This window comes from Pelodiscus sinensis, chromosome 5 (genome assembly GCF_052426305.1).
Source record: "Pelodiscus sinensis isolate ZL-2025 chromosome 5, ASM5242630v1, whole genome shotgun sequence".
Classification (NCBI taxonomy): Eukaryota; Metazoa; Chordata; order Testudines; family Trionychidae; genus Pelodiscus; species Pelodiscus sinensis.
In genome coordinates this window covers 44,142,039-44,402,203 of record NC_143056.1, presented here as the reverse complement: position 1 = coordinate 44,402,203, position 260,165 = coordinate 44,142,039, and the positions used below count along the sequence as shown (strand labels likewise).

The following is a 260,165-nucleotide window of genomic DNA, read 5'->3' as shown; positions in this document are numbered from 1 at the left end:
TTGGATCCAAAGAGCATGGCTTTTTCTAAGGTAGAAGTCCTCTCCATCGTCACTTAATTTATTTTCTTATGCAGCAGTGGAAAAAATGCTTGATGTCTAACCCTGACACTAAAGAAATATCAGTGCCATAAACAAGGCTTGGAAAACAAGGAGCCAAAGCCTAAGGCTTTACTGAAACCTAGATTCTGCTGAAATGACTGTAGACATTCTTCTAGCTCCTGCCATGTCAGGGCATGAGCACAAGGGGTGCTGCCGCCACTGCTACCTTTTAGATCACATATAAAATTTGCTCTTTACCCAACTGATTAAACTTCTCTGGGCACCAGCAGCAGCCCAGAGCCTAGGAAACCAAAAGCCATCCATGAGCCAGGGAGAGTGAGGGGGTGAGAGGATCCGTTTCCTTTCTGACAAGGTAAAGTAGAGAGAAGTGTAAAGCAACCACAGCAATGAATGATCCCATGCCTCCAACACCTCATGCAAGCTGCTCCACTTTTACCATCGCCTCAGGGTCCCATGGAGCCAGGCCCAGGGAGCTTGCATAGTTTTACTCCCTGTATACAATAACCCCTCAGCACTTAGAATCAAGCTCATTCCATTGTGAAACATGCAAACACTCGCATGTTACTGCAGGGATACTGTGGAGCCAGGTGCCCCCATTCATAGATGCTGGAACTAGGGGTGCAGGGGTGCTGCAGCTTGAAGAGGTTTCCATTATACACAGGGTTTCCAGTCTTATACAATAGCTGTCAGCACCCCACTATAAAATTGTTCCAGCACCCTGAACCCCATTACAGATTTAGAGTTGCTCACAAGTATGTGACAGAAAGCTTTTATGCAGTCCTTCTTTGTTACTGCAGGGTTGCTTGTGTACACCTCGGGCTAGCAGTGGGGGTGCTTGGGAGAATGAGGCTGGGCCCCCTGGCTTCTTCTTGTTGTTTTCCTCTGGCAAGCATTTTCTGTCTACGTACCTCCTGCACAGTTGCTAGCCAAACACTGGAAGCCTTATAGGTGTGGATTGTTTCAGTCCATGCTGCGGGCTAACATTCATTGCAGAGCTCAGTGTGCTGCCCTCTCTAGGCACTGGCACTTCTCTGGCTTTAGTGACTCATTTCGTACTCATCCTGTCAGAAATGCGGAAGAGTAGAGTCCGTGGGGAATTGCAACAGGAGTTGGATTTCAGTACACTGCTTAGCAGGGCTCAGACGACAAACATGAACTAGCTCAGTTCTCAGGAACTCCCCAGACAGCAGCGCTTGGACAGTTCAGGGCAATGAGCCTACAAGATCAAACCCTTGCCAAAGAGAGATTAGCAGTGAAGCGATGATGAGAAAGCAACCCAACAACCTGGAATTTGACAGAATCTCTGGCGACTGGGCCATCTGGCCGTTTGCTGCTGGGACCACAGGGCTTTTCTAGGACGTTAAACTGAATTCACTAAAGATGTGAACTGTATGTGTTAGATAAAACATATTGAACCCCTGTGCAGATGCTCTCATATAGAACAAGATTGGTTCATTTTAACTTAATTCACTTTTGCACTTTCAATTCATACTTTCTGTTACCTGACAACTTCTCATGTAGACAATCACTTAGGAGGTAGTGCTTGGCATCAGCTCAGCTTGGCTGCAGAGATCAGTAACTTCTAGACCCAGAGAGGTAATGTCTAAACTCTAGAGAAAGCACAAGTTCAGAGGCTGACCTAGGTGGCCACCAACACACAAGGTTTCCAATTCCCAGCTGCCATGCTGCCAAAAGGCAGAGGACGAGACTAACAATGGAGACACCACTGAGTGCGCTCTTCAGAGCAGCATAGGAGATCGATGGAGCAGAGTGTAGCTGCTCTGGTGTTGCAATCTTCCTCTTCTCCCAGGAAAGCATGTTGCTCAAGGAATAGAGTTAAGCATGTTGCTAGAACTGAGTCAAGTGGGTGCGTCATGAAGTTAGGAAACTCAACACAAAAAGAACACAGACACTGCATTTGCCTCCCAGCTGAGAACTGCAAGGTCCACTCCTGAACTTCAATTTTCCCTAGATAGATTAGCATGAAGAATCAATTCGCTATTAACCCTCCGGCCTGATGGGAGGGAGGCCCTTCAGGGCAGAGATGGTGGAGGTCAGTGGTCTCTTTCTCTCTGGACTCAGCTACACAGAGTTTTTATATTTCAGTGCCACTGAATTCTTGCCCTATGTGACTGCATCACCCCTGTAATTTGACACGAAAGTGATATAGCACCTAGGATTCACACTCCCAAGGGCATTTGGCCCCCAGATGTGGCTCCTGGCACAATGTTCCTTACATTAACTCCTTTTCTTTCTCCACAGAAAGGTTCAGAACTCACATGTGCTTATTCCTCCACTGCTGAGCACTCCCGTAATACGGTGCAGATGGGATGCATTCCACAGATTCGGAAGCCGGCTGCTGAGAGGAAAAAGGGACTGTTCCATTATGTACAGGGCCAGACAAAGCCTATGGGGATCTTGTCAGAGCCTGCACTTCCTCTGGTAGAGCCACCCATACTAGCACTGTTGGTGGGTAGGGGAATCAGCCTTTTGATGCATATCTCATAAGAGTTTCTCTCTCCAAATATGGAGATGTTCAGTCCTTCACCCTCAACTTTCTTTAGGGTGGGGTAGATGACATATGCAATTTGAGGCATTGAAGAGGTTATAGACCCACTGAGAGATGGGTCACACACAGACAGAGATACAACCTTGGGGCCATGGTGATCATGAAAAGTACAAAATTAAGGTAGCTCACAAGCCAGTTGGACTGGACCTTATGAAGAGGGCACAACCAAGCAGCAGAGCCAGCTTTGGGACTCCATAAAGCATTTAGAAAAGCCTGCAAGGAAATAATTCCAGCCCCTTGACTTGGCAGTGAAACATATAGCTCAGCATGTTCTGATGATGGGACACTGTTCCATGAAAAAACGCAACATTCCCTCTGGGTAGGTGTGCAGCTACTGAGCATTAGGGGAATGGCTGCACCCTCTCTCTTGGTGGAGCTCTCTGCCAGCTCTCGGAGAGCCCCAGACCGAGGAAGAGTTCGGAAGGCAGACTAGCCATGTGTGTCAGGGATGGGCTGCTTTCAGGAAACAGAGGAAAGAAGCTTATCGCACAGCTCCTACTCATGGATTGAGTTGTTGGCTTTTGCATTACTTATGCTTTCACTTAAACAGGACCAGCTACAACAAGGAGGAAGGAAGGAGGCACACACCAACCATTTAGGCATCCTATGGCCAGGCTCCTTTAGAATACCATTGTCTAAACATGTGTGTTCACATTAATACTGGCTCAGACCATGCACAGCAGCGCTTGGACAGTTAGAACACAAGAAAATATATATAAACCTGCAGATACAAAGTAGGGAGAAACATGGGCAACAGGAACAGATGAGAGACCCTTAAGGACAAGAGTGGATAGCAAGTCAGATAGGAGTTTGTCATGTGGTATGATTTAGAGAAAGGCACTGGTGAAGCTGCCATGAGAAATCCATTGGGGTCCTTGTTTAATGATCACACTGATGGTTATTTTGACTCTCTTTGCTCCATCACCAACTATTCCCACCAGCAGCTGAGCTTAAATGTAACCAATGCAGTAGAGAGAAAACACGCCTGAAACAATAGCTCTAAGAGAGGGATGAGCCCCCTATTTTCCAGCAGGATATGCATATAGAGAGGATGAAAACAACAACACATGTCTGTATCTGTGCTGCCTGTAGGAGGCCCATGAAAAGGACAGCAAAAGTTTGTTTTTCCTGCATATTAGTAGGGTGTTAACTCTGATGGCTGCCTCAAGAGGCCAGCTGAAGTATCAATATTCATTGCGCAGGTGGAGGTATGGGAGGGGGAAACAAGCCTTAACTCTCAAGAGGCCTGAGAACAGGAAACCAACTTTAGGATATGCGGTGACCCAGACAGTCTGTGTTAGGGGAAGATCAAAGGGGCCAGGCTTCCACATCTGTTTTTTTGAGGAGCAGTTCTCCAAGGCTACAAAAACACCAAGAAAAGAACAGACTCAAGGACTTCGAGCAAGAAGGACAAATATCAGTGATGAAAGTCAGGAGGAAAGTCAGGGCTCAGGTGGAAAATCTTCTATTTCACTGTATTAAACTTTTCTTTTAAAAAACCACACACATTGAATTTCTTCAGTACCATCTTAGGTTTTATTACAAAAAAAAGAAAAGAACAAAACCACCATTCACCACTTTTTGGACTTGACTGTGCGTTTCAGATTAAAGCTGTTTCATTCCTTTTCTCTTCTACCAAACAAACTGTCCTTTAGGAGCGATGGCTCTCCAATTCCCTTACAAAAACACTTAGCTTGGCTGCCCACCAGTTTTGGAAATCCTATAAGTTACCACCATGGTAGCCCAAGTTAAAAGGGAAGCTGGTTGTTGACAATGTGAATTTTGAGCAGGTTGATTCTGACCACATTTTTTAGTTTCAGTCACCCCCACCACAGAATCCTGCTGATTTGGGAGATGAAAGGTCAGACCTGTATCTCAGTGGACAATGACAGAGTGATTTTGAGTCAGTACTAAGAGTTCATTAATAAATTAATGTTGGGAATGAACAAACAACAGCATTGATTTTGGCTGGTGGGTTTGTCACATCAGTGGCAAGTAAGTCAGTTGGCATACAATTAGGGAGGTTGTAATTAATTTGCATAGTACAATCCTATTGGGCAAAAGGTAAAGGCACCAGGCTGGGTTTACAGCTCTCCAAGGACACCACAGTTGCAGAGGGACTCTTCCTTCTATCCAAGAGGTTCTCCTGTTCTGGTTTATCCATTGACCAATCTTCATGCACCATATGAATGACCTATAAATGGCAGTTTACATGGCAAACATGGGCAGCTGCTATGTATGGTGCAAAGCTGCTGTGCACTTCTGCACAAGGTCTGGTCACCAGATGCCAAGAACTTGGGGCTCGAAGCTGCAGAAAGGCAGCACCCATTTCCCCTGTGGGAGCTGCCTCCCCACCCCTCCCCCGGCGACTGAACAACCTGACAACAACGATCTGAGGTAGAATCAGGGATATTCATACCACTGCTGTGAACTGCACCTAGTAGCCTAGACCTTTCATTTTCTGGTCATCGCCCCCAGCTCTGTCCTGAGCTCAGACACACACAGCCCATCCCTCTCAGAGTTTTCATTCCTCCTCCTCCCTCTTTCCTTTTCCCACTCTCTCTCTGTCCAGCTGACTAGGCAGCTTTCCACAGCCAAGTGCACACAAGCGATGCTAATAGCCCAGGTGACCGTGTGAATTCCTGACAGACTGGCAAGCCCAGCACAGTAGGGAGTGGTGCCAGAACCAGGAGCAGCAGTCAAGAGGGCAGCGTGTACAGTATGGCTAGGGGCATTCCCTCCCCACCTCCCTTGTAGAACCTCTCCATCCTCCTCACAAGGTACCCTGTCTTAAGGCCACAGATTGCATAACTGGGCAAACCCCAGATAGCTTACCTCCCTGTGCTTTGCTACAGGGACACAACTGGGGGCATCCCTGCTAATGTACTTCAGTGCCAAGCCAGAACACTGGACTCCAGTGCCGTCTGAATTGGGTTAATCCCCAGGCAGTTATTGAATGAGTGGGGGCAGCTGCTGTCCTGTATCAGCCTGGAGGAAGGGCACTCGCAGAAGCCAGGGACACCGCCTGGGGAGATTAAAGCAGTGACCTCCATAGAATGGCATCAAAAGACTGATTGTCTGGGGTTAATCATAAAGAATGAGAGCAGCACCTCAGAGCCCAAAGGTGTGGAGGAAACGTCTAGGGGCTTGCAGTGTGAGAGAGAAAGTGCTGTCACTTTTGCTCAGTCCTCTCCAGATCAAGTTTAATGTCCCTTTCATCTCCTCCATAGGGAGGACTAGAGCAGTGGTCTCCAACCTTTTTAAGCACAAGATCATTTTTAGAATTTAAGTGCAATCCAAGATCTACCTCAAACCCAAACACCCTGACCCCGGCTCCTTCCTGTCCCTTCTCCAAGGCCCTGCCCCCTGCTCACTCCATTTCTCGCTCCCTTTCATCAGGCATTGGGCACAGTCTCTGGTCTTGGATTAAGTGATCTAGAGCGCAGGCAGGGCGGCTCTGAGCTGAGCCCGGGGCAAGCAGCTGGGGTGCCAGAGGAAGTTCTAGGTGCAGGCTCTGGGAGAGTGTTTGGATACACAGGTGCTCCGGGCTGCGGCAGGAGCTTGGGGAGCAGAGAGGCTTCATAACTAGGGTAGGAGTTCAGGATATAGGCTCCAGTGGGGCACTGCTTATCTTAGGTGGCTTCTGGCTGGTGGTGCAGTGGGGCTAAGACAGGCTCACCCCCTCCTGGCCAACTGCCTAAAGCAGCCAGCAAACTCCACTAAGTTTTGTTGTGCCTCCTGTCTGCTTTGTGGAAATAGGATACAGAGTGGGAAAGGGGGCACCTTGGCAGGAGCACCCCTCACCCTCTCCTGCCATGCATAGGAAGCTGGAGGCTCCTGAGGGGACAGCTCCAAGGCAAAGGGCAGGAGGTGTGCAGTAGGGAGAGGGACAGCTGAAGTGCTGCACTTGATAGCTTCTTGGCCAAACCAGTGAGGATCACCTGTCAGAGGCTCCAAGATCTAGCAGCAGATCCTGATCAACTGGTTGGTCACCACTGAACTAGAGGCACTGAGAGTGATTTTGAGTCAGTACTAAGAGTTCATTAATAAATTAATGTTGGGAATGAGCAAACAACATTGATTTTGGCTGGTGGGTTTGTGACATCAGTGGCAAGTAAGTCAGTTGGCAAACAATTAGGGAGGTTGTAATTAATTTGCATAGTACAATCCTGTTGGGCAAAAATGCTAATGATGTAGTGCACTCCTCATAGACTTACCATACAGCATATAATGGCTCCCAGGACGTGTCTCCAAACTGCCCTATTATTCTTGGTCAGTCCTCACCTCCCACAACTGACTTGGCTCTTGTCTTTCTAGCTTATAGAGGTAGCTGTGGAATATAGGAGCATCACTACCAACGCCCAACTAGCTACATGTGTTACCCAATGGGTATCAGGAGTTAAAACCAACCAAAGACTGCAGGATCTTGAGGCATTATCGGAGATGGTCTGGGAAGCATGTTTTCCTCCTCTGCAGTCCTCTGGGGCCGCAGCTTTTGTCTACAGTTAAATCTCCCTTATTTTGTCCCTTGAATCCCAACTCATCTGCATCAAACACCCCTTCTCACCGATCACTTGACTGCACTGTAGCATGGCTTTCATTCCTTCCTGCAGAGGGCACTAGTGCTCATACACACCATTGAGCTGCATTGCCATTGTCTTCCCAAGAGCTCATCTGCAAACCTATACTCCACATCTCACTCTCTCCCCAGGACTAAATTCTGCTCCTCCCCAGAGCAGCGCAGAAGGAAAGGTTACTCACCCTGTGCAGTAACTGGAGCTCTTCGAGATGGTTGTCCTCGTGGGTGCTCCGCTCCACCTCAGGTGCGCAAGCTCCGCTGTGCCCATGGTCAGCAGACTTGATAGCAGTGCCTCCCCTCTCCCCAGTTGGCTGTGCATTCAGAGTCAACGCTTGGAACAGTCATCCTGCCTGCACAGCCAACCGCCTCCTCAGTTCCTTCTCTGACCGTGATGCACTTGGATCTGAAGCCGAGGGAGGAAGGTAGGCGTTGCCATTGGGCTTGTATGACATGTTTGCCCAGGTTTGCTCCATGTCATATTAGTGAGGCGCAGTGCTGTTTTTTGTTTGTTTAGAAAAAAAATAAAAGGTGATGGTACTCCAGGGGAAAAGTTGTTGAGCTCTGACTGGAGGTGCCAGTACTTCGTCTGCAGGTGCCGGTATTGTGTACCTGGCAGTACAGTCACACAAAAAAACACTGGCGAGGCATCTGTAGTGATTGTTAGTGTTACAGGTGGTCGCTGGATGGGTACCCTGCTGCACACATTGTGATGCAGTGTCCACCATGTAAGCGTGGACTTTATCTTGTTTGGTATGGAAAGTTGTCTGTTTAGATGGTGCATGTGTGTGGCCTTTACACCATCCTTAGCCATGCCTGTAATGGTCTCATGTGCCGCTGAGCATGTAGTACCACAAATATGGCCGCTGCCATGTGTCCCAGTAGTTGTAGGCATTTGGTAGCAGACAAAGCAATTGAGTTTTCGAAGATCTAAAATCAGTCTCCAACCCCCTGTCTTGGTGGTGGTGAAGTAGTGGGAGTAAAATCCCCTCCCACTGTGCTCTGGTGGAACCTCTTCTATTGCCCCTAGTTGTAAGAGGTGTTGTGCCTCGTATACGAGAACCTATTTGTAAGGGGTCCTTGAAGTGGGACAGGGAGGAGGGTTGGTAGTGGGGGATGGGATGGAGTATCCAGTTTCAATGTTCTCCAACACTCACTTGTTCATGGTGAAGGTCTGCTGGATAAAATGCAGCTAGGCTGCTGCCAAATACTGTACGAAGTATGAATTGCTGCCCTGGAGATCTCAGAGCTGTCCGACCCTCGACCAGATCATCAAAACGCTTGACGAGATGTTGAAGGTTTTTGTATGGCTGCCTGGTCAGATGCTTGCCTATGCCTTTTCTTTCTTGGTCGGCACCTGCAGTCTTGGTTGAATGGTATAGGTTTATCTCTGTGTGAAAGATCTTCCCTGTTTCTTCCTATTCATCGGTACGTGTATGACTAAGGTCTTCAGTGTGGCTCTTGAGTCCTTCAGCGTATGAAGTGAGGCATTCTTGGATTCAGTGAAAAGCTTCATGCCTTCAAAGGGTAAATCTTCCACCACGGACTGGACCTCTCTTGGGAAGCTGGAGCCATGAAGCATGCCTCATTACGACTGCAGGCACTAGGGACATTGAGGCAGTGTCTTCTAAGTTTAGTGCAGCCTATAGGGCTGTTCTAGAAATTAATGTCCTTCCTTCTATTGCTCTTCTTTGTTGTCTAGAAGCTCTCCAATAACATTTGACAATTGATTGAAAATGTGATGTGTATACTTTGCACAGAGGATCACATAGTTAGCAATCCTGAGCTGAAGGCTAGCAGACAAGTAAACCCTTCTTGCCCGTTAGGTCCAAACACTTCCAGTCCTTGTCTTAGGCTACTGTGCGCGTGGCCTGCTGCTTGCCCTTTTGGTTGACTGCCTCGACCACTGGGGAATTTGGAGTGGGATGAGAGAATAGAAATTCTGCACCTTTCGGGGCCACATAATACTTGCGGTCAGATCTTTTACCACTCGGTGGGATTGTTGCTGGTGTTTGCTATAGAATTTTGGCAGGCTCCATGAGTGCTTCAATCATTGGGATTGCCAGCTTGGCCTGTGGTGAAGCGTGCAGAACATTCGTTAGCTTATGCAGAGTCTCAGGCAGAGCTGAGAGCGATATGTCCAGTGTGTCTGCAACCCTCTTAAAGAGCTCCTGAAAGGATTTGAAATCATCCCCTGCATTGGGGGGCGGGGACATGATTGTGTCATCGGCTGACAAGAATGGAAGGTGCTCAGTTAGTGGCAGGTCTTCTAAGGTCCTTTCTGCCCGTGACATCCTTCTCTGCTCTGAGAAGGCAGGATGGTCAGGTGACTATGTGGGGAGAGTGTGGGGGTTGAGAGCCTATGGTAGGTGGGGCTGCTGAGGTTGTTGCCCTCTATATGGCACCCATGGGTCCCAGTATGGCCAGTTGAGTGAAATGGGTGGCAGGAGCCCTTGTGGCTGTTGCCACTGCTGCAGTCACAAAGGGCTGGGAAACAAGCTTCTGGGAGCGTGCATATTTATGGCATCCTCCTCATTATCAGTGAGTAAGGAAGGCGCCAAGGCTGGTGTTACTGAGAGACTATATCTACAAGTATTTGGGGTGGCACCTGTTCTAAACGGAGGCGTGCCTGGTATTTCTCTCACTCGCAGTTCTGCTGTGGAGATAAACTGAGGCAACTGAGGGGGGGCAGGATGGGCCTCGGAGTGAAACGCATTGTCGGTGCCAGTAATGAAGGTCAAGCCAGGGCCAAGTGCCTCTTATGAGCGTTCCCGCTCTTAGCCGATGCTGGCTCTTTAAGAGTTTGCCCTGCAGCGCTTGGTGCCGGCACGGATTGCACTCTCACCAGTGCCGCTGACAGCGGCTTTGCGGGTGCCAGCTTGGAGCTTCTATGTTTAGGTTCCTCATCCGGTTTGAGGAGGGCGGGGGGGAAGGTTGAACCTTCTCTTTGTAGTCCTGGCTTTTGTGAGTACCAGCCGCATTCCCCTTCTGTTTCTCTGGCGGCTTAGCTGCGGCGGGCACAGAGACAGACTTGCTGTTCACAGAGTGCTTCCTCAGTGGGGAGTCAGAGCCTGCTGAGGAGTGGGACCTTTTTCCTCAGCATTTGAGCCCTGTCCTGGTCCCTGGGGCTTGATAGAGTAGTTGCCCCTCTGGCATGAGCCTGGGGGGGCAAGATTCTATCTTGTCTACCAGCAGCTGTAGAGTCTTCCTCCAGCTGCATTATTTTAAGCTGGAATTCCCTGGCTCTTCTTGTTCTACTGGTCAGCTGCAGGCAGTGTTTGCACTGCTGTGTATTGTGTTCTTGATCCAGGCAGCAGACACACCGCTCGTGTCTATCTGATATTGAAATGGACAATTTACAGGATTTTCACTTTTTGAATGCTGGGGAGCCAGGCATGTTTTGGTACAAGGTCCGTTTTGAGGCTGTCTCTTTTTGCTAAAGACCATGAGTCTGTGTAGGTGGTGGATAAACTACAACTTCTGAGAAGCAGAGGGAAGAGTCCCTTGCTCTTACTCTTCCTTCCCCCTTCTCTCCCTTTTTTTTAAATAAATGTAAGAGGAAAACATTAGACTAAGCTAAGTAATGCTAACACTAAGCACTAATTTTAAGTCTAACTATAGTAGAATGAGGTAAATGAGGGCAACTGCTCTGTGCGACTGAAGCCAGCAGCAGTCAGAGAACTGAGGAGCCGGATGGCTGTGCACACGAGATGATCATTCCAAGCGTGGCACACCAGCGCTCTGCATGCACAGCCAATCAGAGGCACTGCTATCAAAAGTTTGCTGACAATGGGTGCCAGTGGTGCTGGTGCACCTAAGGTGGAACACCCACGGGACACTCCTCGAAGAACTACTCAGAGATCCAGCCCCAGCAAGAGAGCACGCCAAGGCAAGGAACCTGATGGAGGTCTGCTTCATTTAGTGTCTGAGTTCAAACTGATCAGCACTGTGTGACATGAGCCTGTGCATAACAATAAAAGGGACTCCAACTAGCTCTTGCCCAAGTCTCTTAAAGGTACAGTTCCCCACAGAGGACTGAAGCTCAGGCCTTTCCCCTCCCCCTCTACACCTCAACGCCCAGATTTCCAGAACAAGGCCTCTCAGGGTTTGGGGACCTGGGAAGAAGTTGACTCACTTCAGCATCCATATTCTTGCAGCAGCAGAGTTGAGTTGATGGTGATTCAGAGCTGTCAAGAAACAACAGGGAGCAGATCTGAGACACAGGACCTCTTCCCAAGCCCCACAGCCCCTGAGGTGTCTCATTCACACGTGTATAGAATACGACTTATTATCGAGGATGCTGGCCAAATCTAGCTTTGTGCTCCATCCATAGGGCGCTCCCAAACAAATGTATCCATGGACATCACTGTGTTGCCCTAGCAACCAGGGCAAAGAGCCTCTTAATTAGTGCAGTGTGCTTTGGGACTATAGATTTCTGTGTCCTACTCATTCCATGCCTCACTCTTTCTACAAACTGAATCTGTGTTGATCTTGACTGCATGCAAACCCCTAACATGCTTGACACTCCTAGAAAACCTCGCCTATGCTGCATGGTGGGAAAGGCACCAAGCCCCAGAGCTCTATGCAATTTGATGACCCTGTGAGCTTTGGGTCTGCTGCTAAAGTTATTACTGCACACCTGTTCTTCAGAAGGGAATTTACAGACAGGGCTCGCACATCTGGTTTGTACAACAGACGTTTGGAAGTTTATCAAAATGTTTTCAAACATTTCAAACTCTGGGCATTAGTCTCAGTGCTGTGGTGGAGGAAGCAGAAGGGCTGGAAGGATGTGCCCTTCTTACACCCCACAGCAGGCTGGGCAAGGCTTCACACAGTGAACTCCTAGAAACAAGATGGCCTGTCCAAGTCACTGGCTGACACGAAACATGCTACACCCTGTCAGGGAGGCTCTTTCAGCAAATTGCAATCTCCCACGAGCACAAGGTGGGAAGATGAGCTCTAGCAACATTCACAGATAGAAGAAGCCTCTTCCAGAACAGCTGATTCAGCAGTACCACTCTTAGCAAAACAACTGTGGGACACTAAACGTGTGAGGATTACAAACAGATCAGCAGTGCAGGGTGCATTTGGAGAGAGGGGCCTAGTCTGCCTGATTATTGACATGCACACTTCAACCTCCAGAGAGCCAGAGCTCAGACCATGGCTCTTAGTAACCTATTACCAGAGACAGGGTCAAACTGGAGCTAAGGGCTGTTTGCCCTGCTTGCAGTTGCATCTGCTTATTCTCATTAATGCAGAATTGCAAGGCACATACTCCAGTTTTCCTTCCCAAATAAAAAGCTTTCATTCCATGTTGAAATTTCCCACGATTGGAGAGCAAGCTCTCTCCAACAGCACAGTCCTTCTCTTTTCAGTAGCATCTCAGAAATCCCAATATCTGCAGTCACATGGAGTCTAAATTAGGTGTTACCACTCAAAAAGATCTTGGAGTCACTGAGTGGATGTTTTCAGAGAACTCTCCACAATGTGCAGAATGTTGGGAATAATTAAGAAAGGAAACATAAGACAGAAACTATCAAACTGCCTCTATATAAATCCATGGTACAAACGCATACTGAATACTGCGTGCAGATGTGATCGCCTCATCTCAAAAAAGATATATTGGAATTGGAAATACAGGCAGTCCCTGACTTACGCGGATCCGACTTATGTCGGATCCGCACTTACGAACGGGGCTTTTCTCGCCCCGGAGCTCACGGGCGGCGGGTCGCCACCCGTATCCTCCGGGGCGAGAAAAGCTTCTCCCGGTCTCTCTGGTCTGCTGGGGGGGGGTCCAGCAAAGCCGCTGGACCCCCCCAGCAGACCAGGGACACCCGAGCAAAGCCGCCGCCTGGGCAGCTTTGCTCATTTGCCCGGGAGCAAAGCCGCCCAGGCCGCGGCTTTGCTCTAGTGTCCCTGGTCTGCTGGGGGGGGAGGGTCCAAAACCTTGGAGCACGCCCGCAGGAACGGCTGCCATATGAGGAGAGAATAATTAGACCATGACTTTTCAGCTTGGAAAAGAGACAACTAAGGGGCATATGATAAAGGGGTATAAAATCACGACTAGTGAAGAAAATTTGTTCATTCCTTCCCATAACATAAGAACTAGGGGTCAAAAAGTGAAATTAACAGGCAGCAAGCAGGTTTTAAACAACCAAAAGGAAGTATTTTCCTCACACAGTGTACAGTCAACCTGTGGAACTCCCTATTAGAGAAGATTGTGAAAGGCCAGCACTTTTACTAGATAAGGTCACAGAGGATAGGTCCATCAATGGCGATTAGCCAGAATAAGCAGGGATGGTGTCCCTAGCCTGTTTGTCAGGGCTGGGAATGGGTGACTGGGGTTGGATCATTTGATTATCTGTTTAATTCATCCCCTCTGGGATACCTAGCAGTGGCCACTGTCAGATGACAGGATACTGGATTAGATAGACCTTTAGTCTGACCCAGTATTGCAGTTCTTCTATTCACACCCATGCTAATCAGACCCAGGTGCAATACTTGTAATACTATTGGATTTCTGCTCTTCCCAGGCATTCCTAGCTATAGAAACACAGCTAACAGCTAATGTTTTAATTAACAGACAGCGGCGGATATAGGGCACGGTGAGCGGGGCGGCTGCCCTGGGCTTCAATAGGCCCCGCGCGCACGCGCTACTACCTTTCGGCTGTGGCCGTGTCACATGCACAAAATTGTGCTGCCCTGGGCCCCGCGCTTCAATAGGCTCCGCACCCTGGGCCCTGCAAAACTCTCCTCCACCCCAGCAATTAGACATGACAAACTCAAAGACCTGCTAGTTGCTGGAGTAAAATATAACCAGAACCCACAACATGCTTTGTATCTGCGGGCTCCTGATTTGTAGCCAGAGGTTCTCAAAATACATGCGACCACCTACCTCTAATATTTTTCCCAAAATACTTAATTTTAGGAAAAACAAGTAAATATGTACATATGTCCAACTCACTGTACATTTATTTATGTAGGTGTCTTTTGCAAACTCTGTAGTAATGTTCAGTTATTTCTAATGGACCAAAACTGAATAGAAACACAAATAAGGTGCTTTCTATGTTGTCTTTTTTTCTGCTTTTTACATGACTTTTTTGAAATACTTGCTAGTTACTAAGTTGGCTGTGAAAAGGGATATTAAACATACAACTATCACTTTTCATAGCAGACTTCAGCCCTGGCAAACCCAAGGACAAATTAAGCCCTGAATGGGGAGATGGGTATGGATTAGGGATGTTAAATATCGGTTAATTAAATAATCCAGTAATCATGAATTCTTATTGGTTCGTTGACTATTCTACAGTCCCTGAGGGCAGGACTGGCAGCCACTGTATCAGAGGCAGCAGAGCAGGATGCCAGGCGGGAGCTGGTCCGCAGCAGCTCGGGGTGGCAGCAGCCCGTTTACAGGAGCGTCTGAGCTCCTGGACCCAGCAAGAGCCGGAACTAAGCTGGGCTGCCTGCCTGGCTCCTAATACACTTTAAATGCAGAGCTGCAGCAGGGGTAGGTCCTGGACCCAGTGTAAGCCAGGACTGAGCCAGGCTGCTGGCCAGCCTGCTAAAAAATTTACTGGCAATGGATGGGGGAAATGAAATGCATGTAGTCTATAAGCATTAACCTATGAGCTTTTGCTGATCAATTAATCGGTTAATCAACTACACTATTACATCCCTCGTACAGATGCAGTGTGGACCAGCACAATGGTGCACTTAGCAAGGCAGCAGCAGCCAGGGGTAATGAGGGCTGAGCTTGGGGCCAGAGCCCACCACTGCACAGCAAGCAAATGCAGCCCAAAGTTCTGTGACTGGAGCCTCCCACCCACCAACCGTAAACCAAAGCTAGACCCACTGGGCTAGACCCAAGGTGCGCACAGTCCCATACAATGGGTTACTGTAAGTGGAGTGCTGCTGTAATAGGATGCATCTTCCCTTCATACCAGGTCTGAACATGGAAAGTACAGAGAGGGTATACGTTCTGGAAGTCCACCTCTTCATTCCCAGCTATAGCAATGCCAGCCTGGCTCCTTTCTACTCCTTACCATACACATCAGAAATCACTCTTTATAGCTCCCCTACTCACTTCATCCTCCTGCTTGGTCAGGAGGTAAAGATAATGCCTGTAGGACTACAGCACTGTACACCAGCCTGCCATACAAGGGGATTTGCCAAGCTGAACCCTGGTATAAGGGAGTGAAGCATCCCTCATATGATGATGTGCATAGACCAAGATGACAGGTCACAGGGGTGATGCAGGAGGAGTGAAACTCCATGGAAAATCTGAAAATTGTCTCCCCATTTTTTATAACCCAGCTGACTATAAATGGCTCCCACCGTATTTACTTTGAGACACTCCAGAGATGCATATTTGGCCTTGCTTTTATGTGCATCTTGTGGAGATCTGAGCTCTAGCTCCAACCCTGCCATTAGCACTGTGCAATACTAAGCACATTACTGCCACCTCTGGGCATCAGCTTGCCAATAATTCTTACGTACCTCACTGGAGGGCAAGGGGGTTAACTTGTTTTTAAAGTGCTTTGAGAGCCTCTGAAGGAAGGTGTTGGAGAAGCTGAAACCTAAAGGTCAGGGGCCATGTAATAGCTTCAAGAAGTACAACACACATCAGCCTGCAGCAATAGAAAAAGGAACGTGCACATTACCCTGGTGTGCTTGCCTCACGCCCATTCCTCATTTCTTACCGCATCTGCTTTAAGGTCCTGGTGCTAACCTTAAAGCTCCCCATAGGTTGAGCCTAGCTGTCTCAGAGCTGCCTCACTGCATGAGACTTATCTTGAGTGCAGGGATCATTGAGAGAAGCTGACAGGACCGACAGGAAACACACACAGGAACAGAAGTGAGGAAATTGTTCCTCGTCTGAGGGGCTAATGATGAGAACTTATGCACTGGTGAGCCTGCCTCCTTCAGGCCATGGCAGAACAATCTTTTTGCACAGGTTTCTCCACAATACAGACACTTGGGATTCCAGGCCACCCTCTTGCATGTGCAGATGCTCAAATCCTTTCCAAAAATCCACTTCTGCCACCATTCCCACAAGAAGAGAGCTTTACACATCAATGAAAGAAATAATGAAAAATAAGCCTGAGTCACTCTGCACTGTGGGTACTGTATTCTAGGTCTCACCTTAGGTTCAGTCAGCTTCAAGGCAGGACCTGGCTTCCACGGTATGTACACTGTGTAGCACTGAGCACGGTCAGCCCTGCACAAATAAGCACAGAATAGCCTGGCAGCGCTTTCCTGTGGAAACCAAAGAGCAAGAGCAGCTTCACATATGAGAATTCCAAAATCAGAGGTGCAACGAAGAGCATGAGCCAAGCTGCTGCTTTTTAAACAGCACCTTGGTCACCTAGATCCCATGGTTATGGAGAGTGGTCTCATAGTAGGGCACTGGTCACCTGGATTCAAACCCACCTCTCTGGTCCCCATTTATAAAATGGCAATATCACTTCTTTTCTCCTACCTGATGTCTGCACACTGGGGCCCTGGGATCTTCACTGGCAACTCTAGGCACTACCATAACACAACTTAAAGTAAAGGTGAGGTATGTCCTCCATAGAGAACATTGTGCTATTGTGCAGGCTGCACCTAGGTCCCACTTGCCTTGCTGCTAGTTGCTTAGGAGAAATGAAGATGCTAAGCTGTGCATTACACTGGGCAAGGATATGTTTGTTATGCTAATGGAGATGGTTGGGCCAAGTTTGTTACAGGGGCAGTGAACTTCACTAGACACAGCACAGGTGCTGCTGTGGCCTGGGGAGATGGCTGGTTCAGACAGAGTGGGTGGAACTGGGGACAACTCTAAAAAGGGAACTGGGTTTCATATACAAGAGAAAGAAGGGAACTTCAGGGCATCAATGTGATTGCTTCTATCCAGAACGTTGGCTTCTCCCTGGGACAGAGGCACAATCTCACTGACCCTAGGCAGGTTATGTTTGCCCATGGGGGAGGGAAGGTGGCTTTGTGCTGCTTGATAAATTGAGCTGGGCCCTCTGTGCGGACAGATCACTAGGCCTTTTGTCTCTTCACTCTCACGGAGGGTGAAACTGATCCCTCCCCCCATCCATCACTCTGCAAGGCAAGCTCAGGCCCCCTGCTCCCCACAGGCAGAGCTTTGTTCAAGGGATGAATCAACACTTCGTCCACTTACCTCCACCCCCCATGGAAAACCTAACCTGGGGGGGAGGTCAAGTGTGGCTTTCCCAAGCGGCACTGTACCACTTAGCAGTGCAGAAATTTCTGAGCCTCTCCTGGGGCTGGGTATGCAGGAAAGGCACTTCCCTTACAGAGACAGGAAAGCAGCCACCAAAAGCTTTAAAAAAAAAAATGAATGGGGGTGGGGTGGAGGGAGACAAACAGTATTAGCCTTACTCTGAAGCATGGGTCAAGGCAAGAGAGAAGGGAAACTCTTCCAAAGATGAGAACAATTAGATAGTGGATCATCACCCTCCCCACAAGCAGGATGTAGGAATATGGTCTAAATAGAGCCACCACACCAACACTAATTCAGTTTCACCACCACGTTTTATCTCAGGGCCAACCTCCATTAGGGCTATTTGCAGCACTGCAGCTCTAAGATTTCCTTTGAGCAGGTCTGATTAAAGCAGTGCTCCAGATGGCTTAGACTAGCACTCCGACTCTCCCAGGGTGCTCATGCTCCCAGAGCTCCACCAGCATCAGCTCTGGCCATCAAGATGAGAGCAAGCTCACATGGGATTTATAAGTCCCCGCCAGCCTTTCTATCAGATTTGTTTAATGATACTCCCTTCTAGCCCTCCAACCCAAGCCAGGTGAAGTGCATTAGTTAGACCACAAAGGGAATGCCCCCATGGCCTAACTGCCACCACAAACAGAGCTCCCAGTAATCTGTGCACATGTGTAGCCATTCAGGAGTGATTTCATTGCCACCCAGCTGATTAGCAGAATGCTTGTAGGTAGGTTTTTTGGTTTCTACTGGTGGTGCACATTCACACATACCTTGGTGCACATAAAATTTATTACACACTGTTGGTGCTGGGTTCGATAAAATGGTAGGAGCCCCAGAGGCTTAAGGCCAAATACCCAGTGAAAATACAGAATGATGGCAAGACAACAAGTTTTGCTAAAGAAGGAGTGATTTATTAAGCAGAACAACTACCTAATATTTACCATACAACAACTTTTAAACCCTACCTAAGTTACAGCTAAGTCAAATATATACACACTTTAAAAAAACTGTTTCTTTAACACTGACAATAGCAAGGGTAGCAATATTTTTTCTAACCTGGCTCTTTTAAACAACTTAACAACAGTGGGGGCAAATTAAATACTTACAAACTCAGCAACAACAACACAAAGACACACAAGGAAACAGGAGCATGCTCCAGATTCATACACCCCTTTTAGACTTTTTAGATTCGGTGGGTGGGAGGCAGCCTTTGGGTGATCAGTCCTAAGCCAGACTCAGATTCTGTCTTCCAGCATCCCATAGTCCTCCCCCAGCTAAGGGCAGAGAGGTTTTTATGTTCTTGCCTATTACCATATTTGGTGTTGTTTGTGCTCTGGGAGTGGCATGGGTGTGGTGTGAGGCCCATATATGGTGTTGAGTGCTGGACTCTGACAAGCTCCATTTTATTGGTAGATAAGCCTTGTTGCTATCCATGTGACGTGGTGAGATTGCTGAGGTAGATCTCGGCTATAGGTGCGAGGCTTGGCCAAGAGAACCCATACTTGACACACACAGATGGGAAAAATCTGCACATGGATGGGAAAGATTAGAAGGAACATTGCCCACAAGTCCCATAAAATTACCTAATCATCATAGACCCTGGGACACCAACTTTGGGAGCAAGTGCTCAGGGTCTTGGAGAATGTTCTTACCAGCACAGTGAAGGGTATTCCCATGGCGTGTCTTCAAAGAGTCCTCAAATAATTGACTTCAGTGAAACTCAGACTGCAAATTAGGCACTTGCTGATTTGCAGGATCAAGGCCTATGACTGTAATTTTTCTGGGACCAGGAGCATGTTTTTCTAAGTGCTTGTACAGCCCCCAGCATATTGGTCTCTATTTCAGTATTTATATATTACAATTAGTAGCAATCAGGCTACATAGATGTTCCAGAACCCAAGCAGAGATCAAGTCCTGGTCCTAAGGAGCTAACTGTCCTGCTCCGACAACCCCTGGAAACACAGATCAGATGCAACAATTTGCAACAAGTTATCACTGTCAATAGCAATATTTTCCTGAGGCATATGCAAGTTAACTTTACTAGACTCATCCCTGGGCCAGGGCTGGAATGTGGCAGCTCTTTGAAGGGACAAATTTTATTCCTTATAAAACCCAAGGCATGGAAGGTTCTGCAGTCCTGAAAACCCATGCTCCTCAGGAGGATGCCAGAGCTCTTTGCAGGAATGGAATGCCCTCCAGAGCCCAGCTCTACAGGCTCTGCCACACTGCTGCTGGAATTGTGTATTGGAACACGGCAGAGCTGGTGGCCCTTGACTGCACAGTTCCACTGATCTTTTCCCGCAGCTGCGAAGAGAGCATAGCCAGAGCAAAGCTATCATATCTGTATGCTCCCCCAGAAGTCTTCACCTGGATCCTATGCTCCATCCAGACTGCAGGCAGTGAACCAAGCCAAGCAGTGGGGACTGTGCAGGAATAGTCTCCCTTCCCCCCCCACAAGTCACATGGAGCCATTCTACTCATGGAGCTATTCACATTCACCAAACCTCTTTTTGCAAAGCTGGGACCCACCCTTGGAGATCCTGCTCCAGCTGCCAGCTCCTTCCATTTGATCCTTTGACTTTCATTCACTCCCTTTGTGTCTGAGGCTATCTGCAGCAGCCTGAGATTGTCTCAGTTGCAGGATGGTAGCAGCGAGGGCAGCAGCTGGAAGGTGAACTGCAGGGAGTTGGTGCCAGACACTCCAGTTCCTTTCATGCCTCTCTCCTTCTGGAGTCAAGGTCAAAGGACAGGGCAGAGCAGGGCAGCTCCTGCAGCTGAAGTCCAAGAGGTCGTGGTTCTTGCTTCTATTGTCCTTTTCTGGGGTCACTGTCAGAGGGACAAGCTGCTCAAACAAAGCCTGGTGAACCTGTAGCCAGGAAGGCTGGGATACAGCCATCGGTGTCCTTCCAAACCATGCAGATTTCATTCCTAGGGTTGCCAAGTGTCCGGTATTCAACTGGACCGTCTGGTTTTTGGGGCCTCTGTCCGGTAAAAAAATTCAGAAAATACCAGACATGTGTAATGTCTGGTATTTTCTGTTTTGCCGGCTGGGTGCCAGACGGAAGCCTGGCGGGGGTGAGGGAAGTGGCTGGGAGGCGGAGCGTGATCGGCGCTGGGAGCCTCTGGTTGCGTCTGACATAGGAATGACGCCTTGGGGAGGAAGAGAAGCCCTGTCCGTGCTCCTGAGCAGGGGCGGATATAGGGCAGGGCGAACAGGGCAGCCGCCCTGGGCCCCTTGCTTCAGAAAGCCCTGCGCATGCGCCGTGGCGCCGCTACGTATGCGCATGACCTCACTGAGCATGCGCTGTGGCAAAGGGGGGCCCCGCGGCATTATGCTGCCCGGGGCCCCGCAAAACGGTCATCTGCCCCTGCTCCTGAGCTCTGTACAAGCATGTTGTGGAGCAGTAGGTGGACTCGCTCATGCTTCGCCGGGATCATATGCAGGACAAGCAGCACCCTGGGATCTGCATGTGCCCGGGTCAGTCCTGCTCCCCGCCGGCAATTCTCTCCCCGCACTGCTCCCAACCCCCCACTCCCAGCCAGCCCTGCTTCCTGCCGGCTGGTTCTCCTCCCCCAATCTCCCCCAGTCAGCTCCGCTCCCCCCGATCTTCCCCAGCCAGCCCTGCTAACCCCGACCCCCCCTCCTTGGACCAGCCCTGCTTCCCACCAGCCAACCCCCTGAAATTGTGGAAGAAAACATTGTCCTCACTCTGCGTTGTGTTTACGCAACAAGTAGCCAGAGGCAGTTTTATTACGAGCTGCAGCAAGGGAAAAACTGGTTCGGACGGGGGGGGAGTCCCCCCCTCACCGAGGCAGATCTTCGAATACAAGCAATTATGAAGCAGTTTATATACTGTCTATTAAATATAATAACAATAACAATTAGTCTCCTTCCCATTACAAACATCAATGGCTAACAGTTATTTAGTTCCACCCATATGCTCCTTATCTCAAGGTCCCTACCAGAGTCAGCATTCTATCCTTATCTCCGTATGGAGGCGAGAGGCGAAGGCAGCGTCTAATTACAGATCTCGCGTTGTCAGGCCACAGACTTAGCCTGACTCTTGCTCTCTTGTTAACAAGACCAAGATGGTCACTATAGGATCAGGGGAATCACAGAGGAAAGGGAGGAAGGGAGAGGAAGAAAAAGAAAGTAAACTTTCCACTGGCCTGGGAAGTCTAGGTCTGGGCAAAATATGGCCAAGGGGCTGGATCCGGCCTGTGGATACTGCAGGGAACCCCAGGCAGGCTCCCAGCTTGCCTTGCCCCACCCACACAAATGCAGCCATGGGGGGGTTTTCTTTGAAAACAGAGTCTGGAGGGGAGGGGAGAAGTTTTAGAAACTGCTCCCATCCCCAGCACAATCCCATCGGCCTGTTTCTGGCCAGAAATTGGCCAGTGGGAGCTTCCTATTTCAGTAACAGGCAGCCATGAAGCACAAGGGGCTCCAGAGCACGTCTGCAGCCTGTGAGAGGGTGGGGCAGACAGAGAGGTTGATTCAGGAACCTCTGCTGGCTGGTAAGTCTCCTGGGCAGAGCCTCTCTCTCACACCCCAGTCCCTCCCTTCCCAATGCCTCTGCCCCCCACTCCTGCCCCCACACTCCACATACCCAAATCCTCTGCTCCCCTTCTGTACCCAGATCCCCTCCCAGGTCCGGCAGCCCAATCCCCTGCCCCAGATCACAGTCCCCTTCTGCCCTAGTTCACAAACCAAATCCCTACCCCAACCCCCGGTACCTTAATTCCCTACCCTAGGTCATAATCCAACCCCCGCCACCCTAGTCCAGTGCCCTAGGTCACAACTTCCTCCCTTCCCCAAAGTCCCTTCTGCACCCAAGCTCCATCCCAGACCTTGCACCTCCTCCATTAATATAATGGAAGAGTACCAGTCTGGACCACTTTCCAAATACTTGGAGTGGCCCCCCATCAAAAATTATTGCCCATTCCTAGCTCTAGTCTCTGCCTGTCCCATGAGGAGCCAGCATGGCTCCTGCTCCTTGTGCTTATAGTGGGGAGAATGGGGGTGTGTCAATGCCTGCTCTAGCTGAGGGAAGCTCCCTTTCAGTCAGTGAAGTTACATTTTCACCAGGTCTACATTCAGTCCAAGTAAGGCAAGTCCAAAGGAATAATTATATGAATCCCATAAGATACTCATGATGAGGGTAGCAGAGAACAAACAACAAAAGATAAAAAACAAACAACAGGAACAATGGGCAAAGCCACAGCCCTACAGGGGGAAAGAGAGCTCAATCCCTGCACCATCTGTGGAGGAGTGCAAGGATATTGCAGGCAAAAGGGACTTTAACTGCTCAGGCACCTGCTGGGAAACATACAGGGTATGTCTACACTACCCTCCTAGTTCGAACTAGCGGGGTAATGTAGGCATACCGCACTTGCAAATGAAGCCTAGTTCGAACTACCTAGTTCGTGCCCCGTGTAGCCGCGCTGCACAGGGTTCGAACCAGCGGGGTTTTAAAAATGGCGGCACCCCGCTTATGCAAATGAAGCCCGGGAAATTCAAATCCCGGGCTTCATTTGCAAGTGCAGTATGCCTACATTACCCCGCTAGTTCGAACTAGCGGGGTAGTGTAGACATACCCACAGATATACACAGCCTGCCAAGGTGTGCCCTCAACTATGCAGAGGGCAATTCCATGACCCGGTGGCGATACAGGACCTAGTGCACAAGTCTAGGCACCCACAAAGGTCAGCCAAACAATGAGCAGAAGATCTAGATTTATTTAGAAGAACAGTTGAAGAATGCTCTCAGCTTGTCCTCATTAAGCAATGCTTCAGGGAGCAGCCTGATAACCCTGAGGGTGTGAACACCTACAGAGAAGCAGATGTGATTAGACCCAATAACAAAGGAACAGACAATAAAAACCAGGAAACTGTTGGTGGGAGCGACTAGATTTTGGAATGGTCTTCTTCTTTCCCCACAATGGATCACTATCTTTTCAAGGTTGGGGGGGCTTGTGTGTCTCAGTGACCCCTAGAGCTATGTCGGCGGGAGCCTAGTGCTCCTGGTAGGATCATCTATGCCAAACAGGTCGAAGGGTAGAGGCCAGAGGTTCTCCAGGTTGGGGGTTTGGCTCAGGGCTAACACCCTGACCTAAAAAAAAAAAAAAAAATTGTTACAGAAACAGCAACGAAGAATTCTCCTTATGACCAAAGACAAACAAAAATGGAGAACCTTCGTTGCTGCCCTACATGCCAGCGGGCATAATAGGCATTAACTAACTTCTTCGAGCCATTTAAAAAAAGGAAGTTACTCATCATGTGCATTAACAACAGTTCTTCAAGATGTGTCTCCCCATGGGTGCTCCACTGTTGGTGTTGGGCTCGTCCCAGCACCATTGATTGGAGATTTTTCCAGCAGTGTATGGTCAGGCCGTGCATGCGCTGCTAGGGCACATGCTATTCGTGACTTTGGAATACTTGCATGTGGCCCAACTCCTCTTAGTTTCTTCGTGCGTGCCTTCTTGATTGGATTGGATCCAAAGAAATGGGGAGGAAGGGTGGATTGTGGAGCACCCATGGGGGGGGACACATCTTGAAGAACCATCATTACCGCACAAGATGAGTAACTTCCTTTTCGTCTTCAAGTGATGTTCCTGTGTGTGCTTCCCTGTTGGTGACTGTCCAGCAGTATCCAGCATCTGGAAGATGGACTTCAGGTTAATTGTTATGCGCAGATGATAGGACCAGATGAGGTACTGCAGAGCCTGTGAGGGAACTGCGTAATGTCTCATGAAGGTGTGGTTGGATGACCATGTACCTGCTGCACAGATGTCCTTGAGAGGAACTCCCTTCAAAAAGGCTGTTGACATCACTACAGCCTGTGTAGAATGTGCACTGGGGATCATACAAAGTGTTCTGCCTCAGAGCAAATAACATTGATTGATGCAAAATGTTATTAGTTTGGAAATATGCTGTGATAGTGGCATTCCCTGAAAGTGCTCCACAAGCAATAAAAATAGTCTTGCAGAAAAGCCATGTGCAGTCGATATAAAACAATAACACCCTCTGGACATTTAGGATGTGTAACACTGATGCCTCATGAGAAGCATGAGGTTTCTGGTAGAACATAGGTAGGACGATAGGTTCATTAACATGGAATTAATGCAGATTTTAGGCTGAAAGGAGGGGAGTGCTCAGGGGACCACTCTGTATAGAATACAGTGTAAGGTGGAGATGCCGTGAGGGCTGCAATTTTGCTAACTCGTCTTGCTGATGTGATTGCCACTAGAAACACAGTCTTTGTTGTTAATAAGGAGAGCAATCACGTGGCCAAAGGCTGAAGTGGTGATCTAGTTAGTGAATCTAGCACCAACTCTAAGTCACAAGTTGAGGCTATGGATTTACATGGAGGGTTTAGGTTGTGTAGCCCTCTCAAAAAATCTCTTAGATACAGGGTGTATGAATAATGAAAATCCATCAATTGGAGATTGAAAAGCTGCCAGTGCAGCCAGATGAACTTTAAAGGAGGTGAGTGATGGACCCTGCTGTTTGGGATGTATAATGTAATCAAGTACGGTATGTAGAGGAGTGGTAGTTGGTTGAGCGCCAATGTCGCACCATGCTGTGAAACATTTCCACTTCCACAGGTAAGTATTGCAAGTAGTCTGTTGTCTACTCTGAAGCACAACATTCTTCACTTGCTATGAGCATCTTTTCTCCTCTCCAGAGAACCAGAGAGAAACCATGCTGTGAAGTGTAGTGTTTCTGGCTGGGGATGAAGAAGGATGCCTGCGTTCTGAGAAAGGAGGCCTGAACAAGTCAGAAGGTGGTAACGAGGCTGATGAGACATTTAATAAAGATAGGGAAACCAAGTCTGCCTGGCCTACACTGGGGCTATGAGGATGACTCAGTCATTGTCTGACTGGATCTTCCTGATGACCCTCAGAAAGAGAGAGGGATTGGGGGAAATGTGTAGCAGAGGGGGGCCTCCCACGTGATTAAGGCAGCGTCTTAGTGAGTCTGGTCCTACTTCTATTTTAGAGCAGTGCTGTGGGCTCTTAGTATTCTGGTAATTCGCAAAAAGATCTACTATCGGAAGCCTCCAGAAATGAAATATGGTATGTATGACGCACATGTGGACATCCCATTCATGGTCTGTTGTGAAATGCTGGCTGAGAGCATCTGTCATTGTATTGTTGACCCCCTGAACATAGGATGCAACCAGACTGATGCTGCTGCTAATACACCAGTTCCATAGGTGTACAGCCTCCGCAGAGAGGGATGGAGAGCGGGTACCACCTTGACAATGGATATAAAACATGATGGTGACATTGTTGGTGAGGATATGCACTGTGGGTCCACAAATATGCCAGATGAAATGTTTGCAAGCGTTGCTCACTGCACAGAGTTCTAGCAGATTGATGTGCAATCTGGATTCATGAGTTGACCATTTGCCCTGAGTGAAGTAGTGTTGCATGTGTGTGCCCCAGCCAAGAAGGAAGGCATGGTAATTTGTAGAGATGGCTGTGTCTGGGGAAATGGGACACCTGCAAGGAGGTTCTTTGGATTGGTCCACCATCACAAGGAAGCGATAATCCTCAGGGTAACTGACACCTGCTTGCACACATGATGCTTGGCTGGGGTATAGACTAAAGACAGCCAGTGCTGGAGACACAGAAAGTGCAGACTGTCACAGAGTGTGGGGGAATGTGGGGGAGTCGCTGCACCCCATCCATAGCCAGATGTGACTCTCAGCCGGCAAGTAGAACAGGTGGTTTATTTGTTCACAGGGACACAGCGTAGCACAGACTTGTCACAGGAATCAGGAGCATTCAGCACAATCCATCTTGGAACAAGGGGACCCAGAGCCAGGACTCTAGGCCCCTGCTCAGCCCCCCTTAAGCCAGCTAGGCTCCCTTCTCCCTAAGCCAGCTGAAAACTAACACACACACCCAGGCACAGGTCACACCCTGGAGGCAGCTCTGCCCCCTCCTTTGTCCTGCTTCCAGGGCAAAGTGTCACCTGACTGAATCCTCCACCTAGCTCAGGTGACAGGAGGCCTGGACCATTCCCTAAATGCCTTCCCTCAGGAGTTCTCACCTAAAGAGCCCATCCCCTGCTGGACGCTACTCACACACAGATTCACTACCGAACAGCATAAAGACAGAAGAATAACATACAACACAACAAAGCAACCAGAGTGAATACACTGACTACAGGAGTGAATACAATCCTCATTACATCACACATACATGCATAACAGACCATATATTGTGGCCACCATACATATATCCCATGAGCTGGAGGCAGGTGAGCACTGTCACAGTGGGACTGGACTCCATAATAACGATGAGGCTTTATATGGCCTCGAAACGTTGGACAAGGTGGTATGCTTGTGCTATGGTGGAATCCAGTCGAGCTCCTGTGAATTCTAGTGACTGCGTTGGGCAAAAAATGGACTTCTGCTCATTTATGATGAGGCTGAGAGATTCAAAGAGCCTCTTGGAAAAGAAGGGCATCTGTAGAGTTGCTTGTTGAGATGGACCTCATATGAGGCAGTCATCTAAATAAGGAAAGATCACGATGCCTTCGGTAGATGAGCCACCACGACCGCCAGGGTGTTCGAAAAGACTCTGGGAGCAGAAGAAAGTCTGAAGGGTAGGACTCAATACTGGAAATGATCAAAAGCAATTGTAAAGCAGAGGAAGCATCTGTGTGTTGTGTAATTGGTGATGTGAAAATAAGCATCTTGCAAGTCAAGGGCTGCAAACCAGTCAAGGGCTTCTTCTAGTTCCAAGATGATGGACGTGAGTGTGATAATTTTGAATCATTGCTTGCAGAGGTACTTGTTTAGCTGGCGAAGACTGAGGATGGACCTCCAATCCCCCATTCTTTGCGAGAAAGTAGTTTGAGTAGAAACCCCTACCCTGATGTTGTGCGGGTACCCTCTCTATGGCTTTTGTGTGTAGATGATGGTTCACTTCTTGTTGCAGAAGTGTTTCTGAGAGGGGTCCCTGAAGAGAGACAGGGTAAGTGAGGAGGTCAGGGGAATTGAGAGGAATACAATATCCGCATTTGACAATCTCTAGGACCCAATGGTCTGTAGTAAATGCTGCCCATTGGTCATAAAAAGGGCACAGACAGTGCTGAAAGGTCAAGTGATCGTGAGGCACTAGTGGAATGGAGAGGTCTTGTAGGCCCTTGACCAATGCCTCAAACCTGCTGGTTGAAGGAATGGTTGTTAGTGCCCCATCAACATTGGTTTCTTGCCCTTGACCAGTTTTGCTCAAATGGCCTTGGTTTGTACCTGCTTTGGCATGCCTACTGCCTGTAACAAAGAAGTATGCCTCATGCCAGTGAGGTAGCCGTTGCCCTTGCCCCTGTATTGGCAACATCCAGTGCTATCTGGAGTGCCGTGCATGGTACAATCCGCCTGAACAATGGATTTTAGGCTGGGTTGTTTGTCGTCTGGTAAATGTTACATTAACTCAGTTAACTTAGTGTAACTGTCAAAATCATGATTAGCAAGCGATGCAGTGTAATTAGCTATGCAGAGCTGCAAAGTGGAGGACAAATACATCTTCCTGCCAAAAAGATCTAACTTCTTATGTTCTTTATCACAGGTGGAAGCCTTAAACTGATGGTTTTTGGATCTTTGGCTTGCTGCGTCAACTCCAATCTGTGGCACGGGACGAGCCCGACACCAACAGTGGGGCAGCCACAGGGACATCGCTTGAAGAATACCACTAGTACAGCTGCAGGGTCCTGTCCCCTGGGTATGAACTAACAACCTAAATTGTCTTGTCTACCTCATTGCCTTTGATTTACAGGTTGCATGGGCTTATCCACCAGCTGTGGCTGTTTGAGTTAAAAATGTCCTTTTCCACATTTTTTGCAGTCCTGTTCCCTGAGAGAAGGGGCCTCAGGGCATTCTGTCTTTAAGGCATGGAGAAGAATACAAAAGCAGAGGGGGAGCACTGGCAAGACAATGGAAGGAGCAGGGGGACAGATCCTGTTTGACAACAGAGTAGCTTTAACCTCTTGGAAACTCATTGTATTGGGAAGCTGCCTGTCTGCCAAGGAGATTGCTGGAAACAATCCACCCCTGAGAGGCTGGCAGAGGAATGCAGGGCTCCCAGGCTGGGAGCTTTTGTGAGGATTCTTTTCTGCACACTCTTCTCTGGGTGATCCTGGGAGCAGCTCTTCTCCCCGCTCTCAGGGAGGCCCTGTCCCACGCTGCAGCAGAGAAACCGGGGGGGGGGGGGGGAGGGGGAGTCTGTGTTCTGTACAATAAAGTCTAGTACAACGTAGACTCTATTGTGCCAAAGCTCCCTTTCACGTGCACACCACACAACTTGACCCTAACAACAAGCAGCAACCCAGGAAACCAACATCATAAGCCACTCAGTAAGGACCCCTCAGGCAAAGACAATCTGTCTGCAAGGAACTGAAGCCACATTTAGGAATTTAACTCTTTTAATTCAGGCTCACTCCAGCCATATCAGCACTTTAAAAAGCAGTTGCACTTTAAAGTGAAAGTGTGGCCAAGAGCACTGGGAGAGATGAGTGTAAACCAGTGTTTCTCAACTTTTTTTTTTTTAATAAAGTACCCCTTTAAAAAAATTATAAGTACCCCCAGTACCTACAGTTTTCAGACACACAATTTTTTTCTACCATTGCAACACATTTGTTTAAACAATTAATCGTAGCCAGGGGGGTGATGAAATTTTTGGGTGTAAAAAGTACAAAAATAATAAAACCCTGTAAGACTTAAAGACAAAAATTCAGTTTTTGCCAAATTTCAGTTGTATTGACATACCCCCTAGACTTCTCTCAAGTACCCCTAAGGGTACTCGTACCACTGGTTGAGAAACACTGGTGTAAACCACCTCAGTGAGTGAAATAGCTAACAGTGCTGAGAGCCCATTTCCACTGGTGCATTACTGCACTGTAACTTGCTCACACTGGGGTCGGAAAGCTGCAGCACATTAAAGTGACTGTGTAGACTTAGCCTGAGTAAGATAGAGGAATAGAGGGAGGAAAGGCATATGTCATTCTTGAAGCTCAGGGACTAACTGCACTGCTAGATTGCTGACAGGAGTTGTGCTCACTACCCCACATAGCCCCACCAGTCCATTGCGCCTCAATCTGACCTGCCACAGCCTGCCCTATTTCAGGCCTATGTGCATCAATTCGCCTCAGTTCCTTGGTCCCATGTCACCTTAGCCATACCCCCAAGGCAGTTACTCCCAGCCTGGGCTCCTACCTCCCGTGCTCAGCTAAAACCGCAGTCACATCTCCCAATGCCAAGAGATAGTGCTTTACTAACCGAAGCCAGGGGTCAGGTCAGAACAGAGGGAGTCTCCCACACCTGCTTGGTTGAGCATAGAAATGAAGCAATTGGGCCCTTAGTGTTGTTACTGATACCTGCTGGAAGAAACCAAAGGGTCCATGTGGAGGGAGGGGCCTTCCCTAGGCATAAGGATATTATTCCTTCAGGCTCAGCTGCCTCAGGCTAGTACTACACTGCGGAGCTATTTTGGGATACTGGAAGTATCTCGAAATAGCTATTCCCCATATTTAATGTAGCTCTTTATTTCAAAATCAATTTTGAAATAATGGGCACACTATTCTGGCATCCCTGTAATCCTTGTTCCACAAGGGTTAAGAAACATCTCAGAATAGCATTTTATTTCAAAATTACCTCAAAATAAGCAACTCTATTTGTGTAGCTTATTTCAAGGTAAAGGTGCAGTGTAGACACCCCCTCAGAGATTCAATAGAAGCAATCCTCCGAATGCCCTAAAAAAAAAAACACACACACCCCTGTCCTCCTTGAACACTTGGGAGCCCAGTCCCCAATGACAGCCCAGAGACATTGCACTCTCCCAGACAGGCCGAGTTTCTTCATTTTTTTCCTGTTCTGTGCCATTTCACTTCCCAATATTTCTTTAGTTCTAATTATCTCCAAAGAGCCGATGACACACATTTCATCTGCCTCATGATTCCTTCTCATATCAGGTTCTGGCATTTGAAATCTGATTTATAAGATGTAGCCGTTGATGTACTAAGTGCCTCCTTTTGCCTCTTACCTGTTAAATCTCAGTCACACTGAAGACCTAAGATGTCCCATCCCCTTGAGCTTGTGAAAACCCACAAGGAACCCAAGCACACAGGACACTCAAGAGCCAAGGCTGCTGCTGCTCCTCCTCCCAGATGTGGAAGCATTTGCAGGGCATCTCCATGGCTGGTGGCATATTTCCTGGTAGTTTATCACTTCAGCTCCTTCCAAAAGCAGAACTTCCCCCATCTACCCTGAACCAGTCACAGCCCTTAGCACAATAGAGTTCTGGACCTTGACTAAAGCTTCTAGGCATTATATACAAATAATGATAAAGGGCCAGATGCTGAACAAGAAAAAACCCTGTGAGTGATCAACAGGAAATGTTGACAAGAAAACTAGAACGGTCACTAACCCCCTCCACCCCAAGAACAAAAAAGGCTTCACAAATCTAGCTCTCTAGCTCAAGTTAAGTGGCATCTGTTAGTAAATATGGGATTTAATCAATCATGTTGCTGCTAGGAAACGATGCTCCTGGGTTACCCTGCTCCTGTCCTGCTCAGTCTAGAAACTACAGAGGGTAGCCAAGTTAAGTCTGTAACTGGAAAAAAACAACAAAAAGTCTTGTAGTACCTTAGGGTATGTCTACACTAGCCCCCTAGTTCGAACTAGGGAGGCCAATGTAGGCATTCGAAGTTGTAAATGAAGCCCGGGATTTAAATATCCCGGGCTTTATTTGCATCTTCCCATCCCGGCGCCATTTTTAAATCCCCCTAGTCCAAACTAACTGCCCGCGGCTACACGCGGCAGTCAAACATTAACTCGAACTAAGTCCTTAGTTTGAGTTAACTGTTACACCTCGTGGAATGAGGTGTAACAGTTAACTCAAACTAAGGACTTAGTTTGAGTAAACGTTTGACTGCCGCATGTAGCCGCGGGCAGTTAGTTCGGACTAGGGGGATTTAAAAATGGCGCCCGGACGGGAAGATGCAAATAAAACCCGGGATATTTAAATCCCGGGCTTCATTTGCAACTTCGAATGCCTACATTAGCCTCCCTAGTTCGAGCTAGGGGGCTAGTGTAGACATACCCTAAGAGACTAACAAAACATGTAGATGGTATCATGGGCTTTTGTGGGCACAACCCACTTCTTCAGATGAAAAAGTGGGTTGTGCTCATGATACCATCTACATGTTTTGATGAAGAAATGTGTTGTGCCCATGAAAGCTCATGATACCATCTACATGTTTTGTTAATTTCTAAGGTGCTGCAAGACTATTTGTTATTTAAGTTTTTCCAGTCTAGAAACTAGTTTAAAAATGTCCTTGATGTGACATTTGAGTAGCACCTGCTGCTTATCGCTTTTTGGCACTGATGGCAAATACAGGCTATTTTGGTGCAGGAAAAAACAAACACATACACACATGAACACAAATACATTCATGGGATTAAGACATAACAATTACATTAATGTTCAAAATATCACAACTGCTTCCCCATCTCCAAGTGAGGCAAATAAACACAAAAAGTCTCTCAAAGGCTGAGCCAGCTCACTACATGATGCTAGAGACTGAACTGGCATTTGACATATAGGGGCTTTGCTCTGAAGTGGCCACTGGAAATGCTTGCATAACAATCTTTCACTAGCCACACCCCACCATCCAACTAAAGAACGAAGACCCCAATTACTTGTGTCAGGAAAGATGATCTTGTGGTTAATGCATCGGCCTGGCATCTTAGAACTCTGGGCTCAGTTCCTGGCTCTGCTATCGAGTGGCTGACACACCTTGGATAAATCACTTAATCTCAACTCTCTATCTGTAAAATGGGACTAAAACAACAGGGAAGGTAAGACAGTTTATTTAGACTGTAAGCTCTTTGGGGCAAGAAGCGTCTTTTGCTACAGACTTGTATAGCACTTAGCTCGATGGGCCCTTGATCTAAGTTGGGGCCAATAGCTGTGATACAAAAACTCATGCTGTTACATAATTATACTGCACTAGTATGCAGGGACATGTCTGGGATGGACATCTGACTTCCACCACTTCCCTTGCATGGTGATGAACGACTCCATTACGACTGGTGTATCCTGGATTTCCAGAGTTCCCTCTTAGAGGCCTTCTCACTGCTAACATCCAGACAGGCTTGCAGAGGAAGTTTGAACGAGGGCAACTGGATCAGCGCCCTGCATGCTAGCCAGGCCTTTGTGTGCCGGCCACAGCATCCATATCTGAAACAGCTAACAAATTAGGTGAAGGAAAAGTCTGGAATGTTGACCAAGTCTCCTCGTGGTATGAGTTTTGATTCCAAAGCAGCTGGTGGGGCCTGGCGGGTGATACACAGCCCAGCTGTCTGACACAGTCACTGAACTGAAACTTCCTCCATGGGCCAAACTCTCATCTTCCCACACCCCCCAGAGTTGCTTCAGATTATAAATATCATAAGGTGGTGACCCTTTCCCAGACGGTCATTCTGAGCATGGGACCTAATGGACAGGGGAGCAACTCCAGCAGCTGTCCTAACCAATTCATTTAAAGTGCTGCTCCACTTCTGTGGTGGTAGATCTTCTGGCCCAGGATGTTGGGCTCCAGGGCCCTGTTGCGCCTTTTGCTGTCACTGAGAACACAAGTGCTGTTTGCTGCTTGCTGCACTCCACTCCTTCCCTGACTGGGGCTCTGAGATGTCACAAGTATCACTTGTTGTATACAAGCATACAGAAGCATCCTGATCAATGAACATGCAGACAGGTGGGGGCACTGGTCCAGGGATGCAGTCAAATGGGCACACTGTACCCTGGCCACTCTCACACCAATTGTGTGAAGTTCAGCTAGATCATGGGAAATAGGGTTCTGTATTTTCAGACACTTCATCATCCACATCCTGCTTCCTCCATGGCTAGAATGGAGGCTGTAAGGTGCTGCAGAGACATTTCATGGGGAGAAGGATGAGGCAGAACCACTCTAGAGCTCCTAGGACTAAATCTGCCTCCTCCCAACACCCCCAGCTTTCCCAGGTTGGGGAAGGGCCCCTACAGATCTGTTTGTACTGTTCCTCCTAATAGAGCATTGTGTAACACAGAGGGAAATGACTGCACTAGGGACCCCGGCTGAGAACAGAGACTTTAATCCTGCAGCCCAGAGAGAATTTGGAAAAAATACCTACATCTGTTGTATTGAATTAGGCTCATAGCTCTGAGGCTGACAAGTGACCCTGACTGTTCGTCATGCCAGGATATAGTCCCTGCCAAACAGTGCCAGGGTGAATTACCATGACTGACTGGAGAGGGGAAAGGCAGCCAGGAAGAGCTGAAGAAGGAGCACAGGCTCCCCAGCACCCTGGAGAATAGAGAAAGCCAAGCCATAGACAACCTCAGAATAGTCAGGGTTAGTGCTTTGCGCTCTGCCACGTTAGATCCAGCTCCATCCCTACCACAGCCTAAGGTAAAGAACTCTGCCTTCTGTGAGCCATTCTGTCTGGAGAGAGAGAAGGGTGAAGGCAAAGGGAGGAACACTAGTTGAGGGAAGAGGGACACAGATGAACAGTGTGGGAGAGGAGAGGGAGCAGTAACCTGTGAGCTGTAAACCCGTGCTTCAGAGTCCTCCTTGCAAAAATCACCGTGGAGTATGGGACACTGACAACATAGAAAGTGCAAATGGAGAAGAGATGGAGAAGAAAGTAGTATGAGGGGGTCCCCACTGGGCATACCAAAGAGGAAATGGGGAGTGGGGAGCTCCTTACTCTTCTAGGCCTATGAGACATGTTTCTGTACACCATATCCTGCAGCTCAATGGGGGAGGAAGTCTGCTGACCCTAACTGCAGCAACCCATCCCCAGAGGGGGACACAGATGGCAACTTGCACTTTTAGAAGGATAAACTCTTACCCTTCCATGTGCCTTTCATCCCTAAGGATTGCAAAGCACTTTACAAGATATACATACAGGGATTATTCACTCACCACTGAAATACAGCCGCTTCTGGGGTGAGGAGTGGCAGCTGTTTTGCAGCACATAGCAACACTGCACAAAAGGCCGGTTGTGAAGGCTAACACCATATCCAGTAGAAACTGCAGGGGGGGACAAAATGAAACTACCCAAATTTGGCCAAGACTCTGAGCTTAGTACCTAGACACTTTGGAAATGTGCCATGGATTCCTGAATGACCACAGTCAAGCTCTACATTTAGTCACTCATTCAAAAGACAGCGCCTCAAGCAGCACACGGGGCACCATTCTGGGATACGAAATCAGAGGGGGTGGTGCTTGCTATTATGCTGCCTATACTGTTTCTTTCAGCACAGTGCCCCCATCACAGAACTGAGGTATTGGGGTCAGTACTTTCTCAGAGGAGAGTGCCCCTTATTGAGTTACCAGCACTATTTCCTGAAGCAACTAGTTTCTTAGCACAATATTAAACTGGCCCAACCCTAATTCGCTTGAGAGAGCAGTTGGGATGGAAGCACAAGGTGAAGAATTAGCTTTCTTCTTTCTACCTTAGAACCCTGGAATTCCTATACCAGATCAGCCCAGTACTCCCCTAGCCTAATATCCTGTGTCTGATGCTTCAGTATCAGATGCTTCACAGAGTTTAAGACCAGAAGGGACCATTAGATTATCAGATCTAACCTCCCGTATAGCATATGTCAATCATTACATTTCACCTCAACAAACCTCTGTTGAGCCCAATGACTTTAGTCTAAGGTATTTCAGGTGAAAGAAAGTGACAGACGAAGTTTCATCCCAGTTCACAAGAAAGGCTGGCCTTTGCTGTGCAACAAAAGAGAGTTTATTGTGTTGGGGTTTGCACGGAGTCCTATTTAATGTAAATGCAGCTGTTCTCATTATTCATGTAAATGTCACTCCTTTTTAATCCTGCTAAGCTCTTGGCGTCAGTGATGTTAGACTGTGGAACTCATTGCTACAGGCTCATTGTGGAAAAAGACACTCATTTATTGTGCCCTTGATCTTGTATCATGGACGGGGCACCTCATTTACCTTCCCTATATTGTTCACTATTTTGAATACTTCTCTGTCTTTTCTCTAAATAGCAACAACCTCTTCTTAGATCAATCTTTCCCCCGCCTATTCTCATTATACACTTTAGACGCCCCCCCTCTATGTTTGCTACAATCCTTCTAAGATGACCAGAGTTGAGACTCACAGGACTGGAAGGGTCCTCAAGAGGTCATCTAGTCCAATCCCCTGCACTCAACGGCAGGACTAAGTATTATCTAGACAATTATTACTTAGAGAATGCACCCCTGGGACTCACCAAGGGCAATAATGAGAGAAACACACAACTGAAAACTGAACAACTAAACTCCATCCAGCCCACACACCGTTGCCCCCTGATGCTGTGAGGAGCTCCTGGGTCCAAAATAATCATTCCCACTTTAACCGGCCAACTTCCACTTGCTGGTGTTTGAGCTGGTGTCTCTCCCTCTGTTTTTTTAGATTGTCTAAGACCAGATCTGTCAAGGTCAGAATCCTAGCCTTGGGGACATTGTGGCAGCACCAAGTGATTTACACTTCACTAACATTCCTGGTATGTAGCTCCAATGAAATTCTGTCATGTCTCACTTAAATCACAACTGCTCTCAGCCCAGGAAAATGACAAATAGAAGGGGCTTAGGAATATCAGGGACAATGCAGAGGCACATACTTTGAGCACTATCTTCTTCCAAAGCCTGAATACATTGAAATTACTTACAGTAAATGTGCTGGATTAGAAAAGTCACACCCTTTGAATTTGAGAAAGCAGTAGCATATGAGGGCAGGGATAGGGTTAGTGTTGGTATACTAACTGCTTCATGCATCTGACAAAGTGTTTTTTACCCAGGAAAGCTTATGCACAAATAAATCGGTTCGTTTTTAAGGTGCCACAGTCTTCCTTGTTATTTTTGCAGATACAAACCAACACAGCTACTCCTCTGAGACTCTGCTTCAGAATAACAGGTCTGTGTTGGCAGCAGGGTAGAATGGGATCAGGTTCACTTTGCCTCTGATTGAAAGACATCCTTAGGTGCTCAATTCCCTGTGCTTGGCTCCCTCCAATTGCTTGACCTGCAGTGCTCAAATGATCTCTCCCGTGTGGCGCCAAATGCCTTCAATCCTTATTGTCGTCTAAAAAGCAGACCCTTTATCCTGTTGGTGGAATAACTTCACGACCTATGCACCTGGTGACTTGAGCTTTTCTGGCTGACTGGATGAAATGCCTTCAAACTCCCCAAACTAGTGATCAGCCTGTGACTTAAAGCCTGAGAGACAGTTTTAATCAGATCAGAACTGGTGCAAATACTATTTATTTACATGATTCTACATTTAAAAAAAATCATTACTAAGCTATTTTCCCTCAACAAAACAAGGCAAAATGTGACAAAGGTTAACTGTATATTGTATAAAAATAATTTCCTTTCGATGCATTTTAAATTTGTTCAAGTTAGAAATAGAGGGCTTTATGTAAAAGGGACTATACGGGAACAGGGTATTCACCTGCTATATACATTCCTCTATAGGTTGAGGGGATAAGACATCAAGCACAAATGTCTACCAAATCAAAAGCTCTATTAAAAGGAAACAGCCAATAACCAATCCTTCTCGTTCCAAATGAATGAACTAAACTGGCTCAAGTCAAGCACAGGTGGCCCTCTGGTGGGCAAAATGCTGCAAGGGCGTCTCTCTTTGAGATGTGGAAAAAACATGGGATGGATCCTTTAGGGCAGGGCTACTCAACTTTGGAAGCCCTGGGGGGCTGCAGTAATACTCACAGAACATGCCGAGGGCTGCAACTTAAGTGTGGTTGCATATACTTGCAGATATATGCAAACAGTATCTTTCATACTGATGGGCACCAATACAAAGATTAAGGCAAGACTACACAACAAACAGGCCCCATTTTAGTCAGTTCTGCTCATATTAATAAAATACAATATTTTCCCAATTTCCACCCATATGACAGCACTTTTAATGAGCAATGACAGTCCAGGAATTTAACTACTAAAATGCATAGCAACAGAAGACCATTACATTGACTACTTTTTTTATTTGGCTCCCACCCACAGGCTGTGTGCTGAGCCCTGCATAAACCCAAACTGCACCATGGGCTGCAAGCCACATGTTGAGTAGCCCTGCTTTAGGGGATACTACCACACTCCTTTTTTGTATCATCTTGGCCATCCTTTTGCCCACTGCTGTCTTCCCTCTTGCAGAAGGATAGCTTCATAACATCAGCTGCAAAAAGATCTCCGATTATGGACTGTTATAAACAGAATGGTGATTAATTGTTCTCTGTGTATACTGAAATTAGGACAAAAAATAACCAGATTAAACTACAGCTAGGGAGATTTAAACTAAATATTAGGGGGAAATGAACTAAAAGGAGAGCTAAGTACAGGAATAGGTTATTGGGGAAGTTGTAGAATCCTTGTCACTGGTGGTGTTTAGGAACAGGTTAGATAAACATCTGACAGGTATGGTCCAGATATGGGCCCTCAACATAGAGGAAATAGGGCTTTTAATTTGGAAGAGGTTTGTGCTCGGTGACCTACATTTCTAGTATTCTATTAGTCCATCAGGTATGGAAATGTATCAAAGAAAAGAAGTTACAGTACCAAGGTACACAGCAGTGCTGAAAATAATGTCAGAAGATGCTGAACAATTACTTGGAGAATTGTCTCCAAGGAGGGAAGGAAGAGAGGTCAGTTGTTGGCCATCATAGATAAAGTCAGAGATACTCCACCAAAGAACTGCCTCTTACTTGCTCTGGCCTCCACTCACACTGGAGGAAAGTATCCTGAACAACATTAGGCCAATTCTAGCTTCTCAATCCCTCACTGTGAACTAAAAAACACTGAACCTTTGGATCTACTGTTTGATCCCTCACAAAAGAAGTGATAGGCAGCCAAAGCTTCTCTTGAGTTTGATATACAGAACCCCAAGACTCAAGGCATGACATACTCAGTAGCAAAGTCTCATGTCTGGGGCAGGATCTGGGAATTTCCAAGACTAGCTTCAGGTACAGTAAATCAGGTATGAAATGAGTTACACATGGAGCCATTGCTATACATGCCAGCTGCTTTCAGAAGTGGTAAAGGGCCAAGGTAGGGTAGGAGTAAGCCTGCCTTAACTCCACTGCTCCACCACCTGGACGCCATCTCAGTTAAACGGTGCCCAGCCAGAGCATGTTTCATGAACCTGTCCCAGCCCTGAATCTCCTCCTACATCCAACCTCCTGCCCCAGACATGAGTCCCCCTGCACCCAAACTCCTTCCCAGAGCTTGCACCTTGAAACTGCTCCTGGACCCCAAAGCTTGCACCCTGAAACCCCTCTAGGACCCCAATCTCCCATCCTGGGCTAAGCCCAGAGCCCCTCCCACACTCCAAACCCCTTGGCCCAAGACCAGAGCCTGCACCCCAACCTCCTACCCCAGCCTAGTGAAAGTGAGTGATAATGTGGGAGGAAGAGCAATGGAGTGAGCAGGACGAGGTCTCGGAGAAGGGGCAGAGAGGGGCAGTGCCTCAAAGTAGGGGTGAGAAGGAAGCAGGGCTAGGGTATTTGGATTTGAGGTAGATCTTACATTGCACTTATATTAACCACAAGATAACTTTTTTAAAAAGGTTGGAGACCATTGATTTAGGTCATACCTGAAAGGTGATTCTCTAACCTGCTGTTTAAAATCTCCAGTGATTGAGATTCAATAACCTCCCTGAGCAATTAATCACTGACAAAGCTTTTCCTGATGTTCAGTCTAAACCTTCCTATCTGAAATTTAAGATTGCTTCATCCTAGCCTCAGATTAAGGAAAACATTTTTCTCCCTCCTCCTTGTAACCTTTTATACACTCAGAATCCCCCCAAACAAAGCAGTCCCTCCCTGAACCAGTCTCTCCATTAGTACTGTTGAAGAAACTCCTGAGAGCTTTGTGCTTTTAGAAGGCAGGCAGACAAAACTTGGGAGGGGGAGAGAATGCTGCAGACAATGCAGTTTCCAAGCAGCACATTCAACCTTCAGCACATCATGCCAGGAGTGCTGCGTGTAGAGAATCAGGAAGTCTGCAGCATTTCCCCCTGTGCAGTTGCCTGCAGACACAGAAGACACAGGTTGGTGCATGCAGAACGAGTGAGACACATGCATAGCTAGAACTTCTCCTGGCCCAGATTCAGGTCCAGGCAAATTCACAGATGCTTAGTTGAACTGAGGATGCTAATCTGGCTACAGGTCATTGGCACCATTCTGTCTCCATGACATCAGGAGAAATTGATGAACAAGAATGGAGATGGCCAGATGACATCACCCCTCCTGCTGCAAAGAGGGGCAGAAACTATAGAACCTGCTTCATGTTAAACTAATTCAGATTACTGCTCCCCCTCCATGTCTAGCCAAACGGGTAGTATTTCTAAAAGCTCTTGCCTCCGCTGTGACCCTTTCCTATGAGTCACACTAGCCAGGGTGCATGTAGCTTGCTTGATATGCTTGTCTGGAAGAGGAGTAAAGTCACTGCTGGAAATCATTTTGATCATTCCACACAGGGAATTCGGGGCTATTTACGCATCGTTGAGAGCCCTGATCTAACATCATGAGCCACGGATTCATCCACTTGAAAGGGATACCAAGACTCTGTCTCTCTAGTTCTTCATGGCATCCACTGCTGTAGTAAACGAGTTCAGATTTTTCTGCACCAGACAAAATGAGAGCTTGCTCCAGTTGTAGGCTGCCAGATGGAACTCTGTAGTGCAATACTACAGCTGGGACTCTGGGATCCACACCTTCTGCTCACAGTCTTATCCAGCAGCCAGCACTCACTCACAGCTTAAAATGCAAATATTGGCCACAGTCAGAGAAGGGGATGCCGATTTCATTACGTGCTGGCAAGTATACTAATGTGTAGTGGGACATATACAAACTTTCAGAGATATACCTACCATAGAAGGGGGAAGAACTCAACCAAAGCCTTTGGGCTGACTCCCAAAATACACTTTGGCAGCATAACATCCAGCAATACTGATGTCAGAAGCCCACGAGGCAGTTGCCACAGAATCCACTCCCTCCATAATCATTTTCATTTTTAAAGTTATGTTTCTAGTTCTTATGGTTGACAAGAAAAGTCTTCCAAACATGAACACAGTGACAAATACAGTGTTGTTAATCAAAGCCTGCAGACAGCCTGAAACAGCTCTCAGATTCATGGAAAAGGAATGCTCACCCTGAGGCCTAATAGTAAACACTTTGTCTACTGTTAACTATTTAGTTGATCATTTTAGAAGAAACCACCAGATGGTAAGTTTACGTCCCACATTCCAAAAGTGCCATCACTTCCCAGGTGCTATAAACTCTGTCCACTCTTACCACCAAAACCTCCATCTTCCAACTAAAACCTGACAACTTTTATAATGCAGTTAAGCAAACTCAAAGGCAATACTTGCAGCACTGAATATAATGAAATGCATGTATATTAAAAGTAACTTACAAGTTACTGTGCCGACTCCATTATTCATTTGAATAGTAAGTATACTAAAAGTCTTACTAATGGATTTACCAGAAGTTGGTGCAGAATTTCCAGCCTGCTGCCATGAAGCACCACAGAAACCAGGAAGTCTTACTGCAGAATTCAGTTAAATTTCCAGGTCCTTGATTTAGTCAGTCCTACTAGAAATCAGTGGCATGAGTGACATGGCGAGGAACTAAAAGATCACAAGAGGACTTTTCACGACTAAGGTTAATCGGTTTAAGTCATCACTTCTGTGCCTCTCAGAAATAACTCCAAACCAGGATGAGAGCATTTTTAAAATATTTTATTTAATATACAAACTATATACAAAATCCACGGGCTTCCAGAACCTGCTGAACTCCACTTGGAACTTGCCAGCTAGAACTGGGGCCTGGCCTCTCTCTTTTAGTCTCTGATTTCTAAAACATGCATCATGAACCTCAAATACAGGCAGAGGCCAGGCCCTGTGAGGTCTACAGCAGCTCCAGAGAGGTGAGGAATCTGTCTGAGCTAGTACCCTGAACCAAAAACTTTCTACTGAAGCGTCTCTATTAGGTGGGTTTAAGGGATCAACTAAGGAGCCTCTGCAGCAGAAAACATACAGTACAGTTGACCACAGTGCATTCCGTACATTGCCCCGCACTGGTACTGTAAGGGCAGCATATAAGGTGGGTGTGATGGGAAGAGGAAGGAAGAGGTTAAGAGACAAAGATCCTCTACCACAGAAGTGGTGGAGCATTGGGAGAAATGGGACCAGCTAAAGGCCTTTGGAAACAAAGAAAGGTTTTCAACTAAAAATTAATAGCATCCACCACATTTCTGACTGCACTTGTATTGAAAGAAAATCCTTGGCATCTGTATAATTACGGAGACAAGGGGTGCTGGCTGAACTGCAAGGAGGATCAGGGAGCTGTTTCAAGCAGATAAAGCTATTCAATGTCTAGCCACTCTGTCCTCAATGTAGAAACAGTTCAGCCCTAGAGAAGGAGGGAAAAGATTCCTGAGGAAGATGTCATCAGCAGAATTAACCTATAACCACAAGGTTCAAAAGGCCCCTTGCCAGGCCAAAGAACAAGACATAAGACTGCAATGAGGAAACAGCAACATGCTGCACCTCCTCAACCAATAGGAGTTGAGCAAAGCAACAGTGCCACCTTCTTTTGGTCTCTAGAAAGAGCAGTGCATGAGTGGAATAGTACACACAAGCCCCAAATGTACTGACTATAGAAACCACCCAAAGTGCAAATAAGTTGGAACCACACTCTCCACTCAGAGGAGGTCAGGGCATTACACAAAGGGAGAGTATTTTTTAAAAAGGGGACAAAGTAGCCATTGCTAAAGTGATCAGTCAGGGAAGAACTGCACCAGCTATGTATCAGGCTCTCTCTCAGCACTTCAATTCCTGAAGGGGAATTAATATACTTTACAGAATGCTTGGAGTTCTGGCTGGATTGGGCACCACAATAGCTTATATTTCTGTAGAGATGTGATGCACTCTCCCAGGCCTGCCAACAGTGGGAGATTGGGAAACTGCATGGGGACCCGGCATGGGGACCCGGCATTTCAAAGGAGCCCAGAGATCCCAGCCACCACTGCTGCTACTTTAGCAGCGACTGGAGCTCTTGGCCCCTTTGAATTGCTTTCTATTCCATGTAGCTTTGAGTCTGGATGGTACTAAGGGCTGACTACCCTTGGTCTTGCCCCTTCTGTCATCACCCCTTAGGGAGCACGGATTCAGGCCCCCCTCCCGCCTGGCCCAAGGGCCTGCTGTGCCTGTTGGCCCTGCTGCACTCTCCCTAAGAGCAGTTAAGATACTGCCTTAATAAAAAGACATTTGTCTAGAATATTCCCAAGAGTTCTAATTCATTTAGTTGAGTTGTATTGGAAAAGTGAAAAGCCAACTTAAAAGCCATACCCCGCAAGTCCTGCCCTGTTTAAGACAGCTCCAGCTCCACAGAATAAAGGAACTGAGGGTGATGGCACAATTTTTAACGTTATCTATTTTTCTAAAATTAGCTCTTAGAAGAGATGAACCTAAGAGCCTGAATCCTACTCATTCCAGTGACTGCATACAGCACAGGTTCTTCTCATATGCCAGTCACTCACCAATGTGCTTCCAGTCTTGACCTGGAGAGATGCACTTTAAGGACAAGTTGGGAGTTCAATTATCTGTTCAGATTTTGGTCTCACTGCTGAAACTGGAAAGATTGCCAAGTAAGATCCTTGACTCCTCACCCTTTCGTTTTGCTGGGATGGGAGGAGCTGAGTGGATAGTCACAGGTAACAGAACCAGGTAGCTATAAATTTACTGCTCATTACTGATTCCCAAACTATAATTTGGGCAGTGGTTGTGCAACATGCCACCTGATGGGCTATTCAATCTCTGTTTGGGAGACGCTCCAGTTTAGTACCCTGTGTGCTGGAAAGCCAGCAGCACTAGAAGGAATAGCAAGGAAGAGTGCTCTGGAAGAGAACAGCAGAGGATTGGTAGGAGAGAAGGCCAGCTGCTCTCCAGGCACCAACACCCCTCCGGGAAGCACTCCCTTCTTCCTCCAGCATACTTCAGGCAGAGCCCCTGGCTGCCATGTGATAGAGGTAGAAGCCAAGACCCTGTGGAATGTCAGGGGCTGAGGTACTGGGTTCTGTCCAATACCATCACCCCAACTGTAATTCTGTACAAACAGAAGCCCAGTGCACACAGTAGTAGCTGCCTGCTGGCCAGCTGGCCTGATACTACACACGTGCCACGAAGGTGAACACTGGAGAGACATTTGTGCTCAGCATTGAGGGCTCACACAGATACTCATCCCCTCTCCTGAGGAAGGGAAAGGAAGGCAAGGGATGCAGGACAGCTTCCTGTACCACTTTAGGTCAAATGTTAGAAACATTTACTGAAGGAGAATATCCTCTTCCAGCTTAGTAGCAGAGGCCTGTACCAGTCACTGCCAGTACAGAAGGATGCTCTTGCTGCTAGCCCTTGTAGAGGCAGTACAGTGTCACTGCCAGGGTCGGCGCTTGTGCTCTAATGAGAGAGTGTGCCTTTGGATTGCTCTCTCTAGCAGATGCTAATCTTCCTCCTCTCCAGCAAGGGCAAGAGATGTCAGCTTCCAGTGCAAGTGAGAGGAAGAGAACTGGAAGCCCTAATGGGTCAGGTATTGAATAGGGAACAAAGCCTGTGTCCTTCAGAAACATGCAGTACAAGTAGTTACATAAGCTACAGGAGAGCATCAGGAGAAGGACTTGGGCCAAAGCATGGCAACATGTTAAGGCTTCTCACACGCCAGCTCTCCAACAAAGTTTCAAGCTGGTCCTCCCCAAAAATAGCTACAGTAATGACTGCTACACAGACCTCCTTCTGTACTAAACTGCAACTCCTGCTCACAGGCACTCCCTGCTCCCAGAGGGACAAATGCAGAGAGTTTGGGGCAATCCCAGTGCCATATCACCCTGACGAATGCACCACAGCTCTTTCGCTGTACTACCCTGAACCGAGATGGGAGTGAGGGGAGGGTATGAGGCGAGCTCTTGGTGATGTACTCTAGACACGGAAAGACTGCATGCCAGATTCTGGAGGATGATCCCCTTTGGACAGGGTCTGTGCTGTGTCCCCATTGCTTTGTGAAGGGAAGAATGAGAGTGGACTGGAGCTATGCCTTGCCCTGAGGAGCAAGGAAGTGGAAGGGGAGTCACAGCATGCCAAATCCCTCACATCCCTCGCTGATGGCCAGCTGCAGCATCTTGTGCACTTCTTCATAGGAGTCATAAGTAGGGAGGCACAGCTGGTTAAAACTGAAAAAAGAAAAACAATTAATAAGCACCACTTGTGCAGTTGGCGAATATCCACCAATGTCTCCAGCTGCTCACTGCCCTTGGGTGGGATGACATGGTATCCACCACACATCTAGCACCCATTATACAGATTGCCCACCACATGCTTGCTACCAGCAGCTCACAGTTCAGAGGGGCCAACACACCTGGCATGTAGTACCGGCAGCTCACAACAAGAAATGCTACTAGATGATGCACTCACCGCTCACAAGCACATAATGTAATCCCACACACATACTGCAGGGAGTTCAAAGGCCAGGGCTCTCACCAGGTGTGTGCTGTCGGCAAAGTACTATGGGTTGGAGCTGCAATGATCTGGAAAGATGGACAGAGTGCAGCAAACCCTCCTGGAGGCAGCTGAGAGGAACCAGTTGTGAACTGTAATAGACGGGCCAGTTCCTCCTGTGTGAAACTGGAGACCACGGTCCAAAACCACCTCATGACCTGATAGAGACCAATAAGGCAGAATTAGGTCAGGGAAGCAGGGACATACAAGTACAATGGCAGATTACTAGAAGAAGAGAGGCAATATGTGCAAGAAAGTAGCTCTACCAACTGCTATGGCCACCAATATTATGAAGGCAAACCAGAAAAGGAACAATTGCATAGTCACTTCTCACCAGTCACCTTTATATCTTGTTGCTACCACCCACCTCTAGTATAATAGGATGTCTCATCGATTTCCCACACAAGAGGCTCCTCTCTATTGCTGAAATGCTGAATCGGAAAACTAATTAGGCTTAAGATACAAATCCCATCTGCTTCCTTTACTAATCTTTTGCTCTCCCACATCCTTTGGTGCCTTGGCAGTTTGGAAGGGGAAACAGTTCTAGTGTCTCCCTCTGGGACACACTGGCAATTTCCATTACTTCTCTAGATAGTCTCATGAGCCCCCCACATCAGGATGGGAAGTGCTCCTGGGATGGGAAGACTAGGGCCATTTGTTAAGGAACCTCTATTGGGTGACAACCCTACGCCTCACAATTACATGGACTTAAAAATCCTCAAATCATCCCTGATAGATGGGAATCTCCTCACTGAAGAGTGATATACCCAACATTTGACTTGCCACAATGCTGAAATTCTCTTACAGTTGACTTTTCTTTTCTCAGTATTAATGTTGAACTTTCCCTGCTGCAGCTGCAGTCCAGTCATTCTTGTTCTGTCCTCAGTGGCTTCTGTCCTCTTTGTAAGCTCCCTTCCAAGATCCAAAGTCTGCTCTCCTGTGTCTATACCACCAGGCCCAGGTCTTGCTTTTCTACTCTGCTCTTCTCCAAGTTCTTTCCAGTTTTTCTTTCTGGAAGCTTTTCCCACTTTGAGCAGGAAATTTCCATTTGGAGTCCAAGTGATGCAGGTGACAGTCGGCCCATTTCAGTGGAGGAAGAAAAAAACTTCCCACCTACCTTTTCTCGGAAGTGCCACGACCCTCCCACCATCACAGCATGAGCCTTGAAATCACAGACACTGATGTCTCCAGTACCACACATCAGCAGCTGAAAGGAAAAAGACCTGCAGTTATGAGAGCAAGAGCACAAAGTACTCATGAAGCCAGCCATTATTCCAGTTACAAGAGTCAGCTTTGTTCCCTTAAGAGGCACGCAAAATGCTGGGCTCAGAACATACACACTTCAAGTAAAATGTCAATCTCATAGGGTATGTCTACACTACCCCGCTAGTTCGAACTAGCGGAATAATGTATGCATACCGAACTTGCTAATGAAGCCTGGGATTTGAATTTCCCGGGCTTCATTAGCATAAAGCCGGCGCCGCCATTTTTAAAAGCCGGCTAGTGCGAACCCCGTGCCGCGTGGCTACACGTGGCACGAGCTAGATAGTTCGAACTAGGTAGCCATTCCGAACTATCTGTACGCCTCGTTCCAGACAGGGGTTATTGTTTATAGTTTTAATTGCTAGTGGAACGAGGCGTACAGATAGTTCGGAATGGCTACCTAGTTCGAACTATCTAGCCCGTGCCGCGTGTAGCCGCGCGGCACGGGGTTCGCACTAGCCGGCTTTTAAAAATGGCGGCGCCGGCTTTATGCTAATGAAGCCCAGGAAATTCAAATCCCGGGCTTCATTAGCAAGTTCGGTATGCATACATTACCCCGCTAGTTCGAACTAGCGGGGTAGTGTAGACATACCCATATATAGTACTGGACTTCTTCTGTTAGATATAAAATGGGCTAAAGGAAGAGGAAAAACAGTTGCCAAACCAGGAAATATGGGCAATCCTGAGAGGAGGGGACTAAGAGTCTTAATGGCTCCCCTGCTACTCTAAAATTTTCTTAGGATAACAGCTAATCAGGAAATAAGACCTCATGTTTGGATGCCCAAATGGTCCTGTACAAAGCAGAGTACTATAAAAACTATGCAAAGTAGAGACTCTCAGAGCTGGAACTGGGATGTGTGCACCAAGAAGTCTAGACTCAGATGTTAAATGGAGACCAGAAAAATTGATAAGTGACTCTCTACCTTGCCATGGGTTCATTATTAGTGTAGAATGCTGACCTAAAGGAATTGGCCCTGTTCTCTTTAGATCATGCCATCTGCTGTAAGAGGCAATTATAGTCTGGCTAGACTTCCTATGTCCCCACAAGACATTAAGAGCATCTGAACCCATGATTCAAATACCCTTTGATTAAAACTATAAACAATAATTATATATTATCCATGAAGCCAGTGTATACGTGACAGAAGGAGGAGTCTCCCAAACACTCAATGCTCTCTCCCTCAGACAGACAGACAGACAGACAGACAGACAGACAGACAGACAGACACACCACTGAGAGGAGGGAAGGAGAAGGGGGAATGTTTTAAGAAGAGACACTGCAAGTGTTGAGTTCTCTCATCCCCAGCCAGCTCTACAGTCATGTGAAAAGGAGGGTAAGTGGGCAAAGCAGGCTGGCTCAGGATCAGCAGAACCTACCTCAAGCTCATTCTCATCAAAAATAGCTAAGAGATTTTCAGGAACTAGCTCATTGAGACCTGAAAGACAAAAAGACAGTAAGTGGCAGTGTCTCTAAAACAGGAAGTTAGAGCCAAGCAGGGAGCACACACTGTATCTTACCTTTCAGGAAGTGATCCACCTCTTCTCTAACCTGATTGGCCAGTCTGTATTGGGCAAGCAGATTCAAGTAGAAGATCTTATTTTCATTGGTTACTGGGACCTGAGCCCCTCCAGTTACCAGCTCAACCACCTGAAACAAGAGACCACACAAAGATGTTGGTGTAAGAATGTGTGAGGATAAGGAGAATCATCCCTGTAGCATGAACCCCTGTCTGAAGAAACTCTCCCTACTCCTACTTTGCTGATACTCTTCCTCAACCACTGCTTGAGGGACATCCCACACAATTCCCAACCTCTCCTACCAATGATGAAAGGAGTGGAGATTGTCCCCACCCTCATCCACCACCTCTCACCTTCTCCAGCTGCCCCAATTTGTTGTATTTCTCCTCAGCGAAGACGAGTTCCATCTCACTCATATCATTGTTCAATATGAAACAAACCTTGGACTTATAGAACTCTGGGTCATCTGTTTCAAAATACTGAGGAAGAAAGGTAGATGAGGTATAGGGGCGGAGAAAGAGAGAAGGAGGAATTTAACATACATGGTTGAACAGGAATTCTGGGTCTGCTGGGAACAAGATCGCATTCAGTGCAACTTCAGCCTGGGCTCAGCACAGAAGCCAGTGTGGCCTTACCTTGTAATGCATGCGCAGTCCTATGATCTGAGCCAGAAAGGACCTGGTGAAACGAGCTCGCACTAGCTGCTTGTAAGCTCCTCCAAGAGATGACTCATAGAGACACTTCCCTACCAGGCGGCCTGCAAATTCATACACTTTCAGCCGTAAATGTGGGGGCCGGACGGGGTTGGGATGAACCTGCAGAAGAGAGAGATCAGAATTAGAACACCACGAGACACGGGTTAACACAAATGGCAACAATGACCCTACCTGCCATTCACATTGCATACCACATCCAGGAAGATGCCCTCATGCCCCTGGAAATGCACCCTAAATCTAAACATACAGTCATAGCTTTTAATGCCAGAAGGGACCATTACAATAATCTTTCAAGTTTGACCTCCTGCATAACATGGGCCATAGATTTGGCTCAGTGATTAAATTAAAGCTATTGTAGGTCTCAGGAGTGACAGCATGAGAGCACAGCAACAGAGATTAAAAGCCAGAATCTTGCCAGCAGGGACACAACATGAGCCACGTGCATTGCCCCAAGCTATGCACCAAAAATTTGCCTTCCACTCCATGACAAAAGAAAGAGATTCTAATAGACAGACAGACTGCATCCTATGCCCAATAAGGCCTTATAAGGAAGTGCCAGATTCTGGAAGCCCAATGCTCCAACTCTGGAACCCAGTGAGATATCCAAACAAGAATTTGGAGATAATTTAGGAGGATTTGGGGGCAGGTATTTCAGCAGACAGGCACAGTAGGTTTTTTTATGTGTTTTTGTTCAGCAGACAGTATGCCCACATGCCCAACTCTGTCCACCCAAAGTAGGAAGGTGGGAACTCACCAAAGCCTGGTTGTTGTCGCTGAAACGGGTAAAGAGCTGATTGGTGGTGTCAAATAAAGCCTTACAGATCAACTCAAACCACTCTCTTCGGGGGCCTCCCCAGTCCAGTGCTACAAGATAAACCAAGTCCAAAACCCAGAGTTATAGCCAACTCTCTTCCATTTCTTCTTCCCACCCAGAGCTGCCAGGAAATCAGAATTATTTCTTTAGCTACAGCATCATTATCTCAAGTCACTTTGATGGGCAGAGCATTGTGGGAATGGGATCACAGGAAAATAAGTATAGAGATGGTCTTTCACTTAATTGTCTTGTAATTGCTTGTATCAGACTCCTGTTGCTGGAAGGATTTTCCGTTCACTCAAACCTAAGGTTTCAGATCCATGAAGCGAGCATTTTCACACATTTAAATACAACAGTGACTGACAAAATCTCTTAGTCCAGCACTTCATATCTTTTCTGCATAGGTGATTCTTATCAAATCAGTCACCATTTATAAGTAACACACTGGGAAGCCCAGCTGCAAACTCAAAGAAAGGATGGTCTTATAAAATGAAGGCACTGAATGGGGACTCAAGAATAATGGATTCTGTAAACAACTCTGCCACTGACACAAATAGCCTTAGGTAAGTCATTTATTCTCTGTGCTGCACATCTCCATCTGTAAATTGGGACTAATACCTTCCTACTTAACAGGAGTTGGGAAGATGAAGTCATTAATATTTATTCAAAACTTCAGGTATGAAGACTATAGAAGGACCTAGACCAGAGCGGCTATAGAAGGATCTAGACATAGATGTATTTGTTACAAAGCAGCCAGAAGTGCTAAATTTCACACCAAGTGGCTCCCACTATGCTTCAGGCACACCTTTTTTGAGCCTGTAAGTTTCTGCAGGGGCAAGTTCATTTACCTTCTTCATCCTGGAAAATCACTTCGAAGTTTTTGCTCCAGTCAGAAATGGAAAAATTCCGTGTTGCTTTCAGAGACTGAGAGAATGAAAGGAAAAGTATTAGCAGCAGCCACTACTCAGGCCTCAATATCCATGCACGAGTTAAACCAGAGGGGGGGAACCTTTTTTGGGTTGGGAGTTGATAACTCTCAGAAAAATCAGTTGGGGGCCATACAAAGGGGAGAAGCAAAAAAAAACCCAAACGCTCACTGATGTGGCCCTCAAATGAGTAAGAGAAAGCCACTCCCCACTTTACTCTTGCATACCAGAGCCTACAGGAGCCCAGGCGAGTAGATTTTGTGCACTCCAGCCCCATGGGCACAGGCTCCCTCATGCTGGGGGGGGAGGGAGGAGCCTCAGGGGCCAGATCCAGGCAAGACAGGGGCCACATCCGGCCCCCTGGCCGTTAGGTTCCCTGACTTAAATGAAACAGAATGGGAGAGAGACAGTCTAGTAATCTGAATACAGGTTGGAGAGCCAGGAATTAATTTTAGGCAGGGCTGTTTCCTTTTAGACTCAACCATAAGTATGTTCTCCATTACAAAATATTCCCCACATCTACCAGCTCCTCACTTCACAATCAAGAGAAAGTTTGCTCAAAAGCAATAGTCTAAGCACTGCCCATTCTTTCAATGCCCCTCCCCCCCAACCTGAGGCAACAACTCAATAGCATTTATTAAAGCGTCTATAGCTAGGAGCAATTTTTGTAAAGAAGTCTCTGTTCTCTCTGGCCCATCTCTTCAGTTGCTCCTCAAAGAGCATAGAAGAAAGAAGCCTAAGGAGAAGTTGCTGCTTTACATTTACCTGTTACAGCATGATTTACTTTAAGAAAATCTTTCAAGAGACTGGAAATGGGTAGGCCCACATTCCTGATTCCAATTAAAGATCTAAGTGCAAAACCTGTATCCCAGAAAGCCCAGAATGCAACAGTGTCAGCTCAGACTTAGTTGATTATTAAATACATTGGAGCATCATGCTAGCGCCTGCTTACAGCTTCTCTCTCTGGTTGATATGTATTGTCCTTATACCTCAATTTAGGGATGTTAAGTAGCAATTAACTTGCTAATCAATCACATTTCCATCTACTACTCAACTAGTCCTTAAGAAAGGGAAGTTAAAACACTCACTTCTGGCTCATGCTGAATCTCAGAACAACTCCCTGCTGCCACTCTGCACTCTTAAAGGGATAGAGAGGAATCAGCATGCAAAGATGCTGATTCAATCTCTGGTCCCCCACAGGTTCTCAGGACAACCGTAACCCATGCTGCCATTCTGCATTATCAAAGGGACAGAGCAGCCAACCCGACATTCTCAGCACAAGCCCCATGCCCTCTCCCTGCTGCCTTCTGCATTATTAGGGACAAAGGATCCGGCAGTGAGAGCACACTGGTTCAGTGTGTTGGACCCATACACTGCAAATGCTGCAGACCAGAGCCTTAAAGAAAAAGGCAAGCCTTTCTTGGTTTCACTGTATTACACAAAGAAGTCACAGTAGGCTTACTAGGTAATCTTTCCTTCCTCCCAAAGGAAACAGAGCACTTTAACACATTGCTGTGGAGTTTGCTTCCCAGCTTGAAAGACCTTGTAATGTAAATAAGGTCTTCAGCCTGCAAATGCTAATCCCAGTTGTGCTTGTTACTTTACTTATGAGTATGGTGACCATATTTTCTGAACTAAAAATAGGAACACCTTGACCACACCTTCTAACACTGCTAGCCACGCCCCTGATCCTTAGGCCCCACCCATCTGCCTCAGTAAGTCCCTCCCCTGGGGTAGCACTTGCAGGGTCAAGATGTACACATGACCAGAAGTAAAGGGTATCATGTGACCTCCCCCCCTCTAAAAACTCCTCCCACCATCCTCTACCAATAGGGATGAGTTTGGGAACTATAGGGGTCCCCCATGCAACTATATTACAATTGCATTAATCCTGACCCCAGACTTAGGGTCTCAGGACACTGCAGCAGTACAGGTCCAACCACAATTCAAGATGAGATCCAGAATCCGAGACCTATTATTTTGCAGTAGAGATGCAGCCCCATTTGACTAAGGACCTGGGAATCATACAGAGCTATCCCACAACTTCTTAGGACAACTTCCTTAGTGCTCTTAACAGCTCCAATTAACAGGTAATCAGAGGGGGCTGGAGCAGCTTCCCACCTGCTGCTGGCAGGGGGCTGATCCACCCCCACAGAGGGCCCACTGCATACAGGGATTGCTGTGGTCTGGAGCAGCCCCTGTCTGTGGGGACCTGGGGTCTCAGCTGGCAGGGACTGCTCCAGTGTCCAGAGCAACCTCTCTCCATGGGGAGTCCAGCTTGCTGTTGACAGGGGCTGCTCCAGAGGGGGCTGGAAGCTGGCAGCAGCCCCAGAGTGACCTAACATTAACCGGTTAACTGATGAATGGGAATTTACATCCTTAATGAGATGTATTACAACATCATTGTAATGTAATACAACAGCATTTTTTGAAGTTACTGCAAAATTATCAAATGTCCTCTGTTTCCACAAGCCAGAATGACAATACTGAACTAACTATGACAGTTGCAGGGTGGAGAAGACCACGTCACTAACCCTCACCACTACAGCTTGAAAGGTACATTGCCTGGGGAGATCAATGGGGCTGTTTTATATGTAAAACTACTGAGAAATGCATATGCCAATACCATAATGGTAACACCTATATTATGTAAATGATACCTAATAATAATTGCCGAATGAGACCACTTCCCAACCTGCTTACAAAGGGCCTGATCCAATTTAAATTTTAAGCTAGGATTGAGCCCAAAGCAATCTGTTGATATTTCCCAAAAAGATCCAGGTAACATTTAGTCACTCTTCAAACATATAAGGGACCAATCAGTAAAAGCCCCACTGCCTAGTAGAGGTGATCTTTGAAGAAAATTGGCGAGACTATGAATTTACTTCTTCTGACAGCAGCGCTTTCTCTCACTAAACGTGGGGTCTTTACCACAGGTTTCACTGTGTGTCAGAATAACTCATAAATGCGTTGTCACTCCATTCAGGTCAAAGCAACGTGCAACCCAAAGACAGAAGAACAAATCCCTTGAAACTGGAAGTCTAAACATCTCACCTCTTCACAGAGCTCAAAAAGGACTTGTTTACCCAGACACACAAGTCATGACAATCCTCTCTGGAGAGAGAAGATACATCCTGTCTCTCTGTGGACACACCAAGCGTTTTCACATGGCATCTTACCGTGCTGTTTAAATCAACTGCTTGGATGAGGAAGACTCACAAAGAGTCTGTCCATCATTCACACCAGAGCAACATGGTGATTTCACTGCCCTGGTAACAGACCTGATCTTTCTGGGCCTCTTGTGGAGCAGCAGGGAGCCTGCAGAGGTGTCTCAAGGGGAGAGGCTGGGGGTGCTTCTATTTCAGTGATTCTCAAACTTTTTGGCCAGTGGACCATGTGTCTCAATGTAAACCTTTCCATGGACCATCAGTTGCTAATGGAAACTCACCTTTAATTATACAATTATGCCCAAGCCATTTTGCTAGTGCTACAGCTGGGGAGAATGGTTTAATTTCAATTTTTAAACAGATTAAATGTTATAAATCTCACATGTTAGTTTATCAAACTTAATTTTAAACAAAGTAAAGTAAAATATAAATGTATGTCCAATACAAAAGATTCCAATGTTTTCTTTATTTATGGGAGGGGTAGGCAACCTTTTTTGGGTCAGGGGTCACTGACCCATAGAAAAATGAGATGGGAACCACACAAGTGAGAAACAAAAAAAACCCTCCCAAAACTCCAACCCTCACTGAGGTGGCCCCCAACTGAGACACCTCACTCCTCAGGTGTGCCATGGCATGAGGGGAAGGGACAGAGAAGACTAAAGTTCAGGGCTTCTCATAAGCCAGATTTACTTTTCTGGGGAATTTTATGGATCCCTTAGGTTCTGAGGTTGGGACAAAACACAAGTTTGAAAGCTACAATAAAGGTTTCAACAAAGACCTTAACTGGATTACCCGCTACATCCCACGTTCTGATGACATAAAAAGCCCAACACCGGATACATAAGAGTACCTCCCTGGTCCAGCACCCTCTGGATCTCACTGGTCCCAGATGAGGGCTACTTCCAGACTAGGGGAGGTCATTCCAGGCCCTCTGCTGCTGCCCCCACCCCACTATGCTTCTCTGCATTTCCTTTCCCCCTCCCACCCCGATTCCTTGCACCTTCCCCAAAGGCCATCCCCCAGAACCCAGTGGAGCCCAGCACCAGTTCCCCTCACCCCCCCTTGCAGCCCAGCTGAGCTGCCCGTCTGTTTCCTGTGCCTCCCCCCCCATCCCTTTCAGCCCAGTTGACGTGCTGAGTCCAGCGCTGGCTCCCTGCACCTCCCTCCCTCCCCTTGAGCCCAGTCCTTGGGTTCCCGGCAACTCCCCCGTCCAGCAACCCAGCTGAGCTCCACGCTCCGCACCTTCTCCCTCCCATAGCCTAGCTGAGCTCTGTGCCTGGCACCTCCCCCCTACTGCAGTCCAGCACCTCCCCCTTCCTGCAGCCCAGCACCTCCCCCTTCCTGCAACCCAGCTGAGCTCCTCCCCACTTCCACCCCCGGCTGAACTCCCCCACCTCCCCCAACACAGCTGAGCACAAGTGGCTCATCTTAGATTTAAAAGGCAGAGCCACGCCAGCTGAGCTAAAACCAACTGATGCAGGATTTGCGCACAGCACTGGCTCTGCCTTTTAAAGTGAGTAAGAGCCATGAAGATGGTCTCAGATTTAAAAGGCAGAGTCTGCGCTCTGTGCAAACTGGCATCAGCGGATTTCCAGCTCAGCCTTTTAAATCTAAGACCACCCGCATGGCTCTTACTCACTTTAAAGGGCATAAGGGTTGCGGGGAGGCACTTGCTGCTTGTGGCGGCTCCCAGACTACCTGCCCAGCCAGGACAAAGGCTCAAGGTCAGGCACCGCCTCCCACTGCTCTTACTGGTTGCTTCCAGAGCAGCAGGAAAAATTTCTATGAAGTCCCTGTGTTCCTGGGCACAGGGAAGGGGATGGGAAACTGCAGCGCACAGGCGCTTCAGGCTGTGCGCTGTTTCTGGGACATTTTCAGTATTTATGGGGGGCACTGGGACAGAAGATTAAAATTCAGGACTGTCCTGGATTTTATAGGGCATATGGTCAGCATACTTAGGAGTCACTGAGTCATTTCAAAGGACCAAGAAACTACACTAGAAAACTACACTAGAAGACCTGGTGCTTGCACTTAATGACTTTCAAAACCTGTCCCTGTCCCCAAACAAATAGTAAAACGTTATGGCTCTCACTTGTCTAGAACCCATAGAAATTGTTTGGGAACAGGCACTCTCCTAGTCACAGTGTCACTGCAGCCCCTGAGCCGGGGCTCAGAGTCACACATGTCAGGTTACAAATACTTCAAGAGACACTCTGGTTACCGGAGTTCTTGTACAGCCAGAACTTGCCTCTTTTCCCAGTCCCCTTTCCCCCTGCCCTCTGGGGCTCAAAGGGAATCCCACTCATCTTCCTGCTGCCCAGTACAGCTGGAGATCAGACTTTCTGTCTCTCCCAGTCCCCTTCCATCCAAGCGGGCTTAAATTGAGGTGGACTATCCTCTACCTGCTGCCTTAGCATAGCTGCAGCTCTCACTTCCAGTCTCTCCCAGCCGCCCCCCCCACCCCAGCCCAGCTGGGGTTGCCTGGAATGGAATGCTCCTCTGCTGGGATAGCAGCTGGGACTTCCCTTGGTTGTCAGGCTGGAATGCTACAGATAGGCCACCAGGATTGAGCCAGCATTTTTGCATGCAGGCTCCCCTATCCCTAATAATGCAGAGCAACAGGAGGGAGGCTTGTGCTGCGGCCAGCTCCTGTCTCTTTAAGAATGTAGAGTGGGCGGGGGAGAGGGGAAGAGATGGGGGTGATCGAGTAGTTGAAAGTACTACCCGAGCTTATCAGGTAGTGGACTACTCATTCACGTCCTTACATCAAATGTTTACATTTCTCAGCCCCACATGTAATTTCTTTGGTCTTATCTGGCTGCAATGCTACAGCTAATGGTTCTGCAGCAATTTCCAATATAACTGGGTACTGAGGGAGACACTGAAATGCTTTTAGGAATTAAAAATGGTTTGGATGATGAACTGATACTTGGAGCCCCAGTGTATACAATGTTCAGCCTGACCTATCTGCTGATAAATATTACTAAATCCAAAGTTACCAACTGTATCAAAGAGAATCTCAACCAGTTCTCCCTTTCCCACAATTGGTGTTCTCCATTTCTGTCACAATTCTATGCCAAAACACACATGGCATCACAAGTCATGACAAATGATAGTTTTATTGCATCTAATTTAGGAGATTTAAGAATTATAACAAGTCAGTCTGAGTCAAGTCTCACTGCTAATGCTCTGGAGAACATTTTGCAAATGGAGACACTCAATGCTCTGAGACTGTTATTGCCACAGTTCCATATACTTTGGTTTGGTCTACCCTTACCCCAGTGACAGTAATTCACAGAGTAGCTTCCTTCTTGCTCAGAGCATAACTGGCTTTTACAGTTTAAGGGGGAGGTACACAGTTTCCCCACAAACAAGAACAGTTACCAAGCCTGAACAAAGCACACTGGATTAAGGCAGTTCCTGTCACAATAGGGCTTGTCTTGATGGCATTCAGGATGCTTTCTATCACACACAAACCAACTACCCTGTTAGCCTGGACATTCCAACTATTGCCATAGCAGAAGAGATCAACTGCCCCTGAGTCCCAGCATCAGTAACTGATGCCAGAAATTTAAGAAAAAGGTGTAAAGCTTTCAAAAGCTCTCTAATTATATTATCACATGGAAAATTTTACTTGCTTCCCTTCCCAAAGCTGGTGATCAGTTTATGCCTCGCAGCTAGAGGCTCAAACATTCTTGTCGACTTTCTCAACTTTAATTTCACTATGGAGTAACTGAATGGCAGCAAAAGGAGCTGGGATAGATCTTGGGCAGGAGTGGAAACAGCCTATTGTCCCCCCAGGTACCAACCGTCACAAGCTCACTCACAGATTCCAGCAGGCCGTGGCGGCTGACCTTCAACGTAACCTTGGAGTGAGGTCTCTTCATATGCACTTGACGCAGCTCCCGCTGGAAGAAGTTCACTTTGTCCTGAAAGGTCTCTGAGCCTCCTGAAATAGTGATCGTATGATTGCACCTGAGCTGCAAACTTGGACTTCTCAGCTTAGAAAATATGATAGGTCTATAAAATCATGACGGGTGTGGAAAAAGTGAATATTCCCACAATATAAGAACTAGGGGTCACCAAATGAAATTAATAGGCAGCAAGTTTAAAACAAACAAAAGGAAGTTTTTCTTCACTCAGCGCACAGTCAATCTCTGGAACTCCTTGCTAGAGGATGTGGTGAAGGCTAGGACTTTAACGGGGTTAAAAAAAGGGCTAGCTAGATTTATGGAGGTTAGGTCCATCAATGGCTATTAGCCAGGATGGGAAGGAATGGTGTCCCCAGCCTCTGTTTCTCTGGAGGTGGGTAACAGAAGGGATCACATGAGGATTACCTGTTGTGTTCCCTCCCTCTGGGGCATCTGGTATTGGCTACTGTCGGCAGACAGGATACTGGGCTGGATGGAACATCGATCTGATACAGCATGGCCATTCTTATGTTCTTATAAACACTCACATGTCAGAATGGGAGTCTCCATCCCTACTTGTACAAGCCTGCTCTTCAGTCACAGAGATCTGCTATTGAAGACAGGCACAGCAGAATTCCCAGGGGACAGTTTGTGCTTAGTGTTTCAAACATTCAGCCACGCTCAGAAGAACAACAGAAATGCCTGCTGAGCATGACAAGCCAGAGACAATGAGAGCCATTCATTGGAAGTGCTATCAGAAGCAGAAGAAGAGATGGATGACTACTCTACAACTCTGGGAAGGGTTACATAGCTAAGTAAAGTGGAATAATTGACCTCAAGTGCTAACTCCCTGCCTACCAATCCATGATGTACGCAAGCTGGGGATGCAGCAACCTGGCCCCCCAATCATAATGCCTATCCCACCAGCCTCTTTTACCTATGTTTTTGTGCAGAGAGCGAATGAAAGTGGCTGCCAAGATGTTCCTCTCCTTGCAGCTGAGCTCCACAGGGGGCTGGATCCCATCATCTACCACCAGAGTCAGCAGCTTGTGCACAGGATCAGGCCCATGGTAAGAAAACTAGAAACAAAGAGATGCAGGACAGGAGATCAAGTCATCGTGCAGCATGCAGTGCGCGCACACGCACACGCACCTTCCCATCTGCATACCCCAACAGAACCCATTTAACAAGCATGCTGGCTCCAGCACTTGGATTCTAGCTGGGACGTAGGGATGTAAAATCCCATTTAATTAGTTAACCAGTTAAACTGCAGTGGCCTGTTATTAAACACTCTGCAGTGGGCTGCTCCAGTCCCCACCAGTTAACCCTAACCAGTAAACCAGTTAACCATTCACATCTCTACTGGGATGTTGCCTTTATAAAGCCCACTTCAAACAGGGAGCTTCAGGGGACCAGAGCTAGATGCTTTACTGGAGGAGGAAGGAGGCTATTAGGAGAAATGGATCCTGATGTTGGAGTTCGGAGAAGAACCATGACTAGCACAGCCCCTACTCACTAGGGATGTTGGATTACAGAATAGTTGAGTAACCACATGAATTCTTATCAGTTACTCAACTGTTCTATAGTCCCCGGGGACAGGACTGGCAGCCAGTGTGCTCCCGGCTCTACTCCCAAGGAGCCCCCTGCTACCTCATACTGCTGCTGCTGCATCCGAGGCCGCAGCACAGGGTTGCCAGATGGGAGCCAGTTTGTAAGGAAAGCCAGTTTAAAAATCAGCTCCCCTTGCGGACTAGCTGCTTGCCACCCCATGCTGTTACAGAGGCAGCAGCACAGGCTGACAGCAGCCCTTGTCTGTGGGGGTCCAAGCCCCACACAGACAGAGGCTGCTGTGGGGTGGGGATGCAGCAACTTGCAGCCCACAGACAGAGCCAAACAGCCCCTCTCCCTGGGGGTTCTGAGCTCCTGGGGCCCAGGGCTGCTGCCGGACCAGCCTCTGTCTGCAGCAGGCCCAGGCTCACTGCAGACAGAGGGTGCTCCACAGGAGGCGGAGCAGCCTCTGTCTGTTGGGAGCTTGGGCCTCCCATGGACAGGGGCTGCTGCCATGAAGTAACCTCTTCCCACAGCAGGTCCAGACTTACCGCGGACAGAGGCTGCTCTGTGAGATGCGGAACAGCCTCTGTCCGCAGGGAGTTCAGACCCACCATGGGCAGAGGCTCCTCTCCCCTCTCTTTGTTGCCATGCTGCTGCCTCTGATAGAGGCAGCATAGGGAGGAAGGCAGCATCACAGAGTCAGTGCTGGGGGGAACCAGCTTTTAAGCCTTCTTCTCCATCTTGCTGCCTCTGATACAGAGGCAACAAGGCGGGGGAATGCAAGTAGTTGAGAAGATTAACCAATAAGCTTAGGCTTATTGGTTAATTGTAAACTTGACTACTTTTTACATCCACACTGCTCTCACACATTTATAATACTCTGGTAGGAAAAATGTTTTTTTAATTTCCTGTATCATATGTATTTAGCAGCCGTTCAGTGAAAATACTACTACTTCCCCAACAGCAAATCCAACAGGCAGATCATTATTCAGCAAACAGCAGTGAAGTGGGAACTGCAACAGCAGTTGGATGAAAACAGACCCACCTTGGTGCCAGGACACACTCTGAATGTGAAGAGGCGCCAGGGAATGATCTTCAAATAGAATTCCTTCACTGAGAATTGCTGAGGAGCCACAAGAGAAGAAAACTCATTAGCAGCCACATTTCTACTGAAACTTTTCTCTCAAGTAGTCTAGACTCAAGACAGAGGGTGAACAAACCCACAGAAAAAGCCTCCTTCCAAAACTTCCCGTGACAGTATACATAGTCTTCACATCTCTACTATGCAATAACATGGGATAGAAGAGTGATAGAAATGTAGCCGTGTTAGTCTGGTGTAGCTGAAACAAAATACAGGACTATGTAGCACTTGAAAGATTAACAAGATGGTTTATTAGCTGATGAGCTTTCGTGGGCCAGACCCACTTCCTCAGATCAAATAGTGGAAGAAAATTGTCACAACCATATATACCAAAGGATACAATTAAAAAAATGAACACATATGAAAAGGACAAATCAAATTTCAGAACAGAAGGGGGATGGAGAGAGGGAAAAGGTAAATGTTTGTGAGCTAATGATATTAGAGGTGATAATTGGGGAAGCTATCTTTGTAATGGGTAAGTTAATTAGATTCCTTATTCAGACCAAAGCGTAAAGTGTCGAATTTAAGCATGAACAACAGTTCAGAGGATTCTCTTTCAAGTAAAGTCTTAAAAGGCTTTTGAAGCAGGATGCAGGTAATTAAGTCGTTGAGGCAATGTCCTTTCTGGTTGAAATGGCAAGAAACTGTTTTTTCTTTGTGATCCTGTCTAATATCTGTTTTGTGGGCATTGATCCTTTGGTGAAGTGTCTGAGACGTTTGTCCAATGTACATAACAGACGGACACTTTCGGCACATGATAGCATAAATTATATTTCTGGATGCTCAGGAATATGTGTTCTTGATCTCACTTGGTTAGGTCCAATAATGGTATCAGCAGAGTGAATATGTGGACAAAACTGGCAACGGGGTTTGTTGCAAGGGAAGGTACCAGAGTTGGTATTAGTGTGGTATGTCCTGTGGTTGTTGGCAAGAATCATCTTGAGGTTAGGTGGTTGTTTATAGGAGACTATGGGTCTGTCTCCTAGAGCCTCTTGGAGTTTAGTATCCTGTTCCAGTATAGGTTGTGGTTTATTGATAATGTGTTGGACAGGTTTAAGTTGGGAGCTGTAGGTGATGACAAGTGGTGTTCTATTGTTGGTTTTCTTGGGTCTGTCTTGAAGTAGATGGTTTATAGGTATTCGTCTGGTTCTTTCAATTTGCTTTTTTATTTCTCCGGGTGGGTAGTTGAGGTTTATAAATACTTGGTAGAGATCCTGAAGTTTCTGGTCTCTGTCAGTGGGATTAGAGCAGATGCGGTTGTATCGAAGGGATTGGCTATAGATGATGGATCGTATTGTGTGTTCTGGATGGGAGCTGGAAGCATGTAGGTAACTGTATGAGTCAGTGGGTTTTCTGTAGAGAGTGGTGTCTAATTTTCCATTTCTGATTTGTACTGTGGTGTCCAGGAAATGGATTTCTCGTGTAGAATGGTCCAGGCTGAGACTGATGGTGAGGTGTAGGTTGTTGAAATCTCTGTGGAATGTCTCCAGTGTTTCTTGGCCATGCGTCCAGATAAATTCAACACTTTACACTTGGGTCTGAATAAGGAATCTAATTACCTTACCCATTACAAAGATAGCTTCCCCAATTATCACCTCTAATATCATTAGCTCACAGACATTTACCTTCCCCCCCATCCTCCTTCTGTTCTGAAATTTGATTTGTCCTTTTCATATGTGTTCATTTTTTTAATTGTATCCTTCGGTATATATGGTTGTGACAATTTTCTTCCACTATTTGATCTGAGGAAGTGGGTCTGGCCCACGAAAGCTCATCAGCTAATAAACCATCTTGTTAGTCTTTAAAGTGCTACATAGTCCTGTATATGGGATAGAAGAGTGATTGTAAGCAAGTTGACAAAAGGAATTCATAGTTACATTTGTCTGGGAAACTCCAGGACATACTGACATGAGAAATATAGCAGTAAATAAGGTTGTGCAGAAACCTTATATTTTAAAAAGATAGTTGGTGTGTGGGAATTTAGAGTGGAGGCCAGGAATCAAATAGCAAGGGAGGTTACTGGGCAGGACTGCAATGCACTGACAGAAGTAGGAAGTTGTGAGGAATGTAATCATGCACTGGCCAAATTATTGGTGTTACTGCTTCCATTTCATGAACATCACATTCAAACAAATAATAATGAAACTGTTGAAGCCGGGAGTGACCAGGCCTGTTTGCTATCTTCAAGATGCAGAGTATTTCTGGCAGAAGGCCCTCAACTGTGGATCTCTCTCTCAATGTAGAACAGGCTAAGCCCCAATTTTAACTCCTGTTCGACACAAGACTCCCTTCTACACAAGCCTCATTTAGCAAAGATGGCTGAGGAATGGCAGCAATTTTCAATGAGTTAAGTGAGAAAAGCCCTATATAAGGAACTGCTGGGCTGCACAACATGGATCTGTTGGACAGGAATAATGCTCTACATTTATGTACAGGCAGTCCCCGGGTTACATGGATCCAACTTACATCGGATCCCTACTTACAAACGGGGTGAGGCAACCCCACACTAGCTGCTTCCCCCCAGCAGACCAGGGAGACGCGAAGCTAGCGCCCCACCCCAGCAGACCAGGGAGACGCAGAGCGGCTTTTCTCAGCAGACACGTCAGCTTGAGAATAAAGGACTGAGGGAAGTAAGGTGTGGGAGAATAAAACTGAGTTCTGGAGAAATGTTTGGCTAGAGTTTTCCCCTACAATATGTACCAGTTCCGACTTACATACAAATTCAACTTAAGAACAAACCTACAGTCCCTATCTTGTACGTAACCCGGGGACTGCCTGTATATGGTACCCAAAATATTACAGTTATGGATGCATACGAAATGCACATTTTACACAGACATCCAAGGGTCTTCTCTTCCAACCCAAGCAGTATCTATAATAAAAGGCATTCAGAATGATCTACAATATCAGGAAATGTATCAGTGAAGCCTGATCAAAGTCCAAAGTTTTTTCTCAGAATCAGAGTGGAAGCACTATTGAGTTACTCCCCCTCAGACATTAGTCTCATTTCTACATTTTCTAATGCTGCATCCAATGTAGACTTAACTATCCCAAGCAATGTGGCTTCCCCTCTACTGTTTGGTAACTGTTTCACAGCCTTATCTCTCTGTAGGAAGATTTTTCCTGGGTCAGGGTTTTATATGGGTACCTTTTATTATAGTACCTGAACCTCTCCCAAATTAATAGATTGGCAAAACGAAGCCTCTACTAGCCTAACTTTTCTGCTTTACTAGCTTCCCTAGACATTCTACTTAGGATAAGGGTTTTTGTAGGGAGTGGACAGTCAAAGATTTCTGTTAATATTATTCTGGTTACAATGGTAAAATCTACATTGCCCCTTTCTTAATTTTTTGCCATTTCTCCTAGTTATGCTCCAGGATATTAAACTAAATAACCATTCTCTGTTCTAGGTTTTTATATTTTTTAATCCAGTGCTCTCTCAACTTTTTAACCACAAGAACACGTTTTTTCCTATGTAAGTGTAATGTAATATCTACCTCAAACCTAAATACCCTTGCTCCACTTCCTTTCCTGCCCCTTCTTTGAGGCCCTGCCCCTGCTCCACCCCTTCTCCGAGGCCTCATCCTGCTCACTCCATCCTCCTTCCTACCACATCCTCACTCACTTTCACCAGGCTGGGGGAGCAGGTTCTGGTTTTGGGATGCCGGAGCTAGTCTTGGGCCATGGGGTTTGGAGTAGGAGAGGGTCTCCAGTCTTAGCCCAGGGGGAGATTGGGGTCCAGGAGGGATTTCAGGGTGCAAGCTCTGGGAAGGAGGTTAGGTGCAGCAGAAGGTTCAGGACTAGGACAGGGATCCAGGAAACAGGCTTAATGTTTAATTGAGACAGCTTCCAGGTGGTGGAGCAGTGGAATTAAGACAGGTTTATCCCCTGGCCCTGCACCACTCCTGAAAGCAGCTGGCATGTACAGCAATGGCTCAATGGCACCAATGCCCCTCATCTACAGACACTGAACCCACAGCTTCTACTGGCCACGGTTCCCCATTATTGATCAATGGGAACTGCAGGAGTGGTGTCTGCAGGCAAGGACAGCATATGGAGACCCCATGCTCTGCCTTTCTCAGAGGTTGCAGGAACATGCCAGCCACATCCAGGAACAGCAATTACCACAGGAATAATGACTCCAGCCATGACAGGATAGGCATTTTAGAACTCGCTACTCAAAAGAATTAAATTTAAGTATAAGAGAAATGAAAATTATGAAATGCACAGACCAGTCAAAAACCAAAAATAACCCACTTTGCAAGCAGTACAAGAACAACAACCCCTTAAGTATGTGTTGGGTTGGGAGATGAGTGTGAAGGACAGTGTATGTTTGTGAAAATGACAAACACACACACACGTCTTGCATCGCCAAACTCCCTCCATCCCCTTCTCTCTGTGTGGAGACAGAGTACAGGAGTGGAGGAAGGATGCTCTCCCCCTCTTCTCCCTCCCACACCTTGCACAGCAAACAGGAGGCTTCCAGGGGAGAAGCTCCAAGGCAGGGGCAGGAGCAGCTTGACAGTGTGTGGAGAGGCAACTGAAGTGCCAGCACTTGATAGCTTCCTTGCCAAACCAGTCAGGATCACCTGTCAGAGGCTCCAAGACCTACCGGTAGATCCCAATCTACTGGTTGGTGACCACTGTTTTAATCCTTTTACCTTAGTTGTTGTTAAACAGATTGTATTTTCTATTCTTTCTTCCCAAATCAATCATTCTCCCTAGCTCCCGATCAGACTTGTTTTTTCTGATTTTCCTCCTGATCATGACCTGTACGTACTCAAAATGGAAGTAACTTGAAGCCTGATTTCACCAAAGTCATAAAGGAGGGCACTAAAGTCAATGAAGAGATGCCCATTGACTTCAACAGATTAGGATCAGACAGAGAGAGGCTGTTAGATCACCCTACTCTGTGATATGATGCTGCTACATATGTAATGCTAAAAAGTGTATCAGTCTTTTTACTGATACTTAATTGCAAACTCTAAATTTTCTGTCTATTCCCTCTGGGTTTCCCTTAGTTGTTCCTGTTTTCCAGATTTCTCGCTCCCATTGATTAGCTTGGTTGGCTCCTTAGGCTGCTTTTGAATCTTGGCATTCTCCTTTCTCACCCCCTGTTCTTACTAGGTCCCTTTGTGTATCTCTGCCCTCACTGGTGTTTGCAGCTCCTCCCAATTTAGGATCAGCTCTGAATATTATTAACATGTAGCTTTTACTCTGGTTTCCCATCTTTAATTAAAGCATTGTCAGCCTTGACAAGTACACCTAATAGGTTTCCATCTCTTCTGTGGCACATATCTTCACTCTACCAGGTTTCCACTATATTCTTCCCTGCCTTTAAATTTAACATCTTGGGATCCTTCAGGGGGGAAAATACCTGGGGAATCTAAAACAACAATTTTAAACACTTAGTTTAGACAAACTTTACCAGCCAAGTGTGATATGTCTAGGAACAGAGCCCAAAGAGAGGGGCAAGGCAAGCTCTGAAATGCCAGAACATTTGAATCTAAAGCTGAAGAGCAGTAACCATGTGGGCTTTACCTTGGGTGACACATAACAATATACTTTTTTAGGTTTCTTCACTTTCTCTGGAGTTTGGCTGTCAGATGGAGAGTCTTCATCCTCATCTTCAGTGGTGGCAGAAAGACGGCGCTGGGAGGAGCCCAGATGCATGGGTGGGAGGTGCCACTGTGTATTGGCATAGCTAGTAGAGTTGTAAAGATAGGCCTCAAAGTAGATACTGACCCCTGATGTGGACACATTACGTTCTACAATGTTCATTTCATTTTCTAAAAGACACAAATGGAACACATGTCAAGTCTGATACAGCCAAGAAATGAAGTTGAGTACCTCACATTAAGTTCAGAGTTCACAGAACAGCACTAAGCAAAAAGTCTAACCAGCTAAGTGGGAACCTGGTAAAGTGACTCCACAACAAAGGAGGTTCAAGAGTGGGATATGGAGCCTTTCACCTCCAGGGCATCAGTAAATCAGGTCTGACTGTAGGCCTGGGAGACAGGCTGTCTTGGAGGAGGGGCGAGAGAAAAGGAATACAGAACCTTTCATTTCTAGGGCGCCACTTCTAATTTAACTCCTGCCTGTAGTAACCAAAAGCTATAATCAAATGACAGTCATTCAGTAGCTTGTGTGAAATAAACTGGTAACTTACTCCTTGTGGGACAAAGATCCACATCACAAAATAATCAAGAATGAGAATACCATCTGTTATATAGTACTCTTAATTTGTAGATCTCAAAGCATATCCAAAATTTTCTTAACTACTGTTAACCTCCTAAATGCAAAGGACTGAATACATCATAGTCAAAGGCTCAATCTTTAAAAAGTTCCCCTCAGAAGCAGGAGGTGGCAACTCCTGTGTGATAAATGTTATAGGGATATGGAATGTCTATCTCTAGTGTTTTCTCCACCATCACTGAATTCACCTCATTTAAATATGTTTAAAAGAATGAACATCACTGAGTGAGACTGGTATGGAGGGAAGCCAATTTTAAAACAGAAACCAGCTCTCCTTGAATGGAACATATGGCATCCAGTAGGACTAGATCATCGAACATCTCTCAACTCACCACTTAGGACAATAATGTCAAAATCGCCATTGCTAATAGGCTGGTTTTGGTAGGCAATACAAGCATGAAAACAACCTCTACGGTGCAGGGTGAGACGCAAGAACACTTGGCAAGTCTGTCGATTGGATGTCACAGACTTCTCAAACAAAACATCAGAGCTCTCTTCCTCTTGGGGACCCAGCTAGAAAAAGACAGAAAAACAACAGTGGAGAGGATAACACTCTAGATCAGGAGGAGACGGGAGAGAGGGATGGAGCCCAACCCAACTCACTTCATGGATGGAAAGGCTGTAGTTGTGCTCATCTACCAGGGACACAGAATTGCTGGTGGGATTATCATACTCATCTCTGGGGACAATCTGCAAAGTGTGTTGCTGCCCACAGGTCAGCACCAGAGTGGAAAAGTGGCAGACAATTTTGGTCTTGGAGGGAACCACCATCCCTGAAACAAAGAGAGACACAATTTAGAATCAGAGACAGCCCTAGTTACAGCAACAGAAAGCTAACATAGAAGCACTATGCCTTGCAAAGAACAGATGAATTCTTAATACATTTCTCCCACCTCTGCAGCTAGTGCAACCAAGCACTGAGAATTCAAATACATGCTGTGAGGAAGGAAAAGCTTGCCATAGATTGAGACCCAGCATGCTGAACAGGGTTAACTCTTGGCTTCATTAGGCATCTATTTAAATGAGTGTCCTCATTCCCATCATGATAGCACAACTGATCCAATAAAGTACAAATCAGTTGACCTGTAAGACTCAACTAGTTATGCAAGCTTTAGCCAGAAGGGTACTGAATAAGTTTTGGATTACCTCTTTTTTTTTGGAGGCAATAAAGGGGGCAAGACTTATCTGGAATTGTGTTTATTTGTAAAATTATTAATGGAAGTACATGCACAGAGTATAAAATATACTGATTGGAATCAAACAGAAAAATAAATTATGTCGAAGAGTTTCCTTTTTTCTTTTTATAAAAAAAATCTGTGGAAATCACTGCTGCAAGAAATCAATGAAGCAAAGTTTAGAAGATCCAAGAGGATTCAGGTCAAATCAAAATAGCACTTGAAGTAACAATAGCTAAGATATCAATTATAATTCTCTATATTTGAGTGTAAAGGCATTCTCTGGCCATTTAGCTGGGTCAGGATGAAGTTACCCACAAAGAATGGTATGGTGTCAATGGCTATATAGGCTGACACACACTGCTACTACAGGCAGTCCCCGACTTACGCGGATCCACACTTACGTCGGATCCGCACTTACAAACGGGGCTTTCTCGCCCCGGAGGTCGAGGTAGCGGATTGCTACCTGCGAGCTCCGGGGCGAGAAAGCCCCGTTCGTAAGCTGCTCCGGTGCCCCTGGTCTGCTGGAGACCGTCTCCAGCAGACCAGGGGCACCGGGCGGGTTCCCACGCTTCTGAGGCTTTGCCAGAGCAAAGCCTCAGAAGCGCGGGAACCCGCCCGCTGCTGCCGCTTCAGTCGCGGTGCCTGTGGTCTGCTGGAGACGGTCCCCAGCAGACCACAGGCAGGGGACTGAAGCGGCAGCAGCGGCGGTTCCCCGCGCTTCTGAGACTTTGCCAGAGCAAAGTCTCAGAAGCGCGGGGAACCGCCGCTGCTGCCGCTTCAGTCCCCTGCCTGTGGTCTGCTGGGGACCGTCCCCAGCAGACCACAGGCACCGGGACTGAAGCCGCAGCCGCGGGGGGTCCCGCGCCTCTGAGGCTTTGCCAGAGCAAAGCCTCAGAGGCGCGGCACCCCGCTGCCGCTGCGGCTCTGCTCCCATATCCCTGGTCTGCTGGGGGCGGGGGGGCGCGGCTAGTGTGCCCCCCCCCAGCAGACCAGGCTTTTGTTTTGGACCCTGGAGCAGAGCAGCTGGGGCTGGCAATTGGTCCTGCAGCGCCTTCTGGGCACTACTGGACCAACCCGGCAGCACCCTAGCTGCTCTGCCCCAGGTCCTGATTCAGCCGCTGCTGGTCAGTTTCAGCAGTGGCTGAATCAGGACGCCTGGGGCAGAGCAGCTGGGGTGCTGCTCGGTTGGTCCAGTAGCGCCGAGGAGCGGTGCTACTGGAGCAACCCAGCAGCACCCCAGCTGCTCTGCCCCAGGCGTCCCCAAGTCAGCCGCTGCTGAAACTGACCAGCGCTGACTACAGGAAGCCCGAGGCAGAGTTGCTCTGCCCCAGGCTTCCTGGAATCAGCTGCTGATCAGTTTCAGCTGCAGCTGACTTGGGGAAGCTTGGGGTTCTTAAATTGAATCTGTATGTAAGTCAGAACTGGCGGTCAGTTTCAGCAGCGGCTGAATCTGGACGCCAGTTCCGACTTACATACAGATTCAACTTAAGAACAAACCTACAGTCCCTATCTTGTACGTAACCCGAGGACTGCCTGTACTACAGTATAGCAGCTTCTGTTTTCCCATGTTTGCTGCTTACAAGCTTGCTTAAATCAAGAGTCTCTCTCTCTATATTATTTGGCTTCAGAGGGTAGCCGAGTTAGTCTGTAACAGCAAAAACTTAAACAACAACAAATAGTCTAGTAGCACCTTGAAGATTAACAAAACATGTAGATGGTATCATGAGGTTTGTGTCATCTGAAGAAGTGGATTGCGCCCACAAAAGCTCACGATACCATCTACATGTTTTGTTAGTCTTTAAGGTGCTACGAAACTATTTGTAGTTTTTAATTTTTTTCTATTACTTGGGAGAGCACATGTAGAGTACAATGCAAAGGAGGCAAACCCTCCCCATATATCTCTATCTCAGCTACCAACATATACCTTGATGTCACTGACACCTCTATATCTACTCAGGTTCACTACCAATTCACCTAGACCTTACCTGGCTGAAACACTTTGTAGTAGGGGCTGTAGGCCACATTCAAGCCGCCGAGCTTTATGGTAATTTCATATCGCCCAGCCCTGCGCACAGTGAAGGCCACTTTCGCCACATTGGAATTAGGCTCCTGAAGGACTTCCTGGGTCACAGGAATATCCATTGCTAGCTCCACATGGCAGATTTGAACTCGCAGCCCCACAGGCCGATGAGCAGGGAAGGGCTGCCCATTCTTATAGAATAACTGCATGGGGAATGGAGAAGCCCAGGTCAGCAGAGATACGGGACACAGGTAGAGAAAGAAACCAGCCACCTTGCAACAGAAGGCAGGATGGAGCCCTGCCTCAACAAGGGAGCGAGGGGAAAACAAATGCAGGACAAAGCCCCATAGCATGGGCAGTGTTCTCCCAGAGAGTGAGAAAGAGGGAACCGTGTACCTTTAAGCTCTGGTTCCCCTCCCCCCAGTACTTATTCTGCTGGGATTCAAAAAAGTTACTTGAGAAGAAGACGTTTCAGGGCAATTGCTCCATGAATTGTTAGTTTGCATCCTGAACAGGATCAAAACCAACCAAGCCCCCACCAAAAGCAAGCAAAACTGCATCTTTATAGGAAGACTACTAGGTATTGTCTATTTGTCCCCAGAGAGAATTATGTAGTGCCCTGGACCAATTACCATAAAGGAAGGTGACACAGGAGACATTCACCCCAATAGTTGACCTAGTCTGTGCCAACGACACCCATAGCATGAAAAAAGTTTGTTAGACATAAACACTATATTCAACTCAACCATGAAAATGACGTAACAAACAAACAGGAGAGGACCTCACTCTCTTCAATGCCCACCAAACAATTAAGAGATTTCCCCTACATCTCCTAGAGATGGAACCCTGCTCCTAACCCCCAATCTGTGTGGAGACAGAAACATTCCCTTACATGCACTCGGAAGGCCATGCTATGGCCCACCTCATAGGGGTCCTTCCAATCCCAGGAGACTTTGCAGGAGCGGGGGTCCAAGTAGTTGCCTCGCACGTAGTCATAAATAGTTCGCTCCCCTCGGCGCTCCCGGTCCTCATGCTGGAGGAAGCTGACTACACGTGCGGCAAGCTCAAAGAGGAACTTAATGGTGAAGAAGAAGGCTACAACGGATACTGTGATCCCACCTGCAGCAGAGAAAGAACACAAGATGGTTATGGCAGCATGGTCCAGCAAAGCACAGAGATCCCACCTGCATTGAGACTGGAGTCTTTCTACAGGACACACTTTAACTCAACCAGAAGTTATGGGCTGGATGCAGAAATTATTGTGGGAAATTCTGTGGCATGTTTTATTCAGGAGATAATGCTAGATTACACTAGATAAAGGTTGCTGGGTTTTACAATCTATAAGTGACTATGAACTGAATGGAGATGGTTGTAGTTGCCCAGAGTCTGAAGTATGGCACAGGAGAGTCTAGATACATCTGTGAGTGGTTTTCTACGAATACCCTACATAAAACTACTGAGATTCCACTGAAGGATGCAATGAGACAGCTACCACCTGAAGTGTTTTAGAACTGGACAGACATGCATCATGAAAGAAACAAACCCCCACTAGACCATAAAGGAAAAAGGGAATGACAAGGCAAGAGTGAAGTCAATGAGATGAGTTTGCCTGGGGCTGAAGAGGAGAACAATGTGGCAAGAAAACTTCCTGTTTGTTAGACAGACCCTAAACTAGGGGCGGGCAATAATTTTTGATGGGGGGGGGGAGAGATGTACTCCAAGAATTTGATAAAGTGGTCAAGAACTACACTTTTCCATGATATTAATGGAGGAGTTGCAGGATTTGTGATGGAGGTTGGATAGAGAAGGGAGCTTAGGTAAGGGATTGGGATGCGGCTCAGAGTGTGGGATCTGGGAGGCAGGCTGGGTGAAGGAGGAGGTTATGACCTGGAGGTAGGAGACACTGGTGCAGGAAGGGGTTGCGACCTGGAGGAGCAGCATAGGAAAGGGATGCAGGGTCTGGGAGCGGGATGTGACTGAATGCAGGCGGAGGTTCAGGGATTTGGATTGTGACTGGGGGTAGGGGATTAGGGTGCAAGGTCTGGAAAGCGGTATAGGTGCAGGAGCAGGGATGCGGAGCGTTTGGGTTTCATGAGGTAGGGGCACAGGAGTGGGGCAGATGGTTGCGTGGAGGAAGGGGCTGAGGTGCCAGAAACAGGCTGTGGTCAGGAGACACTTACCTGGATGGCTCCTAGCCAGCAGCCCAGCTAGTTCCTCACAGGGTCCCTGCCTTCCACGCCCCTGCTCAGGAAGCTCCCATTGGCTGGAAACCAGACAATGGGAACTGCAAGATGTTGCTGGGGGTGGAGGCACCACGTGAAGCCTCTTCCCTCTCTCCGTCCCCACAGGCTCATGGTGTTCAGAGAGCCACTGTGAGCGGTGTGTGGGGGCGGAGCAGGCAGGGAGCCTGGCAAAGTCTCCCACAGACCAGATCTGGCAGGTTGGTGGCCTGAATGTGGCTGATGGGCCATATTTTGTCCACCCCTGTCCTAAACCAGTATGAAAGCATCCAAGGCAGAATAAGACTTAAGGAAACCCTCAGAATCCTATTATAAGATGCATTAAGTTAGGCTGCCTCACCACTTACCAATAACGTAAAACATCAGGTCCCTTCTGTAAGACACGCAGCTGAGGATCACAGCTCCATCTAGAACACAAATCAGACCATGGCTAGTTCAGTGATCCCTTCTCAAATCTGCACACATCCTACAGCACCCATCAACAAAAACCCAGTGACCCTGCTTAGGGGCAGCAGGATTCCCCATCTCTTCCTCCCCCATATACACATTATATGCTTCAGCGGAAGCTGAGAAAAATTGGTCTTCTTCCTAAAGAGATCCCTCATACATGAAACCTAAAGTCTTTGAAAAACCCTATCAGCTCAGTTTTCTATAAAGAACAATTACATCACAGATTCTTGTTCTGAACTAGTGGTATCTGAAATAAAGACAATGCAGTATGAGCTTCAGAGACAGTTTGAGAACGTGCAAATACACTGTGGACTGAGCAACAGGGCCACTCCCCTTGGGTCACCAATTCCAACACTAGTGACTGACAGTATAGGCAGTCCCCGGGTTACATGGATCCGACTTATATCGGATCCCTACTTACAAACAGGGTGAGGCAACCCCGCACTAGCTGCTTCCCCCCAGCAGACCAGGGAGACGCGGAGCGGCTTTTCTCAGCAGACACCTCAGCTTGAGAATAAAGGACTGAGGGAAGTCAATGAGATGAGTTTGCCTGGGGCTGAAGAGGAGAACAATGTGGCAAGAAAACTTCCTGTTTGTTAGACAGACCCTAAACCAGGGGTGGGCAATAATTTTTGATGGGGGGGCGGGGGGAGGAGAGATGTACTCCAAGAATTTGATAAAGTGGTCAAGAACTACACTTTTCCATGATATTAATGGAGGAGTTGCAGGATTTGTGATGGAGGTTGGATAGAGAAGGGAGCTTGGGTAAGGGATTGGGATGCGGCTCAGAGTGTGGGATCTGGGAGGCAGGCTGGGTGAAGGAGGAGGTTATGACCTGGAGGTAGGAGACACTGGTGCAGGAAGGGGTTGCGACCTGGAGGAGCAGCATAGGAAAGGGATGCAGGGTCTGGGAGCGGGATGTGACTGAGTGCAGGAGGAGGTTCAGGGATTTGGATTGTGACTGGGGGTAGGGGATTAGGGTGCAAGGTCTGGAAAGGGGTATAGGTGCAGGAGCAGGGATGCGGAGCGTTTGGGTTTCATGAGGTAGGGGCACAGGAGTGGGGCAGATAGTTGCGTGGAGGAAGGGGCTGAGGTGCCAGAGACAGGCTATGGTCAGGAGACACTTACCTGGATGGCTCCTAGCCAGCAGCCCAGCTAGTTCCTCACAGGGTCTCTGCCTTCCACGCCCCTGCACAGGAAGCTCCCATTGGCTGGAAACCAGACAATGGGAACTGCAAGATTTTGCTGGGGGTGGAGGCACTGGGAGAATAAAACTGAGCTCTGGAGAAATGTTTGGCTAGAGTTTCCCCTACAATATGTACCAGTTCCGACTTACATACAAATTCAACTTAAGAACAAACCTACAGTCCCTATCTTGTACGTAACCCGGGGACTGCCTGTAGTTCCTATCTGTTTGATGGGTCTGTGAAGTGAGTTTGCATGGATCTAAGGTCCAGTCTCAGAAGTCATGTAGGCAAATCACAAAAGCACCACCATAGCTGGTAGCAACTAGGTCTCAGGTTGGAAGCCTCAGCAGAAAAACTACAGAATAAATCGGCTGTCGTGAAGCATAAATCTCTTCTCTGCCACCACCACCCTTCTTCCAAATGAGCCCTCCAGCATAGGGCTAAAATACATGTGGCCCTTCTGAGGCTGAACAACAGGGGGGAAACAAGACAGGAAAGTACATCTACATCTTTTTTCTCAATTCAACAAATTGGAAATATCATACACTCAGTTTTTGCAAGGAGTATGCTGGTGGCTCAGGAGTCCCTAAAGCAGTGGAAGAATCACTGTGTATTATCAGAAGATAATACTTAGTCCAACAACCAGAGGTGGAAATAGATTTCCACGCATTAATGCATATTAAGTGAGGAATTACAATGTGCCTGCAGTTAGTCTAGGCAAGAGGTGAAGTTACTTATCAGTCATAACAGCAACAGCAGCAAAGGTCACCACCACATAGGAAATTTGGGCCAGACATTTCCCTGTCTGATGGTGATCACCTTCCAGCCCTGTGAATCCTCCCAATTCTCTAGCCAATGGCAGTCACATACCTTTACAAAAGTGCCCATGTTCTAAAAGCCAACAGGGGGACACTCATTCCTCCACATCCTTCCTTTTGGCTCCAGAGGTGGGGCAAGGGTCAGCAGGAAGGGACCAAGCAGTAGAACAGTGTGGAGAAAGAGGCTCCTGGAACACACATTGCAGTTTCACAGCTGGAGGAAAGGGACTCAAGTACAACAACTTATCCCCCCGCTCTGTGAAGAGGTAATCTGCACTCTTGCACTCTGCAGTCACAAGTTGCTCAGTAGCCTAGGAAGGAACAAGAAGAAAACCAGTTACACTTATCCATGATGAAAAGGGTAGCCTGTAAAGAGATTTTAAAAAAAAAAACCCACCCACTTGAGTCCATGTCATTGCCACAAGTTTAGCTGATGTAAAGCACTACTGCACGTGTAAAGTGATGGGTTTTCCTATTTCCCAGCATTCTCAAATGTACCCTTGTCTCATTTTACTTTGCAGCTTAGATATACAGGGCTAAAATGGAAATAATCTTTGCTAGCCTAAATAGATTTAACAGGCTGCCCTGTTCAGCAGGGCAGCCAAGTACTCAGTTCCCACACAAGAGTAAATTTTATGGACTGGGCACCACATAAACAGCTCAGAGAAAGAGAGGTGGAGATTAATGAAAGGCATGGTGTCCAGCAAAATCTGACTACACCAATCCCCGGTGAAGGTTATTCAGCTGCACAGACATTTATATACAATGGCAGTATGCCTTAAAAGGAATCTGAGCCCCAAAACAGATGGGACAAATTTCTCTGAAGCTGCCACATTACACATGTCCCAGATCTTAACATCAGGTGGCTTCACAAGACACTTCATTTTAAGCTCTGTCTACCCTGCTAAAACTTAGCTGCAAAGCAGCACATCTCTCATTTAGTCTGAAGACAAACCCCATAACAGACAAAATCTGTGTAACCCATATAGCTGTAGTCCCATTACCCTATCCACACCCCCTCCCAGCCCTACCTTTTGGGAGGAGGTGTGGATAGGGTGAGTAGTGGCTCCTGTGGGAGGGATAGTAAGAGGTCAGGGCTAAGTGTTGAGGCTGGGAGTGGATCTGGGACTCAGGGCCAGGGGTGCAACTGCAGCCATAGCAGAGGGGAGAAGGGGCTGTGGGGCTGGGGACAAGGCTGGGGAGCAAGGGCTGCAGCTAAGACTGGGGCTGAAGCAGAGCTGGGAGAGTAGTGGGACTGGATAGTGTTCCTGCCCTGCCTGCTGTGGAGGCTGGCCAAGCTCTGCCCTGTGCCCCCAATGTTCCTCCATGCCCGCCTAGATGGATGCTTCACAGTTTTGGGGCCTCTGGCATAGAGAATGTGAAACATCCCAAGAGGGTGTGCCCGTCGCTAGGTCACACATGTTCTTTCAGAATGGAGAGGTGTAGGAAGGAGACAGGAATAAACTAGGAATGTGCCCCCAAAACAGATGACATCACCTAACTGTCTGATAGCGTATAAAGTAAGAACTCCACTAAGAGACCTGCTCCTCCTTCTTCCCCATCCTGCACGTTAAGATACCTGCCATCTTTACCACTTCTCTTTCAAATTGTCTATTTCAGGATGCCTGCTATCTCCCCATGACCTCTTACCCATAACTCCACAATACAAAGCCTGCTGCCTTCAGGACACAAAACTCTCCACTTACATATGTGAACAGATGGGCAAATCTGTACACAGTCTTTTACATGTGCTGCAGAAAAACTCAGTTTCTTACTGTCTCCTCCTCTCTCATGTCTAAGAGAAAATCCCACCCACTCATCTATTTTATCCTTCCTTTCCTGGCTGAAAGTACAGAGCTGTAATCCCTAGGCCATGAGTTGTCAATCTCCTCCCTACATAGCTTAACGCCTGTAAATTCTCTATTCTTAATACTCATTGATTTTGATCTAGCTAATGCCCGAGACATGGGCTGGGTAATTGACTCATGGCTCTGACCCCAAACAGTCCACATATGTACTAGTAATATCACCTTAAACCCCTTCTTGTTGATGCTAATTCATCTGGCCTCAATGCTGGCTTCAAACTTTGCTCCAACTGAACCAGTCTGTTACAAGGTTTTCCCCACATACCAGCATCAACAGTTTAGAAACTGCAGTGCAGTCTAGGAAGGAACACAGAGCAGGATGTAGTTTCTAGAACTATTTCTAACACTGAAATGTGCTTAAAAACAACAACACATTCCTGCCTCCTCCCCTTCACATTTCTTCATATTACTTCGTACTTGCTCCCTTTGTGCCTCACCCTCTGAATAAGGAGCACACTCCCTTACTAAGCAGCTTATAAACTCCATAGGGACTCTTATCACTATGCAATTCTCAAGTGTTTTGAATATCCAAGGAAATATTTCACTAACAGCTAACGAAATTAGCTCACTCACCCAGTGAAAACTTCAGTACAAAACTGGCACTTTGGGCTGGTATGCACAAGATACCCCAACCTCAAACCATAACACCATCCACTCCCCAAGTCATGCTGAAAGTTACTGTCTGTTCTAATTTTGGTACCTGCAACCTTCAAATGAACAATATCCACTTTGTTCCCACTCCAGGAGCTTGATGTCAATATAAAAATAGGGATGTTAGGTATCAATTAATTAACTAATTGAGGGAATTTCCGTTGACTACTTGATTAGTCGACGGAGTTTCTCCCGCTGCTCCCAGGGGCCTCTTGCTACATTTAAACTGCAGAGCCACAGTGGGGTAAGCTCCTGGGGGTGGCATAAGCCAGGACTGAATAGTCCCTGCTTGCACCACCCTAAGGACCGCTGCGGCTCTGCCTCTCCTCCCGCTGTCCCTGCACTACAGAGATGATGCTGGGGGCAGCCAGCTTGTAAGTTGGCTCTCCTCCGAGCACCGGCTCCTGCTTCCCACCCCCTTGCTGCCTCTGATACAGAGGCAGCGGGGGGAGGAGGGAAAGCGACTAGTTGAGTACTCACTCGACTAGTTGCTTATATTCATACGCAAAAATGGGCCATTTGATCTTGAATTTCAGAATTCCTTGTGTCTGACAAGCTATCACCTTCAATCAGTGCAGCAAGTTATTTCATTACCTCAGCATGAAATGGCAGGCAAGGCGCCATGTCAAATAGACAGCAGAGACAAAAGAGAATTGCCACATTCACAGCCAGCTTCCTTCTAGCATGTATATTAAAACAAGCCCTAAAGACACTTACTCAGCCAGTGTGCTGTGGGGTAAGCGTTCTCCCATGGTTAGCTGACACCCAGAATATCTATTTTATTCAGAAAAGGAATGAGCTGTTTTAGATGAGCATCAAGCAGTGTCAATGCTACTATCTAACAAGATGAGGAACTAACCTTTCTGGAGAGGGCCAACCTCATTACTAGGCAGAGAAAATACCCAGTTGTCCTACAGGCCTTACATGCTTGATCCAAGGACACAGCAAGTGATGGCCTCCTATCACTTAATGGAATCATTTGAATTTGGAAGCTCTAATACAGATTTGCCTCCTAAACTATTAGCAGAACAAAGATGGAGTGCATGGCAGCAAAGAGAGAACTGCTATGGAGACAGCAGAGCATGCAGCAAAGCTTTTGAAGCTGCACTTAAGTGTAATGCAACTAGAAGAGGAACATTATCCAGCACAGGTACATTAACTTAACTGCAGGTGCAGAGCCATATGGGACACATACTATATAGAACGCATTATCCTTTCATATTTTGTTACTGCACTGATATTTATGTCCCTGTTCCAATTCCAACAACTTTTATGAAAAATGGATCATGAATCATTTCTGCAGGATAGTATTGCCTCAAATTTTAAAAACCAAGCTGAAAGAACATGTCTACAACTTTGTGAACAGAACACCTTATGTGGCATATGTAACCATGTGGACAGATCATATGCAATAAGAAGGTTCTCTTTAGAGTGAGAATACCCAGTATTTTCTCAAAAATGAAATGTGCACAAAGATATCAGTGCAATTGCACATATGCACTTAATTTTAAAATATGGTCCTGAATAGGGATTAAGCAACTAGTCAACCAGTGACTTGACTAGTCACTCCCCCCCCTTTTTCCTCTGTCAGAGAGAGACAGCAAGGGGGGCAGGAGCCAACTTAAAAGCCAGTTCACCCCCAGCACCATCTCTGGGAGGTGCAAAGGGAGGCAGAGGCATAGCAGGGGACTGGGCATGAGCCAGGACAACTGATTCCTGGCTTGTGCCTAGTCCCCTGCTACACCTCTGCCTCCCCTAGTGGCTCTTAATATCTTTAAAAGGCAAAGCTGCAGCAAGGTTAGCTCCTGGGGCCAGGAGCTAACGCCACTGAAGTTCTGCAGTCCCCTCTTCCCATCAACTAATTGACTAGTTGATGGAAATTCCATTGACTAGTTGATTAGCTGATTAAACGTTATTTAACATCCCTAGTCTTGAAAAAGAGTCAACTCAAGAGCACAGGGCAGGTTACAATATCAAGCAGTAAGGTCAGAAAACCACACTGATGGCTAAGATCAATACATACAGAGTTATGTTACACACTGTTCAGAGTTAGAAAATGCCATTGGAAACTTTAAACAAGATCCAGTTGAAATGTTGGCTTTGAAAAAGGGAGAGAGAGAAAAATATTCCAGATCAATGACAAAAATCTAAGATTCCTCATTCTTTCTATTCCCTAGAGCAGTGGTCTCCAACCTGTTTACACCCAAGATCACTTTTTAAATGTCAGAAGAAGCCAAGATCTACCGCCCCATCCTGCCCCCAAAACCTCAACCCTTCATTGAAGCCCCGCCCTCTCGATTCTCCTCCTCTCCATCTCTGTAGGAAGAGGTTTTTCCAACATTTGGCCTGTCTAGACTGGACCAAATATCAGAAAAACCCTTTCTTTCAGAAGCCCCCTTATTCCTCGTGGAACGGGGAATACAGGGATTACCGAAAGAGCATGTTTGCTCTTCCACTAAAAAAAGCGGAAGAACAAATGCATCCCTGGATGCGGAACAGTCCCAACTGTGCTGGTGGGAGCAGAGGACATGGTACTGGGGAAGGGAGCTAGTGGGTGCTAGGGCAGGGTGCCAGTGGGAGCAGGGGACAGGGTGCTGGGGTGGGGACAGGGTGCCAGTGGGGGACAGGGGATAGGGAGTCCCCTGCACCCACCTCCTCCCAGGACTCCTCCCCCCCCACAGAGGAGGGAAGCCCCACCGCGCTCCTCCTCTGGGGTCAACCCCCCTCCCCCGCAGAGGAGAGAAGCCTCAGTGCGTGCCTCCTCCGGGGCCAACTCCCCCCTCCCGCAGGGCAGGGAAGCCCTGGAGTGCACCTCCTTTGGGGACTCTCCCCCCCGCAAGTTCCCAGCACGCCACAGACGTGGGGGAGGGGAGCAGACAGCGCACTTCTGGAACCCCCGGAAGTGGCATGCAGCTGCAGGACTTCTGTCTACCCTGCAGGAAGCCGGCACTACCTCCATTGTTGCTGGAGGTAGATAGTGGGGCTTCTCGGGGATGGGAGAAATGGGGAAGGGGCAAATGCCTCGCGATCAACTGGTCGAGCCCTCGCGATCGACGGGCTGGTGACCACGGCCCTAGAGGATCTTAAATCAATGTCAGTACATATACGCTCCTCACCTCCCCACAAAGATACAGCAGGTCAGCCTTCTTCATTCACTCTGTAAGTAAAAATAACCCTCAGCCACTGCTCTACATTGCTCATTGTGGAACACATACTTCCCACTGCTGCTCACCCCTCCAGCTCCAAAGCAAGGTCACTCAGATGAGCACTGGAGAATGCATCCCTTCAGCTAACAATTAATTTGGGTAAAACTGCCTATATGTTGACCTCTCTAAACAACCTTCCCCCCATTTACTTACCAATCCCAATTATCCTTCCAGTCTTTGATTCTCTTCTGCACCACTAGCTCCTCTATTACAGTTCTGCTGAGGAAAGTACTTTGGGGAGAAGTGTCTCAGCTGTAACTCAGCCTGTGCTGATGCTTGTATTCATCATGCTTCATGATCACCTCAGCAAATCAGGTAGAACTAGGTCGCATCTGAAAGGCGCCATCAGCTCGAAGCCCACAGCAAATCTAGGATGTGCATGAAGAAGAGACACCACAGCAAGGCTTAACTCTCCCTTCATTTCATAGACCCTTAGGGATATATTACCATGAGCCTGTTTGTGGTCTAACAGGTCTTGGAAAAGACCGATGGCTAGAAAAGGGGTGTGTCAACCATACTAGCCATCACTCTCTGCTGGCATCCCCTATGAAGTTCTGTACATTTGTTAGGACTACAGGCAATGGGGTAATATCAGGAAGTATGGTTGATGATAACACCTTTATATGAGGGACTGGAGCAGCCAGGGCCCTGCAGAATCACAAGTAAACAAGTTCTTTAGATACTAGCGCATCACCTTCAAGAGACAGCCAAGCAGAACAGCTCCATATGAGAGGGGATATATAATTACTCGCCATTTTGCAATGAGGCAGGATGGAAAAGAAAGAGAGAAGGGAAATGGGAGTATGCTTCCCTTCCAAAACCACTAACAAATTTTGAGACTAAGATGTAGACTACCCTCTCCCCGCCCCCCATAAACATACACTTAATTTTTTTGTTAAAAATATCTGAAAACAATCCAAACCACTGTATAAGAAGAAAAGTAAAATATGGGGGTCACCTGTATCTTCAACTTTCACTGAAGAGGAATAAACCCCAATAGAAACCTTATAAATTCTGCAAACAAATGTTATGCATCCATTGGAACACACAGCTGCAAGACAGAACTAGAGTTTCCTTTTACTAACCAACACACAATAAGAACAAGTTTGGCAGGCACTTCAGCAAAAGTCACAAACTTTTTGCCCACCACAAAGCACCAGAGAAGAAAAAAACAAATCTGACAATGACTCCACTGCAGATACAGCAGTCTAGCCAAACCTCAAAAAAGGTCTAACCTACAGAATAATTAAATAATCAATTTTACCTTAGCCAAAATAATAATGTAAATCACTAAAGAAAAAATTACAGTACAGCACTCACTGAGGACAGACACAAATGAAAGACAGACAGATGCAGATGTCAAACAGCACCTTTTCATCAGCAAATATTTCAAACCACAATGAGGTGGAAAATGCAAGCAGACTTTTTCAAATGTAGAATCAGAGATCACAAAATGGCAACCAGAACTGAAAGATTATACGGCTCTAAAGAAACACAAAGAAATAACTAAGCTTCCCATGCCATACAGAATAGGTCCAAATTATTTCTTGCTCCACTGCGGAGGCACTTCCTCACATGATCACAAATGACTTGTCATCCAAGGACGGTGGGGAATATCTGCATAATGCTCGACACCTGACCCGTTGACCGCACCCTTCCCAACCAGCGGGACAAGCAGGCCGACAGAGGCTCAAGTCCCAGCCACGCTGTGAAAGCCCATCCTAGGTAGAGGCTTAACGTAAATATATTGAGCTTAACTCTAAATATACTGGGAAGCCCTGTGCTGGGTTCCCATCAATTAGTGGGTGCGGGACGCCAGGTCCTCGCACTTCGGTACCCGCTGACAAGTCCACCATGCCGCGCTCGCGCTGGACTCCCCCCTAGCTGTGGCGCTCTTCCTTGTCCGGTGCCGTGACCCTGTAACAAGGCTTCCTCCCCGTCCCGGATACCGGCTCCCCCGCCCTCAAGTTCTCCCTCGGAGGTCGCTGCGTCTCACAGGCTCCAGACCGCCCTTTGCCACCCGGTCTCGAGGCCTGGCGGGGGGCCGCCGCCGCCCCCCTCCTCACGGGCGGGTCGGGAGATTCCAAGGACGAGTCCCTCCCCCCGCAGGGGCTCCCCGGGACGCGGGCCCAGCCCTTGGCTCAGGGGCCTGAGGGGAATTACCCCAGGCGGCGATTCCGGGTCTGGGGCCCGGTAATGCGCGCGGCCAGCGCGGGCTCCCGCTGCCCCCCAACTCCGAAGCTCTGGCCGGAAGTGACAGAGCCTCACGGCCGGCTGGTCCTCGGTGACGAGAGAGACGCGCGCCGGAAGTGTTCGGAACGTGGTGGCCGGGCCGGGGCCGAGCCGGGCGAGGAACGGGATGGTGAGTAGCCGTCGGCGGCGCTCTGCTTCCGGGCACGCGGACGGGGATTGTGGGGCTCCGCTGCCTCCGGGGGGGGGCCCGCGCCTGGTTCCCCGAGCCACAGGGGATTGTGTGACACCCCGTGGGGCGGTGCGCGCTGCAGGGGTGGCTACGTGGAGAAGATGCTTTGCTGGGGACGGGGGAGAGGTTGGAGGAGAGTCACTGGGGAGGCAGGTTCGGGGGTGTCTGTGTTTCCTCCTCTTCTTTAACAATGTTTCTTTCTAGGGGAAACAAAAGAAAGCGAGGAAATACGCCACTGTGAAACGCATGATCAGCCTCCGAGACCAGCGCATGTGAGCCTCCCAGTCATGGGGAGAGGGGACAGTTTATCAGGCACCAGTTCATAAAACTGGAGATTTAACTACAGAGAAGCTTAGGCTCCCCCTAGTCAATACCTGAAGGCCAATGCAAGATGTATTATGGTTGAATATTCTTCAGTGTCTTGTTCCGTTTTCAGAATCCCCGGTGCTTGCTTCCTTTTCCTGCTTCCCTTATGAGATGTTTTTCCCAGTTTGGTCCTTTTCATTGTCAAGGAGGCTTCCTGCCAACTAACCTAAATGTTCATAATTTCAGTTCAAACTTCCTGTTTTACTCCCATATATCATTCTTAGCTGTTCCTTTTTTCTCCTTTGTTTTTTACATCATTAGAACATTTGTGGTTTAGTCTTAGATCCATTTTTCTCCCGTATTCTGTACTAATGTACTGTCACAGACAAACATAATTTATTTTTTTGTTGCTTTAGCAAAGAGAGCGCACGAGCAAAATCTAATGTGAAAAAGAAGGATGATCCCAGTGCAATCAAGGAAAGAGAGGTGTAAGTACCCAAGGAGCTGCACTCTTCCTTACATCTTTTGAGAGTAAAGAAGCTCTTTGCCTTTCCTGGCACTTGGGGGCAGAGAAGAGGCAGTTTTGGGCAGTTGCAAGAATATTTCCCCCCTCTTTCACTTACAGGAGTGTTCTAAAGGTTATAGGAACTTGTCCCCCATTGGCCTCTTAATGTGTATAATGTGGGAAGTGCTACTATGAAGCTGGGGAGGAGGTTGCTTGCCACCCTGTTTCTCTCCAGGCATTATCTCAAGACTGCTCCTGGCAGGGCATGTTTCCTAGCAGATGGGTCTGGTCATAGGACTTGATACATTGGAAGTGCCAGTTTAAAGTAACTGATTTTAATTGTTTCTTTCCTGACAGCCCTCAGCACCCTTCCTGTTTGTTCTTCCAGTATAACACACAGTTGGGTCCTCCCTATTACATTCTGGTTGATACAAACTTCATCAACTTCTCCATTAAAGCCAAGCTGGACTTGGTACAGTCAATGATGGACTGTCTCTATGCCAAGTGTGAGTATCTGTTCCTGTTAAGAGTTTCTCCTGAAATACCATGGTGCCCTGGTGTCGCATGGTCTGCTCTTGCCTTCAACTTGGGATGTTAAACAGTATTTAATTAGGTAACCATGTAACTGTTGAAAATCTTAGTGGTTATGTGGTTACACGCTGCAGGCTCTACAGTATAAAGTTTATACTGCAGAACTTGCAGCACAGCTGGCTCCATTCTTGAGGAACTTGCAGCAAGGGGCATGCACCAACTCCTGTCTGCTGCCCTGCTCACAGTGAGCCAGCTGCTACTCTGCTTTGCTACCTCTGTATCGGAGGCAGCAGGGCAGTGCGGGAGTCGCCTTCCCGGGATCCAGTGCATGCCGGGAGCCAGCATCTAACCGTTAAGGTAACTGATAAACTCATGCATATTGGTTAATCATTTAAATGGTTATACTGTTACATCCCTACCTGCTACAATTCTCCGCTCTCTCACAAACACTTTCCAGCCTACATGGAACTAGCTTAAGGTAAGGGCTGTCCCTAGGAGGTTGCAGGGCCTAGGACAACTACCCCTCTCCACACCATGCTCTTCCCCACTTCACTTTTTCGCCCAAGTTCCTGCTCCACCCTCTCTTTGCCCCCATTTTAACTCTTCTTTCATGTCTATTCCCTGCCTCTTTTTGGTTTCCACCATCTCCCTAAGTGACATAGTGCAGCAGGGCAGGCTGGGGCTGGGTTGCTTACTGCTGCTAGCACCAGAGCACCCGCTAACTCCTCAGGCTACCCTGGACTCTGCATCCTCCTGAAGTGCAGGAGATGGGGCAGTGTCTCCAGACCATCCTATAGACAGGATGACTCTGCTTAAAGTAACAAAAGTCCAGTTAAAAGGATTTATGCTGCTGGAAGTATACAGGGATGAAGAGCGCTTAATATTGATCAGTGAGCCTGGGATTCTTAATCTGCATTAAACTTTGCAATTAATAATCAGGTGAGTCTTAAATACTAATTTTGACAAAATAAAAAATCAAACCCAACAATTTTAAATCCCAAATTCATCCAAAAGATCAATAACCTTAACAAGATATGCCCATCTAACTGCTCGTTTACTTGGCTTTTAATTATTTCCCTCTCCCCTCATGAGTTTTTTGTATGTTTAATGAAACTGTAAGCAGTTCAGGGTATCTTCTTGATAGTTTCTTAGTATTTTCTGTAGAGCACGTTGTCATAATTTGTTAACACACTTTAGGTACTATGCAGGTAACAAATAATATTAATTATATTCTGTTTTTGCAGGTATCCCTTGTATCACAGATTGCGTGATGGCTGAAATTGAGAAGCTAGGGCAGAAATATCGTGTGGCACTAAGGTAGGCACAGAACACTAACTCTATTCCTTAGTGATAGAAATGTAGCCGTGTTAGTCTGGGGTAGTTGAAGCAAAATGCAGGACAATGTAGCACTCTAAAGACTAACAAGATGGTTTATTAGATGATGAGCTTTCGTGGGCCAGACCCACTTCCTCTATTCCTTAGTCCAACTGTTCACTTGGCTGCTTCAGGCACTTTGCTGATATAAAGTGCTATTGTGCTAAAGTGCTGATATAAAGTGTTGCAACCATTATGGTTGAATTTGAAATAGGCAAGGGGAAGTGGAAAGTTCTGTTCCCAGAGTAAGATTTGGTTTGGGCTGGGATGGAAAGTCTTGCTTCTCTTCTTGGTCTATCAATTTCTGCACAATAAAAGCTTTTATTTAAAAAAGTGTAGTCATTATGGTGCAAATCATAGTGCCAGTATATCTACAGTAATTGTGAGCAAGCCTTGGCAAAGACCTTAACATAAATCATTCACAAGAGGCCTGACACAAAGGAGGCAGCAGTCCAGTCTCAATTAAATTGGAGGAATCCACCATGAGAGAAACATTTGATTCTTGTGAATGAAAATAGTTGATATGCATCAGTTTTTCCATCATCCTGGACAGTTCTGCTGCTCAAGACCACTTTAATATTTTGTAGGAAAATGATAAAACCTCCTTTGCCACAATTGCAAGCCATATTTAAAAAAAAAAATCTTTGTCCAAAGCAGTTGTGTTTATAGTGAGATCTCTGCCACTGGCACGCTATTCTTTCTTTGCGGATAACCTGATGAAAAGGGAGCATTTAGAAGTCCCTACACTGAGGGGAAAAGTTGTTTGTAAAGTCCTATGGAGTCACCCATAGCTGACTGTGTCCTTGCACTGAGAGCTCTTAAATGAACTTGATCCCTTTTAATATCAGCAGGTGATGCAAAAAAAAAAACTGGTCTTCATCCTTACAGGAGAAAAGATGACTGACCTCAGCCTGCATCAGCTGGATCCCTGATGTTCCAACTGTAACTTTGAATTTCCTGACTTCTATCCATTTAAATGATCACACTTAGAATGAGATATTCGCTTATACTTCTTGTATCTTAGGTTAAAAAAATCCATCTTCATGCTTCTGTACATTTGTGGTATTTGCTAGCATGATTGTTGAGAAACTTTTTAGTGCGATGTTTCCAGAGGTTTGTACATCAGTAGAACAAAAAAGAAATAATTGTGACTTTCCACTGCAACATCCATACTTCACAGGATTTTGAAATCATTCCAAGATTGATAAAGCATTTTGAGATGAAGTAGTAGAGGGAAGTATGATCCCTGTCCCTGATATCTATATAATGATTCCATCTATGTAGACAAGTCCATAAGAGAACCAGCCAGCCCTTGTCAGGGATGCAATCTGCAAATATGTGGTCTACATCTTCTAAGTGACCACAGCAGTAAAGGGGGGGAAGTCATGAAGACCCATTTATAGTCACTAGCAACACATATAAATTGATTTGAGCTTTATTCAAAGATGGCTTGGAAGGTCAAACTAGGAAGCTGGACTCCTGGATCTGTCACAAGAAGGCATTGGCTATGTTTGAGGCTTGTTCTTGCCACCTGGACAGGATATGGAGAGTCTGTAGAGGAACTGTTCAAAGAACTTGCATTTCTAATTATCTTTTTCTATTTTGCATAGAGCCCTGATCCTGACTGTGGTCTCTGGGTGCTATTGCAATATATACTAAAGTAATACATGAACAATATTTGTTAATCCATCTTGTGCTTTTTTATCTTTCTTGCTCTCTCCTTTGAACTGAAGATATTTTAGACCCTGATCTTGGCTGTGGTCTTGAAGTTTGGAAATTGCCCAGAGTGAAACACCTGTATAATATGAAGATGCATCTGTATAAGTTAACTGTCCTTGTACTCTTCCTAATGACATCTTTTATAATTCCACAGAATAGCTAAGGACCCACGATTTGAACGCCTGCCTTGCACACACAAAGGGACCTATGCAGATGACTGCTTAGTACAGAGGGTCACTCAGGTATCTTCCATTCCAAGGGTTCCTTTTCTGCATTGTTGGCATGAAAACTTGCTGAACACCTGTAGACGCTAATGACCTATCAAATCGCCTGCTGAGAAGCTGTAGGAGCCAGACAAAGTTCCTCTAATCCAGTATCCAATCTGTAACATTACTTAATTCAAAGAAAGATATAACACTCCCATCATGTACTTCATTGTGCAATTCTGTCTAAAGGAATGCATATGGGATGAGATGTTCCTTCCTCAATTCTCCATCCTGCAGGCTAGTAGCCTTAGTAACAATAAAGATGGTAATACCAGCTTCCTGTGGAGGGTTGGTTTTTTTGCAGTAGATTGCAAAGCACTTTACCTAGGAGGTCAGTATCACTGTCCCTATTTTACAGACGGGGTAAATAAGAGACAGAAAGGCAAAGAGACTTGCCCAGTGTCACCCAGGACATCAGGGTAAGGCCAGTAATAGAATTCAGGTATTTGGGTTCCACCCCAATGCTCTGTCCACTAGGCAACACTGTCTCCCACCTGTAAGTCACCTGGACACTAAGGGTACGTCTAAACTACATGGCTCTGTCGACGGAGCCATGTAGATTTGTTGTTTTGGCAAAGACAAATGAAGCCGTGATTTAAATGATTGCGGCTTCATTTACATTTACATGGCTGCCGCGCTGAGCTGACAAACAGCTGATCAGCTGTTTGTCCGCTCAGCGCGCTAGTCTGGACGCTCCCCTGCCGACATCAAAGTCCTTTGTCAGCAGCCCCGGTAATCCTCATTCCACGAGGAATAACAGGGCTGCTGACAAAGGGCTTTGATGTCGGCAGGGGAGCGTCCAGACTAGCGCGCTGAGCGGACAAACAGCTGATCAGCTGTTTGTCAGCTCAGCGCGGCAGCCATGTAAATGTAAATGAAGCCGCGATCATTTAAATCGCGGCTTCATTTGCCTTTGCCTATGTGTCTAATCTACATGCCTCTGATGACAGAGGCATGTAGTCTAGACACAGCCTAAGATGAGCAGAAGAGCACAGCTAATCTGTAGTAGGGCTCTGTATGAATAAGAATAGCATCATATTCTAGTGATGCCCAATATTAAAATTTGTGCCCTATAGTGTTAGGCCTAAGAGTACAAAAGCATATGTTTATCCTTCTCCACTGGGCTGGCTCACTGCTAGAGTCTGACATGCCTCCCTTTCTTGCAGCACAAGTGTTACATAGTGGCCACCGTGGACAGAGACCTTAAGCGGAGAATCCGGAAGATTCCAGGAGTCCCTATCATGTACATTTCCAACCACAGGTGGGAGACCTCTGTAGCAGGACACAACACTGACTTCGATAGACTTCCTATTTGTTTGCAGTTTATTCCGAAACACGTTGGTCTTTCTATCTTGAGGTTTTCTATAATGCCTGTAACTGTAGCGTCTTTGATTCTTTATCAGAGGAAGTCTGCCTATGTGAAGAAATGCTGGAACTGTACACTGTTGTAACAGGAATACCTAGTAATCTAAGTTTGGAATTCCATTTTTTAAATTCTGAAGTATCAGGAAAACACACTCAGAAGTTTTTTAGAGGAGTGGTGTTTTTCATAACCTCGTCACAAATTTAGTGCATGCAAATAAGTGACTGACCTAATTTCTGATGTAAAACAAAACTTTGAAAGAAATTGGTGTAGTGAGTTTGAAGTTTATTTTTTCAAGTATTCATCATTTGGCGCTGCTTGCTTAATTAAAGTTACGTTAAATGTTTCAGGATCTGCTTAACACAATCTAAATTTCCAAGGATTTGCAGCAATCCCAGTCTTCCTAAAGTGGACTTAGAGAAAGAAAAGTCACCTTCAGTATTTTAATATTATCTTGTTCATGACATTGAATTATTTTGTTTTTCATATCAGCTGTTAAATAGAGGTGGGAAAAGAAAACATGGTGTGGGCAGAGAAGAGTGTGTTTTCAGGTGGGATTTGAAATGGAGGTGAGAGAGGGAGAGGAAGCAATTCCATATGCTAAGGGAAGCAAAGAGAAAGCTCTTTGCATTAATAGTGGTGATTATGTGAAGAGAGGAAGAGTCTGCTGATATATCAGGGGAGTAGTGTGTCAAGATTATCTGAGGCAAGTCAAAGAATCTTAATACATCCATAACTGGAATGTAGCTTTGAATACTTCTCTCACAAAGTGTCTTCTGCTGTCATCCTTTTGTGCCTTTGAATGCAACTTGGGTGAGAAGTGCTTTCAATGCTACTCGGTCATATGCTTGAAAGGAGTTACAGTATTTATTGTGTACTAACTTGGTAGGAAGCTGGTTTCCTCCCATAGGGGTGTTTTTAAGGTGCTTGTACCCCAATAGCTAGGTCTTGAGTTTGGAACACTGGTAGGGACATCTCCAAATCTTTTTGCAGTTCCGCTACTGCTTCTCTCCCTGGGTATTCACCCTCCCTGAGTATTCAGACTGCAAGTCAAAATTCTATGAAGCTGCTTGCTGTGGGCATGAAAGCATTAGGCTCCTCTCCACATTTGCTGAAGGGGAAGATGGCAAGACAGTTACTGGAGGAGACTGCTTTCCAAGCAAGGTGTTCTATACTCACAGTTTTTTTTCTTTGTCACTTTCAGGTATAATATTGAGAGAATGCCAGATGATTATGGAGCCCCTCGATTCTAAATCCCTGCTACAGATATTCCCAATAGATCCTGCTACTAAGCCATCAAGTGTCAGGAGACTCTAAAACCAGTTAGAAGGTTCATCTGTTTCTATACCCCTATGCTTGTTCCCAGACCTTGAAGGTGACACTGGACTAATTTCTTAGGCTTTGCAGCTTTGGTTTTCTAATGAAAAGCTGTTTTGGATCTGTCTGCTTTTATTCACCATTGCTCCACCTGCTGCAGGTAACCTAAACCCATTGGTCACATCAGCATGTGCGGGCAGGAATACCAGGACCCAGAGAGTGCATCTGCCTAGCTTCCTTGCCCGTGGAGTATTTGGAGAAAATGTCAAAGAAGGATTCAACAATAGAACATAATGGAAATACTGATCTGCAACTCTAGTTTCTAGGAATTTGTATGAAAAACAATGGCCTCTGCAGCAGCACATGCATTTCTCTGACATGGCTGAATTCTCCCCACACTTATAATTTCTTCATCTGAATGGTGGGGAATCAGCTAAATTATGAGGCCATAGCAGTGAATTTACCTTATATGGACACAGAAACTCTGAAAAATATGGAGGGGAGGGCTGTTTTCTAAATCCTTGACTCAATAGGTTCTCTGTATTCTGGATCTGAACAAAACTGACAAAGTTCTCCTCTCTCCTCCCCATGAGAACATGAGGCCAAGTTCAAATGAGGAAAGTGCTTTGTGTAAATTCACTTACCATCAACTTTCTGGGGTGTTTGCTGAAGGAAAACCTGGCAGCATGTCTGTTGATGAGAGCACCGTAAGCAAACTGCAGCATCTCTACTAAACAGGCAATAATAAAGGAGTTCAGTCTCTATTTGGAATTAGTGGGCTTTTCTTTGACTATTATATCATCAGCATAATGAGTTAAACATGATGGCATCTTACGTGAATTCCTGAAACTGCATGTCTTTATGTATGTCTGCCCACGTCCTGCTTGATAAAAGCACTATCCCCCACCATCTTCATAGTTGGGAACAGTGCACCTCTTCTAGGCATTCTGCCATCCTGTTACAATGCAACTGATGCACCACTTGCTACTAAGTAGGAATGTAACAGGATAACCATTTAGCCTGGGCTTATCGGTTACCATGAATGGTTATATGCAGGTTCCCACCCTGATCCTGAGGAGCCGACTGCTACTCTGCACTGCTGGCTCTATATCAGAGCTTACAGCATGGGGCAGCAGCTGGCTCCCTGCGAGTGGGATGGGAGTTGGTATGCACCAGGAGCTGGTTTAAAGGCTTATAATGAAGAGCCTGCAGTGCAGCTGGCTCCCTGGGAGTAGGGCCTGCTGGCTCTGCTCCTGGGTAGCTGGCTGTGCTCTGGGCTCTGCAGTGTAAGCTTTATACTGCAGAGCCTGCAGCATGTAACTATGTAACCACTGAGATTTTCAGCAGTTACACAGTTACCCAATTACCTGCTTTTTAATATCTCTATTAAGTCCCTTACTAAACTTTAAGGCCCTGCTTAAACTAGCAGTAGGAACTGGGGCTTACATCTATGCTGATTTTTCTTAGCAAAAAAATCTTGTGGGAAAAGGGTTTTTTGCGCAAAAAGAAAACTTCCACACTGCTTGTTTTTTGCTCAAAAACCCCAGCGCAAAAACGGATCGGCAGAAAATATGCAAGAGATCATGACTCATGCAAATGAGCCCCTCATTTGCATATTTTTGCTGAGAAACTCGTAGTGTAGATGTAATCTGATTATTCTTCAACACAGCTCTGTCTACACAATAGAAGTATCATTTATCTTGCATGTAGGTTGGTCTAACTTGTCTAGACTTAATTAGCAGATGCAGTAGTTTTCACCAGGGATGTTAGATAAGTAATAGAATAGTTGAGTAACCGCATGAATTCTTAGTGGTTAGTTGATTATTTTATAGTTCCAGAGGGCAGGGCTGGCAGCCAGTGAACTGTGGCCCCACTCCGAGGGAGCCCCTGTCACTCTACATTGCTGCCTCTGTATCAGAGGCAGCAGTGTGGGGTGGAAGTAGCTTCTGTCCATGGGGGTTTCGAGCTCCCTGGGGATAGAAGCTGCTTTGGGAGGAGGTGGGGAGGAGGCTGCCATGAAGCAGCCTCTGTCCGCGGCAGCCCAGGCTCACCGTGAACAGAGGCTGCTCCGATAGCAGCCCCTATCCTCGGAGAGCTCAGACTCCCCATGGACAGGGGCTGCTGCTGAGGACCAGTTTCTGTCTGCGGTGGCCCAAGCTCGCCACAGACCTTCTGCGGCAGGAGCTGCAGCACAGAGGGTAAAGGGGGCAGGCAGGAGCTGGTGCATGTGTGATGCTGGCTTTTAAGCCAGCTCCACCCGCATCACTTCCCACAAGCCGCTCTTCCCTTCCCCAGTGCTATTGCCTCTATCAGAGGCAGCAGCGGGGAGGGGGATGTCAAGCAGGAACTAATGTGCATGGGGAGGCAGCATTTAAGCCAGCTCTTCTCACATGCCATCTCTGTGGACCTGCCTGCCCCTCCTTGCTGCCTCCAATAGATCCAAGACTGAACACCTGTGCAGCACTCAATCTTCCTTCCAACTTTCACATGTCTAATTTTCATAGAATCATAGAACTGGAAGAGACCTCAGAAGGTCATCAAGTCCAGCCCTATGCTCTAGGTAGGACCAATTCCAACTAAATCAACCCGGCGAGGGCTTTGTCAAGCCGAGACTTAAAACACCTCTAGGGATGGAGACTCCACTACTTCCCTAGGTAACCCACTCCAGTGCTTCACCACCCTCCTAGTGAAATAGTTTTTCCTAATATCCAACCTGGACCTCTCCCACCACAACTTGAGACCATTGCTCCTTGTTCTGCCATCTGTCACTACTGAGAACAGCCTCTCTCCATCCTCTTTGGAACCTCCCTTCAGGAAGTTGAAGGCTGCTATCAAATCCCCCCTCACTCTTCGCTTCTGCAGACTAAACAGACCCAAGTCCCTCAGCCTCTCCTCATAAGTCATATGCTCCAGCCCCCTAATCATTTTGGTTGCCCTCCGCTGGACCCTCTCCAATGCGTCCACATCCTTTTTGTAGTGGGGGCCCCAGAACTGGACACAATACTCCAGATGTAGCCTTACCAAAGCCGAATAAAGGAGAATAATGACATCTCTGGATCTGCTGGCAATGCTCCTCTTAATGCAACCTAATATGCCATTAGCCTTCTTGGCTACAAGGGCACACTGTTGACTCATATCTAGCTTCTCATCCACTGTAAGCCCCAGGTCCTTTTCTGCAGAACTACTACTTAACCGGTTGGTCCCCAGCTTGTAACTATGCTTGGGATTCTTCCGTCCCAAGTGCAGGACTCTACACTTGTCCTTGTTGAACCTCATCAGATTTCTTGTGGCCCAATCCTCCAATTTGTCTAAGTCATTCTGGACCCTATCTCTGCCCTTAAGCCTATCTACCTCTGCCCCCATCTTAGTGTCATCTGCAAACTTGCTGAGGGTGCAATCCATCCCCTCATCCGGGTCATTAATAAAGATATTGAACAAAACCGGTCCTAGAACCGAACCTTGGGGCACTCCACTAGAAACCGACCGCCATCCTGTCAAAACTAGTTTGATTACATTCTCCTGCACACTCCAACACCAAACAGCACTGACAAAAGTACATTATAGCAACATGTCTTCAAGACTTTCTTACATTTCTGCCTTAGGCCAGGCTCAGCAATGGGAGCCTGTCTACACTGGCAAATTACTGCACTGAAACTTGCTGTGCTCAGGGGGGTGATTTTTCATAACCCTGAGCAAGAAAGTTTCAGTGCGGTAATTTGTCAGTGTAGATAAGCCCGTAGGTGAGCCTGTAAAACAGGAATCTGCAAGACAGGTTTTTTAAAAGAAAATGCAGGGATTTCAGAAGCCCTTTAAACTAAAGTTACATTCAGAAAAGAGGGAGATTTGAGAGGTGTAAGTGAAAAGAAGGGGCCAAAATCGAGGGAAGGGATAACAATGGTATAGAGAAATTTATCTGTGGTACTTTTATGGCCCCATCACCATAGTATCTGAATCTTGCACACTAACCTATTTCTCCACACAACCCCTCAGTAAGGTAAAGCAGAAATGTTATTTTATACCCATTGATCAGGTAATATACTGAAGCACTGAAAGACTAAAGGCCAGATTTTGAAAGGTATTTAGGCACCTCATGGGATTTTCAAAAGCATCTAGAAATTAGGTGCTTTGAAAACTCCACTAAATGCCTAGCTGCATCTTTGGGTGCCTAAAAATCTTGAAACTCTGTCCCCAAAGTACTAACTAGCCTAAGGTCATACAGGATGTCTCTGGGGAAAGTAGACTCCCAAATCTCTCAGAGTAGCTTCTGATCCACTGAACCACCTATGATGGACCATGTTGGGTCTGGGCACCGCTGAGGGCATCCGCTCAGAGTGAATTGCTCAAAACCAGGGCTGCTTACAGCCCTAGATTGAAGACCTTTCCCAAAGAGGCCACAAACCAGTCACATTGAGTGTTTCAGCTGCCAATCTATCCAGCAGGAAGCCTCATGAGCAAAACCCCTCAGACACCCCAGTTCTCCCTGTGCTACAATCAGTCCCAGGTCTTACACACAGGTGAGGGTTTATAGAACCCTATCTCACCTACCCCAAACGGCTTCTCCCAGTCCCAAAGAACCAGCCACAGATCCCTGGTCGATTTACTCTTTAGATCTTACCCACTGGGCCAATCCTTTAGCATCTAAAGGTTTATTAACAAAAAAAAGAAAAGGTTGTTAAGGAGTCTACATTACATGTTCCAATCACCAAGTTCTTGATGCAGGCTCGTAGCAGAGATGTTACAAACTGTTATCTTAGAAGTCTCTGGTGTACATCCTTGGCTACGTCTACACTGGCCCCTTTTCCGGAAGGGGCATGTTAATTTCAACTATCGTAGTAGGGAAATCCGCGGGGGATTTAAATATCCCCCGCGGCATTTAAATAAAAATGTCCGCCGCTTTTTTCCGGCTTTTAGAAAAGCCGGAAAAGAGCGTCTACACTGGCCCCGATCCTCCGGAAAAAGCACCCTTTTCCGGAGGCTCTTATTCCTACTTTGAAGCCAGGTGCATGTTAATTGCACAGAACATTGAGAGAGCCTTGCACTCCCTCTGCATCTAATCAAAGTGCTGCTACAGTTCAATTGGCACACCCTGCAAATTCTAGGTACAGTTAGCAAAACTACTCCATCCTGGGAGACTGACTTGTTTACGACAATCATGTGGCCCACTCACTAACATAGTTTGCCCCTTGCTGCCCTAGTAGGATGTTTCCAAAAGTTAATATGATCTATTCCAATCTTGACCTGCAAAAGAGTGATAGAAAGAAATCAATTTTTCTACAATTGTTTCAATTGCTGTATTCAAGAGTTAGCAACAAAATAGGAATATACATTAAAATTTTAGACCTAACCAGTTTCTTAAGTGACTTGACACAAAAATGACAGAACATACTAGTATTAGAGCTGAGTAGATCTAATATTTATTTTTCTTTCTTTATAAAGAAATTAGATACAGGGCTTCTGTCAGATAATTTCTAAGTTACTATCAAAATCTAGAGTGTTCATGTGTCTGTCTAGCCCATGGAATCCGTTAAACTTGCCCCTCTCCCGACTCCCTAAAAATCTCTAACGGCGATCCTGGCATCACCCGAGTTATAATTTAGGTTAATTTTCAGCGAATCCGAGTCCTCAGGCAATGGCGTGGGGTTGCTAAACTGAAGCGAAGAGCCTGTCGCTGCTAAACAAACACAGTACTTGTAAACTGAATGCTGTCTCCATAGTAACGGAGCGAAGGGTTCAAGGCTTTGCCTATGGTCGTCAGCTCCCCTTGCCAGAGGTGGCCCTTGCCGGTCATTATTTGCTAATCGCTAGGCCTGACAGAGCAGCTCGCAGACTTTGGGTAGCGAGCAGGAGGGGTTGGTACCAGAATTTCATCCCAGCTTGTGACTGAACTTGTGCGTAGCGAGAACGTGGAGATCTTGGTCGCAATAGGACCCAGAAGCCGAAGGCCTCCAGTATGTTCCTTCCGGCCCACCTAAAAAACAAGATGGAGGCCGATAGCCTTTCTCTGAGCGGCGCTCTAGCTCCCCTTTTCTCCCCTCTTTTGTCCAAGCGGACATGAGAGCAGGAGAGACCACGGTATCAGCGACGCTCTAGTTTCAGACAGTGCTCCTCTCTATGGCCCATGTTTTTCCGCAAGCGTCCGGCCAGTCTATAGTCCCAGATGTCCGGCGGGTGGCGCTCTAACTTCAGCGAGCCCCTCTCCATGGTCCAGGCTGCAGGCACTCTAGCTTTCTACATGCCACTCTTCTATCCTGGAGGTCCAAACGAGCCCCACTACGCAGGCGCCGTGTGTCGCACGCGCTGCTGTCGACGTTCGCCGCGGCCTGTGGAAGCTCCGCTCTCCGCTCGGACTGCCGCCTCAGACCCGGCCCCGCCATGTACCCGGCCTGGGGCATGTACGGGGCGGCGGGGCACTACCCGCCGCCCCCCACCTCGATACCGCCTCCGCCGCTGCCCGTGCCCCCTCCCGTGATGCCCCCCACCGTCCCGCCGCCCAACTACCCGCCCCCGGGGCCCGGCGTGGCCCCCGCGCCTGGCGCCTCGGGCTTCCTTAGCCTGCAAGAGCAGCACCTGGCTCAGCTGCAGCAACTGCAGCAAATGCACCAGAAGCAACTGCAGTCGGTGCTTCTGGGGGGTCCCCCGCCCGGGCCACCACCCCCGGGCCTGCCCCCTCCACCTCTCCCCGGCTCGTTCACCGACTGGCCGCCGCCAGTGCCACCCCCCGTCCGTAGCTACCAGAAGCAATTCAAGCACCGGGAGCCGCCCCCGCCACCCCCACCCCGGGACTCCCAAGTCTGCAAGCCCCCACTTCCCCGAGAGCATGAACCTCTCCAGCCGTCACAGCCCCAGAGCGACTGGGAGCACCTGCCTTCTTCTCCAGTGCCCATGGACATGGAGCTGTCTTCTCCACCACAGTCGCCCGCACCTGCTGACCAGGCCTATCCGACCCCTTCGCAGGCCTATATCCCTCCATCCCACTCTGAACCCTATATCCCTCTGGCCCAGCCACCACCTTCCCAGTCCTCTCCGTCCCAGTCTTATTTGTCCCATTCTCAGCTTTCTCAGCCACCCCCGCCATCCTTTTTGGAGCCCCCTCCATCAGTCCCTCCGGTCTATTTCCCCCCTTCCCAATCCTATCTGACACATTCTCAGTCTTACTTGTCTCCTTCCCAATCGTCCACTTCCCAACCAGTGCAATCTAGTTTGACCCCATCCATTTCCAAGTCTAAAACTCACTTTACTGCATCCCAGTCGTCCTTACCTCCTGCCACTCCTGCCCAGCAAGAAACAGTGCAGAGCGCTGCCAAGGATACTGGTGATAATTCTGATCAGCACAGCACTCAACAACCAGACCCATCCACTATGACCCCTCAGGTAAGAGCTAAGTGCCCAACGTGAGCATTGCCGCAGAATGTGGCTGCAGATTGGAAAAAGATGGGAACAGATAATTTATGGATATATGGTGAGTTGTAAAGATGCTCAACTAAAGACAGATAAAATAGAGATACCATAAATGAATTATGTTTAAATTAAACAAAATATTTGATTTCAGTTCACAAAAGCCAGGAACGATACAAATAAGATTAAAATCTCATAAAACTTCCACTGAATGTATGTTTTGTGTCCTGTAGGTGTTGTGGTTCAAGAGCCAGCAGATCCCAACCACAATGGGATGTATAAAGAATAAAATTTCAGCCTTGACTGAACCTTATCTGATTGGTGGATTTTTCAGAATTTCAAAGTTGTGATCTTGCAAATTGTGTTGTGCAGATGAACTACATGGAACTCCACTGAATGAATACTTTGGGCATTCCATATTGATGCAGCAGTCTGCAGGCACATTGCAGGATTGTTTCCTAATTAGTTTAATTTTTTTCAGTTTACCAGCAGAAAAGATATAACAGTACCACAGTTGTTGCTTGGCCACACCTGCAGTAGTTAAGGTTACGAAAGTACTTCTGTTAAAGGCCCTAGATGCCTTATTTGTACAGTTTTCAGAATTTGGCCTAAATGTGTTCCGGCTTGATCTTTTCCTAAAGGTGAACTTTTATGAAACACTTGAGGAAAGTCTTTTCAAAAGTTTTTGAAGAATATACTTTTTATTGTTAAAAACATTTATGTCTGTAGGTGGGCAGTCAGGCCCCAAATCTGTAAAAGTTCACATTTCTGAAGCAGAAGCCACTATAGCAAACTAGCCACATTCAATCGGCCAAATAGCCACATGTGGCTGGTGGCTAGCATGTTAGACACCATGGAGTTAAAGATTATTCACTTGCATAATTTTGAAAATGCACATCATAACGTGCCTGGAGCCTTAGATTGTATGTACAGTTGATTAAGCTCTGTATGAGCCCAAGGGTCAGCCTGCACAGATCCAGTTGTAGATCAGGGGCTAAGTGCACTTCTTAAAAAAACTTGCTGACTTAGTTTTATAATTTAAAATTAACAAGGGGTTGGGTTTTTTTTTAATTTGACTCTTGTGTTCAGAGTTAAAGCCAAATTGGTGGGGAGGGATGTTAATCTTTGTCTTTGAGGGATGTGAATGTTAAACCAGTTAACTAATAAGCCTCAGCGGGTGAGGTTTACCAGAGATGGTTAACTGGTGAGAACTAGAGCAGCTCTCCTGCCATGCTGCTTTAGCCCAACAGAGAGCCTGCAGTGGACAGGGACTGCTCTGCCTGGACAGGCATCCCGACCAGAGCAGCTTCTGTCTGTGGCAGGCCTGGATGCCCTGCAGGCAGGGACTGCTCCAGCTGGGATGCTGGAGCAGCTCTTGCTTGTGGGGTGCCCTAGTCAGTGCAGCCTCTGCCTGCGGCATGGGGGGGCTGCATCAGCCCAGTAGCGAGCAAGGGGGTCCACTCCAGTTGTGCTGGAGCCGTACTCCTCTTGTTCACCCCTTTCCCTTTAATCGGTTAACTGGTTAAACAATATATTTAATCGATCAACCAATTAAATGGGATTTTGCATTCCTAGTTAAGTTACATGTGTAAATTAATTATTTTATTATTATTTATTATTTATTAATCCTTGGGATCATTTTTAATTGGCATACATTTAAAGCATATATTTGCACTTGCATAGCTATTAAAAATTTGTACTTTCCTAACAGACATTAGTTAACCTCTTGTGTGGTGGTGTTCATTGAGTCTACGAACTGCAATTTTATAATGGGATTGGTAGACACTACTGGTTGAACCTTTCTAGTCTGGTACCTTTGTACTAGGGATGTTAAAATGCTGGAAAAATTTCAGCAGTAATGCAGTACAAGCGGGGTGGTAGTCAACTCCCCGGGAGCTGGCATATGTGGGGAGCCAGCTTTTAAGCCAGCTCCCCGTACGTACTCTATTTTGGAGGCAGCAGTGCAAAGCAGCAGGTGGCTCCCTGGGAGCTGGTGTGTGCTAGGAGCCAGCTTTTAGGCCAGCTTCCTGTGAATACCGGGAGCATGCATGTGACTGTGAATGTTATCAGATGTCCACTTATCATGGATATGGCCAAGTTTCCCATGGTCCCATAAAGTTTGGGACCTGAGCTCCCCATGAACAGAGGCTGCTGGGGGGAGCGGAGGGGAGGCTGCCCTGAAGCATCCTCTCTCCGCAGCAAGCCTAGGCCCACTGTGTGTGGAAGGTGCTTTGCAGCAGCCTCCTCTACTCGCACCCCATGTTGCTTCCTCTGATACAGGCATCAGCGCCGGGGTGGGGGAGCGGCGGGGAGGCAGCACCACAGAACCAGTTCTGGGGGAACTGGCTTTTAAGCCGGCTCCTTCCAGCGCGGGCTTCTGCTTCCTCCCCTTGCTGCCTCTGATACAGAAGCTGCAAGGGGGGTGGGAATGCAAGTAGTTAAGATTAACCAATAAGACTAGGCTTATTGGTTAATTGTATACTACTCACTTACGTCCCTATTTCACACATTCACTTTTTTCAATCAGATTTGGGACATAAAGTAGTTTGAAAGGAATGATTAAATTCAGCTTAGTGCTGTTCTGCATGCATCTTTAAAAGCAGCTCCTAATGTAACAAGGAGCTGAGGGCTGCTGGCAGATCCCATACTGTATTGATGTTTGTCTTCCACTCATAGCCATGAGATCTTTTCTGTCATATTTTGATCTGAATCCTGATTATGAAAGTTAAGGTCAGTTGTAGGATCTAGAATGGTACCATTGTCTATCATAGACATAAGACCCAAAATGTCATTTGAGAAGCAATTTTCTGAATAGACCTGCTCTTTAAATACACACCTCACTATTAGAAATAAACCCTTCTAATTCAAGCATAAGGTATGTGAGTAGAGGAAGTTTGTATTGTACATATTTATTTTTTACCTATTTTGAAGATGAATTGGAGACTTTAGGTTTGAGGAATCTCATCGAGCACTATTCCCCAATGCTGAATTTATACCTTCAATTTAAAATAAACTGTCACTCCTGTTGGCTTCTCTGCTGTTCTTGTGTTGGCTATTCAGAAGTGGCTCTTCTTGACAGTAATGAACAAGGAAAGATGTGAAAGATGAGGGATAGTCACAGATTCTTAGAAGGCGAGAAATTGCTAATTGAGTTTGTGCTTTCATAGGCTGCACCATTCCATGATCTTTAGGTTAAGCTTTTTCCGTATCCTCCTTTTATGGCTGTCAAATACAGCCCTGTATGTTCCCTGTATGTTGCTAGCATTCTCATAAAAGCTATATACATTCTTTAGATGATTGGGACTTTAGTACACATTCAGTAAACATTTTTTAGTAAATATTCAGAATTTTGAGTCCATAAAGTTAGAATTTAGTTCCTTTTGTATCTTATTTTAAATCTGAGTTCATAGCATTTCATTAAGTTTTAGTTTGCATGTAGATTATAGAACCATAATCTGTAGGAAATCTTCCAGCTTCATCCTTGATATTTGGGGCAGGGCAGTACAGATCCTGATAAAGTGTAATTATTGAGCTATCTACGATTTTGAAAATCTATAAAAACATTTGAGAGCTGAGCTGTTTCTTGTTATTGTTTTAGCCTGGGGGAGATGTATGCCAATGGGTTACAAAACCTAGAAAAAGGGATTTACAATGGATAATATACAGGCAGTCCCCGAGTTACGCGGATCCGACTTATGTCGGATCCGTACTTACGAACGGGGCTTTTCTCACCCCGGAGGATGCGGGCGGCGGGATCGCCCAGACGCGCCGCGGTCCCGCCACCCGCGTCCTCCGGGGCGAGAAAAGCGGCTCCACGGCTCCCTGGTCTGCTGGGGGGGGACCCTCCCCTGCAGACCAGGGAGATGTGGAGCAAAGTCGCGGAGGACGCGGGCAGCGGGACCAACCCAGCAGCACCCCAGGCTTTCTGGAATCAGCCACTGATCAGTTTCAGTAGCAGCTGACTTGGGGACACCTGGGGTAAAGCAGCTGGGGTGCTGCCGGGTTGGTCCCCACAGCGCCGAGGTGCGGTGCTGCGGGGACCTACCCGGCAGCGCCCCAGCTGCTCTGTTCCAGGCATCCAGATTCAGCCGCTGTTGAAACTGATCAGCGGCTGATTCCAGGAAGCCCAGGGCAGAGAAACTCTGCCTCCGGCTTCCTGTAGTCAGCCGCTGGTCAGTTTCAGCAGCGGCTGAATCTGGACGCCAGTTCCGACTTACGTACAAATTCAACTTAAGAAGAAACCTACAGTCCCTGTCTTGTACGTAACCCGGGGACTGCCTGTATATCCCTTTGCATTTGACACACTTACCTGGTGTTGTTCAGGTCCTTAACTCAATTTTTTTTTTAAATAAAATGAAAATGTACATGTTCATTTAAATCATTACTATAGAGTGGGGCAGAGGATGAGGGGTTCATTGTTCAGGCTGCCCGAGGGAGAGAGGACTACCCCAGCCCTCTCTCACCACAGCAGTTTGGGGCCATGTTAGAAGTTCCTCTCTATGTCCACTGAAGCTCCAGTGTGCATAGCCAAGGGTGAGGTGCATGTCCCCTGGCTGGGGCAGGTTCAAGTTCCTCTGCCCCCTGTGCTTTTCAGCCAGAGTGAGGAATGCAGCAAACTGTGCACTTTCCTCTCAGTCTCTAAGGGGAATAGCCAGCAATGTCCCTGTATGAATTGGGGGTGGGAGGCTCCTTTTCAAACCAAAGAGCCAAACTTCGTCAAAATTCAGAACAAGTGGTTAACAAAGAGTTCTATAAGAATGCCCATTTGAATGACTGAAAATATACAACCTAATATTGGTGGTAATTGACATAATGATTAATAATAGCATAAATGAAACATTGTACTCACAGACTTTATTTAATGGGACTTCTGGTGCTGCATCTTTTCACACATTTCTTTAAAAGTTTACATCATAACTGGTCAAATCTAACTTCACTCATGCAGCCAGGCTGTCTTCTGTCAGTCTTTTGGCGGGGGCTGGTGATGTGGTGGTGCAGGAGACTGGGTTGGGATATACGAGGAGCTCAAGGCAGGATATTTTGTGTATGATGACCTCTGGGCACAAGGCTGGGGTGTGTGGAATTGAAGAAGTGTTATGGCAGGAGACTGGGGATGTGATGTATGAGGGGCTCAGAGCAGGGGGTTCAGGTGTGTTATGGATTCAGAGTTGGTGTGTGCGGGAGTGCAGGATTGTTACAATGCTGCAGCCAGATGAGGGTTGGGCCCCCGTGAGGGTCTTATTGGCCAGGTTTCACTTTTAAATAAAGTAAAATATTATGTTCAACACAAAAGGTTTCAGCATTGTCTTGATTTATGGCAGGAGTGGGGAACTTTTTTTGGGTCGGGGCCACTGATCCACAGAAAAATCAATCGGGGACCACAGAAGTATGAAACAAAAAAACAAAAAGCCTCCAAAAGCCCCCAAACCTCACTGATGTGACTTCCACCTGAAACACCATGGTGGGGGTAGGGGGCAGGGAGGACTAACGTTTAAGGCCTCAGCCCAGATTTACTTTTCTGGGGTTCCAGGGTTAGTGGATTTTGAGGGGGCCCCCAGGCTCTGGGTTGGGGTCAAAAATGAGGGGTTAAGTGATTGGGTGAGGTTGCGAGGTCTGGCCAGAGGGCAGGAAGCTGGCTGCCTGACCAGGGGGCAGGGAGGATTCTGTGCAGGAGGAAAGGGCAGGGGATGTCTGGCCAGGGGATTGGAGGTAAAGGGGATTTTGGGGAAGGGGGATTCTGGGCAGGGGGGGAAGGCAGAGGGATTCTGGCCTGGGAGGGGGCAGGGAGGATTAAGGGCAGGGGATATCTGGACAGGGGGCTGCAGGTAAGGAGGATTTTGGCCAGAGGTTTTGGGGTGGAGGGTGGGGATTTTGGTCAGGAGGCAGGGGCTGTCTGGCTGGGGAGGTGGAGATCTGGACATTAGGGGGTGGAGGGCACTCACTTGTTTTCGTGCCACATGGCAGACACCATGTAACATGCCTGCTGTTCCCATTCCCCGGAAGCCTCCAGGAAGGATTTACAGGGGAAACCTCCAGGCAAGTATTTCTTGGAGGGATGAAAAAGGGTGGTGTGCCTGGAGCCATTTTGGCTGCTTGTTTCCTGCGTGCGGAGGGAAGCACTGAGATGTTTTTGCTCCACTTGTTCGCTGCATGCTGGCTCTGGCGCGGACCCTCGTGGCTTTCTTCCCCCGTTCCCAGGAAGCTGGTGCTGATGCGCCAGTCTTGCAGGGAGCCCTAAAGTTGTAGCACCAGCACAGGCTCCCTACGGAGGGGGGGCTGAGTTGGGGCTCCAGAAGAGCCATATCTGGCCCCCTAGAGAGCCATAGCTTGCCAGCACCTGCTTTAAGTTATAAGAGGAAGTTGTATACCAAATTTGGGGGTCCTAGCTCTTACAATTTAGGAGTTTTTGAACAGACAGACAAAATCTCTCAAATATGTTGTAGATACAGAGAAAGTGAAGATCTTGGAAAATTTAGAGGAAATTCTCCAGAATTATCCCCTTCAAAGAAGGACTAAATGTCAGACTATTCCATCAGATCTTGTAGAACTATGTCCCAAAGGACACATCTTTCAGCTATAAAACACTTTAAACATATATGACATTGAAGATTTAATGCTAGGAGCTAGTCCATAGCTGGTCTTGTCTTATTTCTGGCATTCCCATCTGGTTACTTGTGCAACTCCCAGATGCCACTGAGGTTGAAAGACAGCTATTTATAATAGGCATATAAGCGACTAATCAAGTATTCAATAAGCAGAAACTTAATCAGATAGTTTACTAGTGATGCAAATAGTTGCTTCCCCCCACATCCCTTGCTGCCTCTATCAGAGTGAGGAAACAAAGGGGGGGAGTGGGAGTTGGCTTAACAGCCAGTTCCCCCCAGCACTGTCTCATCAGAGGGCAGGGGAGGTAGAGGCACAGCGGGAAATGGTGTGAGTGGGGACTGAGGCAGTCTCTGCTCATGCTGCTTCTGATGAGAGTCTGCTGGAGCTCTTGCACATTTCAAAAGCAGAAGCCCAGCAGGCAGCCAGTGAGGAACTCCCCCTCTGGCTCTGTGCTCCCTGTAGCTTCTCTGCCTTTGAAATGTACAAAAGCTTGCCAGTACATTTCAAAAGAAAGCCCTGCATTCCCTGTGGGGTTTTTGCAACAGTTCAGAGGCAAAGGCACCCTTATAGACAAATCGAATAGTCAGTGGAAATCCCATCAAGTATTCGATTAGTTAATTAAACTAAATTTAACATCCCTAATTTATAATTTTAACTCAGGGTATTATTTTCTGCCTTATTGGTTGTTTGTCCCAGTCTGCTTCTCTTTCACAGATTCTCTACTGCCATTTTCACTTTTCCTACTCTTCATGGGTCTCTCCATTTGTCTCTTCACTTTCTTTACTCTGTGCATTTCTTCCTTAAATGTCCTTTTGCCCTCTTTTTCTTTTCCCGTGTTCCATGGCTTCAATTAATTCTCCTCATCCAACTTTCCCATTATGCCACCCAATCTGAGCTTAATAATAAATACATATAACTAGTTGTTAATTCAATGTCATTATTTTCTTTAGTCTATTCCCCCAATCCCTTAGCTCACATGTTGAGCACCTTTCTCTCATCCTTTCTGTTTTTTGCCTTCAGTTTAAGCTCTGTGGAATAGGAATAGGATCTTCCTTCATATCTGTATGCACTTAGGAGTTTTGACCTCTACTGTATCTCAGTAATGATGTGGAGTAAGGAGTTGTTATTATGAACTAGACATAAATGCTCCTCTGGAGACTGTTTTCTCTGACAGATTTCAGTGATTATCTTGGTTGGCTATCTCTTTTGTCTATTAAACCTAGTTGCTACTGTAATTCTCACAAACTTTTTGTGTATTATAGGAACAGCAGCAGTATTGGTACCAGCAACACTTGCTAAGTCTGCAGCAAAGGGCAAAAGCACATGCACAGGGCCAGCAGCAACCAAAGGGTTCAGGAGTAGTGAAGGATGCACCTGAGCAGAGAATACAGCAAGAGGAGGGGAAAGTGACTGCTCCTAATCAGCAGTGTGAACCACCTTCACTGAAAGAGCCCCTACCATCAGCTTCCAAAAAAGAGGAGCTTCCTGTCTTATCTACTGAGCCTAAGGTAGGCTGTGCAGAGATGCTGTGCCATATGTTATGTTTGTTTCTAAACAAATGTTTTCCTCCTGCTTGGGTCTGAATAATAATATCTAGTCCACAGAGGACAAGTGAGGTACCCAAGATCACCCAGCAGACCAGGGATAGCTCTTTTGTGTCCAGTAGACCCCAAATCTCTTGAGTCCAAAACCACTGATCTATTCAGTAGGCCATATTGTCTTCTAATTAATAGATTTTACACCTGGGAAAGAGACTCCAGGACATAACTCCCTGGTCTGGCAAGGTTGGAAACTAGTAAAATCTTTTTCAGTGACAAGCTGCTGCTTCATTTTGTTAGGTGATAAATTGAGTTCCTTTGTGTGATCAAAGTGGGTCTGGAGAGTCCTCGTACTATAGATTTGAAAGTGTTCTGCTCTTGGGATCCATGCTTCCTGCCATTTTGAAGTAAATAGTGTTAAGAGAATCTGAACCAGATGACATATCTCAGAAAAAAGGAATTATTTAAAAGAAAACAGGGATCTTTGAGTGTAAACGACGAACCGTTTAACTGATAAGCAGATGCTTAGTGATTAATGGTATTGATTACGCTCAGCAGAGCTGCCTCCCCGAGAGTCAGTTGGGCAAGGGTAGCTGGTTCTGCTCCTTGGGAGGAAGCTTTGCTACCAGCAAAGGCTTATTTTGTATTTAATCTAGAGTGTGTATCCCAAAGACTTTGTGGAGGTTCATATTCAGATATGCATCTGAACCTAATAGCTCAGGCCTGAACCAGAATACTAAATTCAAACACACCTACATTTTGGAATAGTTTGGATTTTGATTTAACCTTGTTTGGTATGCATATTACTTTCCTGTTATGTACAGGCAAAGGAAAGTGGTGCTCTTTCCTCCTCCTGCTCTAGATTTTGGAAATAATGGTTCTTTTGTTAAAGACTGGGGTCTTAATCTGTGCCTGATAATCAAGAAGTTTTGCCTACATATCTTTCTGCCCATGTGCTTAGTGATAATTTTTGGATTGAACTGTTCATCTTATTGAACAAGGTAAACAAGATAATTTATTCTGATAGTCAGGGCTCGACAAACGGCTGAATCTACTTGCCCGTGGCGAGAAGATTTCGGTCGGTTGCTCCATGTGCCCCATTCACCTGTGCTTCGCGCATGTGCAGTGCAGGGCTGGCAATTAGCTCTTGCCAGGGTTTGTCAAGCCCTGCTGATAGTGTCATGGAAAGTCAGAACACCAAAATGCAGGGTCACAGAATTATTAACTGCCATGAAACTTTTATTTATTAGGTTGTTTTTGTTTAGGTGTTGTGCTTGAAAGGGTTTTGCCTTAATAATAATAATACTAATAATAATAATAATTACATTTATTTTTAGCTGAAGCTTGAACCTCCTGAGGACTCTGAGGAAGATTTGAGGTTGCAGCAGTTGCAGGTGGCAGCAGCTCAGTGGCAGCAGCATCCACACCATCGAGTTGGTTTTCAATATCAGAGAATAATGCAGAAGCATGCCCAACTGCAAAAGATCCTACAGCAGTACCAACAGATCATTCAGCAGCCACCGTCCCCACAGGTTAGTTGCTGAGGAACTGGTGTTTGGTATAGCTCTTCGATGATGCAATACTCATGGTCTGATAAGATGTGTGTACTGTGATCATTTCTTCTGGCTATCTTGTTTGCCTTGCTCTCTTTTTAATCTTTGTTCATAGGTAAAGACTTTTAGCTTCTTCTGCCTTTAGAAGTTACTCTCCATTTTCATTTGAAGATTAGCAAGAATATCTGGAGCAGTTTTCATATGAGGAGTAATTAAAAAGGCTATTTATTAACATGGGATACAATTCTCAAAATCATGAGGAGCAAGTTAGGCTCTTAAGAGTCTGTTTTTCATTGAGTGGTGTCCCTGCGGGTGCTCCACTTAGGTCTCGGTGTATCCCTACACCGCCGATTGGAGATTTTTGGTGAGCAGTGCCCCTCACGCTGTGCCTGCGCTCTTAGGATCTCGCGCCCCTGCCATTTGTCGATAATGTGTGCAGTGCGAGCCCCGTCACTTCCTTTTCTACCATCCTTGGCTGAAGATGGAGTCAGAGCAGTGCTCGTCTTCCTGACAGGATAAACAAGATTATTAGAATTAGTTTAGACTTTCCCTCATAGTTTAGTCAGTTATTGTTAGTTTCAATGTTTGTTATAAAAAATAAAATTTTAAAGTGCCACCACCTCGGCTTTTTTTCTTCAACATGCCGGCTTTAAAAGATGCCACTCATGCCAAGACTCGATGCCTATTTCTGATGGCCATGCCTCCTATGTTAAATGCCTGAGAGAGTCTCACGGAGCACATAAGTGCCCTCACTGTCAGAACATGACAGCCAAAGCCAAAAAAGACTGCAAAATGTGGCTCAAAAACCTCTTCTGGGAGAAGTCCCTACAACCTCCATGGGACAAACCTGAGGACACATGGGGACAGCAGAAGCCCACTGACAGGGCTGCTTCACCACCCCACAAAGACTCACAAGCCTTGTGGGCTTCCCCGGCACGCTCATTACCGGAGCTGCCCAGAGCCTTTCATTCCCCGGTGCCATCAGTCTCAGGCACTGCAGAGAAACACAAGTCTGCACCAGCCGAGAGAGCTGAGTCAGAACCCAAGCACACCGCACCGTTCAGTGCTGCAGAGGCAGCGGCACCCACGAAGCCGCATATGCCACCACCATCACCAGCTCCCACAAGCACCTCTATGGTGCCTGAACAGACTGGTCAGACCAAACTTGACTGCACTCCAGCACCGGAGCATAAGAAAGCTTTGCACATGATGAGGCATTTACAAAAATCTCCTCAGCCAGGCACACCACTGAGATCAGGAGCTTGTTCACCACACTCCTCAGTGGTGTATTATACCCAGGGGCACACTCATATGCCTCCCCACTCTCCTATGCTGCTCTAACCAAGAACTGACTAGGGCAGGAGCAGATTTTCATCATGCCATTCATCCCCGTCTGGATAAATAGCTTTCTGGCATTCATATCGGGATCATTCCATACAACAAAATCCCATGTGGCCCAACCAGCCATGGATGTGTCCTCCACAACAGTTCCAGCCTCAGTGGGCCCTTGGGAACCATGGCAAGAGTATCGACCACTTTCCTCCATGCCTCCCACTCGAGATACAGCTCCTACTTCATAACAGCGCATGTCTATACTTTCCCCAACCATATCTGCGCATTCTTCACCGTCTTACCCGCCCTCAGTAATAATACAAGCGGGTTCCAATGATAACAATAACTTATCTCATTCAGACTCAGAGAGTTCCTCACACGATCCCAGATCCAGTACACTAGATGAGGCAGTCTTCCAGATATCACCCTCTCCACCGGCCGATGATCTAAAACAATTTCAGGAACCATTCAATCACAAGACATACCCCAAGAGATATAAGACAAATTACTGATGATACTACAACCCATGGCATCCTCGAAGATACTTCTACCCATCAACAAAGCTATCCTGGAACCATCAGACGCGCTGTGGCAAAATCCAGTCTCTGTTCCCACAACAAACCGCAAAAGATATGGACTTCCTCTTCACACATCCCCAGCTGAACTCACTGGTCGTAGACTCGGTTAATCACAAGGCTAAGAACCCACAATTTAAGTCTATGCCCCGTGACAGAGCATAAGCGGCTAGACACCTTTGGCTGCAAGGTGTACTCTTCTGGCACCCTTCATTTCATGATATCAAATTATACAGCCCTCCTGGCCAACTACGATCATATCAGCTATGCTAAACTACAGGACCTGTTGCAAGACCTTCCTGACATTAAGAGACCACACCTCCAGTCCATCATTGAGAAGGGTTTATCTATAGCAGAAATAGCCCTCCAGGCCGCAATGGATGTCACTGACGCGGCGGCTAGAGCCACAGCCATCATAATGCATAGGGCCTCATGGCTGCAGTCATCCCAAAAGAATTACAGTTGAAGGTGGATGCACCTCCCCTTTGATAGAAAACAGCTATTCGCCACTAAGACAGATGAGGTCCTACACTCAATGGAAGGACTCACGCACCACACTCGGGGGATGTACTCCCCACCTAATAAAAAATGCAAGTATAGCCCCCGTACCAAAGGCCAAGGGACTAGAATTATAACTATTACAGGCAATACCAAAGGCCATACGACAACAGGCCTAAGCAATGTCCTAACAGCAGGAGGACGCAGCAAAATTAGTCCTCCACCACTCAATCGACCTCACATAAACAACAAATATGAAGCCTTGGTCAGGGGTCTGAGCGACCACCCCACAGCTCCACTGTATTCCAATGCCACTTTCCATCACCGCCTGAGACCCTTCTACCAACAGTGGGCCCAAATCCCTACAGAGAAATGGGTTCTGGAAATGATCAAATCGGGTTATACAGTCCCCTTCACTTGCATGCCCCCTACCCTGTCCCTCTTCAGGGACCAATTTCACGCACCCCTATTACGAGCAGAGGTACAAAAGTTACTTACCTTAGGGACAATAGAACCTGTTCCCACAGAATATCGAGGAAGAGGGTTCACTCCAGCTACTTCCTAACAGTAAAAAAACAGGGGGATGGAGACCAATCCTGGATTTCAGGAAATTCAAGTTCATCCTCAACACAAAATTCAGGTTGGTGACCCTGGCAACTATCATACCTGCACTGGACAAAGGGAAATGGTTCTCAGCTCTTGACCTTCAAGACGCATATTTTCATGTAACCATCCACCTGATCCACAGGAGATTTCTCAGATTCATCGTAGGTCAAGACCATTACCAATACAGGGTCCTCCCCTTTGGTCTTTCTACGGCCCCTCGAGTGTTCTCCTTCCTCAGAAGACAGAACGTCATCATCTTCCCTTATCTCAACGATTGTCTTATAAAGGACTCCACTTGTCAACAAACTATAACGATGACAACCTCTACTAGGGAATGTTTTTCCCATCTTGGCCTGCTTATCAATATATAAAAGTCCACCATACAGCCCACACAAAAGATAGAATGTATTGGGGCACTCCTAGACTCGGTGACAGCAAGAGCCTACCTGCCACCACAAAGATTCAAGGCAACCTGCAACTTCATTCAGTGGATCAAGCAGACTCTTTTTTCTACAGTCTGGACATGCCTCCAACTATTGGGGCACATGGCAGCTATAATCTTCGTGATCCTATTCGCGAGACTACACATGCGCTGCCTACAGCATTGGTTCACAGCCACCTACATCCCAACCTGACGCAGCCTCATGAAGTGCCTCACGCTTCCTCTGCCAGTACTGAAATCTCTCGACTGGTGACCTCTTCAACCAACATACTTTCGGGTATGCCCTTCAACTGCCCAGATCTGTTAGTAACTATAACTACAGATGCATTGCTTATGGGCTGGAGTGCCCATGTGGCGCAAGGTCAATACAGGGCACTTGGTCCCAATGGGAAAGACACTTCCATATCAACATCCTGGAGCTCAGGGCCATTCACAATGCATGCGCCCATTTCCTTCCCCTGATAAAGGGCAGAACCATTTGTGTCCTCACGGACAACACTCCCTCTATGTTCTACGTCAGCCGACGGGTGCCCGATCACACTCACCATGTGCAGAAGCAGTCAGATTTTGGAACTGGTGTATCAGAAACCACATAACTCCAGCCACCACATATATAATGGGACAGCAGAACGTGAGGGCCGAAAAACTGAGCAGACGCTTCTCAGACCAACACAAGTGGGAGATCAATACCAATATTCTCCTCTCTGTTTTTTGCAAATGGGAGAATATTAGACCTTTTTGCAACACCACTATTTTTTGCAACAACCCAGCTATTAGACCTTTTTGCAACACCACTCAACTGCAGATGCCACAAATTCTGCTCCCTTGCAGGACTGGGCAAGAGATTGGAGGGGGATGCCTTCACCATTCACTGGATGGTTCCCCTATGCTACACCTTTTCACCAATTCCTCTTCTCGCCAGGGTGATCAACAGGATCTGATCTGACTAGGCCATAGTAATTTTAATAACCACCGCCTGGCCAAGACAACTCTGGTTCCCTTATCTACACTACCTATTGATAGATCAACCCATTCCTCTCCCTGCGGTGCTGACCCTCTTGATGCAGACCTATGGCAGGATATGCCATCTGAACATCAAAACTCTGAAATTCACGGCATGGCTCCTCCATGGTTCCAGAATAAAGAACTTACTGTTCGGACAGTGTCAAACACATCCTACTGAACAGTCGACAGCCTTCCATGAGAAGCACCTACCAAAACAAATGGACATGCTTTCAATAATGGTGCACAACACGCAATTTATATCCCAATAGCGCCCCTATACCTACAGTGCTGGAGTATCTCATGGACTTCAGCGACACGGGTCTCTCCATCAGCTCTATCCGTGTCCACCTGATGGTGGTCATGGCATTCCACGAACCTGTGGATGACATCTCTCTCTTTGCACATCCCATGATGAAGTGGTTTCTTACAGGCCCGCAGAAAACACGTGCAACCCTGCACCCCCCTGGTGCCACCGTGGGACTTGAACTTGGTTCTCGACATGCTCACCAGGCCACCCTTTGAGCCACTAGCCACTACATCATCACAATACTTATCCATGAAGGTGGCCTTCTTAGTGGCAATAACATCAGCAAGTCAGGAGAAATTACAGCCCTCATGGCAGACCCACCTTTCACTACCTTTACCAGGGATAAAGTGCCTCACCTGAAGTTCCTCCCTAAGATCATATCAGACTTCCACTTAAATGAACCCATTTACTTACCTACTTATTTTCCTAAACCTCATACCTCCTCCAAGGAGGCCATATTGCACACGTTAGATGCAAGACGAGCGACTGTGTTCTACCTGGATAGAACCAAGGGAACCAGAAAACCGGACAGCCTCTTTGTCGCGTGGTCTACTCTAGACCACATACAGGAACAGCTGTCTTGGCACAGCATCTATCCAAATGGATTGCCAGCTGCATACATACAGTTTATGAACTTCATGGCAAGCAGCCACCACAGATTATCGGGGCTCACTCCACATGTGTGTCGGCCACAACAATGGCCTTTCTAAACAATGTACCATTAGTGGACATTTGTAGAGCAGTCACATGGTCCTCCCATCACACTTTTGCTCAGCATTACATCCTGAAGAAGGGGCCAATACCCTCCACATCTCTGGCAGATGCGGTCCTTCCTTCCTCTACATAAATGACTCCAATGCCCACCACCACCTGACGGGTACTGCTACTGAGTCACCTGAGTGGAGCACCCACAGGGACACCACTCGATGAAGAAGTTACTCACCTGGTGCAGTAATGATGGTTCTTTGAGATGTGTCCTTCTGTGGGTGCTCCACTATCCTCCCATCCTCCCCTCTGCTTGGAGTCTTAGGGGACTTCAGGTAGAAAAGGAACAGACAGGGCTTGCACCACGTGCCCACTCAACAAATGGCAGGGGTGTGAGATTCGGGGTGCGCAGGCATGGCGCGAGGGGCACTGCTCACCAAAAATCTCTGATTGGAGGTGCGTTGACACACCGAGACCTGAATGGAGCACCCACAGGGACACACATCTCGAAGAAACATCATTACTGCACCAGGTCAGTAACTTCTTATTTTTGAAAATGGGACTTGTGTGTCTTCGAAAATTTTACAATGAGGATAGCTTAGTTTAGAAATGAAAAGGTTACTTTAAATGGCAGGAATAGAAACAGCTGAATGTGTGCCCTGATTTACTGTGTCCTCTAATACAATAAAAAGTATATTAAAAAAGACAATGAAAAAGTCAAAATAAAATAAATATTTAGGTAAAGCATAACTAATTGTAGAACTTATTGCCTAAAGATATTATTGATATAAATAGATTAGTACGATAAAGTATAAAATTATTGCTCTCTGGGGTCAATAGGATGGTACTGGGTAATTAAGTGGATTGTTGGTGGTTAGAGGAGAGCCTTACACCTTTCCAGTTTCTTTGTGAGAGGGGCTTTGTTCTCCCTTAAAAAAAACCCCTCAGATTATCATGTTAGCGCTTAGAGACTCCAGCTAAGATTGAGCCCCCATTATGCTAGGAATGGTACATACCCATAGGATGTGTCTAGACCTCAGGGTTTTTTTCCCAAAAAAAGTTGCCTTTTTTCCAAAAAAAATTCTCCTGCATCTAGACTGCCGCCACATTCTTTCGATATTAAATTGAAAGAACGCAGAGGGGTTTTTTTGACTGCGGTAAACCTAATTTTACAAGGAAGAATGCCTTTTTTCAAAAAGTGCTCTTTTGAAAAAAGGTGTTCTTGAATGCAAACGGCTTTTTCGAAAGAGAGCATCCAGACTGGATGCTCTTTAGAAAAAGTGGCTCGCTTTTTTGAAAGAAGTGGTCGCAATCGTCTATAGACCATTGTTTCTTAAACCGGTGGAGGTGTGCCATGGAGAACAAAATAGTTCAAAATGGCTGCCCTTAAAGGGGCAGGTGGCCTTTTTTTATTTTGCTCAATAACTTCTCCCAACCCTTCTTCCCCTCCCCAATAACTCCCCCCCCCCCCAACCTTGTTTGTTGTTCAACAAAAAATCCTTGGTGGTCTCCATAAAAAAAAAAATGGTTTGGTGTTCCTTGATCTTAAAAAGTTTAAGAAACACTGGTCTAGATGTTCTCTTTCGAAAGAGGCTTGAAAGAATTTACAATCTAAACAGACAAGACAGACCAGACAAAGGGTAAGCAGCAAAACAGGCACTGAGAGGTGAAGTAACTTATTCAAGGTCACATAACAGGTTTGTGAGAGAGTGGGGAACAGAATTCTGTTCTCCTAAATCACAGTCCAGTGCTCCACCAAGAGGACCTTAGTGTCTCTTTTGTGGATGTGGGTCTGGCTGCAATCATGGAGTCCCAAATCCAATCCTGATTGGATTCTCTGGTCATTACCACAATGCAAATAATACATAACAATGCATCCTTGCTCATTCTCAGACACAAAATACATGGCTAGAGGGGCAACTGGTTTGCTCAACTGTTTCAGACTTGACTACATTGAATTGGCTGGACCATTGATATAGCATTTTTATACTCTCTTGACCAATTATAACAGTAGTCAAATGGGAGATATGAAAAAAGATAATTCAGCCTTCACATTTTTTTTTCTTGTGCAGCTCTTAGTGAATTCTTTATTGATTCATATTTTATGCATAATATACCATGGTTTAATACTTTTTCATTTCATTTTGCAATAGTATGTGTCTGCATGAATAATATGTAGCATGTGGTTATATGCTACCTCTAGCACTCAAGGATTTGAAAGTCGTCAGGAAAAGTATATTAGAGCCAGTAGTGCCCAGGTGAAGGAGACAAGTAAAATAATCATCATGGTTCCTAGGGTAGTACATTTGCATGATTTTACAAGGCAGGGTTAAGGACACTTGCACTTTGGCCACAGCAATTGAGATACAGATGTGGTATAGATAAAATATAGTAAATTTTTAGTGACTCTTGTAGGTTAACAACTGTTATTACAAGCTTAATGACAGATTGTTCACTGAGTTTGCTTTGTTAGACAATCAAGTTAGGTAAAATCAAACTTGGAGGACTACTGCAGTTTACTCAAAATAAGCTTGGTTTAGTGGTCCATGTGGTACTCTGGAATATGACGGAAAGGATATTTAAATTGAATTGGTATGTGGTTGGAGCAAAAAATTAAAGATTCTAGGAAACAAGGCTAATTGCTACCTATATTAAATTATTTGTGAATTGATTTGTGATTTAGTAGGGATGGAGGATGTTACCTAGTAATACCTCCAAATAGTTTGGTTGTGTGCAGAAGTAATCTTCCCCCCACAGCATCTTCCCTTCACCTTGAGTGATGGGGACTTTTCGTATGCAAGTGTTTGTACTTATCTGTCACTAAAATGTATAGGTTGGAGAAACACTAGACAGGATATGTCTATCAGACAGGATGTTTTTATTTCTGTTTCTTTGTAACTCTTCTGTCAAACTTCTGCATAAGCTGAAGGTTGTGACAGAGGTTGATATTCAAGCATGTGGATTCAGAAGGAACTTAAAATGTATTTTGCAGCATTTCTATCTTTTTTTTTTCTTCCAGACAATGTCAGTGGATATGCAGTTGCAGCATTATGAGACACAGCAGAAACAGTTTCAACAACTTTACAAAGAATGGGAGCGTGAATTCCAAGGATGGCAGGATCAGCTTCAGACCTATCCTCATAAAGACCAGCTTCAGGAATATGAAAAACAGTGGAAGACATGGCAGGGACAGATGAAAGCTACTCATTCCCATCTGCAGGAGAAAGTGAACTCGCTTCGAAACATGAAGAATCAATATACTGGAAAAGTTGCTTTACCACCTCCTTTTGTTCCATACTCTCAAACTTCTCAAGAAAGCATGCCTGTTATGCCTTCATCTTTGCCTTCAGCCACCCCTTCACAGGCTCCCCCACCTCTGTCTTCTGATCCTCAGTTGTCTAACTCATCTGAACTCCCACCATCTAGTCCTCAGGTTTTCCAGACTTCTAAGACAACCAGGCCAGCTCTGCTTCCTATCCCTGAATCTTTTGTATTTAAAATAGCTGATGCATCTGAAGCTTTACCTTGTCATTCTGAAATATCTTCATCTGCTGACTCTTCAGACCAAGGAAACACTCAAGTTCATCTGGGCAAGCAAGCTGCACCATTTGTTTCTGTCTCATCTGAACCAGCATCTGAAGAATTGAAAATCTCTTCTACAGTGTCTTCAACCTACGTACCCCCCGCCACTACAATATCTACAACCTACGTAACCCCTGCCACTACAGTGTCTTCAACCTACGTACCCCCCGCCACTACAATATCTACAACCTACGTAACCCCTGCCTCTACAATATCTTCAACCTATATACCCCCTGCCACCAACATTCAGGATAAACCAGTGCGATCAGGTGGATTGCTTCCAGACCCACCCAGAGCCACATATGTAGAAGGACCAAGAGGTCCTAGGTAGGTCTTTTTCCTTTAGTTTGCACGCATTCTCGTTTATACAGATTCTTATACTATTCTCATCACTGTAGTGCCTATAATGCCAGTTGTGAATTGAGCAGTGTAAAAAAAATCGGTCATGTACAGGCAGTCCCCGGGTTACGTACAAGATAGGGACTGTAGGTTTGTTCTTAAGTTGAATTTGTATGTAAGTTGGAACTGGTACATATTGTAGGGGAAACTCTAGCCAAACATTTCTCCAGAGCTCAGTTTTATTCTCCCACACCTCACTTCCCTCAGTCCTTTATTCTCAAGCTGAGGTGTCTGCTGAGAAAAGCCGCTCCACGTCTCCCTGGTCTGCGGGGGGGGGGGGGGGGGGGGCGCTGGCTTCGCGTCTCCCTGGTCTGCTGGGGGGAAGCAGCTAGTGCGGGGTTGCCTCACCCCGTTTGTAAGTAGGGATCCGATGTAAGTCGGATCCATGTAACCCGGGGACTGCCTGTTCTTCATTCTTTGTCATCTCTTTCCAAGGGAAATTTTGTGTGCAGCATAGTGGATTTTATTTTGTGGCTTTTTAAAATTAAATTCTGTGCACTATGTTGATCTGGTCTACACTTAACATAATCATAATCTACCTTGAGGGCTAGGTCTACTGAATTACAGTGCTCAGGGGTATGAATTTTTTACACCCTTCAGTGTCAATCTAAATGTTAACAGAATTTTTTTTCCCATGGACTACTATTTGTTGGGGAAGTAGATTGCCTAAACAAATGGAAAAACTTTTTCTATTAGTGGGGCAAATATCCACACAGTGGCTCTCTCTCCTTTAGTACACATAATGTAGACATGTCCTCAGTGAAAGCAGAATCAGAGACATGAGCCTTGTACATGGGTATTAACTAGATAGGTTACATCTTTCTTGTGAGATTGTCTTGTGTACCCCACGTTTCCCTTGTAAACACAAAGCATGCCTTTTACATCTGCAACAATTTCTCAAATGGAAAAGAGAAAAAAAATTTCCTGGACTTTTAGTTTATTTTAATTCAAATTATCTGGAAACTTAGCGAAAAGCCAGCATTGAATGACAAGCATCACTCTTAAATCCCTAGCAAATACTACGCTAACCATCTGTCTTGGAGAACAGTTTGGAAACATCTGTTTCAGAAATGTTTAAAGTTATCTGTAGGCACAATCACAGATAGGGAAGTTAAAATGCAGGTAATTGTATCAGAGGCAGCAGAATGAGTAGCATGTACTGGCTCCCGGGAAGCTTGCTGCGGGTGCGTGTAACCACAGATTTTCTTTCAGTCCAGGAGCGAGCAGGGTGGCACCTGCGTGTAACTGTAAACATTAACCAATAAGCCTAAGCTTATCAGTTAAATATTTACACAGTTATAAGTTCACATCCCTAATGCATACAAATAAAATATATGAGTTCAGCAAATTACAACTTTTCAAATGATACACATGTATCATTTGCATAAAGCATTTTCCAGTTTTGCATATCGATATTAAGAAGGATATTTTAATAAAGAATATGAAATGCACCATCACAACTTGATTTCCAGCTAAGATTTTAAGTCAACATCTCTTCCGGAACTAGTCCTCATGAGTGAAATTTACACTTTCAGCCACTGCTATGTATAAAAGAATGGTTCAAATGCTGCTGCTCTCACAGAAGCAGGGGGGAATTTTCCATTATGTGTGTATGAATTAGGGATGTTAAATATCAGTTAACTGAATAGTGGATTAACCTCATGAATTCTTACCTGTTCCTCGACTATTCTATAGTTCCCGGGGGTGGGGCCAGCAGCCAGTGCACTCCAGCCCTACTCCTGAGGAGCCCCCTGCTGCTGTCCAGGGCGCCAGGGGTGTCTAAGCTCCCGGACCCAGTGCAAGCTGGAATTGAGCCGGGCTGCCTGCCCACCTGACTCCTAATACACTTTAAATACAGAGCCACACTGGGGTATGTCCCAGACCTAGCACAAGCCAGGACTGAGCCAGGCTGAAGCCTGCTAAAAAATTTACTTGGGCGGCGGGGATTCATGTCATCTATAGCATTAACCTATAAGGTTATGCTTATCAGTTCATCAACCATACTATTACGTCCGTATTATGAACAGTGCCTCAAATAATATGAGACAGTAAGAGACATGTTACATTAGAGCATGATACTGATTATTTTGTGGCTCCTCGTCTAGCTTTATTGCCTAGAGGTTGCTGAGTCTGCAAGTGGCTTATGTCTGTCTCAGTTGTTCATTGTGATATTGAAGCACATATTTCTGTATTTTTGAACTGATTCAATGGGTTTTGCAGAGGCCTACAGAGACCTATGTATGAAAGTGTTTTTATAAAGTGAAAATGTCTTCTAGAGAATTCTCACTAAATTTGATTATTTGAATAAGTTTCTTGTTTTACTTGTAGGTTTGATGGACCTCAGGGAAAAGGCTTTGACAGATTTGAAGGGCCAAAACAGAAAGGGCCTTGTTTTGAAGGCCAGCGCCTGGAAGGGCCAAGGCCAAGATTTGAAGGTCAAAATTCAGATAGACGGTCTACAAGCAAATGGGGGACTATTCCCAGGGGGCCAGCAGCACAGTTTTATATTTCCCCAAATACATCACAGATGCACAGTTCCCGACCAAGTGGGCCACAGTGGAGGGGGCCCAGACCTCCTTTAGGACAGCAGCAGTCTCAAACAGAATCCCGAACAGAAAACAGAGAACCTTTTGCTGATGTGAATGTCAACCAGCAGTTGGTAAATAGAACCCAACCTGCTTCAGTTGCCTTTGATACAGATACAAAGAATTCTGGTCCAGTCAAGCCAGCTGAGGACCTGACAAAAGCTCCGCAGGAACCACTCAAAACTGAAGTCAAAGAAGTTATTCCAGCACCTAAAAAGTGGACTTGGAGTTCTCATGATCCTGCACTGCAGTTAGAAGAGACAAAACCAGCTACTCAACCTCCACCCATTCAGAATAAAAAAACAGTACCACTTCCCAGTACGCCTGTAACTGTGCAGTCTACTATTCCTCCAAGAACAGGAGGAACAGCAGCCTTACTTCCAACCCCTGTAACAGGAAATAAAGACTTGAAATCTACAGATAGTAAATTGCCCGTTTCAGAAAATAGTCAGAGTAAAGGACTAGCTGGGTCAGAAAATAACCAGGGTAAAGGGCTGGTTCAACCAGAAGACAATAATGGCAATTTACTATTAGGCAGAGGCCAGGGGCAGAGCGGACTGGACGACGGCCGAGGCCGGGGGCAAGGCAGACTGGATCGAGGCCGGGGCTGGGGGCAGGGCAGGCTGGATGACGGTCGAGGCCGGGGGCAGGGCAGGCTGGACGACGGCCGAGGCCGGGGGCAGGGCAGGCTGGACGACGGCAGAGGCCGGGGGCAGGGCAGGCTGGACGACGGCCGAGGCCGGGGGCAGGGCAGGCTGGACGATGGCCGAGGCCGGGGGCAGGGCAGGCTGGACGATGGCCGAGGCCGGGGGCAGGGCAGGCTGGACGATGGCCGAGGCCGGGGGCAGGGCAGGCTGGAAGATGGCCGAGGCCGGGGGCAGGGCAGGCTGGACGACGGCCGAGGCAGGGGGCAGGGCAGGCTGGACGACGGTCGAGGCCGAGGGGAGGGCAGGCTGGATGACGGCCGAGGCTGGGGGCAGGGCAGGCTGGACGATGGCCGAGGCTGGGGGCAGGGCAGACTGGATGATAGCCAAGACAGGGGGCAGGGCAGATTGGAAGACTTCCGAGGCAGGGGGCTAACAAACAGAGGTAGAGGGTTACCCAGACAGGCAGCCACCCGAGGCCGGGGGATGGTACAGAGAGTTAGTAGTTGGGAGGAGCAGCTAGACAGGCGGTCAGATAGCAGGGAAAACTTGCCAGATGGGCGCTCAGACAGCTGGGATATAGGACCAGTTGGGCAGTCAGGTAGCCGGGAGAGAGTATTGTCTAGCCAAGAAACAGAATCAGCTGGCCGGGCAGGCAGCAGGGATAGGGGGCAGTCAGGAAGCTGGGAGAGGGGTCCTATCATGCGGGCTGGAAGCCGGGAGAGAGGTCCTGTCATGCGGGCTGAAAACTGGGAAAGAGGTCCTGTCAGGCGAGCAGGGAGTCGGGAGAGGGGTCCTGTCAGGCATGCAGGTAGCCGGGAGAGGGAAATGGGTAGGCCTGAGACAAGCAGTCTTGATAAACCAATCCGTCTAGGAGACAACGCTGAGAAATTATCATTATATCATCGAGAGGAACCAACAAGGGCTCCGTGGAGTCACAAAGAGGAGAGAATGCAAGAGGAGCCTTCATTAGATAGGCGAGATGCCCGTTCTTTAGAGCGCGAACAATTAGATGATTGGGAAAGAGATCGATATTGGAGAAAGCATGACACAGATTTTCGAGATGATCCCCTGGATCCATATGATAGAGATGATAGGTTTCTTTCATTGCCTCCACTATCCCCTCCTCCTCTACCTCCTTTGTCTTCTGATTTTGACAGGCGAGATACTTGGTGGGATGACTGGGAAAGGCCAAGGGAGAGGGAATTGGATAGAGATCTGGACAGGATTGGAAGACCCTTGGATATTTATGATCGAGAATTAGATAGAGAATGGGACAGAGATTACTTGAGACCTCTGGATGACAGAGATACAACAAGTCGTGACCTGGATATTCCCCCTCTTCCACCTTTGCCACCACTTCCACCTTTGGACAGATATCGTGAGGACCGGTGGAGGGAGGAGAGAGACAGGGATCTCTACAACAGAGACCTCCGAGATAGGGGGGAGTTGAGGATCCGAGAGTATCCAGAGAGGCGTGATACATCAAGGGAGAAGCGAGAGTACCTCCCTGAAAGGACTGATTGGGAGAGGGAACGGTTGTCTGATAGGTGGTATTCAGATGAAGTAGAGCGACTACGACCTTTGGAGGATCAGCTTGATCCACCCCTTCCACCATCACGTTCATCTGACATTCTGGGAGAAGAGCCAAACCTAGACCCTGAACAGTCACTTGGAGGAGTAATGGTCCTTAGTCAAAGGCAGCATGAAATAATCTTGAAGGCTGCCCAGGAGCTGAAAATGCTTCGGTGAGTTGGCTAACCTTGTAATTTCTTTAGGGAAAAAGGTTGCTGGTTTATCTGAACTAATCCATAGAATTATATTAAATACTGTCAAGTAGGCTCACAGGGTTTGCTTTATCAGTTTAGATAATTATTGCTTCTGTTTTGACATTATGCCTCTCTCAGTTGTCAATACATGATGCTTCAATGAAGTGCCCCAGGCTAGCTGACCTTTTAAGCCCAAAAGCCTCAGAGAAATATCTGTGTTAGTCTGTAACGTAAACATTTTTTAAAATGAGTGGTACTGTAGCTCCTTAGAGGCTAACAAAAATTTTATATAGTGTCTTCAGTTTTGTGGGCACAACCCACTTCTTCAAATGAGTGGAGCAAGAGGCGCAGAGAGGTACAAAAATCCTAAATTTTAAGCAGAAAAAGGGGGGAGAAAGGGAGTAGAACGAAGAAAAAAAAACCTGTTGATTATAGTGTCTGTGCTAAATGAGGCTAATAGAATGGGCTGTAAGTGTCCAATACTTAGCTTTTGATGTCATTTGGGTGTTGAATATAATGGCCAAGCCCTGCATGAAGGTGTTAAATTTGCAAATGAAGTTGACTAAAACAACTTCCCCTTGTCCACATGTTTGTTGATCCCGTCAAAGAACTCTAGTAGATTAGTACGGCATGATTTCCTTTTACAGAAACCATGTTTACTTTTCCCCAACAAATTATGTTCATCTATGTGTCTGATGATTTTATTCTTTACTATAGTTTCAACTAATTTGCTCTGTACTGACGTCAGACTTACTGGACTGTAATTGCCAGGATCACCTCTAGATCCCTTTTTAAATGTCGGTGTCATATTAGGTATCTTCCAGTCTTTAGGTACAGAAGCTGATTTAAAGGATAGGTAACCAACCACAGTTAATAGTTCCACAATTTCCCATTTGAGTTCTTTCAGAACTCTTGGGTAAGTGCCATCTGGTCCCTGTGACTTAAGTTTATCACTTGCTTCCAAAGCCTCCTGTAATGGCACCTCAGTCTGGGGCAATTCCTCAGATTTATCACCTTAAAAGTGAAATGTTGCCGTGGCGTTTCAAAGGGACACTGTTGCAGGGAGCCCCGGGATCACCTGCGGACTGCCCAGCGTTGCATGGCTCAGATATGGGAACGTCCCCAACATCCTCAGTCATGAAGACCAAAGCAAAGAATTCATTTAGTTTCTTCGCAATAACTTTATCGTCGTTAAGTGCTATTTTGACCTCTCGATCGTCCAGGGGCCCCACTGGTTATTTAGCAGGCTTCCTCCTTCTGAAGTACTTAAAAAACATTTTGCTATTACTTTTTTGATTTTTGGTAGCTGTTCTATAAACTCCTTTTTGGCTTTCTTATTATATTTTTACACTTAATTTTACAGAGTTTATGTTCCTTTCTATTTTCCTCACTAGGATTTAACTTCCACTTTTTAAACAATGCCTTTTTACCTCTCACTGCTTCTTTTACTTGGTTGTTAAACCACTGTGGCACTTTTTTGGTTCTCTTACTGTGTTTTTTAATTTGGAGTATACATTTAAGTTTATATACATTTATATACCTTAATTATGGTATCTTTGAAAAGTTTCCATGCATCTTGCAGGGATTTTACTTTTGTCATTGTACCTTTTAATTTCTGTTTAACTAATCTTCTCATTTTTGTATAGTTCCCCTTTCTGAAATGAAATGCCACAGTATTGGGCTGCTGATGTGTTTTTCCCACCACAGGGATGTTAAATTTTATTACATTAAGGTCACTATTTCCAAACGGTCCAGTTATATTTACCTCTTGGACCAGATCCTGTGCTCCACTTAGGACTAAATCAAGAATAGCCTTCCCCCTTGAAGGTTCCAGTACCAGCTTCTCCAAGAAGCAGTCTTTTAAGGTACCAAGAAATTGTGTATCTGCATCCCGTCCTGAGGTGATGGGTATACAGTTAATACGGGGATAGTTGAAATCCTCCACTATTATCAAGTTTTTTATTTTGATAGCCTCTGTAATTTTCCTTAGCATTTCATAGTCACTATTACTATCTTGGTCAGGTGGTTGATAATATATTACTACTGCTATATTCTTTATTAGAGCATGGTATTACTACGCATAGATATTCTAAAGAACATTTTGGTTTATTTAAGATTTTTACTTCATTTGTTTCTACATTTTTTTCGCATATAGTGCCAATCCCCCACCAGGATGACCTGTTCTGTCCTTCTGATGTGTTTTGTGCCCTGGTATGACTGTCCTTTTGATATATTTTGTACCCATTGATTTGTCCTTATTTCACCAAGTTTCTGTGATTCCTAATATATCAACATCTTCCTTTAATATGAGGCACTGGCAAGCCTCGTGTACTTCAAAAAGAGCAAATCCTAAGGCCCTGCAAATCCATATCTGCATGTATCTGCGTCCTTTGATATGGATGCAGATATTCATGCCTCATTTTTACATATACGGAGGTGGATGCGGGGACAAATGTTGTGTCTAGAACCCTACAGATTTGTGAATATCCCTGGCTCATTTCTGCAGATGTAGAGGTGGATGCGGATACAAATTTTGTATCCACACAGGACTCTACTAAGAAGAACAATGTAGTGAAAGTGGCTTGACATTGGTAAGACTCCTCTGGTGATGCTTTGTGACAGAAGCAATAGTAGAAATATAGAGAATATCTTTTCTTAAATTCAGGTCTCTTCAACTAGATCTCTTCTCCGTGTATCTGACAAGTCTAGTATCAATTAGATACTTGACAGCCAATTGACAGCCAATGCATTTTTCCAAAGCCAGGTGTTAGTAACATTTGGATGTTAGAGTATAGCCAATTAACTGTTTAACCACTAAGCTGATGCTTATCAGTTAATGGTATTGGTTACACTCAGCCAGCTCACAGAGAGGTGGCTTTGCTGCAGTAGGGCAGTAAAGCCACCTCTCCAGAAGCCAGGCGGGCAAGGGCTGGTGGCCCCACTCCTGCGAAGGCTCCACTTAGGCTCTGCGGTATAAAACTTTATACTGCAGAGCCCACAGCGTGGGTAACTCTGTAACTGCTGAGATTTTTAGTGGTTACACAGTTACCCTATTACATGATTTTAACAACCCTAAGTAACACTGGATGTTAGGGGAGCTTGCAGTTGCTGCTGCTGTCATCATTTATTCTTTGTACTGAGATGGCACTTAAGGGTCTCAGTCACAGACCAGTACCCCATTTTGTCAGGTACCTGCAAATACACAACAAAAAGATGATTCCTGCATCAAAGAACTTAGGGGGCCCTGGGGCCAGATTACATTAGCTGGCTAGGGCTAGACTGCTGAACCCAGGCAACAGTGGCTGGATGAGATGCCGGGCCAGGATTGCTGCAGCTGGATCGTGGCCTCCTCTCCTACCCATGCCCACAGCAGGAGGAGGGCCCACCGTCAGCCCTTTCTATGGTCAAATGAGGGCTGGACTGTAGAGCCTGCTCTTGGAATTGGAGCTGGGGACAGGATGCTGCAGCCAGATCGGGACTGGGCCCCAATGGGGCCTTGTTGGCCAGGTAGTTGCAGCCGGAGGCCAGGCCAGGCCAGGCCAGGTCACTGCTGCCAGGCTATTGCAGCAGTCGTGAGGCTGCAGGATCTGTCCCAGGAGAATGGCAGCTGGGGACAGACTGCGGCAGTCAGATGAGGGCTGGAGCCAGGTTGCTGTGGCCAGATGGAGGCATCTGCTGCCACCAGACCCTCTTACTATCCCGTCTGGGAGTGTACACATGTTCCCTACAGTGTGCCCTCAGCCAGCCCTTTAAACGAGCTGAGTGCTCCAGCCAGCACCTGCCACAGCTCAGCCAATTCTTACCAAGGTGAACTGCCTTGCTTTCACATCTGGTTAAAGGTGAAATAGACCCAAAAAAAGATTATATTGACATGAGTAATTATGCACTTCTAAAATTTTGAATTAATTTTTCACTTTAATTTAAAAAGTTGCCTGTATTTTGGGAATGACAAAAGAGCCATATGTTGCTAACCCCTGTTCTAAGCTTTCTCTTCTGATATGCTGGCTGTTGGGTTGCTACCAGCTGCTTATGTCCTAGCTTATCCCAGCAGTAAACTCAGTAGTGAATATTGATTCTTAATAGTGCTAATGTTTTGTTGGTGTAAGTATTGATTCCTTTATTTTTTAATAGTTCATTTGTCATAGAATGGTAAGAGTGTTTGTGATTGATGTGCAGGGAACAAAAAGAACAGATGCAGAAGTTGAAAGAGTTTGTACCTGATACCCAGCTGCCTGAACTGGCATCACAAGAAACTTCTAGATCACAAAGCACCACTACAAGGCCACGTGCTTTTCAGGTAAAATAAATCTGTGCTAAAGAAATTAAATGCTGATGAAAATTCAGATGGGGTGCCTACATTAGTTAAAATCAGAAATCTTGCCGGGAAAGATATTTCCTGGCTTCAGACAATGTAGCTAAGAACATTTAGGTATGTAACTCGTAAAATAATACTTTGAACCTAGTTAAACCTCTCAAACTGTACTTTGGTAATGTACAAACTCATATGGAAAAATAACTTTTGAGCTTGTATTTTATTAGAATAAGCCAGTGAGATTCTGTTTCTGTGTTGGGGACAAGAATGATGTGTCTTATGACCCACTTCTTACAGACCAAGGGGAAGTAAGACATGCATTTTCCAGTATAATAGCAGCAGATCAATTTCTAGCATGCCCCATGGATTTAAATAATCCCCTGACAAAGGAGTAATGTGTTTATCATTGTCTGATGGTGCTGGTGCTCTTTCCTAGCGCTCATTAGATCATAAACCTCACTTACCTGCACTAGAAGAAGATACCTTGATTATACTTTTTTTAGAAGTTAAACTAAGTTGTTCTGTGCCTGTTACCCAGATCGCTCTGTTTGCACACTATATAGCTTTCCCCTGTCCTTCATCTCTTTGTCTTTTTAAATTATCAATTCTTCGGGGCAGGGACTGTGTCCTCCTTTGTGTTTGAAAAGCACCCAGCACAATGCGGGTATAACAACATACTACTTAAATCACAGATATTGCTTTTACTGTTTAAATCACTTTACAAACATGACTGAATGCTATCTGTACCTCTATGAATTAGGTAAATAAATAAATGACACTGGCAGGAGAATATGAATTCCTCTGACCCATTTTATTCTAGGTTGGTTGTTTTCCAAATATTGAAGCAACTCTGCTTCTGTGTTTTTAGCCACTCTGTGGCAAAGGATCTGTGCAGAAATCTAAAAAAGTAATTTTTTTCTTCAATTTGCACAAACTACTTTCCATGTAGTAGGCCTGACTTGATATGAATAATTGGACATGGGTGAGGCCTAATTTCTTGAGAATCAGGATTAGAGAGGTAAATGAATCAGCAGGCTGGAAACAGAATATCTGTACTAAATAAGGTAAAAGGGAGCACCCAGTAAACTATTTAGGAGAGGAAGCTTTATTTATAGTAGGAAATGTACGAGTTGCTGGCAGAGAGTGTTGCTGAAAACAGTTTAATTACAAGTATAAAATGGCCAAACGATGATCACAGCTTTTTCTTAGCAGTCCTTGATTAGGGTTTGTGAGAGAGTGCAGAACATGGTTTACTCCTGTGTATAGTTGTGATTTAAGTCATTTTCAGCATTGGTTCAGCTGGACCCATTGTCAGCAGTAGATACATTTCCTCCTGTAGATGTAGTTTTAGACCTGCTGCTGTTTAGTGGCAGTTCTTCAGGTATCTTGAACATGGAACTTGGTTAATATAAACATACTGGAAGAATACTCTTGGGCAAATATTGCACCAAAAAATAAAAAATCCTGTGCACAATTTTTTAAAATTCTGTTTATAATTGCACCAGTTTCAAATATTTTAGTAGTATATTTCAAAATTCCTGTCAGCAAGTATATCTGTAACAATACAGATGATAAAAAAGATTCAGAAAATGCTTTTTGACAAATAGATTCCTTACTTTACATATTAATACAGAATTTTGAGTAATAATAATTTAAACTACAATACAGAACTGTATTTCCCATCCCACTCAGAAGCAGTGGAAAGGCTTAGCAGAGTCAGGGTTACTGGAGGAGCTGAGAGAGAGAGAGAAGTAGTTATTGGGAAGGAGACTGGGTGTGAACTTAAAGTGGTATTGGATGTGGGTGGGAAAAGTATGATACAGTTTTTTTGTGGGGCGAGGAGGGATGGTTAGGGAACTTCCTCCATGTAGACCCTGGCTAACCTAGCCTGTCCCATTCCATCCGGTATATCTGCCACTGTCCCCCTAGGTCACTCCACCCCCACTCAGACACCCAGTCCCCCCATCCCCGTGTCTCTGCACCCCATCAGCCAGCCCTGTTCCCATGTATCCCCGCACACTTTCCCCCCAGCCCATGTGTCTGTGTCTGTCTGTCTACATTCAACTACTCCCTTTCTGTTATATGGCCTTGCAGCCCATCCCCAATGTGACCCTGTACCTTCACTCCAATTCAACCCCTGCCCCAGTCTGTCCTCCCTCTGTAGCTGCCATGAGCCTCAGTCTGACGCACACGCACACGCGCGCACACGCACACACGCACGCACACGCACACACACCCCCCAAGCCTGTGCTGTTTGTTTCACCAGCTGATCTGATAGGACAAGTGCAGTGAAGAAGTCTGATTCTTTCTCTTCCCTAGCTGTCCGGTGAGCTGCTGCTCTGCTCTTTCACAACAGTACCAGCTGGTGGGGAAAAGCTGGTATTGTAGCTGCTTTCTGACAGTTTTCTGTGCAAAAAAATTAAATATACACACAGCACATTGATTGTGCATACACACAGTGATGCAGAATTCCTCCGGGGTAGAAACTGCTTTGGTTAAAGAGGAAGCTTAATTTGGAACGGTCATTTCGGATAAGAACAATTACAGTAAGCCTTCATTCATATTTGATGGAATAGATTTAGAGGTTTTAAATAGTGAGCACACACCAATCCACCCTCAATGGCTATTCTTTTTGGGATATCAGCATGGAGTTGTGCCCTCCTATGAGAGGGTCTGAAAATGCTAATGGTTAGGAATACAGTAAAACCTGTGTTATCCGGCACTCTTGGGGATTAGGGCATTCCAGTTATCTAAAAAATCTGGTTATTCGAGGATCCCATCAACTTGGGAAAAACTAATGGACAATAATAGTAAAACTCAAATTTTTAATATTGGTAGTTTTGTAGTGTGAGGCAGTTGGTCTCACATTTCTATTTTGAGTTAATTAGTAGTACTTAAATAAACAATTGTTAAGACAGTCATGGTAAATCAAACCAGGCCTGTGCTCCTGAAGATGTGACAGTATTGTGGCTGGGGGCAATGCCAGTTAACAAAGTTTTCTGGTTAACAGAGTGCCGGATAACTAAGGTTTCACTGTATATGTATTAGAGTGTCATGAAAGCATCCTTCTTGGCTGGGACTACAGGTCTACTCAGAGCTAATTTTATCTCCACTGCATTGTCCTGGACGGCCTCCCTGCTCCTGGTGCTCGTGGTCAGTCTCCAGCCCCTTCTGCTCATGGGATTGATCCGGTGGTAGCAGTTGTGTACTCCACTTCTACCAGTTACCCACTAACATGCTGTTCTGTGTGTGCTGAGGAATAAGAGGCAGTGTTAGCAGGCTTGCAAGTCACTCCCTAGAACATGCAGTGCAGCAAGATTGCAACACCCAACAAGAGCAGGACATGCATCCATCTTCATGGAGCCAGTCCCACAGGCAGGAGGAAGTGATCAGAGCTGACCTGACCTGAATCCCGACATTTGTAGTTGGGTCCTGTTATGTTTGGGTCGGGTTGCAAAGCTCTAGCAGGGGCACAAGTTATTCAGAGGGCTTTGTTTACTGTTTTCACATGGGGTGAGGGAAGCTGTTTACAAATCCTTATTCAAACATGTTTCCCATGTCTAGGCGTCTTCTCAGCTGTCATCTGAGACACCAATAGAATCTCAACCCATCAAATCTTCTCCTGCTGTTATTATAAAGCCACCAGTATTGTTCAGGCAGCCCACCCCGGTAACGAGGCCAGGTGCCCCGGTGACAAAACCAGGTGCCCCAGTGACGAGGCCAGTTGCGCCGATTCCTGTGACAACTGCAACCCCAAGTCAGACTCCAGCTATAAAGCCAACATCTGGTGCTGTGAAGCAGGAACGTTGGGATGAGGATTCTTTTCATGGACTCTGGGATAGCAGTGAAGCTAAAGGAGCAAATTTGGAGTATGCATTTTGTAAAACAGAGTCAGGGCTGCCACCCACAATGTCATCTTCTGTGAACATACCTCCTTCGGTTCATACTTCCATTTCATCGTCTGTACCTGCATCGATTTCTAAGCCACCTCTAATTCAACAGACTGTGGATTATGGCCATGGACGGGGTAAGTAATGGAAAAAATAATTTTACCTCTCGTACAGGGCCCTTTAAGCAAAACTTTTTCTTTCTTAAGGGATATGCTCTGAGTGCTATTTACACAAATCTTAACAGAGAATCATTGCATTGTGCAAATTCTGTACATCATTATGTAGTGCCATATATCTCTGAAGTGATATTTCAGACTAGAGAATGGGATCTAGGATCCTGCAAAGTGGGAGGGGTCCCGGAGCTAAACACCTTAAGGAAGGAAATATATTGCCTTGGAAAATGACCTCCCAGTTCAGTTTTAAAACCATTTGTACTCTTAAAGGGTTTTTTATTAGTCTGTTTCTGGCTGTTTTATAACCTATTAGCTAGGACAGTAGATAAAATGGGGCTCAGTCTCCTCACTTATATAATTAGCATGCACTTATGAGTAGGGCCCTACCAAATTCATGATCCCATTTTGGCCAATTTCACAGTCATGGGATTTATTTCATGGTTTCAGATATTTAAATGTGAAGTTTCACAGTGTTGTAACTTGTGGGGTCCCAACCCGTAATAGGATTGTGGAGGAATCACAAGGCTATTGTAAGGAAGTTGTGGTATAACTATTCTTCTGCGCAGCTGCTGGCTGGCATCTCAAGTCTGAAGGCAGCACTCTTGCCAGCAGCACAGAAGTAAGGGTGGCAATAACATATCGTGCCACCCTCACTTTTGTACTGTTGCTGGCAACAGTTCTGCCTTCTGAGGTGGGCGGTCAGCCAGCAACTGCAGAAATTCCTGCAACCAGGGCAGGTTTCCAGAGGTGGTTCTGGATCTGACCATGAGATCAGCCTTTTTAGGGGAAGTGGATCTCCCCCTCTCCTCCCTCCCCCCAGCTTGGCCAGAACTAGCAGCTGGCCCCATGTACACCATAGCAACCCCACAGCTGGGGCATTCCCTGCCCTGCTTCTCCTCATTTCCAGGCTCAGCACTTGAGGGCTAAAGGGACCTTGAGCAGCAGGGGTGGAGGAACATAGTATGTGATCACAGCGCCCTAGCCTGTTGCTTACGGGAAGGCTAGTCCTGCCCAACCTCCACTCTGAGTGATGAGTTGCTTCTCCCCCTGATACCATGCCATTCTCACTCCTGAGTTTTTGCTGGCAATGGAGATGCCTTCAGAGCTGGGCTGCCTGGCCAGAAGCCACTGTATTGTAACTAGTGTAATACAGATACTCTGCATTAAACCAGGACTTTTTAGCTGATTATTAGATCATCTATAATAAAATGAACCACTCTTTGAACCTTTAGAGTAGAACATGTAATGTTATTGTTCTTTTATTATTTGTCTGTGTATTGCCTAAAGTATATGATGTCTTCTGCAAGCAAGAATGAAGACAAATTCCTTTCCCTCAAGAGTTTACAACTTAGATAGTGAATTGACTTCTGTAGAATGATGGGTGGGGTTCAGATTTAATACTGATTTTCCTAATGTTAAAATTTGATATGGAGCTTTTAGTGAGCGTTTATTTCCCCGGTTTTACCCAACTTTAAAAAGAGAGATTCTGCTATAAATGCAGTTACCATTGTAATGAGTGTTGTGGGCTATCTGTCATTATTGTCTCTGCAACTTATCAATACTTATTTGGAGCTGACAGGATCCCATAATTTCAGCATTTTATTAAAAACAACTTGAAAAGTGACTGGAGTCTAAACTGGCTATTTTAGTTACAGTTGTCTGGATGCAGATATCTCTGACACAAGTATAGAGTATGGCTACACTGCAATTAAAAATCCACACCTGAGCTGGCTAAGGGGCTTTCTAATGGTGTAGATCAGCATTTCTTAAACTGTGTTCCGCGGCACAGGCAGTCAGAGGTATGCCGTGGAGAACAACAGAATTCAAAATGTCCTCCCTTAAAAGGGCAGGAGACCTTTTTTTTTCTCAATAACTTTCCCCCTGACCTTTTATTCCTCAACAAAAAATTCTTGGTGTTCCCCATTAAAAAAAAGTACTGTTTGGTGTTCCTTGGTCTTAAAAAGTTTAAGAAACACTGGTGTAGATGTTCAAACTCAGACTGGAGCATGGAATGTAGGACCCTGCAAAGTGGGAGGCATCCCAGATCTAAACTGGGAAATACATTGCCTTGGGAAAATGACCCACCAGTTCAGTTTTAAAACAATTTGTACTTTTATGGAGGGGAGTGAGTGAGTGGAAGGGAGAGAGGGAGGGAGGGGGTTTGTTTGTTTGTGGGAGAAAGGGGTTTGTTTGGGTTTTTTTTTTAATTAGGCTATAAAACATCCAGAACCAGGCTATTAGCTATGACAATAAATAAAATGGGGCCATTTAAAAAAAGAAAAGAAAAAAAGATCCCTTTATTGTCTGTGCCCTAACCGACTACTTCCCACAGTCCCAATCTGTGCCTGCCTGTTTGTGGTTTAGGCTTCTCCAAAACTGTAAACTTCTAGTTTGTGCTGCTGTCCGTAGTTTCTTCAGCCAGAAATCATTACTGAGAAAGAAAGAGAAGATGTATGTGTGTCATTATTCCCCCAGCAGCTGTCCCTGTTTGAATCACTTCCTCCTTTCTTTCCATTGGCATGTACAGTGTACAATATATTTCAGCTTTTGATGGTTAAACTCCCTTTCCTATAATTTCAGCTGAAGTAAGAGATGTTTCAATTAATTTCAGTTAGAACACTTGACTATTTACTTCTACTTACAAAACTTTCAGTCTTGAAACAACTAGCTTTTTAAGAAAAACGTAACTTTTAAAAATCAGAGCTGCTGTGAATTATACAAATTCTATAAAGACCTGCTGTATTTGAAGTTTCATGGATATAAAACGTTTAGCAGACAAAGTAAAAATATTTTTAATTAAAAATTTGAAAATACACCGTTCTGAGATGAAATTTTGTGTTGTATTTGAGCCACGAACATTTAAACTCTCCTAGGAACTCAGGTTTCTGGTGCACTATATTTTTCTGCAAAATAGTCAGATTCTATTCTAATAATAGAACAACATAAAAAGAACTTCACTGCAGATCTGTTTTTCTCCAGTGGCCTTCAGTGGCATATACCTAGAAACAGAAATGTAGACATCAACTTAACTGTAATATAGCTAGGGAGTACCTTTTTGTCTGTACATACTGGATAATAATCATTGATGTACCTATCTTCCATTAATGTATCTAGTTCTTTTTTGAACCCTGTTACAGTCTTGGCCTTTACAATATCCTCTGGCAAATAATTCCACAGGTTGATTGAATTGTATGAAGAAATGCTTCTTTTGTTTATTTTCAATCTGCTGCCTTTTAATTTCACTTGGTGACCCTTTGTTCTTGTGTTATGAGGGATAAACAAAACTCCTTATTTACTTTCTCTACACTCTTCATGCTTTTTCTAGACCTTTATTATATCTTCCCTTAGTGGTTTTTTTTTTTCAACCTATAGAAAGTCCCCATCTCATTGAAATGGAAACTCTTCCATTCCCCTAATCATTTTTGTTCCCCTTTTCTGAAACTTTTAATGCCAATTTATCTTTTTTGAGCTGGGGTGACCTTATCTGTACACAGTATTCAATGTGTGAATGTACCATGGATTTATATAGGGACAGTATGATATTTTCTGTCTTATGTATCCCTTTCTTAATGATTCCCAACATTCTGTTTGCTTTTTTACTGCTGGTGTACATTGAGTGAATGTTTTCAGAGAACTATCACAGTGACTATCAGAACTTTATTCAGTGATAACAGCTAATTTAGACCATAATTTTATATGTATAATTGGGATTATGTTTGCCCATGAGTATTACTTTGCATGTCATCTGCCATTTTGTTGCCTAGTCACTCAGTTTTGTGATAACTATTTGTAACTCTTGGCAGTCTGCTTTGGATTAACTACCTTGAATAATTTGTATTATCTTCAGATTTTGCCACCTCATTCTTTACCCTTCTTTTCCAGATCATTTATGAATATGTTAAATAATACGGTTCCTAGTACAGATCCCTATGGGCAGGGCTCGCCAAGCCGGGGCAAGCCCCACTCGCCAGCTGCGCTGTCTGGCGATCAGTGCATGCGCAGATTGTTCTGTGCATGCACAGATCGCCTGAACCCGGCTCTTCCTGGTTGTAATCTACTTGCCACGGGCAAGTAGATTGCATACATTGTCGAGCCCTGCCTATGGGACATACTTTTTTACTTCTCTGCATTCTGAAAACTGATTATTTATTTCTGCCCTTTGTTTCCTATCTTTTAACCAGTTAGCAGTCCATGAGAGGACTTTCCCTCTTATTCCATGACAGCTTACTTTATATAAGAGTCATTGGTGAGCAACTTTATCAAAGGCTTTCTGAAAATCTAAGGAGACTATTTCCTCTGGATCTGTCTTGTCCACCTAGTTGTTGACTCCCTCAAAGAATTACAGTAGATTTGTGGGGCATGATTTCCCTTTACAAAAGCCACATTGACTCTTCGCATTAACATAACAAATTATTCAGAAGCTTCAGGGGGTAGCCGAGTTAGTCTGTACAGAAAAAAATAACAAATGGTCTGGTAGCACTTTATGAACTAACAAAACATGTAGATGGTGGTATGAGCTTTCCTGGGCACAGCCCACTTCTTCAGCTGTTCCCACAAAAGTTCATGATACCATCTACATGTTTTGTTAGTCTATAAAGTGCTACCAGACCATTTGTTATACATATTATGTTAATCTATATGTCTGTCAATTCTGTTCTTTACTGTAGTTTCAACCAGTTTACCCCATATTGGAATAAGGCTTACTGGTCTGTAATTGGTAGGGTTAGCTCTAGAACTGTTTTTAAAAATTAGTATCACAGTAGCCATCCTCTAATTAGGGTGGATTGATTTAAATAATGGATTTAAATTACAGTTTAAATCATCAAAACTATTGATTTAAATTAAGTTTCTTATTGATACCTATTTACGTATTTCTTTAAACAGTGGTGCAAATCTCATCTCTAAAACATCTTCATTTACAGATCAATACACCATTTTACAATATCTAAGAAGGTATGATTTGTCGCCTTTTTTAGATAACTTGATTTTTATTAATTTAGGGAGTAGTATATAATATTCATTACCTGTTTCAAGCTGCAGATGCAGCAGCAGTACATCAGTAATGGTAAGAACTAAATTATACACACAAATACACTAGCACTTATATTTTATTATATTAAATGTCACATAAATGTTCCACATTTCCAATTGCAGCAGTCTCATGAATTGCTGGCTGACAGCTGTCCTTAAAACCTTTTTTTTTTTTATTTCAAATTTGATTAACTAACAGACAAGTCCTCAGAACACTAACTGTATGGTGTTCTTAAGACTTCTACAACTTGCTCTTGTCTTCCCCATTCCCAGTGCCATTTTGATGCAGATCTGGTTCCAAGGTCCCAAAAAAGATAAGACTGACTGTGTTTAGAGTGCTCTTAATTTTGGAGTAAGCCCATTGAAAACAATATAGTATGGGGTTCCTTTGGGAAAACTGAGTTACGCTGAAGTAAAATAGGGAACAGACTTGTGGCATCACCATTATGGTCTGTGACCATGATGTTCCAAAATCAGAGGCATGTATTTATGTAATATACAATTTAAAAATGACAGAGTAGGAACTCTGTATTTCTCTTTCTGCAGCTTTCTCATTGTATACTTGGGTGATGGATTCTAAACCTAGTTAACTAATTAAACAAGCCATAAACATCAGCTAAACTTTTTTCTAGTGACATAGTAAGCAGCATGGAAATTTTATTGTTAAATCACACTTGTACTAAAAGTCATAGAGAGAGTCTCGAAGAATGATGCATTACAAAGTTGATATGCACAGTTCTTCAGACATAGCCATATCTTCATCCACATAATTTTCTCCCAATAAGCAGTTTTTTCTTATGGCGTTTCATTCTTGCAGGTAAACCCTGCATTATATTCTTGCACTGCTTACACTTGACACTTTTTCCTTTTTTACCCTGGGAACAAATGTATTCAAAATATTCCCAGATAGGGTCTCTCTTATGCCCAGAAGCCATGTGGCAAAAGTGTAGGGGCATATGAGAAGCTGTGTGTGTGCTGAATAATGTTTTCCCTTTTTCTTTCCAGTCCACTCCACTGTTCTTTTCTGTGCTGCCTCCATCCTTTCCTATATATTGTGTGTCTGTCTTTAGACAGTGTCTTAACTAACTCTGCTGTGCTTGGCCCAGGTCCACCACCACTACATAAGTACAGAAAAAAATAGTCCTATCCCACCTGTGTCTGTCTTTGTACATGTTAGTCTGTTTAGAAGCAGGAATTGAAAGCCCAGAACTTTCAAGAAAAAAGAGCTGGTTGTTAGGGCTGCACAGACTAGATCCATTAATTTATTTTTATGAGACGCTAAGTGTAGGTATAGAATGTTTGTGATAAAATTTAACTGTAACTATTACTTTTAAATGAGAAATTTAGTATTTTGATGACTACATAATAAAAAATCTGATTTAAATTTTAAAATATTTTCATAATTTTTTAAAAATAATTTATTTTTATCCCCCGTCTCCAGTCATTTAGTACAGAAGCCGATTGAAATGATAGGCTACAAACTGCAGTTAATAATTCTGCAATTTCACATTTAAGTTCCTTTATAACTTGTGGGTGAATATCATCTAGTTCTGGTGATTTATTATTGTTTATCAATTTGTTCCAAAACCACCTCTAATGAAACCTCAGTCTGGAACAGTTCCTCAAATTTGTCATTTAAAAATTAACTAGCTTTTTCTCATGTGAGTTGTTTGTTTCTCTCAGTGCTATTCAGTTAACATTAATGTAGCACAAACATTTCTCATGTGGCATTCACTAAAACAGTAAACTTCCGATAATCTGGCACCTTTAGGACCCAGGGGGTGCCGGATTATCAGATATGACGGACTATTGGAAGGGGGGGGCTCTGAGGGTTCCGGGGTGGGGTGGAAGGGATTGGGGGGCGGTGCTGCGAGACCAACGTGGCAGCATCTCAGCTGCTCTGCCCCAGGCGTCCCCAAGTCAGCCTCTGCTGAAACTGACCAGCGGCTGACTCGGGGAAGCCTGGGGCAGAGCAGCTCCAATTGTCCGGCTGCCTGGAGCACTTGCAGGTTCCAGGTGGTACTGGACTATCAGGAGTGCCGGACCACTGGATGCCGGAGAACTGGAGTTTTACTGTATATACTTAGGCCCAGTTAGCCTCTAATAATTTTGAATGCTACTATGTTATTGCTGTTAATTAGGGATGGAGGTGGATGATGGATGCAATTAGCGACAATGTCCTTAATTATTTTCTTGTCAAATTTCTTTACCAGATATAACTACCAGTAAAGTTGAACAAATCCCCTATGGGGAGAGAATAACTCTGCGTCCAGAACCTCTTCCTGAGAGACAGCCATTTCCAAAAGGTAGATATACTCCTTGGCTAATTTTGATATCCTTTGAGAAAGGTAGGCATGCATCTTTTGGATAGCTGAGACCACTAGACTATTGTTCCATGCTGGAGAGAGTGTGCTGATTTCTCTTTTCAGAACATCCAGGCCAGCGAGATCGTTACAGTAGAGAGAGGGATCGTGAGTCTTACTTTGAGCGTCAAAGCAATACAAACACAGATTACCGAGATTTTAAAAGGGAGCGGGAACCACACAGAGACCGAGGCTCAGGTGACTATGATCGAGAGAGATTTGAGAAAGAACGCCATCTTCGAGAGGACAGGTATGAAATACAGGACAAGCTGAAATGGCGTACCAAGATTTAACTCTCCTACCCTGGGCCACGCCACTCTCATGGGAAGGGCTCTCTCCACCACACACCCTGCTTGGTCTCCTGCCCTAGGCTACGCTCTAGCTTTTTCCATGGGGAGGGAAGGGGAGGAGAGGGGAGGGGAGGGAGCAGCACATGCGCACTTCCCTGGAAACTGGATGTGTCGCAGAGCTTGGGGGCTCCCTCCACCCCCTGCAGGAAGCCAGTGCTGACTCCAATCTTGTGGGGGCATGATACTGGATTGCCAGCATGGGCTGGGGTCAGGGTGGTGTGGGCGGATGGAGTGTTCAGGAAAATGGGTGAGGCAGGGTGGCTGAGGAGAGGACCCTGGGGTGTTCTACCCTGATAGGAGCGGGGTCCATGGAGCCCTCACCTTTCTGCCAGGAACCCAGGTGCCCAGGGGCCAACACGGATTTGGGGCAGGGCACATTTTCCTCTCCCCCTCAGCGGCCACTGCCGCCCAGCCCTGGAGCTGCAGCCTAGGCAGCTCTCACCCTCACTCACCCAGAGTAAGCTCCCCTCCTCCCCATGGCCACCATATCCCAGCCCGGCTCTAGCCTACCCCTGGCAGCTGGCTCAGGATGCCCCACTCCCCCATGCCGCCTAGCTGTTCCCAGAACAGCCCCACTCTGCCATATGGCCCAGCCACCCCCTGAAGCAGCTGTTGGCCACATAGTCCTGCTGGTTGGGTCATAAGAGTGCTGCAGAGCAGGAACTGGGTCCATGATGAGACTGCCCCGGCGGAGACAGCCTTGCCACGACCCGGCTCTAACCACAGCACACAGGGCAGCTGCTAGCCATGCAGCCCCGCAGGCTGGGCCACGTGCCAGTCATAATCGTCTCATACGCCACGTATGGCATGCGTGCATACATTGCCAACCCCTGAGCTGTATCATTGTTACATCCGCTTTGTTTGATGCTGTATTAAGTGCTATTAATTGTCAGTTTTTCTGGAAGGACATACTGATTGTGAATTCAGAACACTGCTTCTATAGTTGAAATCCTAGAGCTTATACAAAATGCGCTCTCTTCTGGCAGGGCACCTCCAACTGGACCTTCAAGGACTCAGTCTTACCGTGACAAAAAAGATCATCCCTCTTCAAGGCGAGGGGGCTTTGAAAGACCATCATACGAACGAAAGCCTGATCGCCCAACTTATGATCATGGACCTTCCATGTTTGGAGGTATAGTTCTTTAGCCCCAAAGTAATATAAGTATGTAGGGAAAATGGAACCAGGAAGATAGAATACAAGAAGAGGAGCTTTATACAGTAAAACTCCAATTGTCCGGCATCCAGTGGTCCAGCACTCCCGATAGTCCGGCACCAACCGGAACCCGGAAGTGCTCCGGTCAGCCGGACAATTGGAGCTGCTTCGCACCGCTTTCCCAAGTCCGCTGCTGTCGCTGCTGAAACTGACCAGAAGCGGACTTGGGGAAGAGGCACAGAGCAGAGCAGCCGGTGTGCTGCTGGGTTGGTCCCACAGCGCTGTCCCTCACCCCCCTGCTCAGCGCCCAGCAGTACCCCAACTGCTCTGCTCCACGCCGCTACCACTGCTGAAACTGACAAGTGGCAGACTTGGGGAAGCTGTGGAGCAGAGCAGCTGGGGTGAGCGACGGTGCTGCGGGACCAACCAGACAGCACCCCTGCTGCTCTGCCCGCCATTTCCCCAAGTCCGCCGCTCAACAGTTTCAGCAGCGGCAGACTTGGGGAAACCAGGGGGCAGGGCAGCACCCCAGCTGCTCTGCCCCACCGCTTCCCCAAGTCGCCGCTACCGCTTGCAGCCCCAGCTGGCCTGTTGTCGGCAGCTGCACGGGACTTTCCCCGCCTCCCTGCAAAACGGCGGAGGGTTCTCCCCACATCGCGCTGTTCCCTACCGACCCCTCCTCCCCCAGACCCTTCACAGCCCCCTTCTGGAGTACCTCCTGATACTCCAGCATATCTGATAATCCGGCACCCCCTGGATCCCAAAGGTGCTGGATTATTGGAAGTTTACTGTAGTTGTACTAGCTGGACTTACCCGACGTCCGGAGGAACAAAATTTAGAAAAACAGAAGGTGGTCCTGACAGCTTCCAGCCACACCGCAGCTGCCAGTGCCTGACATATGGACATTATGGTAGACCCTCATGCTTTTCTACTACAGCATAAAGAAAAATCTCGGACTCAAAAAAGAGGCATTGCAATGTTGAGAATCAGAGCTATTTGACTTGGCAAACTTAGATACAAAAGTCACAATAGAAACTATGTCTCTGTTTTCTTCCCATGTCATGAGTCTTGGAGCCATTAAAAGCACAGTGGAAGGGAGAGCCCTCAAATCACTATGGCTTGTTTCCCCACCATTGCTGGAAGCATATGGAGGCCCCTCTTCAATAGTGCAATGTTTTGCTTCCTATCAGGTGGTATTTTTGCTCATTATCCTTGTAGAAGCTAATGGTTTTTTGGTAGGGAAGTAGGGGGATAGGCATGCTGGGTCTGCAAATTCTCTGCAAACAGCTGATATAGGGGTGCCTCAATCAATGGGGCTGAATCTGAGAGATTTCAGGGTGACACCTCAAACTCTTCTCCCATCTTTTTTGATGAAACTATGAGTCAACTACCTGAGCCTGCTGGCACCTCTATAGCCCTTCCTCCAGCACCACCCCCTTGACCAGCTGCCCCTCCCATGGACTGCATCTCTCACCCCCTCCCCCCACCTTGGATTAATTTCTTACCCACCAAGCATCATCCAGTGCTGCCCCTTGGGCAGGTGACCCTCAAAGGAGACACCCCCCCCACCCCCGCCATGGGCTTCATTTCTCACTCACTCCCTGCACGATTGTCCAGCCCCACTTTCTTCATCCCCCTGTAATCCTGCCCTCCCTCCACTTGCCCCAATGGTCCACTCCCCCCCACCTACAATCCTGCCTTCCCCCCACTCGCCCCCAACGGTCCAGCCTCCCCTCCCCACAATCCTGCCATCCCCCAACTCGTTCCCAACAGTCCAACCTCCCCCCAATGATCCAGCCTCCTCATCTTGATCACCCAATCCTGCCCCCCCACGTGCTCCCCCCAACGGTCCAGCTTTCCCCAATCCTCCCCTACCACCCACTTGCCCCCAATGGTCCAGCCCCCCCAGACCAACCCCCCCATTCATTCCCTTGCCCCCCTGCTCTTACCTCCGGGTCCCCGATGCACCTCCTTCCGGACATTTTTTCAAAGTGGCAGCTGAGCGGTAACACCAGCTCCGCCCCCTCCACCTAAAGCGAGCCACAGCAGCAACCTGCCCGCCAATTGGTCAGCTGCCGGGCCCCAAGCCAATTACAATATTGAAGAGGGGCTTTCATATGCTTCCAGCAATGGCAGGGAAGCTGCTTCTCATCGCACTGCCAAGCTCTGTGCAGACCCAGGGAGAGGCATCAGTCGCTCATCTCTTCCCTCCCACAGTACCTTAAGACCTTCTCCTGGAGGAAAGGTTATCCCATGGATATCACTTCATATTGATATCTGTAAAGTCTGACTCTTGACACTAAAAGTGCATCACTATTTCAAGCCTCTGTATGTAACATGCAGTAATCAGGATTCTTTGGGCTCTGCTGATTTGATTTCAGCTCTCAGGAGTCAAAGGGAGGGGATTATGAGATTCCACACCTCTCATAAGCAAGAATTCTACAGATCAGTTTAATTTATTAAGAATGACAAACTGTTCATCTTGACTTACAGTAAACTCAGTGCAGTGGTATCTGAGCACCTGAATGGTAGGCAGAACTGAACTGTTGGAACCACCTGGAAAGCTTTGTGAATTTATTATACCATTATGTAGTATGGATTAAAAAAAAAAGATTTCTTATGGTATTCCTAATTGCATCTAACTTTTTCCCTGTTTTGCGGGATTATGAATTTCATAGACCAGTGTATGCTTGATCACAGAAATTACAAAGACCAGTCAATTTTCCTTATTTATATGGACTGACTAAAGATGCTTAGCACTTATATAGGAGATTTACATATTCAGAGCATTTTATAATATCAATTAAACCTCAGAACTTCCCTGGAATGTAGATAAGTGTTTGTAAACTGTAAAATGGGGATAATAAGTGATTTTACCGAGGCCACAGAGGAAATTGCTGGCAAAAAAAAGCTGAGACTTGATCTAAAATATTGTATTGCAGTCTAGCTTTTCTTTGACTAGGCCATTCTACCTCTTAAAAATATGGTCATATTTCTGTCAGTCCAGATTTTCTGTTTTTATAGCATTGGTTAAATGGGACTGTCTGTCTTCTCCTCTATCAATCAGACCTTATATTGAGGCTAAAGCAAACTGTCTTGGAAATCACTGAGGTCTTTTAGAATCCTGTGAACTGAGATTTCTGATTAATATTTTTTATTTCAGTGAGCCAAGAAAATAATTATATGCAATTACTGAAATTTGTAGGTGATAGGAGAAATTACCCTGAGGAGAGGATGCCTATTTCTGCTCCATCAGTACCCCGCCAGCCACCACCTGCTCCCCGGGTGGAGAGGAAACCAGAGTCTAAGAATGTGGATGATATCTTGAAGCCACCAGGACGGGACAGCAGGCCAGAAAGAGTAAGTAGCATGGAGATGCTATCCATTCTGAAGGCAACAAGCAATGTTAAGGGACTATATTGTGAAATATTTCCCACATATGAAGTATACATGTTTATGAAGCAAACCCCTGGCCCATCTAAAGCTGTTGAATAATTTGCAAATCCCCAAATGGGGGAGCAGATTGAACATCTAAAATGTACCTTGTTAATGTTGGTGTTCACATAGACCAAGTAAAGATTGCAGGAAAGATATTGGGGGAAAAAAATCTTGGGGGAAATTTTGGGGGAGCTCCAAGAAGGCTTTGGTGATTGTACAAATGGAATAATACAACACAATCAGATGGAATACAACTGAGATTTAAACCTTTGGGAATGTGAGAGTAGAATTCCTATTAACTAACAATATTTATCTGTTTCAGAAGTTTTTCTGGGAGTAGTGCTTAACTTTATGGTATCCGGGTGGGTACAGTTCATATACTGTACTGTATAGGGAGGGGAAGAAAAAGTTGGTGTACATATGTCAGCAGAGGATTGTATAGTTATGGTAGGCTCATACAACTAACTTTATTTAAACAAATTCTCTTCAATCTTTTGTTATAGGGCCAGATTTTCAACAGGTGTCTTCTGATCACTGAGGAGACTAAAAACAATTTAAGGAATATGTCATACTGCTGGCTCAGTTTTGTGATTCTGTACCTAATGAGTATAGAAGATTGTGAGCCAGAGCACACTGGTTGATAGATATGCTGCTTAGGGGTTCTGTTGAATGCAGCCCAACAATTATCTTTCTCTTATACTGTCTTTATATCAGATTGTCATCATAATGAGAGGATTACCTGGCAGTGGAAAGACACATGTAGCAAAGCTCATCCGGGTAAGTACATAACTAGCTCCTTTCCTGTATGTTGCCAGACTCTCAACTATAAAACATCAGCATGTCTCTAGGCATGTGCCTTTATATGGACACTTCTTCTCTCTTTTCCTTTCTATTTGTCCAGGGCACAAGGGGAGATCATATTAAGTCAGTCCTTTGGAAGAAGCAATCTTGGATCTGGTCTCTAATTACTTTAAATTATAGGTCTTCAGGTGGTTGGGTATCCCCTTACAGAACTAGCGGGAAAGGCAGGGGGATGACTGAGATAAGAAAAAAGGTATTAAATTTCAGGTGATAGTAAAATCTTCTTTCTCTTACTGAATGTGGATCAGGTTTCTGGAGTGTGCCCCGAGCATACTAAGAGCCCACATGGTGGAATGGAAATTGTATTTGTTGGTTGTTTCCTTCCCAGGACAAAGAAGTTGAGTGTGGAGGGCCTGCACCCAGAGTTCTCAGCCTAGATGACTATTTCATCACTGAAGTGGAGAAAGAGGAGAGAGACCCAGATACAGGGAAAAAAGTGAAAAAGAAGGTATACTCAGTTCATGTCTGTTAGCTTAGGTTTTTGCTTAAGAAAGGAAGAAAAAGTGTATTTTTAAATTAGTTACAAGGGAATTAAATTACTGTGAGAGCTGAAACCGCTGTTTTGATGCAGCGGTGGTATTTTGAACAAACCATTTCTATGTGTAACCAAATTAGAGATCATCTGTGAGTGAGTTCTTCAGAAATCTACTTGCATAGGGAAGTTTGCTTTTTCTGCTTATATGCTCAGTGATTGTAATATCAGGAGTTGAACTAAAACTAGTTTAGAACTTGTTTTGCTTTTTTCCTGACGTGCTTTTTGTCCTGGACCTAGGTGATGGAGTATGAATATGAAGCTGACATGGAAGAGACCTACCGCACCAGTATGTTTAAGACTTTCAAAAAGACCTTGGATGATGGCTTCTTCCCTTTCATTATCCTGGATGCCATCAATGACAGGGTGCGGCATTTTGAGCAGTTTTGGAGTGCAGCAAAAACCAAGGGTTTTGAGGTAATGATGTCAGAAGTTGTTCACACTCACTAGTACCTCTAAAACAATAAACCCTCCTTCAGGAAAATGAAACTAAATGGAACCTCCTGTCAGTCCTGCTGGTGATTAGTATTAAATGCTCAGTCATGTATCAGTGTATACATCTTCTGTGCATGCAACTCACATGTAGATTCACACTGTGGAAAACTGCTTTAGATATTAACATTAATTTTCTATAAACTTATGGTATCTAATTCTGATTTTTTTTTCTTTCTAGGTATATTTAGCTGAGATGAGTGCCGATAACCAGACTTGTTCCAAGAGGAATATCCATGGCCGAAAGCTAAAAGAAATCAATAGGGTAACTATATATAGAAGTGGTGTCACAAGGTTACTGAAGTTACATTTCTTTGGGCTTTCAGGTCCATTGATGTTGGTGAACCCTCATTTTCATTTAGAACAAATATATCCCTGCTTCTTTTGAAGATGGATCCATATTCCCTATGATTATTTCAGTAGGATAGTTACAGTATAACTATATTCAAGAAATAAGTGTTCACTGCTGATCAAAGACCCAATTTTTCAGTGTAATCTATTGTAGGAAGTGCTTTATGTGTATGTTTCTTGTTAGATGTCTGATCACTGGGAGACTGCACCACGTCACATGATGCGCTTGGACATTCGTTCTCTGTTACAGGATGCTGCTATAGAAGAGGTGAGTGTCATTCTATTTGAATGAAGTGGAGTGTGTATGCATTTGTGTTTTATATTGAAAATGTAACTTGCAAAAGAGAAATGTGGTTATTATTTATTAAGTACCAACAGTATATTTAGCACTGTACAAACAAAACATGGTTAAAGCTCACCCAGGGACAAGAATAACTTGAGGGATTTTACTGCTGCATTTGTGGAGACCAGGCTCACAGTTCTTAAGAGACAAGTGAAAGCTATTGTATCTTCCACTGACTGTTGACTACCAGTTATAGAGTACCTTTATCTTCTCTGAAGAAACTGAGCATTCCTGCAGAATTTTTGTAACTGTGCAACTGATTTAATTAGTGGGCTCATAAGTTTGAAAAACGTTGTGGGCTTGCTAAAACCCCATTGATTTCTTCAAGCCCTGACTTTGGGAAGTCCAGAGACCGTCACAGAAAACAAATGTCTGGATCCATACTATATGGCTAAAGAGGAGTGTTTTGAGAGAAAAGCATGTTCTCTGTGTTTCAAGGGGAAATTTCTTTGTCATGCATCCTTGGCATTTTAGCTTGCTGTATTGCTGTAATCTTGTTAGTCAGATATTTTCATAAGTCTTGAAATCTGGGCCTAGATTGGTGCACAGATCATTATATTTTGAGTACAGCTCACTGTATGCTGATGTCAGAGCAGCTTTCATAGTGGACTTAGAAATTCCTGAATTGTGAAAGTAGGAAAACAGAATTTATTCTTTGCAATTTGTCTACTCAAGGTTCCTTACAAACTGTAAGGTCAACAGTTATTTTTCAGTATAAAAATAATAATGCTCTTGAAACTAATAATCTCAAAAAAGAAGAGCAAAAGCCTGAGCTGTCAAGAAGAGAGACTGTGAGTATAGACTCGGGATTGAATGTGGGCGTTCAACTTCCATTAATGGCTGTATGCCCACTGAAAGGGTTTTATATTTCTTAATGTATATGTGAACATCAGCAAAGAGATGGATCCCAAAAAATAATCAATTATATGAGCAAGATTGAATATGTGCATAAATTATTCCTGCATGTGATAATACTTCCTGTGTGTTTTTTCCAAGGTATCTGTCATTTACTCTGTTACTCTAAGGTAAAGGCTGAGTAGAAACATGTTGGCAAGTAGAGAGGGCATTTTCCAGTGGTATATAAGTTGCATGCTTGGGATCCTATGGGAGACTTCAGGTTTTTATATGAATTTGTGTGTGTGTAAAATGAGAGAATACCTTACTATTACAGGCTCCAGTAGCACAAAAGCATATCTGTAGAGGAGAAGGTCATGACTTCTGCTCACCAAATTACCCATTCTTTTCTGTGGCAAGAATAGAATCTGAAATGAAACCTTTTTTTTTTAGGGAAGAAAAATGGAGTCAGTCTCAGTATTTTGCATCCATATATTTTCTGAATGAATCCCCTCATTCTATTCATTCTCTCTCTCTCTCTCTCTCTCTCTCTCTCTCTCTCTCTCTCTCTCAGTGTTTGTCATCTATGCTGCACTCTTTGGATAAGCAAGTAATATTTATAAGTCAAACAGCGTAGCATAATTCCGTGTGTGTGTGTTTTGGACTAGGTGGAAATGGAGGATTTTGATGCTAATATTGAAGATCAGAAAGAGGAGTCCAAGAAAGATACAGCAGAGGAAGAAGAAAGCGAACTGGTAGGAGACACCTCATCCATCTCCATCAAAGTGTACTTTATTGAAATAACTAAGATAGAGTCTAACTATTATAAATCCCAAAACTCTCCACTCCCAGGAATGTAATACTAATACATACGTTATTCCTGATTGGTTTCTTATGCATGACTGAGAGGATTTTAGTATTAAATCTTGATCTGTTTTTCTTAATTGGTTTTTAAAAATCCATGACTATATTTACTATGAATAGGAATAGTATTCTCAACAGAGCATGATACTATACTCCAAGCACTCATCTATAACCTACAATCCACTGGAGCCTGATTTTGTAGACAATTCAAGTTTGAGAATTCTCGGGGGGGCGGGAGGGAGAAAAAGCATGTGTACTGTTACATACGGAGTACTCTGTGTAAGTATGAAGACCTGCAGAAACAATGTGATGGGAACAGGATTTATTGTAGTTTAGCTTACTTAAAATTGCACTTGTCTTACGAACTCTTCTTGACTTAAGTAATGTCTGACACCATTTAATGGTATACTTACCTCTTAGAAAGGTTAGGGAAGAAGCATATTATTTTTGCCAAAGTGCACTGTCTTTAGTTGCTAATAATAGCTGATTAATCACTCTTGAGAAGATATATCATTCAAATAACTGAAACCTGGAGAGTGGGCTTTAAGCTTAGCTATTATTTAAAATAAGCTTAGCTAAATATTTAAAAGGCCATGATGATTTATTAAATAAATGTAACTTCTTGGAGCTGTACCTACTCAATGCTTGATGAGAATTGTACATGCCAAATCCTGTCTTCCATTAACAAAGAGAAAAATTGCAATAAAGAAAAAGGTAACAGTGATTCTGAGCAACACTGAGGCCTTTTTCCTGATGACATGGGGACAACACTAATGGACTCTAGAAGAGAAAGGAAATATAAAAGTTAAAGAAAAAATCTGCTTAGGCAGAGTAGATATTAATAAACTTTTTTTCCTATTGATATGACTCATTTATTCTCTTTATTAAGTTATCCTGTGGCAGGGAGAATAAGTCTGAATAAAGTGTGATCAAGATTTCCATCTAAAGACACTGTTTGCAAGAACAGTGCCTGGATTGCCTGGAAATGGGCCATACCTAAAACAAACAGTAGTGCCTTTAGTTTTCTGTAGCACCTTGTAAAAAGTGTATGTGTGTGTTTCTATTTTGCAGTACAAATAACGACAGATTTGAGTTGTATAAATCAAGGAAAAAGCCTGGAGATGTTAAAATTGAACAAATTATTAATTAAAAGCAGTCCACATATAAATATATCTTTCATTCAGAAACACAAGAGAAAAAGCAGCCAAGAGTTATCTACTGTAGTTCATTGTGGCTACTCTGAGGTGGCCAATGTCAGAGAGGCATGCCAGACTAATACAAAAAGGTGGAACAGTGCACTGTCTTTGACATCTGTTGTCTTTTTGAAAGCAGTTGGTGGGAGTTCTTGCATTCATTTGTTACACCTCCATTTTGCCCTTGGAGAAGGAGGGGTCAGAAACTCCTACCAACTGGCAAATGTCCCTAAGAGAGTGTTTTGCACCAAAAGGTTACATCTGAATCATCTTTTATCCTAAGTAAAGGAGGAGGATATGGTACAGATTCAGTACACAGGACATTTAAATCACCATCATATAGAGTCCCCCAATTTTATATGGATGGTCTGATATTTGGGACTTTTGTTTTATATAGGTGCCTATTATCTCCCTCCCTGTCCTGTTTTTTCACACTTACTAGTTGGTCACCCTTCAGTCATAGTCACTCATATGTTGATATATTGATTCTATTGGATTCTTTGTATAGTTCAGAAAAAAAAACTATTTTGTGTGCTTGATGGTATGAAGTATTGACATATTTAATTCAGTGTTCTCAGCGTATTAGTAAAATTAATGCAATTAGCAGAGTGTTCTAAAAAATGCAATGTTCTAGTAGTAGATACGTTTTGGAACAGGTTTTAATGCACAACTCAGTAAAATTTTTTGATGTAAGTATACGTGTTCATTACAGTATAATATTATAACATAGATGACTTAGTTCCTACTAAATATATATTTGATTAAAAAAACTACTTGCAAGTTAAAGTACGTAATCTGTAGTTAAACTAAAAATCATTCTTAAAATGTTGAAACTACTACTGGATACAATTTAGAATTATATACAAACATTGGAAGAGTCATGATGTGGTGTAAATACAATATATACAACAGCAACATGTCTCTCAGGAATTATATACTCTAATACAGTAGTCAGCCTGTATAGTGCCAGTATACCAAGGGTGGGTAATAATTTTTTAAATGGTTACGGGCTGTCTTGGAAAGGGTGGGGCCTTGGATGGAAGGGGAGGGGCCTTGAATGGAAGGGGCGGATCTTTTAATAGCAGGAATTGAAAGGGTTTGCGCCTCCCCTGCAGCTCCCAGGCATCACATTAGCAGGAGATGGGAGCCAAGAGCCCTTTCAGTTACTACTATTTAAAGGGCTTGCTGCTCCTGGCCTTCCTGCAAGAGCGTTGCCTGGGAAACTGGGATGCTATGCTAGAGCCCTTTCAATTGCTTCCATTTAAAGGACTCATGCCTTCCCTGGGCATGTCGGGCAACAAGTTGCCTGGCAGCCGTGGGGAAGACGCAAGCCCTTTAAATAGAAACTGTTGAAAGGGCTTGCGTGTCTCTGGGTCCCAGGAAATGCACTAGGAGGGCAGAGTCTGGAACTGCTTTGTGGACTGGATCAAAGCCCTCGGCAGGCCAGATGCAGCCCACTGGGAGGCTTTTGCCCACCCCTGCAGCAAACCCTAATATCTATAGAGAATGCCTATAAAGAGAGTAGAAGTGGAGTTAGTGTAATGAAATTGATCCAAGGATTGAGGCTAATCTCTTGCTGAAATCTGTTCATAGGGGTGCTTACTCCTTTCTAGAGAGAATAATACTTATAACTAGTTTCTTATACAAGATCTGTTTCAATATGTTGGTTTTTAATATGACTGCATAGAATCATTAGTGTAGCAACAATTTAAGCAGCTGAAATTGGAATATATGAGAGAGCATAGACAAATAATATAACTAAATCATCACTAAGCAAGTGCTGTAAAATGGAAATATAAGAGAATAATCAAGTGGATACTTGCATAATTTAATATAGAATAATGTGTAATAAAGTAGATGAATATTGTTTTACATATAAAGTTTCTTTTCCTTATGGATGCAATAGTTATATTTTATTATAAGTAATGTTTGAACTATGATAAATTTGCTGTTTTTCAATGAGCAACTTTTTTAGTGTTTCTATCTCATGATTCAACAAAATCTAACTAGTTTAAACTAGCAAACTTTTTTATAAAAGTATTCACCATTTAATGTCTGAGCCCATTCTAAGTTGACTTAGCATAGTAAATGCTTTTGTTCATTCCTTTAATAAGAATATTTAGTGTGAAGTCTGGTTGTGGTGACTTGTTCTGGAAACACATTCTTAAGCGCATATCAAATTTTTATTTGCAGTTGTATTTGTAGTGCATTGAATATTCTCAACACCTGATAATTGATGTTACAGAACATATGCCACTTAGGACAATATAATGTAGTAACTTTGCACACAGTTTAAGGACTATTGTTATCTGTTAAATTTGTTCTGTGTTTGCAGAAGCAGCACTCTTATAGCAGTGCACGAGAGCTGATAAAAGCACTGAATATTAAAATGGATATAGAAATTCTGAAGTATATAGTAATTTGGTTTCCCATAGTTGCTAACAGTGAATTGCACTATACCAAAAGAAATGTTTTAAGCTCCCATTATAATGCTTTTTCCAGTTCAAAAGTGATATGCGTGTGTGTGTGTGTCTCTAATCCTTCGAGCTTCTCTCTGTGTATGATTTAGGGTTACATTCCGAAAAGCAAATGGGAGATGGACACTTCTGAGGCAAAGCTAGGTGGGTATCTCTTTTTTCCTGTTTTCTATATTTGGTATCTGATGGTATGTATAGAACTTTAATTTGCTTATTTGTGCTGTGCCTCCCTGCCAAAGACCAAATGGCTTGTAATGATTTCATAAATGTGTATGTGAATCTACAAGACATTTCTCTTTCAAGTAAAAAGATATTAGATATTCTAATGTTCCTAACCATGGCGGTTTTATACACTTTGACAGGGAGCACACATTTCCATACTAATGCTCATCCACATGTTCAAAGAAAGTAGTTTGTTTAATAAGAAAAAAATGCAATATTTCATTCTTCCTCTATATTGTAAACAGGCAACAGAATCCATTCACATTATACTACATTTATTTGTGCTGCATAAATTTTTTATTAAGTCTAAATTATCAACTCAAAAAGTGTCTGTCTTGTAAACATGGGTGTCATGCTGGCTGAAGGAACGGTTGGTGTATCCTAATTCTTGTGTGTTCATTCGGTTTTATTAAGGCATCATAGAGGGGTTACAAACATAAATATTTTACCTTCTTTTATTATATGCTTCTTTTTTATGTGTACTTTTTTTTTGAGCCTACAGGAGAATATGGTGAATTTAATAATCAGGGAGAGACTGTTTTTTCTTACAGAAATGTTTAGTTGGGAACAGTGCTGGATAGCCTTCCAAAACTGTAATGTGACTAGGTAGCATAAGCTCTGTGCTCTGAACCTGGTTCTCAATGATCCAGTCATAATCACTTCCTTTAAAAGATCTCTATATATAAATTAATGTTAGCTGTTCAAATGAAAATCCTTGGGAGTTGTGCGACACTTTTTATAGGATTCATAATGGACCTTTCTGGAATAGAAGGAGATTATTTTAACTCCTCCATTCTCATTAATGTTGTTGTGTTGCAAGATGTTATCTGTTATATCCAGTATTTTCATATAACCAATATTTCCATCAAAATCAGCAGTGGTATTAAAATAGGATCTTTGAATTAACATGGGTAAAAGTATCACTTTCAGTCACTTTTATGATAATATATATCTGAAAGGGGATATGTAGTATACATTTCAAAGAAAAAGTTCACTACATATAACTGCCTAACCGTCTGAACTGTGAGTCTGAGTATGGGATATATTCCTTTATATTCTTGTTTTCAAACTCTGACTGTAACGTGGAACTGGCACTATTTACATAAATGGAATTTTGTCTTGTGCTGTTCAACTGCTTTGCTGCAGCATCTCTTCTGCTACCATGTTCTGTTGCTCAGCCATTGAAATCCTGATGGAACACTGAGACTTCCTTGTACACTCAGCACTGCTGAATGAGCCTTTAACCAATATCTGTGGCCCATCAAATAGCTAAGCAGATAAACAAGAAGCTCGTTCTGAGGTTGTATGGGCTCTTGCTGTAGAGTTCACTACTGTGGTCCGTTGTTAAGCTTATTTCTTAGGGCTTGCCATGGTAAGTTTTAAGAAATGTAGCTTTGGAAATAATAGTGTAAAATACTCTATTGTTAAAAAAATTCAAAGCTGTTGGTTATTGTCTTATACTCTAAATAACTATTGTTTTTCATTAAATGTGCATAAGAGGAACAGAAGTGTCACGTTACACATAACTAACATTTTTACCCCCCCAAAAGTCCTCAGTTACACACATTTTACACGTATCAAACACAAAAGTCCAAAATATAATGATACATAGAACAATTAAACTCTTTTAAATATATAACATTCTTTGTGTAGCATTCCTAGCAAAACTGTGTATGGCTGCAGCAGAAATGAACAAAGAGAACTCTTAAAATCTCCCCCTTAATTGTTAAATCTCAATAATTAAAATAGAAGCAAAATAATTTTTTATAATATGCTTTCTGAGTCATAAAGCCAAACTATAAAAGTCATATAGGATCATCTGCATTTAACCCATATATATACAAATAAATGTATAATAAAATGCAGAGTTAAATTCCTAACAAAATGTCTGTATTAGCCGTTGATCTTGACATCAGCTATACATATTTCTTGTAACTAGCTCTCATCAGGAACTCGGCTAACAGACAGGACACCAATATTTACATAATCACCACGTCAGGTTGCTAAAGAGGTTTCACTGCGGAAACAGATTGAATTTATCCCTGTTTTGATTTAACTACCCCCTCTACTAATAAATCGGAATTTTACAAAAGCTGTAGAATAAACAAAATGGACTTAAAACAGGTATCCAGTTTCTACAAAGAGCTCTAAATCTTATTGCAGTGGATGCTGTTTCTTAGAAGATTGCTTTATAAATGCAGACATTGTCAGTTAAAACTGTGATTAAAAACATTGCATTTTGGGCCTTAAGAATGTTATATCTGATGTATCCTAGGATTTCCAGGGTAATGCTTGGTGAGCCTTCTGCATGAAGCTCCACCCCCTCTACCGTAAGCTCCGCCCCTTCCACCGAAAGCTCCGCCCCTTCCACCAAAAGCTCCACCCCTTCCAGGGCACAGAACCTCTCCCCTGATCCGTAGAGGCCCAGTGAATCTGTCAGCCCAACTGCCTTGGTAGCTACAAATTCTGTTGTGCTTTCTATCTTTATTTATAAATTTTGTTACAGGTAAGGTACAACAGAATTTTACTGGCTGCAATGTGTCATGAAGAATGTTTGAAATGTTGAGCTTTTCCTGAACATACTTGTGACAGTCATTAAGCATATAAAAATTGCCTTGCCTCTGAGTTCCTGCTCTAGTTAATATTTATTCTGGGAGGGATGGTACATTTGTCTTCTGAATATTGAGAGTCTGCATACCGCTGCCCATTTTTCATACATTTAAAATATAACTACTATGTCAATTAGCTCTACTGTATTTGTGCAGCAAGTTCTTCCATTTACAGCTTACAGAAATGGGCTAATGCTTGTTGTCTTGACTGAAGTATAATTTTTAAAAGCATGGTGAAATAGTGCAAAGTTCAGACCTCACAGAAGAAGAAACTATCTTCACAATCTCTGAAGTTTAATCTGCACTGGAAAGCTTTATTCTAAAATGCAAATAACATTTCACTCAGGCTACGATCAGTTATGTAAAAATGTGAAAACTATGACTTTTTTGAAGGTGAAGTGTGCCAGTGTTGAAAAACAAAAAGTTCTTAGTTTAATTACAGGTGTTGTTAAAATTAAAGTACTAAAGGTGAGTTTTTAAGAAGTTTCACAGATTTTAACGATACTGCTACTTTGAAATTTTTAAAACTCTAAATGGTAGAATTATTAACACTTGAGAATTGGATGCTAAATAACCATTTCCTTCAATAATTACCATTGTGTGCTCCGTATTACAAAGTGAAACTTTGTCTCATAATAAGAAACTCTTCTGTGTTTGTGCCGAGGAATAGTGCAATATGACTTTGAAAATGCTTCATGGTGTGTCTTCTCTGGGGCATTTCTGGACATACTTTGAAGTACTATGTAATGAATGGAAGCAAATCTCCCTGGAAGGGCAGCCAACTTCAAACATAAAAGGGGATTACATTTTAAAACATACTCTATACTGAGATAATGTAGTCCTTAAACAAAGGATAATTCAAACTGATGTTGCAGTCCTTAACTCACCTTTTAACATTTGAGTATTGAAAAACTTTCATTTGCCAATTTGTGACTCACGGTCATACACAGGCAAAGTGTGAGAATTATTGCTTTCATGCTGGTGATCAGGTGTGCTTGCTACTCACACTTTGAATCAGAACATCCTGATTCGCAGTGGGAAAGTGTTGATATGATTGCCTTATCACCGGGGTCCTGGACATCTCCATTAATCCAGCTTTTATATACTCTTAAATATGTGCACTGCTCTCCTTTTCAGTGCCTTTTATTCTTTAGACCCTTATGATAGCAGTGTCTGTGTTGTATAGTTTGTGAATAATACTAGATGGGCTTGGGAAGTACCTTTACTGCTGGAGCAATATAAAGGAATTTCCCATGCCTAGTGTCTCTTCTGAAAGGAGATGGTAAGTCTCTATGGCATTATAATCACAAATTTGACATATTTGGCTTCTTTTATTCTGAGTAACTATTAGCAATCCAAGAAAGCAGATTACAGCTATTTTGTGTTAATTTTTAACTGTAGTGTCATTAGGGAGGGAATTTGAAAATGCTTTGCTTGTGCAGATGAAAGATTTGACTCTGTCCTAAGTAAATGTGACATATGGATTCTTGAAAATTCTAGATTTGAATGAGAAAGGGATTACTTTGTCCATTTATCATGTTAAGTTTTACTGAAGTCTACACAAGTCACCATTGTTTTTGATCATACATGATCTCCAGTACTATTCTGCTTTTTGCCATTTTAAATAAAATTCATCTACATACTGAAATTCTTTGGATGAACATTTTTAGACTATCCTTTTCTGTTGCCAAGCAAATAGGCTGCTTTGTATTTGATTAATTTCAAAGATCTCCCCTTGGCTAATTTCATAATAATGGTGACTTCTGAGCTAGTTTCAGTGGCATCACTGGCAACAGTTCGCGGAGAACACTAAATAACTAAAAAATCACTCTACATATACTATGTGGCAGTGATTGTAGAAACTGTTTAAAATATAGGGCAGAAAACTTAACTACATGACATTATGAACCAGTGAGTAAACACCAATGGAAGAAACAGTAGTAGAATTATTTTTAGCTCTGTAAAGCCAGTTTCATATCTTAACACCTGCTAATCCTTAACCTTTTACTTTGATTACTACTAACAATCTGCTTTGAATAAGTGGCCAAAAAGAGGAAGTTCTTATAACTCAATAAATGTCCTCTTGTTTCACCTCCTCTCTCAGCCTGGTCACTCTGGTTCAGCAAGCAACAGAAGAAAAAAGTGACTTTTGGACAAACTTCTAGTGTGACCTCTCACACCATGAATAATAAATTCCAAGTCTTTCTGCAGTCTTGGGATTTTCTGTTCAGTAGAAACCGTTCTTCAAAAACTGCTTTATGTACAGTCCATAATAGGTTTAACAATGATGGACACTAAATTCCTGATATTGCATATTATGCTATGTTTGACACAGTATTAAACCCAATGCTGGAAGATAATGTGTGGCATTACTATTGTGTTAAACTGCAGAATAGATGGGACTGCCATTCTGCCAACAGCTTCCAGCAGCTTTGTTATTGACTGCTGAGCATGGACACTAAATCTTGTGAACTTCCAGGAAGATACATTTTCCTCCCTTATACAAACAATACTGAGTGTTACTGATATGAAAAATTAATATGAAAGATGGAAATCTGTGTCAGTCGTTAGAAGTTGAAACACACTAGAGGTCATTCCACTCCTCAACAGAATCTGGATGTGTAACACACTCATTCTTTTGAAAGCATTCCCCTTCTCATCTTGTGTGTGTGCTTATTACACAAGTTTTCTCCTTTAATGCTGAGGCTCTGTGTTTGTTCTCAGACAAGTTGGATGGCCTGCGGACAGGCACAAAGAGGAAACGTGACTGGGAAGCAATTGCCAGCAGAATGGAGGATTATCTTCAGCTTCCAGATGACTATGATACACGAGCTTCGGAACCGGGCAAGAAGAGGGTAATAAACTCCACTGTTGCTTACTATCTCTAAGGGACTCCTATATCATTCTCTCTGTGGAACATAATTTGAACCATTCAGTTTGCCTGCATACATGGTGAACTTACTATTCCATTTCATTATCCCATTATATACCAGAGCAAACTATTCTTGAGAATATGGTCTTCCAGACACATGCAGATTTGATATGATAATATGAGGCATTGAAGATAGTAAAGATTAACAGCGTAAATCACAGATTTTGATATTTAGGAAAATGATACACTGTTTTTAAGGAAATGGTCTGTTATGATGCAGATTTTCAAAGGATACTATAGAGATAAATATTCTGTGGGCATGTTTTGTGAAGGGACAAATGGTATAGTATATAGTGCAGGTTCTGAGAAAATAGGCTACAAAGTTTGTACTGTGTATTGTATATGAGAAAAGAGGAAAATAAAATGGGTTTTATCTGTATGATTTATGTTCGATTAAATGGGATAGAAGAGATAACTTCATGTGTCCTAAAATTCAGGGCTGGTTCAATTTGAGTAATTTTCTTTGGAAAAGTAGAATATATATAAATAAAAATGTATCCTTTATCTACTGCTTGAAATACTGCTGTGAATGGAAAATAAAAATTCATGGAGACAAAAATGTACCAATTGGCATTTTGAGCATCACTTAAAATAATAATCTACCATTACATTGGGTATGTTAGAGCTAAAGTTTCTTAATTACATTTAGACTGTCACTAAAAATCGAGGAAACCGCCAGAAAAGTCATTTACATCTATATTCAACCAACTTGTCTTACCCCCTAAACATCAATAGATTATAGTTTGAGTCCTCCACTCCATAACAGACTCTCTTTTATTCCAACATACATTCAATAACCCAAACTCTAATCTCTGCAATAGTCATCTAAATTCCCAATAGTGTGTAATCCAGGCATGTCCAAAATCCGGCCCGCAGGCCAATTGCGGCCCGTGTTCCGATTTAATACGGCCCCACAGGTAATTTGGCAATGTCTATCTTTTATGGCCCCCAACGAATCCATATGTATTGAGATGAATACATTGTAAAATCTCAGTTAATGTCAGTTGGTCTAAATCAGTTATAAATATATTTGGACACAACATGTATACTTGGTGTTATGTTCCTGTTATATTTTTTGAACTTAAAAGTTGACAGACAACCTTTATTACCAATAATATGTAATGTACTTTACAATGTTCCTGACATATATTTCAGCTTCTTGGATTTTTTTTTCATCTGGCCTTCAGATACGAAAGGCAGAGTGATTTAACACCTGTTTAGATTTGTCATCCATGTGACGAAATGAAAAGTATGCCGTTTGCAATAAACTTTGCATAAAATAGTTAATTTGCATTTAATTTTAATGGTTCAAAGAATGTCAGGCAAAATGGTCGGCCCTCACGCATGTTCACTTCATCAAATCTGGCCCTCTTTGAAAAAAGTTTGGACACCCCTGGTGTAATCATAATGGATTAATTGTGCATGGAAAATAAGAGGTTGAGGTGCAGGTTGTGCAGTTCAGAGGAAATGGGAGGAACCAGTTGTGTATGCTGTTGTATGTTAAAACTGAAAGGCTACGTCTACACCGGCATGATTTTCTGGAAATGCTTAAAACGGAAGTTTTCCGTTATAAATATTTCCGAAAAAAGCGTGTCTACATTGGCAGGATGCTTTTCCGGAAAAGCGTCCGTGTCAATGTAGACGCGCTTTTCCGCAAAAAAGCCCCGATCGTCATTTTTGCAATCGGGGCTTTTTTGCGGAAAAGAAATCTGTGCTGTCTACACTGGCCCTTTTCCGGAACAGTTTTCTGGAAAAGGACTTTGCCCGAACGGGAGCAGCATAGTTTTTCCAGAAAAGCACTGATGATTTTACAGTAGATCGTCAGTGCTTTTCCAGAAATTCAAGGGGCCAGTGTAAACAGCTGGCAAGTTATTCCGGAAAAGCGGCTGATTTTCCGGAATAAGTGGCCAGTGTAGACACAGCCAAAGAGTTTGTAATGGTGTTGGATGATAAGATGTAAGATGAGGTTGGTGTGGATGTTAACTTTGACCTTTCTAGCAATATCCTTAATTTTTAAAGATCATGTTAATAGAAAATGCAATTAAGCAACCTTTACTCTGAGCTAATTTTTGTGGAGAGTGTCTTTGATTTTTTTTTTAAGTGTAGATAGACAGATGGAGGGGATTAGTTTTGGCTAGTGCACCTGGAGGAGTGGGAGTATTACGGAGTTTTTGGCAGGAAGATAACAGTGGTTGATGGCCAGTGAGAATGGGGAGATATGGGATAGTTAGTTTGTGGTTGTGAACCAGGTTAGCAGGAGAGTGGTACTCAGTGTAGGTTTGTGCAGAGGAAAAAAAAGATTGGAGAAGAGGAACCGAGGTTTATTTTGTTGTATGTCCTATGGTCTAACACAGTGGTTCCCAATCTTTTTGATACTGGGGACCAGTAAATCCATTCACAAACTTTTGGAGGACTTGATAACATGTATTTGCATATTTGCATATTCCTTAAGCAAATAATGAATATGCAAATAAATTGTCACTGGCCCTACTTGTCTAGAGGGTTGTGTGTGTGTGGTCCTCCTCTCCCCCGCTTTATTGGCTGGTGCTGGCTCACCTGGCTGCATCTGGCACAAGGCATTCTGTGTTGGTGCACACTGCTCCCGGTGGGTTGTTCTGCCCCTCCCCCCGGCCCCAATCCTGGCCGCTTTATCAGCCAGTACCGGCTCCCTCAGCTGCGTCCGGCACCAGGTGTTCTGTGTCAGTGTGCATGGTGCCCGGCCTTCTCCTGGGTCCTAGCGCCTGCCGGATCTAGCCCCGCTGCCCAGGAGCATGCGCAGCAGAGACGCCACAGCGCCGGGGTCTCTCCCAAGAGGGCCACGCTGCCGCACTCAGCAGTGCGGGGTGCAGCTACCCCGTCACACAAATTAATAGGATTGTGCGCAGTAATTTTTCTAAGGATCGGTATTTTTTTTTCTAAGGACCAGTACTGGGCCACAGACCACACTTTGGAAAACGCTGGTCTAACAGACAACAGCTCTATTCCAGTAGACCACCTGCTCATAAACTATAAGTGATCTACGGAGGTTAATAGGATTTGACTATGGCTGACTCATCGCTCTCCCTGGGGCCCCTACTTACTTACTAAGCTTTTTTTTTAACAATTATTAACATTATATTTTTCTAAATATAAACATTTATACAAAATTAGTGGTAATAGAAATAAATATAAAATTCTTCACTGGAACATTGGGTTAGCAGAATGAGGATATTAAACTAAGTAGGTTGGGAAACTGGGCTAGTAAGTGAGGCATAGTCATTGGGGACCAATGAGCCTGCAGGAACTGGGATCAGAGGGTAGGGTGGAGAAACTATTTGTTCCTGAAGGTATGTCTGCACAGCAAAGAAAAATCCAAGGCTAGCCTGTGTTAATTGACATGGGATTATGGGGCTCAGGCTATGTTACTATTACATTGCTTTGTAGATTTTTCGGCTCAGGAGTTCTGGGACCCTCTCACCTTGCAGGATACTAGAGTTTGGGATTCATCCCAAGCTGGAAGTGAAAACAGTAGTGAAACAGCCCTGCAGCCCAAGCCCTGCAAGCTCAAGTCACCTAGCTTGGGGATGTGTAATTACTTTGTGAACATACCCTGAGTTGCCTGCAGATACTGTTTCTCTTGCCTTCTCATCACTCTTCCTACCTGATTCCATGGTTACAACCCTTCAATTAATTGCTTTTATGACCTCTTCCTCATTTCCCTCCCCATTCCATTTATACACGTATGTGTGGATAAGAAGGTGACTGCAGAGGTCTGAACAAAGGTGAGGAATGTGAGTGACATTAAGAAGTCTTGGAGGAGGAAGTTGCAGTTGTCAGGGTGGGACAGAACATAAATGCATTTATGGTCAACTTAGCACAGTAAGTGAAATAGTGCAAAGGTTCATCCAGGAATGTGCCATAAAAGCCAAAGATAGAAAATAACTATTTATTGTGACTCTCCTTCAGACAGTGCAGGAATGTTTCCTACTGTAGTTTGTCAGTCTAGTTTTAAATGTCTCTAATATGTAATGAAGTTTACAAGGTAGATGTAGAGAAAGATTTTAAAATGGTAGCTCAACATTGTAGTACTGTGTTCTCATTTCCACTTCATTTGGGACTAAGAGAATACTGATTTGCATACACTACAGTACTAAACATTGAGAAGTAAGTCTATGTAATCCTTCCTTCCAGAATCACTTTGTGTTTTGTGGCTTTCCTCTGGTATCGCTTAGTCCTTCTACACAGAATACTTTCTAGTGGTCTCTTATCTTCCTCTTGTTTTCTATGAGCATTAGGCATCCAGCCATACTCTTCCTCTTCTAAGCCTTAGAAAGGGGAATAAATGCAGCTACTATGCTACTATGCTCTGAATCACAGAATTATTAGTGTTAAAAAGGAAAAGGCTTAAACATCTCACTTATCTTCCAGTCAGGGCAAAATTCTTCCCCACTTTTAAATGATGTAATTGGTGGGCCTTCTGTTGTTTCCCTTCAGAGAATGATCTTTAGTCTTCAATTTTAGACTGAAAATGAAGATTTTTCCTTGTATGCTAGTCTGTGAGAAAGACATACTTGTATTCAAGTGTTTATTCTTGAATGGCTGTCCTATTGATACTATGTTTTTCATAGGTGAGGTGGGCAGACCTAGAAGAAAAGAAAGATGCAGATAGGAAGAGGGCCATTGGTTTTGTGGTTGGACAAACTGATTGGGAAAAGATCACAGATGAAAGCGGTCATCTTGCTGAGAGAGCCCTCAACCGCACTAAATATATTTGAGACAATTATTATATGGAATTTTTGTACCTTTAAGGTAAGTGTTCCACCACTGTACAAATTTAATCTCACTGATTTTAAGACTCAGAGGGGTAGCTGTGTTAGTCTATACCTTTAAAAACAACACGCAGTCTTGTGGCCCCTTACAGAATAACAAATGTATCACGAGATTTCATGGGTGAAGTGAGTTTTAGCCACAAAAGCTCATGATATAATATATTTGTTGGTCTCTAATGTGCCACAGGACTGCTCGTGGTATTTTTTGTTTGTGTGTTTGTTTGCTTTTGTTTGAGTTGAGGATGAGATTAAAGCACACACGTTGGTAGGATTCTCCCTCCAGATATTCTTGTTTGGGGCCTGGAATGTTAGGTGGATTTGCCAGATGTGCATGTTTAATAGGTGTGTAATCTCCTGTGTAAAGTGTGAAGATTGAAGGCAAGTGAGTATCAGCCTTCAAAATCTCCAAGCATCGTCAGTAATAAGAGTAAAAGTGCTCATTATAAGGACAACTGGAATATGTCAGCTGGGTACCTAGTTCTTCCAGCTCCAGATTCTGCACTATTGTATTTGAATTCTGATAATTTTTACTGATACATTTCTCAGTGTAACAAACTTTTCTTTTCTTAACAGGCCATTTACTTTGAGGAGAACTAAACCCGTCGTGGCATGAGTATCCTACGTGGATCACGTCACTCCCCCATCTTCATAGATTTTTGTTTTGTTTTGTTGTTTTTAGTTTCTGAAAGTTCCTTGAAATATTTGCAGGTGATAACCAGTGTCCTCAAAAGACATAAAATCCTGCTGCACCTAAGCGAGAGAGTTTTCATTTTAGTATTTTTTTTGAGGGGAGAGGGAGGGTCAGTAGTTTTAGCTGCTATGCGTGGGGTAGGGTGGAAAAAATAGGCAGAGAATGTTTCCTCCACTGTACTGTAACAGAATGTCTGTATCACCTTTGCTTTGTGGCCGTTCTCGTTTTATACTGTACGTACCTTGTAGCTTATTATACTAGGAAACAGAACAATAAACTTTCACTATAAACCCAGTGAGTTTGGTGGGCCATACAGCATGGGCCTTTTTCTTGGTGTTTGTTTTACCTTTTAAATGTGATCTGTCTTCATGTGCTGACAGAATATTCAAAATCGCCGTTATCTAGAAGAGGCATCAGGCTTCTGTCTGAGTTCACATCCTACCTGGGGTCTCCAGGAACACCTGTGATCCTCTTTATAGCCAGCTTTTTTTAGGCCTTGGTTTTTGTTGGACTGCAGTAATTTTGCATCTTCTCTTTCATGCTGAAGTGCAGCTGTTTTTTAAAGTGTTTTCTGGATTGTTAGTTTCTCAGCTGTTACATTTCCATTGCTACCTGCGAGTTTGAGTTTAATTCTGTAGTACTGAAATATTCTCAGTAGTAATGTGGGGTGTGAAAAATGCTTCTTTGTTGCTGAGTTTAAAATTAAAGCAAGTAATAGAAAACTGTGAATGTGGGAAGCCCTCTTGGTGGGAGCCCAGAAAGATCCTCTGGTCACAATAGGTCATGTCTGTTTGACTTCCCATCAATGCATATTCATTCCCTTCACAAAATTTGATTTCACTTAAAAAGAACCAGAAAATTCCAGCCAAGTAAAGGGCTTACCTTGATGTAAAAGATAGATATATAATTGTCCACATTGAGAACAATGGGGTTGGGGTTTTATGTACAACATCATTTGTCTCACCACTGATACATACTATTACAGATTTACTAATGAGCAAATTGAATAGATCATTTTTGTCCTTTCAGGGTTTCCATGTTAAGAGTTTTACGGAAGGAGAAGGTGCTAGATTATATTTTAAATGCTACAAATATTTTAGTTCATGGTGAATTATTTGAAATTGCTGCTTTGTACACTTTGAAGAAAATGAAATTCTGAAAGCTTCTTCTATGTTCCTTCTGCTGGGTAATTACATTGCAGATTGCTTCTACGTTTATTAACCGGTTAGCACTGATGAGGACATTGTTTAGTAAATTAAAAGAGAGCCATTGTTTGTAATATTGAATGGTTTTTGTTTATCAGTCTAATACATTTCTGTTTACTTGACATTTCTCAGCCTGATTTATTGTGTGTGATTGAAAGCTCTTTCTCAGGTGAACAACAGATTATCTGAATTTCTGTCCTGAATATATATTTATATATAAGAAAATGAAGCTTCTTGAATTCAATGCTGTTATACCAGAAAGTAACAAATGCTGATTTGTGTGTATACATCCCATAATACAGCAGTTTTTACTTTTTAAATATTTCAAAGTACTCTCCTTGAATTCTCAGTCGTCATTGCCAGTAGATAACAAAGTAGTAATTGCCAACAACCTCAAGAAATCAGAGGATTTTCGTGAGTTTGTGGAGATCATGCAAGGTTTGTCTCATAAGAGTTTTTCTCATTTCTCTGCCTATTAGAAGAATTCTGAGGCTACGAACTGGATTCTTTTGGCCATTACAAATCTGGCTTACTAATGGTATTTCCTGAATCCATTTTGACTTCTTGTGCCATTTTGGTGGGATAGTTCTTTCTTCAGATGCTAAGAGTTGATGTTTTCACTGTATCCTTCATAATAAATCTGCATCAAGTTTGAACACTTTTTCTTCCTAGGATAAAATATATTTCTTCGAGTGATATCTTATGTCTGTTCCAATAGGTGTGTGCCTGCATTGCAGTCGTCAGAAGATTTTTCCCTAGTGGAACCCAACAAGACAACTGTGGAGCTACCTAGAGTGGCACCTTCATGGCAGATTATAGTAGGTCCCTGATCACCCACAGCCTGCTCAGTTCCTTCTTACTGCCAGTGACAGACATTGGAGCAGCTCAGTCTCTTGCATTCACAAGTGCCTATCTAGCTGGTTCCCTTTTAGTCAGTTTTAAATAGTTTTAATGGTTTTTGTAGTTCAGTACTTGCCGTTTCAGTGGTTAGTTTAGCAGTAAATTTACCTTGCCTCCTCTCCCCTCCCAAATTTCTCCCAGAGGCCAGGGCATGCCTTGGTCTCGAGATTAAGTCATGTGAGAGGTATGAGAACTCTGTGCCAAGAAGGGATCCTCATGCTGCTTTTCTTATGTGTCTGGGAGAGGGTCATCAGGCACAAAAGAGTTTGCTTTGCAGAAACTTTAAGCTCAGGATTAAGGAGGAGGACTATTGTCTGAAGCGCCTCTTAATGGAGTCGACCCTATGACACCGGCAGCATCGACAGTGCAGTGGCCTCAGTACAGGACACTTGAACACCAAGGAAGGACTCATCCAAGGAGCATCGACACTGCGTCCCAGCTCAGAAAGCCAATTCAAGCACATGGCTCCCAGTGCCACATAAGAAGGCGGCGGCAGAGAGGGGTCCTTCCCCTCCAAGAAGCTGCGAGTGGATACCAGTGGGGTGTATCCTATGTTGGGGCACCAGAATTTGATGTTCAGGTCCCAGCACCATTGACTCCAGCCCTGAGGGGAGGTCTGGTGCCAGTAGACTCCCCAATTCAGGGGGAATTGGAGGAAAAACTTGATCTCCCCTCCATGCCAAAGACCTTTGAGGCTGCCTAGGACATTATTGCCATGATGGCACAGTCCCTGACCTGCAGTCGCAAGCTCTGGCACCCATGTAGGCATCAGCACAAGTCCCAGCATTGTCTGCAGTACCAACAACAACACTGTCTGCAACATCCATGGTGGCACAGCCGGAGGCACTGCAGCACTGATTGTGGCACCCTGCCTTTCCCGTTCAGCAGTGGGGCAATCCCACGATGGTGCGGCACCACTCTCCATCTCCATGCTACTACTCCCCTGTGTCATCTGTGTCCGTCTCACTGTGGTTTAGCTCAGAGTACTCTGAGTTGGAGGCTGAATGCTTTGTGCCCTGACGCAGCTGGTACTGTTTACATTCCTGGTACTCATCTTGGCACCATGGAGTGGAATGCTCTTCGGTACCAGTGGTACCCTGGCCACCCCTGTGTCAGGGCCTAGTAAAATGGCCCTTTTGGACACCTTAGGCCAATCAACAGTCTTAGGGACAGGGTTCCAGAGGCATGTTAGTGGTGTCCATGGCTAGTGTTCTCCTGTTGGCTACATTGGTGTCGTGACACACCCCCAAGGCTCCTGAGGATCACTGCCAATGAGCCTTTGCACATAGGTGCAGCTTTAGAGCTAGCACCATCCATGGTGCAGGTGCCAGCTCTGGTCACGTGAGATACCAATGTACCTGAGCCAGCCTCCTTCAGGAAGTCTGAGAATTAGGAAGAGCCAGGCCTACCTCAATCCACCTTCTCACTGGACAAAGCAGTGGTGGGGAACACCATTACACTCTCTGTGATAGACACAAAGGTGCACCAGGACCTTCTCAGGAGGATGACCCAAAAACTAATTTGCCTGGTGGAGGAGGTCACAGAGGACTTCGTTGCCCTTGAAAATCCCTTAACAGGTAGACTTATAAAAACTATCCAGAATATCACAAAGGTGGTCTGGTGGACACTGGCCTTGATATCACCCATCTGTGGAGAGGAGGTATTTTGTGCTACAAAGGGGATATGAACATCTCTTTACCCACCCTTAATCTGGTACTCTAGGGGTGGATGTGGCGAATCGTAAAGAGTTGCAGGAGTAACCAGGATCCCTGCTCTCAAATCAAGAGAAGCTAAAAAATTGGACCGTTTTAGCTGGTAGGTCTACTCACCCAGAGGGCTCCAGCTTCAAATAGCCAACAGGGAAGCGGTTATTCAACAGCTATGCTTTTAATTCCTGGAACTCATTAGCAAAATTCCAGAACTTGATCCTGGCTGACTTGTGCCCAGAGTTTCTGGTGGTTCTACAGGAGGGCAGATTGGCATCCAGGACCTCCCTCTAGGCCACTTTAGACTTGGTGGCTCATACTATGGCCACCACCATTACAATGAAGTGTAGCACATGTCTACACGGCTACACGTTTCAGGGCTGCCTCTTGAAGTCCAGAACACCATGCAGGGCCTGCTGTTTGTGCAGACTTGTTTGCTGATAAAACAGACTCCCGTCTCCATGGTGTTAAGAATTCATGGGCAAGCCTTAAGTCTTTGGGGATCCACATACCACCCTAAAGAAAGCCATTAAGCCTCAGCCCCCTTTCTGCTTCATTTCCAGACCTCCAAAGTAGAACTCTACCAGGTGGCAGGGGCAGGAATAATAGGAGGAGTCTGTTGCAGTTCTCAGGCCAATGCTAGGGGGTTTTCCAAACAGCTTCCCTAGCCTGAAGCTGAACTTTTAAAGGTGTGCTCAAGGATGGTGCATCAGTACCAAACTCTCATCCTCCCTCCCCCACTTTGTGAATCGACTATCCTACTTCTACCCTGCTTGGTCCCAGATTACCTCAGATCACTGAGTCCTGAGCATGGTAGGATGGGATATCAGATTCTGTTCCTTCACAGCCCCCTTCTCCCTGTCTCTTCCTACAGGAGGTGCAATCACTTCTCACTCTAGGGGTCATAGAGAGGGGTTCCTTAGGAGTTTGGGGCAAGAGGTTCTACTCCCGATATTTACTCATACCCAAGGCCAAAGTTGGGCTCAGGCCTGTCATAGATCTGTGAGATCTCAACTAATTCATAAAGAAAGTGGAGTTTCACATGGTCTCCCTGGTATGCCTCAGCTTGAAAGATGGGTACTTCCTTATCTCTGTTAACCTGGCCCACAGATGGTTTTTCAGTTTTTCAGTTGACCAGCACTACCAGTTCATGGTGCTCCTTTTTGGGCTCTCAGCACACTCTCAGGCATTTATGAAGTGCGTAGCAGTTGTGGCAGCATCTGCAAACGTCAGGTACAAGTCTTCCTGTATCTGAATGACTGACTTGTCAAGGACAAGATGCAGGCACAAGTTGTGGAACATCTCTGGCTTATGCTACCTTTTTCAGATTGGACCTCATACTGATAGTGCCCAAAGCGACACTAGCCTGACTTGGAGAATAGAATTCATAGGATCTCTCTTGGACTCCACGTAAGCCAGGGCACCTCTGCCCTCATTTCACTTCTAAGCCCACAGGAGTATCATCGAGAATCTCCTTTAGATCCCAACAATGATGCCCAGACGTTGCATGAAATTGCTGGGACTTCTGGTGCCTTGCACATATGTAGTCCAAAATCCAGATTATGACTTTGTCCCCTGCAGGAGTGGTTGGTGAAGGTGTACTGGTCCTTCCAGGACCCTATAGACAAGATAGTTACCCACCTGCCTTGAATTCTCAGTTCCTTTTTTGACTGCAGCCGCAGGTGGTCTGTATAGCAATACCCTTTGCCAAGCCACAGCCGACGCTATCACTAGTGACTGACACCTGAGTGCTGGATTGAGGAGCACACCTGAGCAATACCAGAATGCAAGGCCTTTGGTCCCAGGCAAAACTGTTGCAGCACATCAATATCAGGAAGTCAAGGGCAGTTTGTCTGGCATGCCAAATGTTCCAGGCCCACTTCCTGGACAAATGTGTATTAGTGCTGATGAACAACACCATAGTAATGTTGTATATAAACAAACAGGATGGGGGTCACTCCTATCCCCTGTGTCAGAAAGTTCTCAAGCTTTTCTAATGCATCTAATAATGCATCTAATAATGTCATACCTTCCAAGAGGGCAGAATGCCTTAGCCACTCATTCCATGGTCATGAATGGTCCCACAGGGACTTGCAACTTTCCAAAGGTGGGACTTTCCCCTTGTAGACCTGTTCATGACACAGGGGAACAGGAAGTGCCAGCGGTTTTGCTCCTTTCTGTACCACAGCTCCAGCTCCATCACAGGTGCTTTTCACCTCTCATGGACATCACCTGCTATTCGCATTTCCACCCTTCTCTCTCATACACAAAGTCCTCTTCAGAGTCTGGGCTTCATTGATTCTCATAATGCCAACATGGCCCCACTAGTACAGGTTCACCATGCTGTTGAATCCATCAGTGGACAGACCAATGATCCTTCCCTTGTGCCCAGACCTTATCATGCAGGGCCATGGCAGTTACAACACTCCAAAATGGAGTCCCTCCACCTCATGACATGGAAACTCCAAGGTTGAACTTGCTGGAGCTCCAGTGTTCAAACTTAGTTAAGGAAGTTCATCTTCAACGAGTGTCCCTATGGGTGCTCCACTGTAGTTGTCTAGGCACCCCTATGCCTATAATCGGAACTTTTTAGAAGCAGTATTCTCCCCCAGGTGCTGGCATGCATGCACGGCACTGCCTGCAGTGAAGCGAGCATGCCAATGCACGCATGCTGTCAACTGTCCCCTCAGTTCTTTTTCAATCACTCCTGGCGTGGTTGGAACACTGCAGCACTCTGTGTTTGAATTAGAGCAGTATTAGTTGTTAGTTCTTAGCAGTAGAATTTTAAGTAATTTATTCACAGTTACCACCCCCCCCCCCCCACACACACACACCAGTAGCGAGGTCCTTGAAGGTGAGGGAACTCCAACTCAAACTCTTCTCCATGGAGAAGGTAGAGAGGCCAGCTTCAGAACTGGAGTCTTCCGCATACCTCGCCAACAGCTGTTTCAGACCAGGGACCAGCACTAAGGGATGAGCCTGCAAAGAAAACAGCAAAAAAGCATTCTTCACCATCGGGTGATAGGCCAACAAAGAAGACATCTCCTCAGCACAAGCCCTCTTCACCCAGGGCAAAAGCTTTGGGGGAAGTGAAGGTACCGGGAAAGTCTGATATGGACAAACCCAGAGGAGCTGTCTCCTCAAAAGACGCATGCCCTGCCGTCTTGGTGCTGAAACAGAAGTCCGCTTCTGTGCCGTCAGTACCGAGGGTTCCAGTACCAATGAAATCAGTGCCCAAACCGCCATCGCAAACTCTGATGTAAGGGCGACCGGATCCAGCTTGGAAGGCACCCTTGAAGTCAGTACTGACTATGCATACTGAGACCTCCCTAGCACTGTTGACCTCCAAGGCATGCAACAACATGGTACCTCAGCACTCTCATACCTCAGTGCCATTGGGGCTGGCCTTCCTGCCATCTAGATTGCTTACTATGCAACAGGAATTAGCAGTTGCGTCGGTACCAGACATGCTGCTCTTTGGTACTGACGCTATGCCTTCATCAGCGGGGCTAAGTAGACTTGGCCACCTCTGGAAGCTCAGTTCTGCCTTTTTCTAGCAACATACCCTTCTCGCCCTGCCCTCGCCCAAACTGACTCCACGGCTCTACCAGAAACAACAGATTGTGCTGACACAAGTGTGGAAGCCCTTCCCATTGCTCTGTCCCATCACACTCTCACAGCATTGGCAGGGATTGGACTCATGGAGCACTGTTAAGGCCTAAATACCACTACCTGTGATGCCTAGATCTCAAGTGACACCCTACCCCCCTGTGTCTGCAACTTCAGACATTATGCAGGAGAACATTGAGGACCTGGACAAAACCGAAGAGGAGAGGACACTACCTCTGTCCCATATTTCTTCGTCCTCTCCGGACGAATCCATAATGCCCCCCCTGCCTATGACGGGTGATGACTTCAAGTCCTTGTATGACTTGTACAAGGGCATGGCTGTTTCCCTTGACATATCACTGGTTGAGGTCCCAGACATTCAGCATAAGTTAACGGACATATTACAGGCCTTCCCTTCGGCTAAAATAGCATTGTCTGTTAGTGAGGCCATCCTTGATCTGGTGAAGATATTATGGTACACCTCAGCTTCTATCCCACTCACTTCTAAGAGGGCAGATAGAAAATACTGCATTCCAAGTAAAGGGGCCAACTTCCTCTTTACACACCCGGCCTGTAATTTGCTGATTGTCAATGCTGCAGATAATAAGGGCAAACAGACCAAGTTCAAATCGACCCCATACGACAAGAACTGGAAAAGGCTGGACCTGCTAGGGAGGAAATCATACTCCTCAGCATCTCTTTTTATTAGCATTGCGAACTATTCAGCATTGCTGGCAAAATATACTTACAACCATTTAAAAAAATGAGACCATTTATTGTCAAATTACAGGATGAGGACAAGGCAACATTTAAGTCCAGTATGGACGAGGGTATCCTAATAGTGAAAACAGCACTCCAGGCTTCCCTTGATAGGGCTGACATGGCTTCAAGATCTCTTGAAACATCAGTCATCATGTGTCATATCTCCTGGCTGCACCTCTCTGGCTTCCCTAGGGAGGTACAGAACATGGTTGAAGACCTTCCATTTGAAGGCCAGAAATTATTCACAGCTAATATAGACACATTCCTACATTCCCTAAAAGACTCAAGGGCAACCCTGAAAACGTTGGGGATGTACATCTTTCAACCAAAGAAGAAGGTTAACTGTATGTACATGCCACGGGGCAGAACAATATCCTACCCATCTCAGAGAGCCTATGATCTGAGACGCGGTCAGAGATGGCAAAAACATGGGCAACCACAAGACATGCAAACAACAACCCAGTCCACCAACGGCAGGCAGATGTTTTGAACCATTCGTTGAGGGTTCAATGTCGTTTCCACCAGTGAACTATTCGTTGAGGGTTCAATGTCGTTTCCACCAGTCAACCATTACAAATTCAGTCTGCAGCCATTTTACCACGAGTGGTCCAACATAACAAGACAAGTGGGATCAGGAGGTTTTAGCCAAAGGCCTAGCAATTCCATTTCTCAAGGTTCCCCCAAACCAAACCGCTTTCCCCATCCCTCCGCAGGGACCCGCTTAGGAGTCCCTGTTACAACAAGAGATAAACAAGCTCTTGCAGATGGGGGCAATGGAGATCATCCCAGAACACCACAGAGAAAAGGGGTTTTACTCCAGATACTTCCTGACACCAAAAGAGTTGGGAGGATGAAGACCCATATTGGACTTGCGCAGACTGAACAAATACCTAAAAACCAAATCACCATGGTAATGCTGGGAAAAATAATTCCTGCACTAGGAAAAGGAAGCTGGATTTTGTCCGTCGACCTTCAGGACGCATACTTTCACATAGCAATAAGACCATCCCACAGAAAGTTTTTAAGATTCACACTAACGGATCAACATTACCAGTACTGAGTCCTAGTGCTTGGCCTCTTAGCAGCACCCAAGGCCTTTTCCAAAGTTGTGGCAGTGGCACATTTAAGAAAATTAGGCATAATAACCTGCCCATACCTGGACAATTGCCTGATAATTGCTCCAACAGAACAGCAGGCCAAAAAATCTACAAATAAACACACAAGTCAAATCTAACCCTGTCTCAAGAGATTGAGTTCATAGCTTCCACTCTTGACTACATATGAGCACAGACTTAGCTACCTCTACCAAGGTTATACGTGCTGGCTGAATTAGCAAAAACAGTCATAAACAGCCCCCCAATATCCACCAGGCAATGCCTGTAATTGATAGGTCACATATTGGCAACAACATACGTACTTCCTTGCATAAGGTTACACATGCAAACTCAGCAAGCGTGGCTACACGTGGTCTTCCACCTTCACAGGCACTCATTGCACAAGATGGTCAGCCTACAAGCAAGGTCAGGGAATCCCTCACATGGTGGCTGCACCACGACAACCTACTCTCAGGGCTTCCTTTCCACCAGCCAACCTCGTCCATCTTCTTCCAGCAAGGCATCGGTCGTTATGTATAGGGAGCAGACACAGAGGGACACACTACCTGAAGGAGATGGTCTCCCGCGGAGTTGAGCATGCATATCAATGTACTTGAGTTACGAGCAGTAAGAAGAGCATATGAGCACTTTCTTCCCTTAATTCAGGGCAAGACAGTCAGGGTATACAGAGACAACACCGCCTGCATGTTCTACATAAATTCATAAGGCTGGGCCAGATCATACCATTTTTGCAAGAAGGCCACTGCAAAATGGACATAGTGCATCCTGCATCATATCAGCATATCGGAGGTACACCTCCCAGGCAAACAGAGGACCAACTCAGTTTCCTTTTCCACCAGAAGCATGAATGGGAGATGCATCTTCAAGCCCTGAATTCTGTTTTCTGCAGAAACAGACTTGTTTGCAACATAATTCAACTCCAAATGCCCCAAGTACTATTCCAGGGTGTGCTTGGGAAAGAACTCCATGGGTGACGCCATGGTCAGCAACTGACCTCACAGCCTACTGTATGCCTTTCCCCTCTTTCTCTACTGGGGAAGTTCATACACAAGTTAAAGCATGACCGGGCCACAGTAATCTTAATAGCACCTCCCTGGCCCAGGCAGACCTGGGCCCCTTACCTGTCACAGATGTCAGTTGCTCCTCCAATCCCTGATCCTCCATTGCTGGACATGGTATACCAGGACTAGGGCTGAGTTCTACATCCAGAGGCGCACAAGTTTCATCTCACCGCATGGCTCCTTCAGGATTAACGTTAGGTATGTAAGAGATGAGTCAACTAGTCGAATGCCCGATAAGCAAATGATTATCAGGTAGTTGAGTAGGAACTTGACTAGTCATGTCCCCCTCTCCTCTTGCTGCTTCTATCAGAGAGAGTGGGGGAGCAAGTAGGGAAGCATGAACTGGTGCTGGGGGGATCCAGATTAAAAGCCAGTCCCCCCCCCCCAGCACTCTCTCTGGGAGGCAAGGAGCAGCGGGGAAACAGCACGAGTGGGGATTGAAACAGTCCTACTCGGTCCGGTCCTACTGCTGTTTTCTCCCTTTGGAATGTACAAGAACTGTCTGTGGGGACTGCTTTGCTCCCTGCTGGCGCGAATTCCCACTGCCTTTCTCCCTTTGAAATGTTCAGGAGCTGCTGCAGCTCTCTGCCTTTGAAATATACAAGGGCTGCTGCCTCTCTGCCCTTGAACTATACGAGAGCCACGGGCAGCTCTTGCACATTACAAAAGGAGAGGCGCAGTACAATAGAGAGTGCCCCTCTTATCAACTAATCGATTAGTTGATGGAAATTCCATCAATTACTCAAATAGCTGATTAATCAAAATTTAAAATCTCTAGTTAACAGTGCAACTTCTCACTTGCGCGAACGAGATACATAGGATAATCCTTAACTGTCACAAACAGAACACAAGAACAACTTACCTGTACAAATGGCGACACTTCTCCTTGTGGGCCAACTACAGAACCATTTCATCCTCAGTCAACACAGCTCACAACGGTCTTGGAGTATCCCCTAGTACTCAAAGTGCAAAACTTATCTAACACATCCATTAAGGTGCATCTGGTAGCCATATCAAGTGAACATGACATGGTGGATGGACAATCTCTTTTTTCTCACCTGACCACCAGGAAATTCATGAAAGTCCTCAACACCATCCCTCCAATAGAGCTGATAGTCCCATCGTGGGATCTCAACTGAGTCCTAAACACATTGACTCACCCTCCATTTGAGTCCATGGAGCCATGCCCCATGGCGCACCTTTCCATGAAAGTGGCATTCTTGATAGTAATCACAACAGCCAGAAGGGTCAATGAGCTAGCCGCCCTCATGGCTGACCTGCTGTTTACAATTTTCCATAGAGACAAAGTCATACTAAGGCCACATCTGAAATTCCTTCCAAAAGTAGTTTGATGTTTCTGCATCAACAAGCCTATATACTCATAGTCTTCTGACAGAAATCTCATCCAGATGCTGATGCAGCAAGGCTCCACCCCTTCGATGTCAAACATGCTATTGTCTTTTACCTAGATAGAATGAAACAATTTAGACAATCACACAGGCTATTTGTCTCAATAGCAGACCACTCTAAAGGGCAAGCAGAATCCAAAGACTTTCCAAATGGATAGTGAACTGCATTCGAGAGTACAATAACATTAACAAAGTCGCATTGCCTGCATATTTACGGGCATATTCCACTAGAACAGTGGCCACATGGATGGCCTTCCTACACAATGTGCTCATCAGAGACATTTGCAGGGCAGCAAAATGGGCTTCCCCGCATACCTTCAAAAAGCATTATACAATAGTTATTTACCCTTCGCAATGTACTACATTTGGGACAGCAGTCCTCTCAGCAGTCCACCAGCGAGGTCTGAAGCCCCTCCTTCCTGAAAGCTAAGGGTATTGCTCCACAGTTACCTACAGTGGAGCTTCCACAGGGACACTCCTCAAAGAAGAAAAGAGAGGTTACTCACCTAGTGCAGTAACTGGTGTTCTTCGAGATGGATGTCCCTGCGGGTGCTCCACAACACACCTTAGCACTGTTCTTTGGAGCATGGATCCTCACTTGGGCACCAACCCTCGCCTTGGTATTCCTGGCACTGGTCCTGATCCCAGCACCATTCACTCTCTAGGCAATGTCCACGTTCTGGGCACTCAGCCTCTTCTTGTCGATTCTCAAGGTCTCCACCAGTGTTCTTTCTAAGCTGCATGGTAGCACAGCTTCACAGGTGATTAATCAGCCCCTCCCAGTCAGAAGCTCAGGGCTTGGACCAGAGTGCTGACTGACTGGGTGGGGCTGATTAATCACGTGTGAAGCTGTGCTGCCACAAACACTGGTATTCATCCAGTCAAGATCATCATCTCTCGGGCAGCCTAGGTCTTGTCACTTGTTCCGTCCCTTCAGACCAGTTTGGCCCCACCGTTTCCCTACCATTCCACCAAACATTGGTGGTTTGGGGTCAGTTTATTACAGCAGCCCCTCATCTGCCTAAAGACCTGGAACTCTGCAGTGGTTGGCACAGTGACAGTTTTGGACACCATGTTCATTCCACCAAGCCCAGGGCACAATACTGATGGGCCCTCCACTGCCCCCTTCAGAAGCAACGATTAGCCACCTGCCACCACAAGATGTGGTGCCACCCATCTTGTCACCGTCCATTACCCAGGAGGGCTCTCTGGGTCTAGCTCTACTACTGTTAGAGGGTGTTCAAGATTTGGTCCAGCTTCTGGCCTCTTTGTCATTTTCTCTTGACAAAGTGGTGGTGAGCACATCCATCACTGGTGCGCCTCTCTTGGACTACAGGGAATTGCAGAACCTTCTGAGCAATGTTGCCCTGAGCCTCAACAGGATGTGGATGAACAGGTTGACCCCATGGTCGATATCCTAGCTCCCAAGAGCCCTTCCAGGATGATGCTCCCCATCATAAAGACCATCCAGCCAGTGTTCCCTCTAAGCTGCACGGCAGCACAGTTTCATGCGGTGAGATTCATCACCAGTGAAGCTGTGCTTCCGTGCAGCTTAGAGGAAACACTGAATCTAGTCTTCGGCCAGAGCCCTCTGGCAAACCCTGGCATCCATCTCCTCCACAGCCGAGGGGTGAAGAGGAAATACTTTGTCACAGTCAGGGGGTTTGAATACTTATTCACCCCACCTCCCACTGTGCTCTCTCATGGTGTAGGTGGGGAATGAGGTTGAAAGGAAGGCCCATCTGGCGCCAGAGCCTAGGTCAAGGGACTCTGAATGCCTTCACTTATTTGGAAGCAAGAACTGTTCCACATGGGGGCCTGCTACTCAGGATAGTGAATCAACAAGCTATCCCGAGTCTCTATGATTGTAACTCCTGGAGCGGGTCTCACCTCATATTCAAGGACTGTTGCCCCAGGAGTTATGGGAAGAGTTTTCTGTCCTGGTCCAGGATGGCAAAGCAGTGGTCCAGAGCCCTCTCCAGGCGTCTTTGAATGTAGTAGATTCATTTGATGCGTGTTATCTTGTCTGGGGTCACTATTCATTGAAATGCCTGACTCCAACCCCGTGAGGTCCAACCAACTATTCAGGGCCCCAATCATTAGGGTGGGACTTTGCACAGAGCAGACTTAACTTTTACCTGCATAGCCTCAAGAACTCTTGGATCACTATGAAGTCCTTGGGCATGCACGCCCCAGTGACAGTGTAAGGCCTTTAGGCCACAGTCTTCTCAGAGGTCCTTTTCTTCTCGAGCCAAATCCGATTTCTCCTGTCATCATTCTTGACACTCCTGCAGGAAGTCGTCTTGATCCCAGCTGAGCAGTAACTAGGAACAGGTGTAGTTCTCTCTGGGATCCAAGCAGCCTTTTTGAAGTGCACCCAAGAATGGAGTACCAACAGTCCTGTTCTGCTCCCTCCTGTATCCTGTCCCCACCTGCCTGTCCCTTTTCACAAGTTGCTTCTGCTTCAGGAGGTGCAAATGCTCCTGGACCTTGGGGTAGTGGAAGAGATTCCTTGGAAATTCAAGGGCGGGCACTTCTACTCCCACAACTTCCTTACTCCAAAAGCAAAGGGAGACTTCAGACCTATTCTGGACCTCAGGGACTCAAGTTTGTCTCCAACCACAAGTTTTGTATGGCCTCCCGGAGTTCCATCATTCTCTCCTTCAATTCAGGGGATTGGTATGCTTCTGTCAGTTTTAACAACACCTACTTCCACATTGCAGTCAAGCCTTTGTACAGAAGGTATCTTCATTTTTGGTTGGGGGAAGCTCACTTTCAGTTGACATCCGTACCATTTGACCTATCCACCATGCCCAGAGTGTTTACCAAATGTATGGCAGTGGTGGCAGCCTTCCTCTGGCGTCTCACAGTCCTGGTTTACTTTTATGTGGAAATTTAGGTCCTACAGGGTTGTTCCTACCAACAGGTGGAAGCTGACGCAGTCCTTACCTGGACCTTAAGCCCAAGAATACAGACCTCTTATCCACAAAAAGGCTCAAGTTCATCGGGGCAGCTCTGGACACCACCAAGGTTTGGGTGTTTCTGCCAGAACAGCACTTCACCACATCAACTCAGCTGTTGTGCTCTGTGACCAGGGCCAGGATGTGTCTCAAGTTTCAAGACCACATGGCAGCTTGAAATGTACATCCTCTTGTTTGCCAGGCTGTGCCTTGAGGTCCTCAGTCTTGACTCATGTCAATGTGTCACCTGGGCCACAGCAGAATTGACACAGCAGCATTGACGTCTCCCACCACATGCTCTGGTTGTGGCTGGACCCACAGTCCATGATGTTTCATGCTCTACCACCCATGGTGGTCCTTGTCATGGACACATCCACTTCAGGCTGTGGGGCTCATATCTGAGATTTCACCACTCACGCGATATGGATGGTGGAGAAGTTGTCTTTCCACATCATAGTTCATGAACTCTGAGCAGTCTGCCTCACATGTCTCATGTTTCTGCCTCACCTTCAAGGATGTTGTCATGATAGACAAAACAACTGCTAGGTACTATATGAACAAACATGGTGGAGTCCAATCATCCCCTCTCTGTCTGGAAGCCCTTTGGTTATGGGAGTTTTGCCTTGCCCACTCCATCTACCTGGAGGCATCCTATCTTCCAGAGGTCCAAGCGAGTGGACCATCTCAGCGAGCATTTCTTCGCCCACGAATGTTGGATACAGGCAGATGTCATCCACACTGTTTTCCAGAAGTGGAGGATTTCCCAATTAGACCTCTTTGCTATTGGTCCACACTTCTGCTTATTCTGGAATCTCAGTTCGGGGTCATTTGTGGACATATTCCTGATCCTGTGGTGATCCAGTCTGATGTATGCTTTCCCTCTGGTCCACAAAGTGCTCCTCTAACTACACAGGGACAAGGCAGATATTATCTTGGCAGCCATGGCCTGGGCCCATCAGCACTAGTACCTCACCCTGCTGGACATGCAGTGCAACCGCCCATTCCGCTACCCCTCCTCTTGGACTTCACCATACACGACCATGGATGCCTCCACTGCCTGGACCTGCATTCCCTCCCTCTGACAGTGTAGAGACTGCATTTGTTGAACCCTCTTGAGCAGGCATGCTCAGAAAAGCCTGACGTACTCATTAGTAGGAAGCCCTCTACTAGACTTTAACATACTTAGCCAAATGGAACCAGTTTTCATACTGGTGCTCTCAAGACAGCCCGGCTCCCACATCCACCTCTATCCTCCAGGGGCTTGAATATCTCATGTCCCTTAAGACAACAAGGTCTGGCAGTGACTTCGTTGAAGATGCACCTGGTGGTTATATTGGTATTCCACCTAGGAAAGGCAGGTCAGCTCTGTCTTTGAGAGTCCCCTGGTTGGATGCTTCCTTAAGGGTATGGAAAGACTCCAACTACTGGTCCAGCAACCTGTCCCTATGTGGGATCTCAACTTGGTCCTCACTGTGCTTATGATCTCTCCCTTGGAACCCTTGGCCACGTGCTCCTGTACCTCTTAAGGAAATTGGCCTTTCTAGTAGTCATCACTTCTGTGAGGCAGGCATTGGAGCTCCATGCTCAAATGTCGGAACCTCCTTACACTCTTTTTCATAAGGACATGGTTCAGTTTAGACCTCATCAGGCTTTCTTTCTGAAAGTGATTTCCAGCTTCCATACCAGTCAGGATATATTCCCGTTAGTTTTTTACCCAAAGCCCCACAAGAGCTTAAGGGAGCAGAAGTTACACATCCTTGATGTCAGATTGACCACACCAAGCCTTTTCACAGCTATTTGTGGCAGCGGCTGACCACATGAAGAGGTTGCTTGAATTATCTCAGTGTATCTCTCCCTGGATCACAGCATGTATTTAGATATACTATAACTTAGCCAAGGTTTCCCTCTCCCCACTTTTCATGGCACACTCCACATGAGCACAGGCCTTCTCACCGGCTTTCCTGGCTCAGGTACTTCTCCAAGGGTATGTCTACACTGCAAAGTTAATTCAAAATAACAGCCGTTATTTCAAATTACCTTTAATAGCATCTATACAGGCAAGCCGCTATTTTGAAATTAATTCGAAATAGAGGAGCGCTTAACTTGAATTTGGTAAACCTCATTCTACGAGGAGTAATGCCAAATTCGAAATAGCTATTTCAAATTAAGTGCTGTGTAGACACTTCATTCGAAATAGGAGCCTCCAGCCCTTCCCAGGGAGCCCTGGTGGCCACTCTGGGCACAACCAGAAAACTTACTCTCCTCTCCCCCAGCTCCAGAGCCATTAAAGGGGTAGACCCCACGAGACGCACCGGCGTGCCTAGGGGTAGCTCTGGCTCCATGTGGCCGAGTGCTGTGGTGTCCCAAGTGCAGGCACTCAGGGCACTCCAAGACGGGACTGCTTTTCTGTCCATCATCAACGTAGACAAGCAAGTGGGAAACCCTGAGAACTGTCTGTCCAGGGTGGGGGTAGGGTCCCTTTAAGCACGGAGCTCAGTTAGCCTCAGGCAGCAGCCCCACACACTAAGTCCTAACCTGATGCCCTGCTGGCACTGGTTCCAGCCAGCCTTAACTTCGGTTCAGGGTCCACTCAATGTGGGCGCGCTATTTCGAAATAGCAAAACACTATTTTGAAATAGGTTCTGTGTGTAAATGCGTTAATTCGAATTAACTTAATTCGAAGTAGTTAATTTGAATTAAGCTAACTCGAATTAACGCTGTAGTGTAGATGTACCCCCAGAGATCTGTAGGGCTGCAATCTGGTGCTCCATTCATACCTTCACATTGCACTGTGCATCAGTCCAAACAAGATGCAGCATTTGACATGGCTGTGTTTGAGTCAGCAACTCATTGACTCCAACCCCTTCTCCTGGGTAAAGTTTGTGAATCACTTAGTTGGAATTGATAGGAACACCTTTGTAACTATTGTTCTTCAAAATGTGTTGCTCATAACTATTCTATATCCACCTTTCTTCCCCTCTGTTGGAGTAGCCAGCAAGAAAGAACTGAGGAGTAGTCAGGTTGGCAGGATCATCTGTAGTGTGCTACACCAGCATCTCTCAAAGGTACTCCACAGCTGACTCAACAGGTAGTCACTAGGGTAAAACTTTCCAACAGCAATGTGCACACACCTAATTGGAATAAATCAACATATATCAAAGATTTCTCCCTACAATTACAAGAGAAAAATTACATCTTAGTTCTTCATATCTCTCTCTCTCTGCTTTTATTTGGCATTTATTGGATTTGCTCCAATCAGATATAATGAATCTTGTTCATCAGCTATTAATTGGCTCCTGTGGCCTTTTGAGATATCTGCACAGCCATTTGGAATCATTGGAGAAGATTTCAGTTTCTGTTGAAGAAGGGTCTAAAAGATGGAGCATCTCTGTTATAATGACATAATGAAACTTACTAAGCAAACCGTAAAATATATTTATATAAATGCATTTGCTTTTCATAGGGCAAATCTCAAAGGCAAGTGTCTGATACTAAATTGGAGTATTGAAGTTATTTTACTGGATCAGAGCAGCGATACATCTATTCCTCTATAGCCTGTCTTCAGCAGTGACCAATACCAGATGTCCCAAGATTAAAGAAACCCCAAAGTGGGTATTTATGGATCATAACAGATTTTTTCACTCACTCTCTCTCTCTCTCTCTCTCTCTCTCTCTCTCTCATTATTCATATAAATGTCTAGACCTTTTTGAATCCTGCAAAACACTTGATTTCAATGATGTCTTGTGGCAATGAGTTCTATAGGATAGTTCTTCTTCAAATGATTGCTCATGTGCAGTCCAATAGGTGTGTGCACATACTGCATACATGATTGTCAAAGAATTTTTCCCGTTAGTGGTATCTGTCAGGTCAGCTGTGGAGTCCCTTGGCAAGGGAACTTCAAGGCTTATTATATAGAACACTGCTTATCCCACTCCACCCCCACATACACACACCTTCTCAGTTCCCTCTTACCACCAGTAATGGTTGTTGGAGCTTCTTGGCCTCTTCCATTAGAAGCACTTCAGAAGCTGTTGATAGTTTAGATGTTAGAGTAATTCAGTTCTAGTTAGAGTTGTTAGTCTGGAGCAGTTTCCCCCTCCACCTTACAGTTCCCCTGGCGGAGGCATGCCATGGTCTCAGGAGTGCAATGCATGCAAGGACGGTGGGAAGCCCATGCCCAAAGGTGATCTTCATTCTTCCTGCCTGAAGTGCCTTGGTGAGGGCCATCAAACAGATACATTTCCTATTTGCAGGAGATTTAGGCCTCGCACTAAAAAGGAAAGAGACCACCCATCAGCCCCATTCTTTGCTCTAAGTAAGGGCAAGTTTGTGGCACTATTTCCCCCTCCCTGGTGCTGTATAAGAAGAGACGGACAGGTAGAGGTTAAACTCCAGGGAAGCATCCTCATAAGGACGCCAATAGGGTGCATCATAAAACTGGGCACCCAAAAGCCATGGCACTGTTGACTCTGGCCCCACTGTGGTGCTTGTCAAGTCTGATGTTCCTTGTCTCTCCAGGTTGAGAGTAGTAGACAGAGGAGTTGAACTCACCTTCCACTCCTAATATCTATGAAGCCGCCAGAGACTTGATAGCTATGATGGCGCAGTCCCCAACTCGGCAAGACTCATTTGTGGCACCGATGGCACTAGTGCTGGACCTGGCACTGACATAGCCTTAATTGGGGACCCCAGCTCTGGCACAGCAACTGTCACCATCCCCAGCAGCCTCTTTGGTTGTGTCTGCACTAAGAGTGGGCCAGCACTGGGACAAGCCTGTGATGATGCAGCACAGTCAGTTTTGCCATGGTCCCATTCTCCAGCACAATCTGCCTTAACACGTCTGTCATCGAGATCTGATTGCTCATCAGACTCAGGAGAGGAGTCCTCGATGTCTAGGTGAAACCAGCACTGCTCTCACTCCTGGCACTGCAGCCCTCAGTAAACACCACCAGTGCCATTCTGGTAGCATCATACCAACTGCCAGTCAAGAGGCCTTTTTGGACCCTGTGGGCCTAATACCACTCCTAGGGATACTCCTCTAGGGATACGTCAGTGGTGTCAGCATCGCAAGTCCTGCCATTGGCTACCCCCAACAGATGTTGTTCTCCAGGGGACTGTGAGTACCCACTCACTCACGCAGAACTGAATGCAGCACCAAGGACCCCTTTCAAGTGCAAGGCGTAGCACAGAGACTTCTCCTCTCCCCCAATAATGTTGTGGTACTGATGCAAACGATTACTCTGACACCAACTCCGGCACTGACCTTGGCACCGGCACCACAGGTTTTGAAGTATCAAGCAGCTTCAGACTTTCCTTCTGGGGAGCTATAGACCCAGGAAGTCTCTATCCTGCAGACCTCCTTGTCCTCATCCCCAAGTGAGGCTGTGGACACTATCACAACTTCCAAGCTCATTGCCTTGGACATCAAGGGTCACCAGGATGACTTAAGGCATATGACTCAGAACCTCAGATTACAGGCAGAGGAGATTATTGAACATCCTTGCCCCTGAGGTCCTGAGCACAGTTGAGGTAGGATAATCTATCCTGCCCCACTCCCTCTGATTTCCCACTCCCCTTCTCCATCCCTATTCAGGGGCCCTTCTCATGAGCACCTTCTCATGCAAGAGGTGCATACGTCCCTTGCATTGGGTGCTGTAGAAGAGGCCCCTCCAAGGAGTTCAGGGGCAAGGGGTTTTACTCCTGTTATTTCCTGATCCCCCAAGACCAAAGACAGGCTCAGGCCCGTTCTGGACCTACTGAACCTAAATGGCTTTATCAGGAAGTTCAAGATTCATATGATCTCCTTAGCTGTCGTCATATCCTACCTGGATCCAATGGGACTGGTATGTTGCCCTTGATTTGAAGGGCACATACTTCCCTATCTCTGTTATCCAGCTCACAGACAGTTTCTGGCCAAAGACTGCCACTGTCATTTGCAGTGCTCCTGTTTGGCTTCTCCACGGACCGCTATAAAAAAAAAAAATGCCTGGTAGTCGTAGCAGCCTTCCTCAGGAATCTCAGGCTGCATGTGTATCCATATCTGGATGACTTATTAGGGGCAGATCCACGGAACAGGTTCTGACACACGTCACCCTGGCCTGGGCTTTCTTTGCAGACCTGGATCTCCTCCTGAACAAGCCCAAGTCCACCCAGGTTCTAACCCAAAGAATAGAGTTGATTGAGGCTCTGTTGAATTCTGCCATGACGACAGCCTCCCAGGTCAAAGGGCTGCTTCCAGGCCATGTCATACCTCGTCTCGCCCTTTACATTTCCCTACCACCACAGCACAGACCTGCATGCGACTCTTGGGTCACGTGGCAGCCTGCCGTATGTGATCCAACATGCAGGCTGTGATTACACCAGCTGCTTTCATGGCTGGTAGGGGTCTACAGGCCTGGCAGACACTCCATAGACAGATTGGTAACCCTTCCACACCGCCTCCTGCAATTCTTATCCTGGTGGCTGCAGTCTCCCCTGGTGCAAGAAGGATGCCTTTTCACCAGCCACAGCCAATGCTCACCCTCCACCACGGATACTGCAGAAATGGGATGGGGAGCACACTTATGTATGCACAAGATTCAGGGCAGGTGCTCTGAGGCAGAGCTATACCTTCACATCAATGTCAGGGAGCTGCCGGCAGAGCCCCTATCATGCCAAGTGTTCCTTTTCCAACTACAGACCATTGTGTCTCAGTACTAACAGACAACACTACAGTGATGTTCTATATAAACAAACAGGGTGGTGTTTACTTCTCTCCCCTGTGCCATGAAGTCCTGCTCCTGTGGGACTTTTGCATATCCCATCACATCCACCTGTACACTTCCTATCTACCTGGGATACAGAATACTGAGCAGACTTCCTCGGTTGCTCGTTCCATGAATGGTTGCTCTGGGCAAACATTACCCTGTCCATCTTCTGCAAGTAGTGTTCTCCGTAGGTGGACTTATTCGTGTCCAGGAAAAACTGCAAGTGCCACCTATTCTGCTCCTTTCAAAATCACGGCCTGGGGTCCCTGGCAGATGCATTTCACCTATCCTTGTCAGGTCACCCCGTATGCCTTCCTCCCCTTCCTCATCATACATAGGCTCCTTCTCAACGTTCAGCAGGACATGGTGTTCCTCATACTGGTGGCTCCAGGATGGCTCAGGAAGCACCGGTTCACCACACTCCTGACCCTGTTGGTGGGCAAGCTGCTAGAGTTGCCTCTCCTGCCAGACTTGATCATTCATGAATATAGCTGCCTTTAGCACCCTAACATGCAGTCACTCCACCTCATGGTGTAGATGCTCCATGGTTGACCCCACTCGAGCAGCAGTGCTCAGACCCAGTCTGTGAGATCCTCTTGGGTAGCCGTAAGCAATGTTCCCTCTAATTTTTTCCATCTATGTGTAAAAAAAGGGGGGGGGGGGAGGGATAGCTCAGCAGTTTGAGCATTGGCCTGCTAAACCCAGGGTTATGAGTTCAGTCCTTGAGGAGGCCATTTAGGGATTTGGGGCAGAAATTGTCAGGGATGGTACTTGGTCCTGCTGTGAAGGCAGGGGACTGGACTAAATGACCTTTCAAGGTCCCTTCCAGTTCTAGGAGATAGGCAATCTCCATTAATTAATTAATTAAAATTGTGTCATGGGCACCGAGGCATGTGCAGATGTGCACCACCAATAGAAACACATGCTGCTGGCTGTGGATGCTCTGCTGGGGCAACACCTGAATCTCTCCTGGCTGGCCACACAAGCACTCAGCTTACAGGGAACACTGACTGTAAGCCTCCTACCCAGGCAACACACATGGTGAAGTGGAAACATTTTTCACTCCAGTTTACTCAGTGGGAGGTCCTCCCCCAGTAAGCCCCTACCCCATTAGTGCTTGACCTTCTGCTCCTGAAGCACCAAGGCTTAGCTGTCTTTTGTATTAGAGTCCACCTTCCAACCTGCCCCTTATATCTCTCCTGGAAGGTGGCCTTTCTGATGGCCATAACCGCAGCCAGGAGGATCTCTGAGCTCTAGGCTCTCACTTCAGAACCACCATACATTGTATTCTTCAAAGGCAAAGCACAATAACACTTTCACCTGGCATTTCTGCCTATGGTGGTTTCCCACTTTCATATGAACCAGGACATACCTTTACTAGTGTTCTTTCCTAAATCCCATGCCAGCGATAAGGAAAGGGCCCTTCACTTGCTGGATGTCAGATGTGTCCTAGCGTTTTACACTGAACACATGAAACCATTTCGTAAATCAATGCAAATCTTTATTGCAATAGTGGAGAAGATGAAAGGCCTCCCCATATCAACCTAGTGCCTTTCATCGTGGATCACGTCCTGCATCAGGGTATGCTACAACCTAGCCACGGTCCCACCACCGACTATTAACAGCCCATTCCATGAAGGTACAGGCATCTGCAGTGTTTCTCACATAAATCCCTATCGAGAACATCTGTAGGGCAGCCACATGGTTGTCCATTAACACCTTCAAATCTCTGTATGCCAACACCCAATAGATACAAGACTATTTGGTTTTCAGTAGAGCAGTCCTGTAGTCGGCAGCCAGGTGATCTCTGACCTCTCCTCTGGGGAAACTTGCTGGTGAGTCCCCTATAGGAAAGCACATGAGGAATCTCTCTCGAAGAAAAAAATGGTTACCTACCTTTTGTAACTGTTGTGCTTTGAGAGATGTTGCCCACATCCATTCCAAGTCCCTCCCACCTCCCCTCTGTTGGAATAACATGGCAAGAAGGAACTGAAAATGGGGAGTCAGCAGTGTCCTATATACCACACCTTAAAGGTACCATGCCAGTGAGCTCCACAGCCAATCCAACAGGTACTACTAAGGGAAAAATTCTCAGTGTGCACATGGTGCACGCGCACACCTATATAATTGAAATGCAACTTCTTGCAGGGTGGTTCTTCACAGCGAAAATGATAGCTATATACAAGTACAAAACAGGCAAAGTAAGTCTTATCCAGCTGAAACTGTGAAATGTACTTATTTATTTTCATGCAACAATTACTATTATGTAGTTAAGGGCTAGAGCAGATCAGGTCTTCATATGTCTTCTTTTAAAGATACTTGTGCAACACAGCAGCCCATAGCATCATGCTATGGCATTAATGCTCTGTTTAGCTGGACTCCCCAATATCACTTCCTTAGTGGTAGCTCTAGGGTTGGCTGTAACACCCCTTTGAATGTTGCACTCAGGTATTAATATACCAAGCATATGTCCTCTCAGTTCCTTCTTACCACCTGTGATTGTTAGTTGGAGCACCTTGTCTTACATCACAAGAGCATTAGGCGTTCATACAGTCTGTTGTTTTGTCTCATTTTTAGTCCATAGGTACTTATTTAGACCATTGGGTTAAATGTTAAGAGTAGTAGTTTACAAGTTAGAATCCCAGCTGAGACTTCTTTCAATACAAGGCATGCCCCATTCCCCAGGCCTTAAGCCATGCTCCCTGTGCTAATGACTGTTGTTGACCCCCATGATAGCTGTTTAAAGTGTTTGGGGGAGTCCCACAGATTGGACAAGTATGGGGTCTGCAAAACTTTTGCCCTTGAACTCAAAAAGTACAGGATATCTGCTTGAGAGCCCTCTTTAGGAGGCTGTGCTTCATCCTACTTCTGGGGCGCCACACCCAGCACCATTCTCCCTCCCCAGTGCCTAAAAAGTGGTCAAAGTCAACAGGCCCACTAGCACTGCAGAAAAAGGGGGCTTCAGGCAGAGGATCTGTGTCAGGCTACATGTCCACCTTGGCAGGCCCTCTAACTTGGCCAGGCACGCATCACCAACTCCTGGGAGCAGCTGGGGTTCTCGTCCCCTAGTAGGATCAACTATTTTCAAAGTGGACCTGATGGCCAAAGAGCAGGTAGGCCAGGACCACCACATATACCAAGCCAGATGATATACCTGGCTACGGCCCAGGTATCTGCGGGAGCTTGGTCCGCAGGCATTGAACCTCATAACCGATGTTCCCTCTAATCTTTTACATTCATGTGTGGAATAATTTTTTTGTTCACTGAAGCATGTGCAAATGTGCACCAAGAGTAGAAACACAAAACCTAGCCGGGGGCATTTTGCTGGGTGACGCATGAATTTTTCCTGAGCAGCCGTAAAATCTCAAAGCTTACAGGGAACACTGCTTATAGCTAGGGTCTTGGTTCCCAGCACTGCAGCCTCAGGCCCTCAATTAGAAAGTGCAGGTCCCTGACACCAAAGTCACCATCACTGGGGCACAGGATACGTGAAGCACAACGCCCATACCCACAGTGCCATCAAGTGTTCCACCAGAGTTCACCCCAACACAGATTATCATCTCCTAGGTAGTCTCCTAGGTGTCAGTGCCCTTCTTCCCCCCAGGGAAGGGTTCGTGGCTTTGGTCTCTCAGATTCCCTAGTAGCACTCTTCATGCAGGCACCAGTCTTCATCTTCTCCTTACTGGTTGCCGACAAGGGTTAGTTGGCAAACTCAAGCATCTACAGCTTTCCCTTGTCACCTGAAGGCCTACTGTCTGAGTCTGAAGGAGAGTTCAGCCTCTCACCCATAAAAGGCAAATTGCCATGAGTACGAGACCCTCCTCCACTTAGGCATGGACACCATTGTCTGTCCACCCAGACAGTTGCTTAAAAATTGCTAAGTCAGTTTGGCAGACTCCCTCTACCGTTCACCTACCTGCAAGAAGGTGGAAAAGAAGTACTATGTCCCAGCAAAGGGATTTGAGTAGCATGGTAGCCACCATCCAGAGGTGTCTCTGGTCATGTCCACCATCAATAAAAAGGGCAGGCAGATATCACATCAAAAAATAAACATGCCAAGAGGCTGGACTTGTTTGGCAGGAAAATTTATTGGACAGCCAGCCTTCAATTTCAGGTGTCTAACATCAGGCCATGTTAGGCTGGTACAACTTCAACTGTGGGACTCCATCAGCCATTTTAGGGAAGGCCTTCCATAAAACTGTGCCCAGGAGTTCACCGTGTTGATAAAAGAAGGCAAAGTAGTGATGAAAGGGCCCTTCAGATTGTCTGGGACACTGGACTTGACAGCCAGCCCGTTGCTTCTGCAGTGGTCATGAGATGCAATTCCTGGTTACAGTCCTCCGGGCTGTCCTAGGAGATACAGACTGCCCTTCAAGTCCTCTCCTCTGAGGGAGCAGGGCTTTTTTTAGAGTGGACTGATGCCCAGCTCCACAGTCTTAAAAACTTCCATGCCACCTTCCATTCCTACACATTCTTTAGTGGGCTAGAAAGCAGTTCTGCCCCCTGCTGAGGTCCTGAGATGTCCTCTGATCCAGCTCGTACAGGAAGGACAAACACAAAAATGTATATGGCTTCACTTCTTCGAGTGATTGCTCATGTGCATTCCAGTATAGGTGTGCACGTGCAACGTGCATGTGTCGTCGGAAGATTTTCCCTCAGCAGTATCCTTAGAGCCAGCAGAGAGCCCCCTATAGTGGCGCCGGTATATCAGTGCATATATACCCTGCTGGCTCTCTCCCCACTCCAGTTCCTTCTTACCACAGTGATGGTCGTTGGATCAACCTCAGCTCTCCTCCAGTTGTGCTTTCACTTGCTAATTCACTTATCTTCATATTGCAGTCAAGTACTTGTGAACTCTCCTTAAAGACTCTCTGTTGTCCTCTCCACCCAGCTGCTGCGCTTCAAGCGCTTGTGGCAGGCCATGCCCAGCCATCAGGGCTTCAAACTCTGTAAGAAGTGTGGTAAGCCCATGTCCTGCAGTGACCCACACTCCTCCTGTCTGAAGTGCTTGAGGGAATCGCACATAACATCAGCATGCAAAATCTGCAAGGCCTTCAAGCCCAGGACTAAGTGAGATCGTGAGTCTCGCTTCCGGACACTCCTAATGGAGTCACCTCTACGACCGGCACTAGCCCTGGCATGGGAAGCGCACCGGCCTCAGTGTGGGACACGTCAACGTGTCGCCCTTCCCTGGCACCGCGCAGGGCTCGGTGCCGATCCCACTCGCCGGCACCGCCTAGGAAGAGGCAAATGGACAGGGGCCGCGCTCTGATTGGGCACATGCCCTCCGTGCGCTCCTCGGTGGGGCACCTGAGAGCCCGCGTCCTGGGCCCTCAAGGTCGGACGCTTATTTGTCCCAGCGGAGAGTTGATAGCTCCCCGGAGGACTTGCCGGACCCATCCACCCCAGAGGTGGTAGAGGCGGCTAGGATCCTCATCGAGTCGTCCCCATCGCCTCCCCCCGTGGCAACACCGCCTAGACAGCACGGGGACTCCTGGTACCACTCACCTCGGTGGCCTCGGGAGCAGCAACAGGCACATTGCCTGGACCTGCAGTCAGCATTGCCCCCAGCACTGGGCCCGGAGATTACGCCGGCGCCGATGTCGGCACCGGTGTCGATTGAGCCCCACGCCCTTGGCCCCGTGGCCCCTATTCAGCCTGAGGAGTCGGCACCGGTCATTCCCCCTCCTCCTCCACCACCCCGACGCTGTGGCAAACCCGAGGCAATGTCCCACCATGCTCCATCGCACTCAATGTCTGCACCTCTGTGGTCCGCATCGGACTACTTTTCCAACTCTGATGCGGCATCTGTGTGGTCATCCAGGGGTCCCAGGTCACGCTCCCAGCACCGATCATGCTCCTGGCACCGGTCCTGATCACGGCACCGTTCCTGTACCACTCCGGGCACCAGTCTCCTTCACAACAGCATTGGGGGCAGCCGATCTTGGTACCAATGCTGCAACAGACATGGCCTCTCCAACCATCTGGGCAATGGCCTTTCTGGACCCCCTGAGCTTACCACCAGAGCCAGGACCCCACGCCGACCAGACCACCCTCGTCTGTACTAGGGCCTCGGGCTCCCCCGTCGGCTACACCACTGGTCTGGTCCCCCACCTCAATACGCTCCCTGCCTCCGGGTCAGTCATCCCCGGGTCCGGGAGAGAGTACTGGCCAGTCGAGCCAACCCAGTCCTCCTCCTCCCTCAGTAACTACCTCTGAGAGTCAAGGACATGGGGATGTCCCCATGGGGGAGATTCCAAAGGGGTCATCGTCCTCCTCCCCGGACGAGGTGTTGGCTGATGCGGCGCCCTCCATGGATGCCAGGGCTCATCAGGACATCCTCCGCCGACTGGCCCAAAATGTGGGGGTCCAGGCGGATAAAGTGGTCAAAGATGCTGACCCCACTGTTGACATCCTTCAAGCCAACACTGCTAGAGTGGCACTGCCCATAAATAAGACCGTTGCCAAGATCTTGTCCACCCTTTGGCAAATGCAGGCCTCTATCCCACCTACTGATAAGAGGGCTTTATGCCCCCAGAAGGTAACGAGCATCTGTTCCCACACACCCCTCCGGGCTCCATGGTGGTCCAGGTGGTCAATCAGAGGGAGAGGCAGGGGCAACCAGCAGCCACCCTCAAAAGTAAAGACACCAAAAAGGCTGATCTACTGGGGAGAAAGGTTTATGCATCCAGGGGAATCCAGTACCGGATTGCTAACCAGCAGGTCCTCCTCTCCCGGTATGGCTACAATATCTAGGTGTAGATGGCCAAGTTTGCCAACCTGCTCCCCCGGGAGTCCCGGGCGGAGTTTAAAGCCCTGCAGGAAGAGGGCTGGACCATCTCTCAGGCGGCCTTGCAAGCAGCGCTCAACGTGGCCGACTCTGCCTCCAGGGTTATGACTACAGGGGTCGTATTGCGCCGCAGCTCCTGGTTTCAGGGTTCTGGGGTACCGTCCGAGGTCCAGAATACCTTCCAGGATCCTCCTTTTGAGGGCACCTCGCTCTTTTCGGAGCAGACAGACCAGCGCCTTCATGGGCTAAAAGACAAGAGGGCCACGCTTAAATCGCTGGGCCTGCACACCCCTGCCACGCAAAGGCGTTCCTTCGTGGGTAGGAGTGCCATTAGGGTGCCTTCCCAAGGCCCGCGGCCTGATTTCTCATGCTGCCGGGGTAGGGGCAATAACATCAGAAACAACTGCCGTCGTTTCTCGTCCCCATTCTGACTCCGGCCAGGGGCCCTCCAATAAGCCACCTGGACCCCGTCAGGAATTTTGACGGGATGCTCGAGGGCTTCGTAACAGTCTCCCTGTTCCCATTCAGGGACAGCCTGTCCCATTTTACCCAGGCCTGGAGGGCAATTACGTCAGACCACTCGGTCCTAAAAGTCGTGGAGTCCGGTTATTCCATTCCCTTCATTTCGCCCCCTCCCTCACAACCCTTCACCCCGTCCCTTTTCAGGGACCCATCTCATGAGTCCCTATTGCAGGAGGAAGTGAACCACCTCCTTGAACTGGGGGCGGTGGAACCCGTCCCCCTTCAACACCGGGGCAGGGGTTTCTATTCCCAGTACTTCCTGGTCCCAAAAGCAAATGGGGGCCTTCGCCTGATCCTGGACCTCAGGGCCCTGAACTGCTTCATTGCAAAGAGAAAGTTCAAGATGGTCACCGTGGCGGCTGTTATCCCTTCCCTGGCGCCCCGAGACTGGTATGCCGCCCTCGACCTAAAAGACACTTATTTCCACGTCTCAATTACCCTTCCCACTGCAGATTTCTACACTTTGTGGTGGGTCGGGACCATTACCAATTTACAGCCCTCCCGTTTGGCATATGTACGGCCCCCTGGGTCTTTACCAAATGCATGGCGGTGGTGGCCGCAGAACTCAGAAGACGGGGTATCCAAGTATTCCCCTGGATTTCGCTGCAGAAATTTCCAATGACTACCGCTCGGACTTGCATGCACCTGCTCGGACTCATGGCCGCCTGCACTTACGTAGTGCAACACGCCTGGCTATGCATTCGCCCCCTGCAGATGTGGCTGGCAAGGGCACACGGGCCAACCGCCCACTCTTGGGACAGAGTAGTGTCCGTCCCCCCTGAGTGTTCTCCGCACATTGCAGTGGTGGACGCACCGAGAAGTGGTTTGCTCCGGAGTTCCGTTCTCCAGGCCGGTCCCATCACTCCGACTCGTAATGGATGCATCGGACACAGGTTGGGGAGCCCACCTTGTGTGTAGGTTGGGGACCTACACACCCAAGGTATGTGGTCCCCGTGCGAAGCCTCCCTGCATATCAATATCAGGGAACTCAGAGTAGTCCAGCTTGCCTGTGCAGTTTTCCTTCCCCCCTGAGGGGCAAGTCGATCCTCATTCTGTCGGACAACAAAACAGCTGTAGCTTACATAAACAAACAGGGCGGGACCTGCTACCCTCACCTGTGCTCCGAGGCACTTCACCTCTGGGAGCTCTGCATCGGGGCGGATATCCATCCGACAGCCTCGTACCTCCCAGGCTCCCAGGACGTCCTGGCAGACAGACTGAGCCTATCATTTGCAGGTCACGAGTGGTCTCTAAGGTGGGTCTTAGCCCAATCCGTCTTCCACACTTGGGGGTTTCTCCACCTGGATCTGTTTGCCACACCCCAGAATGCCAAGTGTCCCCAGTACTGTTCCCTCTTGGGACAGGGACAGGTGTTCCTAGGGGATGCTCTCCTTATTCATTGGCCGCAGGGCCTGCTGTATGCATTCCCGCCGTTCCCTCTGGTCAACCGGGTACTGCTGAAGGTAAGGGAATTCGGATCCCTCATTCTAATTGCCCTAGCATGACCGCGTCAGCACTGGTACTCAACGCTCCTCAGCCTCTCCTGCGAGAGGCCCATGGCCCTCCCGTTAGTCCCCAACCTTATATCACAGGACTCCGTGGCTGACGGCTCAGGAGCTCCAGTGCCCTCAATGGGTTCAGGAGGTCCTCCTAAGCAGCAGGAAACTGTCCACTAGATCCACTTACCTGGCTAAATGGAAACGCTTCTGTTCCTGAGCGTCTCAACAGGGGGTGCACCCAAGATAGGTACCAGTCCCCAGGATCCTGGACTATTTGCTAGACCTTAGGCTCCAGCACTTGTCTTCCTCGTCCATTAAGATCCACCTGGCAGCCATATTGGCTTTCCACCCAGGGGAAGGGGGCAAAACACTGTTTGCTAACCCGATGGTGAACAGATTCTTAAAAGGTCTGGATAGACTCTACCCACAGGTACAGGCCCCCATCCCTCAGTGGGACTTAAACCTGGTACTCTCTAAGCTTATGGGACCCCCTTTTGAGCCAATGGCGGGTATCCGAGCTTAGGGCACTCACGTGTGAGCCCCCTTACACGGTATTCTTTAAGGATAAAGTCAGACTCCGCCCCCATCCGGCTTTTCTGCCGAAGGTGGTCTCCTCTTTCCACAGTTCCCAAGATATTTTTCTCCCGGTTTTCTTCCCTAAACTGCACGCATCTGGGAAAGAACAGGTCCTTCACACGTTAGACATTCGAAGGGCGTTAGCCTTTTATTTAGCTAGGACTAAACCATTCCGCAAGTCACAGCAGCTTTTTATAGCCATTGTGGAACACATGAAGGGCCAGCCCGTATCCATACAGAGAATTGCTTCGTGGATTACCTCCTGCATTAGAGAGTGTTACTCGTTAGCAGGCATGCCAGCCCCGCCCCTTGGGCGCACTCCACAAGGGCGATGGCAGTATCCACCGCCTTCGCCGCGCAGGTTCCCATCTCAGACATCTGCAGGGCTGCCATGTGGTCTTCAGTCCACACATTCGCTAACCGCTATGCCCTTCCGCAGCAGGCCAGAGAGGATGCTGCCCTAGGTAGGGAGGTCCTTAGTTCAGGCGAATCCTTTCGCCGGCTCCCCGCCTAATTAGAATCTGCTTTGGAATCACCTGTATTGGAATGCACATGAGCAATCACTCGAAGAAGAAAGAACGGTTACTTACTGCATAACTGTGATTCTTCGAGATGTGTTGCTCATGTCCATTCCAAATCCCCACCCACCCCCCTTCTTTGCTGGTTCCATACTGGTAAGAAGGAACTGGAGTGGGGAGGGAACCAGCAGGGTATATATGCACTGATATATCGGCTCCACTGTAGGGGGCTCCCCCTACTGGCTCGAAGGGTGCTGCTGAAGGAAAATCTTCCGACGATGCGTGCATGCTGTCCGCGCACACCTATGTTGGAATGGACGTGAGCAACACATCTCGAAGAATCACAGTTATGAGGTAAGTAACAGTTCTTTTTCCATTCATCTGCACAGCCTGGTTCTTCTAGGCTAAGGAAGCCAGAAGCAGGCATATTGAGGAAGTGCCTGAGGACAGTGCCCTAGTCACTTTTCAGGATCCACCCCTCAGTCCTTTCCTCAACCTCCTGTGCCCCTTTCAGTCGGTCTGGCTATGGCTGACCTTAGTCTGTTAGGTTCTCGACAACTTTTTCGGGCTACACCAATGGTAACTGCCCACTGAACCAGGGCACAAGTCTCTTCAGCAGTTTTCCTAGTCCAGGTGACTGTTCTGGGCATCCGTAGGGCATGCAGTTACCCAATAGGACGGGGATGATGCTGGCTTTGGTAGAGCAGATCTGCAAGCCGCCGGACTGTTAACTCCAAGCCTACCTCGGGATACTGCCTCCCTCCTGTTATTGCCTGTTGTAGCATAAAACAAACTACTGTTATGGAATATGAATGGTTGCTTCCCTTTTCATGTTTACAATTATGTATGTTATGTAACATTCAATAAATGAGTGTGTAGTGTTGAAGTCAGTTGTCTTTATGCTGTTTTTCCAGCTGGATCTGTCCAGCCCAATATGGCATCTAGATCTTTCAACTGTGTTTTTTCTGTTTCATTACGTACTTTGATTTTCTCAATGCATTTTCTCAATGAAATTGAATGGACATGGAGAGCATTGTGTTCAATAAGGCGGAGTACAGGTGGGCTGCCTTAAAGCAAATCAAAGTACTATAAGAACTTTGTGCCCTAATTAGTTGACCTTCTATAATGCGTAAGTAGCACGTTCCACTATTATTGGACTTGTTGTTCCTTAAACTTGATGTATGAATTTTTCTCTCAAAAAGAAAAAGCCTCCTGAATATACTTGCTTTGCTAGAACTTAATTAAGGTTTGTTTAAGTAGTTGCAGTCACAAACGGCTTAATATATTTACAAATATGTCCTAGTCTCCAGCTCTGCCACAAAGGTAATTTCAATAAGACAATCCCTAACTACCAGCAAAATGAAGAATGGGAAGTGTTAAAATGGACATGAAAAATTGCAGCACCATGAATAGCAGTCTCGCAAAGAATAGTCTGGTTACATTTCTGCTAAGGATAATTTTACTTAATTGAGATAAGGACTTGTGTTTTGAAAATGGGTGAATATTTAAAATGTCATTTGTCAGTAGTCTCATGAAAGAAAAATGCACAGTTGTAGTTAGCCTATGTTGTGAAAAACCCAGCCTTGTCTTGTGATTCATAGTTGCAAAATCTTTTTACTGCTGTCTCTGCTTATTGATAAACTGCCTTTGAGCCTGATTTATTTAGAAAAATACTTGCTGCTTCCCATGTAGCAATCACTTTGGATTTATCAAGCCTTGAATCACACAAAGGAACTCTTTCCAACATTGACCTTCATGGTATTTTAACAGGATGCAGACGTGCCCTGCACTCATGGAGGAGAGATCACAAGGATAAGTGTCTTCAGTGATGCTTACCACAGATCAAACTTAAATTGTATCTGCAAGGTGTGTTGTACCTAAAAATTCTGATCTTCATTAAAACTCTCATTCCCATCTTCATGTTCCACATGGAATAAAAGACTCTGTCTTAAAACCATAGACGCCTGAATACAGTTAAGGTTAATATTCAGTGTGTTGTCTCGTTGGGGCCATTTATCAGCCAAAGCCACGCTGTGACTGGGCATCTGGGTTGATAATACATCTATGTTCTAAATCTCAGTAGCATCTGAGAGTTTGAGACTTTTTTTTAAATACTAATGAAGAAACCCTTTAACAATAGTCAAAGTTGAACTCAACTTTAAGATATTAAAATAAGGAAAATAAGAAAAGCTTAACTTCATAGAGTAGTGAGGGGCAACCTAGGCTAGTGAGTGGGCTATAAGAGTGGCCCACCTTCATCTCAGTGGATCACAAGATTGTTGTAACCAAGATGGTTTTCTGGGATAGGGCAGTTTTGTTAACTGTGCTGGAATTTACATGGTGTGCTGATTGAACTGTATCAGCACTTTGATTGGATGCGGAGGCAGCACACAGCTCTCACAGTCAATGTGTGCAATCAGCATGCACCTTATTTTACATGCTTTTGCTTTATGTACATGTCACTTTAAAAATAATGGTAGAAAAAAAAGCAGATGGAAACCAGCAGAATCTGGGAACCCTGCATGTGGGCAATAGTAAGCAAAATGTCTTGTGGGCCACACAGAACCCCGATGGGCCACTTACATACAGGTTACACCTCTAATTGTAAGGAAAAACAGAAGCTGACACCTAAACATTAGATGAAACTGACATCTGACACTATCAACTGAAAAGACAGAAGAGGAACATAAAGAAAAGAAAAACATTAACCACAATATGTGATCAGCCACACAAAGTTGAAGAAAGTGACTGGCCACTGATCTCATCAGTACAGCTTTAAGGACTTCCATGAGCCAATTTATAAATGTGCATTTGTGTCATACTAAGTTTGTCTCTAGTATGAAATAAGACACAAAATTTATTTTATAAAAGAGTGGATCTCTTAATAAAATAAATGGAAACAGTTGATCTCCTAAAGAAGTGGACAGAGTACTGGAAAATATGCTGAGTCCTAGAGATACATTAAATGACAGATTCCAATAGTTTTTAGTGTCTTCTGTCCTGAAGGACTGTACTCGGAAGTGTTTTATAAACTTTATTTCATCTACAAACTTTACAAATTAATCACTTTATTTTTCATTGAAAGGCAGGCATCCTGAAAAGGAATGTGGCATTTGTCTTTCAGAGTTAAACAGCTTTGCATACCAAGAGCAAAATGCTAAATCTAATTGTGTTGGAAATCTTTTGGAGTGGCATGTTCAGTGCAAACACATCTTATTATCTGAAGTAAACAAAAATAGAAAAGCTCTCCTATTTGAGAGTTCCTTTCAAGCTATTGCATAGCACCAAATTGGATGCATGGATTCTCTTGCCTCAGAAGAACCTTACCAAGCTCAGATTAGCTGTATCCACAGGATATATCTATAACACTGGCTTAGGCTATGTCTACACTACCAGGTTTTTTTCGGAAAAATATATGCAAATTGTGAACCACAATTTGTGTATTTTTTTCCGCTTATTTTTTCGGAAGAGGCTTTTCCAACATGTTGGAAAAACCTCCACTTTCAGAACATCCTGGATGCCAAAAGAACGTGCCTGATTTTTTGGAGACTGTTCCTAAAAAGCAGACACGTTCCCTGGTCATGGCAGAGTTTTTCAGGTTACCTCCAGTATCCCAGAAAAACTCTGCAGTCTAGACATAGCATGTGTTCATATCTCCCTGTTTTGACTGCCATCAAAATCATTATAATAGCCTGGAGTTACACGTTGGGGGTTTGGCTGGTGGGTTCCTGCTGTTTGGCTGTTATGTCCAGAGAGGTGGTAACACTTTTGTCATAAATACAATTAAGATGTATCTTAATTGTCATGATCAGGCTGAAGAATTGTTCCCAGTGTTTTTTGTGTGTCCTGTATTTAATTTATGTAATAGCTATGGTTGGAATAAATGCAAAAATAAAATAATTGTTTAATAATTCTTATGACGTGTCTGGATTTAATCTGTCTAGAAGTGGGTGGGTGAGGAGTGAGTTTTCTTTCTGGAAGCAAGGTGTGTAGGGGAAGTGTCTAATCTTTTATTTTTTATCTTAAATTCTGGTTTTGAAGGAAACAAGGCAACAGTAGACTCATCTCAAGTGATGGTTATCTCTTTTTGCTTATACTTGTGTAAATGCCACAGATATTTGTATGTTGTGTAAAATTGATTTTAATAAAGAAAATGTACAATTAGCATGTCTATGTGAGTGTCTTCTCCAGAATGTTTTCCTGCTGGATTAATTACAAAGCAATGAAATATCTAATGTAACTAAACAAATGGGTCACTAACCCTGTTCACTTTATTTGTATGTCATACCCCTTTCCTATACACTTTGATGGTGTTTCTTTTTAGTTAGAAAGCTCTTTGAGACAGGATTCTTGTCCTGTGTTTGGAAAAGATCTAGCACATTGTGGGCACTGCCAGAATATACATAATTAAACTGGGAAAGATCAGGATCACGCTATAAAGAGTTGTATGCTTTGTGGGTCTTTGCGTCACTCAGGCCAGCCCAAGAGTGTACAAATGGTGTCACCAACAGTACCAAAACAGTTTACCCGGACACTCAGACACACTCATTAATCTGAAGCGAAAGCTTTCCTATTCTTACACAACTTTCATCATTGTAGTATCTGAAGCTACATAACATATTCAGGTACATAAATACCTTTGAGGGTCTCTGCCTGAGTGTCTGTCCAGTAGTACATTAAGCAACATGACTATGCATATGTCACATATTCTGTCATCCTCTTCCCAGGAAGAGAAGTGTGTGCAGGGGGATGTTTTTGTTTTGGAATGTGCTTATTGACACATTGGTAGCTATATGTTCCCTGCCTCACAGCACAGGCCAGAAAGATGATAAAGTCATAGCAGAGAAGCTAAATGAATTCTTTGCTTCAGTCTTCATGGCTGAGGATATCGGGGAGATTCCCAAACCTGAGCCATTCTTTTTAGGTGACAAATCTGAGGAATTGTCCCAGATTGAGGTGTCCGTTAGGGAAGTTTTGGAACAAATTAATAAACTTAATAACAAATCACACTGCTTCAGTCCAAATATGTGGGTGTTTAGTCATAGTCAGATTGTCCATCATCCACTTCCCTTTGTGTGAGTATCTAAAAAAGGCATAATTCATTTAAGGCGGAGCATTTTATTCCAGCAAATATGACAGGGAAGGGGAAGCTCAGTACTAGGAATGCATGGGTTAGATTGTTTTTGTTCTTACCTTCAAGCAAAATGAGACTTCTTACCTTCAAGCAAAGTGCAATCTGGTGAAGCAAGCAAGGGAGCCAGCACATAGAACGTTGCCTCCTGAGGCATGGCAGGCTGGGACCATTGCACATCATTTGGGAGCTGGGGAACCTCTTGGCTTTGGTTGTGAGTTACCAATCTGTTTTTATGACGTGGGTGGAGGGATATGCACCTGAGAGAGGTGAAGTTATCAGTGGGGAAGTGTAAAATGATTGGTATGGGGAAAAGGCTTTCAAGGAGCATTCTCTGTGACAACAAAGGGCAGAGTAGGCTGATGTGGATGAACTCATGATAGACTGGGATGGATTCAGAGGGGTACTTCAACCTTTGCCAAATTCCAAGTATGTGCATAGTCCCAATGACTTCAGATTAGTCACATGCTAAATTCCTTCCAGACTGGGGGCTATGATCACTCAGAATATGAGATACCAGTGTTTTTCTACAGACTCCATTTGCCATCCCAGCGAGCCAGATCTAGATCAAGATTCTGTGAATATTTGTTTGACTCCATGTATGTTTAATGTGGCAGAGTGAGCTGGATTTTTAATAGTTTTAAATACTTTTTATTGCAAAATAAAGAATAAGTTCTCAAAATGACCTTTTGACATTTTCCTTTCATTGATTTGTTGGCTTGATAAACCAACAGCCTTAATTATCTTTTGACTTTGGAGACTGCTCTAGAAAGGGGAACCACTTCCTCTACCTGCTCCATTGTAGGAATTATTGTTTTGCATGTGTCACATGGTGATTGTCCTGTTGATGCTAGTCCTGAGGCCTGACATTTTGAAACTAATTATTATAGTATTAAAAAGTTACCATATTACCGTACCTCCAAACAGATGGAAAAAACAGAATTGCTATTGAGTGTAGAACCTCACTTCACTTGGCCGAGAAGTCTTTTCCCTTTATTAAGACCCTCCATCAAGGACCTCTGTGATTAATAAACAGGAATGATATTAGCCCTGTTTTACAGATGAGGATACCAAAGCAAGAAGGGACTTGCCCAAAGTCACACAGCATGTAGGGCAGTGCTGGGAATAGAACTTAGATCTTCCAGACAGATGATGTATGTATGTCCTTCTTCCCTGTAGAACCAAGGCATGAGGCCTCACTGGGTTTGAGCTACAGAGTATAACACTGAGGTCTCCCAACTGTGGGGAGCATACAGGAACATTCTGGGTGGGAAGAGAATGCTGCTGGGGACCAGGCCAGACTCTACATGATGTGAAGAGGGAACACCACATAGCTCCAGTCCTGATCCTAGGTGCTGGCCCTGCATATGAGGCTGTACTCCTGGCTCCACACCCAGGTCCCTAGCTGCCAACTGTATGCCCACTGCTCTGCTCCCAGCTGCCAGCCCTGTGAAGCAAAATGTTTGGTGACCACTGGTAGAATGAGTGACATAAAATACTGGAAGTTCAAATATGGAATAGATAGGCCTCACTAGGAGGGAGGTCATGCCTCAGGCCAGATTAGAAATAATCATAACAAATGATGCTATTGCTGTTTTTTTGCTAGTACTATTACCCACAATGTAAGCCAGACCCAACAGCTACATAGCTTAGGCCAGCCTCTCTGATCAAGATGCAGCATGACATTGTCTTAGACCCCTTGCCATGCAGATTTAATTCTGGAGTAGTTCTTGGAGGCAGCTGGAAGATTTAAATACATCTGGGATGTCACGGTCCAGTTTTGAAATGATTTTGTAAATGGGTTTCTTCCAGGAGGGGTCAGAATCCTTCCCTGCTCTGACAGCACTAAAGAACTCCTGCAGAGTCACATTAGCAACCTCCAGGAAGTGATCAGGGACCTGCAGACAGAGAGAGAGAGAAACTTATGAACTGAGTGTGCTGTGCTGGGAGTCCCAGGAGGATGGGCTGGGCTGCTGATCATCCTGCCAAACGTACACGGGGGGGTTCTGGCCTCCCTCTAGCAGTAACAGGTAGTGGCAATCTTCCTGGCCCCTGAGGGGTGGGGTACCCAGCTCCTCAGCAGCTGTATTTTTCTCCAGTCTTCCTCCCAGACAAGTGGTCCAGCTGCTCATTCAGAATAGCAGGGTTGTTGATTCCCCCAAATAACCTCCACTACTTTCCCAGATAGTGCTTCCCACCAGGATATTATTTCATCCTCCAACCACAAGAGCAGAAATCTGCTGTAGTTCCTCCATTTAGGGAAGAAGCTCTGTTTAGCTCTGCCCTACAGGATGGTGAGTAAGCACTCATAATGTTCCCATATAAAGAGCCCATGATTCAGACTAAGCAGACATTCAGCTCAGACCGCCCCCTCCACATGCATGGTGATATTCCCATGAGGGCCACAAGAAGGCAAATTGTCCCAGAATACCCAAGGCACTGCCCAATCCTGGGCAGTTAAGACTTGGACATTTGAGGTACTTCTACACAGCCGGGCTAAAGTCGAATTAAGCTACAGTCGAATTAATTCAAAATAGCTTAACTTGGCTTTTGGCGCGGTCTACACTGCAGGAGGAAGTTGAAGAAAGAACACTTCCTTCGACTTCCCTTACTCCTTGGGAAATGAGGGTTACAGGAGTCAAAGTAAGAAGTCTTCAGCTCGACATTATTTCAAAATAAAGGCTTGTAGTCTAGACGTGCACAGTATTATTTCAGAGTAACATCAGTTATTCCGAAAGAACGCTGCTGTGTAGATGCACTGTTGGTGACTCGGGAGATGGGCACTGGATAAGAATACAGACAGTCAAATAGTGAGGTCTGATCAAGCAGCATAAGCACAGGACTGGGAACCAGGAAGTTCCATTCCCAGCTGTGACAACTCCCAGTCTGCGGCCTGGGGCAAGTCACCTGTGCTATATGTTGGATTCCCCATCTCTATAATGGGGTTAATTCCTCAATCACATTCTTGGAACCTGTGAGGAGCAACCTGTCAATATCTGTAAAGTGTTTTGAAGATGACAAGTGTGAAGTATGCCTGGGCTGATTTCCTAGCAGGCATTGCAACCAATAAGATTTGCAGGTTCCCAGGGCCTGTGAAATGACTTGCCCATAATGACTTGCCTGCACTTGTCTTTTTACCATCAAGCCCCTAAGCCAAACCATTATAAGCATTTCTGAGCACAAACTCAGCTGATTCTGTTACGTGTGCTAGAGTGATGCCAGAATTACGGCTGCAGGCCCTTGGGCCTGTTTTTTCTATACTTTGTAATTATGATCAAAATCTGTTTCCCCCTCTCTCCCTTTGTTCTGTGATGGGAGCTAAGGGATGGCATTGGTCCCAACTTGCAAACCTGTTGGCTTAGATACCTTCTGGGGCACCTCAAAGATTCCATCCTGGCTGAACATAGTTTTACCTCAAAGTCATTCCCCTTGTTATAGTGCATGTTGAGAGCCCTGAAGAGCTCAGAGTCCCGGGAAACCATCAGATGCTTGGAATCTGTAACTTCTTCCAAGATAGCTTGTCTGGCAAACTTCTCCATCTGGATGTAATAAAACTCACGGAAGTTGCTGAACCACTTGATGAGCTGCGAAGTGATGCAGCGGTTAAACTGTAAAAGGACATGCACCAGAGGAGCAAGGATGGGTTAAACATAGGCTTGTTCCCATTGGAGCCATGAGAAGGAACTAGATTTCAGCAAAGAAACTAAAGGTAGACATCTTAGACCCCAAAAATGTGAAAGAATGAACCCATTCCAGCTTCCTCAAAAGCTGTAATTCCCTGGTGTGGATGCTGTGGGCATGAACTAAAAGGTACCTAGTTTGCCTTCTATAATCTTGTTCAAAGAGGATTGTTAACACAAACCTTGCACCTTTTAGATTGCATCTGCAGCATTCACATGGGGCAGTTTTGCACAGCTCTTTTATGCAAGCAGTGGTTCACACTCTCAGTCTGCACTGCATGGCTCATGAAGACAGATTTTTAGAACCACTGCTCTCCAGTCCTTGTCTCTCTGCTATCCCCAGGTGGCTACTACTGAGGCACATGTGCAGGTGGGCCAAATCAGCCTCCCTCAGCCAGCAGAAGCCATGTGGCCCATACACCTTTAAGAACAGTCCTGCTGGTAGTTGCAAAGGAGTTTCCTTTTAGCCAAAGTGACCAGATAATCAAGTGTGAAAAGATCAGGACCCTTTTTGTTAATGGAAGGGAATTGCTTATTTAAAGACAAAGCCCATCCAATAGGGATGGGTCCTGATAATATCAGTGCATCTGGTCATCCTGCTTTTGGCTGTGGTATTCCTCCAGTCAGACAGAGAGGCAGCAATAGGATAGAAACCCAGAAGTGTCCCGGGTTCACGTGAGCAGCAGCAGCAGCTGCTGCCCTACCGTGTTGCCAATTATGATTTCTTTTTAAATGGCAGAAATTGGGGAGTTTGGAACCAAATTGTCATTGAGTGACTGTTGGGCTACTTTTCACACATGATCAGCAAAAACATGAGGCTGGCAGTGCTGCCAGTTAGGCCTGGTGAGCAGCAGAGTGGGGTGAAGCAGCTGTACCTGGACATCAAGGAAGTAGGTTTTCAACAGAGTGGAGCTGGGGTAACGAGTGAAGAAGAACATCAGCTTGGCCTTCTTCAGGTGGCCAGGGGTCAGAGCCTCCTGGATTTACCCTGGAGTCAAGGAAAAGATGTTTCCTGTTTGCATGGGTAACCCACACATCTAGTGACTGTGGGTCACAGTCCTATGTAGTGGCACTTAGACCATTTACAGTGAGAGATAAGAACAAGGGAGTTCTACAGCCTAAGCTGAGAGTCAGCTGGCTTTATAGCTCAAGCTGTAGAGGTGTCTACACTAAGCTCCAGAGGTCCCAGATTCACATCCACGTTATGGTGGTTACATGTGCACACACAAAGCATTGAATTTGTACAAAGCCATGTACTCCTGACAATGCCTCTGGTGATCTTCTCTTTACCTGTGATGTCTCCTCTGCACAGACACACCATTCTCTGTACTCCTGGGGAATTCCTATCTGAGGAGGCCCTTTAACTGACCCCCAATAATAAAGACTCCTTCAATGAGCACACCTCCCCGTGACAGTCCCAGAAGAGTAGCAACCAGCAGGAACCCCCTTCCTGGCTGATGGTAATGTGGCTGCCAAGACTGAAGAGATGGCCTGAGACTGGGATTGGGAGCCAGGAATGCCTGGGTTCCATTTCCATCTTTGTTGCTGACACCCACTTGGCCTGAGGAAAGTTACTCCATATGTGCACTTCAGTAGCCCCATGGGTCAAATAAAGGCACTGACACCCATGTACTCTACCTTTGAAGGGAGAGGGATAATATGTTAGTGGGTATAAAGTGCGTTTGAATGTGAGGTCTATTGGATGTGCTGAGCTTTAGCACCAAAATGGTCCTTTTGCTAGTCCACTGGACTGCTTGCTGAAAATCCAATGTGTTCACTATAAGTGTGCAGAAAATGTCAGTCCATGGGCCTGTCTTGGGGAACACTGGTCACTAATGAGGGCCCTGCTAAGGTCAGATGGGGGGCAAGGGAGTTCCTGAAAGCTGAGCACTCAGATTCTACTGCAGTGTCATTTCCTTTCGACAAGTCTCAGAGGGGTAGTTAGTCTGTATCTGCAAAAATGAGAAGTCCTGTGGGACTTTAAAGATGTCTTTAAGGTGGCACAGGCTTCCATGTGGATTTCCATTTGTCTTTAAGATGAGCAGTGTTAGCTACTAGCGCCACCTTCTGGTCAACCAGGAATAGTAAAAAGTGAGCTCTGAACCAAGCTCAGTAAAGCCTTCCTGAATGAAAGAGCTTATGTGCTAGGCCTTCAGGAGAGCTCAGATTGAATTAGCTGATCCCTCTGCCAATACAGTGTGAGAGGGGAGCATGATGGCATGTTTTCTCACAGTAATGGATGATACTCTGTTAGCCGGTCAGTCCCTATGCTATTTCTATTTCATGCATGTAGGTGAGGGGCAACCATAGGAGTAGCTACTGGTGCTTGAGACTCTTAACTACTGATCTTTGAGGATTAATAAAGGATATAGGGACTGAGGAGAAAGGCATCCCATCCATCATCGCGTGCAGCTCTCCACATTCTACCTTCTTGGTTGGAAGAAGAGCCAGACTTTCCCTTTCGGTGGAGTTAAGGGACATTGGATATTGCTGGTGTCTTGTGACTGATGACTTTAATTTAACTGCCCTCCAAGGTAAATCTAGGGACTCTCGAGAAGACCTGTCTGGGGAAGAAGCAGTTCTGTGAGGGCTGCTGTTCCAATGGCTATTTTGACTGTATTCTAGTAGCTGGCTAAGAATCTGTTTTTCTTGAACATGAGAAGTCATGACCAAGGGCTGATTCATCTTAGGTACATGGCAGGGTTTTCTAGCCATTCTTGAAGTGATCGGGTGAGCATGAAAGTCTGGAGACTGCTCCATGACTAGTGACAAGGCCTCTGTCTGGGCTTCAGTCAGTGAGTTTAGCAAATGTTGGGAGGAAGCCCCAGCAAACCATTTTCTGCGGGAGAATTCTTCAGTGGCAAAATTGTCTCTTTTGCTGTCTGGCACTGTGACTGGGAGGCTGTTGTACAGCTGAGCCAGATGGCCTGGTGGCTTAGGCGATATTTTTTGGAAAACAGTGTCCACAGCCTGAGATATCACTCTGGCTAGCTCATGTTTTAATGTCTCAGAAAAGGTTCTTTCTTCAGAGGAAAATTCACCCATTCTCCTTTCTTCCTCTGACACAGTGTGACCTTCCATCTCTGAGATGTGCCTCCAAAACAGAGCTCTGTGTTGGTCACTAGTTGCCCCATGCCTATCTCCATGCTCCCCCTTCAATAAGTGCATAGTATTCACTATCCCTTCTTGGCTTTGATCTGAATCACCAAACTCATAAACCTGCAAAAATTTCTCTTGAAGCTGCTTCAGCTGCTGCTGCAAAACTTGAAGCTGTCCCTTCAGCTGGTGGCACTCCTCTGCCTTGGTGCTGGAGCTGCTCCTGCCTCTTCCTCCCAGCTGTGCTACATGTGGGCTTTGCTGCTGGGGAAGCTTTTGCTTTCTCTTGTTCTCCCTATGGTTGTCACTTCTTTTCTCCACAGGGCATTCTCTGTCTCTTTCTTCATTGGTACCGAGCGTGGTGGGGTTTGGTGAGACACTCATACCTTGTATAATGCTTTCTACTCTTGCCCTCTTAGCTTGTAAGTGTTCATTATAGAACTGGTCGGTGTCACCAAAACTGAAGAGTGGAGTATAGCATAAAGGGGAGGCCAGGGTTTGTGTCCCTTCCCTAAAAGATGTGCAGTCCCGGGCTTCCTGGGGTGATTGCGTTGTCGGCAAGGAAGGGAAAAGGAGGTTTGGATCCAGTCCCCTGTTAGCTATTGTCTGGGTGAGGAGTTGTGATATGATGGACACACTGGGAGAAGAGAACAAAGAGTCTCTTTGGAGACGGGGCTCTTCTTTCTGCCCACCTGACAGTCCTGAACTCGAGTTGCCTCCATCCTGCTCAGCGATGCAGCTCCCATTCATAGTTTTTTCCTTATTCTTGAAGAGGAAGAGCTGACACTGAACAGTTGCCACTCAGCAGTTGTTTTGATTATGGTACTTGTTATACTTGAACACCTGAGGACCTGGAAACTGCTGATGTGCCAGGTGCTTTATGTTCCCGATGGCCAAAGATCTGGAGCTGAGAAAAGACAAGAAATGTTACCCAGTGAACTCTGTCAACTCTCCATTTGTGTGGGAACAGTTCTTCCTCGCTGATTCTCTCTGACTTCCCTGCCCACCAGTGCTGAAAAGACTCCAGCCACTTCAAAATGCGTGAGCTTACCTGCTATGCAACACAGGACAGCACAAGCATACCTCCCTGGTACTCAGGACAGTGTAAGGGCTTCCCATTCAATATCTGGTCATTCATGGGTCTGGTCTTAATCTTCAAACAGGTTGGGCTCAGGTTCTCTCTGCAGCCACAGTGTATTGGCTGCATCCCCAGGAACAGTGGTACTATCAGCTACAAGAGACAGAGCTTTCTATGCAGTCACCCTATAGCTTTGGATTATTCTTCCACAAAGGTTAAAATGATCCCAAATCTCATTGTTGTCTTCAGGGCAAAACAAGCTTTAGTTCCTTGCCCAAGCTTCCCAATACATAGTAATATTAAATGTGTTATAAACTTCATCTGTGCCCCCCATCCAGCAGAAGAGAAGCCTAGACATTGGGTGCAATGTAAATGCCTAGAGATAGAAAACAGACAGAACCACAGACCACATTAATTAGATTACATAGTGTATCAATGGAACCCCCTATGGCATTCAGATTGCAGTGGTGATGAATGGTATAAATACCCACATATCAGATCCAAGGTCTGTTTCAACTAAGCTTCAACCTTGCTAGAGTTTCTCTGAAGTGCCCCTTAGTTTACAAAGGGGAACTGAGAGCTGCATCCTAGAAGCTCCTCATCTTGAGCTGGGTATTGTAAAAGGTGGCACTTACAGGTGCACTTCAGCACAGACTATCCTGGCTTAATCCCATTGCAGAAAACCCCTTTGGACTCTGAACGAGAAATCTGACTGCTCCTCAGGAACCCTGCATCTTTGTGTTTCTATGCTCACTTATGCTGTTGAATGCATTCAACATTCTGTGTCTCCCTAATCTCACAAGGCTTTCCCATGTGTGTGGTTGTGGCCATAGACATACACCTCATCTCTATGTGGTGGCCTCACTACATCCTTCCCAGGGCCTGGATACATGAACACTCATGTTCAGAAAGTGACTGAGGATTTTACATCCACACAGTGTAGGTCAGGGGACTCTGACTCTGCCTGAAACATAAAGGTATCAAACCTTTCACTCAACTCAGGACTAGCCAGCTCTGCAGTACAGTGATTAGTAGCATGTTATATATCTGAGGCTGGGCACAGATGGCACCAGGTTCTGCCAGCATTGGGCATCTGAATGCACACACAAAAGAAGGCACAGCTAGTTCCTGAGTAAGATGCCTGTCAGAACTGGGCACCTCAGCATAGGGGTACAAACATTCAAGCAGGACTTGTGCTTTAGTAAGAGGGACCTGACACACACAGCATCAGGCTCCGTGGAGCTGTAGCTATCCAAAGGTTTCAGTGATCCAGAAGCAGTAACATTCTTTAATGTTGCCTCCAATTATTAATGTACAGTCAAACTATGGAGCTAAAACAACATTTTGCATTTATTTCTACGTGCTGTATTTAAAAAGGCAAAGGAAAGGAGTGAGCTAGGAGGAATTAGATGAACAGAGCCTGAGTCATTGATTTGGCAGTTAAGAGTATAAGAATTGCCATACCTGATTACCCTGTCTTTGAGCATGGCCAGTACCAGATGGGTTAGAGAAAGACGCAAGAAACGTTGTAGTTGATAATTACAGAATAATCCACTGATAGAGCTTTTTCCTTTTAACCCTCATCAGCTCGTGGCTGGATTACATGGCTGTAAACCCAGTCAGCAGTCTTATTACCCTAAAAAACATCTGATCCTTTTTTGGAATAATACTAATCTCTTCTTCTCAATGCTATCTTGTGGCCATGGGTCCCACAGGTTAATTATGCATTTTGTTAAATAGATGTTCTTTAATCAGTTTCCAGATGGTTGCCTTTCAATTTCTCTGAACATTCCTTTACTCTTATCTGATGAGAAAAGGTAAGTAGGAGTGCTAGATTTGCCTTCTCTAGATTCTCCATTATTTTGCACACTTCTAAGCATGTTGTCTCTCTAAACTGAACAGTCCTGTCTTTTCCGTCTCTTTTGACACAGAACTCTTTGCCACTCATCATTTTGGTCACCCATTTCTGAACCCATTCTACTTCTGCTATATCCCTTTGAGACAGGGTGAGCAAAACTGAGCAGCACTCCAGGGAAGGGCACACTAGTGATTTATGTGCCATTCTTTTGCAGCCTAACATTCTGTTTGCTTGTTAACTGCCTACACAAACACCTTGGGCTTTTTCCTGGGTGTTTACAGTTCATGTAGAATCTACCAGTGTGTGAGTAATTCAGATTGTTACTTCCTGTGCCAAAAGTGAGTTTTGTTTGCCATCATGCTACTCAGTCACTCAACTGTGTTAGGTTGCTCTGAAGTTTCTTGCTGTCTTCTCTAGACTTGACTCACTTAAATATCTTAGGGGATGTCCATGCTGGAGCTGAAAGCAAGCCCACCAGCCCCAGGAGACAGTCTCATGCTATCTGGGCTTGAATTAGCATGCTATAAATTGTCACAGGGGCACGGGATGCCACCCAGACTTGGACTGTGGGTAGCTGGAGCCCCAGTAAGGTGAGTTTGTCTGCCCAAGCAGGGAGACGAGCTCTCAGCTGCAGTGAAGACACACCCTTTGTCTTACTGATAAACGTTGCCACTCCTCTGTTCTCCCTCTTTTCCACATCATTAATAAATATAACCACCAACATTGGGAGACTTTTTATCCTGCTGCAAATTGACCATTTAGTCCTACTCTTTGGCTACGTCTACACGGCCAGCTTTGCCAGCAGAGCCTATGCAAATGAAGCGCGGATGAGTATTTTGCCACGCTTCATTTGCATAATTTAGTCAAGCCATTTGTGTGCAAGGGGTTTTTGCGCAAAAACAACCAGTGTGGATGGGATTTTTTGTGCAAACAAACCTATCCACGCTGCTTGTTTTTGCCCAAAAACCCCTTGCACAAAAACGGCTTGACTAAATTATGCAACTGAAGCATGGCAAAATGCTAATCTGTGCTACATTTGCTTAGGCTCTGCCGGCAAAGCCAGCAGTGTAGACAAAGCGTAAGGTTCCTGTCTCTGAACCCATTTCTAATCCATGAAAACGCTTTGCCTGTCACCCAATGACTGCTTAGTTTTATTAACCTCTTGTAAATGGCTTGGTCAAAGCTTTTTTTTTTTTTTTTAAAAAAAGGTCTTCGTAAGCTATCGCATCATTTCTTTTTTCTCCCTAGCTGTTTTATTGACATGCACAAATATCTGTGTGGCTTTACAGATGCCCTGATATTTTATCTCTACCATATGCTCATCTAGGCATATTATCATTCTGTCTTTAATAAGAATGTAAAAACGGCCATACTGGGTCAGACCAAAGGTCCACCTAGCCCAATATCCTGTTTTCCAACAGTGGCCAATGCCTGGTGCTTAAGAGGGAATGAACAGAGCAGGCAATTATCAAGTGATCCATTCCCCATTATTCATTCCCATGATTATTTCAGTTTATTTACTTGGGACTGAAGTAAGGGTTACTGGCCTGTAATTCCCCAGATTACTCCTATTAACATTTTTAAAGATTTGCAACCATCTCCAGTCCTCTAGTATAGGAGCTGATTTTAATAAAGCCATATATAATTCTTATATTTGCATATTTCAGCCACTTCTTTCTTGAGCTCTCTCAGACCGCTTGGCTATATGGCATATGTACTGAATACTGGTCCTTTAATGTACCAGTTTATTGCAGAACATCCTTCTTTTGGCACTTCATCCTCTCACGGTGCCTTATCTTTTTTTTAACATGAAAAGGTAAAGTCAAAGATTCCTTAAACTGAAGCTTTCTTGTTTTAGACAACAAAGTGATAGGCTCCCTGTAAGTAACAATAGATAGCTATTGAACTGGTTATAATCTTTTAACTTGTCTAACAATATTTAGAACCAGCTTTTTCCATTAATCTGAGCTGCTAGAGAGTGGCACATAAACCCTCAGTTTCAATCTATTTTTCTCCCTCCTGAAAAGCTCCTTACACCTCCTTGTCTTCCTTGGAATGAGGGGTTCTGTAAATGCACTTGCCTGGTATCAGAGAACCAACTGATGGAGCAGGGCTGCACTCAAGAGTCCCCTCTGCATGCGAGGAGTGCTAGCTAGGGTTACTGAGCATTTGCTGATTGGTCTTGAAAGGGCCTTTTTAGCTTAATTTTCACAAGACTGCTGGAACAATTTTCATAGTGGAGGTGGTGATGATGGAAATCATGTCTTTGGTATTTTTTATTACTACTTTGAATCAAGGGGTATGGCAGCACCTGCAGCAGCCCAGTTTCAGCATCATTGGATTTTCTTGGTTTTCTTTACTTTTTTGAAAAGTAAGGAGTGAGCACTGGCCTGTGAGGAGTTTGGCACAAACAGAAAGTGCCCTGTGCACCAGCAGCCATTCCCCAATGAGCTATTCAGAACCAAAAAAATCAGCCTCAGAAAGAGCAGCATTGGAGAGATGAGGTCTGGGGCTGCAAGTCTGCGGCCAGACAGAATCCTGCTGTTCACCCTCATCAGGGACCCAGGGGACAAACTGAAAATTTTCAGATCCCTCCCTCCAAAGCATCTGCTTTTAGAAGCAGAATGTACACCCTGTCCTCCATAGCAGATGGAGACATTTTGCTCACTCCCTTTTCATTCTGACACACTGGATTTTTCTGCAAGGAATGCCTCTTCTCCTGGGCCCACAGCAACTGCGTGCACACGGGTCTCATCCACGGCTGCTATGGATAGCCCCAGATCACTGACCTACACTGAACACACCAGGGCTACGTCTACACTGGCCACAATTTCCGGAAAAGCCATGCAAATCAGGTAAGTCAGGATAGGGAAATCCGCGGGGGATATTTAAATCCCCCGCGGATTTCCCTGTCCTGACTTACCTGATTTGCATGGCTTTTCCGGAAATTGTGGCCAGTGTAGACGTAGCCCAGCTTTTTTCAGTCTCTATAACATAGGCAACCTCAGCTACTGGGGGACAACCAAAGTGTTTTGGAGGGGACTAGTGGAGAAGGAAAGAGATCACAGGTCAATGCATGTTAATGCCCTAGAGTTCAGGTTTGATCTAGGTCAGTGTTTATGGTAATGGAGGTCCTGCCCCTACTTGTATATTTGCTCTTTAGTGAATAGTCTCTGCCATTTTGCTGGCTGAGCCTTCAGCTCTTTCATCAGATTAATTAGTGAAATGTTTGTAAAGCACTCCACACATATGCTGAGTGTTACTATTAGCAACCCAGGCTCCTTTATAAGAAGACAAAGGGGAGAAAAAACCCAAAATGAGGCTACTCAGCCTCTGGTCACCACCCCAAGAACAGACACTCCAAATGTCCTGACACATCAAACCTCTTTAATAACAAATATCACAAGTGTCCAGACACCCCAAACCTCCCTGAGAACAAACACCACAAGTGTCTGGACACCCCACATGCTTCCCCAAGAGCAGACACCCCAAACAGCCAGATGTCCCCAAGCAGACATCCCAAATGTCCAGACACCCCCAAACCTCTCCGAGAATAGACACCCCAAATAGCCAGGATACCCTCAACACCTCCAGAAAATACACTCTCTTAACCTTCCTCAACAATCACTGCAAACCTCAGAAGAGTCATGTTCTGCAAGCCCTCTGCATGGAGACACTCCCCAAAATTGTTAGATTTCAATAAAAATCTTGAACAGGAACCAACTTAATTTCTCTCCTCCCCAAGGAGAAGGTGCACTCACCTTGATCTCTCTTTGGGTTTGAGGGTGGTAGGTGCCAGCAGGGTACCTGGTGTTCCCAGAGAGTGCCTGGAAACTGGCAAATGAGAAGAAGCACAGAAGCACTGGCAGGGGCATTGAGGAAACCTCTGAGCTTTGTCCCTGCTAAAGAAAGGGATGGGAAAGCCAATAGCAGCCAACCAGCTTCAAGTGCTTCTGAATATGCAAATGAGAGAAGAAGAGGTCAGGTTCAGACAGAGCCTGGGATCAGGGAGGGAGACCTTGTATCTGCAGCTGGGCCACTGGGGACCACAGAAAGTCAGCTGTTCAGAGAGTCTTTAATATGTGAAGTCTGCTTTTCAGATAGGACCATAAAGATAGTGCATAAAGAGCTCTGTGCATTAGCTTCTAGGTTCTAACTTGTTACAGGTCAGGATATCTATGCATTGACAGAGCTATGTCTGAGGCAGCTAAGACAGGAGGAACACGAGCTGCCATAGATCAAGATAGAATGGTACAGGAGCAGATCGTTGGGGCAGGGATGAGCAGTGAGAGCAGGAATGGAACAAGGGCTTCCCCGCATCTTAGCTCAGCCCTGAATGGCACAGTCCCTAATACCACAATCTGTAATTTTCACTCAGAATTTCACCTCTGCTATGCCAGTTCACACCAACAATTCCTCTAGACTAGTATGACACCTGCTGTGTTTCAGCAGAAGATGAAATCTCCTATATTGTACCTGGTGAGGAATGCACTGCTGCACATGAGAGCAATGCCTTTCTGATTGTGATAATTCTCTAGACACCATCTTAGAGAGAGTTCAGAAGGTTTCAGGAGCTCTGTGACAATATTGAGGCTGGCTGACAGCATCTCTCTTGGGCCATATGAGAATGGGGGGGGGGGGGCAAAAAAGAGGGCACCTCTGTGTCAGAAGAGTCCTAATAGAGAAGATTTTGTTCTCCTGCAAAGCTAAACAAAACAGGATTGCACTGCAATATAAAAACATAGAAATAATGAAGATGGGAAGACAGCAACATCTTAGAGGATTTTGGAGCTTGAACCTGGTCTGGTAACATGAAATACACGGCAGAATGCAGGTAAAATAGAGCAAGAGACATAGAATTCTCCCCAAAGTGTTCAGTCACAAATTTAATTAATACTTTTTTTAACAATTGCCATCAGCCTAAAAGTATGCCCTCTGGAAGGGTAGCCAAAGCATGAAAGGGGTGTATGAATGTTTTGCATCTCTGGCATGTAAATAGCTTGCAAAGCTAGCTACAAAAGTGCCATGCAAACACCTGTTCTCACTTTCAGGTGACATGGTAAATAGAGGTGGGCAGCACTATCTCCCATATAAATGTAAACAAACGTATTTGTCTTAGTGATTGGCTAAACAAGAATTAGGACTGAGTGGACTTGTAGGTGTTAAAGTTTTACATTGTTTTGATTTTGCTTGCAGTTACGTGTCAAAAAAAATTACATTTGCAACTTGCACTTTCACAATAAAGAGATTGCCCTATAATACATTTAAGAGGTGAATTGATAAATAAAATGTATTTTGTTTATCTTTTTACATGAAAATATTTATAATAAAAATGATAATATTAAGTATACTTTGTATTCTGTATTGTAAATGAAATCAATATATTTGAAAATGTAGAAAAGCATCCAAAATATTTACATAAATTATATTCTATTATTAACAGCACAATTAATCAGTTAATTTTGTAATCTCATGATTAATCATGATTAATTTTTAAATCACTTGACAAACCCTAGTAACAAATAATTGTACTTAGTATTTTAGATTTTTAAAGCACTTTGCAAACAGTAACTTTAGAAATTTGAACCAGTAGTCCACAGTAGCTTGTAAGTTTCTTCCTGCTCTCAGAACTGGAAGTAAGTATTCTGTGGGAAATAATCTACCTTTCCTCAGGAATGGATAGCAAAGAGTGACTAAAAAGTCTTTCACCTCTCCTTAATGGAACAATGTGATTAACCAATGAAAGCTTGTTTAGATGATGTCATCTTTGTAACTAGCTATCTTGATGGACGGCTCTGCTGAGGATGGATTTTCCCTGGAACCAGACTGAATTCATCTGCTCAGCTGAATTAATCAACTCTAAGTAAATTTTTTATTTTTCTAATTTCCCTCCAGATACTTAGAGAGATGTTTAATGAAAGCCTACCATGCATATTTTTTTTCTGTTAGGCAGGAATCTTTTGTTAAGGACAGCTGTTTTCCAGTGTCTTGCTCAAGGACAGCAGCATTCCAGTGAAGAATAACTGAAAAAGTTCTAGATTTGGCACTTTACAAGATCTTAGGGATATAAATGACTAGTCGACTATCTGCTAAGCAAAAGCTTATTGGGTAGTCAACTAGTCCCTCAACTAGTTGCTTTCCCCCCACTTGCTGCCTCTGATAGAGGCAGCAAGAGGGGCAGACCTAGGGCTGGGGGGAGCTGGTTTAAAAGCTGGTTCCCCCCAGCATTGTCTCTGCAAGGGGCAGGGGAAGCAGGGGATAGTGGGGACCGGGTGCTGTGCCTCTGCTTTTTAAATGTATTAAGAGCCACCTGGCTCTTCATACTTTAAAAATCAGAAGTGCAGCAGCGGGGATCCAGCGCAAGCCCGACCAGCTGATTGTCAGCTTGTGCCAGGTCCCCTGCTGAGCTCCAGCCTTTTAAATGTATTAAGAGCCGGTAGGGAGGGCTCTTAAATGTATTAAGACACGGGAGGGGACCCAGCACGAACCGGGAATCAGCTGTCCCAGCTCACGCAGGGTCCCCCCTGCTGCACTTCAGTCTTTTAAATGTATTAAGAGCCAAGAGGCTCTTAATACATTTAAAAGGCAGAGCTGCAGAGGGGTTAGTTTCCAGGGCAGGGAGCTAACCCCACTGCGGCTCCCCCACTTATTGATTAATCAATGGAAAATCTATCGACTAGTTGATTAATTGATTAAACTAAATTTAACATCCCTAGGGCTCTATTTCCTTTTTGTTTACATGCCAGCAGAGTTTCAAAGTATTGGAGAATGCCTCTCATTGATTTTTCTAATATTTTTCCTTTAAAAAATTCCTAGGAAATTCCCTGCAAAATTCTTTGCAGAGTATTATGGTTACATAGATGCTCAAAAGTTATGAAAAGCCTTAATTATGGATGTACACTCAATCTTTACTTTCCCTTTTGGAACAGATGCCTCATTACAATACAGTTTTTAATTACAGGATCACAGACTATTGCAGGTTTAGTACAGAGTTTCTTAAACTTTGTAGTAGCATTCACCTCATGTTAAGAGGAAGCTGTTTCATGCTCCTTTCTTGCCATTTCCAGTTGTGCAGGTGACCTCCTATTTCTATCCAGGTAACATGCCTGTGGCAACTGAAACATTTATTTATATCAAATGTAATGTCCAGAAAGTAATTTACTGTAGCTGTCACTAGTGTGATTTTAGCAGGTGAAAACAAAGAGGATTATAGCAACTTTAATCAGCCTGCTTTGGGGGGGGGGGGGGGAGCCCTGAGCCTCAGGAGCCAGATACAGGTAAGCTGGTAGCCTTAGGTTTCCCACTCCTTCTGTAAGTGGTCTCAGTACCACTAAGTGGGACAGTACACCACACCTAGCAGGTGTGTGAGTTACATCAGCAGAGTGACTAGCATCAGTCATGTGTGGATCTTTCTCTTTCCCACAGCCTATGAGCTATAGTATGTGAGAATAATGGGCACAGGGTATTTCGGTTTAAAGAATATTGTAAGAACTTGGAATGAAAGGTGGTGAGGTTTGTGGGGGTCTCAATCCTGAGAGTATGTACTATACTCTTGGGCTACGTCTACACTGGCATGATTTTCCAGAAATGCTTTTAACGGAAACGTTTTCCGTTAAAAGCATTTTCGGAAAAGCGTGTCTAGATTGGCAGGATGCTTTTCCGCAAAAGCACTTTTTGCGGAAAAGCGTCCGTGGCCAATCTAGACGCGGTTTTCCGCAAAAAAGCCCCAATCGCCATTTTCACGATCGAGGCTTTTTTGCGGAAAACAGTACTATGCTGTCTACACTGGCCCTTTTGGGCAAAAGTCTTTCAGAAAAAGACTTTTGCCCGAACGGGAGCAGCATAGTATTTCCGGAAAAGCACTGATGATTTTACATGAGATCGTCAGTGCTTTTCCGGAAATTCAAGTGGCCAGTGTAGACAGCTGGCAAGTTTTTCCAGAAAAGCTGCTGATTTTCTGGAAAAACTTGCCAGTCTAGACACAGCCTTGGATTGGCCCCTGCGAATACTCTGTCTTCTGAACAGATGAGCTTTACCCTTACTTCGTTCAGTTCTGTGACTCCCTTATCTCCCATCCTCCTAGCCATAACTTCATCTTCTCTGACACCCATATTGCATCCTCTGGTCCATTCAAATTACAAGTGCCAAGATCACCTTCATGGCCAGTCACTGACCACAGAATCCATCTCTGCACCCTTGTAAGGGCTCCCCCACTGTCATTCCTCATCAGGTTCCAATTCCTTGTTCTCATCTGAATAGCTTCTCTGCCCTTCCTTGATTCACCCTCCCAGCCCTCTACTCTACCAACCATGCCAGCGCATCTGCCTGCTTCTCGCACAACGGCTCATTATATACTGGCCCCGCCTCCTCCATCAAACCCTCCTCCTATCCCACTGCCGACACCAGCCTTGTGAGTACTGAGCCGGAGCGAGACGTCTGCCCTGGGGCAGGGTGGGGCACGTTTTCCGCTCGGTGCACCCTGCGGGTGTCACGCCGCTTCCGGGTGTTCTCTGAGGTCCTGTCCTGAGCGCGGCTCTGCCCCCACTGCCATGCAACAGGGCGGTTCAGCCCCACTTCATGAGACCCCACGGGGTGGTTCAGTCCTCACGCCCCCCCCATCGCCTCGGGGTGGTTCATTCCTTCCGCCATTCCCTTCTGCTCCCACCAGCTTTGCTCTTCGGGTGCACTCGTGCTGCTCCTTAGGAGAATTCACTGTCTGCCTCCCCAGCCCCGTGGTTGGTACGATCCCCTGTGACACACCCCCCCCCCCCGCATATGCGCCCGAGGTTGGTCCGCCCCGGCCCGCTTCCGCCCTGTGCCGGGCCTGGTTCCGGTGTCCGCCCTCCGGCTGCTCCTGCCGTCGCTGCCGCCGCCGCGATGCTGCTATTGTCCCGGTCCCGCTGTCTGAGCGGGGCGCTTGGCCGCTCACTCTGCGCGCTCCGGCAGGTACCGCCCGGGGCGGGGGCGGGGGCGGGGGCGGAAGGGACGAACGGGCAGCAGCGCCAAGGGCACCGGGACGCGGTGTCACGTCCCCGTTCTGGGCCGACTCCTGGAGAAACTCCTGCGCCCGGTCCCCCGCGGGCCGCTCCCTCGTGGGACCCCCATTGCGCACCCGCCGTGCGCACCGCGAGCCTCAGGGGAACGTGTCCCACAAGCCGTGCCCCAAGCTGGGGCCCCGGCGAACAGGGCGCTGCCTCAGATCCTCCCCTCCCCCCCCTCGGAGCAAATCCCTTGTGAGGTCTGTCCGTGGACCGGCCTGGCGTGGGGAGTGGCAGCTGAGGGAAGCCCCGCGCCCCAAGGATACTCCTGCCAGTCTAAAGCAGGAGACCCGAATGGCGAGGGATATTTGAGTCCAGACCCTGCAGGATGGGGCTGATGGAATAGGTCCTGAGCATAGCCAGAGACAGCACCGGTTGGGCAAGCAGGGCCGCCTCAACTGCAGCCTGATAGCCTGCCCAGCATTTGCCCTCAGAACTCCCTAATACCATCCTTGTGGCTCTTATTCTTGGGCAGGCAACTGTTGCAAGCTGTGTGCTGGAGCCCTCCTGAGGAGGAGTTACAAGGACAGCCTATTGTCAGCTCTACTATCAGGAGGTCATCCTACATGGAATAAACAGAAAGACAGCTATGCCACCGTAAACATCTTTGTAGCTGTCTGATACCAGGATTTTTTTATACCCACTCATATTCTGCTCTCCTAATATGTATCTCCTAAAACACAGTCTCTTTGGTACACATATACCATCCTTGTGACAGCTTTCTATCTGGTTTATGCGACTTGCATTGGTATTGTTAATCTAGAGAAGCAAGTAATTTTGACAGCACCTTAAGTGTTCATAAAACTTTACAGGCACCTAAAGAATGATCTCTGTTTCAAAAACTGTATTGTGGGAAGCTTTGTTATGGGGAAAAATTGGCAAAATATAAATGGAAATGTAGCAGAAGACTGGGGCTTCGTCTAGGCTGGCATGATTTTCCACAAATGCTTTTAACTGCAAAGTTTTCCATTTAAAAGCATTTGCGGAAAAGAGTGTCTAGATTGGCACGGACGCTTTTTGCGGAAAAGGGTCTGTGGCAATCTAGACGCGCTTTTGCGCAAAAAAGCCCCAGTCGCCATTTTTGCGATCGGGGCTTTTTTGTGCAAAACAAATCTGAGCTGTCTACACTGACCCTTTTGCGCAGAAGGACTTTTGTCGGAACGGGAGCAGCATAGTATTTCCGCAAGAAGCACTGATTTCTTACATGAGATCGTCAGTGTTCTTGCAGAAATTCAAGTGGCCAGTGTAGACAGCTAGCAAGCTTTTCCGCAAAAGCAACTGCTTTTGCGGAAAAACTTGCCAGTCTAGACACAGCCAAGAAGTAGCAATTGGGTACCTCAGTAATGAGTGTGTAATTAGGGCAGAAAGATGATAGCAAGGACAAGGCATTTCTACTTGATGTAGAATTAGCTGTGAAATCAATTGAGAGATGTTTGTGTTTGGGTAAGAAGGCCAAGGAAGTAGTGGTCATCAAGCAAGAGATAATAGGGCATAGACAAAAAGTTTTGACATTGAGAATAAGGAGAAAGAAGCAGATTTTGGAAATGCAGAGGGAGACTCGCCAGAATTTGGTGGATATCTAATGGCAGGAGGAGAGAAGAGAAGACAAGGATGACCCTCAGGTCTGTGGGCTTGAGTGACTAGGAAGATAGGGGAGTGGTCAGCAGGAATAGAGATAAGGAGAAGGAAGAAAAGTGTTGGCGTTTTGATATGTGAGGAAGAAAGAAGATATGCAGAAAGAGAATTTGAAGAGACAAGCAGCATTATGGGATTGAAGACAAGAGATGAGTTGCCAACATAGGAATCATGTACAAGTGCTGAGAGAGGAGGAAGAGAAGGCCATTTACTACTGCCATTGGGCACAAAAGTGAGGAGAATTACTACCTATAGAGGGGTTGAACAGAGAGGAGAACCCCAGAAGCCCTCAGAGGAGAGGGTCCAAAGAAAGAGTGTAGTTTACAACACTGAAAACAGCAGAATTCACAGTGAATGAGACCTTTGGGATATATTTAGGAAAGAAAGGATCATAAAAGTTAGTGGGGAGATTGGCAGGGAATTTGAGAACAGGTCAGGCTGCCAGTTTGGTAACGATATCTTCTGTCTGCTCAGCATTACCGTCTGCATTGCATCTTAGCACCTGTCTCCTTCTCTATCTACCTGATGTGTATAATTACTAATTGTTGAAATCAATGAGTAATTTGAAATACTTGGTTCTCTTGTTTCCAGCAATGGGTTACACTGGCAGCCCTCTCTGTCAATGCAGCAGCCCTCTCTGCTGTAAGCAGTTCTTCCACTATTTCCTATGTGTGTGCAGAAGTCTTTGCCACAGAGTGATTGGTCTGTCATGCCACTTCCAAAGCTTTCCAGCCCTTTGTCTATTGGAAGTTGTGCTTGGAGCCGTGAAACTGGCTTTGCCCAGCGTGATTCTATTCTCTCAATGCTCTTATCTGAACTGGCTCTTGTTTCCAGTATAGGACTGAGGACACACAGCATGCCTACAGTCATCTTCCGTATTCCATAGGGGGACTTTTCAAATGTCATGAGTGGCATTTCCCTAAAAGATAGTATGGAGATGGTTAAATATATAGGGGATGCCTTTGGTGATAGACTGGTTCCAGCATGTTGAATGGTTCTGAGAAGTTATGTGAAGGTAGGGAAAGATTAAATTAATTGGTAGCTTGATCTGGGGAAGTGTAAGTTAAGAGATTCGTAGTGCTACAGTCAGTTTGCTAGATCTATAGATTTTGCTTCCTGTTCAGGCTCCTACTTTCCTGTGAAGGGTATGACAATATTAGTTGTTTGTTCAGACATTAATGCCAAGCGTCTTAGTGTCCTTGAGATTAGATGCAATCCCAGCAGATTTATTCTGGAAATGGGATGTTTCCTGCTAATGACTCCCCTGCCAAACATGTGGCTGTATGCTCTGGAACACCACCCCTGAGGAGCAGAAGCAAGAAAGCCCTAAGTAACACAGTGCCGTGCATAGAGACTTTCAGCGTCTTGAATCAGGATTAGGGATGTGGATGATTAACCGGTAAACTCTGAGTAGTTAGCATCACCCTTGCCAGGGGATGCTTACTGGTTACAGTTAACTGGTGGACCTGGCCTGATCAGAGCAGCCCCTGCCATACCACAGGCAAGAGGGCCACTCCCGTTTAAGTCATTAACCGGGTTACACATAATGTTTAACCGATAACTGATTAAAAGGGATTTTACATCCTTAATCAGAATGGCTTCTCACCTCTGGCCTCACACAACACATAATCAACCTGTGGAACTTGTTTCCAGGGGATTTTTGTGAAAATGGTACTGGGTAGCCTATGACTTCCAGAAACTGAGACTGGATGATGGGATGGATCATTTGAGGATTGCCTGCTGTGTTCTTTCCCTTTGAAGCACCTGGGATTGGTCATTGTTTAAAGACAGAATTCTGGGCTAGATGGACCATTGGTCTGACCCAAAATAGGCATTCTTGTGTTATTCCCTTCACTGGTAGGCCCTCTGCCTAGGCTCATACATAAGATTTCAGTTCTTTAGGATAAGGGGGCCCAGTTATGTTAGAGCATTTTAGAATTTCCCTGGTCACAATAGCAGTTCTTAAAACACAGAAAACCACAGCTCACGTGGAAAGTACCATCTGTGGATTTTGTTTTGCACAGCCACCCATTGTAGCATGGGCTTCCTAAAGTCTATGCTTATAGTGATCTGGATCCTAGCAGTGCAGGGTCTCTCCAGGCACACACAGGAGTCTGTTGCTCCTACAGAATCTGAGACAACAGAACTTCTTCCTCCACAAAGATGCTGATGGGGATGCTTGGATTAACCCTGCCGCAAATTACCCCAAGGGAAACATCTGTGGGATGAAGGTAGCTCGCTTTGCTTAGTATATTAGATATTTTATATAAATATGTTTAAGAAACTGTGTAACATGAGGCTGTAAATCCAGATGGGAATTAGGGATGTAAAATCCCATTTAATTAGTTAACAATATGTTTTACCAGTTAACCAATTAAATAGGGCAAGTGGTGGAAGAGGGGCTGCTCAATCCCATGGATTGGAGCAGCTCTACAGTGGGCAGGAGGCTGTTCCAGCCCTTACCAGTTAAACATTCACATCCCTAATGAGAGTACTTGTGACTAAATTGTGAAAGTCTCAGAGCTCCAGTCACCAAAACTCCAGAGTAAGTTTCCTTGTTGTATTACATTTGTCCAGTTTTCACAATATAAAAAGTTCCCTTTATATTCCCATCTAATTCCTGCGGACTCTGATGTATCTATAACATCTCATCAATTCGGGCAGTTTGTTTTATCTGATCTATAGGAATTTTCAGACATGTATATGGGATACACAAAGTTGAGATTTAACAGAAATAGGATTCTTTCATTTCCTGCCTTGACTAATGAGAAATAATTATTTTTGTGTCCCACCCTAGAAGGACACTTCATTTCAATGGTGGTTGAAGTGATCCTGGTATATAATTTGTAGGCATTTTTGGATATTCGAGGTTGGAAGATGCTAACATGTACTTGTGTACAGTTAACCAATAAGCCTGGTCTCATTGGTTAACCCCCATGATTACATGCACATACACCCTCTGCCTCTGTATCAAAAGCAGTGGGGAGCGAGGCAGGAGACTTTTAAGCCAGCTCTCCACAAGTACCTGCTCCTCAATGTGTAAACGTGTAACCGTTGAAAATGACAGCACTTACTCATTTTAAAAATAAATGTGTTTTAACAACCCTAATCTAAATGAGTGACAATACTTAGTAGGGCAGGGATCTCGTGTAGCTGCACCTTGAAACTTCATAGAATCATAGAAGAATAGGGTTGAGAGGGAGCTCAGGAGGCATCTAGTCCAATCCCCTGCTCAACACAGGATCAACCCTATCTAAATCATTCCAGTCAGTGTTTTGCCAAGCCTTGCTTTAAAACTCTCTTAGAATGGTGATTCTACCCCTTCCCTAGGCAACTCATTCCAGTGCTTCAACACTCTCCTAGTGAAATATATTTTCCTAATATCCAACCTAGACCTCCCCCATGGCAACTTGAGACCATTGCTTCTTGTTCTGTCCTCACTGAGAACACCCTCTCTCCATCCTCTTTGGACCACCCCCTTCAAGCAGTTGAAGGCTGCTATCAAATCTCTGCTCACTCTTCTCTTCTGCAGACTAAATAAGCTCAGTTCCTTCAGCCTCTCCTCATAAGTCGTGTGCCCAGCCCACTAATCTTTTTTGTTGCCCTCTGCTGGACTTGCTCCAATTTGCCCACATCCTTTCTGTAGTGGGGGGCACAAAACTGGTCTCGGTATTCCGGTTGTGACCTTACCAGTGCTGAATAGAGGGGAATAATCACTTCCCTAGATCTGCTGGCAGTGCTCCTACAAATGTAGCCCAGTATGTCATTAGCCTTCTTGGCAACAAGGTCACACCATGACTCATTCAGTTTCTCATCTGCTGTAATCCCAAAGTCCTTTTCTGCACAACTGCTGCCTAGCCAGTTGGTCCCCAGCCTGTAGTACTGCTTGGGATTCTTCCATCCTAAATATAGGACTCTGCACTTGTCCTTTTTGAGCCTCATTAGCAGGGCTCGACAAACAATGTAATCTACTCGCCCGTGGCAAGTAGATTACACCCTGGAAGAGCCAGTGCAGAGTGATCTGCGCATGCACAGAACAATCTGCGCATGCGCAGAGCGCAGAACCACGTAGCTGGTGAGCCCTGCTCATGAGATTTTTTTTTTTTTTTTGACACAGTTCTCCAATTTATCTAGGTCACTCTGGACCTTAACCCTACCCACCAGCATATCTACCTCTCCCCCTCAACTCCTTGTTTTTTGTTTTTAAAATAAGATTGAAAGAGGAACATTTTTTTTATGACTTCCTGAAAATTAAATGGGAGATCCTGGCACCACTGAAGTCATTGAGCATTTTTGCCTTTGACTTCCATGAGCCAGGATTTCACCAAAGGCCCCTTAACTAAACATTTAAAAATAGACACCAAAAGCTGGAGCTGTTAAGGCTGTGGGAGTCAGCAGTTTGGAGCTCCTACTTCCTACAAGTTCACTTATTGTGCAATGGTAAATCTGAGGTGCATGGGGCTTTCAGGAACCTGTTTCTTATTCACTGCCTGCAGGCATCCCTTTTTAAGGACAGGCAATGCATGTGGAAGCCAGGGAATTTGAGTTTAATTTCTTGCTTTCCAGACCCTTTTCTGTTGAAAGGAGTGTCAGAGTGGTAAAAGCAAGGGGAGGGGGGAAGACTGTCGAAGATTCTTATAGACTAGTGTGTGCTACAGTGCAGTAACATGTGAACTGTCTCCCATTTATTGGTTCCGACTATAGCCTGGGCTCTTGGTGAAAGCACTGTCCCCTCAGAAACTGGTTCTTTCTGTTGTTTGCAAGTCTGATAGTCTCTCTCTTCTGTCTGATAGGGGAACTGTACTCTGGGAAGACGCTCTCTATCCGGTGAGTCTTATGTTTGAGGTACAACTTGTATTTTATTTCCTTTTATAACGGCATAGGCAAAGGGAAGAAAACTAACTAGAGTTGATGATAGAAATAAACCAGCGCTATCAGAGTCAAATATAGTCTCAAAAATCATCATAAAGACAAACAGTCACAAATTAAATCAGAAGAGAAACAAGTTGTATCTTTCCACCGGTGTCTGATGAGCTAATATAAATGATAACTGGTCCATTTAGCTAAGCTGAAGATTCCCAAAGGCAACAGAGAGATTTAACGTAACTCGTAAATAAGCTAATTGGAGATAAGAGCACTGATTTTAAAGTCATCTGGTCTGAAAGAATCCATCAGAGCTTTTCCTATAGGCCTGAACTGGATCCCAAAGTGCTCTTGCTCTGGACAGCACACTCCATGTCCACCCTTTCATTTTTCCAGGTCTGCTTTGACCATCAGTTACAGCTACTCAGTGTGTATAGTCATAATCTCAAAGCTTTTGATCTTTAAAGAGAATATGTATTTTAGCAGGGAACAGCATGTCAGAGTTGCAGTTTACCACCTCAGTCATTTTCCAGTGAAATGATCTCTCCTGTCTGACCTTGCATAGCTCTGAGGAAATCAGTATCTTCTCAGATTCCTATGCCAAGTGTCCTTAATCTAAGATTAGGACAGAATCGTAATTACCCTGTGCCACAGGAAAGGCAAAGGTCAGGATTGCAGTATATGATTACAGTTTCCTAGTCTCCAGCCTGAAACCAGAGAATGTATGAGCATGGTGAAGCTTACAAAGTTTAAGAAATGCTGGAGAACATCCTTCCTCTCCAGTGCTTTTTCAGAAAGCAGTTTTCTTTATAGGAGATTTCCCGTTTGTGCTTATAACAGGGCAATAGGCTCTCCTGTGGGTGCCTATTGGGAGTTGAGGGGCTCTTGTCTTTTCCTTATTTGGAGCTCCTTGCTGCTAATACCATCCCAGCTGCAACCCCACATTCAATCAGGATGGGCAGCAGTGTCACAGGGTATCCCTTAGGCTCTTTTAACACTGAATAGATTACACTGAGCTTGCTCAGAAGGGTGTCTTTGAGTTTCTTCTTATAAACCCTCGCCTTTGTGGTGGGTGTATGGCTGGGTAGCTGCCTATAGGATAAGTTTTCAGTTGAAGTGGTTTCTGCTTTGCAGGTGTATCTCGGAGCCAGAGGCTGGCTTACACCAACAGCAGCAAGCTTGTGTAAGTATCCATGGAAAAGCTAAGGCCTGCTGCAGCATGTCAAGGGGAAAGGCTGCCCTAGCCTTGGTATCTGGTGAAGTGTCTGCTCTAATTGTCATAAACCCCTCTGCACATCATAGGGGCTCAGCACGAGACTCAGGAAATTCATGTGCTCTGGCTTTTATGGGCCAGGAATTGAGACTCTTAACAAAATATGTGCTGGTTTGATCTGAATATGGATACATGGAAGAGACAGGAATGAAGAGGTCAATAGTAAAGGGAAGGGGATGATTCGTGTATCCACCTGTCCATGTTGTCACTGTTACTGCACCTGTCACTGTGGTGTTTAGTGGTGGCCTCCCAGCAAAGACCTATTGGAAGCACAGCAAGACAGAGTCTCCTTGAGGAAAAGTGGGATGGTTCTGGAACAAATGATGTTTGGGCAAGGCCTGCTCTGCTGGGGTGGTCTTGGTGCACAGCAGTGCAGACCAGATACAGCAGGCCTTCCTCCCATGGGAGCCCACGGCATTACACATTGGGACATGTGTGGTGTGCATCTAGTAGTGCTAGAGCCTGTTCACTCTTGCTTCCCAAATGTATTAGCTCTTGAAGAAAGTGATACTTCTGCAGTATCTCTCTAGAACACTTGGGATGCCTAGCTCCCCCTGAAGGGCAGTGTCAGAAATGTCTGACTAATGTGGCTGTCAGACTTTCTGCAATAGCGTCGGCTTTGAAGCACCCCTTACAGTGCTGACACTAGAATTAGAGGCAAACAAATCATTATTGCACTAGCCAAAGGTGTGGGGTTGGAGTGTGGTCAGCTCTTTGTCAGGCTCTAAAGCCCCACGGCTTCTGTCTGCTGATCTCTATAATACACCCATGACAGGGGTACCTCCTTAGAATCAGATTCTGTAAATACCTGTTATTCATGGACTTCTGTACTCCTCAAAGGTATGCTGAGTTTTCTTTGGGTGTCTAGCAGGGATACTAAGCATAAACCACTAGGTAAATGTCTGTTGGAGCACCTGTGCATGCATCATCAGAGCAGCTGAGTTGCCTTCGGATTAATTGGAGCAAGCCAGTATAAACTTGCGACTCACTTAGCTGTCCATGAGAGGCCTGGGCTGACCACACTCAGGGCTTTTTCATTTTGTGTTCATTTCTTTCTCTGTTTCTGCAGAGTAAACACCTCCAGTGTCTTCACCGTCCGTCACTTCAGAATCACAGCAGTGTGCAGTAAGTAGCTAAGATCCAGGAACCAATGGGGCTACTTGGTCTGCTCCCCTCTGACTGGAGTGCACATGGCCCTGAGCCATAACTAAATCACCTTTCCACCCTTGGTCTAAGCCTGCTTCAGTCTATCCTCCATGGGTGAGTGGTGGGAGCTAGGTTTGTGCTTTTGGCCCTATTGTAGTGTGTGGTTTTCTTGTGTTGGGTGTTTCTGGCACTGTGACTTCCTGTCTATATGAGTGCCTAGCTGTCAAAAAGTGTGGTGTTGGCCTTCTTCCTCACGTAATCTGCTGATCACTGGGCTGCCCCTTTCCAGGCAATTCCCAGTGTCCAAAATGGAGAGGTGTTTGAGTGGGTGCTTGAGTTCTGAATAGGTATCAGGTTCTCACTTTCTCTTCCTTCCACAGGGAATGACGTGATTACAGTTAACACACCAGCATTTGCAGAATCAGTCACGGAAGGAGATGTCAGGTGGGAGAAAGGTAAGAAGTTGCACTCCACGGATTGGCTTTGCACTGCTACTGCATTCTTTTCATGCTTCCATGGGACAGCCCTGGGGACAGTTTGTAGCTGGTTGGCTGAAGTTCTGCTTCTTAACACCTTTCAGCCTGGGGAGGATGAGGCAGCATGGTGATAACTACACTTCCCATTGGGGCAAGGAACACTTGGCACTATCACTGCTTGTCTAAGGGCCATGATGTAGAAGGATGAGACTGGAGAGAGGTACCTGAACTGGGATCAGGAAGACCCTGAATGTACTGTAAATCTCTTCAGCTTCATACAAGAAAGATCGTGCAAGTCTAGTGTGAAAATTCTGGATTACTGGGAGACTGTGCTGTGGGTTGGAAGGGGAGGTCAGAACACAGCTCCCTGCTCACAGCAGTTCTTATGTTGTTCAGCTGTTGGAGACACAGTGGCAGAGGATGAAGTGGTGTGTGAGATTGAAACAGACAAGGTAGGCATGTTCCATACTGGTCCCCTTCTTCTCCCTCTCCCCAGTCTGTGTTCAACAAATATCCCATGGGCCTTTCACAGTTTAAAATCTTCATTTCTTTAGCATAAGTGCTTAATTGTATCTTAAATTAGTGAAATCCTTGGTAGTTTCTCTTCTTTCCAGTCATTTGATGGCACTAGTGGGGGCTGCTGTTTTAGCAATGCTTCCCATCAGGGACTCCAGTTACATAGCAGGGCCTGGGAAATCTTCTATTTAAAAACATGAGAAATCAGAAGCTGTGTAGGTAAGTTCAGAGTCCAGAAAAATGGTTAGAGTAGGTATGTCACTTTGGTTTTCAAATTACTCAGAATAGTTTCTAAAATAATTTTAATCAAACTAGTTTATTTTCAAGTGCTTGCTTTCCCCTGAATCCTTGGGAGCCGTGTTTCCTGTGTTGTTCATTGTCAAGAAGGCAGCTTGCTGTACGTGAGACCCACTTCATATTATGCCTCTGTGATGAGGCAGATGGATCAAGCAGTTATGCTGCTGGCTTCTTTTAAAGCCATGATGTCCAACCAGTTCTGAAGCAGTAGCCACTATAGTGGCTACTGCTATAGTGAACTAGACACACTCAACCAACCAAATAGCCACATGTGGCTAGCGTGTTGAACACCACGGTTTTAAATACTCAGAATCACAGCGCTGTGTGTGTGTTTTTTTTTTTTTTTTTTAATAAAAGGTGAGATGGTCCCTTTGCAAAGCTCTAGCTCCCTTGCTGGTATGAAATCTGGAACACAGGATGTTTCCCTTCATATACCCCCTGTTAAAGATGAGGGTCTTCTGTTTGGATAACTGTTCACTTTCAATGGTCTGGGAGGATTTCACTCCTCTCCTTTCTGCAGACATCAGTGCAGGTTCCATCCCCGGCTGCTGGTGTGATTGAAGCACTTCTAGTACCTGATGGGGGGAAAGTGGAAGGAGGGACTCCTTTGTTCAAACTCAGGAAAACTGGAGGTAAGTCAGGAACACGTATTTAGCCCAAATTTTTATGTCTTTGTCTTCCCCTGGAGAGGCAGGGGAAGGAAGTGAGGCAATAGAATCCCCTTAGTGCTCTCCAACCCAAGAATTCATAACCAGTTCTCTTTGGTATTCCATCTCCTGCACAGTGATAAAACTCGTGCATTGGAGGGATAGAGTTTGAGATACAAGTGGCATTGTGAAGAGGACAGACAATATCATGGCCGTTCTCTGAAGTGATGTCTCCTCCTGGATTCTCCAATGGGAAAGTGGAAATGGAGAAGAGCAGTGGGGGACCTGTGTGATATGTGCATAGACTCTAGGTGGAAAGGAGAGTAAATGGAGAGATAATACATTTATATGGTAAGGATCAGTCTCCCATAGAAATGGACGTCATTACTGTCTCTTCTGTCTCTTAATACAAAACTAATAGCACTCAGGTTAAAAGAAGCAGATTTAAGTAGGATGAAAGCATAATTAGCCTGTGGAATTCTCTGCACTGTGGGGGGACCTCTGAGCATTACTGTAACAAATATTTGAGGCCTCAGCTTCAGCCTGCGATCCACTTGTTATTCCTGAGCCGAAGAGAGCAGCCTCTAGCTTTTGTAATACTGAAATGCACTTCAAAAATCCGGAAGGGTGAATAACTTGTGAGGGCAGGAGAGAGCTTGTGGAGGCCCTAGGACATAGCTGTCTCACATTCCAGGCTGCAACTGCACTTATTTGTTTCTGTCTTTCAGCTGCTCCTGCCAAGGCCAAACCGGCAGTGGCACCTCCTGCTGCAGCCCCTGCACCTGAGCCTGTGGCGGCTGCTGCTGTTGCTCCACCTGCGGAGCCAATTCCCACTACGATGCCTCCAGTGCCCCCTGTGTCAACACAGCCTATTGATACCAAACCTGGTGAGGCTGCAGCCTTGTTCAGTCCTCTGTTCGCAATGCCTGCCTTTGAGTGGGGAGGAAATAAATTTGAGGGCAGCAAAGCAATCTTGAAATTTAAAATAGAAGTTTCTCCACTTTGCTGCATCAGGCCCGAGATCTTTAGTCAGCCTGGAGCCTGCCTTTCCCATAATCACAAGCCAAGGCTTACTCCTTACATATCCTGTTGATTGTACAAGGAAGTTGGAGGCACTTATAATCAGCCTATTGGCAAGGGCCTGGCTAATCCTATTTTAAGATCCCATCTTGATGTATGTATTCTTTACTCTCAGTGTCTGCAGTGAAGCCGACTGCAGCTCCAGTGGCAGCTCCTGGTGTGGAGCCAGGGGCCAGCAAAGGTGCCAGATCAGAACATCGGGTAAGATTCAGAGGACCAGGGCTTCTCAAAATGCCTTCCTTCATTGCTGGATAACAGAGGCGCAAACCTACCTCTGGAGTAAACCTTCAGGACTCTTGTCTAAACTGGGTATGCTCATGCCTAGGTGTATTGTGGAGAGAATGTTCACACACAGATCAATTAGGAGTTGTAGTGCCTGGGGAAATACGTTGGCCCAGGTGCACCATAGAGGTAGGCAGTTTTGCGTTAGGTTAAGGCAGGGCCTGCTCTTAGGTCCCTTGTAGGTAAGGGCTTCTAAACAGGAAAAAAGGGGGAGGGAATCTCAGGTGATGTGTCACTATAATAGGTAAAGACTAAGCACTGGTGGTTTTGTGGTGCCCAAGTTAAAGGTGAGCAGCAGAGATCAGGCAATGCGGCTGCCATGGCCATAGGTATGAAACCTCAAGGGAATGTGGCTGAGCTACCCATATAATAACTGGTCTCAAGCACTGGTCTGGCTTTCTCTTCAGGTTGCTGTTCTCACACTAGCCCACCCACAGCTCTGCCCCAGGAACTTTTTCCTTCAGCAGAGTTTCAGGGGCACAGAACTGTGCCACATTCTGCCTGTGTTGTGATTTGATTCTGTTTTTCAATCAAACCATTTCCTGAGCCAGGAAGCCTCTCTAGTGAGCTTAGGGCAGCTCTCTGGGCCCACTGCACTATAGGTGATGTGTCCATCTCACTGTGCCCAAAGAGATCATGTGAACAGCCCAGCCCAAGGCACAGGCTGCTAATCATCAGGAAAGAAGACTGAGGGCCCTGTGGTTTTCCTCTGCCCATCTCCCCTTTATATTAACCCCATGGCTGCCCTTGCTCACTGCCTCTTCAATTGCAGGTGAAAATGAATCGGATGCGTCAGCGCATTGCTCAGCGCCTGAAAGAGGCTCAGAATACATGTGCCATGCTAACTACCTTCAATGAGATCGATATGAGGTGAGGATCATGCCCTTCCTTTGGCCCTAGCAGGGTGGGGATCCCCATTGCACCCAAACCAGCAGCAAGGACCTTGCTGATCACACTTGTTACTTCAGGGCTCCTGTAGTCAGGTTTCTCACTGCATTCATTTGAGCAGCTTCCTCCAAGCCATCCTGGTGTCCCACTGTGACATGTGTAGTTCACTAAAAGTCCTTGGGACTCCATGGGGTCTCTGCTTCTCAGAAGTAAGAGGGCAACCTGTAAAATTCTTGGTGGAAGACTGGGTAGTGCTGAGCTGAAAAAGCTGAAGCAGCTTATGTTCCAGCTGCTGGCGATATGAAGGCAGTCTCCTACTTCCTAATATCCCTTATGGGGAAACTGGAATGTGAGTCACCTCATGACAAGTAAGGTCCGGGTAGCTCACCCTCCAGATGTGGGCATCCCTTCAGCTGTGCCCTGCCCAGTGGTCAGGTATAGCAGTCTTGTGGAGCAGCTTTCCAAGCTGGTCAGCATCCCTTCCGCATCTCTTTGATCTGAGTTGGTGGGGGTCTCTTGACTCACAGGGAGTGCATGCCTGGGCTAACCACACTAATGGCTTTGGGGGTGGGCAGCTTAGATTTCAGTGCATTAAGGGAAATTGTGCCCAAATTGAATTGCCCTGTGAAATCCTACTCTGCTTCTTAAGACAAAACATGTAAATATTTGGGGCTCAGAATGATAAGGTTGGCAAAATAGTCTTGATTGGAGGGGAAGTGCTGCAGCTTTATCTCCTCTCTGAGGCTAATCAAGGTGTCGCTTTACGCTAGCCTGGGGCTCTTGTTGCAGCCAGTAATGTGGTTTGGATTGATTGCCCTTCTAGCTGTATGCCATGCTGCCGACTTGCAAGGGCCTCCACTGAGGCCTCCTGCTCCCCACTGGGGCTCAGCGTCTGAAAGGAGGAAGCCATAATGAGCTAGTTTCTCAGCAAACCTCCTCCTCGCTTCTGCAGCCCTTGCGTCTTGGGAAGCGCTAATGTCTTTGGGCAGTAACCCTAGCACTAAACAAGGTTAGGTGCAGGAAAACAAACATTTTAATCCCATTGAGACCTCATCCCACCTCCTGCTAAAACTGTTTCTTCAAAGACACATGGTCTGAGAAGGGGGCAGGGCAGAGGGTACAATTCCAAAGTATCAGGTCTTATCTCACAATGGACAGAGATGAGTCTATGCAGCTCAGTTCATTTTCTGTAACTGGTCTCTATTCCAGTGAATGGGAATGAGGGGAATAGTTATTTCCTATACCTTGATCCAGGATGGACAGAGCAGACTCTGTGCTCAGGCCCTCTCTGTAGTGTTTTGGAGAGGCCTCCCACCAGTGGATCAAAACCTCATGTGCCTGCAGCCTGTCAGCACCGAGGAAGAGGGCCAGTTCTTGGAGCACAAGCATGTGAGTTAGGGCCCAGAAGCCAAACTGAAGCTCCTTTTTTCTGCTGTGCTGATGAGTCTTCTCTTTCCTTTTGCTCTTGGCACCCTGTGTTATCTGGTCTCCTACCCCACAGTGCTTGCAAGGCAGCCCCTGGAGACTGCACACATTTCATCTGTAACTGCTCCCCAAAGCACCAGACACTGGATAGTGGTTGACACACCAAAGACTCCACTGTCCATAACACCAGCCCTGGAGCTCTGACGCATCTGGGCACAGCACATTCCTGCCTGGCAGGGCATCCTTGCGACTGCAGCAGAGCTTGGTTTGATTGGATTTGTGGCTCTGGGCTGATTCTTAAAGCAGCTTCCCTGGCAACTATCTTGAAACAAATTAAAAGCTGCCCTGTCTGTGAAGCTGGGGGCAGAATTGTTGCAGGTTTGAGATAGAACATTTGTTAGTGAAGGTTTGTAAGCACAGGAAATCTGTCATAGAAGAAGTGAGTGATCTCTGTTCCCCTCCATTCCTGGCAGTAATGGTTGTCTATTGGTGTTTGCAGTAACATCCAGGAGATGAGAGCCCGACACAGAGAATCTTTCCAGAAGAAGCACAACCTGAAACTGGGCTTTATGTCAGCCTTTGTAAAAGCTGTTGCCTTTGCCTTGCAGGAACAGCCCATTGTGAATGCAGGTGAGCATGCTAGCCTCTGCTACTAATGCACAGAGACAAGGGGGCTGTGTCTACACTGGGCCACTTATTCCGGAAAATCAGCCGCTTTTCCGGAATAAGCTGCGAGCTGTCTACACTGGCCCTTGAATTTCCGGAAAAGCAACGTCGTTGAACTGTACAAAATCAGCCGCTATTTCGGAAAAACTATTCTGCTCCCGCTCGGGCATAAGTCCTTATTCCGGAACACTGTTCCGGAAAAGGGCCAGTGTAGACAGCCCAGTAGTCTTTTCCGGAAAAAAGCCCCAATCACGAAAATGGCGATCGGGGCTCTTTTCCAGAAAAGCGCGTCTGCATTGGCCGCAGACGCTTTTCTGGAAAAAGGGCTTTTCCGGAAAAGCAGCCTGCCACTGTAGATGCTCCTTTTCCGGAAAAACTGAAAACGGAATAGTATTCCGTTTTAAGCATTTCCGGAAATTCATGCCAGTGTAGACACAGCCGGGGCGTCCTGAAACATGTGGCCAAGCCTGTAGGGAACTAAAGGTGCTGAAGAGCCACATCCCCCCACGTGAAAGGTGGGGAAGAGGACAAGTCTGTCAATACTGATGGACTACAATGAACTTAGCTGGTTTCACTCATGTAGGTAAGAGCCATTATGCTGGGAAGGCACTTTCACAGTGAACCCAGCAAGAGCTTTCAGGGCTCTGATCGACTGGGGACCATGTATATTAAGGTGCATCCCAGCCCAGCACTGCTCATAAAAACACATTCTACTAGATTTCACTGGAATGGCTATTGTACTGGGAAGGCTGTCCCTGAAGAGCTGTCTCCTGGGGGATTGTTGTGCCTATGAAGAGAGAGTGACACTTGGGGGAGGTGTGGTTGTCCCAGGAGAGTGAGCTATCCTAGCCAACGCCCCCTCTCTCCAGCCATCTATCTTTCTGGGCCGGTGCTCCCCCCCCAAAGAGGCAGTAGGACTTAACCCTCCCTGGTACTACAATTAAAAGCATGGAAGTTAGAGATGAGCAAGTTGTTGCTGGTCATTGATTACTTCTGACCCTTCATGACTGCAGAGCCCTGACTCTTGGGCTTTCTCTGTGTAACTGTTTTCCTCTCTCTCCCTAGTGATTGATGACACAACCAAAGAGATGGTGTACAGGGACTATGTGGATATCAGCGTTGCAGTGGCGACTCCCAGGGTATGCCCTGTGGGCTTTTTACCGGCCTAGACCGCAGCCCAGGTTCTGCAGGGGTGACAGCTGAGCAAACTGAGCCATGGGACTCAAAGGTGGCAAAAGCTGCTCACATGAAACTCGGATGCCCCAGATTATGTGTCCAACACTATCTAGTCCTGCAGCAAGAGAACTGCTAGCTGCTGACCCTGCTGGCAAGGGACAAGGCTTCCATAGCTTTGTGGGCTATTGGGGAAAGTTCACATTATCAAGATCTCCGCTCCCATCTTGGCCTCACTAATGTAGGTACATCAGGAGTCGGGGAAGTGGTGTGTCTTGGCTTCATGTATAGAGACTAACCTTCAACCCCACAGAGCAGTGCAAATAGCACTGAGAGTAAATGGTGTGCTCTGCTCTTCATGTTCCCAGCTTACCTGGTCAGAAGGGGAAGAGGTTAAGTGTACTTAAGGTGTAACCTCCTTTGTCTGAGACTAGGTTCCCCTTGGCTTTGTTCTCAGATGCCTCTGTTTGCTGCTACGTGTGACTGACTGGATTCTTTGCTCCCTCACAGGGTCTCGTGGTCCCTGTCATCAGGAATGTAGAAACTATGAACTTTGCTGATATTGAGCGAACCATCAATGAGCTAGGGGAAAAGGTAACAGGAGCTGGAGGTGGGCCAGGGTGGGGTGTACTGGCCAGGGCTTTCTGAAAGCGGCACAAAAGGGAAGCAATGAGCAGCCACCTTGATCTGTGGCAGAAGCAGCATTAATTTCTGGCAGGGGTGGCTGGCAGTGCACAAGTGTTCACCTTTGGCCCTTCTGACATGCTGCTTGTCTCTAGGCATTTTCTACTAGCCCAGATGGTGATCTCTCCTTAGGGGACAGACCCTTCTAAATCTTTTCCTTTTAACTGAAACTCCCAAGCAAACTTGGGCTCCAGTTGACTCTATGCTCCCATTTTCTCTCCTTAAGGCCGAGGCTTGTTTACCTCTTCAGAGGCAGGTAATTCCCTAAATAACAAGTTTTTATTGAAAATCAAGGCAAGAGAACCCTGTCAAACCTTGTAAATGGTCCTGTTAGAGGAAGAAGAAAATAACCTGCTCATAAGTGACTGTCAGTCCCTTGTGGTCAGTCTCACCATGGCCCTGTTTCAGCTGCAGATGGACCCCTTAGTATCTGAGACATGTAGCTCTTCAAACCTGGGATCATATCAAAGGTTCCAGTACAGTTCAGTGCTGCCTCCACGCACTAGTGTCTACTCTATCACTGACATAAGAACTTGTCACTGCCTCTCTTGTCTGCATTCTCCCCTCGTCTCCACTCGTGATTCTTTTTGCTGGCTGAGGAGGTGTCAGCATCTTGCTAAACCCTAAAGGGACAAAGCCCATATTTTAAAGTAACCTTATCTACACTAGCAAATCAGAATTGGCAGGTGAAGTTCTTTCCTTTTCCTATTGCTTGTGGAAAGGTTTCAGAAGAAGCTACACCCTACGAATGTAGTGAGTGAGGAGCAAGTACCTCCTGTCTCCGTCTCTTTGCTTCCTTGGATGCCTTCACTCTGAGCAGCTTTCTGAGATCCTGTTCTTCTTGTTTCAGGCCCGAAAGAATGAGCTGGCCATTGAGGACATGGATGGTGGCACCTTCACAATCAGCAATGGAGGGGTCTTCGGGTCCCTCTTTGGAACGCCCATCATCAACCCTCCCCAATCTGCCATACTGGGCATGCATGGCATCTTTGACAGACCTGTTGCTATCGGAGGCAAAGTAGGTGCAGCTGCAAAGGCCTGTATTCAGGGTAATTAAATGGGCAGAGGGGAGGAGTTCAGCAGCAGAGAGGACACAGCTATGACCAGGGCCAGAGGAGGTGGCGGGAGCCCTCCTAAAATGCTTTCCTGTTGCAAAGTTACTTACTGGGAAGGGCGCAGTGGGACCTGCAAAGGGTTCCAAGCAGTCACTGCTGGCGACAGTGCCAGTCTGTGGTGTTGAGGAACAGACAAGCCCTCCTTCCTCCACGCTGGGGCAATGGGGAACAATAAAAAACACAGTGGCTGGCAAAGGGATTTCCTGGATCCCCTTAATGCTGTTGGGAGACGGTGCCTGCAGTCTCCATGTTAGACATTAGCATGCCCTGGCACCTGGCACAACCACACCCAGAGCCTGTGCTTAGTGCGCGACTGAAGGAAGGTGAGGAGCTGAGCCTTGGCAGCCTGCTGGTGTCTCTTCTGACTTGGAGAAGCACATGCTTTCCTGAGCAGGTGATCTTGCTACGCTCTCTCCCTATCATGTAGGGTAGGAACAACTGGGTCTTTCTCCAGTGGGATGGATGCTGGTACAGCTGACATGCTCCATTTCTCCTCAGGTTGAAGTGCGGCCCATGATGTATGTGGCACTGACATACGACCACCGGCTGATTGATGGCAGAGAGGCAGTGACTTTCCTGCGCAAGATCAAGGCTGCAGTGGAGGATCCTCGTGTGCTGCTGCTGGACCTCTAGAGCACAGCCACAACCCCATACAACCCAACCAGGGCAGGGACGCAGCACCAGCAGGGGCAAGAGAAGACATTCAGGAATCAGCAGGAGTTCATTCCAGTCTCCTCCTCCTCCCCTGTGGTAGGAGGTGTTTTGGAGGGAACCCTGGAGCTAGCTCCTACCTCTCTTCTTGTTCTCTTGAAGGATGGTTCAGTGTCTTCCTGGGGCTCTTGTACAATGGCCTGGGTTTCCAGAACCACCTATGTAGCCTCTTTCTTACCTTTCCCGCCTTCCCTGAGCGTGCCTCACCTCCAGCAGAAGCTGCCTGCTGCTGTGCTAGGCCACCTTCCCCTGTGGCTCCTGTGCCAGTTCAGATTCCCTTCCAGCACTGGGAGGGAGGGAAAGGTTCTTGTGTGTTCCTGCCTCCTTCTTACTTCCCTGCAAAGCCAGTCAGGGATGCCTGGGGTGACTTCGTAGCAGTGTCTTCTCGCACCCCTGCATTCCTTTCTTTACTTGTAATCTCAGGGGCATGGACACTGCAAGGTTTGTCTGCCTCCACTGCTCCTCAAATTAACAGCTGAGATGCATCTATTAGGATTCTGGCACCTGGTTCCCTCCCTTCCCAGGCAGGAAGGCAGAAGTAACCTCTTCCATCCTCTTGTGTTAAGGTTTTGTTAATTTTCTCTGGCCTGGTCCACATGGTGTGAATGTCTGATGTTTGACAGAGATGAGACAGCAACTCACATGAAGGGAGGCAGCTCCATTCCCTGCTGGGCCTGAGGCCAACCCAGGCCTTAGGCCAGTACCTGCTAGCATTTAAGATAAGAAACACCTCCCTGCAGCTGCAGCAACTCCTGTTTAGCAGGGCTTGCCCTGCCCTACCCCCTGCTGTGAAACAGCTGGGCAAAGTGCCCATGCACCCTTGCCCCAGGCTGCTGGTGGGTGGGGACATATTCTTAGTACAGAGCGTGCACGTGTATCTGGGAGTGAGGGCCACTTGAAGTCCCTGCAGGGTCTATTACTCTCATCCTCAACACAATTTGTAATTAAAGTATTTAACACAATGGGTTTTAAAGACATGAACCAGGGAAATGAGCTAAAGGTGGGGTGTAGTGGGATGGGGGAGGGGAGCAGGAGTGTGTATTTGCTGGTGAAGGGTTTTGAATGTATGTCCCTGACTTGGTGCAAGAAATTAGCTGAATGCACTATAGGAAGAACAGATATACCCTGGTGAAAGGCTCAGCATGAGATTCTCCTCCATGGGGCCTGTGTCACCGGGGTAATGATGGAAGTTGAGGCAAGATTTTTCTCACTACGTTCTCTGCACCAGCTCCCTCTCATGGCCTTTTTCTCAAGGGAATAAATTCATTAACTCTCCAAGCCTGTTTTTGTCTGAGGGCACAGGTAGCTGGGGGAGGGAGGGATAGCCTGGCATGGCTGCCTCTGGTGGCTCCCTCACTCCCCATGTATGGGGGCTTTTCTGATTGTGGGGTCAAGCATGCAGTTCTATTTGCATGTCTATAACAGCATCAGCACGTGCGTCCTCATGCTATGGGCGTTACCTTCACTATATTTGTGGCTGTGGTGGGTTTGACAACCTTTGCTGGTTGTCTCTGCTATGGGATTGAGAAACACAGGTGCTTAGTTTGGTTCCATGATGGTCTGTTAGGGGTCCAGAACTGCTCAGTCAAATCCCAGATAGACAGGAACTTGTGAGGGATTCCATTGCAGTGCCATTTTAGGCTTCAAGTGCAGGCACTGGGACCACTCAGGTAAAAACTTCACTCTGGCATCTCAATACTAGCAGACTGTCAAAAGTAACGAGGGAGCTGGAGTTACTGGTTTGGGCGAAAGACTGAGAAGTGACTCTCTAGCTAGGTGGTGTCATTTAATTTGCTCTTTGCCGGGTTTTCTCACTGAGCAGCTAGAGGGATGTTTAGTTTTACAGAGGAAGGTAGAATGAAGGCTAAAGCGAGGAAATTAAAACTGGAAGCTGAATCTCAGGCACAATAGGCTGCCATGGTGTGACATCATTGCCTAAGGGAGAAGCCTCAGCCCTCAGAACATTGTCTTTGAATTGGGGCCATGCTGGGTAGGGCTCTGGCCAATGTCACAGCTATGAGCATGAACTGTCCTTTCCTACTAAAGGATCCAGTTGCATCTACTGCAGTGGCACTAAGGAGAGGGAACAAGCACCTGCCCCCTGGCAGAAGCCAAAAGCTCTCTGCTGCCAGGCCCTGTGATTCAAGCCTGCTTCATTTTGTGACTGATGCTGGCTTGTGCAGGGTAAGGAAAGCTGATCTTCATTTGAAGAAATATCCATGAGGTACAAAATATTTCTCTTTGAACATAAAGAAAGCAGCAGCCATGGTGCTATTTAATACAGGGGCAAGAGCTAAACAGGAGCAAAAGGGTCACAGCTGTCTAACCAGATGTACTTAATAGCCACAAGGAGAAACTTTTGACACTACTGCAAGCCACCATGGCCAGTGCCACATTTAAACTCTGGCATTGTGTGTGGAAGAATTACTCTCTTCAGAGCTGGCAATTTAATTTTCCTGTTTTACCCTTAAGCTCCCTTCCCTAATTTACAGTGTCACTGCTCGCTTTGCCAGGTTAAGCCTGAGCCCACCATTAGTAAGTGAAAACTGCAGCAGCTGTGGCTGTGATAAGACATATCTTCCCGTGTGCTTTCCAGAACAGTAGTGTTGTTAACATGTATCAGGTAGCCTGGTACGTAAACCAGCTCCTCGGCTCTGCGGGGAAAGCTGCAAGGAAATGGTGTCACAGGCAAAATCCTGTAGGCCAGTGATCTCCAAAGCACAAAAATCACTTTGAATTTCAGTGTAATCCAGCAGCTCTCTCAAACATACCTGTGCCTGCCTCTTCTCCAAGGCCCACCCCTGTTCAGGCCGTTCCCCCAGGCTGGAGCGCAGGCTCTGGGGGAGAGTTTGGGCACAGGAGGGCTCAGGGACAGAAATTCACATGGCTCTGTTAAGTACGCTGAGCATGTTCAGCCACAGGTGCTCCTGCCAACATGCTCCCTTCATCCCAAGCTCTGTCATGTGTTCTCCATGTGTGGTGATGGGTTCAGGAGAACATCCTGACTGCAGTGCCCCCTTTCTTGCTCTCCCCCTCAGGCTGATCTTCTACACGTTGCCAAAAGGATAAGCCAGGAGCACTAATTTTATTTCTTGCTTTTGAGTAGCAGCTTCTCCAGGCATCCAGCTCACTGACTAAGGGCAATTAGTGAGGAGCAGGGGCAAAGCCAGAGCCAGCTACAGCCAGTCACCTCCATGTCTGTAAGTGGTTCTGTGGCTTAGCCTTTAGCAGGCAGGTAAGGGGAACCCAGCTGCAGTACAGCTTTGTTGGTACCGTTGACTTCCCTGCCCTGTGTACAAACTCCCCACTGCTCAGGCCTGCAGTCCTTCGAGGGACAGGGCTTGGAAACAGAAACCTGCCTCAGTCTGGCTGTGAGGCTTATCAGCAGCATGGTCCATTAGTGTGCTTCCACGAGCTGCTCAGCAATGCCAGAGATCAGAGCACAGTGCTCATGGCAGCCTCTAAGCCCTTTGCTCTAAGTGCCAGGTCTTCAGCATAGGATGGCAGCAGCAGGAGGCCTGGCAGCTGCTCATCAGTAAGAACATGTGGCTCTTTCATACCTCTCATGGCAGCTAAAGGAACTATTGGCTCACCCACCCTGCTGCTGCAGCCATGAACTCAGTTCTCAGGCATCCCAACTAGCACTCCCAACATCTAGGCTCTGTCTACACTGGCAAGATTTTGCGCAAAAGTGGCTGCTTCTGTGCAAAAACTTGCCACCTGCCTACACTGGCCACGAGTTCTTGCACAAGAACATGGATGTTCTAATGTAAGAAATCAGTGCTGCTTGCACAAGAACTATGATGCTCCTGCTCAGGAATAAGCCCTCTTGCACAAGAGGCCAGTGTAAACAGGCAACATGAATTTCTTGCACAAGAAAGCCCAATGGCTAAAATGGCCATTGGAGCTTTCTTGTGCAAGAGCATCTACACTGGCGCATCTCTTGCGCAAAAGCACATGCCAGTGTAGACGCTCTCTTGCACAAATACTTTTAACGGAAAAACTTTTCTGTTAAAAGTATTTGCGCAAAATCATGCCAGTTAGACAAAGCCCTGGGGTTTAAGAAACACCCTCTGCTGCCAGCTAAGGCATAGGCAGGAGGCACTGGTCATTCCCCAGAGCCATGGTGTCCAACCAGTTCTGAGTTCTGCTATAGCAAACTAGCCCATTCGACTGGGTAAATAGCCACTAGTTGCTAGCATGTTGGACACCGCAGCCCTAGAGGCTGTTGGGGAATGCCTGAGAAGATGCTGCCCCACTACCCAGCTTGAGGTGGTGCAGAACAAGCACAGTGGTGAAGGCAGCACATGGACACTTAGTTCTGCCAGCCTCTCCCATCTGCTCCTGTTGCCCTGCTGGGCCCTCACCACCATGGGCCGGAATAGCAGCAGAGCTGCTGCAGAGCAGGCCTGAGCTACCAGAGGTCAGGAACAATCCCCTCACCTTGTCTTCTTCCCACCCCTTGCACTGCAATTACTCAGCATAGTTAATGGCTTGCCTGCTTCAGGCACTTGGCCAGTTTCTCAGAAATTAACCACCAGCTACAGGCCCTGCCCCAGCCATTCGTTCCACCCTCACCCACTAACCTCCTCTTGCCCACAGCCTTAGAGGCCAGCAAGTTGGGAAGTCAGTAATCCTAAGGAAGGAGCAGTGCTTGCAAGTGCAGCAACATCTCCCTGAAAGGAGAGCTCAAGGATCCAGGGCCAAGGGTGCTGTAACCAGAGTGGGTGGGGGACACAGAGCAGGCAGAGGAACAGGTAAAAGGCAATAGGAGGGGAAGTAATGGGGTTCAGTGTGGTGACAAAAGCACCCCAGACTTGCTCACTGCCAGACAGGCAGAAAACAGACATGCAGAATCCCCTCCTACCCTCATTGAGAAAGGCACAAGCAGCTCAGGACACCCCAGACAGAGGCAGCAACCTGAGTGTCATTATTAAACAGACTTATGACCAATCTGTCTAAGTCCTAGTCCTTGACCTTGAAGCATGGCCTGGAGGGCACAGAGGTTGCCCCAGCCTGGTGGGGGGAGAGGGTCTCCTGCTCTCAGGTGGTTGAGGGAGGTGTCTCCGGCCAGGCCCCAGTTCTCTCAGGAACAGGTGTTGGCCCGCAGCCTTGAGTGCTCATAGTCCTGTGTGGCAGAGGAGCTAGTGCCAAGGCCTGTGACCTTTGAACAGGTCTGTACCTAGGCACCCTAGCCCAAGGTTCAGGAGCCCTACCTGGAACAGGAAGCTGAGCAAGAGCTCCTGCTATGTAAATCAGAAACAAACACTACTTGGGTGAAGCTGTTTTATTGATTTCAGACATTCACTGGGAGCAGGTGAGTTCGTGGGGGAGCCTCTCACACATGAGGAAGGGTCATCCTCAGCCCTGTCACAGAACACCATGGGCCAGTGCTGCTAGTGCACATGCAGCAGATGAGACGCACAATGCCAGACACCATCTAGTGGTAGCCATTGGGAATGCATCAGTAAGCCATAATGGGCTCAGGCAGCAGCAGAGAGAAACTGAAATAGGGGATCCTATGTTGAGAACCTCAGGCAGAACCAAGGAACTAGTGGAGTCCATGAGCAGAGAAAGGGCCAGACACCAAGGCTCTGCCCACACTGGTGGGTTATTGTGCAAGAACACATCCACGCGGCCATGTGTTTTTACGCAAGAGCATCCATGGCAGTGTGGACACTCTCTTGCGCAAGAAAACTCCTATGGCCATTTTAGCCATAGGGATTACTAGTGCAAGAATCCCCTGCCACGCTTCCACACTGCCCTCTTGCACAAGAGAGCTTACACTTGTTAGAAAAGAGCATAGCTCTAGCGCAAGAAGCCCTCTCTTACCACGCTGCACTGTAAATCTTGCGCAAGCGAGGGCAGGCAGCGTGGACGCTCTGTGAAAGAACAGTCGTTCTCGCCAAAGAACCCACCAGTGGGGCAGCCCTGTTGGGCTAGGTCTACAGAGGAAGCTACTGCCCCACTAGGCCCCTGGGTGAGTGGGATAGTCTCATTCATAGTTATGGAAATTGGGTCTCCAGGAAAGCACCAGGCAAGGACAGCATAGAGCTGGGGGCAAGACTGCCCACGGAATCCATGGGACAGCAAAGGCACTATGCCCAGGGGACTGAGTTTGGTCCCTTGGCACTGCCACCTTTACACCTGTTGGGGTCAGTGACATACGTAGGTGGGTTAGATATAGGGTAAAAGTGGGAGGACCTTAGGGAAGTGGGGAGCAGTACCTCAGGAGGACCAGGGACTCCATCCTGGCCTGATCTCTTGGAAATGTTACTGCAACACAAATGTAAGTTAGCTCAGGAGGAAGAACCCAAGGCTGCAACTTAGACCTCTCCCCTCTCTCCTCCTCCCCCCCCCCCCACAGACCTACACAACCAGCCTGTGCAGAAGTGGACCTCCCCCAGAGATGAAAATACCACCTAGGATCACAGGTCCCAGTGATCTACTAGGATAATCTGCCTCCATGGCAGGATCTGGCTCTCTCCCTGGACCCTACCCTGCAGGCCCTCAGCCTAGCACCATAACACTGTCCTTCACTCCTCACTGCTCTGCATGCATCTGTCTATCCAACCAGCTTGTTCCAATGGACAGGACTGAAGAAGGGGTGGCTCTTCAGTTTGTTGACCCCGCCTCCTCCAAAGCCCAAGCGCCGCTTGGGGTCAAACTGCAGCAGCTAGAAGGAAATAGACACGGATGAGATGGGAAGTGGCAGCACAACCCCAATGAGGACCTGTCCCACCCCAGAAGGGGAAGGGACATCTTCAGGCTGCAGCTGAAGCTCCCTTATGCCTACTCCAGAGCCATGGCCCCCTGCCCACACCAGCAGGGTGTCCTCACCTCAGTGAGCAGGGATGCGGCAGGCAGGCTGAGCTCCTCTGGAAGGTGGAGCTGGGTGTGAGGTTGAATCCCTGAGGGGTGGCTCTGGGACAGCGACTGTGAGAGACAGACAATGAGGAGATCCCATGCAGGTGGCACTGTTCAGAAATAGGAATGTCCCCCTCACACCTCATCTGCCACTGCCCCTCCCCAAACTGCAGAGGGGTGACAGACTCAGCCCCTCAGTGCCCATCTCCCAGAACTCAGTAGATCATCAGCTTCTGGCTCTCAACAGGAGAGCAGCATCCAGATACCAAGGCTCAGGTAGTAGGAGTCACATGCCCAGCAACAGCTCGGCCTAGAGCCTGATCTGTGCCCCAGAACACTAGCTCCAGAATGCAGACTCCACCGAGCCCCACATATGCACTGGGGCACCAACATTAGGATTGTTACTGTGCTGCCCCCTCCCTGTAACATGGGATGAGGACAGAGAAACCACTCACCGTTCCAGTTAGTAACTCGTACAGCAGAGACCCAAAGCTCCACCAGTCACAGGCCTCGGTCAGCTCAGCAATCCCACCCACTTCTGCAGAGGAAGCCAAATGAGTTGAAGAGAAAATAGGAGGGAGATGCTGAAAGGCAACTAAGCATTAGGATCCCATGGGTGCTGGTGGCTGCTGCCCTTGAAAGAGATCAGGCAGAGGGGGAGATGCTGCAGGGCAGCTATAAATCTCTCATTGCATTTCAAGGAGGCACCATTGCCCCACATATGGGGGGGGAGGGGAGAAGAGAGAAGTAGACAGTCCCCTTACCTGGGGCGCTATACATATCTTCCAGGGCCTGACTGCAGCACTGCGGCTCCACCTCTGTCCACTGGCCAAAGAAGGTGAGACGGATGTGACCTGTGAAAAAGTACAGTCAAGGGCAGGGCAGGACCAGACACCCAATAACTGTAGCATATGCCACAAGCCCTGACTCTGTTCCACTGGCATCTCCCCTGTACCCTGCAACACGGTTGGGCTCTGATGTATTCACTGTTCTGAACCCCACAGAGCACCAGGCCCCAGAACATGCAACTTCCCACATTCATAGTGGGGCTGGACTCCCCTGGGGAAGGAGCAGAGGGAGTGACAGTGACAGCTAATGGAAGGGCTGGATAAGACTAGAACCAAGCAAGGGTAGCTGGATGCAGGCTGGAGCAAGGAGAGGAGGAGAGGCCTGGGGCAGATGTTGTTTTTCCCAGCTCCTCATTTAAAGGAGCCCTGCAAGGATTCACTGTTTATTTTGTAGGTTGCTAAAGTTGTCCCACATTCTCTTTCACTCACACTCACACTGCAGTGCTCTCTGAGGAGCAATGAACTCAGGCTGCCAGGCCTAAGGTGGGAGGATTGACTTGCAGAATCAAAGGCCTCTGCACCATTAACTCTGGGGACTATTAGCCTGACTGTCCCCAGCTGATCTCATCTTCCCCTGTGGGGGTCACAGGGTTCTCCCAAGTAGCCAGGACTCCCCAGAGAACAGGAATAATGTGTTCCATGTAGCTAACATTGCTGAGCAGCCTTGTTCTGCCTCCACTGGAGTTCATGCTGGTCTACAGGCTCATACACACTAGGGATGTAATAGTATAGTCAATTAACTGATAAGCAGAAGCTTAGAGGTTAATGCTATAGACGATATGCATTTCTCCTTCCACTTGCTAGTAAATTTTTTAGCAGGCTGGCCAGCAGCCTGGCTCAGTCTCCGCTGCAGTTCTGCATTTAAAGTGCATTAGGAGCCAGGTGGGCAGGCAGTCTGGTTCAGTTCTGGCTCATGCCAGGTTCAAAAGCTTAGGCTCTGCTGCCTCTGGACGGGGTCTGCTGCCACTCGCACGGCTCCTCTTGCAAACCAGCTCCTGCCTGGCACCATACACTGCTGCCTCTGATACAGAGGCAGAAGCGTGAAGTGGCAGGGGGCTCCCCGGGAGTGAGGCCATAGCGCACTGGCTGCTGGCCCCACCCCCAGGGACTATAGAATAGTTGTGTAACAGATAAGAATTCATGAGGTTAATCAACTATTCAATTAACCAATACAGTGAAACCTCTGTTATCTGGCACTCTATTAACCGACATTGCCCCCAGCCACAATAATGTCACATTTTCAGGCACACAGGCATGGCTTGATTTACCATGATTGGCTTAAATAAAAAATTAAGTACTATCATCTTTAACTCAAAATAGAAATGAGAGACCAACTGCCTCACACTACAAAACTACCAATATTAAAAACCTGAGTTTTACTATTATTGTCCATTGGTTTTCCTAGGTTGATGGGATCCTCAGATAATGGGAAAGCCCTAATCCCTGAGCATGCCAGATAACACAGTTTTACTGTATTGAACATCCCTGATACACAGCAGACTGCAGCTGTTTGCTAGAGCCTGGAGCTCAGTGGTAGGGTCTGGAGATGCTCAGACTTCACAAAACAAACAAAGATGGAGTGAGGGGGATCAGATGCCACAGGCCCCTTAGCTGAGGAGATAAAACCTCAAGCAGCACCTACCAGCACCATCTAGCAGCAGGTTTCTGGGGTTAAGGTCCCGGCACAGCACCCCCTGTTGATGGAGTCCCTCCAGAGCCAAGAGCATTTCAGCTCCCCACAGCCGGATGAGTTCCTCATTCACATGCCAGGACCTCTGGCCATCCCCTTGGAAAGTCTGATGGGCTGGAGGCCCACGCTGTCCCGCAGTTGCACGCTCTCTATATTGACCATGGCCTGCTCCTTCTCGGACCCTTGAGATACTCCTCAAGGACTCCTGTCCCCCAGAGTCACACCAGTAGGACTTCCTGGAGCTGTGCAAGGTGTTGCCAGAGTGCAGTTGCCTTTGTCCTGGGGGAGCCAATGCAGGCTGTGTGTGCCTAGCCCTGGGAGCAGCAGATACCTGGTAAACCTGAGGTTCCACCTTCACCAAGCAGCCTCCTCCCATAGTCTTCGAGGCTGCTGAAGGAGACTGGAGCAGCCTTTCACCAGCCTGTAGCCTTAGGTCCTGCTGAGAAGTTTCCCTCTTTGATACGCTGCTGACACCATCACTGTTGGTTAACAAGTCACATGACTGGAAGCTCAAGCACTGGTTGGTCAGATGGCTGTGTCCCTTGGCCATTGCCAAAAAGACAGAATCGGGAACACCAAACATAGTATGCGTTGCACTTAAATCCTTCCCCCCAGTAACTTCCCTCAGGCCATTGATGAGTCCAGTATGGAATCTGCAGCCTATCCCTGGTCTAGCATCTGTGTGCTCTGGAGAGGATGATTGGTCAGCAATTTCTGATGGGTGGGGATTCACAGAGGTTGGGAGGTCAGTGCCATTCTCTGGGTAGAATCTGGAGCTCTGGCTGGACCGGGATCTAGCGCCCAAATGGCTCCCTCCTCTCTGCTCCTCACCAGGACCTGCCAGAGTTGAGTTGGGCTTTGAGTTTAGGCTCCTTAGGCCATCGGAGGAAGCTTGCTGTAAACGAGGCTGAGATTGGAGATGGGACCAAAGTGTCCCCCCTGGAAAGTGAAAGGAATACAGAAGATATTAGGGAGTGGCAAGCATTCCAGGCCCCTGACAGACACCCCAACAACCTGCTACCTTGACACCCGCCATCAGGGTCACATGCTGAACAAATTCACCCAGAATCTTCTCTGGGCCCCAGAGTCACAACGGGTTCCTCTCTCCCTTTCCTTCTGGCCCCCCATCAGCGGCTCGTCTCCACCTCTTCTTCCTCCCAGGACCCAGTTCCACTCTCTCTCCCCTTTGATCCTAAGAGTGGTCTCTTTCCCAGACCTCCTACCCATTTTCACCCATCCTCTTGTCCCAAAACCATCTCTTCTATGCCCCCCAACAGGCCTTTCAGGCCCTCAAGGCAATGAAGATGAAATACTGTCAGAGACTGAAGTGCCCAAAGAGGGGGAGTGCTGGAACAAATAGATACATTTCAGATCAGGGAGTCCCCCCGGGCTCTGATGGCATTCACCCAGGAGTTTTCTGCAGGTGCTTGACAATGAAATGACTGAGCGGTTAACAAAAATTTGCATTAAAATCAGCTACAACCTGAACACTACAAGGGTAGCAAATGTGACACTTACATGGGAGAGGCACAAGGATAATGGTGGGAACTGAAGACCAGGGAGCCTTGCAGCCAGAGGAGAACTCCCCTGGTGGAGGGCAACACCTCCGTGGCATAGTCAACCCGCACAAGCTACCCCTTCTGCCAGCCATCACATTCCACACAGAAGACAGAGGGGGAGGGAAAGGTGGCGGGGGGGAGGGGAGTCTAAATTAGCCATTACCACTCAAGAAAGATCTTGGGCTCATTGTGGATAGTTCCCTGAAAACATCTGCTCAACGTGCAGTGGCACACAAAAAACAAGAAGTCCTGTGGTACCTTATGGTAAGCCTACATTACAGATAACAATCGAAGCTGCCGCTATCAATCTTCCAGGGTTCGAATTAGTGGGTCTAGTTAAGACAGCTATTTGAACTGAAAGGGGCACTCCTGTCAATGTTAGTAGTCCTGCTTCCCATAAGGAGTAAGGGCAGTTGAAGGGAGAGTGTTCTCCCTTCGACTTCCTGCAGTGTGGACAGCACCAAAAGTTGAATGAAGGTACTTTGACTTTAGCTATGCAATTAACACAGCTGAAGTTGTGTATCTAATTCGACCTTATCCTGTAGTATAGACATACCTTTAGAGACCAACAAAAATGTATATAGCATCATGAGCTTTTGCAGGCACAACCCACTTCTTCAGAGGAACCGAAGTGGAAAAAACGAATTTAAAAATCTAAACACAATATTGGGAATGATTAGGAAAGGAATAGATGAGACAGAAAAAAAATCGTATTACTTCTATATAAAGTCATGGTAGACCCACATCTTGAATATTGCATGCATACCTGGTTGCCCTATCTAAAGAGAGATCTATGGATTTGAAAAAGGTCCAGAGAAGGGCAACAGACATTATTAGTTTAAGGAACTGCTTCCATATGAGAAGAAATTAAAAAGACTGGGACTTTTCAGGTTGGAAAAGAAATGACTAAAGGTTGGGGGATATATTAGAAGTCTAGAAAATCATAAATGGTGTGGAAAAATAGAATCAGGAAATGTTATTTATTCCTTCACTAACATAACACAAGAAGGTCACCCAATGAAATTTATAGGCAGCAGATTTAAAACACACACAAAAATTATTTTTTCACAGTTGACCTGTGGAACTCTTTGCCAGGGAATAGTGGAAAGGCCCACACTATAACAGGATTCCAGTACGAATGAAATAGGTTCAGGGAGGATGGGCACAGATGGCTTCCCTAGCCTGCCTGCCAGAAGTTGGGAATGGGCAACAGGGGATAGATCATTTGAGGGTCGCCTCTTCTGTTCATTCCTTCTCAAGCACCTGGCATTGGCCACTGTCAGAATACTGGGCCAGAGGGACCATTGGTCTGCAGTCTGATGTTCTTATATAGTACCCAGATGGATCTGCTCCTTGCTATAACCCACTAGACCAGGGGTGGGCAAATTCAGGCCTGGGGGCTGGATCCAGCCCACCAAGCATTTCTCTTCAGCCTGCCCAACTGATAAGTAGAGGTGCATATTTGCTAGCAGTCTGTGTTCAGCTGCCCCTACCCTGACTTTGCTCCATCCAGCAGCTAAGCCACTTCCAGGATTTTCCTGCTAGCTGTGCAGAGGGATGGAGGGGAGAGGGGAGTGCTGAAGTCATGGTGTTCTCCTGACCCTGTACCCCATCTCCACAGAGCAGGGGGTCACAGAGAGAGACAGTATGCGGAGAAGGCGGTGGGGTGAGACAGAGCAGGACAGATTTCCCTTGAAGAGTAAGAATGCAGCTTCTCTCAGATACTGGCGCACACACACACACACACACACACAATTACTGTCACACACACCCAGTCAGTGCCACGCTGCCTCTGTGCCACACACAGTGTCTGTGTGTGACACACACACACACACACACACACACACACACACACACACACACACACACACACACACACACACACTGTCTCTCCCAGCCCAACCCCTTCCCACCCGAGACTCTACTCCTGCACTAGACTCCCCTCCCTGAGCTGATATAGACCCAGCAGTCCTGGTAGTCTCAGTCTCTCTCTCTCTCTCTCCCCCCCCCCCCCCCCCCACCTTCCTCCTGCCACCCCTCCCCCCCCCCCAAGTTAGCAACGAAAAAAGAATATGCATTAAAATGTTAAGGCTAACCAGGGCCCCCTTAAGTCACTGGCTCCCAACCACCGGTCCGTGGACCAGTGCTGGACTGCGAACCACTGGCTGCCGGGCCACAGTGGCTCTGGGGGCCAGGACTGGGATACACTGCCTAGCACCTCCCTTCCCTGGGTGGCTCTGGGGATGGGGCTAATATTGGGAACTGGGGGCTGGCACTGGGGCCTCTGGAGGGTTGGGTGCAGTGGGGCTCTGGAAACAAGAGGCTGCACTGGGGGGGCTGTGTGGTGGAGTGTGCTAAGGGGTGGGGGGTTGGCACTGAGGCGTTAGGGATGGGGCCTGGCACTGGGGGGCTCTGAGGGCAGGGCACTGGGGGGAGGGAGGGTTGGGTGCAGGGGACTCTGGAGTCAGTGGCTGATATTAGGGGGAAGTGGGGATGGGGGGGTTCTATGGGTTAGGGCTGGCACTGGGGGGCTGTGGGGACCGGGGCTTTTGGCAGCCCAGTAACATTTTATTTGCATATATAAAATGTTACCAGTCCGCCAGAAGTTTGTGAATGGGTTTGCCGGTCCGTGGTATAAAAAAAAAAAAATGTTGGGAATCACTGCTTTAAGTGACCTGCCACAAGATGTCAGAATGTGTTAGTATTAGAACTGAGTGGATCTAATACTTAATTGTCTTTCTTTTATAAAGGAATTAGATACAATGCTCCTGTCAAGTAGTTGCTAAATTATTTGCCAAAAAACTAGTTTTCAAGTGCCTTAGTAGCTCCTGGAAAGAGGTGATGGGGAGATGGAAAGGGTCCATCTTCCTCCCCATTTGCTTCTTGGCTTGTACGGAGCATGCTCAGTAACACTGTTGAAGAAATTGTCCTCAGTCTGGCCCACCCATGCCCTCACTCTGCCCCCTTCCCCCATTGTGGCATGCACAGGTCACCTTCCCTACACACAATCTGAAATGGCACCTCTGCACACTGCCCAGCCACTGGATCCCCACAGTATCTATCTGATGATGATATGGTGGGGGCAAACCAGAACGGTTTCTGCAAAGGAAAATCATGCCGCCTCAAATCTACTGAATCAACAAAACAACAAGGGAGAAAAGGAGAACCGGCCAATGTAGTTTATACATGCTTTCAAAACCAAACACAACTTCACAATGCCCTGCCAAAGTGACTAACAAAATAGTACAGTTTTTCCCCTAGCTCATTTCTAATCCTGGACAAAAACAAAGGGCAATTTTCAACATGGCAAAAAAAGTTGAAAGAGGCACTGTGACGTGTGGTACTGTTCTCTGCGCTTATTAACACTCTGGAGGAGGGTGAAGAGCCAGGTGGCAACATTCGCAACTAATGATTTACGCAAGTGGAAACTAAAAACTGAGGAACTCGTGGGGGACCCAACAAAGCTGGGTGAATGGGCAACACCATGGCAGATGGAATTCAGTGTTGACAAAGCAGGATAATGCACAATAGAAGGAACAATCTGAATTACTCAGACAAGAGGCTAGAATAGAAATGAGCTGTAGCTGTAACCCACGTAGGTGTGTGGGTTACACAGCCACACAGAGAAAAAGGTTAGTTGCTGTCAGATAGTGAGTGACAATCTGTGCTCTGCAGTATTGGGCAATAAAAGTATCAGGATTCATAAGGAGTGGAATTGAAAATATTCCAGGCAGTAGGATAATGCTGTTTGTGCGCTCATTGCATGAAGGCCAGGACACATGGTATGGATTTCATCCAGGCTGCAACTTTAAAAACATATGAACGGCCTTACTGAGCCAGACCAAAGGTTCACCTAGCCCAGTATCCCGTCTTCTGACAGTTGCCAATGCCAGGTGCCCCAGAGGGAGTGAACAGAACAGGGAATCATCAAGGGATCCCTCCCCTGTCACCCATTCCCAGCTTCTAGCAAAAAAACCCTTTATTAGTGAAAATACATCCCAGGTTCCCCTTAGTGGGCAGCCCTGCATGATCCCTCACTTCCATTGATTCTTTGTCAATTCTTGGGGGGGGGTCCCATGGCAAAGGGAGCTATTCACCACACTAGGAGCAACTCAAAAGGTCTCCACTTGCCCATTAACATTTCTCCCCCTTTTGGGGGCTGAGTCAAAGAGGGACCTCAACCCCTAACCAGCACAGCAATTATTGGCCAGTAGTCTCCCTGCCGTAGTCTCCCAGCCCTTGGTCGCATTTGCCCCCAGGGGCTAAAGACAATGCCCCTATTTCATAAGGCAATGCCTTTGGGATGCCCACTACATTACCTTTTTGAATCTGGAGCCTGAATTAGTGAGTTCTTGCTCTGGGCACCTGCCAAAAGTTGGACAAGTAAACAGCTCTCACATGGGTCCAAAATGGGACCTCTGCGAGGGGAAGAATTCCAGCTCTCCAGTTGCCCAAAAGCCAAACATGAGGTTTTTCTGTGAGAAGTGGAAAAAGCCCAAGCCAGCTCCACCAATTGTCTAAGGAAGACATTCCCTCTGGACCCCAACACAACTAACACAGCCCACAGCAACCTAGCATAGGCTGGCTGCTGGCAACCAGCTAACAAGAAGTGGCTCCACGCACATGGCTCCAAATCTTCCCTAGAGTCCTGTTGGGGCTGGAAACTCACAGGACCCATCCTTTTTCCTCTTGCCTTCTCTTATGGGAGCCACCAGAATATACCCCTTGCTAGGCTCAGAGCCTTCTTATCTTAGTTAGTGCCACCTCCTCCTCCCCCCAAAATGCCATGCTCCAGTCACTCTTTCACAGGTCCAACATAGCAGAAAGAAAAAGGGGTTCAGAGATAGGAGTGAAAGTGATTGGAAGCCGGAGAGAGGGAGGAGGGACTTCCAAGCAAGCACCCAGGGTGATGAGTGTGGAGAGTTTAGTTTAATGACGTGACCAGGAGGGACATGTTGCATGTCTACAAAATAAAGAATAGCGGAGTCAGAGCAGGTGGGGGGGTACATAGCTCTGTGTGTGCTCACCAAACAGCAAGAAGGGGGAAATGTACATTCCAGCTGCAGGGGTTATGGAGAACCTGTCCCAAAAGGTTAATTCACAATTCGTCCACAGGAGGGTTTCCTGCACCTTGCTCAGAGTACTTGCTATTAATCACCATGGGAGACTGGATACCAGATTAGACACACCAATGATCTATGTTCCAAGGAGCCCTGCCTCCATTCCTTCCCCCTGGTCTCCATGAGCCCAGCAGCCTTGCTTCCAGCATACTGGAGCCCCACCCCAGCCTAATCTCTATCCTACTCTCTCAACCACATGGATCCCAGAAAGCCTCTTATCTATTCCACCAAACCCCAGTGCCGCTTGCTGGCACCTGCTGCAGGGTCTCCAAGCCCTACAGCATCACCTTTACAAAGCAGAAGGAGACTTTCATAATCACTGCAGAACAGTATCCCAAATAGCCCTAGCGAACAAGAGAGACTCACTCCAGATCAGAACCAGGGAAGTAGGGGCTAGCACAAAAAAGCTGTGGAGTCTTGGCTCTCTCACTCACCCTGTACATGCTCCAGGTGAAGGAAGATGGAGTCTTCACTCACATAGTAGTGCAGCAATTTGGCCATGAAGGGAACTCCGTGCGGGATGATCGTCTGCCGCTCACGGCTCTCCAGGTGGGATTTGGGGAGGCTCTACGGGGGGGGGGACATAGAGCCAGGAACTTTACAGCTTAGAAGTCACTGAATCCCTGAAGAGAGGCCACCACCAGGAGGAGACTGGATATGAGCACCCATTGGTCTAATCCATTCTGACAAGCCCCTCATTTCTACCTCTGTCCTCCAGGATCACACAGACTACAGTAATGATTCTCAATCAGAGGTACATGTACCTCTGGGCATGCACAGCAGTCTCTTAGGGCAGCAGTTTCCAACCACTGGTCTGGGGCCCGGCACCGCTGGCTGTTGCGCCATGGTAGTTCTGGTGGCTGGGGCTGAGATGCATCTCCCAAGGTGCTGGGCAATGCATGTCCTGTTCCACCTGTCACTGGGCAGAGGCAGGGTCTCCTCCAGGAAGCAGAAGAGCGGTTCACTGCATGGTGGGAGGGCTGCACGGAGCTAGATGAGGGGAGCAGGGCTAGTTCTGGGAGGCTGTGGGGGCTCCAAGAGGAGAAGGACTGGCACTGGGAGACTCTGGGGGGCAAAGCTAATACTAGGGGCTAGCACGGGGGAGTTCTAAGGGGTGGGGGGCTCTAAGAGGTGGGGGACTGGCACTTGGGGCGTCCTGGGGAGTTTGAGCACAGTGGGTCTCTGGAAACAAAAGGCTGACACGGGTGAGGGGGGGGTGTCTGATGGTGGTAGGCTTGCACTGAGATATTTGGAATGGGGGGCTGACACTGTGGGGCTCTGGGGATGGGAGGCTAGCACTGGGGTGGGTTGGGTGCAGGGGACTCGGGTTCAGTGGCTGGCACTGGGGCGTAGTGGAGGGGTGGGATGCTCTAGGGCAGTGGTCCCCAACATTTTGAGGTTGTCGGGCGCCAGGGGGCGTGGCCGTTCGCCCGCCGGGTGCCAGGGGGCGGGGACACTTGCGCGCCCGGGGCTGGCGCTCCCCCCGGGGCCGGCGCTCCCCCCACCAAGCGCCGCGCGCCCAGGGCCGGCGCTCACCGTGCGCCATGTGCCTGGGGCCAGGCCAGCCCCAAGCACCTGGCGGGCGCATGCAAATGCCCCTGCGGGCGCCATGGCGCCCGCGGGACCGTGTTGGGGACCACGGCTCTAGGGGTTAGGGCTGGCACTGGAGGATTCGGGGGCTGAGATGTACCCCAGCCCCCAAACCTGCCACCCTAACTTCAGCTGCAGCAGCTGCATGCCACGTGGTGACTGCCGGAGCTGAAGCCAGCTGTTCACGGTGGATCTGGGAGCCAGGCCTTTTGGCAGACAAGAAACATTTTATTTGCATATTTATTATTTGCATAATAATTTCCACCAAAAGTTGGTGAATGGTATTGCCAATCTGTGGTATAAAAAAGGGTTGGGACCCATTGTATTGGAGGCTGGGTGCACAACTCATCTAGATATTTGCCTGCTTTAACAACAAGCTACGGAAAAGCACAAGGAAAGTCAGTATAAACTAAAATTTCATACAGACGACTTGCTTATACTGCTCTATATACACAATAATAAAAGTACAATATTTATATTCAACTGATTTATGTTTTAATTATATAGTAAAAATGAGAAAGGAAGCAATTTTTCAGTAAGTGTGTGCTGGGACACTGTTGTATTTTTATGTCTGATTTTGTAAGCAGTAGTTTAAACGAGGTGAAACTTGGGGCTACACCAAACAAATTAGACTCCTGAAAGGGGTGCCGAAGTCTGGAAAGGTTGTGAGCCACTAGCTTAGCACTCTCCATCTGCTGAGCTCAGCAACCCTGTCAATACACCCACACAGCACCCTTTGCTACTCCACAATGGGGTTCCCATGCAGCTCTGCCGATGCATGCGACTACTGATCTGTAACCTCCCTTACTATTCTGATGCCAGCCCCAACCCATAGAGCTTTGCCCATCTGCCCCAATCCAGTTGGAAAGTCCTCCTGCTACTACAGTCCTCTCTAATCCCACAGCTCCAGCTGATGTCCCTCATTCTTACCCCACAGCCTCTAAACTCTGTTATTAAAGCCCTGGCAGGCTTTTCATGAGCAGTGACAATCACTCCGAACTCTGCTGGACAAATGTTCCAGGGATTCAGTCTGAGAACTCATAGACTCATGACATTTGTGTTCCAATTCATGTCTGAACACAGATCCACGCAGCTGCAAGGTTTGGGTTCCACCAGCTCCAATGGGCTGGGTTCCAGTAGGGGGACAATGGGAAGACAGCTCATGTCTGAGTGAACAAAGAGATTGAATTCCCCTCTGACTGCAGAGATAAGGAGAGAGGGACTGTGCCAGAGCATGAAAGACTGTAGAGGGGATATTGAATACTGCCATAAAATTTGTTTCTGCTGAACAGCACAAACAGACCTGAGGAACCCATGAGAAATAGGGTCTCAGATCAGGCTGGTATGAGCCACCCCCTGCCAGAGGGTCCCCTAAAAGAGAGGTATGAAGGAGCAGAGGGATAGGGAACACCCACCTTAAGTATAAAGGTCCCTCCAGTGGCTGGATCCTGGATGAGCTGCACCTGCAAGCAATGGTGACAGCACAGATCAGAAACAGAGACCTCTGTCACTCCAAGTCCCATTTCGAGTGACTTGGCTCATTCTAGTCTCAAAGTTACCTCTTTTCCTTACTGTTTTGGAGTCACTAGCTACCCCTGCCCCCGATCACATTTTTAAAATCACTCAACATAAATTACTTCAGAAATAGGGCGATTCGGGGGGAGAGGAGTGTAAACACACTTTCTGAGCTCCTGAGCAAGGTGTGGGGTGTCTTGCTTCATGCTCCCAGAAAGGGCAGAGCCTCAGGAGGAAGAGGCATAGGTGGGAGCAGCCAGGCCTTAGGGTTAGCCTAAGGCCAGGGTTAGCCCCTGTTGGGCCCCCATACCACCATATTTACCTCTGCAGAGATTGGGGATTCCAGCTCCCATTGACCACAGATCATCACTCCCAGAGATGCAGGTAAATATGGCAGTGTGGAGGTCCACCAGGGGATAACCCTGGTGAAACGCCAACTTTTTATTGCTCACCTGTGCCTTAGCACCACCCGGAGGGCACCGCACAGGACTCCAGCGGCGATTTAAAGGGCCCAGGGCATAGTTCCTGCTAAGGTGCGTGCCCACGCACATACAAATTCATTCCCTACCCACATCCTCTGTGTGGCACTCGCATAGCAGGTGGCTGCCCCAGCAAGTAGAGCAGGCTGAGATGGCATTTTGAGGGAGCTGCTGGGATGGAGGGGCAGGACCTATTCTAGTGGCTGGGGTCGGGAACAGGACATGCCATATGGCCAGGGGTGGAGGGTGTCTGCTCTGGTGGCTAGAAATGGGACATGCTGCATGGTGAGGGAGGGAGGATTTCTGCTCCGGCGGCCAGGAACATGCGCATGTTAATAAACTGGGTGCCACGGTGGCACATATCCAAACCAGCACACATGACCTCAATATTGGTGCACAAGCCAAAACTCACTCCTCTCAGTTGGAAAGTCTTAGAGGGAACACTGTCCCACAGCTCTGGCTGCCACTGCTGTTGAAGTAGCAGTGGCAATGGCCAGGAGCACCAGGTCCTTTTGAATCACCACTGGGCCCAGGGCAGTTACCCCTGTTGCCTACCTCTTCTCCCCATTGGCAGGTCTGAGGATGATAAGGGTTACAAGAAGTATTAGATACACTAAAGGGGAGGGGAAATCCCACAGCATTTTCAGCTTCTGCATCATTATTATATGTTCCTCCCTTTAGATCTGTGTAACAAGTTCTGTCCCACCTTTGGGCCTTGGCAGTGGAGGTATATGACTTAGGCCTCCTGGAGAGGGGCAGGGTGGAAGAAACAAAAGATAATTAATCTCATCGATCAAAATTCTGACCTTCCTTTGGGAACTAGGGCAAAGGAACTTACTGCCTTCACTCCAAGGCCTGGACATGCTGAATGTGCAGGGAAACTAACTCCGTCATCCAGAGACCTGACTTCTGCTGGGGTCTCTGGAACCTATAGGCATCCATCACCATAGCAACAGAGCATCAGCTTACAGAGGTGAAATGTAGCTATGCAGGTTGGAATTGTTTGCCAAGGTCCTGAGGCTCTTAATAATTAGGGGTTCATCAGTGTTGTTTCTCATCCAACAGTGTCCTTAGTGGCACAACACGCCTCTCCACCACTCTGGGGTCAGTACTAGCTCAGAAGAGGGAGCACCATACCCAAACCATTCTGAGCCTCCTGTCAAGGCACTGGAGCAACGCCTGTTCAGTCAGCGCTCAGCTCAGAGTGCCTCACATGCTTTAACACTCAGTTTTCCCTGGTAGGAGAAGTGCAGGTGGCTCTGTGCACTAGGTGTCCAGGCTGCTGTGACTCGGCTGCTGCTCCTTACCTTCTCAATCACCCCCACAACCTTCCAGCGCCTCAGGTTCTCCACAGCTGAGCAGAGTGTCCTGATGGGCCGAAAGCGAAGACTGCTATAGCCCTGTGAGACAGTAAGAAATGAGAATGAGGATCCTGGAGTTGCTCTTGTCCAAGGGTGTAACTGGGAGAGTTCTCCCCTTTCACCTGTGGGGAGTCATGCAAGCTGCCAACCCTAAAAGTTCAGACACCATCAGCCACTACACCCACAAGTATGGTAGCGTTAACATAAACAACTCTGGTATGGGACAGTGTCTGAATTTCTGTGTCTCTAGGGCAAAGCACCTACCTCCAGCATATATAAATTCAACATTAAGTGCACACACAGAACTGCAGGACAGCACTTACTAAGTCCTGACTCGAGGTGGAGCAGTTGCTGTTCTACCTCTCTCCATCCCCCATTCAGCTGGCTCACACCTTCTTCTCCTGCCCCAACCAGGGCTATCACTGTGCCCTTCCCAGAATCCTGCCCCACTCTTCTCTCTGCTACTCCACAGTCTTCTGCTCTCACACTCTCCCTCTTTTTCCCTTCAGTTTGCTGCACCCATGCTGTCCCCTTTTAACCTCCCTAGGCCACCAAGTCACTCCCATTCCCCAACAGTCCTGTTCCTACTCTCCCCACCTTCTCCATACTGTCTCACTGCTCCACATATTCACCTGACTCTCCAATCAGGGTCCCAGTTCCTCACATGCCCTTTAACAGAACCTCTACCCCACTGGTTTCATTCCCTGCTCCTCCACATTCCCCTGCCTCCTGTCTGGTCCACACAGGGGCATGGGGGGTTGCCATCTTAGCTGAGAACAGTCTGGCTTCAGTATCACTGGGAACAAAGAAATGGAGGCCATTTGCACTAGAGGCAGGCACGGTATGGTGTCCATCTTAACTGAGGGCAAACCATGGCTTCAGCACTTCTGAAAACAGCCATTTTTAATAAGAAAATTGCAAGAAAAATTGAGGCTTAAATAAACCACCTTAAAAAAAAATCACGAGTCCCAATAATTCCACAGGTCATAGTCTGATCCAACTCAGCCCTTCACCTCTGCAGCTTCATGGGGTCAGTTCCCCTTCAGCCCTCCCACACAGATACCATCAATATTCTGAAGCTGGTTCAGGACTCAGTCTTGGTTTGGGCCCAGTCCATCCATGTTGGGCCCATGCCAGGCCAGCAGGGGGTCCGCAGGAAGCCATTTTCCCAGTCCCACCTCCTCACCGTGGCAGTGGAACTCCCATTCCCCAGAGTCCGCTGCAGGTGGCAGTTAAAGATCTCCTCGGCCCGTTTTAGGTACTGCGTGATCTTCCGTTTTACAGCCTCGCGACGTTCCTTATTGGGGTCAACTGTGTGGAGGGGAAGGATGTGGCTTTAGTCACCATTCCAGCTCCTCACAAAACTCTGGCAAACATGTCTCAATGCCACATGGCTCACCTAGACACTCTACTCCTCACAGCACCCCATCCTCTCACCATATTCCAATGCCAGGCCCCCATATGCAATTTACTCCCTACAACTCTTCCCCGCAACCACATCAGCCAGTCACTGCCCTGTGCCACATGTCTTCAGTCATTAACCTCTTCTCATGTCCTCTTGCCTTACAGCTAGTGACTGACCCATTCCCATCATCCTACCCACTCTGTCCCCTAGTCATGGTGTCAGCCTCACAATCGCTGGCTGCTACCATAGAGACCCAAAGAACTCCACAGTAAAGCCATGCAGATTCTCCTCCCTTTATATACTGCCCAGATGTGCACATAATCCCCACACACTGCTAAGCATTCTGTATCACAAACCCTTCAATCTCTTATGTAGCCCACCCACAGCCTCTGAGCACTCATATGCTCCCAACTCTCCAGTGCTCAGTGCACCCCAGGCTCCTGAAACTCACAAGCTACCAAGCATCAGCTTTTACATCTTACACTCCTGCCCCCCAAGCCCACCATACCCTGCACTCCGCTGAGCAGCACATCCACACCGTTCTTGTAGTGATTGAAAGCCTCCTCGTAGTCCTCGCTCACATCCCGCTCCAACGCCAGGCGGATCTGCTTTGCGGCATCCACTAGGTAATCCCGCTTCCCAGCTCCATGCACATCAGGGCCCCCTGGAGCAACGCGGCTCCGAATCTGCTCCAGGTACATTCGGGCCTGGGAGAGTGCCCGGGAGCAGGACTCTGAGTCCTGGTGCTCACGGGAGACCCTGCTCATGGCTTAGCTGCTTTCAGGACATTCTTAGCAGCTCAGGCCCTGCAATCCTGGGTGGAAAGGCAGAGGAAAAGCAAAATAAAGCCCTACAACACAACACTGGGGAGGAGTAAGGGTCACTAGAAGGGAGGGTTCTGGAAAAATTTGAAAGGGCAGCAGCAGAAGGGCTGAGCAATAGCAGGGTACCGGGCCTTGCACATTGGCAGACTGACAGATGGAAGAAACCAAGCCTGGAATGGCCGATTAGAAGTGAAGCACTATGGCAGAGCTATTTAGGGAGCCGAGACTGGAATTATAGGATGTTAGCAGAGCTGGGTATGGGGTGTCAAGGATATGATTAGCAGAGAAAGGGTGTCTGCCTGCACATTGGGAAGAAGGGGCAGAGGCAGACCTGTGCTGGGGCACCACTGCTGCAGAAAAGAAGAAATGAAAGGCTTATCTCTGGTCTCTCATTGCTGCTGACACAGCCAGCGACCAAGCAGGAAACAGATCAGCAGCTGCAAACTGCAGGAGAGCCGCACAATGGCAAGCCTAAGCTCTGGCCCCAGGCTCATGATCAGGGTTGATCATCCCTCCACAAATATAACAAGGGGTCCCTGTGGATCTCAACACTCAGGGCCCTGGGATCCTTCCAGTGGGTTTCACTGTGGCTGAACAGGCTACCAGGACACACTGACCCCAGCAAGCACCTGCTCCCCTTTGCCTGGGGCTGCCTGAGGTTAACAGCACCAGCTACAAATGCCTGGTGCTACAGTTTGCAGGGCTTGGTGCTGGCAGGAAGCTCACATCGAGCGGCGCTGGCACAATTTGTCTGGGGGGGGGGGGGAGGCGGCTCAGAGCCACTATACCAAACTGTTAATGCAGCGTATGATGGAAACCGCTTCAAGCCAGGGGATGCGGCAGCAGCCTAGTTCCCGCACCTCTCACACCGCGCAGCTCTAGGCAGGCTGCTGCTGGGGGAGCTGGCGCCGGGCGTCCGGAGGGCCTGCTAGGAGGGTGGATGGCAGCAGCGAGGCAGCTCCCCGGGCCCCCCTCTCGGCTACAAACCCGCCCTCCTCCTCCTGGAGCAGGAGCGCCAGCCCGGAGAGCGAGCCCGCCTGGTCCCGGCCGCAGAGCAAAGGGCTGGGCAGGGCCATGCAGGAGGAAGAACGGTACCTGCTGGAGTCAGGAGCCTGGGGGTGCGGACCCACCTCGCCGCCCCATGGAGCCGCTCCCCGCGCCCCGCCGCTGGGGCCGGACGGCTTCCCCGGGCGCGGAGCGAGAGGCAGGCGCCCCGCCGCCGCCGGTTGGCTGCAGATGAGCTCATCCCCCTGCCTGCAGAATAAAGCACCAATCCTCGGCCACCGGCGGCGTCTTAAAGAGGCAGAGCCCGCGCCGGCTGCGGCGCCGAGGCAGCTCCTGCCAGGAGGGGGCGCTGGTGGCAGAGCGGGGCGATGAGAGTCTGGGTTGAAGGTCTGAGGGTGGACACACTGCACCGCAGATGGCGAACGGGGAGATCTGCCCGGGACCAGCTGGGCGGGCAGGAGGGCGTAGTGCAACCAGAGCAGCCGCAAAGAGACACACTAAGGAACGCGGGGCCGATGATAAAGCTGGTGGCGGAGGAAGATCAGACCATCTATTCTAGACCCTCTCATCTGCTTGCCTC

At 46.4% G+C, this 260,165-nt stretch overlaps 6 protein-coding genes and 2 long non-coding RNA genes across 18 annotated transcripts; 3 read left to right on the top strand and 5 right to left on the bottom strand.

Moving 5' to 3' along the window:
* Window positions 1-6,722: 6,722 nt before the first annotated feature.
* On the bottom strand, window positions 6,723-20,961 carry LOC142829104 (uncharacterized). Of its 2 annotated transcripts, none has more exons than XR_012903383.2 (3): window positions 18,534-20,961; window positions 16,347-16,460; window positions 6,723-11,392 (listed from the first exon to the last, which is right to left on the bottom strand). It is a non-coding gene; the product is annotated as an uncharacterized LOC142829104 (long non-coding RNA). The 2 variants fall into 2 exon arrangements; XR_012903382.2 differs by lacking the exon at window positions 18,534-20,961 and adding an exon at window positions 17,762-17,899.
* A 20,259-nt stretch (window positions 20,962-41,220) lies between these two features.
* Window positions 41,221-82,223, bottom strand: AREL1 (apoptosis resistant E3 ubiquitin protein ligase 1). 8 transcript variants are annotated; one of them, XM_075926868.2, is made up of 21 exons: window positions 82,086-82,223; window positions 80,076-80,290; window positions 74,253-74,511; window positions 72,093-72,152; window positions 70,398-70,624; window positions 69,471-69,708; window positions 66,911-67,080; window positions 66,640-66,820; window positions 65,594-65,841; window positions 59,957-60,034; window positions 58,298-58,439; window positions 57,277-57,398; window positions 50,205-50,280; window positions 49,297-49,406; window positions 48,462-48,641; window positions 48,180-48,305; window positions 47,827-47,956; window positions 47,686-47,744; window positions 46,163-46,252; window positions 45,028-45,203; window positions 41,221-44,720 (listed from the first exon to the last, which is right to left on the bottom strand). In XM_075926868.2, exons 4-21 carry the CDS (start codon window positions 72,106-72,108, stop codon window positions 44,618-44,620), a joined length of 2,472 nt encoding a protein of 823 aa, XP_075782983.1. In that variant the 5' UTR covers window positions 72,109-72,152; window positions 74,253-74,511; window positions 80,076-80,290; window positions 82,086-82,223; the 3' UTR covers window positions 41,221-44,617. The 8 variants fall into 8 exon arrangements, 7 of the variants coding, with proteins under 7 accessions (XP_075782983.1, XP_006117813.1, XP_075782985.1 ...); XM_006117751.4 differs by having other exon boundaries at window positions 70,428-70,624; XM_075926870.2 differs by lacking the exon at window positions 82,086-82,223 and adding an exon at window positions 81,681-81,826.
* Window positions 82,147-90,496, top strand: FCF1 (FCF1 rRNA-processing protein). Its single transcript, XM_006117749.5, has 8 exons — window positions 82,147-82,284; window positions 82,549-82,616; window positions 83,067-83,138; window positions 83,513-83,661; window positions 84,931-85,003; window positions 86,934-87,021; window positions 88,212-88,306; window positions 89,613-90,496. Exons 1-8 carry the CDS (start codon window positions 82,282-82,284, stop codon window positions 89,659-89,661), a joined length of 597 nt encoding a protein of 198 aa, XP_006117811.1. The 5' UTR covers window positions 82,147-82,281; the 3' UTR covers window positions 89,662-90,496.
* LOC149524310 (uncharacterized) lies at window positions 88,677-95,694 on the bottom strand. The gene is made up of 2 exons (XR_016349622.1): window positions 95,583-95,694; window positions 88,677-94,363 (listed from the first exon to the last, which is right to left on the bottom strand). It is a non-coding gene; the product is annotated as an uncharacterized LOC149524310 (long non-coding RNA).
* Window positions 95,695-95,848: 154 nt separating this feature from the next.
* On the top strand, window positions 95,849-188,046 carry YLPM1 (YLP motif containing 1). 2 transcript variants are annotated; one of them, XM_014570825.4, is made up of 21 exons: window positions 95,983-97,096; window positions 104,989-105,234; window positions 106,602-106,796; window positions 115,307-116,196; window positions 118,597-121,245; window positions 125,443-125,563; window positions 129,143-129,605; window positions 136,886-136,978; window positions 137,102-137,285; window positions 138,372-138,517; window positions 141,744-141,898; window positions 142,691-142,753; window positions 143,166-143,285; window positions 143,610-143,786; window positions 144,043-144,126; window positions 144,397-144,480; window positions 146,058-146,144; window positions 150,016-150,067; window positions 155,479-155,609; window positions 160,294-160,474; window positions 161,068-188,046. In XM_014570825.4, the coding sequence occupies exons 1-20, from the start codon at window positions 96,098-96,100 to the stop codon at window positions 160,438-160,440; spliced, it is 7,086 nt and encodes a 2,361-aa protein (XP_014426311.3). In that variant the 5' UTR covers window positions 95,983-96,097; the 3' UTR covers window positions 160,441-160,474; window positions 161,068-188,046. The 2 variants fall into 2 exon arrangements, with proteins under 2 accessions (XP_075782982.2, XP_014426311.3); XM_075926867.2 differs by lacking the exons at window positions 150,016-150,067; window positions 161,068-188,046 and having other exon boundaries at window positions 95,849-97,096; window positions 160,294-160,432.
* Window positions 188,047-198,527: 10,481 nt separating this feature from the next.
* Window positions 198,528-211,353, bottom strand: PROX2 (prospero homeobox 2). Its single transcript, XM_075926871.2, has 5 exons — window positions 211,169-211,353; window positions 203,748-205,378; window positions 202,251-202,360; window positions 201,109-201,303; window positions 198,528-199,593 (listed from the first exon to the last, which is right to left on the bottom strand). The coding sequence occupies exons 2-5, from the start codon at window positions 205,219-205,221 to the stop codon at window positions 199,408-199,410; spliced, it is 1,965 nt and encodes a 654-aa protein (XP_075782986.1). The 5' UTR covers window positions 205,222-205,378; window positions 211,169-211,353; the 3' UTR covers window positions 198,528-199,407.
* Window positions 211,354-216,196: 4,843 nt separating this feature from the next.
* DLST (dihydrolipoamide S-succinyltransferase) lies at window positions 216,197-236,600 on the top strand. The gene is made up of 15 exons (XM_075926865.2): window positions 216,197-216,353; window positions 222,874-222,907; window positions 224,078-224,126; window positions 225,286-225,341; window positions 225,743-225,817; window positions 226,235-226,290; window positions 227,172-227,283; window positions 228,027-228,185; window positions 228,494-228,579; window positions 229,433-229,530; window positions 231,473-231,603; window positions 232,705-232,778; window positions 233,323-233,406; window positions 234,347-234,514; window positions 235,110-236,600. The coding sequence occupies exons 1-15, from the start codon at window positions 216,285-216,287 to the stop codon at window positions 235,242-235,244; spliced, it is 1,386 nt and encodes a 461-aa protein (XP_075782980.1). The 5' UTR covers window positions 216,197-216,284; the 3' UTR covers window positions 235,245-236,600.
* A 3,994-nt stretch (window positions 236,601-240,594) lies between these two features.
* On the bottom strand, window positions 240,595-259,830 carry RPS6KL1 (ribosomal protein S6 kinase like 1). 2 transcript variants are annotated; one of them, XM_006117755.5, is made up of 11 exons: window positions 259,676-259,830; window positions 258,265-258,570; window positions 257,538-257,662; window positions 256,298-256,390; window positions 254,412-254,459; window positions 251,841-251,973; window positions 244,680-245,666; window positions 242,954-243,043; window positions 242,645-242,727; window positions 242,163-242,258; window positions 240,595-241,998 (listed from the first exon to the last, which is right to left on the bottom strand). In XM_006117755.5, exons 2-11 carry the CDS (start codon window positions 258,521-258,523, stop codon window positions 241,888-241,890), a joined length of 2,025 nt encoding a protein of 674 aa, XP_006117817.3. In that variant the 5' UTR covers window positions 258,524-258,570; window positions 259,676-259,830; the 3' UTR covers window positions 240,595-241,887. The 2 variants fall into 2 exon arrangements, with proteins under 2 accessions (XP_006117817.3, XP_006117818.3); XM_006117756.5 differs by having other exon boundaries at window positions 258,295-258,570.
* Between the last annotated feature and the right edge of the window lie 335 nt (window positions 259,831-260,165).

Excerpts from the sequence above, each read along its gene's own strand:
- AREL1 (XM_075926868.2), bottom strand. Across the intron at positions 58,440-59,956 it reads GAGTGTGTCCTGGCACCAAG|TTTTCTTACCATGGGCCTGA; the intron begins GTGGGTCTGTTT and ends CTTTGTTTCTAG. Across the intron at positions 48,642-49,296 it reads GCGACAACAACCAGGCTTTG|GTTCATCCCAACCCCGTCCG; the intron begins GTGAGTTCCCAC and ends TCTCTTCTGCAG.
- FCF1 (XM_006117749.5), top strand. Across the intron at positions 83,662-84,930 it reads GGACTGTCTCTATGCCAAGT|GTATCCCTTGTATCACAGAT; the intron begins GTGAGTATCTGT and ends CTGTTTTTGCAG. Across the intron at positions 85,004-86,933 it reads AAATATCGTGTGGCACTAAG|AATAGCTAAGGACCCACGAT; the intron begins GTAGGCACAGAA and ends ATAATTCCACAG.
- YLPM1 (XM_014570825.4), top strand. The coding sequence starts at position 96,098 with ATGTACCCGGCCTGGGGCATGTACGGGGCGGCGGGGCACTACCCGCCG. Across the intron at positions 116,197-118,596 it reads GAAGGACCAAGAGGTCCTAG|GTTTGATGGACCTCAGGGAA; the intron begins GTAGGTCTTTTT and ends TTTTACTTGTAG. Across the intron at positions 144,481-146,057 it reads AGGATGCTGCTATAGAAGAG|GTGGAAATGGAGGATTTTGA; the intron begins GTGAGTGTCATT and ends GTTTTGGACTAG.
- PROX2 (XM_075926871.2), bottom strand. The coding sequence starts at position 205,221 with ATGAATGGGAGCTGCATCGCTGAGCAGGATGGAGGCAACTCGAGTTCA. Across the intron at positions 201,304-202,250 it reads CCTACTTCCTTGATGTCCAG|TTTAACCGCTGCATCACTTC; the intron begins GTACAGCTGCTT and ends GTCCTTTTACAG. Across the intron at positions 199,594-201,108 it reads ACAAGGGGAATGACTTTGAG|GTCCCTGATCACTTCCTGGA; the intron begins GTAAAACTATGT and ends CTCTGTCTGCAG.
- DLST (XM_075926865.2), top strand. The coding sequence starts at position 216,285 with ATGCTGCTATTGTCCCGGTCCCGCTGTCTGAGCGGGGCGCTTGGCCGC. Across the intron at positions 227,284-228,026 it reads CAAACTCAGGAAAACTGGAG|CTGCTCCTGCCAAGGCCAAA; the intron begins GTAAGTCAGGAA and ends TCTGTCTTTCAG. Across the intron at positions 228,580-229,432 it reads GTGCCAGATCAGAACATCGG|GTGAAAATGAATCGGATGCG; the intron begins GTAAGATTCAGA and ends CTTCAATTGCAG.
- RPS6KL1 (XM_006117755.5), bottom strand. The coding sequence starts at position 258,523 with ATGAGCAGGGTCTCCCGTGAGCACCAGGACTCAGAGTCCTGCTCCCGG. Across the intron at positions 257,663-258,264 it reads GCTGCTCAGCGGAGTGCAGG|TTGACCCCAATAAGGAACGT; the intron begins GTATGGTGGGCT and ends CCCTCCACACAG. Across the intron at positions 256,391-257,537 it reads ATGGGAGTTCCACTGCCACG|GGCTATAGCAGTCTTCGCTT; the intron begins GTGAGGAGGTGG and ends ACTGTCTCACAG.